This window comes from Mus musculus, chromosome 1, assembly GCF_000001635.26.
Source record: "Mus musculus strain C57BL/6J chromosome 1, GRCm38.p6 C57BL/6J".
NCBI lineage: Eukaryota > Metazoa > Chordata > Mammalia > Rodentia > Muridae > Mus > Mus musculus.
Window position 1 is genome coordinate 155,520,420 of NC_000067.6, and position 255,227 is coordinate 155,775,646.

The 255,227-nt window shown below is 43.5% G+C and overlaps 2 protein-coding genes and 1 long non-coding RNA gene across 8 annotated transcripts in view; 1 reads left to right on the forward strand and 2 right to left on the reverse strand.

Annotated features, from left to right (window-relative positions):
* Nucleotides 1-6,692, reverse strand: part of Gm5532 (predicted gene 5532) — a 6,939-nt gene extending 247 nt beyond the window's left edge. Inside the window, exons 1-2 of the long non-coding RNA NR_132128.1 lie at nt 6,607-6,692; nt 1-1,418 (exon numbers count right to left, since the gene is read on the reverse strand). The exon at nt 1-1,418 is cut by the window's left edge and continues 247 nt beyond it. This is a non-coding gene — a long non-coding RNA (predicted gene 5532). The remainder of the gene's footprint in view (nt 1,419-6,606) is intronic.
* Nucleotides 6,693-37,679: 30,987 nt separating this feature from the next.
* Acbd6 (acyl-Coenzyme A binding domain containing 6) lies at nt 37,680-167,055 on the forward strand. Of its 5 annotated transcripts, NM_028250.3 has the most exons (8): nt 37,701-38,440; nt 44,238-44,302; nt 47,166-47,262; nt 81,035-81,117; nt 95,448-95,553; nt 104,450-104,539; nt 156,785-156,815; nt 166,530-166,814. In NM_028250.3, exons 1-8 carry the CDS (start codon nt 38,219-38,221, stop codon nt 166,682-166,684), a joined length of 849 nt encoding a protein of 282 aa, NP_082526.2. In that variant the 5' UTR covers nt 37,701-38,218; the 3' UTR covers nt 166,685-166,814. The 5 variants fall into 5 exon arrangements, 4 of the variants coding, with proteins under 4 accessions (NP_082526.2, NP_001139253.1, NP_080959.1 ...); XR_387197.4 differs by lacking the exon at nt 95,448-95,553 and having other exon boundaries at nt 37,680-38,440; nt 166,530-167,055; XM_006529883.4 differs by lacking the exons at nt 37,701-38,440; nt 44,238-44,302; nt 47,166-47,262 and adding an exon at nt 74,172-75,680 and having other exon boundaries at nt 166,530-167,055.
* Nucleotides 167,056-177,611: 10,556 nt separating this feature from the next.
* On the reverse strand, nt 177,612-231,307 carry Lhx4 (LIM homeobox protein 4). 2 transcript variants are annotated; one of them, XM_006529169.2, is made up of 6 exons: nt 231,116-231,307; nt 204,371-204,542; nt 189,694-189,896; nt 184,753-184,907; nt 184,282-184,453; nt 177,612-182,197 (listed from the first exon to the last, which is right to left on the reverse strand). In XM_006529169.2, the coding sequence occupies exons 2-6, from the start codon at nt 204,433-204,435 to the stop codon at nt 181,803-181,805; spliced, it is 990 nt and encodes a 329-aa protein (XP_006529232.1). In that variant the 5' UTR covers nt 204,436-204,542; nt 231,116-231,307; the 3' UTR covers nt 177,612-181,802. The 2 variants fall into 2 exon arrangements, with proteins under 2 accessions (XP_006529232.1, NP_034842.2); NM_010712.2 differs by lacking the exon at nt 231,116-231,307 and adding an exon at nt 221,383-221,608 and having other exon boundaries at nt 181,273-182,197.
* Nucleotides 231,308-255,227: the final 23,920 nt, after the last annotated feature.

Genomic DNA, 255,227 nt, shown 5'->3' on the forward strand with positions numbered 1-255,227 from the left:
TATGCACAGTTGTAGAGTCAGCTGCTTTTCATTCAACAATATGGTGTGAACATTGTGAAATTTGTTTTTTGAAAACATGGCGTTTAATTTCTGCACACATTTTACTAATGAATATGCAATAACTCAGTCAATGCTACATCACCGAACATTTGGATCGTTTCCAGCTTTTTGTCTATTATAAAGTATAATGTTTACATCTTAATTATGGAAATTCCAGTAGAGGAAGCACTGAACCTCCTGAAGATTTTACTTCCTGTTGCCAGATGTCCCCTCTGAGAAGCCACACATTAAAATGAAACATTAAAAATGCACAACTTCCTGAATGATGGGAAAGTGTCCGTGAGTCTCACAGGTGAACATGAACTTGCTATCAACATCGTTCATCTCCTGGATTTCTAATGAATTTTATTTTTCCCTAACATAATGTTTTTATTCATTATTTCAGAATTTCATACAATTCACCCTATGACATCTGCTTCCCCTTCCTCCCAGATCCAGCCTTCCCTCAAAAAAAAAAAAAAAAATCCAATACCAAGTTCAGTTTGGGTTGTCCATATACTCAATTGAACATGGTTTGACTTCCCGTGGCCAGCCCTTTAAAGAAAATTGATTCCTCTGTGTTGGTCCCCCTTGGCCCTACCCACAGAAGCCATCAACTGTGAAGAGCTACACTTCAGCATCTTTATTACAATTTTAAGAACTCTCTTCTATAGCTTGATGCCTGAACTGTTTCTTTTCTGGGATAGGGGGTGAGCGGAGGTTGGCAAAGAATGAGAAGCCACCTATGTCTCTCACTCTCAGGTATGAGTCTGCAGTCATCAATACCACTGCAAAAGAAGCTTTCCTGCCCATAGTAGCTGGCAGCAGTACAGATCACAGACATCAACCTCTCTAGCCCCAGCACAGATCATGGACATTATCATGGTCTCTAGTAGCAACATGCACCAAAGACATCAACATGTTTTCTCAAATCAACCTGGTCTCCAGACCACGGACCTCAACACTGCCTTCCAGTGGCAGCACAGACCACAGACATCAGCATGACCTCTGCATGGCGGCGGGGGAAGGAGAGCAGCATAAATCACAGACATCAGTCTTTCGTGGAGACTTGATCCAAAACATGAACGATTCTTCATCTCAGCTATCTTGTTGTTAAGAGTCAGGGTTATCGCGCAGTTGGGCAGTGTGTCTGGAGCAGGACCTGCATGAGTTCCAGACTGTGTATCATCCTGCCCTCTATGCTGGCTGACACGCGGGTAATCCAGGCACAGCCACTGTGTTTGCAGCCCTCGGGTAGTGCAGAAGTTCCACGCTCTCCCTGTTTCAGCAGAAAGAGCAGTGTGAGTGGTGGCAGCAGCCCCGGTGGCAGCAGCAGCAGCAACAACAACAGAGGCAATGGCAGCAGCAGCAGACCCCACCTGTGGGGACCCGGAGCTTAGGTGAGCATTACTCGGCAACAACACACTCCTTTGCTTGCCCACTTATATTCTAGTTCTGCTTCTCCCTCCACATGTGCCACTTTTTTTTTCCAATTCAATAAAACCACTTTCTCTAGTGAATTTTAAATATGCGTCTGAACCACTTGCAATCTATTCTTCCCTCCCTCCTATTTCTCTGTATGTGTTGTATGTAGGTGCTTGCTTTTTGTTTTTGTTTTGGTTTTTTTGGTTTTTTTTTTTTTTTTTGGTTTTTTGTTTGTTTGTTTGTTTTTTGTTTTTGAGACAGGGTTTCTCTGTGTAGCCCTGGCTGTCCTGGAACTCACTCTGTAGACCAGGCTGGCCTTGAACTCAGAGATCCTCCTGCCTCTGCCTCCCATGTGCTGGGATTAAAGGTGTGTGCCACCACTGCCTGGCTTTTACTTTGTGTGTGTGTGTTTGCCTTTGTATGTAGAGACCAAAGAGAGCCTTCCCCTGTCTCTGGTCCTATCTGTTGCTGGGGTTACAGGTGTGTGCCACCACGCCTGGCAAGAACTTTATCTACGGAATATCCGTAGTCTATCCACTGTAGTTACTATTTACATTTATTCATTCGTGTGTGTGTGTGTGTGTGTGTGTGTGTGTGTGTGTGTGTGTGTGTGTGTGTACATATCACTGTGCACTTTTGAAGGTCAGAGGATATCTTTTGGGAGTGGCCTCTCTCCTGCCTGTGGAATCTGGGGATGGAATTTAGGTCCTAAACTGATGCTGAGTGCTTTTGTCCTCTGAGATAACGCTCCATATTAAATAGCAACTGTAAGTCCCTAGGGGGCAGAGGTCCCTTTTACTTCATTTGTCTCCGGTAGGAGTTGGCAAACATCTATGCAATAAACTGGTAAAACATTATTTTTATTGTATTTGGTCACGGTAGCTTAAATCTCAGAGTCATGTTTCTGTATAACCATCTCTGCGGTCTTGATTGGTTAACTGAGGGGCAGAGGACTTTGAGAAACTAGTTTTAAAAGAGGCAGTAAATATAATTGACTTTGAAACTATTTTTCTTCCTGTGGATGGTGTAGGACTTATGAAATGCCAGGCGAGAGCTCTGTCACTGAGCTACCTCACCAGCCTCTGGTCTGCTGAGACAGACTCTTCTGATGGATTCTGTTCTTGTCTTGATACGTCTTCTGAGTGCTGGCGTTACAGGTATGAGAGCCACCCGGCGAAGCTCTAATTTGGAAGTTTGTATTTTTTTTTTAAACTTTTCATTGATTCTTTGTGAGTTTCACATCATACATATCAGGCACCCCAATCCCGTTCATCTTCCCATCCTTCAGTATCTGCCCTCCACCCCAAAAGAAAACAAAACCAACCAAACAAAACAATCTTGCTATGGAAACTGTGGTGTGTCACGTGGTTTGTATACCTCTCCTCCCACCCCCAAACAGCTTTCGTGGCAGATGTTCATTACAAAGGTCTGGTTCAAGGACACTGGCTCCCGTTTACACCATCAGTACTGGATCCTCACCAGGACTCCTCTAGGATATTTTGTTGTTGCCCGGTGTCATGGAGATCCTGCACCTTTGGTTATACAGGACCAGCCCTTTCTCTGGCTCCTACAGCTCATAGATGGACTAGATGCTGGAGTAAGCCAGCTCAAAGCCTTGAATCTGGGCCTGGGTTAGCTTGCTAGTTTTCCTGAGCTCACACCATCAGGGCCACCTCTCCCAGGCAAGGGGCAGAGGGAGCTCTGTGCAGCCCACAGACATCAACATGGCCCCAGCCCAAACCAGGGACATCCTTTTGTGGTAGCATGGGCCACAGACATCGACACAGACCCCTACTACTGTAGGGTCATGGACCCAGACATAGTCCTCTGCAGCAGCATGGGCTGGGACATCCCCAGGGCCTCAGGTGGCAGCACAGGCTACTCACATCAGGCTGTTCCTTACCACCCTTGAGTGCCCAGTTCTGCCTTCTTCCTAGTACAAAACCCACTCAGCTTCTCTTTCCCATCCCCCACCATATGCCTGCTCATCTGTAGTAGTGGGGGGCAGACCTCTCTAGTTCCGAAGGGTTTTTTTTTTTTTTTTTTTTTTTTTTTGGTTTTTCAAGACAGGGTTTCTCTGTATAGCCCTGGCTGTCCTGGAACTCACTTTGTAGACCAGGCTGGCCTCGAACTCAGAGATCCTCCTGCCTCTGCCTCCTGAGTGCTGGGATTAAAGGCATGCGCCACCACGCCCGGCTACTCGGAAGTTTTTAATACGTAGACAGTTAACTGTCTCTTTGTACCAAGCTTTATCTTCCATTTACTTGTGAAGTATAAATAATCCATTGTTCCAAGGTAGATGCAGAAATGTTCAGCCGGGCGTGGTGGTGCACGCCTTTAATCCCAGCACTAGGGAGGCAGAGGCAGGCGGATTTCTGAGTTCGAGGCCAGCCTGGTCTACAAAGTGAGTTCTAAGACAGCCAGGGCTATACAGAGAAACCCTGCCTCAAAAAAAGAAATGTTCTATGACCTCACTCTCTGTTAGTCAAAATGCCACTCAAAGAAAAATTTCCTTCTCCACTTCTTTTATAGGAAAAAACCAAACCAAACCAAATCAACAACAAAACAGTCTTCGAGCTGTTGCTGCTGTAACTAATGTAGATAAAGAAAGAACAGGGCCTCAGGCACTAGGAAGTAGAGGCAGGCTCAGTAGAGAGCAGAGAGAGTGGGGATAGAGTAGGGCCCTGACCAGACACTACCCATCTGGTTCTACATTGCTACAGGGCTGCGGGTCCTTCAAATGCTCACTTGAGAGGGAAACCCTGGGGTTATTTGTCCTGTAAATATAGGAGGGCATTGAGGAGGGTCCCACAAGACTGTGGCAGCTGTCAACCTGAGCTGTCAGGACTGAGGTAAAATGTTCTTTGGTTTCTTTCACCAAATAAGCAAAGGCCGGTGATGTGGAAAGGCAGGGGAGAAATAATATTTCATTTAGCAAACTTAGGGGCCCAGTTTCCTGCCTGTTAGCATCAACTAGTGTAATGGTTTTGTCTCAAATGGAAATGAGTCAGAAATCAGTTTGAAAATAAGCTCCAGAAGGGGACCCCAAGCTATTGGATGTTTTGAGCACGCCAGTCACTAGGAGATTGGGGTATTGATTTGCCTCCCAAGGCTCCCTGGTTTTTCCTGAATCACGAATCATCGCCTTCTTAGAAAAGCGCCTCTGTGACATTCTTATTGATTAGGCTTCAAAAGGGAGTGGAGCTGAGGGAGGGGGCTGGGCAGCCTCCCACTCTACCTCCCTGGGACCATGGAGTCTTCCTGTGTTCTGTTCACCCCGGAAGGACCTCCCTCACCAGACTGGGATTCTCCAGGCATTCTAACTGGTTGATTCCAGTTCTCCTGGTCAGTTGTTCTCAGGGTATTTTCTCCTTCTTCTAGACCTGCTCCATGTTGTCAGGTCAACTGTCCTATGAGGTCTAAGAGAAAGTTCTTTGTCTCTGGACAGAAGACACTTAGAAAAATGTCACTCCATTTCCTCCCAGATCTTCCAAACATTTTTACTCCGTGGAGAGAATCCTAAGCGACAAGTACGGAGATAAATGGTTCGTCTGGAAGACAAAGTAATAGCAGAACAGTATGTTCTTAGGGTATTAATTAATAACCTGCTAATCATGGGATTTAAATCACATAAAATAGCAGATACCCCACAGTGCCATTTTGAAAGAGGCTCTGAGAAAAAAGCCTTTGCCTCACAAGCATGAAAAACCGAGTTCCATCCCTAGATGTTCTCAGAAGAAAAATAAATAAATAAAAATAAAAAGCACAAAAATAAATATATAGTGGCATGTGCCTGGGTATAGTGGCATGTGCCTTGAGTCCCAGCACTCTGGAGGCAGAGCCAAGTAGATCTCTGTGAGTTAGAGGCCAGTCTGATATATACCATGGGTTCTAGGATAGCCAGGGCTACATAGTGAGACCTTGTCTCAAATTAATAATAATAATAATAATAATAATAATAATAATAATAATAATAATGAGAGAGTCTGACAACCTAAGTTCAATTCAGAGAACCCATGAAAAGATGTATAAAGATGGAGGGAGAAAATGACTTCAAAAAGTTGTCCTCTGACCTACACACTTCCTCCCCCAGACATGTAACATATACACACACTATAAGTGAGTTGGTAACCTTTTAAAGATGAAAACCAATTCTGGGGGTTGTTTTGACCTGTGTATGCTCACAGGTACCACTCCTACCCACTTACAAATAAAGCTTTGCACCAGGTATGTCCCCAAATATTCACCTCTGTGATTTCTTTAAGCGTTACCGATAAAGCCCTGAGGTTTACAAAGTGCTTTTAGACGTATTTCTTTTCCTTTGGTCACCGTGAGACAAAGCACAGTGGGTGTTTCCCACTTGATTTCTAAATGAAATGAGAACGTGGAGAGATGTTAGGTGTTCTGCTCAAGGCCACCTGGCTCCCTGCAGTCGGGTTTGCTCACTGCTGTTTCTGAGTGTGTCCCAGACCAGCTGTGCTCTGTTGTGGAAAACAGTGTACTCCCCTTAACACTATTTTGTGGGTAGGTTTTACTTGCCTTGCTTTTGCACCAAACACCCTTTGAAATGTGATTTTTGAGCTGGGGAAAGGTGACTTTCATGTACCCAGGAGGCTTAGCTGGTTTTTCCCTAGCATTTCCAGATGACTAAGAGAACAGGGTATCTCAAGTGTTCCTTCCGTACACTGACAAGTGTTTTCTCTCTCTCTCTCTCTCTTTTTCCTCCTCCTCCTCCTCCTCCTCCTTCTTCTTCCTCTCTTTCCTTTTTTTATTTTCTTTCTTTCTTCCTTTCTTCCTTCCTTCCTTCCTTCCTTCCTTCCTTCCTTCCTTCCTTCCTTCCTTCCTTCCTTCCTTTCTTTGTTAAAACAATTCCCTATCTGAATGCACTGGAGATAAACAGTAACCAATAGGAAAGAGAGACTGGTTAAAAAGTGGCTTTTGAAACAATGATAGTAGGTAAAAGATTGATTCTTTCTAGGTTGAGCCAGATGCAGAGCGAGCTCCTCAATAAAGAGTTCTGGAAAAGCAGCCTCTTCTGTAACAGAGAAGACCCGTCCGCCCCCCTACATCAGGCTTGGACTGGGGCTGCTTCGGTAGTGTCTAGGGAGAAGAACTCACAACCCAGCCTCTCTGAACACATACCTGGAAGTTTGCAGAGACCAGCAGGACTGATGTGAAGCCACCGGGACATTTGTGTAGTAATGTGACCAGGATTAGTTCCCGCCGACAGACACTTCCTGGCTCCACGGCTTCTAAAGTAAGACAGTGGAAAAGCTTGTGATCGGCTAGGAGAATGTCAGAATCAACCCCGATGCTTACTAATTAAAGCAAGATTTGACCAGGTTATTTTTAGGTTTTCCTAAAACAGAATCCCCAAATCACCAGAGCATTAAATAAACGGAGTTCCCAGCCAGCGAGGGTGAGAACTTTGCCAGGGCCCAGGTTCACCTTGGCCTCAGGAATTATCACCTCCCCGGGCTCTGAGCGCTGACATCACGAGAGAATTTTCCAAATTGAGAATTTGGGTCTCTAACTTTATTTTTGAGATCTTTAAGGGAAGAAATGATAACCTGTTAGATGCCTGCTATTATGTGGCAGCTGTTGAGAGAACAGAAAAGCCAAGTGGGTGACTCATTGTCCCTTGAACAGGCCGCTCTCATTCTCTCCCACCCCACCCCCACCTTTGTTTCTGCTATACTCTACTTGGGGCCTGCTTACCCTCTCCCACTGTTCTCCAGGAATGTGGCCACAGGCCTTCATTAGCCAGAGTCAGTCTTCTCTCAGGCCAGCTCCACTGCTCCTGACCACCTGGACCCCTTATCTCCTGCCCAACATTTTTATAACCTGGCTTCCCCTGTCTGCTTTCCATCATTATCTCACAGATCACTGCACTCCAACACTGGCGGCATGTCTTTCTCTCTCCTTCTTAAAAAAAAAAAAAAAGGCAAATAGGTAGCCCACCCCACTCTCTAAAATCTGCTCACTGGTTTGTGACTCATCGTCTCTTGGTGTTTGGAGACAGGACTGTGTGTTCCTTCGAGCCGCCGAGTTGTCATTTCTCCCCTCAGGTTTATACAGACTTGGTTCTCGTGAGCGTCTGTCAGAGCCAAGGTCATGCAAAAGCTCCCTCTTATCTGGGGCTATTATCCCAGTCAATGGCAAGGACATAATTTAGAATTATGAGGACACAGGAAGGCAGACTGTCCTGGCTTAATGGAATGCCAAGCCCAGCTTTGAGAAGGCAGAGGAGATAAGAGGAAGAAAATACAGCGTTAGCTCCAGCGCTCTCCTGCTCCCAACTGTGGGAGAAATACCTGAGAGATGCGGTGTGTTGTTGCCTGCTGGGTTCACCTGCCTCAAAGAGGGGTAGAACAAATGAACAGACTCTAGTTCCCAGGATAAAATGAGGCTCTTTCCTTAGGTGAGCTGACAGTAGGAGAAAGGGGAGTAGGGACAGAGACAGCAAAATGTTATCTAGAAGAGTCAGTGAGGCGCCTCTGGGAAGGAGATCAGAGCGGACAGGAAAGTTCTCTTGGGGAGGGGGAGGGGGAGGGGGAGGGGGATTTGCCAGAGCAAAGGATTCAATTGCATGGGAGAAAATGTTAGGGGAATTTTTGCCTGACTCTACAGAAAACTTTGCTGAGTTAAGGGGTAAGTAACAGATCTGAATTCTGATGATCTAAGGAGTGTGTGGGGCGGTACAGGGCAGCTGCATAGCAATTAGAAACACGGGCTTGGAGAAGAAGGAGCAGGGTTCAGATCCCAACTCTCACGTTTCCTCAAAGAAAACAAAACAAACAACAACAAAAAAACTCCCACAGGAGACTGCACACAAAAAAAACGAGTCCCACGGGAAAGCATACAGAGTATTCAGAAAGATACAGTACGTGGTTAGGAGAGTCCCTGGCTCTTAATAAATAATAGCTCCATCCATATAGACAGATGGGATATTTCTTGATCTCCTTTTAGACAGCTTTGGCTTCAGAGTGCCCTGGGGATGCCAAGGAGGGACACAAACAGGCAGAGATTCTTCACAGAAGGAATGGCCAACGCGTTTCTAGGAACAATAACATCTGATGTTAAACTTGAAATGATTTCCTGCTCTAGGCAATAATAGCTCTGTCTGTTCTCATTAGCCACAACATCTTTGGAAAAGTCTGCTACGTACAACTGCTTTGTGTTAGCGCTGCTCTACTACGGAGAGGAGACAGGCAATGTCTGGGCTTTGCTTGTGCTTAAGGGGGGGGGGGCAGGAGAGGGGGGAGGCTGGAGGAGGAAGAGATGGAGCAGGAAGCAGGATTTGAAACCTGGGAGTGATGGATGTACCACAGACAGCAACAGAGACCAGCAAAGGCAAGAGGATCTGGAAGAGAAATGGAACCTATCACATTTACACTGTCACAGGTAGAAAGAAAAATACAATCCTGAAACACTGTTAGTTACTGAGCTAATCAACCCAGGGCTGCAAATGGACAGAAAGGCTGTCGTGGGCTCTATGCCAGGAGCAGTTTGTCACTTCTGATTACATTAGGTGACTCACCCAGAGCTGGTGTAGCACATTTTAATTAGTCCGTACCCGGCATGTTTGTAAAGCCAACCACACTGTCCACGGTGGCTCTATGGCCTGCTCTTCCTCCCTGGGACAGGAGGATCCTCAGGTCCCCAGCCTCAGATGCAGATAGGGTGCAGATTAACAACAGCACAAAAGTACTCTGGCTCCAGATGGGACAGACTCTAAGGTGTTCCAAATATTTCTGTGCCCCGGGCTGCAACGACTCTCCCGGAGGGGCAGCCCAAACACTCACCGAGTAACTCACCGAGTCGCGGCCCAGCCACTGCGGCAAGTGCAGCTACTGCCTCAGATTTGGCTCCGTTTTAGGGCAGTGCCCTTACACACAGGCTTCCTATGCCGGAGTCCAGACCCCTGTTCTTCTCAGGCCCAGATCACGTCAGGTGGCAACACTGGGTCTCCACACTGGGTTGTGACCCCTTCTGCTGTCACCTCGGGCTATTCCGCCGTACCCCAGTTCCATACCGTACACAAGAGATTCCCTCTACATTCTGCCAGTGGCAAGATTTGAACTACTGCCTCTCATCTTTTCCCGCCTCTTACAGAAGCCCTTCAAGGGCAGAAACCTGTCTGACGCATCTAGAGTTTCTTCGGCCGTCTCCTGCTTGTTCATTTGCGAATGTTTGTTCTTCTCAGCTTTCCTGTCCTCTTTCTACTCTTCCCCCTCCCTAATTCTAATTCTCTAGCTCAACTTCTGTCTATGTTGGAAGGGACCTAAGCATGCATTTGGACAGGGCCCCTAACTTTTCTCTGCCTCAGCCTTCTAGAGCTAGGCAAAACCTGTGACACGCCAGACACTGGGGGACGTGGAAACTATTACATGTATGTTCAGAAAACCAGAAGACAAATACAAATGCCAACAACTTCTCTTTTCAATACTTTTGTGAGTGATTAAACCTTCTTCTTGCCCTCAGATTTTGGAGGCCTGATTGCTGGTGCCCAGAGTCCATGATGGCTTGTGATGGCTGTCTAGTGGCCATGTTTGCTTCCCCGTCCTTCCCAGCCTCCTGCTCTGTTGCTGCCCGACCCAGCCCTCCACAGAGAAGGGCCAGCAGAGCTGGTAGGCTCAGACCAGGCCTTGCTTTCTGTTCCTTTCCCTCAGTAAGCCTACCTCATTTCTTCTCTCCCACTCCAGAGGACCCGGTGTGTGTCTGGTTCATCTCTTCTACCGGATGTGATTGAACTGAGTGCTGCTCACTCTTCTCTGATAAAGATGACTAAAGCTTTGTAGCTCTGTGTTCTGTGTAGTGGCAGGTGCTCCACTGGAGCTATGTGCTGAAATCTCAGCCGTCACTCCTTCCTCTGGGCCCCGCTCAGCCCTTCAACTGTGGGTAGAGACGGTGAAAGCGATTTCAGCAACAGGCTGAGACAATTGTTTTGAACCCAAACAAATTACGCGGGTCACCAGAACATCCATCATTTCTCACTGCCGGGTCCGAATGCCAGTGGAGATGGTCATGCATAATTTATCACGAAATCAATGGGAACCAAAGGGCACAGGAGAATAACGAGAATAACGGGTCTCTGAGGAAGACCTCCTTCTAGCCTGCTTCCAGCCTTTCTCTCTTCCTTTTTCCTTTCTTTCTTTCACTTTCTCTTTGTCCAAGCTTGTTCTAACACAGGCTTGCTTTTTTTTTTCAGCATTACTCGAAGCTGTTCTTCATGATGTCACCCTGCTCAGCATAACCTTCCCGAATACCTTCCCAGACCTTCTTTGCAATCAAGGGCAACTACCAGCTCACTTAGGGCTCTGGCTTTAATTATTAGTTGCTCCCACTGCACCCAGCCTTTCCCCCTCACCCCCCCCCCTTGTCTCATAAGCATGTGGAGGAAGCTTGTTTGCCAGGGAGCCCAGAAATGGCCTCTGCTAACGGTGAGTGCAGCCCCTTCCGAGTCTGCCACGTTTTCTTGTCATCCTACTTTTCGCTCCCGGGCTCCGTTTCCTTTTTTTCTTTTTAGGTCTCATGTTCTTTGTGCTTTTCCTCTAATGATCATTTTACTCTTTATAATTAACCATCGATCTCTTTGTGTCAACCCCTTCAGAGTCCCCCCACTGTTTATCCCTGTCCTGCCTCATAGCAGACACAGGTGCAGTGGAAGGCAAAAGGAACCAGCCCGGCTAATATTTGGATTGGATTTACAGGTTCTACCCCAAGAAGAGCTGCTTTCAGTATATCCTGATGGAGATGTTCTCTGATGAACCCCGGGAGTGAGCCAGACAGAGGCAGCAGAACATGTGGGACGAAGATGACTACTGTCCCAAGGGTGGGACACACGACACAAACTGAATAGCTTTGAACAACAGAAACTGCCTCACAGTCCTGGCAGTTAGAACTCCAGAATCAAGGTGGAGGTGGAGCTGAGACACCTTATAACCAACAGAAGGAAATCGTCCATTGCTTCTTCCAGCCACTGCTGTTTTGACAACATTTGTTAGCATTCCCTAGCTTGCTATCCCAAAGGCCGATGGATGGTCACCTGCTTTTTTCTCTATATGTCGCCTGGCCATACTTGGATTAGAGTCGCTCTAATCCAGAATAACTTCACTTTAACATCTTCAACGGCACTACTTCCTACCAAGGCCGCATTCTGAAGTACTAGGATTTTTACTTATCTTTTTTTTTTTGAAGAGATGCAGTTCAGCTCACAACAAGGAATGTGTCCATTCTGAGGACAGCCCAACAGCTAAATTTGGCTGGAAAGGGATGAGTAGAAAATGTAAAAAACTTAGCAGAGAAACTAACTGGAAAATGAAACTATAGACTAAGACACTCAGTCTAACATGGCAAATGTCTCTGCGTCTCTCACTCCAATCTGGTACCTTATAAGGTTTCTGCCATCCGTGAAAAGTGAAGTGTTAGTTACTACTCCTATTGCTTTGGCCAAAATAACTTCAGGGAGGGGAGAGTCTTCTGGTTCACCGTTTCAGAAGATCATAACCGACCATGGCTGGCAAAGCAGAGGTCTATGGCCGTGGGGAGTATAGGCTGCCATGGGAGCACGAAGCAATGGCTTGTCCCCACGGCCACTAAGCAAGAAGTGGAGAGAGAGTATAGCCTAGAACTAGAATCAAGCAACCCCCTACAGACAGACACACATACAGCCTCATTCTTAATGACCTGCTTCCAAATGCCCACGCCCCACCTCACAAAGGTTTCACAACTTCCTAAAACCAGGGCTTCAAGCTTAGAGGGACCAAGTGTTCAAACACATGAAACCTATGGGGGATATTTTACATTTGAGCCACAGCTGTAAGATAGAAAACTACCACATAGATGAGCCTGTCGTGTGTTCTCACTCTCATGGATTGAGTACCATGTACAGGGAGGAGTCCCACACAGTGGGGATTCAGGGATGGATGTTACTGGCATGAGGACTGCCACTCGGAGAAGCGGCTCACAGGGCAGCTCTTCAGTCATGACCTTCCTTATCACCAAGGAAGAGTGTTTAGAAGGAATTCCAAAACAGAGAAACTACAGACAGACAAGTGGCAACCTTGCAAAAGCAAAACAGGAAGTCATTTTACAAATGGAAAGCAGATGGACATATGCCCAGGAGGGTGGCAAGCCCGTGCAAAGTCCTCGTGTGTCAAGGCCATGCCCTTTGTGGTGTCAGGTAACTAAATCCTCCAGTCTGCTAAGGCATACTTGTTACTCTTGTAACGACAACAGAAAATCCAGAATGGTACAACACACTGCCTAGTCCCCAGTCAGTACCTGAAGTTCAAGAGACACTGGGAAATTCACAGCTATGTCTCCCATGAATCACAGAGACCGGAACCAGGCCTGGGCAAGTGAAGTGACTTGGATGCCAGCCTTCGCCTCTAATCTGGGCCAGCACAGTTGTTGGGAAATTGTCGAATGTCTCATGTTTCCATGGAAAAGAGGTGTTGCTGATGTGTGACTCAGGGCAGTTGCAGTCACCAAAGTTAACATTTTCCATAAACTACAGAGGGTCTTGGAACTGGGCTGTGTTTGCAGAAATTATGCACTACTCCTAGAAAATATGGTATGGGATTGCTTTGGGAAGTAAGGTACCTCAGGGCTGGCTTGTTTGTCATTCAGCAAGTGACTGTCCTGTGAGGGGCTTTCCCTTGTGAAATATGATCTGCTTTTTGCACACAGTAGGGAAGGAGAACAAGAGAGTGAGACTGTCTGTGATTTCTTCTCATTCCACGAACACAGTAGGACTGCATTTTGTTCCCCTATTTTAAACTGGAATGACCACATCCACTTGGGCTCATGAGATATGTGCAGAAATGACCTGCACCACCCTGACCAGGGGACCGTGCCAGGGCACTATTTGTTCATTTCTCTCTGTTGCTGCTTTAGAGACTATGGAAACATGTCAAGATGGCTCCTGCCAGCACAGGCTGGTCTGCAAGTGATTAACGGGACAGCAGTGTGGGTGTGGGTGGGGGTGGGGGGAAATCAAAGACCTGTGAGGTGAAGTCACTGAAGTTCGTGGGGATTTTGTTAATGCCACAAACAGTCTGTTTTGTCCTGATTGGTATCAGTAGTGAATTCTTCACAACTTACTTATTCACGACCTAATATGTTCATAGACAGAGTTCTTAGAGAGCTGGGAGGTATAACCCTTAGAGGATTTATTCAGGTGCATACCTGCCAGGGAAGATCTATTAGGAAGCCAGAATAAGGCTCCAGATAAACTTTAAAGGTTTTAGTAGGAAGCTCCTGGAGTACATTTACATTAATGTTTAATTGTATCAGATCAGCGGTTCTCAATCTGTGAGTCACGATCCCCCATATCAGTAGCAAAGTTACAGTTATGAAGTAGCAATAGAATAATGTTATGGCTGGGGGTCAGCACAACATGGAGAATGCATTAAAGAGTCACAGCATTAGAAGGTTGAGAACTATTGTCCTAGGTTCTTTGGATAACTGTGAGGTAGGTCCGTATGATAACAGATACTCTTCTATTTCTACCCACAATTCCATAGTGTCAGCCTTGTTCTCTTCATTGGTGTGCTTTCCTACCTCTGAGATAAACACCATGACCAGAGGTGACTTGGGGAGACAGGGTTTATTTCAGCTTACAGTTTACAGTCAACTCAGGGAAGGAACTGAAGCAGAGGCCAAGGAGGAATGTTACTTACTGCTTCGGTCTCCACGACCTGCTCCACCTGCTTTCTATGAGTGGTGCCGCCCACAGTGGGCTTGACTCTCCCAGATCAATCATTAATCAAGAATGTATTCCACAGACGTTGCATACAGGTCAATCTGATGTGTTGGTAACTTCTCAGTTGAGGATCTCTCTTCCTAGATGACACGAGTTTATATCAAGTTAACAAAAAACCTAAACAGCATACCCTCCATTCACGATGAGCAACTTTTCGGCCATCCTCTGTGTTCTCCTCTGTCTTGTTTCTGCATAAAGCGATCATCTTGCACCGAAATACAAAATGAAACAGGCCTTTCAGTTCAACAGCAAAAATTCATGCCCACTTATTATCTAAAGAAGGTTCAAATCTAAGATTAATAATATGCACGTTGGTAAATGTATGACCCATGGAAGATAGATATATTACGTGAAAGTTAGATGACTATTTGAAAGGACAGAAAATGACACTTGTGTGTCTAGGATGAAGTATCGCAGCTACACCTCTTTTTGTTTTTAAATATTTTATATGACAATATGGTTCTTTGAGTCATTTTTTAAAAACTAATATTAAAAATTGGGGGTCTTACAGTAGAATTTCTTTTAAATCATGGCTGACGGGTCATGATACCTGCACCTTAGTTTCAAATGGTTCGTCAAAAGCTTCTATAAACGCAAAGCAAATGTGACAGGAACTGGACAGCTACTGAATTTCAGGGACAGATCCTTGACTGGTAATTCATTATTTGGCTATTTGAATAGATCTATAGTACATGACTGATAAGAAAATTATAACTGAAAAATCAGGAGGAAAACATGTGTATTAGAATCAATTGAAACAGCAGGAGATTGTGTATGTGAGAATGTGTGCCGTGTGTGTGTGTGTGTGTGTGTGTGTGTGTGTGTGTGTGTGTGTGAATATGTGACAGTACCAGCATTTGTATAGTTTACAGATTCTCATTTCAGAGTCATGTTTAATGCACTTAGATAACTTACTGTTTTCTTGATTTATTTGATGGCTACTGAAGAGAGGGTTTAATTTTTATTAATGGCCTACAAATATTCTTGGTTATTTAATATTTGAAGAGATTTTGTTTGTTTGTTTATCAATACTCTTCTATTTCTACCCACAATTCCATAGTGACTTCCATAAACTACCCCAGGAAACATCCAATTCTTTCACTCTTGGGGAATTTAGCTTTCCTTTTCCACAGCTTTATTCCTGTTTTATCCATGTTTAACCATGTTTTGAAGACATGGTTTCTCTGTGTTGCCTTGACTGTCCTGAAACTTGCTCTGTAAAACCAGGCTGGCCTCAAACTCAGAGATCTGCCTGCCTCTATCTCCCAAATGCTGGGATTAAACACATGAAGTACCTTATCCAACTTGTAAATTAAAAATCTTACAGTTAGGGCTGGAGGGATGACAAGATTTGATGCCCTTGTCTGGTGTTTCTGAAGACAACTACAGTGTACTTAGATATAATAATAAATAAAATCTTTTTAAAAAAGAAAGAAAGAAAGAAAGAAAATTACTTCATTCAAACCCATTTCAAATGTTATTTCCTATTTTAAGAATAATATAAATGAAAGTATTATATCTGATTGTGTTTGCCTGACCACATTTCCTTGACAATAAAAACTATTTTGGGTTTTTGGTTGCTGACATCTTATCATTCTTCCAAGAAGAAATCCCACAGAAGTAACTGAAGCCATGAATACCTCCAAGGTGATGCCCAGCCGTAGCCATCAATATTAACAAAGAGAGCTTGACTCTTCTTTATGTGTATGTAGATGGGCCTTTTGCCTACTCGTATGTCTGTGCACCATGGGCACACCTGGTGCCTTTGGAGGCCAGAATAGGGCATCAGACCCCCAGGGACTGGAGTTAAAAACAGGTGTGAGCTGCCAAGTGAGTGCTTGGAATTGAACCTGAGTTTTGAAAGAGCATCCAGTGTTCTTAAGCACTGAGCCATCTCTCCAGCCCAAGAAAGGATATCTTAGCAAGTGCAAACTTAAAAAAAAAAATTTTTTTAAAGCCAGGCAGTGGTAGCACCTTTAATCCCAGCACTTGGGAGGCAGAGGCAGGTGAATTTCTTTGTTTGAGGCCAGCCTGGTCTACAAAGTGAGTTCCAGGACAGCCAGGGCTACACAAAGAAACCCTATCTCAAAATCAAACAAACAAACAAACAAACAAAAATTTAACCACACAAAATTTTCAAATTTTAGTATACCCTAATGTCTGTCTGTCTTATATAACTTCTAATAAGCATGTTAAACATTTTATTTTTGTGTACTTTAGAATATCCGTTTTAATTTAACATTCTCTAAAATGGGAGAGGAAAGTGACACGGAAGTGTTTGGAAATGGCAGAACTGCTAACTCACTCAGGGGCAGAGGCAGGCGGCTCCCTGAGTCTGAGGCCATCCTTGTCTGCATTGCAACTTCCAGGGCTACATAGATCCTGTCTCAAAAACAAACAAACAAACAAACAAACAAACAAACAATACAACATTAACAACAACAAAAAGAATGTCTAAAGCAAAAACAAGCAAAAGGGGCTAATAATGTAGATTCAGAGGTGAGTTTATCTCAGTCCACACTGATTGACCAATCTCTCCTTGTTACTGTATCACTCAGGCTAACAAGTGGATTTCTGAGAACATTGTTTTTTAGCTAACCACAACCTATGTTCTTTATACACAGGTCTTAGGTTTTTATGCATAAAAAGTAACAAAATTAGGATGGAGATGCTGTTTAAAATAATGATAGAATTACATAAATAATTAGTCTGTTCACTGTGCAGCGTAAAGGTCAGAGTTTTAGGGAGACAATCCAATTGGCACGTCCCAGTGACAGAACACAAATATAGCTCTATGCTGCCATCTTCTGGTCAGTATGTGTATTACACTTGCACTTGCCTGTTCCCATCAAGATAATGCATATCTAAAATACTTTACTATTTTTGCTTTACTTTCTTTTTGAAACATGACTTCATTATGTAGCCCAGGATGACCAAGAACTTAAAATCCTCCTGCCTCAGCCTCCAAAGTTATAGGATTATAAACATGTGCCACTACATCCAGCAGGATCTGGAATCACCAGCAACCTGGAGAAGCAACAAATTCAGAGGACTGTTTTTCTATAAATATGTTATATTTTATGACAGTATATATTTATTTTCTTATATCTTTGTTCTTTAAACCACTAACTTAAAACTTGAAAAGATTATGGAAACAGATAAGAAGATTTTCAGTATTTTAGTTTTGAGTTCAATGATTTTCTTGAAAGAGCTTTACTTTGCTTTTTTTTTTTTAAATTGTTTTATCTTTTAGGTCTTTTGAGACAGGGTTTCTCTAACTCAGAGATCTGCCTGCCTCTATCTCTCAAGTGCTGGGATTAAAGTCATATGCCTCGAAGGTGGGAGTGGGTGGGTGGGGGAGCACCCTCATAGAGGCAGGGGGAGGAGGGATGGGTAGGGGGTTTCCAGAGGGGAGACCTGGAAAGCGGAAAACATCCGAAATGTAAATAAGAAAAACATCCAATAAAAGGAAAAAAAAAAAGTCTTGTGCCTCCACTGCTAGGCTGCTCGTGTATCTTGAGACAGGATCTCTATACATTGTCGAGGCTGGTTTCAAAATCCCCATCCTCCTGCCTCAGTTTCCCATACACAGGCGAAGAGCTTTCCTCCTAAGGTAAACAGTTTGATGTCCTCTTCTTCCAATAAAACCAGCTCCTGCCCCATTTCATGAATTCTGAGCACAGTGTGTCAGCTCATGCAAAAGGCTCAGACTACTTAGAAAATCTTCATGGGTCGACACGGCCACTCACTTAAATGTAAGGCCAAAGACCTTTTGACATTTGAAGGGCAGCGTCTGGAAAGTAATGGGCTCAGCGGGGGAGGCTGGCCAGCTTCTCAAAGTGCACCACACGCTTCACAGTCTAAATCTGCCATCTCGTCTGAGGGTTTCCTTTTAGATCTATTCATCTTCTGTGTAGGAGCGTCTTTCCTATGTGTGTTTCCAGATGAAAGGCGTAGCCCAGATTAAAGGTGTGTTCCTTAAACTCGGAGATTCAATCTTCTGGAATCCATAGCCACTATGGCTCAAGATCTTCAAACCAAGATCCAGATAAGGATCTCCAAGCCTCCAGATAAGGGTCACTGGTGAGCCTTCCAATTCCGGATTGTAGTTCATTCCAAATATTGTCAAGTTGACAACCAGGAATAGCCACTACAATCCACCCCTTGTCAACTTGACACAAATAATATCTCATGTTCACATGAAACAATAACAAGGTTGTAAATACGCCTAACATGATATAACTATCCCTCGTACAATCGCAAACGCATTAGTAAATTTACAATGGGCATTCATATTACTTTATAATCCTCGTTTCTGCAACTGGTTACGTGGCCTTAATTGGTGTTTATAACTACCTTCCTCTACTACCCATTCTGTATTTCCTTCACCTTCAGCCAGCACCTCAGCAGGTCTTGGCTCTTTTCCTGGAGGATTGACCCATACCTTCATTCCTGATGGGTCTGTGTCCTTTGTCATCCTGCTTGGATTAGGCTGTTGTAGTTTCCCATTGACTTTAATCACAGGACATGGTAGTACTAAGAGCCGCCCTAAGGGATCTCCTATACTCCAGACATAATCTTGCTTACCACCATTGTGAAGAGGTAATCCAATTTCCCCATGGTAATCTGGATCTATCACCCCTCCTAACACTGTTATTCCTTTTTTAGCCTGTTGGTTTAAGGGCATTAGAAGCCCAAAATGACCAGGGGGAAGTCTGAGCTTCCAGTTCAATGGAATGTTTGTTGTAGCTCCTGGTAGGAGCACTCCCCTCTCTGGAGCCAAAACTTCTAAGCCAGCAGAACCTAGAGTTATGGGGACAGGAAGCAAAAATTTTCCTAGAGGGTTACTAGGAGTGATAGTAAGTGGAACTATTCCCTTTTCCACCCCTTGATTCCTGGACCCATGAATCCTGGCTGTGGGTGAAACTGTACCATATATCGAGCGCTGATTCAAAGCATATACTGCCTTCTGAAGAACTCTACCCCAGCCTTCCAAGCTGTTACCACCTAATTGGCGCTGTAACTGCGTCTTCAAAAGGCCATTCCATCTTTCTATCAGACCAGCTGCTTCAGGATGGTGGGGAACGTGGTAAGACCAGTGTATTCCATGATCGTGGGCCCACTGTCGTACTTCTCTGGCTGTGAAATGAGTTCCTTGGTCAGAAGCAATACTGTGTGGAATACCATGACGATAAGGCATTCTGTCAGTCCATGAATGGTGGTTTTAGCAGAGGCATTACGTGCAGGAAAGGCAAATCCATAACCAGAATAAGTATCTACTCCAGTAAGAACAAAATGCTGTCCTTTCCACGAAGGAAGTGGTCCAATGTAGTCAACCTGCCACCAGGTTGCTGGCTGGTCACCTCGAGGAATGGTGCCATATCTGGGACTCAGTGTTGGTTTCTGCTGTTGGCAGATCTGGCAATCAGCAGCAGCTGTAGCCAGGTCAGCCTTGGTGAGTGGAAGCCCGTGTTGCTGAGCCCAAGCATAACCTCCATCTCGACCACCATGACCACTTTGTTCATGTGCCCATTGAGCAATGACAGGGATGGCTGGGGAGAGAGGCTGACTGTCCACAGAACGGGTCATCTTATCCACTTGATTATTGAACTCCTCCTCGGCTGAAGTCACCTTTTGGTGAGCATTTACATGGGACACAAATATCTTCACATCCTTTGCCCATTTGGAGAGATCTATCCACATACTTCTTCCCCAGATGTCTTTCTCACCAATTTTCCAATTGTGATCTTTCCAAGTCCCTGACCATCCAGCCAATCCATTGGCTACAGCCCATGAGTCAGTGAATAATCGTACATCTGGCCATTTCTTCTTGCAAACAAACTGTAATACCATGTGTACTGCCCGAAGTTCTGCCCACTGTGAAGATTTCCCTTCACCTGTGTCTTTCAAGGTTGTCCCAGAAAGGGGTTGTAATGCTGCAGCTGTCCACTTCTGGGTGGTGCCTGCATAACGTGCAGAGCCATCAGTAAACCAGGCTTTAGTCTTCTCCTCTTCGGTCAGTCGATCATAGGGAACACCCCATGAGGCTATAGGCACATGTTTGGCAGCAGATGGCATTGTAACAGGAGTAGAAACCATAGGCATTTGAGCAACTTCTTCATGTAACTTGCTTGTGCCTTCAGGACCTGCTCTGGCCCGATCACGTATATATCACTTCCATTTGATAATAGACTGCTGCTGTGCGCGTCCCACTTTATGACTTGCAGGGTCTGATAGTACCCAGCTCATGATGGGTAATTCAGGTCGCATAGTAACTTGATGCCCTATTTCAAACGTTCAGTTTCCACTAAGGCCCAATAGCAGGCCAAAAGCTGTTTTTCAAAGGGAGAATAGTTGTCTGCAGATGATGGTAGAGCTTTGCTCCAAAATCCCAAAGGTCTTTTCTGTGATTCACCTACAGGGGCCTGCCAGAGGCTCCAAACAGCATCTCTATCAGCCACAGACACCTCAAGTACCATCGGGTCTGCTGGGTCATATGGTCCAAGTGGTAGAGCAGCCTGCACAGCAGCCTGGACCTGTTGAAGGGCCTTCTCCTGTTCCAGGCCCCACACAAAGCTAGCAGCTTTCCGAGTCACTTGGTAAATAGGCCTAAGTAAAACACCCAAGTGAGGGATGTGTTGTCTCCAGAATCCAAATAGACCCACTAAACGTTGTGCTTCTTTCTTGGTTGTGGGAGGGGCCAGGTGCAATAACTTATCTTTCACCTTAGAAGGAATATCTCTGCATGCCCCACACCACTGGACTCTTAAGAATTTCACTGAGGTAGATGGTCCTTGAATTTTGGTTGGATTTATTTCCCATCCTCTGATACGCATATGTGTTACCAATGAGTCCAAAGTGATTGCTACTTCCTGCTTACTTGGTCCAATCAGCATAATGTCATCAATATAGTGCACCAATGTGATATTTTGTGGAAGATCCAAACGATCAAGATCCCTTCTAACTAAATTATGACACAGGGCAGGAGAGTTAATATATCCTTGAGGCAAAACTGTGAAGATATACTGTTGGCCTTGCCAACTGAAAGCAAATTGCTTCTGGTGGTCCTTATGGACAGGTACTGAGAAGAAGGCATTTGCCAGATCAATAGCCGCATACCAGGTGCCAGGAGATGTGTTAATTTGCTCAAGTAACGAAACTACATCTGGTACAGCAGCTGCAATTGGAGTTACTACCTGATTTAGTTTTCGATAATCAACTGTCATTCTCCATGATCCATCTGTTTTCTGCACTGGCCAGATAGGAGAGTTAAACGGAGATGTGGTGGGAACCACCACCCCTGCATCTTTCAAGTCCTTGATAGTGGCAGTAATTTCTGCAATTCCTCCAGGAATACGATACTGTTTTTGATTCACTATTTTCTTTGGCAGAGGCAACTCTAAAGGCTTCCATTTGGCCTTTCCAACCATAATAGCCCTCACTTTACAGTTCAGGGAACCAATATGAGAATTCTGCCAATTTCTGAGTATATCTATCCCAATTATAGATTCTGGAACTGGGGAAATCACCACAGGATGTTTCCGGGAACCTACTGGACCTACTGTGAGTCGGACATCAGTCAAAACTCCATTAATCACCTGCCCTCCATAAGCCCCTACTTTAACTGGAGGGCCACAATGTTTCTTGGGATCCCCTGGGATCAGTGTCAACTCAGAACCAGTATCCAGCAGACCCCGAAAAGTCTGATTATTTCCTTTTCCCCAATGTACAGTTACCCTTGTAAAAGGCCGTAGGTCCCTCTGGGGAAGAACTGGAGAAAGGGTAACAGCAAAACCTTTGGGTGTCTTATCAAGATCCTTCCTCAGCGGAACCTGGCCACCCCTTCATTCAAGGGGTTCTGGATCTGCAAACTGTCTCAAGTCTGGAAATTGATTCACTGGCCGAGATTGCTGTTTACCATGATCTAATGTAGCCTTTCTTTCATCGGGCTGTTTACCACGATCTAATGTAGCCTTTCTTTCATTTGTTTGAGAATTTTTCTGCTTATACAGATCAAACAAATATGCAGTAGGCTTCCTATGTATTTCATTCCTGGAAACACCATGGTTGGTTAGCCAGTACCAAAGGTCCAACCGAGTCATGCCATTATAAATTTCACTTCTCCTGTGCTGACCATTACTGGGTATGTTATTATAAACATTCTTTTGTCTACGCTGTCCATTATAATAACTAGGATCACCTTGTCTCCGGCGATTCAATGCTGCCACCTGGCCCTTGTTACCTCGGAATCCAACCAAACCCAGTGAATTTAATTCATCTAATTGAGCAGAAGCATCTCCAATGCTAAGATCTGGCACAAGGAAAAGGGAAAGAACAAAACCCTTCAAATGTGCTGGTGCCCCTCTCACCAATTTGCGTCTTATAGAGCTGGTGAAAGGCATATCTTCTGGACCTTCCCATTGTGGACAATTATGCTTTACACAATATATCCACTCTAGCATTGCAATTTCCCTAAGTCTTAAAATCCCTTCATCAACACTAAGCCATGGAATATCAGGCATCTCCAAGTCATTTCCAGTAGGCCATCTTTTTTTTTTTTTTTTTTTTTTTTGGTTTTTTCGAGACAGGGTTTCTCTGTATAGCCCTGGCTGTCCTGGAACTCACTCTGTAGACCCGGCTGGCCTCGAACTCAGAAATCCGCCTGCCTCTGCCTCCCCGAGTGCTGGGATTAAAGGCGTGCGCCACCACGCCCGGCTTTAGGCCATCTTTTGATAAACACCTCAGCCAACCATTCAAACAAACTTTTGACACCTTTTTTAACTATGCGAGCTTCCGTATTAAACCTAGAATCTCTACTCAGAGGACCCATGTCAATAAACTCAGCCTGCTCTAGTTTTATGTTCCTTCCACCCTTATCCCACACCCTTAAAATCCATTCCCACACATATTCACCAGGTTTCTGCTTGAATGAATTAGCAAACTCATTAAGCTCCTTAGTAGTGTAGTGAATTTCCTCATGGACTACACTTTCTACCTCCCCTCTAGGAGCCTGTTTTGCTTTGAGTCTGGTTACAGGTCTAGAAGAAACTATTGGTGGGCCTTGAGAAACATCAGTAGTGAAAGTCATTGCTGGTTTATCAGACTCTGCAAAATTAATTTCCTCATGTGGGGAAGGCATTATTTCAAGGGGTGGGGCTGAGGGTACTACTTCCTCAGGTGGGGCAAACCCTTGAGAATCTGAAGATTCAAAATTCTCAGTTTCAACATGGTCTTCCCACACATCCCCGTCCCATGTTGTAGGATCCCATTCTTTGCCAATTAGAGCCCTTACTTTAACTGTTGACACATTCTGAGGCTGAGACTTGAATTTTCGCTGTAGTTCAGCCAACCTTACAATGAGAGTTTCTGTTTGATTTTCTGCAACTTGAGCTCTATTGCTACTGAAGAATAAAAATTTTTTACTGAACTCTTCTTCACCCCAGAGCCCGACCCCTCCCATCTAGAGATTGTTCCCGGAACACTCCTAAACTTTTCACCCCAGAATGCATTCCTGAACTCCTCACCCTAAAATTCGAACCCTCCCAACTAAAAACTGTTCCAAGAACATTTTTGAGATAAAGGCCTCCTGGAACAACCTCAAAATGAACCGGGTACATTGCCAAATAATAGGACATGACCCCTTAGTTACGTAGATTCCTTTGGCAGAACCCCTTGTCCCTTGGCAGAGCCCCCTAGTGATGTAAACTTGTACTTTCCCTGCCCAGTTCTCCCCCTTTGAGTTTTACTATATAAGCCTATGAAAAATTTTGGCTGACCGTCGATTCTCCTCTACACCACTAGGTGTATGAGTTTCGACCCCAGAGCTCTGGTCTGTGTGCTTTCATGTTGCTGCTTTATTAAATCTTGCCTTCTACATTTTACGTATGGTCTCAGTGTCTTCTTGGGTACGCGGCTGTCCCGGGACTTGAGTGCCTGAGTGAGGGTCTCCCTTCGGGGGTCTTTCACTACAAGAGAGAAGATTCTCCTCAAGGACACACTTAGCAACTTTTAGATCGTTTACTTGTGTCTGGAGCCTTTCGATTTTATCACACAACTCCTTCCTTTCATTCATCATTTTTTCCACAGATACTAAGAGCAGCCAGCCAGTAAAATCATTTTCCGATTTTTTCCCCATCTTGTAGAAAGCTTTGTGCACTGAATCACCTAATTCATTAAGAAAATCAAGGGCATTAGCTTCTTTAAGTTCGGAATATAGTTTCAACCATGGGTCTTCAAAATTCTCTGAGCTCCCAGGAAGGAGAGAATCTGGAGAGGTTTCAATAGTTGAAAGTGCTGGTGGATCAACAAGCCAATTCCAGTATTTTAAAAGATTCATCCTTGTACTTCTGTTACTCTAGAACCACTCCTGGTACCAACTTCTTTCAGCTCCCGCTCTTAATTTTTAGCAAGAAATTGAACCATCCTTGAGATTTCGGAAATGTGATTTTTTTTTTTCTTTTTGTAATCACAGGTTTTAGTCATTTTACATATTGCACCGTCGCCAAGGTGGAGACGACAGGATCCCTGCTGGGGTTCGCACCGCAGCGTCCTGCTGACAATTTGCAGGTGTCCATAGGAACCTTAGGATTGTGCAAATTAAATAACGCCCACTTACTGTCTCACTCGCTCTTCTGCCCGCGGTGCTGCTAATGTGCTTCAAGAGTGGGATTAAAGGCCACGGTTTCTAGACTGTGTCCTGAGTAAATCTGCTAACTTACTTTGCTGATGTAAGACTAAGCTACAGATCTGTATCAACTTTACTGTCTTAAGTATTTGCAACAACGACAACAAAAATGTAGCCTTTAGTAGATGAGGTTTCTTCTGTTGGGAGAAGTGGACCTCGGCTGTACTATTTAGTTTACGCTGTAAGAGAGGAAAACAAATAAATGTTTGAATCTCCTTAAGAAAAGCAAGGAACACTCTTTGCCTGTTCTCTCTTTATTGTGACTCCCACGCTGGGTCTCGGCCTGTGCGCCCTTCTCCGTGCCACTTGCAACATTTTATTGCCCTCATTCATTTACTATCTGTGAACACTTACAGGATGGCAACCATGTCTTTTATATATTTACTCATTTATTGATTGAATAAAAGACTTCACTTGGGACCAGCTGTGGGGAAATCCATCAACAGTAATAAACTTCCTTTCCCTCAGAGAATATAGGAGGGTAGAGGTAAGAAAGGGATGGAAAACGATTTCACGTCAGTGACCAGAGATGAAGAAGAGGGAAAGGAAGTGTGGAGAGGGTTGTGACTTTTTATAGGATAGCCAAGGAGGTGTCGGCTTATGGGATATTTGAGCAAAGACCTAAAGGGTCATGTTTTTACATCACTAAACTAAGTAAGCAGTATTTACCTAGGCCACCATCTAGGAAATCACGGCAGTTAATCTAATCTTTAAGCACATTAGCAGGACTCTAGAGGCAAAGCCCTGAGCTTGATGCATAAGTCTAAGAGGGTAGACAGTAAGGAGGCAAGGACAAACCATTGTGGGGTAGAATGTTCCAGAGATGAGGTGAGCGAGAGCCAGTGCTCTGTTGGTCTGGTTGGTGGACTAGATGTCCCCGTGGCTTGACTGCAGTGAGAAAAGTAAAGAACCATTTAGTTTATCTTACTGGTAGAATGTGAAATATAGTAAAAATGAATGTATTTTTAAAAAATGAATCCATTTGTATTTTGGTAATAATATAGAAATATTGTCAGGACTGGTGAGATGACTCAGCAGTTAAGAGCACCGGCTTGTTCTTCCAGAAGTTCCGAGTTCAAGTCCCACCACTAACATGGTGGCTTACAGTCACCTATAAGAGGGTCTGATGCCCTCTTCTGGTAATCAGGCATACATGCAGACAGAATACTCATACAATTAAAAAAAAAAAAAGAACATAAAATTTGAAAATTATTTTTAAAATATTGTCAATATTTCACAAAACCTGAATTGTTCTAAATATGGCTCCCCGTCCCTCTTCTATTATGAGACAGGGTCTGACCAGGTAGTCCTGGCTGTCCTGAAACTTATGATGTAGATGAGGCTGGCCCTGAGTGCTGGGATCAAATGCATCCATATCTCAGTGCTGATGTTAAAGGTTTGTGCCTCACACCTGACTTATGCATCAAGCCCAGGGCTTTGCACTTGCTAGGCAAGCTCTCTGCCAACCACACCCAGGCTCTGCCAGCCCAGTTACTTTTTTTTTTTTAAAGAATTATTTATTTATTTTATGTATATGAGTACACTGTCGCTGACTTCAGCCACACCAGAAGAGGGCATCAGATCCCATTACAGATGGTTGTGAGCCACCATGTGGTTTCTGGGAATTGAACTCAGGACCTCTGGAAGAGCAGTCAGTGTTCTTAACCACTGAACTACATCTCCAGCCCCATAGTCCAGTTGCTTTTATGACAATTAAAATATTTTGATTGCTGTCCATTGAAGCTGATTTGACTTTTGTTCACTCATATTTTTAGATCAGTTCAGGATGATACATTGGAAATAGTTTACAACATTCCTACCTTCTTCTCTTTGGACTTCTGTCAAAATCATAAAAAAGAACTATGGCTTATAGTGAATGCAAAAAACACTGGGAGGTGAAAACATCTGCATAGAGCTCCCGGCACGGTATCATCTCTCCTCAGGATCACGTAAAGAGTTTAAAGATTTCGGTTTGTATTTATAATTTACCATTCTTAAGTATATCAGTTGTCTCATTGTTTGCAATCTACATGTGCTCAGGCATGTGGGCGCGTGCATGCGCACACGCGTGCGCGCGCACACACACACACACACACACACACTATAACAGTAGTCACAAGCTGGATGGATGAGCTCATGAAACTTCTGTCTGCTCCAGGGACTGGTCCCCTAAAGCCCCCCCCCCCCTCACCCCAGGTAATGTTTTTTGTTTTTTGGTTTTTTTTGTTTTTTTTCGAGACAGGGTTTCTCTGGCTGTCCTGGAACTCACTTTGTAGACCAGGCTGGCCTCGAACTCAGAAATCCACCTGCCTCTGCCTCCCAAGTGCTGGGATTAAAGGCGTGCGCCACCACACCCGGCCCAGGTAATGTTTTTAACTGTTGTTTTGATTTTACAGTGTTTGTTGGAACTCAATGTGACTGTTAACTTTTAGCCGGAAAATTACATTTTCCATTTGCCTCCTTGTTTTGTTTTGTTTTGTTTTGTTTGTTTTTTTGGTGGTTTTGTTTTTTGGGTTTTTTGTTTGTTTGTTTGTTTTTTTATTCATACAAACATGTACCTCTCCCAAGAAACAGAGCATGTCGGTGTAGCAGACTGAAAGCCCCTGGTTTAATTCCTGGCATTACCAGAAAAGAAAGAAAGAAAAAAAGAAGGAAAGGAAGAAAGGAAGGAAGGAAGGAAGGAAGGAAGGAAGGAAGGAAGGAAGGAAGGAAGGAAGGAAGACAGGAAGAAAGAAAGAAGAAATAAATTGAAATATAAATTGTAAAAGATTTGTTTTCTCAATAACTAGCTCCTTATAATTTGGGGCATGTAACTGAATATCCAAGGAAATAAGACATTCTTACTAGGTGCACCCCACCTGCATTCCCAATGCCAGGAGATGGCGGCAGGCAGATTGCCAATTCAAGGCCACCCTAGGCTCTAAACACAGAGAGACCCTGTTTCACAAACTGGAGATTGATCAACAGCTCTGGATTTGTTCACCAGACCCTGGAGCAAAAGTGTCGTCAAATGTCTGTACCTAGCCTTGGGAACCCTTGTTGCAGGAAGGAGGCACACAGAGCATGGGACCACGGCTATCTGGGTAAGAAGGGACTAAGAACCAACTCCTTATAGGATCTGAGCTTTGCTTGTGAATTGAGGAAGGATCTAAAGAAGCAGGGCTTTGCTCTACAATGGCTGCTGTCAGGCTACTAGGACATTTCTGAGACTGGGTATCCCAAGCTAATCTCTAGGGAGAGGAGAGTCACACGAAAACGAGGCTATCACTTTTTTAAAAAAAGATTTATTTATTATTATACATAAGTATACTGTAGCTGTTTTCAGACACACCAGAAGACAGTGTCAGATCTCGTTATGGGTGGTTGTGAGCCGCCATGTGGTTGCTGAAATTTGAACTCAGGACCTTTGGAAGAGCAGTCAGTGCTCTTACCCACTGAGCCATCTTGCCAGCCTGAGGGCATCACTTTTTAAAGAATTAATAGTTACTCATTTTGACCAAGAGAAAGGGGGTTAGTATTTTGTAGTCGGCAGAGTGACCTTGTTTTTGCCTGGGCTTTGACAAACATAATGAAGTGCTTAGCTTTGTCTTGGGTTAGTGTGGTTTCTGAGTAACTTGTCTGAAGGGGGTTTTGTGAGCTTCTTTCTACAAAGCCAAATAACATGGTGTAACTGTGCCAGGTCCACTTCTGAAAGTCAAGAATTCCTTCCTTCCTTCCTGTCTTCCTTCCTGTCTTCCTTCCTTCCTGTCTTCCTTCCTTCCTGTCTTCCTTCCTTCCTTCCTTCCTTCCTTCCTTCCTTCCTTCCTTCCTTCCTTCCTTCCTTCCTTCCTTCCTCCCTTTCTTCCTTCCTTCCTTCCTCCCTCCCTTCCTCCCTTCCTTCTTCCCTTCCTTCCTTTCTCCCTTCTCCTTCCCCTCCTCTTCTTCTTTCTCCTCTCTCACTTTTTATATTCCCCGCTTTGCTTTGCTTTGCTCTGCTCTGCTCTGCTCTGCTCTTCTCTTCTCTTCTCTTCTCTTCTCTTCTCTTCTCTTCTCTTCTCTTCTCTTCTCTTCTCTTCTCTTCTTTTCTTTTCTTTTCTTTTCTTTGTGCAGTACTGGGTATTGAACCTAGGGCCTGGCTATATGTCCAGGCCTATATTTCAAAGGACTTGTGTGTGTGTGTGTATTTCTATGTGGATATAAGTTCGTGAGTGTGCGTGTGTGCACATGTGTACATATGCGTACATGTGTGAAGACTAGAGGACAGTATCAAATGTTGTTCCTTAGGAGGCCCCATCCTTATGAGGCTTGTTTTTTGAAACAGGCTTTCTTACAGAGCAGGCAAGGCTGACTGGCCGGTGACCCCAGCATCCTCCTCTCTCTGCCTCTCTGGCTCTGGAATTTCAAGCACATGACATGATGCCCAGCTTTTCTATGTGGGTTCTGGGGATCACACGCCATAATCTTTCACAAACAGTTCCACCAACTGGAGACCAAGTATTCTAACCCAAGAGCCTACTGGACCCATTCTTATTCCAACCACCACATCCCATTTCTGTGCTTTTCAATATTATTGACCCCAAGGCACTTCACGGTCAGAGTTCTAACATAACACAGCAGTTTTGCCTGGTTTTGATCCTATAATAAATGGGAGCATGGAGTACCTATTCTTTTGGATCAGGCTTCCTGAACTCAACATGGTACTTATGAGGCTGTTAATGTTGCAGACCCTTCTCATTGCCGAGTGTATCTTACCATGCAGACACACCACAGTTTACCTGTTCTGTAGGTGGCAAGAAGTCCGGCAGCTTCCTTTTGCTGACTGGAAGAAACACTGCCATGAACATTCTTGTCCACATCTTTGGTGAATTCATGGATGCAGTCCAGCTTGTCAGGAGCACAATGCAATACATTTATTACTTTTAGGGATAACACCAAACATATTCTCACACCGACTGTAACAATTTACGCTCCCACCAGCAGTATACGAAACGTCTGTAGATAATTTCCTATAATACTTAGATTTACCCAAAACACAGAAAAAGATGAAAAAATTTACTGGATTCTAAAAGGCTGCTATTTTCATTTTGTTTTTGTTTTTTTTCAAGACAGGGTTTCTCTGTGTAGCCTTGGCTGTCCTGGAACTCACTCTGTAGACCAGGCTGACCTTGAACTCAGAAATCCACCTGCCTCTGCCTCCCAAGTGCTGAGATTAAAGGCATGCACCATCATGCCTGGCGCTATTTTATTTTTTAACTTTAAAAAAAGCAGATTTAATCGTTTGCTTTATGTGCATTTGACTGCATATGTATGTTCATGGTGTAGCTACGTACTGTCCCCTGGAACTGAGATGTTTCTGAACCACATGTGGGTGCTCAGAATCAAATCCGGGTCCTCTACATGAGCAACAAGTACTCCTGGCCACTGAACCATCTCTCCAGCCCTGCTATTACTTTTGACAACATTTGTTTATTTTGTGTTTGTGTACTTAGATATGACAATATAGATTTACAACACTTACCCTCTCATATGATCTCCATCAAGTTACACTAAAAGATTGAACAAATTCATTTTTCACAGTTCCGGAGGTAGAAAGACTAGATCAGCGTTTCAGTTTGCTTTCTCTTGCTGTGATAAAAACATGGACCAAAAGCAACCTGGGGAGGAAAGGGTTTACCTTGTCTTACAGCTTGTAGTCCACCATGACGGGAAGGGAAGTAGGGGCAGAAACTCAAGGCAGGAACCTGGAGGCAGAGACTGAAGCAGAGGCCAAGAGGGGATGCTGCTTAATAGCTTGGCCTCCTGGATTGCTCATTTTGCTTTCTTATACACCCCAAGTGTCAAAATCCAGCTTTGGAATTATAGGGTAAACTGAGGCAGGCAGTATTGATGATTTGGGCCAAAAGCCACTGACTTTCCTGCTATTCTGAAACCAGAACCTTCTGGCTTCTGGTAATTTAACTTTTTCTTGCTATTCCAAGGTCAAAAGCTGGCAGTTTAACTCCTGCTGATAGCAGCAGGGTATTAAGAAAAAAAGCTTAGTTATTTGGGCTCATTTCTCTTTTGCACAAGGGCCCCTCACTGGCTAGTCTGGAGGCTCAGGGTTTGTTAACTCTTTGTGAGCCAGAGAGAAAAGAAAAGAAAAGAAAAGAAAAGAAAAGAAAAGAAAAGAAAAGGACGTCAGACACACACACACACACACACACACACACACACACACACACACACACACACACTAGCCAGGCCTGACCATCTTTTTCATCAATTTCATAAGCATACATGCATACTTACATACATTTACATATGCCTACATATGTATGTATGTACATATAGACAGACAGACATATACATAGATACATTTAGTAGATGAAGAAGAGCCCCAAAGCCACAACTTTATTTTTCCTCTCAGTCTTTTTATACCCTCTTAGACAAAAGGTTTTTTTTTGTTTTGTTTTGTTTTTGTTTTTTTGTTTTTTTCAAGACAGGGTTTCTCTGTATAGCCCTGGCTGTCCTGGAACTCACTCTGTAGACCAGGCTGTCCTCGAACTCAGATCTGCCTGCCTCTGCCTCCCAAGTGCTAGGATTAAAGGCGTGAGCCACCACACCCTGCGACAAAAGTTCTTTATAAAATTATAAACAAACAAAATAAACAAAATGTTACACAAAATGTTACACAAAAAGGGAGTTATAGAAGAATGTCAAGGAGCTGGAGAAGACGGTTCAGTGGTTAAGAGCACAGACTGCTCTTCTGAAGGTCCTGAGTTCAAATCCCAGCAACCACATGGTGGCCCACAACCATCCTTAATGAGATCTGATGCCCTCTTCTGATGTGTCTGAAGACAGCTACAGTGAACTTATGTATAATAATAAATAGATCTTTGGGCCCAAGTGAGCAGAGGTCCTGAGTTCAATTCCCAGCAACAACATGATGGCTCACAACCATCTGTACAGCTACAGTGTACTCATATACATAAAATAAATAAATAAATCTTAAAAAAGAATGTCAATAGTAAGTTCAAAGTAGTGCTTCATTCTATAAGCTCATTATAAATTCAAACCAACAGTCTCACATGGCCTGGCTTTATCACGGTGCATGCCTGTGGCTTCATCCTTGGACCTGCCCTAGAATGAATGCTTTTCCTTGATCACAAATCTGTCCCAAGCATATTTCTTTTCTAGTGCAATTATGAAAGTTCATTGTATTCCTTATGATGCAGCCTTTACTTACTATTCTATGAGGAGGACACACATTCTACTCTTGATTATAATTTTATTACATCTTTTTTTTTTTCTGGCAAAACAACTAAAACCATCTCCTTAAACTTTCTCTCTAAAATTTTTTGAATCAAACCAGGACTACTATAAAGTCCCCAGTTCATCTAAACAGCATTTTTTCATGAAAGTTCATCTTCATGTTGACCTGAAGGGAAATTTTCCCAATAGGGTGGGCTGATGCCCAGGCATCATTAGGCTCTGTAACAGTGGCAGGAAAGGCACATCAGCAGCGAGAGGCAATCCTGGGATGAAGTCTCTGGGGCTGTGCCTCTCCAGAGTGCACCCATCACAGCCATGCAAAATGGTGGGCCATCTCCAGGAAACTCACGTGCTTGCCCTAGCCTTTCCTAGATGGCTTCTGCCACTCAGGACTGCTTGTTCATGTCTGGTTCTGCCCACAGTGGGTTGGGCTGTTGCACATCAATCATCAATCAAGAAAATGCCCCTTACCGGTAGAGAGGTTTTAATTCAGCAACATAGCTACTCTGACTGGAGTACAGTCATGCCCTTACTATACCTCTTTAGTCCTAAACAGTGAAAAGTTAGCTTGTAGAAGGAAGCACCTATATTTGAAGTTGAAATTGAGAGGCAAACAAAGTGATGAAACAGAGAAAGATTTGACAGGATGGAATATGCCCAACTCTCAGGAAAACAGAGCGGGGGAAGGGCTACTTAAGAGACAGCAGTAGAGAAAGAAAAGGAGAGAGGACAGTTTTACTGGGACAGTTGAACAAAAACAGGTTGCAGAGAGAGAACAAACTAGACACAGGTGAAGCCAGAATGAGCCAGAGAATAAGAAGGAGTCAGAAGTTTAGAACATATTGTCAAAGATAGGTATGAGGCCAAGCAGAACAATTCAGGCAGAAGCTGAGAGAAGCCAGTTTGAATCAGTCAGCATGGAGAGGAATTTGAGCTAGAACAGCTGTGTTGACCAGCTATCCAGAGTTCAGAAAGAGCTAGAAAGGGTGAGTTTAGTCAGCAGGAAGTCTCAGAGGCTGAAAACATTCTAAGCCTAGACAAGACTATACAGATGTCAGAAGCTTCCAGGACTAGGCCTAGGCTTAGCAGGAAGCCTCCAAGATGACAATTATGTCAGGGGAGTAAAAGATATGTTTACACTTGCCTACAGGGATGTCTGATGGGGGCATTTTCTCAGTTCAGTTCTCTCTTCTCAGATGATTCCAGCTTGTGTCAAGTTGACAAAAAAACCAAACCGAACCAAGCCAAACCAGACCAAACCAACCTAATCAGCACAAAGGAAAACTATATTAATGGCATCTATACACAGATCTTTTAAAATAAAATATTAGCAAACAGGACCTACAAATATGTTTTAAAAATCCAGACCTGTTGTTGGATATTTAATAACTATATTAGTTCTTATTATGATCTGGCCAGCCCACCAATAATTGAGGCAGAGTCCTACTAATTTATTTAATCAGTTTTAGCACAATTTCTGGGTGATTACCCCTAACCTATTTTTCTATGCTAGACTATATATTTCCCAACTGCTCTCCCAAATTACTTGCTATTTGAGTCTTGCCTGGGCTGTGTCTGTTTCATAAGTCTGTCCTCAGGGTGCACTTCCCTTGGCAATGTGTTCCTGGTCCATCCTGTCTAACAATGGCCACCTTTTCTCTTCTTTCTCCTCTCCCTCTCCCCTTCTCTCTCTGCCTTTCTCTGTCTGTCTGTCTTTCTGTCTCTCTCTCTCTCTTTGTGTTCCCTACCTGTGATACCCAGCAAGGTAAATGAAGTCTCACCTACCTCTATTGTCCCCAGTAATTGGCTGTCAGCCACTTTTATTTATTTAAGACTGGCCGGCAAAATTTATATACTGTCATTTGGTGTAGTAACAATGGAATGCAACCAGATCTTGGAAGCCAGTATTTAGCATTTGAATACATAGCAGCACCAGATGAACCCCCAATACAGGCCAGAATGGAAACTTGATAGTCTATTAAAATAGATATTAAGATTGATATTAATTTATTAATGTTAGTTATTACATTGCTGTTAATCCATTAAATACCTATTAAATCACTGGCATTGTGAATATAGTTCAGTGATATAATTAACTAAAACTGAAACTATAATTCTTTTCAAAGATTAAAGGAGAAAAAACTTGATCTCCAGGGCTGCCAGATGAGCTGTTAGTAAAGCTTTCACTTCTGATAAAGACTCTAGAGACAGCCAGGCATGGTAGGGCAGGCCTTTAATACCAGCACTTAGGAGGCGAACGCAGGAAGATCCCTGTGACAGGCAGGGCTGTATAGTGAGATCCCTCCCTCTCAAAACTAAAATAAGTTAATAAATTAAAAATTTAGAAACAGAGAGATATAAAAGTCTATGAGGTTCTCACTCAATCTACCTTTGAGGTTTACAATCTGCTGCCCCCTTTGTTCAGACTCGCTTCTGGCTCACAGCCTTTGATTTTTCTCCCCTAGCTTTCCCACTTAAGATTTGAGCAGCTTTGGGCCAGTCATGTAACCATTTTGTTGATTTCCTATGTATAAAATAGAAACATATCTATCTTATGTGTTAAAGATTAAGACTCTTAAACAGGGGATGAAGAGATGGACCAGCAGTTAGGAGGACTATTTGCTGTTCTAGAGGGTCCCAGCTTGATTTCCAGCACCCACATGGCAGCTAGCGACCATTTGTAATTGCAAGCCAGAGGATCTGATGACCTCTCTTTGCTCCTGTGGACACTGGGCACACATATAATGTACAGGCATAGATGCAGGCAAAACATTGAGACTCACTAAATAAAATTAAAAGTATTTTTTAAAAGACCCTTGAAGCCAGACAGAAGTGACACACAACCTTAATTCCAGCCCTTGGGAGGCAGGCGAATTTCTAAGTTAAGGTCAACTTGGTCTACAAAGTGAGTTCCAGGACAGCTGGGGCTCCACAGAGAAACCCTGTCTCAGAAAAAAAAAAAAAAAAAAAAGATTCTCAAACATTAAGAGACTCAGCAAGTCAGACTGGAGCCATCTGTAATGGGGATCCAATGCCCCCTTTTGGTATGTCTGAAGACAGCTACAGTGTATTCATATACATAAAACAAATAAATCTTTAAAGAGAGATGAGAGAGAGAGAGAGAGAGAGAGAGAGAGAGAGAGAGAGAGAGAGAGAGAGAGAGAGAGAGAGACTGAGATTCAACAAGTCATTGTCATTAAAGAAACCTCCTTCCTCAAAACCAGGGCTATGAAAGCAGGAGTGAGTTGTCAGGAATCTCCATGGAATTCCAGAAAGCAATTAATCCCTGTCCCTGCCCTAGAGCCAGAAGGCCTCAAAACAGGCCATCTGGCTTCTCTCCCACCCTGGTGAACTCCTCCACCCCTCAATTCTCCATTCCAAAAGCTGGATCCCAGACCCTGCACGGCAGTCTCCTGTCTCCTCAGATTTGGGGCACCAACATCAGATCAATAAAGTCTGCTCTCCATCTTAAGGTAGAACTAAGTGTATCCTTTTAATCTACTCTGCTGACCTATTTCTTCCAGTTATCACATTGTCTTAGTGAAGACACACTATGATCATGGCAACTCTTATAAAGGAAAATATTTCATTGGAGCTGGCTTACAGGTTAGTTCATTATCATCATGGTGGGAAGCATGGTGGCACGCAGGCAGACATGGTACTGAAGAAGTAGCTGAGAGTTCTACATCTGGGTCCACAGGCATCAGGAAGAGAACAGTGAGTCTCTAGACCTGGCTTGAACTTCTGAAACCTCAAAGCCCACCCCTTACCCCACAACTCTCCCACTCCCCCACCCCATGACATATGTCCTCCAACAAGGCCACACCCACCCAAGGCCACACCCACTTCAACAAGGCCACACCTCGTAATAGTGCCATTCTCTACCGGCCTATGGGGGCCAGTTTTATTCAAACCACTATGCATGTTATAAGGTGTGCATTTGTCCTTGTTTTTCCTTTTGTGGAGGGACTAATAGTGGAAACATTCTCTATTCTCAAAGAATGTTCGTGAAAGTCAGACCCAAGCCATTTAACTTCTTCCTGTTTCTCATTGTTCACTTATCCTGTTCAAAGTTCTGTTGAAAGTTTAATCCTAAATGGTCAATCAATAACCATTCTTTGTAGTTCTTTGTTATTAGCCTTATGTTTATTAGTGTTTTTATTAGTTTTAAGCTACTAGTGATAAATGACTACACATGAGTGTGTGTCTCTACCATATTTAGAACATACTAGCCACTGCTGATACCAAAATCACATCCCTCATTATCTTAGTTAGGGTTTCTATTGCTGTGAAGAGACATCATGACCACAACTCTTATTAAAGAAAGCATTTAATTGGGGCTGGCTTACAGTTTCAGCGGGTTAGTCCATTTTCATCATGGTGGAAGTATGGCAGCACGAAGGCAGACGTGGTGCTGGAGAGGCAGCTGAGAGGTGTACATCTCAGATCTACAGGGAGCAGGAAGAGTGAGCCACTGGGTTTGGGTTGAGCTTTTGAAAGCTCATTGACACACTTCCTCCAACAAGGCCCTATCTCCTAATCTTTCACAAGTAGTACCACTTCCCGATAACCACGCGTTCGAGTATATGAGCCTATTGGGGCCACTCTTACTCAAATCACCACACTCATCTTAAAGATAAATAATAGTTTATTCTGGAGTCACTTCGAGTGACTACAAATTTAGGTTACCCCAAATTCCAAGTTCCAATGTGGAAACAGTTTCATAGTTTTACAGAACAAAGAAAGTCATAAATCAAAGCAAACTAAAAATACATTGGCGGGTACACAGAGAAGCAGTAACACTGAGACGGGGAAAACTTTCCTACAGGCCCAAGAAGATAGTTGACGACATTCTTAGCTTTTGGGTTGGTGAAAGCTACTACTACTACTAGCACCACTACTAGTACTACTAGTAACAACACACACACACACACACACACACACACACACACACACACACACACACACACACACACAGTTGATGTGAGACACCCCAAAAACTGAGAGCAGTTTCTTCAAGCGACATTCCACATTGGGGTTCTCAAATTCCTGCAGGAGAGAGTACCAAAACGTGCTTTTCGTAAAAACTGATAGCAAATGTACACGGTCTGCGTGTAGACGTAATGAACTTTGTGTATGCATACACTTTTTCTTTTTGACAGTGTGCTGGACGTGGAAAGATCTGTTCCTTTCCGGCAGAGCTATAGAACTGGGTTTCACTTCAAGAAGCACAGGCACAACTGAGATGAGACGATGCAGGTTTGGGGGCCTGGTGAGGCACAACTGAGATGAGATGATGCAGGTTTGGGGGCCTGGTGATGCCTTCTCTCAAAGCGCTGGGAAATGAGGGGGCAGCAAGTTTGGAAAACAAAACACTGATGGGAGAGAGTCATCTAACCATTTAGACACACGGTGGGGCAGTGAAGGAAGGTTTCCATCTGTTGGTGACTCGCTATTTTAAGTCAGAGTGGGTGGTTAGGAAACGGCGGAACCTTTGTCCTCAGCTCTCTGTTTCCCGCGACTCTACTCTAGCAGCTACACTAATGGACCGCCTCCTTCCCTTTCCCCTGGGGGCCCTATCCGGGTGAGTTCCGGAGTTTGTGACTCCGAAGTCCCCCCCAAAACCACGAGCGACGTCCCCTGTCTGTCACCGAGGCCCGTATCTCCATCCCGCACCGCGGCCGCCGCAACCCACGCTAGCGGAGCAGGCGGGGCCCCGTATCCACCGGCGCGTGCCCGGGTGCGCGTCCGACCCGCCGAGCTCGCGCCCCGCTTCACCTCCCAGCTCCCGTCCCAGCCGCACGCGCCGCGCCGCCGGCTTCCCCTCATCTTCCAGCCGAGCGGCCTCCAGACCCCGCACCGTTGGAGCGACCCGGGCGAAGCCCGAGGGGAAACCGGGGGAGGACGGGGCGGTCCTGTGCGCCCGGGTAGGCGGAGTGGCAGAATCACCTGAGACCGCCAGACAGCTCACTGCGTTCCCACTCCCGCTCGAGCTCCGCACCCGGACCGGTGGATCAGGCCCGGGAACCCGCGCCACACCGGGGAGGACCGGCCACAGCGAGCTAGTGAACATGGCCACACCGTTCCTACCCTCGGGGGCCACCACAGGCGACAGCGGTGGGGAACTGAGCTCCGGGGACGACTCTGGTGATATGGAATCCTTCCAGACCCCCGAGGCCGAGGGGACCCGGAGTTTGGCCGAGCTGTTTGAGAAGGCTGCCGCACACGTCCAAGGCCTGGTTCAGGTAGCCAGCCGGGAGCAGCTCCTGTACCTGTATGCCAGGTTCAAGCAGGTAAAAGATGGGTGGATGAGAGGACGTGGGCTGTTTCCTCCAAAAACTTAGTAGCAGATTGCGTGGCTAATGGTCGAGCGTAATGAAGTTTGTATGTGTGTGTTTGTTGTTTTTGTTTTTTACCCTGGAGAATAGCATCATTCTGGACATGGAATAATCTCTCTGATATCCAACGAATATTTATGTAGCCGGGCACTGAATGACAATGTTTCAGTGGCCTTGCCTCTGAACCTTTACAAAATGAGGATGATAAAATAAAATTTGGCATTCGCTGTTGCCAGAAGGACATGTGATAGGAAACATGGTAATGTTAATAATAAGTTTGAAATTTAAGAGAACATTACTGTGTATAAGATGCTAACAATATTACTATTATGATTCTTAGGAACTCTAAATATAGTTGTTATGTTTTTGGCTGAATTTGGTCCTGCTAGATATAGTCCCTCCACATTTTTAAAATTAAGGGCTCCATGCAGGTAACATGGAGGTCTGGTGATGAACTAACTCTCCACTCAGCTTCCTGAATCACTTTCATTTCCAAATAGAAAACCCAGGGGAGTAGGCAGTTTAGAAAGTTACATGGATATATCAGAATTAAAGTGTAGTTTTTGTCTCTAAAACTGAATTTTACCCGATAAAGTAAGGACAGGTTTGAGTTATAAACATAAGACTAATTTATCTTTCAAGGTTAGGTACCAGAAGGAAAGACTATTGCCTTCCTTCAGTGGACAGATACAGTTCAGCAGAACACTGGGTGTTCTGTCTATAGAGAATGCAAAGATGAAAGAACATCATGACACTGCCTTTAAGAAGCTTACAGGATTAGTTAAGGAATCTAGATGCAAATGTGAAAAGAAAATCGATGATTAGGAAAATAGGAAAACCCCAGCTCTTTGGAACTTTGAAAGAAATGACGTTCTGGATAGTAGTCTCTTTTATTTTATTAGAATAAAAAAATGCTTATGGTATAGTTACATATATTTCTCCTGAACTCTTTTTTTTTTAAGGTAGTCATGAGAACCCTCCTGTATTTCTAATTATGTTTTTATTGAGTTTGTGTGTGTCAGTGTAGGTCAGAGGACAACTTGCAGGAGTTGGCTCTCTCCTTTAACCATGTGGGTCCTAGGGATTCAGCTAAGGTTGTCAGGCTTGGTAGCAAGCACGGTTGGCTACACACTGAACTGTCCTGTAGTCTTGAACTTGAGATTCTGGGTAGAGGACGTCTTCTTACAGGACTGATGGTTATTATGAGCACATGCTAGTAATGATGTGGACTGAGAGATATCCCTGTGCAAGGATTTTGTGTGATGCCAGGTATGCTGGCACATACCCTTCACCCCAGCGGCTTGGGGAAGCAAAGGCAGGTTATCTCCATGAGATCAAGACAGCAAGCTGCAGGCTAGATGGAGCAACATGGTAAGACTCTGTCTCGAAACAAACAAAAAGTTGTGTAATGGGAAGAACAGGTAAGCACTTCTGCTACATACCTGATTACATTGGTTATTTTAAGGAAATTGAGGAAAATCAGATAGAATTGAATTACAAAGTCCTTGGACTTCTTTGTTTTTTTAATGTTTATTCATTTTATGTATATGAGTGGTTTATCTGTTTGTACACCTACATGCATGCCAGAAGACTGCATTAGATCCCAGGATAGATTCCAGGATTGTGAGCCACCATGTGCTTTTGCTGGGAATTGAACTCAAGACCTCTGGAAGAGCAGACAGTGCTCTTAACCATTGAGCCATCTCTCCAGTCCCCTCAGACTTCATTTTTATTTAACAAAAACTCTGTGAACTCTGTTTAGATTTGGGTGTTTGGCAGATGGTTTCTTGAAGATGAAGTAAACCTGGAAGACAGATGTAAATGTTCATTGCCAGTGGCAATGTTTGAGTTGTCAAAGGAAAAGTAGAGGTTTGGAAATCGCAGGGTCTGCCACCACGAGCTTGATAACTGCCCAATGCTCACAGAGATAAGTGTTGAGGATAATGAATGTGAAATTTCCCTAATCTCTAATACAATATGTTAACATTTGGAAATGCTGAATGACTCTGAGGTATTATCTGTATATTTCATAAGATAATGTTAAAAGTTACTGTGAGCAAAAGTCCCATTCAAAGTGGAAATCAGATAAGTGGTTTTTCACTACAACTGTGTAAAAAGATCCATAGTGCATTCAGATTCCTCCTCATAACTGGTCTTGGAGAAACTATCATTTATTGAGTTTGGGTGTCGTATCAAAGAATTCCACAATTACTGGAAGTACTATAAAAGTAATAATTTCTAACACATATGTGCAATTGAAATTTCCTCATCCGAACCAACATATAGAGATAGGCCACTGAAGAATGACAGTACAACCATGCCAGAAAGTAAGGAGATTTTAAAAAATAGACAATAAGGAGATTTTGTTTTCCATTTTTCTGTTTTGTTTTTGTAGTTGTTTTTCATAAAATTTTGTTACTTAAATTATCATATACTAGATTTATTTTCAAATAAACTAATATTTTAAAGATGTAATTTATTTACCTTTCTTGTGCATGTGTGTTCACATATGTGCGTGCATGTGTGTAGAGGTGGGAGGTTGATACAGAGACTCTTCCTGGATTGCTCTCTGCCATAGTCATTGAGACAGGTCTCTCACGGTACTCAGAGTTGCTATTGTAGCTTGTCTGGGTAGCCAGCTAGTCTGGCATCTCTAAAATCACATCAACTTCTGAACTCTGCTGCAGATATAACAGGAGACAGACTGTACACGCTGTAGCCCATGAGGCTATGCAACATCTGCCTACCTTCTAGGACTGGCTGCATATGAAGATTACAATAAAATACCTTGGTTAAAAACATAGGAGGTGGGAACGCTGGAGAGGTAGCCCAGCAGCTGAGAGCACTTTCCTCAGGATCCCTGTCTTCTGCAGTTAGAAGCGAGTTGCCCTGTTTACCTGGCATTTAATTTGGTTCTGGGCATCTGAACCTTAGACTAGGCCTTACACTTGCAGGACAAATGCTTTGAGCAATAACCCGACCCCAGTCCAAGTTCTCATTTCTAATCTGTATATATGACAGATAAAATCCATAAAAGTTCTGTGGAGACTGTAATTCTAAGAATTCAAAGGAATCACATTGACCACAGAGTTTGAGAACTCCTATTTCAAATTCTTGTTCCGTGGCCAGAGAGGCTCATGAACACAATACACGTGTTCTAGCCCAGGCAGAGCAATAGAGGATGGACTCCTTTTGTTTTTTCATTATTTAATCTCATTTAGTGTGTGTGAGTGTGTGTGAGTGTGTGTGTGTGATAAGTGTATAAGCCACAATCTGTGGAGGTCAGAAGACAACTTTCAGGTTAGTTGTCTCCCTCCACCATGGGTTCCAGAGTTGGAATTCAGGTTGTCAGACCTGCATGGCAAGTGCTTTTACCCACCTAACCGTCTCACTTGTTGCCCTCATCCCTCACCTCGTAAAAAACTTTGTGTATGAGTGGGTGTGCCTGATGTCCGCTGAGGCTGGAAGAGGTTATCAGATCTGCTGGAACTGGAGTTACAGATAGGTGGAAGCTGCCATGCGGGTCCTGGGAACTGAACCCAGATCTTCTGCAAGAGTGGCAGGCACTCTCTACCTCTGGGCTAGCTCTCCAGCACTCATTTATTATAATCTTTATATAAATCCGGTGGTCGAAGCTAGGGAGAGGTTGCATGGCCTCATGTACTATAGAGTGTATAGTCTGTCTCCCTTTGTATTTGTAGCAGAGTCCAGCAGTTTATGTGATTTAGAGATGCCGGGATTGAAGTCTAGATTCTCTGTAACATATAAGACAGATGATACAGTGAAGGAGTCAGACAGACCCTGATAAATCCTGATAGCTAATCCAGGATTTGATTATGTGTGACTTGAGAACATGCTCTTGGATTTCTGTATCCTTAGTTGTAGGATGGGTTTGTAAAGACCTCAGGGGGAGTGGTGATTATCCACTTACAACAGGGCTGCTCCTGTAGAAGTGTGCTTTTTAGGAAGTGCCAGAGGACCGTGTAATTCATAGCTAAGGAAATGGCTGGGTGATACTTTGTAAGATTTATTTTTATTTATGTGGGTGTGTGTGGGTACACTTGGAGAGCAAAAAAGGGTGTCACATCCCCTGGAGCTGTTGATGGTCAGAGAGAGTGTTGAGCTGCGTGGTGTGGGTGCTGAGAACTGAGCTCAGGTTCTTCAGCAGAGCAGCAAGTGCTCTTAACTGCTGAGCCGGCTCCCCAGCCTCATGAGTGAGTATGCTAAATGTTAATCATGGAGATTATTTCTGGCAGTGGTAATCAAGAGCTGAATTCTGTTCCTGTATGAATTTGAGTTTTACAAAGTTATAGTGAAAACAATCTATGATTTAGCTACAAATGTCATTTGAACCATAAAAGTCAGCTAGAGTGATATACACCTGTAACCCCAGCCTTGAGAAGTATCGGCATGGGGCTTATGAGTTAAAGATAGCCTGAGCTACACGAGACCCTCCCTTAAAACAATAGCAAACGTGTTGACCACATGGATAGCATTTATAATATTGTTGAGCCTCTGAGCGTTTTTTTTTTTTTCCTTTCCAGCTTTTGGCATCTAAATTTATCTACTATAGTACACTTTTTTATTTTATTTTATTTTATTTTATTTTATATATGTACATGTATACATACACTCACGGCTGTGTGTGTGTGTGTGTGTGTGTGTGTGTGTGTGTGAAGACAGTGTCTCACTGTGTGGCTTTGAGCTTTTTTTCTCCCAGCTTTTGACATCTAAATTTATTTAGTGTAATGCTTTCATTATTTATTCACTTTAAAAAAAAAAGACAGAATTTCACTGTGTAGCCCTGGCCGTCCTGAAACTCACTCTGTAGACCAGACTGGCCTGGAACTCAGAGATCCACCTGCCTTCATCTCCTGAGTGTGTATGCTGAAAGGCATGCACCACCATGCCCAGCTCCTTTGGTACATTTTTAGTACAGTGTGTCCTGGATTGGAGGAGAGATAAAATTCTCGTAGGATCATGGAAAAACAGCATTAGAAAACCCCCAATATATGAATTCTGAAAAGCTGAACTTTACATTTTGTCAGTTACCTGTTAAAGAATCTGTTATGGGGTGGGTGAACTGATTGAGCGTGCAAAGCACATGCTATGCAAGCCTGATTCATCCCAGAACCCACATAAAGGTGGAAAGAAAGAGAAGCTACTCCACAGAGTGGCCCTCTGACCTTCCCTATGTGCACACACCATAAGAAGTTAAAACTTATAAAGTTGTATTTTAATGGCAGTGAACACTATACTTTTATTTGTAATTTGTCTGCTAGTTTAGAAATGGAGTTATTTGCCACCCATTTTTTTTTCCTGTGTATTCAGTAGTTATGTAGAAAGCTGAGGCTGCTCGTGTGGTATTTTTATTTTATTAATTAGTTAATCTAGACAAGGTCTCACTGTGTAACTGCCCAGCCTGGAAGACATTGTTTAGATATGGAGGGTCCTGGACTCATAGCTTTGACTGTGCAGAGCTCCACGTGCCTCTGTTACAGCACCACCACACCTGGTGCTGCTCCTCACGCCCCTGTTGCAGGTGTTGCTGCTGTTTTCACCTTGGATTATTTGATAGTTTTGTCGGCTTTTTGCAAAGAATGTCAAATTTTGTTATCCTACTTATAGCTTCAAATGTTTTCTGATGTATAGTTACTAAATATGTATAATAAACTTGAAAAGACAAAAGTTCTCAGGTGTTCCTTAGAATCATAAAATAAATTCTTGATATTTTTCCCCTTTTCTTTTTCAGGTCAAAGTTGGAAATTGCAATACTCCTAAACCAAATTTCTTTGATTTTGAAGGAAAGCAAAAATGGTAAGAACAATTCTTGGAATCTTTAATAAGGTTGTCAGAAATGACTTAGTGGTTTAGGAATTAGAAAGGGGTTAGCAGATTAAGGAATTATTTTTATATTAATCCCTCTGCTGTTGGCTGCTAATGACAGGGAGTTGGGAGCGGGATTAAAGTATCTGCTTTTAGAAGGCTTTAAAGGATCTTTGGCACTGAAGTCAGTACACAGGTGCTCACAGCAGAGGGCGCTCTCCCGAGAGAGCCCTTTGTTACTATTGCTCAAGGTTGTTTCCTTGTGTAGCCTCTGGGGACTGCTGCTTCCCACATACAGAAGCATGGTTGCAAGAAAGCCAGAGAAAAGGAGAAGAACAAGATGAATCCCCAACTCAAGACTTTCCTATGCCTCTGCCTTTGCAGTGGGAAAATATAAAAAATCCAAAACTAGACCCAGGTTCGCTCTATTCTGAACACATTTTTCACTTGCAATTCAGATTCTTGCATGTTATCTTTTCTTACCTGGGCCAAGTAAAAAGGGAGAAATGGTTAAGCAGTAGTGAACATAGCTAGAGAAAGGGAGATTTTTGAGCATCAGCCCTGGTGGTTAAACAAACAAACAAACACAACAAAAACTGTTGTGGGTGGAGTTATTTACTGCACTGAAATCATTATGTTAAGGATTCATTCCTACATTACAATAATTGTGATAATTCTGATACCCAGATTTAAGCATGTGAACATACATTAGAGTTCTCCATCGTAATTTGTTATACTACAATGTCTACCATAGTCCTTAGGAGTCTTAAGTCCCGTGGTTTAAGGAGGCCTGTAACATCCCTTAGGAACACCTCCCTGAAGTATGCTAAATACTTCTTGGGTTAGAGGTCTCCGGATAGAGTTCTGTTTGTCATGTTTGTTTTTAGATTTATTTATGGATATGGATGTCTTGCCTGTACAAATATATACCACAAGTGTGCTTGGTGCCCATGGAGAGCAGAGGAGGGGTCTGGATCCCCTAGAACTGAAGTGACAGATGGTTGTCAGCTGCCATGTAGGTGCTGGGAACCAAATCTTGTTCCTCTGCACAAAGCACCAAGTGCTTTTAGTCACTGAACCATCCAGTCCTCTGTCGAGTTTCTAAAAACAAGAGAGAGACAGAAGGCTAATGCATGGGTTTGACCACGTAGTCTATCACTGCCTGCAGAGTATGCTCCTCTGGGCTCGAGTTCAGTGCCAGCACTCAGCTGTGAGGAAGGCTGAAGCCCAAACCTGGACGTGAGATGTACTCTTTAGTTCAGGTGGCATTCTGGGGTGGTTGTTGTTGTTGTTGTTTTATTTTGTTTTGTTTTTTTGAGCCAGGGTTTCTCTGTGTAGCCCTGGCTGTCCTGGAGTTCACCTTATAGACCAGGCTACCCTTAAACTCAGAGATCTGCCTGCTTCTGCCTCCCGAGTGCAGGGACTAAAGGTATGCACTACCTTTCTGCTCAGCATCATTCTGGTTTTTTATTATGTGGGATAACCTCAGGGCTTTGATTTAAATTTTTGTTTCAAATTTTCTCTTGATGATAAGCAGTTTTTGGAATTTTATTATTCTGGAGATTTTCAGATGTAGCCTTTATTCTGAGCTGCTTTGTTTGTGAAATTGTGTTGCCTTACTGTTTTCTCTAATGCAGCCCTTGGCTTTCCTGGTTGTTTTGTTTTGTTTTGTTTTAGTATTATTGAAAAGTTTACATATTTTTCTCTGCCCCCCCCAAGTTTCTATTTTATAGGCACTCTTATTAATAAAGCAGAAAACTGTCAGATACTGTCATTACCAAATCATCAGTATATTAGTTATGGGACAGACTGACATCAAGTGTCCCCAGAATGATCCTTTGTAAAGGACATGCCACTTACATATTGCTCTTACTGAAATATTTCATCTAATTTTAATCATGATTAATCATTTTGACAAGAATGCTATTTAGGTGAGAAAACAATTAGACAAATCCAAACTGAGTTGTATTTCATAAAATAATTGTTTTTGACTCCTAGAAATGTCAACGTCATCTAGAGAAAGAGAAGGATAAATGACACAGTGCTTGCTGTGTGTGAGTTTGCTTGGCTTCTGGTCTGGGAAGGCAGAGTCATACAGGGCGTTGTTGTGTTGTCAAGGAACGCTGCATAGACATAGATTGTGTCTGTGTTATAGAACTGATACGATTTCCAGGTGATACAAGCTTATGTATTATGTAGGAGTGAGGTGTTATTATATGTGTAAGTAACTATCAAGAGGGCCAGTAAAACATTTAGAAAACTTCAGAAAGAGCTTGCTTTCTTCACAGAAGCAGGAAAGTAGGGAAGAACAGGACCAGGCTCTCTTTATAATAGATGGAGGATAGAGAAACCTGGTTAGAAGGGGAGAGTTGACTGGGGCAAACTGAGCAGACCTGTCCTGGGAGCCTGGTAGTTAATTTGTAAGATAGGAGGTATTCTGCTGGTCTGTAAATGATACAGTCTCAGTAGGGGTAATGCTAGACTTAGGGAGATTTAAATAGTGGATTACCATAGTTTGTGATATTTCAAAATTTACCAGGTATATCTGTCTTCTAAAATGTCATGAGAGAGGGCAAATAGGGAGAAAGTATTTCCAAAAGGCCCCAAGATAGGGTAATATGTTTTATACTTCTCTATCAAAACATAATTGGAGTGCTTCTCCTCTGCACAGTTATCTTTATGTCCTTAGATCAATGAAATATATGTAAAATAATAATAGGAGATATGCTAGCTGGATGTGATGTTGTGAGTTTAAGGTCAGCCTGGGCTGCACACTGGGATCCTATTTAAGAGATATGCTGTTTGTGCTCTTTGCATCATTAATGAAGGCCTTCTTGGCTGTTCTGTGCTGTAGGGAGGCATGGAAAGCCCTCGGTGACTCAAGCCCTAGCCAAGCAATGCAGGAATATATCGCGGCAGTTAAAAAACTAGATCCAGGATGGAATCCTCAGGTAAGACTTCTAGCTGTATACTTTCTGAAAACTTACTTTCTCCAAACAAATGTCTCTAACTAAGCTTTGGTGTAACGCGTCTTAAGCTTCAGTTCATCAAAAACTATAAGGTAATTGTAATATTTATCTGTGAAAATAACTACTTAAATATTACCATGAGCAGTAACTGATACAGAAACCTCTGGGTAGTAGTTTGTAGAAGTATGGTTTAATCTTGTAAGATCTGAAATTATGTCAGAATTTGGAGATTATCATTTTGGGAATAAGAAAACTTCTTTCAATTAAAACAATTGGGTGGTCTGGAGAGATGGCTCAGTGTTTAAGGGCATCCACTGCTCTTCCAGAGGTCCTGAGTTCAGTTCCTAGCACCCATATCGGGTAGCTCACAACCACCTGGAAAGACAACTTCAGGGGATCCAACTCCTGGCTTCCATGTCATCTGCAGAAACCCATACAACAGATATACGTACATAACGAGAAAATAATTATACAGCTCTTGAGAGTCAGATGCGAGTTGGAGGCCAGTCTGGTCTACAGAGTGAGTCCCAGGATAGCCAGGGCTGCACAGAGAAACCCTGTTTTAAAAAAAAAACAAAAAGCAAAAATTTGTCTGCTTGTATGTATGTGGACTGTGTGAGTGCAGTGCCTTTGCAGGCCATAAGATGGCGACAGTCCCCAAGAAACGGTGTCATAGTTGATAGCCACCGTGCCATGCAAAGAACTGACATGAGCAAGGGTTCTTCACTACTGACCCGACTCTCAAGCTCCTTTTTGATATTTTAATAAGCACTTTCTGTACGAGTTTGAGACACAAGATGAATATGACATTATTTCTGCCATTACGTAGTTTAAAGCATAAGGAATGATAAAACACATTAAGATTAATGTTTATATATGAATTTTAGAGCCTGCACGGGGACAAAATGACTGGATGTTAGGGTATTGGATAATGTTAACTTAGGTGGACGACCTTTCCAGGGTTCTTATGGAGAATGCCTAGAAAGGGTTTAGTGCAGACGGGGCTATTACTTTTATTTTAAAGTATTTTTAAAGACATCTAAAAGTTAAATTATTGGGCTGGTGAGATGGCTCAGTGGGTAAGAGCACCCTACTGCTCTTCCGAAGGTCCGGAGTTCAAATCCCAGCAACCACATGGTGGCTCACAACCATCTGTAACAAGATCTGACTCCCTCTTCTGGACAGCTACAGTGTACTTACATATAATAAATAAATAAATCTTAAAAAAAAGTTAAATTATTGTATGTGTGCTTGCACCAAATGCATTTGGAAGTTAGAAGACAACTTGCAAGGGGTTCTCTTTCCTTCTTCTACCATGTGGGCCATGAGGATTGAACTCAGGTAGTCAGGCTCGGAGATAAGAGCCTTTACCCTCCAATCCCTCCTGATGCCCCTGAAAAATAAATTAAAAAAAAATTATTTAATGTGTTTCTGTGAGTATTAACATGTATGTATGTGTATTGTGTGCATTCCTGGTGCCCACAGAATGCAGAAAAGGGTGTTAATTAGAATTATAGGGGTTGTGAGTTGCCTTGTGGATCCTGGAAACTGAACCCCAGTCCTTAGAATAGCTATATGACCTCTTATATATATTATATATTAATATATATATTAACTGCCGAGCTGTCTCTCCATCCCCATTTAAAATACTAAAAGAAGCCAAAATACTGGTGTAAAGGTATATAGGATAGAGGTTGGGTCAATATGATTGCCTTTAATTCCAGCACGTGGGAGGCAGAGGCAGACAGAGTTCAGTGCCAGCTCGTTCTACAGTTCGAATTCCAGGACAGCCAGGGCTACAGAGAGAAACTCTGTCTTGGAAAACCAAAACCCAAACCAAACAAACATTGCAATCTTGTAAAGATGCCAGGCAGAGGCAGAGAACCAGGTAGACCTCAGCCTGCTCTACATTCCAGGGCCTATTAAAACCCAGTCTCAGAAAGCCAAAACAACACAAAGGCAACAGCCACACAAGCTACATCTTGTGAAGAGGGATTTGCATCTCACATAGATTCGTGTGCCTGCAGCTGTGTGTTGTATGCGCTTCAGTCCTGGCTTACACACTCCTTCTGGTCCTTCTTGACTTCCTTTTTTTTCCCCTTTCCTTTTAGATTGGTAAGAGGCATAAAACCATAACCTTAATATCAGGAGAGCTTTGACATTAGATTTGACATTAGTCATTTTGGATAAAGAGAGTGATTTTCAATGACTAGAGATGAGCCCAGTGTTAGAGAACTTGCTTAGTAATCTGAAGCCCGGAGTTCAAGTCCCAGCACATCCCCTCAAAAAAAAAAATTACTTTCATTTGCTAGATTGTTTCTTTTTTTTTTTTGAATCCCAGTAGGTATTTTTTTAATTATTTATTTATTATATGTAAGTACACTGTAGCTGTCTTCAAACACTCCAGAAGAGGGAGTCGGATCTCGTTATGGATGGTTGTGAGTCACCATGTGGTTGCTGGGATTTGAACTCAGGACCTTCAGAGGAGCAGTCGGGTGCTCTTACCCACTGAGCCATCTCACCACCCGCTAGATTGTTTCTAAGAAGTAAACTAAATACACATTTTATATGGCCTAGGTTTACATGTATTATCTTTTGAAATTGCCACAAAAATCTTAGAACTATTATTGCCTATATTTTAAAAGTTAGGAAATTCAGACATAGAGGTTCATTAACTTGCCTATAGTTAGTAACACACAAAGACATTAGAAATGATGCTGGAGAGATGGCTCAGCGGTTAAGAGCACCGACTGCTCATCCAGAGGTCCTGAGTTCAAATCCCAGCAACCACATGGTGGCTCCCAACCATCTGTAGTGAGATCTAGTGCCCTCTTCTAGCCTGCAGGCATATATGCAGGCAGAACATTGTTCTGCAAAATAAATAAATAAATCTTTAAACAAAGAAAGAAAAGAGAAGAAAAGAAAAAAAATTGGATCCATCTTAAAGACAAGACAAAACAAAACAAAAAAACTTCTACTCTTAACAGTGACTTAGCCTTGCCACACACACCTGCCGTTTGAAACACACACAGACAGAACCAAAACCAAACCAAACCTTTATGTTTGATTATGTAAAGCTACAGACCTTTGAGCAGTTACAAAGCTACATGGTGACATAATGCAGCCCCCTGCCTGTGTTTTCATCTGTGTTTTACCTCAAGAGCCTGGTGGTTAGTGGGGAATATAAAAAGACTCCTTTGTCTTATGTCATTTTGGCAGGGGAAGTTAAGTTTCAATACAGACAATTAAAAAAAAATTTAATAGAAGGAGAAACGTCTTTCTATATGTAGACTTATCTAGATTTACCAGTTATATTTGCTCTGTCATTCTGTTTATACATTCATACACATATCTATATCGATAAAATCTGTTAGCTTGTTTTTGTTTTTGTTTTTTTTTGAGACAGGGTTTCTGTGTTGCCCTGGCTGGCCTGGAACTTATCCTGTAGATCAGGCTGGGCAGCTTCTGCCTTTGAGTATTGGGATTAAAGGTATGAGCCACCACTGCCCAGCTAAATTTTTTTTCCTAAATCGTTTGAGATAAATTGGCAATATTGTGCTCATTTTTCCTAAATACTTGAATATTTATTTTCTAAGAACAAATAGATTTCTTTTCATAACTATACCTTAATCAAAATTGGGATTTTAATTTTTATATTTTTGTATGTATTTTAGGCAGCTTCTGGAAATATTAAAAATTTTTAATATTGACCCATTCTTATTAAGGAATCTGTAGCTCATATTTAAAATTTTCATTTACTTTAACAATGTCTTTTCCAATTATTTGCTAAAATTTCTACCCTGACCTGATTTAGAATTGTGCATTGTATTCACTTGGCATATTTCTTTAGGCTCTTCTAATCTGCAATAGTTTCAATATAAATATGAAAAGTAATAAACCAGTTATTTTTGAGAGTGTCTCCCATTTTGGATTGTTTGTAATCAGCTTCAGATCGCACATTTTAGGAGTAACACAGAAGTGTGTTCTCAGTGCATTTTACCAGCAGTAATCACAGGATTTCTGTCTTGGTACTGATGATGTCAACTTTGTTCACTTGGATAATGATGGCATCTGCCAGATTTCTCTACTGAGAAGTTTCTGTTTCTTTATAATTAGTGAGTAATTTGTGAAGAATACTTTGAAACTATCTACATACATATATTGTTTCCAAATTGGATTTCAGCTACTAGTTTTAACATTCAGTAATGATTTTTAACTCCATTGTTCTATGTTTATTATTTGACACATTCAACTATATGAAAGTATCCAGGCAAATTTTATGTCAACTTGACATGAGCTGGAGTTATCAGAGAGGAGGGACCCTCGATAGAAAAATGCCCCCATTAGATGGGCTGTAGGCGAGCCTGTGGGGGCATTTTCTTAATTAGTGATCAGTGTGGGAGGGTCCAACGCATTGGGTGGGGCCACCTCTGGCTGGTGGTCCTGGGTTCTGTAAGAAAGGATGTGAGCAGTACTACACCATTGCCTCTGTTTGCAGGTTCCTGCCCTCCTTGAGTTCCTGTCCTGACTTCCTTTGATGCTGAACTGTGATGAGGAAGCATAAGCCGAATAAACCCTTTGCTCTCCGAGTTGCCTTGGTCATGGTGTTTTGTCTCAGTGTGATAGTAACCCTAACTAAAACAGAACGGACTTTTCATTTCTCCATTCATCCATCTGCCCATCCATCCACCATCCACCATCCACCCATCAGTCCCTTAAAAAGAGAAGTGTGTGAAAGGTCTGAGATTTTGCCCTGTATACAAGCTAGGTTACCCCGTTTCTGTTTAAGTGCTGGCAGAAGCCTTCTGGCTCCTGGGTCAGCCCAGGGGTTGTCAAACTGCATGAACTTGATTTATTTTGCATCCGTTTTCCACATCTCCCAAGTCCCACAGGATGACACAGGTAGGGTTAGTTGGATTTCTGCATATGCTGTGGGTTGTGCATATAGGGAAAGAAAGAGCAGTGAGTTATAGGAATTCAAGCCTGCTTTTTGTCAGGGGCTGGAGAGATGTTACTGCATTCCCAAAGGTGTTTTGGTGGTCACAGTCCTGAGAAATAGCCTACATACAGAGTGGTAGGCGCCCAGTCAATTGAGCAAGAATGTATAGGGATTTCAGCACCCATGGTAGGTTGCCTTTCCCAATGTCCATATATTTGTATTATATAGATTTAGGGATTTCTGTTTTATTCATGCAGTATAATACTAAGAATCTTCAAACTAGGTCCTCTGTCCTTTTCATATGCCCTAATCCTTGGGGCAGTTTCTTTCTTACTTACACAAGATATTCCAACTCTGTTAGTTTCCTAGGGCTGCTGTAGCAAAATGCCGCAAGCTCCTTAAAACAAATTGATTTTCTCATAGTCTGGAGGGTGGATGTCTGAAAGGAGGAGTTAGCATCTGTAGGGAGAAATGCTTGCTGCTTCATCTTCTGGTGCCTTGCAGACATTATGTGTCTTGTGGCTGGTCTAGCTTGCTCGTCTGTTGCTGGGACAAAACAACAGCTGAAAGTAACCTGGGGAGAAAGGGATTGTTTGACTTCTATGTTACAGTCCATGACTGCAGGAAATTAAGGCCAAGACTCAGGCAGGGCCCTAAAGACAGGAACTGAAGCAGAGACCATGAAGGAATGGTGCTTACTGCCTCCCTTGCAGGCTTCTGTTCAGCTGCCTTTCCTGTATAGCCCAGGCCACTTGCTTAGGGATGGTACTGCTCACAGTGCACTGGGCCCCCCTCTCAATTAGCAATCAAGAAAACACCCCACAGACATGCCTCCAAGCCAGTCTGTTGGGGACAAATCCTCAACTGAACTTCCCTCTCCCCAGGCGTGCCAAGCTGGCAACCAAGATTAGCTGTCTCAGTGGCCGAGCTCCAGTGTCTGTCTGCCTGTCTTCACGTGGTTGTCTTGCTGAGGTTTCTCTTGTGTGAAGCTTCCTCTCTTTCTTGTGTGAGGCCACCAGTCCATCCTAATCCGGTGTGACTTCAGTTTATGTATGTGAAGATGATTTTCTTTCTTTCATTTTGTTTTGGTTTTGGAGACAGGTCTGTGTACCCCTAACTATCCTAGAATTCACTCTGTAGACCGGGCTAGCCTCAAACTCAGGCATCTGCTTGGCTGTGCCTCCCTGGTGCTGGAGTTGAGTGCATGCTCCACCGTGGCCCCTCCTAACTGAAGATGATTTTCTATCCTCCTCCCCCCTTAAAGACAAGATCTCACTTTTTTTTAAAAAACATAGTTCTGGAAGAAGTTTTCTAAATTAAAAATCAGATTTTTTTCAAGATCCTAAGACCACTTGCCATTTCCCTTACCTCTTTGAAGAGATTCTTGTTCTTGTGAGTAGTGTGATGGCCACCATCTCTCTTGAGCTCTGTACAATGGTTTCCGTGTCCAGTGCTCACAAAAAGTATGGTTAAATTTGAACTCTTCTCCAGATCTCACTGATTAAAATACACTAACATATTTTGGATATGTACTTAAATTTCACTCTAATATGTAAAAGAGTACTGTTTATTGAACCAACTATAAAAAGACTTTTCTAAGATTTAGTTGGCTTTATTTTGTAATTCTAGTGTTGATAATCCTCAAATAGATTGGTTTTTAGACCTTAATTGGCTTTATTTTGGATTCTAGAATCAGACAATCCTTCATTCTATAAAATACAATAACTATTTTTTCTTTTCCCTAACATCTGTTAAAGACTTATTAATTATTACCCTATGCATCAGTTGTACTTTATGTTATAGAAGTTCTAGCTTGTGGGAACTGGGATATAGCTGCTGGTAGCACAGGCAGACAGTGTCTGCTCAGAGGAGCCTGCACTGTGGCAAGAGTGAGTAGTAATATAAGTACATAGTACAGTGTTGTAGAAGGTGATCAGTACATGGACAGAAAGCGGGGAGAAGCAGAGGGTATGCAGGAGGCGGGAATCATTTCAATATGCTGATCAGGGAAGACTCACTAAAAAGGTGACCTTGAACATTATGGAAAGGAGAAGGGAGCCATACGTATGGAAACACATCCACAGGCTGTAGAGGGACCAGGTAATACAAGTTATGGCTGGGTCGTACCTGGTGTGCTTTACACACTGCAGGGCTAAATGTGGGGGGGAACGAGGAGCAGAGAACTAGAAAATTCACTAGACAATAAACATGGTAGTTTATTGTCAGGATTATGGCTTTACTCTGAGTGAAAAGGGAAATATTTCTATAGTGAGCCTACTCCAGTCATAAGCTTGTAAAAAGATATAAACATTCTTCTATATTGTCCAGCAAACAATACCTTAATAAAATTAGTACAGGCATAAAATATATGGAACAGAAATATAAAACACATGAGAGAGGGTACAGTGAGACCTTAGGAAGCCCCTTGCAACACACAGCATACACCAAGCCATGCTTTTACAAGTGTGGTTCCACGTGCACAGCTCTGAAGAGCTGCTTGTGTGCTGCTCAGATGCTAATGCCTGCAGGAGTGGGAGGAAATGAGAGGAGTGGGGGCGGGGCGGGCAGTCAGTGCTTTAGGATGCTTTCAGAAACAGACAGGTACCGTGGCCAGTGAGCATCTGCAAATACTAACAAAGACTGGTAAGTTCTGGTGTCTCATGAAATACTTCCCAATTGAAATGCTTCTAGCAGATTAAAAGGTATAATTTGAACATTATCTATCAGTTCCATGAGTGGTAAATCTCGATAGTTCATGTAATTTAGTGTTTCTTCATCTGATCAGGTATGTTTTTCTGCTCATTCCTAGTCAAACCTCCAGTGACCACCAGAGGGCGCAAAGTTCATAGGAAATAAGATGATTTTATTTTGGGAGTTACCAGGGCTTTCTGCCTGTTTCAGTGCTATTGTTAGTCCCTTAGTTTTCACTAATTATTTCCTTTTCCTTAAAAAAGAAAAAACAGAAACCTTAGATCTTGACCTTTACTCAGAATGTCATTAATAAGGTCATTTCTCTGCCTCGCTGATCTGGTGACTCTTAGATCCATTTTATTTTACCTGTGTGTTATCTAGAAAGATAATAGCTGTGAGAACAGAAAGTCTCCTAATAACGTGGTTGTGTAGACGCCCAGTGGCCATCCAGCCTCTGCAATCCAGCTCCTGTTGATCAAGTTTGGGTAGCATCGTCTACCGGTCTTTTATTTGTAAATAATTATTAAAAACCCAGGCATCGAATCAGGTGGCTGTCATCCTAGCTCTTGTGGGGTGGAGGCAGTTGCACATCAAAATCCTCTTTAGGAATATTTAAGAATACAGACTCGAATCAGCGGTCCAGATTTACTCAGATATACTGCAGTAGAGATCTGGCATCTGTTTTTGTTGTGGTTTTGTTTTTATTTGCCCCCAAATTAATTTGGAGCATAGCCCAGAGTTGTTAGCACCTTGTGCCCACATCCTGCTCCTTTCAGGATTAGTTCAGTTGCTCTGTCTCTACTAGATATGTTTCAGCCTTCAAGACTCAGCCTAGCCCTTCCGCCTGCAGGAACGTGCTCCCTTTTCCTTGAGTCATCCTCAAACGCAAACCCTGACTGGTTTCTGTGGTCTGCTCTTGTGTTGTACGTACCACTTGAAGTTGAAGTTATCTTTCTCTCCCATTGTACTGAAAACATTATCAGAATTTAGGCTATGCCATATTCACAACACCTGAAACAGAAGCTGTGTATTAGTAACTATTAGGCTGAACTGAACTCAATGGCAATTGTGTCTATGGTATCAAACACAGATGCAAAAAGAGGGCTGAGGTGTAGCTCTGTGGTGAAGCAGTTGCCTCGCATGCACAAGGCCCTGGGCTCCTTCCCCAGCACTGAACAAACAGTCTTACAGAGGAGAATAATTTTGCTTCAGGAACAAGCCTGGCAGGAAAATCCAAAATTTGATGGCTGGACTGTATTGAGTAAGTTCAGCTGTCATTTAAAACACTGTCCTGTAGAGGGCAGTGTTTCCCAGTTGACATAGCCTGTTCTGCCTCTTGTGTGAAATACATAAATAACCGTGCTCATTTTGTGTATTTATCACTCTTGTAGACACAATAAAATAACTCTTAGGGATTTAAAAAGCAATTTTAAGATGTTGTTAAAAATAAAATTGAAGAATCAAGATGACAATTTAGAAAAGAACATTTTATAATCTTTGTATCAAAAATGTTAGTCTGTGTTAATAGATAAAAACTATAAAAAAAGGGTTTGCTTTCCTATGTAGTTCATATAGGTTAAGAAAAGTTAGCAACCCAGACTTCCCAGTGGCCCTCATCTGTCGGGAGCTCTGGAGGACACCAGTGTTCTGTGCAGCTCTTCACTTGTCGGGAGTGAGCGTGTCATTTTACTTGTGCAGTAGAACAGGGCTTTGTAACAAACAGTTGTACGTTTAGGTAAACTAACTGAATCTGATGTCAAAGCCCCAAATAAGGTAAGAGTAATTTTTGTTTGGTTTAAGAAATGATTTTTTTAAATTTTGTGTTAAGTTAAAAAGTAACCAGTATATTTTAATTAGAAATTATGTTATAGAGAAGTTATTTTATCTACTACAAACCATTATTCTAATGGCATACTTTTTTATAATATGTTCTGTTATATTAGAAACAGAAATCTATTTTGAATCAAATTTACTATCTCCATATATAGGTTATTTCTGGTACAGAAAAGTACCATGTATTAGTAGTAACATGAATGGTCTACCATACTGCCTTTTAAAGGGTTGAACAGTTTTTTTTAAGAGCTATAGAATTCTTACTTCTGTCTCATGTCTGTGCATTACCCACTTGATCTGCTGGAACCCTGGCTTAAACGGTGTGATCTTTGGGTTAGTTTCAGGGGAACTGGGGGAAGCACACACCTGGCACTCATGTGGGGGGTTTTCAGTTCCTTCTGTGCATGCATTTATCTGAGCTTTAGACGTCTCCTGTCCTGTCTGCTGAGGAAAGGAAGTAATTTGTTAGTCTGTATTTTCACATTTGTATAAAGCACAGCTTTAGTCTTCATTTAAATATGTTATATATATATATATATATTTTTTTTAATAAGATTTGTGAAAGACTTTAAGGCCTCACATCCCACCTTTAAATGACAGCTCGCTGTTGCTATAGTAAATTCATATAAGTTTAGTTTGGGATAACTCTCTAGTGTCCACACTGGGCCTAGTGACATTAGGTTGCTTTGAAATCTGACCTAATTCCTGTCAATATTCCTTAAGATACATAATTAATTATGTAGACATAATATGTAACTTGACATCTTGGAGTTTTTCAGTTTTTCCTTAAGTTGAGTTTTTAATATGTTTGAAAAATATTAGTAAAACTCTAAATGCTCTGTCATTTTGGTTCATAAAAAGAGGATTGTGTGAATTTAGAAAAGGTATCTTTTTCTTATGAGTCATGCACTACATTCTTCTATAATACATAAATTTTATGTAGAATTTTTCTATCATTTATTAATATCTTTGTTTTGTTGTTGTATTGCTTTGTTTTGGTTTGTGTCCTGGCTTTCTTGGAACTTGCTTTATAGACCAGGCTGGCCTCAAACTCACAGAGATTCCTCATTGTCTGCCTCGTGAGTGCTAGAATTGAAGACGTGTATCACCACACCCAGCTATCGCATAGTGATTTTCATTTCACATTTATTTTAAAAATATAGTAACACAAAAGTTAATGCAATTATATATATTTTATAAATGAATAATTCCTATTATATATTGTTATGGTCAAATAGCTTGTATTTAATCCAGGTTAGTGTCAACTAGCCCTTCTGACAATCCTGAAGGGTATTAATCTTTGCTGACAGGTGAGGAAGCCCCGGCTTAAGAACTTAACCAGTTTAGCCTGGAGACTGAGTTCCTAAGACAAGCAAGCACAAACATAAGGCTCATTTAGCCTTTTGGGTCATGCCACATTATTCAGCATTCAAGATTTTCTAGATCTTTGGCACCTGTGTTTTATATTGTTTCCTTACGGGTCCTGAGACTTTGGTCGGTTTCTATGGAGCCTATGACTGTCCTAGGACTGTCGGTCTCACGCACTTCTCCTTTAAGAGAAAGAACTGCTGCAGATCAGGTCCCTTACTTTATAGCTGCGTGCTCTGCCTTAACAGCACACTACAGTTTCCCTTTGTGATTGTGAGCGAGTATCAGCAGAGTCCTAACAAATTAGCAATCATAAAACAATAGACAATTTGCCTTCTCTATTTCCCGGTCTCAGCTGAATCTCTAAAATGACCTCATCATGAGTGTGTGGCTGCTAGAAGTGTGTATGTGTGTGTATTTAGCAGTGTTGCTCTTATACTTAGATTTACACTTTGAAATTTCAACATGGATTGAATATTACAGTTTCATAATTTTAACCATGTTAAGTGCAAAAATGACTAAGGGCATATGTACCTGTACTGTATAAACATATTGGTATGGACATCACTTAAATGTAAATCAAAAGTTTGAAAGTGAGTTAGCAGGCGGATGTAGGATCTCGGGGTTGGTGGCGGTGCTTCCCTTTTCTGCATGTGCACGCATGTGCATATATGTGAGCATGTGCATATGCATGTGCATATATGTGAGCGTGTGCATATGCATGTACATATATGTGAGCATGTTTAATCTTCCGTATTCTTACTACTTGCTACACATCATTCCATATTCGCTATTACAGAGATGGGAGTTTGATATAATTGTTAAGAAATAAGGCATTTAAAAACCTGTAGCAGCAAAGTTGTATCTCTGTTACTAATGCTGCATTCTAAATACCTCTCTGACCACTACTTAAAAGTTTTAAAACTGTTTTGAAATTTTCTTTAAGTGTTTCAGTTCTTAACGTTTGGGAGTCTTTAAACTTGGTATCTAAATCTATTATAAATCTATTCGGGGAAGATTTGAGGTGAATTCCTTTCCTGTACCTGTCTCCTGTCAGATTTGACTCAACATTTTATAAACTGAGAGACTGAATACTTTAAATGTCTAATGTTTATACCCAACTAGTTAAGTCATTTTTATTACTTTTAATCTTGGGTTTTTTTTTTTGTACATTTAAAAAAATATTCAGTGAGCATTTCTCTTGTATGTGTTTTATCTGTTGAACTTTGTGTTGTTGTTTTCTCTGGTATTCTGCTGGATTTCTTTACTTCTAACTACTACAGTTTGTCTGTTTTTTAAATATATTCTTATTTGTGATGTAAAATTGAGGGTAGCTATGTTAAACTTACCTTTGGGAATTAATTCATTTAAGATTTATTGAGCCTCTTCAGGCTGTATTAGTATAAACTAATGCTGGAATCCCCTTGAAATCTTACAATAATGATGTAAGATATAGTTATGATATATAGTTACTCGTAACTATATATCATCTTCTGAATTTTTGTTTTGTTTCATTTTTGTTTTTATTTTTTTAGAGACAGGATCTCACTATGTAGCTCTGGCTGTCTTGGAGATCATGATATAGACCAGACAGGCCTCAAACTCCCAGATCTACCTCCTGCCTCCCACGAGAAAGGACTAAAGAAAGGCATTTGCCTTTATCACTGGCTATCTTCTAAAAATGTTAAGGAATTTATGTGCTTTCTAATGTGATTTTCCCAGTAAACTCGAGATTCCAAATTACTCAGTTTTTAGTATCTTCTACCATTTCTGCTGATTAGTGTAGAATCAGCAAATCATACAACTCCTACATTGTCATTGTCTTATGACTTTTTAAAGCTGATTAGTTTTTATGATTCTTTTGGAGGTTAATATCCTCCCTCTCCTTCGCCCTTGCCCTCCCCCACCATGTTTGTAGTGGTTTCCATGGAGAATTTAAAGTGAGGAAATTTCTTTCTCGACCAACACCTGACCTCTTCTGCTTGATCAGGGCTTTGGTTCATGTTGACAGGGTGCGTCAGCCGAGCATGTCCCAGCCATGAAGCTGTTGTTTCTGCTTCCCTCTGTCTGTCAGTAATGCTATGCTCCTTTTTCTCTGTAATCTAGTTTTCCACCTAGTGTCATTGATGCACACACTCACCTTTAAATGTGAAATGATGAGAGCGTTAACATTTGGTCCCAGATGATGCCCGCAGAGCATCCCATAAAGGATGGTGATGCTGTTTAAGGTGGACAACAGTGTCGTGGAGTTTCGTGGGTCAACACCTGCTCTGTGAGTTTAAATTGCAGCATGTCAGAAATGACATCAGTAGATGCATAGCTTTAGTAGCTGGGAATGTAAATGTTTGAGTTTACAGATGTGCACACATACATGTGTGAGAGAGGTGTTTGTGAGGAAATACACTGGTACAAACCTCTGAGAGTCAGAAACGTGTCTAGAACAATTTGTTGTTATCAACAACACTTGCTTGGATAGTATCTGAAGTCTTTTTATTTGTTATCCTGTGCCCAGTGGAAGAGTCAAGTGCCAGTTTTCTTCTGTCTTTAAATTGACCAAGTTACTTGAAATATCAACCACAGAGGGAACAGAACGGAGATACAGGTTGCCAGTTTCTACTTGTTTAATTGATAAGTTCTGAACTTGTAACAAGTTCTGAAATTTGGAGACTGAAGACTGTACTTCTGTTCAGACAACACTTTTTTTCTGAGACTTGGTTATACTGTATAGCCCATGTCAGCCTTGAACCCACGATCCTCCTGCCCAGGTCACAGGGCTGCAGATGTGCACCACAACACTCAGCTTCAAATAGTACTTTTAAGAAATTGATTTAGTTTGACAGTTAAGTATTTTTATCCAGTTTGACACAGTGGTATTTGGTTTAAATACCATTTAATCATATCTTGTAAAACAAAATCAATTCAAGTGCATGTATTCTTTTAAATATACTTTATAGTGTGATAAAATGTGGATTAGCTCTTGTTTGTATGAAAAAAATGAGAAAAAAAAAGTGCTTGTTTCTTTAGGCCTTTAAAAAATATTACTTGAGTGTCTTGTTAGTGATGTAAATACAGATTCATTGGAGCCTTGGATCTTCCAGGCATTTGAGGTGTTGTAGAGTGTGCGTGTGTGTGTGTGTGTGTGTGTGTGCATACCTAAGCTTAAGTGTGTGCTGTTTTACAGATCTCCCTCATTTCATGCAGAGCCTGTTAAATAGCTCACATCATTGCTATTCTAAGTCATGCTTCTGCCGTCAAACATTTGAAAAGTGATTGACTTTTGCCCATAGCTTCATAATTTATAAGAAAACATAAAATGAAAAGACTAGACCAAGATGATTTTGGTACATGTCTATAATCTTAATCCAGTGGCGCTTACAGAAGGAATCTGTTTAGGACAGAGCAGCCGCTGACTGACTCATCAGCTGGAACTTGATATGTTAACTTCTTTTCAGGTTTCAGTTGTGGGATTTTTTTTTTCTTACTTAATTTGTAGGGGTTGGGTGTCTTTGATTTTATGTCTGTTGAGAAATTTATGGCCAAGTACTTTATTTATGACATTATAGTCTGAGCTTAGGCAATTGATTGAAATACAATATAGGGAAATTTAGTATGCATTTTTAAAAGCTCAAATTGGGAAAGTGAGCCAATATGGATTTGCTTTAGAGCAAGAAGGAAAAAGCATAATAGGTTAATTTCTTTATATTTCTGTTACTGTTTATTGCTAAAGTCTGGCTTCCAGTATTGACACATTTGCTATTGGAGGTTAGCTGTGCATTGTCATGTTGTAAAGTTGAGATAAGAGATTATAACTTATCAAAATTAGATATATAGAAAACAGTCTATAAACTGTAGGTACAATTCAAATATAAAGTAGAGACAAAATTTTATTAATAAATAAGCGAGATTCAGTGCTACTGTTGCTAGGACTTTAGTCATACTGTAGCACTCAGTGGTCATTTTAAATAAATGACCAAGGTGAAATTACAGAAAAAATTATTGAGAGGCAAAACTATTATCTTTCCTTTCTGTGGCTGTTCAGTAGCAAACTTTGATTCTTACAAAATCTAAGTCATATTTCTTTAGAATTTGGAAAATAGTTTTTCTCCAGAGTGATTAGATCAGTTGAGTGAATTAGGTTTTATTAACCAAGTTGATAATAAACGCATTTCTTGTTTTTTCAATATTGTTGCAGACTTAGGTTTAAAATAGTGTCAGAACATTGTTTTTAGATACACTGTATAGTGTCCTTTTTCTGGGACAATGCAGTTCTATTTCACAGTGAATATGGACTGAGACTTTCTGGTATTTGACACAATGCTTAGTTTTAAGAATTTATTTGTATTTTAAATTATGAGGAGTGGTGGTATGTGCATGTGAGTTGAAGTGCCATGGAGACTAGAGGTGGAAGACCCTTCTGGAGATGAAGTTCCAGGAGATTGGGGAACACCAGATATGGGTATTGCTCACTGAGGTCATAGCAGTGTACACGCCTAACCACTGAACCATCTCTCCAGTCCCCAGTGTTTGAGAATAAGAACATTGCTACTTTATAGTTCTGCAGTTCAAGCTTTAATATGCTGGTTAGACTTTTACTTCAGAGAATGGCCAAGACAGAATGGGGAGAATAAGGTGAGTAGACTGAGCGGTAGGTCCGATCCGGAAATTGAATCTAAAAGAACAGTCAGGGGCTGGAGAGGTGGCTCAGTGGTTAAGAGCACTTCCAAAGGTCCTGAGTTCAATTCCCAGCAACTACATAGTGGCTCACAACCATCTGTAATGGGATCTGATGCCCTCTTCTGGTGTGTCTGAAGATAGCAACATTGTACTCATATACATAAAATAAATCTTAAAAAAAAAAAGGGAACAGTCAGGTTGGTTCTTGAAAAGGGAAAAAACAATAGAAAAAAAAAGAGATGATGTTGTTACAGGTACAGGGTAGTATAAATACATGTAGTCTGAATTTCCCAGTGCCCATCAGAGTATGGACACAAGCTTTTGTGTTGATCAAGGTGGTTGTCTGTGGTCAGAATCGTATGTGATAAAAGAAGCGTGACACAGTCACTAAGCAGTACTCGTGGAGTGGCTCCTGGAAGTCCTGGCAAGCAGGTGATGTTCTGTAAACAGCGAAACAGTATTCTATTTGAAGTCGCCGACCTTAGGGCAGCTGTGTGAGTGCAGTTTCCTTACATGCTAATGTTTTCCTGACCTTGCAAAATTCGATTCTAGAACCTGGGGATAAGTTAGTTGTCATGTCTTTGCCATGTCTTCTTTTGCTACATCTAAGGGCAAAACAACTATCTTTATGGTGTGGAATTCAAGCTGACTGGTCGCCTTAAATGTCTGATTTATAGGCAGCCGTAAGTAATTTTAGGAAGTAGGACAGAACTGAGTGTGGCAGATTCTTGCTGTTAATTGTCTTGTCTGTGATAGGAAAGTGAGGAGAAAGCACACCTGGAGTTTATAGGAAACAACAAGTGGTGGAAGCACAACAAGATGTGAACAAAGCAGTGCTTGCTGCTTCTCTCTGCCAGGTTGCATTAGAAAGCTGTTGGCAGAGCAAGTAGTAGAAGGGACGGGCAGGACCTGCTAGGACGCACTTCTTTCTACCTCTTTAACCTGCCTGCACTCACCTCCTTTGGTGTGAGGGCTAGCTTCACCAGGACTGCCTGTGACTCACACCTTCAGTCTCAGAAGACAAGGACAGGAGGTATTCTGAGGCTGAAGCCTTCAGTGACTACCGAGAAGGATTAGGTGAGCTTCAGGGGCACACTTGACCGAGGAGAGGCAAAAGGCCTCCTGCTGCAGTTGCAGGTTATGATGGTGCGCAGTCTGAATGGAGACGGCCTGTGAGGCCTTGGTCAGTGGAGCGGCTATGTCAGCAGAACTCGTATTTGTCTCTCTTCTTTGAGGCCTCATTTTCTTTCCTTCTCATCATTCATATACTGAGATTTTACATCCCAAGAATTGCTCATTTTGGAAACTTTGCCTCAGGTTCTGTTCCCTAGGGAATCCTGGGCAGAAACTAATGGTTAACTTCTGAAACCAAATAACAATATCTGCAGGTTCTAGAAGGGATATAGATGGGGATGCACTACCAAAACATTAAAGGCAATCAACAGGGAAATGGTTACACAGCAGCATATTGTTCAGAGGGATATTCAGGGAGAAGAAGTTTCGTACAGGAGGTTGACTGTGCATGGGGTATTGAGACAAAAGGCAGGTCTGTCTGTCTTCTAATCTGCTGTCATCTTGGAAATTAAGCCTTTAAACCTATGAAATGTGTGTTCATGCGTGGGCACTGGCAGGTATTTATAGGAATGGTGTGGATCTGGGAGAAGGAATGGAAGAGGGGTTTTTGTTTTTGTTGGTTTTTTTTTGTTGTTGTTGTACTTTTTACCCCCATATAATTGCTGTAGATTAAAATTTTCACAATAAGGCAATGGAAAAATAGTTTATTTAAATACTAGAGATAGTGAGATACTTATTTAAAATGAAGAACAAATGTTTAAGAAACAACATACTAGAGTGCTTATACTTGATCTTAGCAAAAGGCCAAGAAGTCATGCTGCTAAGGCACATAGTTTTCCATTTTTAAAAGTGTGTGTGTGTGTGAGAGAGAGAGAGAGAGAGAGAGAGAGAGAGAATGAGAATGTATGTAAAATAGCAGGATTGCATTAGGTAGAAACATTATTTTCTTCCCAAAATGGAAATAACTTTTATTTTTTCTGACTTACTTTTGTATGTGCTAGTATTGAACCTGAGACCTTGCTCATCCTGAGCATGCCCTGTACCATTGAGATATAACTCACCTCCCACTCCATCATACACATTTTAAAGAAAAGTAGGTGAGAATAGAGTTGTTGTTTTTAATTTATCACCGTTTTTTAAAAATATTATCAACATTTTTGTGTTCCAGTTTTGAAGTTTTTCAAATTCACATGCACACAGAGCTGGAATTTTGATTTTTCTCCATATGTGTGGTTTCTAATGCTTGCATGGTGTTCTGTTGTCAGGGCAAGCCCTAACTGTAGTCTTTGTTATTTAGCTGCTTTCTCTCTCTCTCCCTTTCCCCCTCTTTCTCTTTGTTTTTTCCCTGCTTATGTAATGCTGCAATAAACATCTTTCTACTTATATTTTTGCACACTTATCTAATTATTTCTTTGGGATGAGTTCCTAGCAGTCAGTGGCCAAATTTTATAGTTTCGGTTATTGATTGATGGCTTAGACTCATCAAGTAATGCATTATTTGTCTAGGAAGAAATACAGGCTCATGTTTTCTATTAGTCATTTGTGACTTTTCATTAGTGGTTAATAATTATTGACTACTCACAATGGGTACCGAGAACACTGTGAACATGACACCAGATTACTAGGTCAGAGCTTTGCTCTGCTTAGATCTGAGCAGGCTCGGGCAGAGCTGGTTCATAGCAAAGGATGGAAATGCCTTATGAGGATACTCCTCTATAGGGTTTAGAAAGAAAAGGACGAAATTTAGTCTTAAAACTATGGGACATATATCTTCTTTTACATAATATTTTATCTGCTTGCATTATAATTGACTATTTACATGTTTCTCATCTCCTTTAGAATTTAAGCTCCACAAGAAAACATATTTGCCTGGGTTATGACTATGTTCCCAGTTAGCAGGCAGCAAGCATCTGTTGAGTTATTTACTAAATGGGCAAGTGCATATATCCAATGAACTATGCATCTGTTTCCAGTGTTGTTTGTAGAAGCATGGCTACCGAGCTTTTGGGCAGATGTTATGATGTTGCTAAAAATAGCGTCTTCGAACTGCATAAAGGAACCCCATATTCTTTATTTAATTAAATTGCATCATTTTGTATGTTCATACCATTTCATAAAGCAAGAAGGTGAACCATCACTCTGCTTCCACATTATGCAGCCTAATTATAAACACAGGGTCAGACCTCTGTACTGGGAGGCAGCCGTTCAATAAATCAGTATTACAAATGATATGCCCCAAAGGAGTATTTACTGGTTACTTTAGCCAACTTATAAATGAGTAGCTTAAGACCACAAGTAATTAGATGGGGTCAGGAGTAAAGAATACCTATAAAATGGATGGCAAGGTTTTCCCTATTTTTTGAGGCTTGTTACTTCTTTTATGCTGATTTGTGTTCTAAATTATCATTGATATGAGTGTTCCGATTTTTCCTTTTACTAGTAAAACGTAAATAATTTTGATTACAAGCACTAAGGAACAAATGGCTCATTGAGGAGCAGGGAGCTTTCTGGGCTAGTAAGGAATTGTTCTTAGGTTTTGATGCTCATAATCCAGTCAGTGAGACTATCTGTACAGTTACTTGTATCAGTTTCTTATCATTCATTGTGTGTGCACATACATACTCATGTTCATGAATGCACATGTGGAGGTCAGAGGTCAGCTTCTGAGTGTTCTCTCATTCCACATGGGGACTTGGGGGGATTAAACTTACACTGTCAGGCTTGGCAGCAACTACTGAGCAACCTTGCTGGACCTGACAAACTATTAATTAGAGGTCAGTTTTATGCAGACTTACTATAATTGTTTTTATAATAAAGTTTTAAAATTTTTAATATTCTAGTAATAGATTCTTAATTTCTTTTTTAACAAGTCAAGAATACTAGCAGGTATTGATACAGTGTTAAGCTCTTGTTGAACAAACATTATGAACAAATTGTCAGATTACTTGTCAAATATTTTAAATACCTATCAAATATTTTTATATGAACATGATCATAAATAATCCTAAGATATCCCTCTCAAATATACTATATCTATATTCCAGTTTTATGTTTCTTTGTTACTGCTTTGATTGTAATTAGAATAAATACAAGTCTGCTGTTTTGAATCACACCTTCATCTTCAAATTGTGCCTTAACTAAACACACACCATTTTTTCTAGCTGTCGAGAAACCCAACTGCTAGAATCGAAGTCTGACATTACCGGATATCCTTAAGCTCCATGCCAGATGGTGGACTCCCTTTGTCAGCAAGGCTTTCTCTTCCTGGGAGATCCCGGAACCTACACCCACTACCTGAGGAATGTCATGTAGCCCTTAGGGAAATTACAGGTCCAACTCCCTTTCTCCCAATAAGAAACCTGGTCAGCAAGCACCTGAGATTCCTGGAGTGCCTCCCCGTGCTAATGAGGCGTCTCAGTACCTTAGCCTTCAGCCAATGACCTTTGTCCACCCTGGATATTCCTACCCCCTTCTCCCAAACTATACAGACCTGAATAAAGTTGATCTGTCTCCCTGAAGCTGATCCCGGAGATAAGTGTTATTTTTGCAGTACTCATGGCCATTCACATACTCTGATACCCTGTCAATCAACTCTGCTCCCTTCGTCTTCATGGGCTGGTGGCCTTCTCCTTGGGGAGAAGGGAGGACCACTCTAGCTTTAAATGTTTTGATTTTTTTCTTTGTGAAATGTGGTAGTGTTGTATAGATACATGTAGATTGTGCAATATATAACAGAACTCCAAATAAGGGTTTATTTTGTAAAAGTTGATGGAATAAATAACACATTTATTTTGAGTTTTCTTCTCTGTGACACTTGAGGAACTTGGCAGTATCTATATTTTGGCAGCTAAGCTGTCAGACTCCTCCGTGTGTGATGTTTAAGCCAGTGACTGGAGCATGTGAGGACACTCACTGGGAACGGGTGCCTCCTAGCAGGCAGAGTTCTGCCCATTGCCACATCACCAGGGCACCATTAGTTGCTGGAGAGTTGTGAGTCCCAACTTATTTGTTAGCTGCTGCAGATGAATGTTCAGTCTCTACTTTTATGAGCTGCTGTTCTGTGAAGGTTCAATGCCCCAGTATAGGGGAATGTCAGGGCCAGGAAGCAGGAGTGGGTGAATTGGTGAGCCGGGGGTTGGGGGGATAGAGGGTTTTCAGAGGGGAAATGAGGAAAGGGGATAACATTTGAAATGTAAATAAAATATCTAATTAAAAAAGAAAACAGAAACTAGGCTTTCCTCTTAGGTAGAGACCAGGGCTGTCAGCTTAGTAGCATGAGTTAGGACTGCCAGATACGCAGGACTCACCATTCTTGAATAGGAACCATATATAGACTATTCAGGCATGGCCCCTCTCTACTTGCTAAGGGATTTCCTTCACTAGGTGGTGCACTCCTTTGGAGGTTCAGGTCTTTCAGGAATCCATTTTCAAGTGGAGCAGTGCTTTCTTCTGGGTCTATTTTGGTTGCTGAATTGCTCTAGTGTGCTGGCCTTCCTGGGGAGTCAGGCCACATGTGTATGCTTAGAGTATTCTCTTCCTGTTACTGTTTTTATTTCTTCTCCCTTCCTGATGCTAGATTTTTTTTTTCCCCTTCTCCTCCCGGCCCCGCTCTCTCCAGCCCGCTCTGACCCTGCTCCTGATGCTAGATTTTTAAAGGTCCTTTACTTACTTTTGTTTGTTATTGAGGATTTCAGACAATATATTTGGATCATATTCTTTTCCCAAACCCAGATGTTCTTCCTTCCCTAGTCCCTACCCATCTCACTTTGTGTTCTTTCTCTAGCAAAACAAAACAAACAAAAAAAGGACAAAAACCAAACCAACCAACCAACCAAACAAACAAACAAACAAAAAAACAACAGAAAGCACAAAGCACAAAAAAAAAATGGAGTCCTATTTGTTTAAGGTTTTTTAAAAAATGTGTGTATTGCGCGTGTGTGTCTGTATACATAGGTGTTGGGTCTCCTCAGATCCTCATGAGCCACAGTGTGGGTACTAGGAATCAAGCCCAAGCCCTCTGGAAGAACAGCCTGTGTTCTTTTTTTAATGTATAATTTATTTTCATTTTATGTATGTTGGTGATTTGACTTCATATATGTCTGTGTGAGGGTGTCTGGGGAAAACAGGAATTACAGACAGTTGTGAGCTGCCATGTAGGTGCTGGGGACTGAACCTGGGTCCTCTGGAAGAGCAGCCACCTCTCCGGCCCCTAGTTAAATGTTTTATATTGACTATTATTGTTGGTCTCACTGAAGATCAACATTTAGTCACATTCTCTCTGTGATTTTTTTTCTGGTATTTCTAATTAATTAGAAGTAGAAATACCTTTTATAAAATCATGTATTAGTTGTACCTATTTCCTGCTTTGTCAAGTCTCTCAGCAAAGGATGCTTCGTGTCTGCTGCGCTTACGGCTGGCTCATGCACACCTTTCATGTGCTTCCGTAGGGTGGGCTTCCTGCATCCCAAGTGAAGTTTCCTGCAGATGTTCTTCTTGGTAGTAACAAAACATGGCAGAGCAGTCTTTGCATGCTCATCAACGGCTTCAATCTTCAAACTTGCATGTAATTGCTGCTGTCGAGTGCAGTTACTGCCTGCCCAAGTTTCCTTCCTTGGGGCCAGCTATGCCATGCTTTGATAAAGAGTTATAGAGCCGGGCATGGTGGCACACACCTTTAATCCCAGCACTTGGGAGGCAGAGGCAGGCGGATTTCTGAATTCGAGGCCAGCCTGGTCTACAAAGTGAGTTCCAGGACAGCCAGGGCTACACAGAGAAACCCTGTCTCGAAAAACAAAAAAACAAAAAACAAAACAGAAAAAGAATTATAAATTGAGGGTTTCTGAAACTTTTTTGAAGGTTTAGAACCTGTCTGCTTCGAAAAATTGAAGCTATAAAATTACATTCTTTTAAATATTTTATAAAACTGACATGAATAACTGACAGTAATAAGAATAACAAGGATTTGAAGGTTTGCTGATTATAATTATATTTCTGAATTAATTATGAATATATTCCCTTTATTGGTCACAGTTCAATACATGTAATTCCAAGTTCATGTCACTTCTCTTCTTCAAATATCTGTGTATGTAAGTCCTGCATAATGTAGAGTTAATTCAGTTCTGCGAGTTTAGTGAGAGGGCAGGGGTCTTAGCTGAGTGGTGCCAGGTTGAAGATTACCTGTTACAGTCAGGCCTTCTCTGCCCCAGATCTGGACAATGAATTATAGTTATATCTTGGCTAGCAACACTGTAAGACTTCTTCTGTCAGTAGATGATTCTGTAATTGTGTGAACATCAGAGTGTATTTACACAAACTAAGATAGCTCTGATGATTCTAGGCAATGCAGTCTTGTCTTGTGCTCTGTCTCTGCATGCCTGTCTTCTATGCAAGTGGATATTTTCAGCTGTAATTTTCTGAACACATGTTTTTATTTTCTTTACTTCCCAGGGTTATCAAAGTAGGATGTGATGAGCTTCTAGGTCAGTGAAGGAGTAAATTGTCTCTGTCTAGTAATCTAAGCCATCCTGAACTCATTGTGTGTGTTTGTGAAGTCCAAATGACAATCTCCAGTGTTGTTCCTCGGGAGCCTTCCACCTTCTTCGAGACAGGGTCTCTTACTGCCCTGGAGCTGTATAAGTAGGTGAGGCTAGAAAGCCCCAAGGATCCCCTATTCCCAACCTCCCCAGTGCTAGGATAAGCGTATGCACCAGACTTGGCTTTCTGTGTGAGTTCTGATGAATAAACTCAAATTATCATGCTTGCTTGACAAATACCTTACTGTTTGAGCTCTCTTCCCTTTATAGCTACATGATATTCTCTTGTATGGATGTAATACATTTTGTTTGTTATTGTTGAACTGTTGGGTTATTTCCACTATTTTAAGTTAAGTATTTATTTGTATGTATGTGAGCATGCGTGAGTTTTTATGCCCCACATGCATGTAGGAGCCCTTGGAGGTCAGAAGAGGGCATTTGGGTCTAGCGTTACAGGTAGTTGTGAACCTCCATGTGGGTGCTAGGAACCAAACCCTGCTCCTGCAAGAGCAGGAAGCACTAATGGTGAGCCGTCTCTTCAGCTCAACAGTGCTTCTTTTGAATCACGATGCTGGGAGCATTTTGTGTGCAACTTCACATAGGATATAAACTTAGGACTGGAGTTGCTTGATCAGAATTTGAGCATAAGTATAAACACAGTAAACCCTAAATATCAAAAATTTGAAAGACAAGACCCTAAAAGGTCATATTCCCAAAAGATTAAAATCCTGAATGTTGGAACCCTGACAACCAAGATTATTGAAGTTGGAGTTCCCTTTCGAAAGAGAATGTCACCAAAGAAGATAAAAGCTAGTCAGGGACATGGCTCATACCCTAATCCCAGTGCTTGGGAAGCTGAGGAGGAGAATCACTGAGTTCAAGATCATCCTGGACTACTACAAAGTGACTTCCAGGCTAGCCTGGGCTACAAAGTGAGGCCCTTTCTCCGACAACAGAAAGGCAGAAGTTGGTTTTCTGGGTAAGGGACTGGTGTCCCGACAGTGTGCTGTGCTTGCCTTTGAGACTGCCCCTCTTCGAGGACAAGTGGACAAGCCAGTACTCTTCTAACCCAAACTCTGCTGATATTTGATTATCATGGAGATAGTTTCTATTTAACCACCAGTCTAACCTGGAAAGGCCCGTGCATACTTACTTTGTCTACTTTATGGTATTTCCAAAACTGTCTCAGTGTCTGTTTTGTTATGTTCTTAAATCAAGTTATAGAACTCATGCCTTTGTGTACACTGGAAATTTAGAACTCATCCTCTCATTTATATATTAATGGGACTTTATAGTCATTGATTTGGAGACTTGGTGGACCTTGCAGAAGAAAATGGGTTTCAATTGAATCCCCAAGCCATAATGATATATTTGAGGCAGGGTGTGACGGAGGCTTCTTCTGAAGGTGCATTTAAGATTGCTACCAATAACATTCCATTTGACCCAGTACATCTGATGGAAATTTTTGATGGATTGGACAAATAATCTGGCAATGACTATTTTAAAATGCACCATTTATCTGCATTGGAATGCCATCGAGCTCATGAAATTCCAGAAGTACTTAATAAATTAAAGTCACATTTGTCTGAAGAACCCATTCAGCTGCTGATTGGTTTGAAAATAATTACATGCATAGCAGGATAAGAAGACCCCATCATGTCACCGCTTGATCAACGGCACTGTTCCCGTCAACCTTGAGGAGTGCTTGTGAGCACCTGTAAACTGTATTTCTTCATAGCCAGTGTAACACGAGTGTGGCCCAGATGAGAAGGTAGGAACAGCTAGTAGGGAGTGACCATGTCTCAGATCCTAGAAGACTTGGAAAAGAACAGCAGCATGTAGAACATGACTAAGTACATCCTCAGAGGACAGAGTGACAGCACAATTAGTAACTGTGGTAGACGGCCAGCTCTACCTGGATTACCCTCCATTCACACGCCCCAGTCATTTGTTTTAGTTTTTTGGTTTGATTTTAGGGCCTTACCCCTCTTAAGTGGTTAACATTATTTTATAATTTGCTAAGTTCTATATTTTATCTCTACATCATTTCTAGTACTAGAAGTATAAATTATATAGCGATTTAGAGAGTTCTAGTTATTTTATGCCATTTGTTGCAAAATAGACTCGATAAAAGAGTGTTATCACTTACATTGAACTCCTATGTAAGAATTGTGCATGTGCATAAAGAAATCAGAATTTTCTCAGAAGAGGTGTCCTTTTTGTACATTTGGATTTGTGCAACATAAAATTTCTTACTGCCTTGACCCTTTGGATGATTTATTTGCAGTAGTAATTCATTGTAAATTTTGATTCGTCTCATTAAAACAATTACGTTTCCAATTTTATTTAATTGGGATTCATGTGTGTGTGTGTGTGTACATGTATGTATATGTATGCATGTTTGCCATGTGTGTTCAGGTACCCTGTAAGACCAGAAGAGGGTATCAGATCCTCTGGAGCTGGAGTTATAGGCAGTGGGTACTGGAAAGCAAATTCTGGCTCTTTTATTTTGCTTGGTTTTTTATTTATTCACTTTACATCCCAATACCAGCGTCCCCTCTCCTCCTAGTACCCCTACACATAGCTTTCCCCCATTTCACCTCCCTTTCTCCTCTGAAAAGGGGGGTCCCCCAGTAACACATAGCATGCACGTGCGCGCACACACACAGCCCAAGTCTCTGCAGGACTAGGCACATCATCTGCCACTGAAGGCAGACAGGTAGTCCAGTTGGGGGAATGGGATCCACTGGCAGGCAATAGATTCAGGGACAGCCGCTCTCCAGTTGTTGAGGGACATGCATGAAGACCAAGCTGCATATCTACTACCTATATGCCTAGGTCCAGCCCATACTTGCTCTTTGGTTGGTGGTTCAGTCTTTGGGGGCCCCCCAAGGGTACAGGTTAGTTGACTCTATTGTTCTTCCTGTTGAGTTCCTATCCTTTTTGGGTTCCTCAGTCCTTCCCTAACTCTTCCAGAAGACTCCTCGAGCTCCAGCTATCATGTGGCTGTGGGTCTCTGTATCTGGTTCCATTGACTTCTGTGTGGAACCTCTCAGAGGACAGCTATGTTAGGTTCCTGTTTGCAAGCCTAAGAGCAAACTCTGGTTCATTGCAAGAGCAGTATCTGTTTTTAGCTACTAAGCCATCTCCTCGGTTGTCTTTCTTCCCCATAGGCTATATTAGATGTCAGCACAATGTTACCAATCACAAAGCAAGCTAAAGTAAAGTAAAATAAAATAAAATATAAAATGTTCTTTGAAAAGATTAGTAAAATTCTAAAAAGAAGGGGGAAAGATTTTGAAGGCATGAAGAGGTTATGGAATGTAGCTGAGGCTGGCACTGTGTGAGGAGTGGAAAGGCCATTGGTAAAATTGAAGCCTAAGTTTCAGTTGAAGGCCCAGGATTGAAGGGGTCATAGAGAGAAGTTGGAGCATGATGCCCTGTTTTGGGTCCCTGATTAGAGCCCAGGAGAGGCTATTGGTAAAAGTGCAGGCTACTTGAAACAGGAGACACCAGAGTTTTGGTGATGGCAGTACCATGGACAGTAACCAAGACCTGCAGCTGCTGTGGAGTGGAGCTGGTCTGAGCCTATGAGTTTAGAAGCCGGTAGTTCCAGAAGTCTGACACTCACACTGAGTTTATATTGTTGACCTTTGGTCCTGCTTTGGTTTGATTGTGAGTGTGTCCTGGTTCTTCCTTCTTGGAATAAGAAAGAATTTAACTTTTTTAAAAATAGGAAGCTACACTTATGAGATCTTGGGTATTTTAGAAAGGCTTTAGAATTTTAGAGATACTGGATTTTGGTATTTTAGAGAAACTTTGAAACTTGAAAGAGATTTTTAGGTGTTTTACATTTCAAAGGGACTGAACTTTTAAAAGTGTTTGATGTTTTAGAGGCTGTGGGACCTAAGGTTTGGAATATGTTTTATACTGATACTGATATTAGTATGATATCGTGGGACAATAAGAACGGAGAGGGTATGGCTTAACAGTGATGTGTTTGTGTGTCAAGTTGACAAGAGACCAGTTGTGCTAGCCAGTTTGATGTCAACTTGACATTGGTTAAAGTCATTTGGGAGAGGAACTCTCAGTTGAGAAATGTCCCCATCAGATGGGACTGATGCGGTTTTTAGGTTAATGATTGATGTAAGAGGACCCAGGCCATTGTGGAGTCTCCACCCCTGGGCAGATGGTCCTGGCATGTTTAAGAGAGGAGGAGCAGCCAGAAAGCAGCTCCTCCATGGCTTCTGCATCAGCTTCTGCTTCCAGGTTTCTGCCTTGTTTAAGTTTCTGTCCTGACTTCCCTGCCTGATAAACTACAAGCTGTAAGATGAAATAAACCATTCTCTCCCCAAGTGGCTTTGAGTCGTGGTGTTTTATCAGCAATATAAACCATAACTAAGATACTCTTACTAATAACTCCAGTCAGATAGATTATATAGCAGAAATGTGTGAATTTCTCCAAAATACAGTTTACTCAAACTGACAGCTCAGGAGTTAGGAATTCTGAGTAGTGATGTATCTTTTGAAGAAATTAAATCTTTACAGCTCTTACTACAGGAGCCGAGGATGTTCCTTAGTGATAGAGGCTTGGCAGTGTGGCCAACCGAGGGATGGATCCCAGCACCGTCCATTGACGCCCTCTCCTGACCAGAACACTAACCACAAAATTATACAAAGCCTGAGGTTAAATTGTCTTCTGGAATGTTTTTCAGAATGTTAACGGAAGAGATAATGCCTGTCTTTCTCTTCTGTAGAATGGGACATTTCCTGTTTCTCTTTCTTTGTTTTGCTACAAGCTGGCCTCAGACTCACAGTTGCCCTGCCTTGACCTTCCCAGTGCTAATGCCACCACAGCACGTCCATGTGGTGCTGGGGACAGAACTCATGATGCCTGCTAGGCAAGCACTTGACTGACTAAATGACTCCTTCAGCCCAGAAGAGTGCACATTCTCACTGACCAGATTGTCGCTGTCCAGTGATGGTACAGAAGAGCTTGCAGAAGAGTCTAGCCTATAATAGAAGTAGTATAAGCTCTGGCTGTCAGAGTCCTTTGGGCTGAAAGCCACTCTCCCACTTGCTATGTCATATAGCCTACGTCACCTCTCTTCAGCTTTCCAACCTGTCAAACCTAAGAGACAGAAACCCAACTTTGTAACATTTTTGAAACCTGACTGTAACTGATGGTAGATCATACTGTTTTCTTTCTTCACATTGTAGACAGTAGTGACACTTGTTCGGTGCCAGCGCAGCTCTGTACTCTTGTTCCGAGGCTGATCTGGGATAATGTAAGTTTCTGGAAGATCGTTACCAGATGCTTGTCTTCTTTTCTTGTTCTCCATTTTCCAGAAGAGTTTGCATAAGGCTGGCATTATTTTTCCTCTGTCATTTGAAAGAATAGATTAGTTGTCCTGTTTTGAGAAGTTTACTGATAATATGTTAGAAGAATCACAAGTTTAGCATCATTAGGAACCTCTCAGTTGGATCCTTTCTCTCCACATACAAACAACTGGCACCTGAGCTTCTGAGACGCTGGCAGCAATGGTGGGATCGTGGCTGTAGACTTTATTACATCAGCTGACATACATGATCCCTTTTTTGTGCTGGATGTTCTTCTATCTAAATAGACCTATCTTTAATCCCGAAAAAAAATCATATGACCTAGGTAAATATTTCCTGCTTTACAAATGAGGGATTAATTTGCACAAAGTTCCATAGTTTGAGCTGTAAACAAGTTAAACACACCAATAGAAAAGAGTCCCAAAAGGGAACCATGTGGAAATACAAAACCACCTCATGTATTATCAGTGTGGTAATTTTTGAAATAAGTATTTTTCAAACAGAAGAGATTGCGTCTTACTGGTTTTATTTTGACCCAACACTGTCCTGGAGCAAAGATGAAGTGGCAAAGGCTCATCTAGCTGGTTGCCCTTTGCTCTCATGAAGGAACATCTGATGCCTTACATAACATAGCTTGGGATGCTGTAAGGACAAGCACGTTGTCTCATATTGGCTGCCAAGTCAGTCTTTCCCTTTAACTGCTAATGCAACCTAAAAATAACTTCATGGATTTTGAGTAAAGTAGTATAAACCTCTAGGCTCAAAAAAAGTAATTACATTTATTTATTTATATGTTGGTGGGGGCATTTATGCCGAGGTGCTCCATTGGAAGTCAGAGGACAGTTTCCAGAAGACTCTTGTTCCACCATGCGTGTTTAGAATTGATTGTGGGACCTTTGCCCCTCAGTATGAAAGCAAGAGGCAAGGTGAGCCCAAGGGCGCCCGGGTCTCTTTCCTGGCAGCCGATACTGAAGACAGGCTCAGTGGTCCACTCTTCCTTGTTGTAAGGGGAAGAGAAAGCCAAACACTACCTTCAAAGTCTCCCTGATTTGAGCTAGAGTTTGAAAGGGCGAACACTGGAGAGGGCATTCGGCCTAGAGTTCCAGAGGTCTGCGGATGGATCCCTTAGGCTAAGTACTAACCTGTGCATGAGTGAAAGGCAAATGACAGTCCAGGAAAAGAACCCCCAGAAAACAGTGGGGAGCCATTTCCCCAGAGCTGATACAGTCCTAAGAGTGTTTGTTTCTCACCGGTGAGTGAGCATCTGAATGAGTCTCGAAGGGTCAGACTGATTTCGGGTAGCTTTATTAACTTGTGCCAAAACATTGCCCACCGTAATGAAAGTGGCGCAACAAGATCTGGAAAACAGGAATATAAAGTCCATAATGTGTGGCTTATAATAGAAGTCTTTAAAGCAAGCAAGGAAAAAAAAGATAGTAAATACCCAGGAGAATGAAAAGATAATAAAAGCAGATGTAGAAGCGATAGTGTCTGAGTTAGGGTTTCATTGCTGCGACGAGACATCATGACCACAGCACCTCTCATAAAGGAAAGCATTTCATTGGGGCTGGCTTAGAGTTCAGAGGTTTAGTCCACAGTCGCCATTACTGGAAGCATGGCTGCAATCAGGGAAGGCAGAGGTAACTGGCGGCAGGAAGAAAGAGTGAGCCACTGAGCCTGCCTTGAGCATCTAAAACCTCAAAGCTGCCCCTCCCGACATACTTCTTCCAACAGTGGACCCAAGGCGCTGCTGCTGAGCCCGTGGGGGCTATTGTCATCACAGATAGAGATGACGAAACACCAAAGATGTTAAAATACCGCCTGTAAATGTGTTATTACACGTTGTTCTATGTTTCACATATGCAAGTTCTCAGAGTAGAAGAAAACATGAGCATCGTGCAGAGCCACATGGAGGCCACATAAAGACCCAGATGGTAAACACCTGGGCAGCACAGTCCTGATCCACGGTGAAAAATAGACAGCAGATTAGAGCTGGTGTAAGGAGAGAGCAGTGGACGGCAAGATGTAGAGAGTGGTGCTAATCAAATGAGGCAGGCATAAAAGAGTAGGAGGACAGGGGAAAAAAGCCATTCATGTCATGCTGCTCAGGACACTGAGCATCATAGGTCAATTAGTAGCAACTCTGGTCTCTGTCTCCAAGGTGTGAGTGGCGTTACCCTGTAGGGAGAAAAGCAGTCACCTCCTGATGAAAATCACCCCCCAAGCTCACAGGTCTAGAAGCTCAGTGAGCACCACGACAAGGAAAGTTAGCAAACTGTACCAATAAACACCATCCTCAAAACCATTGAAAGACAAAAATCTTGGAAGCAGCCAGACTGCAAACATGGCCCAGAGACACAAAGGTGGCAAGAATGGTCACCAGCATCTTGCCAAAGTGAAGGACACCAGCTTACTCTGGACAACGACGTAAAGTTCAAGAGTGAAAGTCAGTGTTGTTGACTTACTCTATTCTTCGATAGTGCGTCTGGTTTATATCTTTGATTTTGAGACCTGATTCTGTCTTCCATTTAATCTGCCCTGTGTGTAAAGCTTTTCCCGAATGTTCTAGCTGGACTACAGAGCTTTACAGTTCCATCTACATTTCTGCTTGAGTTCCCTTCACTGTCTCTATCTCTACTGAGTTTGGTTTTCAGATCCCCGGGCCTTTTTCATCTCATTCAGCCTTCCGTTTTCATCCTCTGAGGCATTCCTCGGGCATGTCTTCCCTTACTATTCGCCTAGCTCTTTCTTTGTGTCTTTAACTTCCTTTAATTCTTTGATGGAGTTCAAAAGTGTGGATACTTCATTCCTTCTTAGAAGGGGGAAGGAACTATCCATGAAGGAGTTACAGAGACAAAGTTCGGAGCTGAGACTGAAGGAAGGACCATCCAGAGACTGCCCCACCCAGAGATCCATCCCATAAACAACCACCAAACCCAGACACTATTACATATGCCAACAAGATTTTGCTGACATGACCCTGATATAGCTGTCTCCGAGAGGCTATGCCAGTGCCTGGCAAATACAGAAGTGGATGCTCACAGTCATCTTTTGGATGGAACACAGGGTCCCCAATGAAGGAGCTAGAGAAAGTATCCAAGGAGCTAAAGGGGTCTGCAGCCCTATAGGAGGAACAACAATATGAACTAACCAGTACCCCCCAGAGCTGTGTCTCTAGCTGCATATGTAGCAGAAGATGGCCTAGTTGGCCATCAATGGGAAGAGAGGCTCTTGGTCTTTCGAAGATTCTATGCCTCAGTACAGGGGAATGCCAGGGCCAGGAAGTGGGAGTGGGTGGGTTGGGGAGCAGGGGGAAGGGAAGGGTATAGGGGATTTTCAGAGAGGAAACTAGAAAAGGGGATAGCATTTGAAATATAAATGAAAAAAATCTAATAAAAATAAATAAATAAAACCATATACACTAAATTATTAAAAAAAAAAAAAAGATGTGTACCGTGGGATTCAGATGGTTCTCATTGGAGAAGTTAGGCCTGGTGGACTTGGAGGGGATGTAGTGTTTTGATTGTCATATTGTTTGTGGTTTTGCAGTGAGACCTAGATGTGATTTTTTTGTTGTTGGTTTTGTGTCTCAGATGAACATCATGAATTTCACACAGTGTTTTGTTCCAAGCCTGGATGTTTAGAAGATACAGGCAGGCTTCCCAACTGGGCCCAAACTGGGCTGGAGCACTGGGGTGGGGTGGGGTGGAGTCCATCTGAGTATTGGGACAGGTGTAAGGCGCCTTAAGGATAAGGGGTGGACTCACCCGGCTATGCCACAGCACAGGGTGTGACGTGATGTAAGGCAATGGAGTTGGGTCTTGCAGAGTGAAAGTGAGTATTTATAATATGATTGTGGACATTATACATTATATAAAAAAAACTCAGACACCACATCTCTGCGGTAAAGATGGACACTTTCTATTATGATCAGCAAGAAGGCTGGTGGCATGTATCACCAATGCTATGCAACACTGAACTGTAAATCCTAGCCAACAACAGGAAAAAGTAGTAAGTCACTTCTAAATTGGAAAGGCAGCAGTACCGACTCTCTGTATTCAGGGGTAACTTGATCTTAAATAATGACATCAAAAGGTGACCGCTTTTTTGTTTATTTATTGGTGCTGGGTTTTTTTTGGGGGGGGTGAGCTGTAACACCTTAGGAGGTGGGCCACTGGGACACACACCTTTGGGGATTCTAACCCAGCCTTGCTTCCATTCTGTCCTGGTCTGTACGTAGTGCACTGAGCTCGGCCCCCTGACAGATATTTTGTCACTGGGTGTGAAGGTTGACTCATAGATTATACCAAAGAAAATATACACACAACACATAAGTGAGTGAAAAGATGCTTAATATCAAGGAAACTGGATCCACGCTTATGAAAGGGGCTGAGGTTCATCAAGGCCACCAGTGCATGGATGGATTAAAAGCAGTTGACCAGGGCTGGTGAGATGGCTCAGCGATTAAGAGCACTGATTGCTCTTCGGAAGGTCCCGAGTTCGAATTCCGGCAACCACAAGGTGGCTCACAACCATCTGTAACGAGATCTGATGCCCTCTTCTGGTATGTCTGAAGACAGCTACAGTGTACTTACATATAATAAACAAACAAACAAACAAGCGGTCACCTTTTGATGTCATTATTTAAGATCAAGTTACCCCTGAATACAGAGAGTCGGTACTGCTGCCTTTCCAATTTAGAAGTGACTTACTACGTATTTTTCCTGTTGTTGGCTAGGATTTACAGTTCAGTGTTGCATAGCATTGGTGATACATGCCACCAGCCTTCTTGCTGATCATGCCTGATGCCCACAGAGGCCAGAACAGGGTGTTGGATCTCCTAGCACTAGAGTTACTGTCAGATGTGAGCCACCACATAGGTTCTGGGAACTAAGCCTAGGTCCTCTGGAAGAGCACTAAATGTTCTGAACTTCTGAGTCATCTCTCCAGCTCTCAGTTTGCATTTCTTCAATGCCATGTATGTTCCAACTCTATCCAATCAATGGGGCGGAGATTTAAAATATAAGAGGATTAAGTAGAGTGAATTCTTACTTTGTACTTGTTCTTGTATAAAGAAAAGCACTCTCAGACTTATGGCAGCTGTAATCTCAGCACTCAGGAGGCTGAAGCAGGAGCATGGCCATGAGTTTGATTTTATTAATCACCTTAAAATTATTACTAGCATGAAGAATTGTTTGAGAGTAAAATTTTAGTGTTCCTTAGCAAACTGTTGTTTTATACATTTTCAGTACCTATTGCATTAGTCCGTGTGTCTTTTTCCATCTTGTCTTTTCTTCCACAGGTATCAGAGAAGAAGGGAAAAGAAGGCAGTAGTGGTTTCGGTGGTCCGGTTGTTAGTTCTCTATATCATGAAGAAACAATCAGGTAATTTCCTTTCTGATTTTTGATGATGAAGTATATGTACAACATGCATGCAATGCATGTTATGTGTGCAAATAGTTTCTATACGTATGTATTTTAATCTGGTAATATATAACCTAAAACATCCTTTCTTTCTCTTTCCCCTTCTTGCCTTTGTTTGTTTTTTGTTCATTCTTTCTTTCTCCTCCTCCTCCTCTTCTTCTTCTTCCTCTCTCTCTGTCTCTGTCTCTGTCTCTGTCTCTGTCTCTGTCTCTCTCTCTCTCTCTCTCTGTAGCCCTGGCTGTCTTGAATCTCAGTATGTAGAAGAGGCTGGCCTTGAACTCAGAGATCCTTCTGCCTCTCCTTTCTATTTGCTGGTATTAAAGGTGTATGCCCACACCACTGGCTTATTCATTCTTTTACCTGGATTCTGGGAATATACTATTTAACAGCTCTATTAGTTTTTGTGCTGTGTAAAAATGTCATAATCCTTTTTCTTCAACACCACGTGAGTCAGGAATGGAATCCTGTGCTACTTTATGGAGTAGTCTTTAAGATTGCTGCTTTACAGACTAAAGGGGAGAGCGTTTAATGCCTTTATTCTTTTAGTTAACCAAACATTGCCTTACTTCCTCTTCAACGTCAAATGTTTCAAATGGAAAACTTGGCCTCCCCAAAATTTACTGAAGGGAGTTATCTGTCTTCTTATCTTTCTTCTTAAAATGAAGAGGGGATTGTATCAAAAAGAGAAACTATGAAGTTTAACCGTATCAGTCAATGATCTTTATTTGTGTGGTAATTTATGCCAGGGCCCCCCAGAATGAAAGCATTTTCTAAAATGGCTTGCTGATTATAGTCTCTTTTAGAGTATTGGTGATGTGAATGATCAGTAACTTGGCAGAACAAAATCAGATCAAATATCTTCCAGTGAAGTGAGGTAGCACTCTGGGAAGAGTATTCCTGAGATAGATTTAAGCTGATTTGAATGGGTTGATGTTGCGGGGCTTTGGGGATCCTGCTTATGAGCTAATAACAAGGACACAGAAACCTCTGTGTAGTACAGAGCTCTTGGCCTGTTTGCCGGGACAGTCTGTTGGCTACCCCACCTCAGTTAACCTGACTTCTCTGCCACTGCATCTCTTCATATGGCTGTCTTTGCTCTACCTCCCTACCCTTCTTCCCTTCTCCCCTCACCCACTTCCTGAAGCAGGGGCTCTTAGATCAAATCTGATGGCACAGAATAATATTGCTTGTTTTTGTAAAGTAGATTTTTTTTCTTTGTGTTGCCTGGGGGGGGGGCAGGGAATGTTGAGACGGGGTTTCTTTGTATACCCCTGGCTGTCTTGAAACTCACTCTGTAGACCAGGCTGGCCTCAAACTCGGAAATCTGCCTGCCTCCGCTTCCTGAGAGCTACGATTAATGGTGTGTACCACCACACCCAATTATAAAGGAGAAATTTTAATTCACCTTACCACATTTTTATATATCTGCTGTGAGACAGAACATGGATATTTGTCTCTAGCTTCTTCACTTTTTAATAGTGTTTTCTTAGTGCTTTTTGTTGTTCTTGTTCATTTTTTGAGACAGGGTCTCTCTATCATGTAGCTCCTGCTGTCTGAAACCCACTATTAGACCAGGCTGGCCTCAGACTCAGAGACCCCAGGTACTGGGGATAAGGCATGCACCTCCATGACAAGCCATGCTTAGTAGTACTTTTGTTGCTTTCTTGGTTTTCTTAAGACAGGGTCTCCTTTGGTCCAGGTCAGCCTGAATGCACTATGTAGCAGAGGATGGCCTTGAACTCATCCTCTTGACTTTCTTGCCTCCATCTCCCGAGTGCTGGGATCATAGGTATATTCCACATTTGCTTTTTCTTAGTACTTTTGGCATTTTCATATATGTATAATAAAATACTACTGAGCCCAATGTGAACTTTTGCTATATAGGTAAACCTGGTTAGACTTGGCCTTAGTTCACTAATAATTTTTTCCTGCACTGAAGTGTTGGATTATTACAGTGGGGAACCAGGTATACACTTCTAGAATTTTTTTCATAAGTATTAAAATGTGGTTCAACAATGAACACACAGTATTTCCTGAGATTTATGCCACGGGCATTTGGATATGGTACTATATGGTATTTGGATATGGTACTATATGGTATTTGGATATGGTACTATATGGCATTTGGATATGGTATGGCATTTGGATATGGTACTATATGGCATTTGGATATGGTACTATTACCTTTCTAAGACAAATTGTGCTTTAACTGATGTTATTTACACATTCTTATCAGAATTGTGTTCAACTGATAAGAAAGCAGATTAAATGTAGAGTTGGAGAAGTATCAAATAATAGATGGGCGAAAGGAAAGTTTCCTTTTGCATAATTGTTTTTTAGGAGATAAAATAAAGCATTTTGCAGATTATTTTGAGTATTCTCAAGTTCAGGAAAGTCAGCACGAGTTTGCATAGCTCAGGATCCATTGCTCTGGCCTTCCTGCTAACGTGTTACAGCTGAGCCAAGGGCCAGGTTGGGTTTGTTTGTTGGTTTGCCCTTTTGTTTCAAATCTTTGTTTCTGCCATATAGGAGATAGTGTCCCAGAGGCCAAACAGGAGCATCTAGTTCTGAAGTTAGTTAATTGTTCAGTACTAGAAAGGTTTCAATTAAGTTTATATAACTATGGAGCCAGATGGAACCTGAGCAACGTACTCATCTGTAGGATGGGATGATAGTGTCTGTTTCCTGTGGCATTTGTGTGGAATGTACTGAGGCACACAAGTGCCCTAGAACAATACCTGGCAGAATATGCATCTCCATAAAGCTGTAAACTTTTATCAACACTGCTACTCAGCACAGAGGGCACCACAAGAGACCAAGTGCTGAAAGTCGGAACCAAAAATTACAGGTCATTCTTCTTACACAGCAGTGCAAACTGCATTTGCAAGAGATTATGGGAAACTAGGAAGGGAAAGCCAATCTGTTAGATTTGGAACCTGTGTAATAATCTTATCATTCAGTTAGCTGCCGTTCTGAGATGGGCTGTATTTCGTTCATACTCCCATGTGCAGGGGGGTACTGTAATAAGCACAGGGCTCTGCACATGGTGCAGTCATCAGAACGCCTTCAGTGTGCAGTGAACAGCTGCTTGTGTTTGCTCTAGAAGTCAGCTTATACATTGAAAAATTAGGGCAAGAATTCAAAACAGAAAAAAAGGAAAGGTATACTGCTTAGCCTATCCTGCAATAAGATTTGGTCTTCTCTGTTATATTTTGTAGTTTGATGCCTCATAATCTGTTTGAATTTTAATTCCTCTTACTCAGGCAGGCATCTGGACCTTCGTAAGCAAGACCAGTCTAGTATACAACTGAAATGATTGATGGGCTCTGGAATTGATTAGTTGTTCTGTGAGACAAATGAAGTGTTTTGGCAGAAAATACCAGAGGTCATTGCTGTGGTCAAACAAAAAAGCATGTAGAATTTTAAAGAGATGTTTGCATTGTTGACTTACAAAGTTCCCATTTTAAAGCAGTAATAACATTTTGAGACTATTTTGATAAATAACTTTTCATTGGTTGCTAGTTGCTCTCTAATTTTGATTATAAAGTGGAAAAATGTAAGTAAAAACTAGGATGAAAATGACTGCTTTGTGTTTTGTTTTCTTGGTTAAAATATAAACTGGACCGAAAGGGTAGGAGCTTGACACCGATGCAGAAACTACTGTGGAGGTTTTGGGAGCAATATGTGATTGGATAGGCAGCAGCATGACAGAGTTTTATTGCTATTTGTAAGATCTGTTGGTATAAAATTCTACGTAGGATTTTATTCAAAGCCTTCAGTTGTTTTATACCAACCTGGGTTTTGCAGGTCTGTTTAAGGACTGGCATTGTTAAACATGTCTTATGTTTAAAGATGGAGGACTCGGGTCCTAATGCTTTCATTAGGCTAAGTCGTTATGAGACACCACTGTCGCAGTGACAGCACTGTTCTTAGCGCTAAGAGCATCTGTTTGGCTGGTTAGTGTAATCCTTCCCTATTTCACTGTTGCCCGTGATCAACACTGTGTTAACACTTTGGTGATCGGTGATAAATTAGATGACATATGTCTTGTTACAGTCTGGCTGTTCCTTGAGGATACACAAGTGTGTACAGGCAAGTGGGCAACTCTCTCTTGAGGATCTGACTGCTCGGAATGAACTTGAGCTATGGATTTATTCAGCCTGTAAAACCTCAGCTGGCATAAATAATTGAGAAAGCAAAGGTTTGTCTGTGGTGCATCCTCAGGGACTCAGGGCCTCCTTCCTGCTCTCTACCTCCCTTTCTTATGAAAATGATCCCAGTTGCACTCCCAGATAATAACGCACCAAGCAATTAAAAGCCATGGGTGGCTGGAGAGAGGAGAAAAGGTTTAGTTAATGAGCTTTTCCTCTGCCCGTGCCCATGAGAGCCTCAGGAATGACAAGGCGATTAAAGCAAAGAGATAATTATAGATTATGTGAAAATGGGTCCCTGGGGACTAGCAGGTCTTGACATAAACAGTAAGTGTTGTAACAGTCTCCTGGCCCTCCTAGTCTCCCTTTTCTAATGTGCTTCATTTGGCTTCTGAGTGTTCAGTGCCACGATGCCAACCAAGCATACAGGCAAATCCACCTGTTTGCAGATCAGCAGCTCTTTGAAAACGAGGTCATTCGTCAGCCAAAGCCACCATCTACCTCTTTATCTCCATGTTGTGTTCCCTTTTCTTTGTTCCCTCTCTTAGCACTTGTACACTTCCTGCCTAATCCCGCTCTCCTTCCTCTCCTGTCCTCGTCCTTAGGGGGTGACTTGTGTATAAAGCCTCCTGTGTGTTAATGGACATGCACATAAAAGGCTATAGTACGTAGTTTTGAAGACAGTATGACCATTGCAATACCAAGAGAAACTGTCGGGGCTGGAGAGAGGGCTCTGCAGCTAAGAGAGTTGATTGTTCTTTTTGAGGTCCTGCGTTTGATTCCCAGCACCCACGTGATCTGACTCCCTCTTCTGACCTCTGAGCACCTTGGACACATGGTATATGGACATACGTATTGGCAAACACTCATACACATAAAATAAACTTTAGAAATTAAAAACAAGAGAGCAGTGTATGCATTATAAGTAATAGGAACAAGGTCCCTCACTGTCTCTTTAAGAATAGTCTTCTCTTACGCTTTCGTCACTTTGCTCAGATCACAGTGCCTTATTTTTATTTTTAAAGGTCTGAATATGATAAATTATCCCACTTTACAACGTATACTAAATTATTATATATTTTAGATAAGGTCTGACATAGCCCAAGCTGTCCTTGAACTCTTTCTTGATCCTTCTGCTTCTACCTTCTGCATATTCTGCAGCTAATATAATGACACTATCATCTATTGACTATTTATACTCACAATCATACTATGTTATATGAGCTATTGCACTTTAATTTTCATAGTGGCTTTATTAATGTAGATGTTAGTGGGGTCTGTATGTTACAGATGAGGACACAAATTCAAGGTTAGGTTATTTGTCCAAGGTCAGTTGTGGTTAGTAGCTCTCCTCTAGTTTCTGTGCCCCACTGGATCCTGAAATGGTTGTACAGACATTGTAATTGTAAATTAATGAAATTTATTTGATATCCAGTTGGTATTCTAGTACTATACTGTCTTCAGTTTTAAAATTAAATACTTTTTTCAGGATTCTTTTTTTTTCTTTTTTTTTTCTTAGATATTTTCTTTATTTACATTTCAAATGTTATTCCCAGCTTCCCCTCCGAAAATCCCCTATCACCTCCTCCCTCCCCTTGCTCCCTAACCCACCTTCACAGGACCAAGGGCCTCTCCTCCCACTGATGACCGACTAGGCCATCCTCTGCTACAAATATAGCTAGAGCCACAAGTCCCACCATGTGTTTTCTTTGGTTGGTGGTATAGTTCCAAGGAGCTCTGGGTGTACTAGTTGGTTCATATTGATGTTCCTTCTATGGGGCTTCAGTCCCCTTCAGCTCCCTGGGTACTTCTCTGGCTCCTTCATTGGGGACCTTGTGCTCTATCCAATGGATGCTTGTGAGCCTACACTTCTGTATTTGCCAGGCACTGGCAGAGCCTCACAGGAGACAGCTATATCAGGCTCCTATCATCAGGCTCTTGTTGGCATCTGCCTAATGTCTGGGTTTGGTGGTTGTTTATGGGGTGGCTGCCCAAGGTGGGCAGACTCTGGATGGTCCTTCCTTCAGGCTCTGCTCCGAACTTTGTCTTTTTCAGGATTCTTAAGAATATAATTCCCTGAAAAAAAATGGCGCTAGTCTCTCATTTATTACTGAACTGGTGATGCTTCCTTTGTATTGTTTTATTGATTTTCAACTCAGTTTAATGGTTGGGAATGTTAACTGACCCTAGAGAAGGCTTTTAACAAAGCAGGTATATGAATTTTTCTGGTGAATTTTTCCAGGGGTAGATCAGAATTTTTATTTTCTTGGACACATTTAAAGTACCACAGTTTCCCTTCAACTTTGTTAAGAGGCAGGTTTGATTTTAAAAGGTAGAATGGACTTCCAGTAGTCAGTGTCTTCATAAAATCGCAGATAAATAACTTTTTCAATATAACTAATTATCTTTACCCAGTAGGCAACTTCCAAATATCTATTTGACATGTAGGGTTTCAAGAATTATTTTAAGACTAACACTACAACAAGCCAGACAGTGTGTAAGGGCAGCATGCCTTAAATGTGATTCCTGTTGAAGCTGTTTTCCTCCACAGGGTCTTTGCCTCTTGGTCTTGCAACAGAGTATTTCAGGAGGGAGCTATGACTTGCAGGATTTTCCTGAGGCTCACAGCACAAACTCTCAGTGATGGTTTTTGATAAAATTAAGACTCAAAACCAGTATTCTATAGGGCAAACTTAACATCTAAGATTTTAATTACATATTAAATAGAAGCAAGAATTTTTAATACACTAAATTAACCCTTGCTAGGAGTTGGCTTTACCTGATCAGCTTTACTAAACCATTAACAGATTCTCCTTTCAGAGAGACATCTGGGAGTTAAATGGAAATGTAAATATTTCCTGTTGCTATCTTTTGGCTCTGGATAGTTTTAACACAGCAGAGGAAGGTACCTGCAGCTGCAATCTGCTGAGCATCCACAAGCAGAGCAGTCTCCCTCCCTCCCTCCCTCCATGAGTGCTCACCTCAGTAGTGTAGGAGGACAGCGTGGGTTCCTCTTACCCCTGATATAGACGGTAGGGAGCTTACCCAACTCTGTTCTTCCCCAGCTAACCTGCTCCTGCCCATTCGTGCAGGGCCCATACTGATGGTTGTCCTACTTCCTCCTCAGTTGTTTCTGGCATCCAACACCCTGCCACGGACTGTGGCTTCTTTTTTTGTTCATCCAGTCTTTTTTATTTTACTTTTTATTTTATTTATTAGGTCTCACTTGCAAACTCACCTTCTAATGCTTTCTTTGACCATCCTTCTTGTTATTTATATCTAATTTTATTTTACATTCACAAATGATCATGTATGTATGTTTATGGGATACATTGTGTTATCTTGATTTATATATGCATTATAGAAGGAGTCAAGCAAGTTAATGTCTCTGTCACCTCACTAATATGTCACCGTTTGAGGTGTAGACTTAAAATTCTAGTGATTTTATAATACACAAGAGCTTATGTAACTGTGAGCATTCTGCCGTGCAGTAGCTTTCTAGAATATGTTCCTCCAGTGTAACCAAACTTTGTTGCTTTAACCAACATCTTTGTTTCTGACCTGTCCTCCCTCTTCTAGTCTGAGGTAACCACTCTTCTTGCTAAATTGATGTGAAGTGTACCTTTAAGAATCCACCAAAGAGTGAGGTCATACAGTGTCCTTCTGTGTTAGACTTCTTTCCCGCGTCATAGTGTCTTACATACGGCTCTATTGCTGTGAAGAGACACCATGACCAAGGCAACTTATAGAAGAAAACATTTAAATGAGGTTTACAGTTTCAGATGATGAGTCTACTATTACAGTTACGGTGGGGAACATGGCAGCTGGCAGGCAAGAATGACTCTGGTGCAGGAGCTGAGAGCTACGAGGGAAGGAGGGAGGGAGGGAAGGAGGAAGAAAGGGCAAGTGTGTATGTGTGTGTGTGTGAGAGAGAGAGAGCATGCATGAGTCCACTCCCAGTGACACACCTTCTTTAACAAGGTCACGCCTCCTAATCCTCCCTAGCCCGTGCTTGGGAACCAAACATACAAGTATATTAGACTATTGAGCCATTCTCATTCAAACCAGCACACATAGTTTTCTGTGGTCCCGCCTGTGTTGCCTCAGACAGTAGAATCTTCTTCGTACACTATGTTGTGTATGTATGTCACGTTCCCTTCACCCAGCCATTCATTGATAGACACAGGCTGCTTCCATATCTAGACTATTGAAATAATGCAGATACAAACATGGAGTGCAAATATCTCCTCAGATTACTTACTTCAACTCCTTTAGCTATACCCAGAAGTACACTTGCTGGAAACATGGAAACTCCATATTTGGTTTTTGAGGTAATTCTCATTTTTTCAAAATGTTTTATTATTACCTGTATACAGTGGTTCCTTTCCTCCATGCTCACCAGCACTTGTCAACATACACCTTCTTGGTAATAACTGGTCTAGTGGCAAGAGACGGATCTCATTGTGGCTTTAATGTACAATTCCTTTCTGATTAGAATTTAAATTTTCATGAGGCCATGGGCCATCCATATTACTTCTCTTCTTTCTTCCCCCCCCTTTCCCCTCCTTAACCCCACCCACCCAAGAAATGCCTGTTCAGAAATGCCTGTTTTCCATTTTAAAATCTAGGTATTTGTCTTCTTACCGTTGAGTTTTTTTTAGTCCTTTATACATTTTGAATCTTCTTTATTTGGGTAGCTGCCTCTTGGCTTCTCACCACTCCTGTGTAGAATACCGGGTCAGAGCAGTGGTACCCAAGCATCCTTTTGTAGTGCTTAAGGAGTCCAGGAAACATTTCCACTGTTTAATAATTGGAAAAGATATGATTTTACTTTCTATAAATGATACAATTAAAAAATAAACTTCAAAAATGTGGCTAATGAAAATTAAATAAGGTAATAATAATTCTTTTTTTGCAAAAATACATGAATGTTATCATTGAAAAGAATTGGACTGGTGGGATTGCAAGCTTGTACAACTACTCTGGAAGTCAGTCTGGAGGTTCCTCAGAAAATTGGACATAGTACTACCGGAGGATCTAGCAATACCTCTCCTGGGCATATACCCAGAAGAAGTTCCAACTGGTAATAAGAACACATGCTCCACTATGTTCATAGCAGCCTTATTTATAATAGCCAGAAGCTGGAAAGAACCCAGATGCCCCTCAACAGAAGAATGGATACAGAAAATGTGGTACATTTACATAATGGAGTACTACTCAGCTATTAAAAACAATGAATTTATGAAATTCTTGGACAAGTGGACAAATGGATATATCTGGAGGCTATCATCCTTAGTGAGGTAACCCAATCACAAAAGAAGTCATTAGATATGCACTCACTGATAAGTGGATATTAGTCCAGAAACATAGAACACCCAAGATACAATTTGCAAAACACAAGAAAATCAAGTAGAGGGAAGACCAATGGGTAGATACTTCATTCCTCCTTAGAATAGGGAACAAAATACCCATGAAAGGAGTTATAGAGACAAAGTTTGGAGCTAAGACGAAAGGATGGACTATCTAGAGACCATCCCATAATCAGCCACCAAACCCAGACACTATTGCATATGCCAGCAAGGTTTTGCTGAAGGGACCCTGGTATAGCTGTCTCGTATGAGGCTATGCCAGTGCCTGGCAAATACAGAAGTGGATGCTCACAGTCATCGATTGGATGGAACACAGCCCCCCAATTGAGGAACTAGAGAAAGTACCCAAGAGCTGAAGGGGTCTGCAACCCTATAGGTGGAACAACATTATGAACTAACCAGTACCCCCAGAGCTCGTGTCTCTAGTTGCATATGTAGCAGAAGATGGCCTAGTCGGCCATCACTGGGAAGAGTGGCCCCTTGGTCTTGCAAACTTTATATGCCCCAGTACAGGGGAATGCCAGGGCCACGAAGTGGGAGTGGGTGGGTAGGGGAGCAGGGCGGGGGGAGGGTATAGGGAACTTTCAGGATAGCATTTGAAATGTATATGAAGAAAATATCTAATAAGAAAAAAAAGAAAAGAATTAGAAAAGAGGTGCGTAGGATTGCATTCTCCAGATGCATGGAAAGCTTCAGTTATCTCCAAAAGTTAAGTCATATCGTGACCTTGATTCAAAAGCACGTGAGTGAACTCTATAAAGAAAATTTATATACATTTTCTTATGTTTCACTTCCATCTTCATTTAGAACTAATGTGTTTCTATGTAGTCAACATATTATCATAGTTCTCTACAACAAATATATATATATGTTGAAGTTTTTTAAATTGTGTTTTCTGTAACATCAGTGTTTTAAGTATTTTTTTTCTATTTGAGCTATCTTTTCAATTATTATATCTGTATATTTGATCAAAACACATTATACATTTTGTTAAATAATTAACTATACATGCGTTTTAAAATATTAATGGAAACATCTCTGAATAAGATAAATGAGCTTTGAGGAATAGTTTACATTTCCCTGTGCTAGGTATTACCCAGGACCTAGAGGGACTTGGCGGGTGCTCACCACTGAACTGCACCTCAGGCCCAGGTCCTGGCTGGATGAGAAGGAGCAGCACTCAGCAAGCAGCCCGTTGTCAGCTTCCTCTCTTTCATCATCTTTTTCGCTGCCATCAGCCATGAGTAGGTCCTGATACCAGGTTTCACCAAACTCTGTTCTTGGTAGCAAGGGTTTTGTTTCTTGGAGCACAGCAACTAATGCAGTGTTTTATTTCACACTTCCTTAGTGTGTCAGATACGTCTCTCTTAGGGAAAGAGTAAATGACTCGTTGAACTAACAGTCATTTGCTACACCTAGTCAAGTCTTTGGCTGTGTTTCTTACATGTGACATAAGGCCAGAGGCAGAGGCCTTTTACAAACCAAGAAGAGTGTGTTTGAGTGAAGGAAACCCAGGGTGAAAGCCCTGTGGACAGAAGAGCACAGTGGGAGGGGTTTGCTTAGGAGACGCTGGAGATGGGATGGGCTCCCTTAAGGGCCTGGCCTGCACATCCCGAGAGGTCTCCTCCTGGGCCTCTGCTTTGAGTAATTAGCAGCATTTGTTTGTGTCTTTTTGGATGCGGTCTTGCTTGTCATTTAAGATAAGATGTAAGAGGGTAATGTCACAGGAGATTGCAAGGCTGAGGCAGGAGGATTGCAGATTTGAAGCCAGCCTGAGCTACATAGTGAGATCCTGTTTACAGGCATCAAAGTGATTAGGGATGCGGTGTGGGAATAACGGTTTGATTTATTCACTTGTAAATAAAATAGTATTTTGGTGTGAGTATCAATATATGTATATATTTAACAAATAAGACCAAGAGTATCTTTAGTTTTTTTAATATTAATTTACTTGGCTTTGTCGTACATTTGCAGTGATTTTATTAAAGTTTTACTATTTAAATTGAATACTTTACCATGTAGTGTTATTTTAGATGCCTCTGCCTTACCTATTTAGTAGTAAAAACTGCCTATTATAAACAGGTATTAGATTTTAAAATGTCTGCTGCTTTTTAGAAATTCCCATACCAAACCAAATAATTGATATAGGTAATACATCTAAGGAACATTAAAAATATATTATTAGACAAGATCCGCAATTGAGTAAGTCTTGTGCTGTTCTGAGTGCTAAGGTGCAGGCATGGATGCGCATCAGGAGCTAGGCTCAGGATGGAGCAAGTTAACTGCCCTCTCCCTTATGAGTAGCCCTTGCGTAGTACCAGGTAGTGGTGGCCTGGGTGGCCTCTGGTTTTCCATTCTGTGCCCCACCACCAGCTTCCCATTATTCCCAAGTCAAAGCAGTTGTTCCCAAGACGATTATGACTTAAGATGACATAATCATTTTCTCCAACAGTTGAGATTGTTGCCTCTTGAATCCCAAGGGTCCCCGTTGTTCCCAAAATGGAAATAGAAATGTTCTTTTTTAACAGAAGTAGTATTGACATTGGTAGCTAATTATAGCTAAAGTAATAGTATATACAGCCATAATTGTAAAAACAGACTTTTCTAGGGTTTGGCCTCAGTTTTCCACAGTTTTGCTTTTGTTGTTGTTTTTAGGGATCTAAAAGGACACTTTCAATTCTGTAAAACAAGAGATGGTTTCGTCCTTAAAGCTCAGCTCGCTGTCTCTAGCTGGAAGCAGGCCGTTCCTTTTTTTTTTTTTTTCCTTCAGTCCTTTTGCAAGGACACGTTCTGCCTTATTTAATGATACTTAGAGTTTATCATTTTAACTGTACTGTCTATGTCTATGTCCTTGTTTAGTCTTGTATCCAATTGACATAACCTTGCCCAGTGCCTTCGTGTCCTGGATGCACGCTGAAACACACTGGATGCTTCAGAACGGCTTAGTGTTCTTGTTCCGAAGTTGTATGTTGTAAGATAATTAGCTATGATTGTAGCAATTTTTCACTCTACATAGTTATTCAGATTGTCTATTAAGATACACAGATTCTGATGGGTTTGATTTTTAAAAAATAAATAGTTGATAAGGTCTGATAATGTCTTGAACATAATAAAACTCATTAATAGCCAGTTGGTAGTGGTATACAACTTTAATCCCAGCACATAAAGAGGCAGAGGCATGGGGATCTGAATTCAAGGCAGTCTGATCCATGGAGTGAATTTCAGGACAGCCAGGGCTACAGAGAAACCTCGTCTCAAAAAAAAAAAATTTTTTTTAATTTAATTTGGAAATATAAAAACATTCTTTTATACCTGTCCATAGAGTTCAGTCCACATGTTAGAGATGTTCATTTTTATATTCTAAATTACATATTGCCATTTTATGAGTCACTAATTACAGGAATAATTTTATGTAATGTTTTTGAGGTTTTATTTATTCTTATTTTATGTGTATGTAGGTGTTTGCTTGAATGTGCCAGCTGTGCTCTATATGTATGTAATGTCCATGTCAGCCAGAAGAGGGCGTTGGATCCACTGGGCCTGGAGTCAGAGACAGTTGTGAGCCGTGTGGGTGCTGGGAATTGAACCCAGATCTGCTGGAAGAACAGCCAGTATTCTTAGCTGTTGAAGCTCCAGCTTTAGGTAATATTTTAGAGAGCTTATAGACCTCATACTGACAGAATCTGCTGTAAATTCTGGAATGGACTGTGGTTGACTAGTGGAAGCACTTGATATAATAGAAAATATATTATATTTTAAAATCAGCTGCTCTGAGTGAATTTTATCTTTACATTTTTAAAAACTATGTGTACATGGGGTGTATATGGTATATGCACTTGGGTGCATATGTCACAGAGATGTGTCAGATGCCCCTGGAACTGGAGTTACAGGTGGTTGTAAGCTGTCAAGGACTGAACTTAGATCCTCTTTAAGAGCAAGCAGTATGCACTCTTAACTGCTGAGCTATCTCTCTAGCCCCACAGCTTTGTTTGTTTTGACGTTTGATAAATGTGGTATCATTTGCAAAGTTACTTAACCTCTCTTTGCCTGTTAAGTGAGGTTATTATAAAGAATAAAGACTGGGGAGAGGGGAGTGGGGAAGGGTTTGCCTCACAAGCATGAAAACTGATCTCAGCTTCCAGGCCTAGGGTAGGTGTGGAATAATCCCAGAACTCAAGAGCAGAGACAGGAGATCTCTGGGGCAAGCTGGCCAGCTAGACTTATGGAATTTGTGAACTCTGCGATCAGCAAGTGACCCTGCCTCGTGTAAATGAAAGAACAATTAAGAAGGACATCCACACATGCACACACACAGGTGTGCCCTCACACTGTGAACACACATGTGTGAGTGAGTGCATGACACACATATACAGGCAAAAAAAAAAAAAAAAGATCAAATGAGTTTCCTCATATGACATATTTAGAATAGCATTTCCCTCCAAATCGCCATGTTAGCACAGTGCTGCTCTAAATGAAATGCCCAAGTCACAGGAGTGTACTGTCAGTATATGAAAGTGACTGGGGCAGGACAGGGTGCAGAAAACCCACCATGAGGCAACTTTAGAGCAGGTGAAGTCTTTCCTACAAGGACCACGGTTACTGTAGTCCTTTTAGGATTCATTATGTCAGCTGGGAATTTAATGCGCTGCCTGTCACTTTAAACCCATTAATGTCTATGTCCTCAGAGGACAACTTATGTTAAGAACATGTAACCTTTGTGTTTTATCCAGTAGGACAAACAACGGCTTTTTTTTTTTTTAACTCTAATTAGGGAAGAAGACAAAAACATATTTGATTACTGCAGGGAAAACAACATTGACCATATAGCCAAAGCCATCAAATCGAAAGCTGCGGATGTGAATATGACAGATGAAGAGGTATGGAAAGCAAGCCCTGCTGGGCTGGGGTCATGCCTGGGTGCTGGGGGGGACCCGGTATTTCTTATGTATTTGGTGTTCCACTGCAATGCCACTTTCTCACTGCTGTGCCTCTCTGCTACATATGACTCTAAGTGGAGTATGGCCAAAGGCATCTCAGAGAGCATTGTCCACCTTGCAAATTAAGTTAGGAGATGAAACTTGACACAGCCAAGTAGCTTCCTTTTGTCTGTAATAAAGGAGAGGAGCCGTGAACATGGTAAGTGATATCTGTAGGTAACAGCAGAGTTTCACTTGTAGTAGTCTTCTGCTATGCTGCAAATAGGTAAGTGCAGTCATGTGTTGAGTTTTGTACAGAAATATTTCTGGAAATCTGTCAGAATTTTGATAAATCCAGTAATTTAAACACTGGCCCACTATACTAAATGATTTTGTAGAACATACTATGCAGTTTATTTTGTACATAAAGTTGCTACATATTTAACAGTTGAATTACAGTTAACAAAGGAATAAAATTTGCTAGTTAACTTTTAATGATTTCTTGTTATATTGTGACTCTGTACAAGAAAATAGAAAGGGTCATAGGGCCTTGGAGGTGTGGTGTGCTCAGCTGTGTAGTGCTTATACAGCATGTGCAAGACCCCAGATTCCACCCTTGCCACCAACAAAACAACAGAGAAGGGAGAGGCTAATATGAAATGGCTAAAACATATGGCTCTTAGGAAGAAGACACAGAGTGTTTGCAGGCCATCTGCTGCAGGTACAGATAATAACTGTATGCAGTTAAGAGCTCTGTCTACGGGGCAGTCTTTGATAAACCCTTACCTTTAGGAGGCATCCTCACTGTGCTCTGTTGTCAATGACTTCTGGAATTGAAAGTATAAATTACTATTCTACAAATACTAGAATACATTTGATTCTAGCTCACCTGAGGCCAAAACTTTGATTTCTCTTAATTGCTTCTTTTGTAATTTACACATATAATACTAGATGATATACTTTTGTCTTTTCCATTATTAAGTTCCTTCTGTTTTATATTTGCACTTACCTGTTTTAATCATCTTGCTGTCTGTCTTTCTGTACCCTCTTAAATTTCAGCTTTCTGGTTGAATATTAAATTGGTGTTTATGATACAATACTTAGTAAATACTGCTTGTGGTTGTGTGACTGTACTATGTATATTAATCAACTTTTGCTGTAGTAATAAACAACTCCCAAAGTTCAGGAGCTTATAATCTCTTGCTTATATTACCTTCTTGTCATGGATAATAACATTTCACATATTCTGATATTCTTTTACTTTGTTTCCCGTTTGGTGGTGATCTTTCAGAAGGGCTTGGGATTAGTTGAGGCTTCTTGCTAGGTTCTCCTGGCTTTGTTTGGGCCCAGTTTCTCTTGATTTCATGTGGCTTTTCTCACAAAGGTAAAAGATCAATGAATTAGATACTGTGGTATAGGAACTAAAGATAGGCACAGCTAGGCATCCCTCTTCACACACCCCAAGTCCATAAATGTTTTACTAGAAGTGCTGTATAGCACATCTACCTACCTTCCTTTGGCCAAAACAAGTCACAAGCCCAAGACTCTTTTTAGTGGGATGTTCATTCTGATTACAAACAAGCAAGGCAAGAAAGAATCAATGACTAACTGCATAGTAATACCCACTTACCATGGAACAGCATTGTTTCTCAAGTCAGGATTACTTCTGAATTTGTTTTTCGTCTGTCTTCGTTTTCTCTGTTCCTATCATGAGTTCTTTCCTCCTGTTACTCAAAAGAAAGTTGTTGGTGCACTCAGACTCATTTGTCTTAGATCCACACCTTCTAGGGCGCCCCTTCCTGCTTCATCGCTAGTCCCTACAAGCTGGTCTTGACCTGTTGCGTGGATATCATCATGGGCCTTTTCCTTTTTACTGTTTGGAAATTTCTCCTCTCTCTTTGCCTGGCTTCGTGTTTTCTGGGTCCCGTGACTCTTTTGTTGTTTACTTCCTTGATTTCCTTCATACCTTTTCCTTTATTATTCATTTCCCACTCTTGTGGGTCACTTCTTCTAGTAGCTTCCTTTTTTAAAAAAAGTATAAATGGCTTGAGAGCTCACTGAAATGCTCTCAGAATTCTCAGCGTACTCCCTGACTATTTAATGAACTAATGAATGAGGTCCAGCAGAGCACTCTCCCCTCTGGGCCTAGAAAGGAGCCGCAAGCAGGAGAAGCTGTGCAGGTGGCCAGTTCATGGAGGTTATGCAGCAACAGCCCTGCCATCTTTCTTCCCTCTCTCCCTCCCTCCCTTCCTTCCTTTCATCCTAAATAGTTGTAAAGGTCATATCCACGTGTGCTCTCTGCAAAGATTGGGTAGTCAGAGTAAGTCAGTGCCTGGAACAGAAACAGCATATACATACAGTCCATTTCTGTTGATGAACCTGGCAGCACTTGGGACGCTGCTCCTGACCGTTCAGTGTTTGAGCAGCGCTGCTCCTCAGCCTTCGGGTTTCTTACCCATGCAGCTGCCGAGACCCCAGCCTGCCAGAACATTGTGTTCCCATGAACAGATGAAGTGCTTACACATTCATAGACTGAGACACCAAGAATTCAGTTGGGTTCTCACATTGCTCCAAGCAGATTTCTGCCTTTTCAACCATGACAACGCAGGCTGAGCTTTGAATACTTATGGCAAGCCCTTTATTATCAATCAGGGATTTCTATGAATTAATTTAAGAACATGGGGACTTGGAGCTTAAAATCAGAATCAAATTTGATATCCTAAGTGAAATAAATTGTAGTGCTTCATGGCCTTTAAAGCTCTGACAAGGAGAACATTTGGTTAGCGTTGATGATACTAAAGTATATACCTCAAAATTGTGCTTCTCGGATGTAAGAAAGTTTAGTGTTGAAAGGGAAGCTTTCTGATGTTTGAATTTAAGGCATTTCTGTACAAATTGTGTAGGATTTCTGGAGACAACATTATCCTTATTATTTTTATTGAAAATACTCGCCTAACAAGTTCAAACAATTTTAGTCTTGCCTTTATGTGACTAAAAATTACATTTATTATATGTAAAATTTGCTGTGAACTATATAAACTTCATTATAGTCATAAAGTGAAAAGAATACATAATATGAACTATTGTGCATTAAAAATGACACAATAAATTGTTAAATAATTTTAAATATATTAATCATTTTACCTAAGATGCAGATGTGTAGACCTGACTATCATAACATAGGAAAAAATGTACATGAAATGCCTTTCAACTAAGCTGTGTTTGTCTTGTACACTGAAGCTACCTGAGTATCTACAGGCCCACATTCATCCACATTCACTATGTAATTGCTAATGACATAGTAAAGCCAGAGCTATGTTTTCTTTAATTTTTAATTTTTTTATTTTGCTGTGTGGTTGAATCGAGGGCCTTAGGCATTGGGATACACCTTCAGCCCATGGCATTTTTTTTCAAACAAGTTTTTTTATTTTTTGAGAATTTTACATGTATGCTTAATAGAATATGTTCATATTTACCACCCAAGACATGTATTTCTCATTTGAGAAAGTAATATGGTCTTTTTTAGTTGGCATGATTAGGAGATAGTATTTTACATAAGAGGAAAGGTCTTGTAGTTATTCCTTCTGTTCAAGAAGATTTTCTGTCTGGTGTTTCAAAGCCCAAGTTTATATGAACGTGGTGTCACATGTACTGGCTTTTACATTTAAATTACAACTTTTACTATAATTTTAATATCTACAAATGTTTGGAGCTTGAGTATATGAGAAAACCTGAAGGGTTGACTTCATTTCATATACTAGCTTATATTGCTACAGCTCGTCATACATACCAAGCATTCACAGTTATTCCAAGAAAATCTTGTTTTCCCAAAAGATTTATTACTTTTTTTATTTATGTGTGTGTGTGGCTGTGTGTGGCTGGCTGTGTTAAGTGCTCACGCATGTGTAGTGATGTCTTTGAAGGACAGGAAAAGGCATCAGAGCCCCTGGAGCTGGAGTTAAAAGCACTCATAGACTCCTGATGAGTGTATAGACTAGGAACCAAACTTGGGTCCTCTGGAAGAGCAGCCAAGTGCTTTCAACCTCTGCACTACCCCTCCAGCTTCCAAGAAAGTGTCTTTTAAGGGAGGAAGAAGGTGTAAATAATTTGTCAAGTATATTTATGGCATAAGCAAATTATTATGAAAATGGGCATAAATAATATAATCCTTATCTTGCTTATTTCTTCTCAATAAGTTCCATAAATAAACCTAATAATATTTACTGATGACATTTGATATTTTAAATCTTTACAGTATTTTGAGTTTAGTTTAGAACACAGTAGTAGTATGCTAACAAAGTTAGAGGATGTCTTAGGGTTTTACTGCTGTGAACAGACACCATGACCAAGGCAAGTCTTATAAAAGACAACATTTAATTGGGGCTGGCTTACAGGTTCAGAGGTTCAGTCCATTATCATCAAGGTGGGAGCAATGGCAGTATCCAGGCAGGCATGGGGCTGGAGAAGCTAGAGTTCTATATCTTCCTCTGAAGGCTGCTAGGTGCTTAGGAAGATCTCAAAGCCCACACACACTGTGAAGCACTTCCTCCAAGAAGGCCACAACTCCAAATAATGCCATTCCCTAGGCCAAGCATATTCAAACTAGCACAGAGGGCGTGTTCTCAGTGTGGGTCTACCATGAGTCCCCAGTGTGCTCACACACAAGTCTTGATTCTCTGTACTTACCCAAGTTGCTGATGTAGCGCAGTTCTTTCCCTTCTGACCTCCAGAGCCACAGTTGATATCATCAGCTACTTTCTGTAGATCTTGGTTCTTTTGGATATTTTGAAGGTCACCTTTCTGTCGCCCCTCCTTACTTCCCCCCTTGCTTTATTTTAAATCTGTGTCACATAGCATAATGCAATGTACATTTTTGGCTCAAGAAACGACTTGAAAACTATGATAAAACTGACAATGTTAACCCAGTAGGAAGGTAAAGATTTAAGTAGCCTTCATACTGAAGCTAAGTGCATGCTTTTATTTAAGATTTGGAAAGGAAAAGAAGAAGAAGAAAAAAAAAACCCACACATAAGGTACTAATTTGAAGGAACTTTTGTTTTCCACGCTGACTGAGAAATGCATTACTAACTCCCTAATTATGCACATTTGCACTGATACAGACAATGGCATTTAAAAATCAGCGGCTATAATTTTCACTAGCACTACTGCCACAGTCACACATCACACCAGAAACTCATACTTGACGCTGAGTCAGATGATAGCAAAGTAGCTTGCAGTCGATGGACTTTGACACCTTGTTTTGTAGATTGTAAGGGACACATGCCATTGCTGCCGGGTTCCTGTGGTTAGGTCCCTGCAGCCGTCACCACCTCCCACACAGAACCCACCCCCCTCAGCTGCACTCTGTACACACTCAGTCCTGTCTGTTTTATTATTTTAATTTTTAAGAAAAAAATTAAGAGTTTTTATTTTTAAAATAATTTAATTATTAGTTTTCACAAATTTATTAATAAATTTAATGACAATTTAATAGTTAAAATTTATTTAAAGGTTACAGAAAAGACAAAACAAAGCATTCATGTACTTTATAGTATGCTTATTAAGCCATAATGGTTTTTTGTTTTTTTTTTTTTTTCACAGACAAACATATAGACAAGTATGCTACAGTTAAGAGACCTTCTTTTCATGAAAGAGTCAGAAGTCGCAACGTAATTCTAGGGGCTCTTCAGTGACTTTTCTTAGTTTTGGGGCCTCTGGGAAATCCTCAGCTCCTCCAGCAACCACAAATGAATCAAATCCCCATCTGACCCCTTTATCAACACCTGTGGAGGAAGCAGTGTTTGCCGGGCCTGTGGAGTCTCAGTCCCTGAGCAGCAGCTTCTGCTGGACAGTTGCTAATGGTGTCTCCTTGATTTCCACTGTCCGTAGTGGGAAAGTTCCAGTTTACTGTGACCTTGTTCCTGTTCCTGTCCACATCTGGGGCCATGTCTGACATCAGTCGGACCTCTCAGGACAACCCCATGTTTTGTAGCTGTCCACTAGAGGCCTTATGCCAGTTGGATCACATGATTCTGTCTTCTTCATAGTATCTCATCTGCTAATTATATGGCACCCCCCCACACACATAAATATTTGATACAATGGCAAGGGGAGAACTCTCAAAAAATGTATATATAGCAGCTTCAACCTGTCCTTTTTTTTTAATCTATGTTTTTTATCTATGTAGATAGGGTACATGCACTTTGTATATGATCTCCAAATACCATAAGAATACTCATAATAAAATATCCACATTTAATTTTGTAGTGTATAGGAGAAAAGTTTCATTTAAAAATTCTACATAGTTTAGGACAATTAAAGATATCAAAGAAGCATTTACAATATTAAGACCCACTTTCTGTTTCCTAGAAGATATAAAAGTAATAGCACTTAATAGGTTAGTTGCTGCTGTGCACTTTGAAAGCACTTTAGAGTCATTTGTCTGTCTAAGGGAGGACATGCTAACACCATTGCTTAATAGATGCGAACTTTCTCTCCTTGCATTTACTGCATTTGAATTACAGAATTTACCCAGAGCTCTCCAGACAGTGCTTGTAGTGTTCTGAGGTCCTAGCAGAATCCTTTTTAATAATAATCCCCTCATCTCCTAGGTGCTACCAAGGTAATTTTCCAGTAGGATTTTAGAACTAGAAACAAAGACGTATTTTGTAGTAACAAGAAATGCACTTAGCTGGAAGATTTGTATATTATATTACTCATACAAATTTGGAAGAAGTTTTTGAGCAAATGTTGCTCAATTCCTGTTGAGCTGCATCTTGTTGGCTTATGGAGGATGTTACCCCACAGTGTAGCCCCTGCGGTTGTCTTCCTGCTGTGAGGCTGCATCTCTGCATTACTAGTTATGTTCTTACTGGGAATGATCTCCTGCGAGGGCATGTCTTCAGAAACGATAACCTGAGGAGGGAAAGACGCCGCTGTCCTGACCCTCCCTCATCTAATTGTACGTGGGGGGGGGACCCCAAGCCTGCTTTGCTTTGTCTGTTGGTGAATGTTTACCCCTGTTCTTGTTTCTGAACGTTTTAACATTGCATAAAGTATTAATCATTAGCTAGTCTTAATGTGGATCTGTCTCTAGCACTTCTACAGAAAGTCATTGTCAGAGAATTTATTCTAATTCAAGGTTAATTAGTGTACCATTAAAATAATGTGTTGCAAAAATTAATTGCAGTGCAGGTCAGAATATGTGTTAAAAAGCGTAGTCTGCGAGTGCACCATCCTTCTTAAAGTCGACTGTGCGCCATCCTTCTGGAACACGCATCCGAAGGGAGAATCACCCCTGACTCCGGTCACAGGTGTCTCCTCTAAAGTAAATTTTGGCACCACATGTGACAAACTTAAAATATAACCCCATTAACCGTGAAAAGTGCTGCTCACCTGCTCTCCCATTGGAACAGTGAAGGATTCATAGTTCAGCATTAGTTGGTGAAACATGATTGGGTCAGACCTAAGGAACATCAGGAGCCTGCTTGAGAAGTAGAAATTATCTATACATCTTGTGGTATAAGTACTCAGTACTAAGTTTTCTAATGATGATATAGTTCTTATGTACACTCTGTAAGCTTTCCACACACCTTAATTATTCAGTAAGTCTTATTAATAGTTGAACTTAGTACCTACTCTCTAAATACTTAAATTAGACTAAAAATAATAAACTTTTATGATCTATTTCTTTTTGAGACAGGGTCTCTGTGTAGTCCTATCTATCTTGGATCTCACTATGCAGACAGGTTGGCAAAGGTTAGCCCACCTCTGCCTCCCTTGTGTGGAAATTAAAGGGGTGTGCCACCACACAAGGCTGATTTACCCACATTTTCTAACTTCTGTTTCCCTCTTTTATATTTTTTATGTGTGCAAGATCCTTTTTAGGCTTTTGTGTAAGAAGGCAGAAACTCACAGGTAAGTAAAGTCAGTAAGCAAGTAGAAACCATACAAAAGGGACTCTGCAAGGAGGAGGCTGTCTTAGCCGCATACTCCGCCAGGTGAACCAATGCATGCATCCAGAGAGTCCAAACGGAAAAAAGCAGCGTAGGCAGCTGTAGAAAGGTACCATGGAGGCTGCATTTTAAGGTCTCCCTTGTCCCAACTTGAGTATATTTAAATCTTTTCTGCAGTGTGGAAAATCATCTTACTCTTTATGAGGAATCACTGCCGACCTGAGAGGAGTTACACTGTACATCACCTACTTGTTCAGAAGAGCCCAGCAACTTTGCAGGGCTTGTTTGTTGGAGTAGGAAAGTAGGCCTCATTTATTTCATACACCAAGAATTTCTGACAGTCAGAAACCAAATAACACAGTAATAGTAATTGTAATTCTTTGATAGCTAAAAGTCAAAAGTAGTATGTCATGCAGCCAAAGACATGGCTTGGCCATGAGGTTATTCACTCAGCAAATACTGTGATTATATTTTATATATTTATTTGTACAAGTCTGTGCACACATGTGTACCTGCATGAAGATCAAAGAACAGCTGGCAGCAGTCTCTTCCTGGAAATGGACCTCGGGTCATCAGGCTTGTAACAGGCATCTTTATGGGCTAAGCCATTTTGACAGCCTAACTTGTATTACTGATTTTGTTGTCTGTATTACCATTTTTCCTTATTCAGGTAAGGGAAGTGATTAAACCAAAGCAGTTACAGGCTGGTGTGTGATAAGATCAGAAGTAGAGCTCAGGGCTTCCTGCTGCTTGTCTGTCGCTTTCCCATAGTGCATCTTGTATCATCCTCAGAATAATTGATCTACAGTTTTACATACCAGTTTTCCCATCTTTCTTAGCATGTGAGTTCTGTATGGCCCACATGTAGATTAACAAGTTCCTTTGCTGTTTGCTACTTGTAGGGCAGAGCTCTGCTCCACTGGGCATGTGACCGAGGACATAAGGAACTGGTGAAAGTCTTGCTACAGTATGAAGCTGGCATTAATTGTCAGGTAAGAGTGCGTTTAAAAGGAGCTTGCTCTTTTTTTTAATTAACATTCATTACTTTTTATTGTATGTGTATGGGTGGTTTTCCTGTATATATGTCTGTGCATCATGTGTGTACAGTGCCACAGAGGCCAGAAGAGGGTATTGGATCCTCTCAGATGAGGGTTGTGAGTCTTGGGAATCCAATCTGGGTCCTCTGGAAGAGCAGCCTATGAACTAGCTCTGCAGCCCTTACAAAGGAGCTTTAACACACACACACACACACACATACACACACACACACACACACCCCTGCAGTAAAATTCTCATAAGAACATGCATGTGATTAAATGCCTTAAGGCATATGTCACTGAAGGCCCTGCTATAGAGTTCCACAGTTATCTTCTGCCCACATCCAGCCTCAGTCCTACTAACCTGCTTTTCCTCTGGCCTAGTCCATTCAAGCAGGATCAGGAGGTAGGTACTCTCTTGTTTTGTTTCTTTCTCACACATATTCTCAAGCTGTGTTTTTGGCGGAACACACTACAGGACCTCATTTTTTTTTAAAAAAAGATTTATTTATTTATTATGTATACAGAATAATAATAAACACTCCTGCGTGTGCCTGAAGACCAGAAGAGGGCACCAGATTTCACTAATGATGGTTGTGAGCCACCATGTGATTGCTGGGAATTGAACTCCAGGTCTCTGGAAGAGCAGCCAGTGCTCTTACAGCCACCTCTCCAGCCCCAACCTCATTCATTTTTATGGCTAGATTACTAATATATGAGTACCCAGTGTTTCCTTTATCCATTCATCAGTTGGTGGACAGTGTTATTGCTTCTAACTTTTGACAGTTGAAATAATGTTATAAGCATTTGTGCATTTTTTTTCTATTTTTATGCTTATTTTAATACCTCTTTTTTGGCTATTTTGGTTATCTACCTAAAGGTAGAATGCTGGAATCTTACACTAATTTTTTTTTTGTTTTACAGATTTATCTTTATTTTATGTGTATAAATGTTTTCCCTGCATATATATACACGTATATGCACCAAGTGTGTGCCTGGTGTCCTCAGAAAGCATTCGATCCCCTAGAACTGGAGTTACTGGCCATTGTGAGCTGCAGTGTGTGAATCTCTGAGAATCTAGCCCAAGTCCTTTGCAAACTCAACAAATACCCCCACCGCTAAGCCATCTCTCCAGCCCAATCTTTTGGTTATTCTGAATGTAATTTCTCACATGTAACTGTGAGTAATCTCTAACCCATTCTCTGTAGGAGCTATACCATAACTCCCCACACCCTGCCGCCAGTGTTTGCTGCTTCCAGCTTCATTTGTCCTTAGCAACACATATTTTCCCTTCTTTTCTAAAAAGCGATATTAACTTTACCTCAGGGTGACATGATTTTGATTTACTTTTCCCTAATGGCTAAGAAGTACTGAGCCCATTTTGGGGGGGGGGTGGGGTAAGACATGGGGTTTTTTTGTATAGCCTTGGCTGTCCTAGAACTTGCTCTGTAGATCAGGCTGGCCTTTGCCTCCCTAGTGCTTGGATTAAAGGTGTGTACCACCACCCAACTCTTTTGGTATATTTTAAAATTTACATTTTTATGAACCTTTTGTTCATGTCTTTTACCTAATTTATTATTAGATTGATAATTTTAGAAGAATTATATAAACATTTTATGTGTCTTAAGACAACTGTATATATGGCCTGCTCATGCTTCTTCCCGGAGCTTTCTCCCTTCCATGGCTTCTCTGTGCCACCTAGAATTACCCTATGACTTACACACATTAACTAGAGATTTTATTCTGTCCAGATGCCTAGCCAGTTGCTGTAATAATGTTTACTAACTCACCTGCCTGCTTCTTGTGACTTGCAGCATGTTCCTTACCTTAGTCTCAGGCTTCATCTCAGTTTATCAGCAGCATCTTCCTCACCATAGTCTCTGGTCTCGTCTCAGTCTATCCCCGGCTTGTCCTCCCGGCCCATTACTGTGTCCTTCTGTCCCTCCGTAGGTTCTTAGGCCGTGTTCTTAATGAGCGTGGCTTCAAATGTGTGAACGTCGGATAAGACGCCACTGTTCATTCGGAAACTTTACAGTGTTGCTTCTCTTTTTGTAAATGTGTGAGTCTTCTTACTTTCACTAAGTTAAAGCAAGCCAGGGGTGCATTTTGGTCTGCACACAATTGTAAACACGTCAAGGGTACGCTAAAAAAAAGTTTCTTTTTTTGTCTTTTTTCTTAAGATTTGTTTGTTTGTTTATTTTATGTGAGTACACTATAGCTGTCTTCAGGCACACCGGAAGAGGGCATCAGATCTTATTACAGATGGTTGGGAACCATCATGTGGCTGGGAATTAAACTCAGGACCTCTGGAACAGCAGACAGTGCTCTTAACTGCTGAGCCATCTCTCCAGCCCTCAAGGGTACTTTAAAGGAGAGCGTCCCCATGTGAGGCACTGTCTGAGGTTTCTGCCGGTTCTGTTGTTGGGATGGCAAATAGTCTCCATCTCTGCCTGTGCACTGAACACCAGCTTTAGTGCAGCTGAGGTTTCCTGTGGGTTTTTAGGACAGATCGGTTAGGACAGCATGCTACCTGTCACAGGGTTTTCCTTGCTCCCTGCATTCACGTGGCCATTCTGTGTTGGTCTGACTTTGTTCTCGGTGATTATAATCTGACCTCTCTAGCATTGGGAATGGTTTGGCTCTGTCAGTCTGAGTTGGTAACAGGCGAGTCAGAAGGATCCTGCGCTCGGGTCTCTGAAGGGCTTTCCCACTGTCACTTCTCTTTTGGTTTCCTTATGAACAGCACTTTTCAAGTATAGACAATGCAAGCGTAATAAATGGAAGTAAAGGTTCACCTCTCTCATGACTCAATCTTTCTTAAACAATATTATTATTGACTGGCTTATTGGTTGCCAAAAAAGAAAATCAATTTTATTAGGACTGTTTGCTTGGCCATAGATCTTGGTACTAACCCAGCACAGGCAGGCTGGTGTTATCAACTGTCTGAAGAATTGCCTTCCTCAGAGCCTGGAATGAAATCATTAGAGCTGGGTCAGGTCTGCTCTGTGTATTCCCGTCACTTTACTCTTTGGCCTATCTCATAAATTCCTTCACTGAACTGCACTGGCTGGATTCTGTGGAATTGGTGAGGTTGGAACTAATGTCTGTTTCTAAGAAAGAGCCTTTATGAAAAGTGCTGCAAGGCTAGAGAGGTGGCCCACACAGGCAAAACAACTGGAGTTTGAGTTCCTGGACCCTTGTAAGTGCCCAATATGCGTGGCAGCCTGTCTGTAATTACAAGCTGGGAGAGCAGAGACAGGCAAATCTCTAGAGTAAGCTGGCTAGGTTAGCAGAGTCATCAGGCTTTGGATTGAATAGAGACCCTGCGTGGAGAGTGCCCAGGAAGCACATCTGACATCCCTGGCCTACACACACACGCACACGCACACACGCACACACGCACACGCACACACACACACACGCGCACACACACACATACACACACACACTTATGCATGACATTCCTCCGCCAACCAAAAAAAATGCTGTCATGAGAAAACTACCCTGATTCATTTTCTTCAATTCTACTTAGAACCAGAAACCAGCTGTATAGATTTTATACATTTTTCATTTACTGTTATGTAGAGAGCACTTTTCTGTGCCATTTGGTTTTTTTTCAAACTATTTTTTATTTTCTTTTTTATTTAAATGTCTTTCCCAACTGTAGGTTTTATATCCTTGGCAAGACTAGAATACATGGTGTAATTAGAATATATGAAAAACTTCAAGATAAATGTGCTGCATCTTCCCAAAGGAACCATTTTCCTTAAAGGTTTCAGAGTGCAAATAATTTAATTTGAAAGACCTGTAAATCACTTTATATATAAACATACAGTTGTAGATTGAGATGTAGAAGACACGTGAATTACTTAGCCTAAGCCAGGCATGATTTTATGATCTCATTACAGCCATGAGGAAAGGTCAGGAAGTAGAGTTAGGAAACTTTCCCAGTTCTTTTGATTTTTCATCAGTTTTTCCTTAAGAGGTAAATTTTAGTTTAGATTTAGTGTCCCTTTTTTTCAGTCCAATACATACACATCAAGTGTCCCATTTTGTAATTTAATGACATGTTAAGTTTTCTTTCAAGAGTGTCCCTTAAAGAAACACACTCCCAAAGAAATAAGAGGCAGCCTTTCCCTCTATTACAAATGCAGGGGGTTTTTTGGGCATGAAATAATAAAGGATATATGCCATAAGTGTATATAGATTGTAAGCGTATCAGATATCTGCAAATGGTTTACTGTTTTCAGATTCTCAAAATCTTTGACACATTTATAAAAGCAGTTTTCACAGGCATGGCCAGTCTGCATCCAGAGATGCTGTAGATGATCAGGGTTGAATTGGAGTCTTGGAACTGTAATAGCAGCAGGATTTGGCTGGAACATTCTTGTTGTGTGGTATGTTAAACTACCACATTTCATCAACTTCAAGATGAAGTTCTTTCCTTTACATTTTAACATCTTGAAATTGAGAAGCAGCTTAGTCTTTGTTAACTTAGTAATACGTGTGTCAGAGTGTGTCTGAGTGGAGGTAACCTTTGACTGTCAGTATTGTCAGTTCAGTTGAGTACATCCACTATTGTGTTGGCTTTGTTACTTAAAATAGTTTCAGAGGGGCTGGAGAGATGGCTCAGCAGGTATGGCCACTGGCCACTCTTAGAGGACACAAGTTCCGTTCCAGTACTTACATTAGGAGATTCACAACCACCTGCAACTCCAACTCCAGAGGCTCGGAATCCTCCAACCTCTGCAGGGACCTGCACTTATATGTCCGTACCCACACAGAGACAGACACATAATTAAAAATAATTTAGAAATAAATCTTAAATCTAAAATCTTTTTTTTTTAGAAAATAATGACTATAATTGAGTATCAAAACAAACATGTTATTGTATATGTTGAGAAACAAAAATAGGAGTAAATTTAATACTAGTTGAGCAAATGTTCATCGTACGGAGAATTACCATTAGTCTGTATTTATGTATGAGTATGTGAGAGAACAGGCACACATAGGTTTTCATATAAAGAGCTACACTGTATGCTAATTAAGTTTTTAAAACAGATACTTTCCTCCAGGTTGTTTTTGGTCCTGGTGTTTATCATAGCAATAGGAAGGCATTTAGGACAGAAGTTGATGCCAGGCAATGGATATTGCTGTAACAGATTTAAGCATTTTGTTTCGGGGAGCCTGTGGGAATGTTTAGAATTTGGGGTTGCGGAAGCCATTGAGTACTCAAAGCTTGATAAACTATTTTGTGGGACCTTGGAAGATTAAAGTGTTGAGAGGAAATAAAGGAAGCCTGGATTGTGAACTTTCAGAGGGAAGCAAAGACTATCAGGGTCATTAATGTGATAATTTGAATTGAAAATCTGTGTTTTCTAGTCAGCTATGATTAACAAGAGACCAGTACACTGAAGTGAATCCTTTTTGCTACTGGGAAAATAGATGCCAATTAGTTGAGGATGAAAAAAACAGTGTGATTATTAAGAGGCCAGAATCATTGAAGCCAAATCTTCTGGGAAGTATTTCTCCAGCACACAGGGCCAGCACACAGAGGGAAGCAATCCTATCCATCTCAGGCTGGATGTGTGTTACAGGTCTCCCACCTGGTGCACACTTTGAAGGCATAAAGAGGTCATGGAGAATAGCTAAAGGCTTGGCACCATGTGGCAGAGTCAAAGTTCCTGCAGAGTGGCCAGGAAGCCATTGGTGAAGGTGCAGACTTAGTTGCTGTGGAGAACCCAGTATATTGGAGATTCCAGGACTTGGGGATGACCATCAGGGACAGTGGGAGGTGTGGCATGAAGTCAGCCTGAACTTACAAGACAGGCTGTGTGTGTTGTGGTGGCAGAGCCAGAGCAGTATGGTTTTCCAAGCTGTTTGTACCTCAGAAGTTCATGAGTCCCAAGTGTTGGATACTGAGTTATTTATAGTGTTAGAGCTGTTTGGGTTTTCTTTTGTTTGTTTGTTTGTTTGTTTGGTTGGTTGGTTGGTTGGTTTGATTTGATTTTTACTGTGCCCTGATTATTCATTCTTAGAATAAGAAGTATGTAACCTACTTTTTGTTTTACAGGAATCCAGAGCTGAAGAATTACTAAGAGATGTTAAATATTTTATTAATTAATTTATTATTGTTAATGTATGTGTTTAGCCTGCGTGTATGTCTGTACCACATGCATGCTTGGAGGCTGCAGAGGCCGGAAGAGGGCATCAGATAACCTGGAACTTAAGTTAAAGGTGGTTGTAAGCCTCCTTGTTCTGGGAGATGAACTTGAGTCCTATAAAAGACCATCCAGTCTTGTAATCAGTGAGCCATCTTTCCAGTATCCCTGCCACCTTGCTTTATCAATTAATTTTTCATTTGAGATATTGAATATTTTAAAGAGATTAAACTTTCAAAGTATTGAAAATTTTAAATACTGTGGGATTAAGTTATGCTCTGTTTTATATTGTGATACTGGCATAAGATATTGGGGATAAACAAGAAAGGAAAGGTTATGGCTTAATAGTGATGTTTTGTATGTCAGGGTGACACAGGTGTCAGTTGTGTTGTTTTATTTGGGGTGGGGGAGGATTGTTGCTGTTTTGGTTTGGTTTGTTGTTTGTTTTTGTTTTTGTTTGAAGCAGGATATGTCTATATAGTCCTGTCTATCCTGGAACTCACTATGTTAAACCAGGCTGGCTCTCAGATATTTCCTGCCTTTGCCTCTTGAGAGCTGGAATTAAATGTGTGCCACCATATCAGCTGCCGGCTATTTCCTTGACTAAGATTGAAATGGAAAGATACAGCCCACTGTGGGCAGTGCTTCACTCTAGACAAGTTGTCCTAGGTTATATAGAAAAAGTAAGCAGGATGTACCATAAAGAACAAGCCAGTAAGCAATGTTCCATTATGGTTCTTGCCTTTGTTTTTGCTTGAGTTTCTGCTCTGACTTCTTCAGTGATGGACTGCAAAGTTGCTTTTAATCATGGTCTTTATCACACCCCAATAGAAACAACTTAGACAATGTGTTTACATATGTTCCTTCTTACTTACTTTATTAACATATTTCAGATTTATCTTAAAGTGTGTGTGTGTATGTATGTATGTATTATGCAGGTGTCTACAGAGGCCACAGGTGTCAGCTCACTCTGAAGCTACAGTTCTTATAGTCAGCTGTAGGCTGCCTGATGTGGGTGCTGAAACCAAACTTGGTTCCTCTACAAGAGCAGTATGTACTCTTAACTCCGGAGTCATTTCTCTAGTCCATAAATTATGTATTTAAAGAAATTATATTGTGTGTGTTTGGGTGCACATTTGCCACGGCACCACATGTTGAGGTCAGAGGACAACTCTTAAGAATTGGTTCTCTCCTCCTTCTACCATATGGGTCCTGGGAATCAAACTCAAGTCATTGGGCTTGGTAACAAACACTTTAATCCATCATCGACCATCTTCTTTCTTCTGTGTAAGGTATATTTTAGGGACTCTGAAACACACACACATTACACATAATAACAATTTTTAAGATTTTTCAAAATATTCTCTTGCAGTTCACATAACATATTCTACGAGTTACTCCATCTCATTTCTCTGAGTGATTTCTCTTTTATTCATACATAAGTTATTCAGTATTATTCTTTGTGCATGTAACATACTTTATTCAAAGCCCTGTCTTCTATGAATGGGCATGTATGTTGTTTCCAATATTTGGCAGTTATCAACCTAATACATATGTATTTCCCTATTGTTGGAGTTATGCCTTCAGAGTAGAGTTCTGGAAGAGGAATTAGTGGGTCAAAATGTACGTGCATATATATCTTTGGTAGATGTTGTCAAATATACTTCTAGAAGAGTTTCCTAGTTCTCATTTCCCCAGCAGTACATGAGTATGCCTGTTTCCCTGCAACCCTGTGAATGCATCATGCTATTGTATTTTTAAATTATTGCCAGTAGATTGTACTTTTATATTTTAAATTTTTACCCTTGACAGAACTGGCCTCAGTGGTACTAGAGTTTGCATATTTCTGTAAGTGAAGTGTTAATCTCGCCATACGCTTATATGTTTGAGAGACAGTTTATGTCCATTTTTCAGTAAATTGTCCACACACTCCTATCAAGTTTATTCTTTTGATGTTTCCATTTTGACGTATTCTCTCTATATTAGGAATATTAATCTGTGTAGTATATGAATCAGACATTTCCCCCTTGTTTTTATTTATGCTACTTTTTTGCTGTGTAAGTGAAAAAAATTTAATTGCTAAGTAGTCAACTTAACAGAATTTTTATTGCCCTGGATATTAAGTCATAGTTTTCAAAAGCTTCTCCTTGCTGGGCATGGTAACACATGCTTTTAATCCCAGCACTCAGGAGACAGAAGCAAGCAGATTTCTGTGAGTTCGAGGCCAGTCTTGTCTACACAGTAAGTCCTGGGGCAGTCAAGTCTTCATAATGAGAGCATCTCCAAGAAAGGCACTAGACAAATAATCCTTTTCTTACAGAAAACTTAAAGGGATCCATGTTCTCTTTAAGTGCTTGTATGGTTTCATGTCTACATTTAGATCTTTGGATATGTAGTGTGAGAGTCAGATTTACTTCATATCTTTCCCCAAATGTCTTCCTAGTCTAACCAGCCCCAATGATTAACATGGGGCCTAGAAGCTGCCACACTCATTTCCTGTATTCCTATGTGCATTTGTATCTAGTTCTGGACACAGTGGAGCTGTCCTGGTCTCATATTTATGTACACTATTTTAATTAAAAGTCTTTACAGAAGACTTGACTATCAGGGACAGCTATTTCTCTTTCGTTTCTCTTTTAAGTGTTTTCTTGGATGTTCTTGCCTTTTTAAAATATGAACTTAGGTATCACCATTTTACTCCAAAAATTAGCTTGTATTATTTATACTGGAGTTGCACTGAACTCTATCCAAGGAAAATTTCATCTTCCAATTTGATAATCTATTTTTACATATTCAGGAGTCTTTAGAATTCACCTCTAAAGGTTTTTCCAATTTCTTAAATTTGTTCTATTTTTGTTGCTGTTAATGCTTTGCAAACAGGAAATTTTAGATCCTGATATTTATACTTTCGTGTTGATTTTATTCCATTTCTTGATTTTTAAGTATTAGAAATAAGTTCAGGGTCTCAAAGAAACAAACCACCATTGCCACTGACATGCCTGGGTAAGACCAAGTGCACTCTTGCTCCAGAGGGTGTGCCCAGCGGGGAGGATGCAGGTAAGGTGAACACAGGCTGGGAGGATATGGCGGGGTGGACACAGGCAGTGGTCTGAGAGAAGCTGGAGCACAGGAAGTGTGGGGAGAGGAAATGGGAGAAAGTGAGACCTGGAACATAGCAAGGCCGTTGGGGGACCACAGGCTTCATTGACTTGGGGTTAAACGTTTGCATAGAGGTCTTGGGGGCGTGTCAAAAGGTTTGAATTCCTTGTCCTAAACACGTTTTATAGTCGTTGATAGAAAGGACACATTTTTGATATTCCTTACATTAAGTCATTGTCAATATTTAAAATACTCACATGTAAGTAACAGTGTCATGCTACTATGCTTAACTTTCCTATTTTCCTTCACGTATTTCCCCTCATTAAGGAGTCATTGGAAGAGCCTGGGCTAATGTGTTAAAGCACCTATATGATTTGGTGTTATCCTTTAAGAATATTGCAAGTTGATGAGAGCCAGGTGTGAAAACAGATGCTCAGTGCCAGAAGCCTGTGTGTTTTGTCCTCCAATTTTTCCTGCAGACGGGGGCACTGTGGAAGCAGCTTTCCCCTGCAAATTACTTCTTAATGACTTCTCTTAATATTTTCCATGCAGTCAGTCCTCGTATGAATTTTACTTTCTTCCTAGATTGCTAGAGTGTTTTGAGAAAGAAATGTTTACTAGTATTTGAGCATATCACCCTTCAATGAGAAAATGTAAAACTCTTCTCTAAAATGAGTGTTTGATGGACTCTGCAGACCCCAGAGAGGTGTGTCCAGTGACGTGGTAGGGAAAGGATGAGCAGGTGGCCTTTAAATCCACTTCTAAAAGCAGAGCTCTTCCACTTTCTGTTACAGGCATCATTTCTACTCCACACAATCACTGGTTGGGACAGTTCCATTTTTAGAAGTTTCCTAAGGCATTGATTGATTATAGCATCATTTGCAGTTTTATATTGAAGATGTGCCTTCCAGATATGCTTGAAATCCTTATCAATCTCAGTGCAGTGATTTTAATAATAAAGTAATGTCCAGCTCTGTGGCTCCTGGTCTTATTCCCAGCACTCAGGAGGCAGAAACAGGTAGATCTCTGTGAGCTCTAGGCCAGTCTGGTCTACCTTGTGAGTTTCAGACCAGCCAGGGCTACATAGTAAAACCTAGATTTAAATAAAAAGAAGAAGAAGGAGAAGGAGAAGGAGAAGGAGAAGAAGAAGAAGAAGAAGAAGAAGAAGAAGAAGAAGAAGAAGAAGAAGAAGAAGAAGAAGAAGAAGAAGAAGAAGAAGAAGAAGAAGAAGAAGAAGAAGAAGAAGAAGAAGAAGAAAGAAAGAAAAAAGAATAAATTAGAGCCTAGAGAAGTAGCTGAGCAGTTAAGCATACTTGTTGATCTTGCAGCGGACTCACGTTTAGTTCCCAGACCCCACATAATGGTCACAACTGTCTGTAACTCCAGTTTGGAGGGATCCAGACTCTTCTGTCCTCCACAGGCACCAGGCATGCACATGATGCCCATACATGAAGGCACACACATAAAATACATGTCTCATTTTTTAAAAAAATCACTATTTCACTTCATCTGATTGAGCTTTTTCTGTATGTTCTTTAGAGCCAATCAAAAATCAGTATTAGACACATAAAATAATTGTCTAATTTTAAAAAAATCACTATTTCACTTAACCTGATTGAGTCTATTTTGTATGTTCTTTAGAGCCAATCAAAAACCAGTATAAATAAAGAAGTAAGTGAGTTTTTACTACATCAGAATTATCAACTAATTATATATGTTTTTAAGATTCTCTTTATACTTTATAAAAGTTGGTCAAAGTACCAAATACCAAAAAAAACCTGTACCAGAATATTAACATTCTTATGTAATATTCTTTACATATTCAAATAAATTTTCATGTATAGGGTTAAGTCATAACGTTAGAACAGTGCAGTGTTGTTCTAACTGTTGTAATCAGCACAATGTAGAATTCCCATCCGCCTGTCTCACTGGCTTCGGAATTAAAGGAAATAGATTTGCACATTTCTATTGTTTTTAAGCTTGGACATTGCTGTCTTGATAGTAGATCTGTATACTTTCCGTGTTCTTTCTAGCTAGATAGGAACACTGCATTTAGCTAATGACTGGTGTTTTTCTGAGATGATGTAGTGTGTGTGTGTGTGTGTTGCTCTTTTCTTGATGCACTTATGAATTTTTTCTTTCTTATTTCTTATTTATTTATGCAAATCATTCTTTGGTGAGTTACTGTCTAGTGAAACCCTAAAGTAGCCCAGAACGCTAACATAAGAAATTCTTCTGTCTCACTGCCCAAAGAACCAGTTTAGAAACTGGGAGAAAAGGTGAGTTTGCAGTGAACAAAAGGGAATAAAAAGTAAATGAGGAAATCAGAGTCAGAGAAACTGATATTGGCAGGTTGTTCCTAGATGAGCAATCTTTCAAAATACTTCTTGTACACTGCCGCTATTCCTTTATTTATTATTAAAATAACATGATCCATGAGGAGCGTGGGGTGACTCTCGGCCTAGCTAATTCTAATTAATCCAGTCAGAGAGCAGTAGGGTAAGTGGAGCAGTCTATCGGATTGAAATTCATAACTTAATTGAGGTCAAAGTCCCGGTCTGGGAGAACAAAAGTCTTTTGCTGGGACCAGGCAGATCAATAGCAATAAATATCTGGCTTGGATACAAGTCGCTTATAGTGACAGATTATCTGACACTGGCCAGAGGTCTTGGTTCTGTTAAGGGCAAAGTCTTGAGCGTGCCATGGTTCTTGCAGATGTCCAGTCCATACCCATGACACTTGGAAAGAAGTCATTCTCTCAGCAACTCTGGGAAGTCTAAGAAAGCAGTTTGCTTGAACCTTCCATATGGCTTGTTATTATCAAGTGAACCTTTTCTAAAGATACATTTCTTTAAATGGCAGAGTGTTTCTGTCACATTGCTGGTGAGACCACAGAATATACAGTGTTGGTTAGTCCTTTTCAGTGTGTATTCACTATAAAAAGTAATGAATTTCATTATGACAGTTTCCTTTGTATGCCAAATATCCTGTCCTCCCTGCTACCCTCCCTCATTACCCACCCCTCATTCTGTTCCTCTTTCCAAATAGTCAAAGTTGATTATGTTTTAAAAGGTGTGTGCAGGTGCTCACAGAGGCAAGACCCCAGGAGCTGGTGTTATAAGCAGTTGTGAGCCTTTGTACATGGGTGCTAGGAGCCAAACTTGGATCCTCTTGAAGAGCAGGAAGCGTTCTTAACCAAGCCATACCTCTAGCCCCTATTTGAAACAATGCATAGAATTGTTCTCAAGCAGAAACATAATAAACTGTGTTGTCTTTGTCTATATATAAGTGTAACAGTGCGAAGGACAGTGTCAGCGTATATGAAGGAGTGGTATTAACTCATTTAGATGTGATATGGCATTGTGGTCACATAGGAATATATTTTTGTTTTTAGGTCTATACTGATATGTTTAGAAATGAGGTAATAATATCTAATTCCCTTATTAGACAAAACAAAAAGATAAACATTAGAAGCTATTGAATCTGAATAATGAGTCTCTACTTTCCTATATATGTTTTTTTTTTTTTCATACTGAAGGTGACAGCTCAAAGGCTGGAGAGATGACTCAGCAGTTTAGAATACTGACTGTTCTTCCAGTGGACCTGGGATTAATTCCCAGCATCCCTCTGGTGGCTCACAACTAATTGTAACTCCAGATCCAGGAGTTGTGACACTTTACACAGACATACATGCAGACAAAATATCCATGTGTATACAATAAAAGTAAATAAAACTCAAAAGAAAAACCCATTAACAGCTTAGAGAGCATGTACAATGAAATCTAGACTGATGTTATAAATGGTATGAGAAAAGGTTTACTGCTGTCTCATTCTGTTTATAATTTCCAGGTCTCTACTTATCCAGATGTACCTATCTTGATGTACTTTTATCCATAACTTCACTATTGTAATTATTACAACATTTTGATGTCCCACTCATCAATCAATATTGTTGCCACTGAGATTCAACAACCTTCCAACTATGGAAAAATAAACCCTTGGGGTCAGCAGTTGTTGGCCTTATGGAGTGTGAGAGCTTGACAGTCAGGATCCCCGTGTGTTTTCTGACGCCCAGTGAGCTCCAGTCTCAGCCAGTTCATCAGTGTAGAGTGAAGAAGGCTGGCTCCGTGGGGAAGATGCCTTCCAGCAGAACAAACACCAGGGCAGCCGGCTCCAGGTCATTCTCCCAGCATAGTTCCTGTTAAGATAGATACTGCCCTTTCTTTACATTGAGACCTACATATCTCTTATAAGTTTACACACACACCAAAATAATAATGAAACAATAACTCCTCTTATACTAAATTAGGAGAACAACAGTACAGTTTTTAGTGGGTTTATAAAAGCCAAGTATAGGCCAAGTCTGATATCTTAAACATGAGAAAGCATAGAAAAAGTCCTAGAGGAGTTAACAGGGTCATGTGCTTCCTGGAAAACTTACAGACTTGCCATGTAATTTTATCAATCCAACTTTGGGACAGTGTCGCATTGTGCTTTGCACATGGAGCCTCTGCAGAGTCCTGCTTTAAATCATCCACTCTAAGACCTCCTTGTTGCTGTTCCTGCAAAATCTTTTTTAAAATCTGTGGTAGCAAAATTTATCACTGTCTTATGATTTTGTCTGTTCCTAGATTCTGGGCGGAGTGTTGAGCTTGAGAGCTGATGTTTTTCCTGTTCTCAGTACGTGGTATGTTAGTGGACATAGCACTTAGTGTGTTCAATAGAAGCAAAGAATAAAACTGTAGAGTAGAAAGAATAGTACATCAAAGAAGTGATGAGTGACATGGTTTAGGAATTGAGGGAAATGGAAATAATTTTTTAAAGTATCCATGTATGGGGATGTGATATGTGCATGGTGTGTGCACACACACCTGTGTGTGGAGACCTGCCTCAACATTGGGTGTGTCTCTTTGTTTGCTCTCTGTGTCTTCATTTTTTGAGACAGCTCTCATCGAGCCAGAATCGTGTTGAGTTGGTTAGACTGGCCAACCAGGAAGCTTCCGGGATCCTTGTTCTTGCCTGGAAGGAAGGTGCTTCATCTTTTTTTCCCCTTAATTATTTTATTATTTGAATGCATTTTATAATCAAACATGTTAATAATGAGTATTTTGAGAATCGAATAATACATACAAATTTTGTTCAACTTTTACATTCATATCCTTTCATACCCTAAAAATAGCATTAATGAGTATTTAATACTATCTATAACTGAGGGGCCTATATCTAATATTGAATACCAAATTGTTTCAAAACATACAAAATATTCTTTAGAGACTAAGCATATAGTAAAAGAGCATAAAATACTAAAAATGAATCGTTAAAAAATACATTCAAAAGCCCTTATATGTCCACCTGACATAGTGAGAGAATATTTAAAAAGCATTATATATCTGTGTAATTGTCTAACAATCAGTTTACTTAAAAAAATATCAGTGTTTCTAGGAGAGAAATTATTTTATCAGTAAGTATATTTTAAAAATTTAAAAATAGCAAGAACTCTTTGAAGTTAAACATTAAGAAAATGCTAATTTCAAGCACAGTGAGAAAAATTATCAATAATATTTCCATAATGTTTGTAGAACATGATTTTAATATTTTCAACTGTTAATATTCAACAAACAGAATAGTTATTTTAAGATATATTTTGTTGTTATGCCTCTCTTTTCATTTCTGATTTTATTAATTTGGATACTGTCTCTGTGCCCTCTGGTTAGTCTGGCTAAGGGTTTATCTATCTTGTTGATTTTCTCAAAGAACCAGCTCCTAGTTTTGTTGATTCTTTGTATAGTTCTTTTTGTTTCTGTTTGGTTGATTTCAGCCCTGTGTTTGATTACTTCCTGTGGTCTACTACTCTTGGGTGTATTTGCTTCTTTTTGTTCTAGAGGTTTCCGATATGCTGTCAAGCTGCTAGTGTAAGCTCTCTCCAGTTTCTTTTTTGGAGGCACTTAGAGCTATGAGTTTTCCTCTTAGCACTGCTTTCATTGTGCCCCTTAAGTTTTAGAATGATGTGTCTTCATTTTCATTAAATTCTAAAAAGTCTTTAATTTCTTTCTTTATTTCTTCCTTGACCAAGTTATCATTGAGTAGAGCGTTGTTCATCTCCCATGTGTATGCGTGCTTTCCATTGTTTTTGTTGGTATTTAAGACCAGCCTTAGTCCATGGTGATCTGATAGGGTGCATGTGATTATTTCAAACTTTTGTATTTGTTGAGGTCTGTTTTGTGACCAATTATATGGACAGTTTTGGAGAAGGTACCATGAGGTGCTGAGAAGAAGGTATATTCTTTTGCTTTAGGATGAAATATTCTATAACTATTTGTTAGATCTATTTGGCTCATAACTTCTGTTATTTTGCTCTGTCTCTTTTTAGTTTCTGTTTCCATGAACTGTCCATTGCAGAGAGTGGGGTGTTAAAGTCTCCCACTATTATTGTGTGGTGTGTGATGTGTGCTTTGAGCTTAAGTAAAGTTTTTTTTTGTTTTTTTTTTTTGTTTTTTAATGAATGTGGGTGGCCTTGCATTTCGAACATAGATGTTCAGAACTGAGAGTTCATCTTGGTAGATTTTTCCTTTGACCAGTATGAAGTGTCCTTCCTTATCTTTTTTCATAACTTTTGGTTGAAAGTTGATTTTATTTGATATTAGAATGACGACTGGAGCTCATTTCTTGGGACCATTTGCTTGGAAAATTGGTTTTCAACCTTTTACTCTGAGGTAGTGTCTGTCTTTGTCATTGAGATGCATTTCCTGTATGCAGCAAAATGCTGGGTCCTGTTTATATATCCAGTCTGTTAGTCTATGTCTTTGGGGAATTGGGTCCATTGATGTTAAGAGATATTAAGGAAAAGTGATTGTTACTTCCTGTTATTTTTGTTGTTAGAGATGGAACTATGAGTGACTATCTTCTTTTGGGTTTGTTGAAAGATTTTTTTTTTCACTTTTTCTAGGGTGTAGTTTCCCTCCTTGTGTTGGTGTTTTTCATCTACTATGCTTTGTAGGACTGGATTTATGGAAGATATTGGGTAAATTTGGTTTTGTCATGGAATATCTTGTTTTCTGCGTCTGTGGTAATTGAGATTTGTGTTGGGTATAGTAGCCTGGGATGGCATTTGTGTTCTCTTAGGGTCTGTAATGACATCTGCCCAGGATCTTCTAGCTTTCATAGTCTCTAGTGAGAAGTCTGGTATAATTCTGATAGGTCTGCCTTTATATGTTACTTGACCTTTTTCCCTTACTGCTTTTAAATGTGTTTCTTTGTTTAGTGCATTTGATGTTTTGATTATTATGTGATGGGAGGAATTTCTTTTCTGGTCCAGTCTATTTGGAGTTCTGTAGGCTTCTTATATGTTCACGGGCATCTCTTTCTTTAGGTTAGGTAAGTTTTCTTCTATAATTTTGTTGAAGATATTTACTAGCCCTTTAAATTGTGAATCTTCGCTCTCTTCAATACCTATTATCCTTAGGTTTGGCCTTCTCATTGTATCCTGGATTTCCTGAATATTTTGGGTTAGGAGCTTTTTGCTTTTTGCGTTTTCTTTGACTGTTGTATTAATGGTATCTTCTGCACCTGAGATTCTTAATTCTGTCTCTTGTATTATGTTGGTGATGCTTGCATCTATGACTCCTGGTCTCTTTCCTAGGTTTTCTAACTCCAGAAAACCCTTTGTGATTCCTTCATTGTTTCTGTTTTCATTTTTAGATCTTGGATGGTTTTGTTCATTTCCTTTCTCTGTTTGATTGTGTTCTCTTGTAATTCTTTAAGGGATGTTTGTGTTTCCTCTTTAAGGGCTTCTAGCTGTTTACCTGTGTTCTCCTGTATTTCTTTAAGGGAGTTATTTATGTCCTTCTTAAAGTCCTCTATCACCATCATGAAAGATCATTTTAGATCTGAGTCTTGCTTTTCTGGTGTGATGGGGTATCCAGGACTTGCTATGGTGGGAGAATTGGGTTCTGATGATGCCAAGTAACCTTGGCTTTTGTTGCTTATGTTCTCATACTTGTTTTCTGATATCTGATTATGTCTAGTGCTACCCGCCCTCACTATATCTGACTGGAGCCTGTCCTTCCTGTGATCCTGGTTGTGTCAGAACTCCTCAGAGTTCAGCTGTCTCTGTGACCCTGTGATTCTGGGATCTGGTGATCTTGAGATCCTGGGTGTGTCAGAGCTTCTAGAAGTCAAGCTGCCTTTGGGACTCTGAGATCCTGGTGTGACCAAGCTCCCATCATCCTGGGATCCTGTGGTCCTGGGCATGTTAGAGCACCTGGGAATGGGTCTTCCTCTGGGTGTTGTGAAACTAGCTGTGGAGTTCACGCCCAAGGTCTGCTTGGGGCACAAACCCAGACCAGAAGGGACCCATGCCGCTGGTCGGGCAGAGTTCCTGGTTGCCTGGGTCCCACTGGTCCCAGTTACTTATGGTGTTGGGGAAGATATGTCCTCCTCACCTCTGATCCTATGGTCCTGGGTGTGTTAGAGCACCTGGGTGGAGCTTCCTCTGGGTGCTGTGGAACTGGCTGTGGAGTTCATGCCCAAGGTCTGCTCGGGGCATAGGCACAGACCAAAAGGAACCTGTGCCACTGGTTGGGCATAGTTCCTGGGTCTCACTGGTCCCTGGAAGGTGCTTTATCAACTGAACTCTCTCTATAGTCCCAGAAAGGGAAAATCTCAATAGAAATACTTGACACTATAATATTGTAATACTTCATGACTTCCTTCATACATCTGGTTAATATGTTTATTAGTTTTATAGAGACTGCTTTAAATGTAGTGGTCCAAACAAATATGAGCCATTATTGAACAGCAAATGTTAAAAACTTTGTTTTAGAGATAAATTAGACCTACTCTCTTTCTTAAAAGCTCTGTGTATGCGTGTGTGTGTGTGTGTGTGTGTGTGTGTGTGTGTACATATTTCTGTGTATGAGTAAAGACATTTGCCAAGGTGTGTGGTGGGGGAGGTCACAGGACAACCTGAATGTCAGTGCTCTCCTTCCCCTTTAAGACAGGGTCTCATGTTCTCAGCTGAGTAAATTAGGCTAGCTGGCCAGTGCGCTTCCAGGACTTCCTCTCTCCCTGCCTCCCATCTTGATGTAGGAATTTTCAGATACTGGGATTTCAAATACATGCTACTGTGTCTGGCTTTACATGGGTTCTAGGTATCTACACTCAAGTCCACACATTTCCATGGCAAGCATTTTACCCACTAAACCAACTTCTCAGTGCCAGATGTGTTTTTTTTGGTTTTTTGTTTTGTTTTTGTTTTTGTTTTGTTTTGTTTTGTTTTGTTTTGTTTTGTTTTGTTTTGAGACAGGGTCTCACTGTGTATCCTTGGCTGGTCTAGAATGCCTAGACAGCCTACCTGTCTCTCCCTCCTCAATGCTGAGAACAAAGGCCTGCCACCATGCCCAGCTATTCATACATACATATTACATAAGTTTAAATAACTTATTTTCTTTGACAGCGGACTGATATATTTCATGAGGCTGTTACATGCCTTTTTTCAAACATTTTTTAGAAACCTATTTCTTGATATAATATTTATAGCACTATAAATGAATTGACGAAAGTACAGAGAATTTTCTTAAACTGGTAGGTCTTAGTTTGTTATGAGAGCAGAAGGAAGAGCTGAGGTATCAGACAAAAGTGATACCTATTTTCTAATAGCGTCTTCTAACAGAATTGCAGTGGGCTTCTGTAGAGACCAATCCAAACTGCACAGCTCAAGGTCTGCACAGCAAGGGCAGATCTTGCTGCTGGTTTATGTGCCCCTACGCCTGAAGAGTGGCCAAGGGACAAATGAATGAGAACTACAGGAACGGATGAAGTGTGGACTGGGGGTTGCCATGGCTGTTCTCATGTAGGGGAAGCCCTTTGTCATGTGGGGCCTCTATCTGTACTTTTACTGAAGAACCCCCTACAAATGTTGGGGGAGATATATGCCCACCACCTCGGTGGTTTCAGAATGGTCTGTAAACCTTCACAGTGGCCTCAAACTTTCCTTCTGAACCTAGAGTTTTACCTGTGTTCAGATTAAGCTTCCAAAAGATTTAGTTTTTAAAAAGTTTCCTATAAGGGGCTCTTCAAGATTATAAAAGTAGCGTCTTGGTGTTCATCCACTTCGCCCTCACACCCCACAATGAAATCCTTATACGTGAACATCATACACATCCAGTTCCCACGTTAGTCAGCCTGTTTATGTTGAGTAGTCGCTTCTGCTACCTTTGTATATGAGAATTAACTGGCTCACATCTACTGTGAATCAAGTTCAAATTACTTTGAGTTCAGAGAACACCCAATGTCATGTTATTTTTACATCTAACTGAATTATAGGACACCATCAAAGTGTTGTGTCCTGATATAGTAAATTGCACCTTCTCAACAGTCCTCTGGCTACATTCTCTCTTGCCATTGCTAAAACCTGCAGTTGTTGATGGCTTACATTCTTGTAACCTTAAAAACAAAAGAATTGTTTTTTTTTAATCCCTCAAATAATCAACCCTCTTGACCTAGAGATTTCATACCTTCATATGAATCATATCATCTTTTAGTGTTTAAGGTTAATTCTAGCCTATGACTTTTATTAATTCTGTAATTTTCTAGCTTTTGAAGAACTCTGGAATAGAGGTGGATTGTACGTACAGAACAATCACCAGAAAGTCTGATGATCACAGTGAAGAACTCATGAATAGTAAGACTACAGTGTAGTGCTGATCACACAGGAGGTGACGGCACTGCCTGCCGTATTACAGAACAGGAAGATAATCTAGAAAAGCCACAGCAAATACTGTTACGTATGTGCAGTTATCAAACTGTTTTAATATAAAGCATAAAGTTTTGGACTGTTGGTATTTCAGAAAAGATAAGGATAAATTTGAAGAGTCTAGAGTAGGATCTTTAAAAATTACTAGTTTGCATTTTTTTTTTTTTTGAGGCATAGCGTATGGTCACTTGGGTGATGTCTTTTTGTTTGACAGATGTGTTATCCACAAGTGTTTTGGTTTTAACTGCCGGTTAATTTCACAGAAGCACAGGTTTGCTTCTCCTTAAAAGACTGAAATTATGCACCCTGGGCCGTGTGCTCAGACGACATCAGTCACCAGAGCTCGCACTGCTGCCCACCATTGACAGGCCTGAGTGCCCCAGTTTCCCACCGTGCAGCTTCTCTGCTCTGACCCAGACAACCTCACACTAATGTTTCCTGCTCGGTGGCATTGGAGGGGTTAGTAACCTGTTGTTTAAAAAGAACAGCCTTGCTTTTCAGATACTTGGTTTTCAGTTTCTGTTTTGCTGCTTTAATAAATCATAACAGGGAATCCTAAAGATAGAGAGAAATGTGCTGGTCATCTGGTTCAACATCTGACATTGCAGACATTTCAGCGCTCAACATCCGAAGGTGCTTAGCCCAACTAGCCCTTTAACTTACAAAGGAGCTTGTGCCAGTTTAGAAAGTCTGGTTGTTACAAGTGTTCTCTGTTGCTGGATCCAAGTCTATCACACTCAAGCACGTGCACGCAGTCACGAAACCCTTGGGTTCAAAGAAGACAAGACAAGCCTCCCTCTCTCCTGTGATAACCATTGTTGTATTTGAGGACAGCAGTCTTTTCCTTCCCAAGTCATCTAAACCAATCCTACCATTCCACTTGCACAGTGAATCGCCTCCTTTCTGAAGCATATATATTTTAAGGCACTCAAGCTGTGTATTGTATTAGGCATCCTCACAGTAGCACAGAACAGAGCCGAGCCGTGGAACAGTGGGTGGACAGCAAGGGCAGGCGTCTGTCTGCTTTCTCCTTGGTCTTGTTAAAGTATGCTTATGAGAAAATGTCCTTAGCTATCTGAGTGAATGGTTTTACCGCAAAGCATTACACAGATGTATCATGATAGTCTGATTTCAGCCCAAGCAGCTATAGAGGGTTTTTGTAGGCTTTGTAGCCAGCCTATATTGTAGCTTTATTTCAACTACTTGATATCGTTAAAACAAACAAACAAACAAACAAACAAACAAACTTTAAAGGTTTTAAAGACTGCAGCTCTGGACACATCTTGCTTGTTTTCTTGCTGGTGTAATGGCATTTGTCAGTGTGGTCATACGTTTTAATTTTCTGGGACTTGCAGACTTAATCCCATGAGCTCACTTCTAATTCAGGAAAGGGTCTGAGCTGTCTGTGTTGTTCAAGATGCCACTCAAGGGCTTCTCCTTCTGTGGAGCTTTCTAATGGAATTCAGGGCTCCTTCTAAGGGTGAGCATTACAGAACCTTCCCAGGCTGCTGTGGGAGGGATTATAGCCTGGGTTCAAGGACACGTGCAAGGTTTAATGTGCACAGCGTGCCCCTGCTCTTCCTCGCCTGCCGGCTGTGATTGGCAAGGTTAACTCTGAGAGGCTGCAGCCCCTTAGTGATTTGATTAGACCCAGCACTCTGATCCTCTCACCCCTCCCTCCTCAAGAACTGCACAGCACTCTTTGTCTTTACCTTGCCGATATCCTTTTTATCCCATCCCATTTCTGAGTCAACTTTGACATTATGGGAAGCAAAATAAAGAATTCAAACAGAAAGTAACTTGTCTTTCTGAAACTTTAACACGACTTTCATTTTGACTAATGGCATAAGAAAACACAGGCTCATCATCATTTATCCTAGCAACTCACATAGATTGACAGATGTCATTCCCCAAACCTCCATTAAGACTAGGTTTGTGCAAATGAGTTTCCCTCATGGCGGATGTTTAAAATACTTTTTAATTACAAAAGCTTCAGCAATGCTAAGAAGTAAAGGTCAGCTCCCTGTACTTGGACACACCTCTGTCTATAACTCAGTTTCCTTCAGTTTCAGCCACTCCCTCTGACCAGTCTTGTTCAGTCTTTACAGCTGTCCTCCTGCAGTTCCTCTGGCATCTGTGGACGCCAGATGGAAAAAAACATGCAAGTCCAGATTTGGAAACAGTTTTAGTAGGTGTACGTATTTGGAAGTGCTGACCCTAGATAGCCTAGAACTTGTATAGACTAGGCTGGCCTCTGCCTCTAGAGAGCTAAGATTGAAGGCTTATAGGATTCTTTTTAACATGCTCCCTTATTTCCAGGTTCAATTTGTTTCCCTCTGATTGCTCATTACCTTCTTTTTAACGATGATGCTTGTTTACTGATGTTGACACATTTGGGAGACTTTGAGTGTCTCAGCTTTAAAGCCCGACAACTCAAAGACTTATCTGGAGCTCCTAAATTATAATTGATAGCAGAAAAAAAAACAAAAAAAAAAAACCCACCACACTACATATGAATGACAGAATAAAACAGTAGTTTTCAGGAAATAAGATACTGGTATTTATTCAGATAATAACTCTAATTATTTTTTAAAAGCATGCCTTCTGAAAATCTGAAAATAGCCAATTAGTACTTGAGCACGGGGTGGTCTTTCCTCCGCATGCTGCTTCGCCTCCTTTGTCAGCTGGCACTTGACTCAGCCTCTTCCTGGTACATCTGTGGTCAGAGCAACCAGTAAGCGTGTGTGGTGGTGGGAACTCGTAACGGTAGCAGGTTGAGGCAGCATGATCTTGAGTTCTGAGCTGTGAATCAGTATCCTGTGTAAACAAACAAACTGGAAACAGTTTTAATTTTATTGAAAATAAGTTTTATTGAAAATGGTGGAGTGGCCGGCCCAGCAAATGTCCTGAAATATTTAGTGACTCTATTTGACAAATAAACCAAAATAAATAGATGCCTGCGGACAGTAAATATAGATCACCTTGTCACCCTTTCTGTGAGTGAATGCAATCCACGTTTATTAACTGGTGGTCCTGTGGGAGTTTGAAGGCTGAAAACCTGAGTGTTTACCCCCACTGTATGTATCAATCCCTTCCAGCAGGGCATACATACATCTGTTTGTTGTATAGCGTTTGTTGGCTAGAAGCTGTTGAATGGCTAATTAACCATAACCATTGTTTGAGGTTGGCTTTATTCAAGAGTGTCACTGACAAAATCACTAACTGTTGTTTTCAGTATATCTTAAAACTTTTTTTTTTTGTTAAAAGTAACCATAAAATTTGAGATGCTTTATAGATTTTGCTATGTTTTATTTGTTGTTTGAGCTGAAGTTGCGTACTTGGTTGTTTGAGGGTGTGCCCTGTATAGAAAAGCCTACATGTGCCTAAACACCTGTTTTAAAGAGGAAAAGTTTCTTCTAATGAAAATGATCTCCACCTACAACTTATTAGACCTTGACATACTGCGTTACTTAAGAGTTCTCAGAGAAAATTAAAACCCCTTTGACTGGGTTTTGCAATGCAGGGAAATTTTTAGTGACATTTAAAAGGGTTCTCTTGTGTCCCTCTAATGGGATAAATAAAAAAGGCTTGTTTTAGCCCAGCAAATGGGGGGACAATCCAATTTCCTTGATTCCATCAAGACACTCTTAAAGCATTAGCTGTGCAGTTAAAAAAAATTTTTTTTCAGCTGACCCCCTTTGCCTGATGGCTTTGAAAAGTGTCCTGATGTGTAGGTATTTGCTCAATACAGCACACTTGGTTATTGCTCTCCCAACACATCCGTTGATGGAAGAGTCTTATGTGAAGCTCCAATAAATGTCAGTTTCTGTTATAGAACTATAAAAGCAGTGCAGACTGTAGCGGTCTCCCACCTGCAGCCTCTCACTTGAAGATGAGAAGAAACCCTGTCAAGTAAGCTTAAATTAAAGAATACAATGAATCATGTAAAGTAGCATTTTAGCAAGCATTTTGATCACTTTAATGACTTCACTTGGGTTCATATTTACTTTTGTTGTTCAAAAGGTGGTGCTGATTTACAGAGCTAAGGACAGTGGTTCTCACAGAACCAGCCACAGAAGCGAAGGAGTTTTGATTCAGTAGGGATGAAGCAAGATCTGAGAATTTCAGTTTTTTAAAAGATTGAACTATGATGTGTGCTTATTAAAAATATAAGTTTCTGGGTTGAAATCCCCAAAATTCAGTTCTAGTAAAGTACGGGTTGTGCTGGTGGTTGTTTTGTAATTAAATGTAATTACATCACTTCCTCCTTCCCATCCCTTCCTCTAACTCCTCCCTCCACTTTCTGACTTTTTTCTCAAATTAATAGCCTTGCTATCTTATTATTATTATTACACATAGACGCAACTATATACAAATACATCCTTCTGAATCCATTTTTGTGTGGCTTGGGTCTAGGACCTACACTTGGATAGCAGCTGGGCTTAGGACCATGCATCAAGAAGAGTAGCCTCTAAATTTGAGGTTCAAATTCTCAATCAAGTTAATTACTCTGAAAGTCTTTAACATCTGAGCATCTCTTAGTGTGTGAGAAAGGGCACGGCTGCACATCAATATGTCTCATGCACCCGCATTTATTGTACATTTGGCTTTATTTTGCCCCTCAGCAAAGTGTAGGTGAATTGAATCCTTAGTACCCAGTGTTAAGGTGGAAACTCTATCTTCTAGCATGAAGATAGAATATTACCTTCTCTAGTTTTATTAGCTGTACTTACTTAGAACTGCTGAAATGGTCTACTTGTACGTCAGAGCTTAGAGATCAGACATGTTTTGTTCATCTATCTGTAAAATAAATGGAAGACACAATGTAACCATATTTGACAAGAAGATATGTGATAGAGATTTGCTGACTTATCTAAAAGTCATCGAAGGAAAACCAAGACTGAAAGAGACTTCAGAACCTTGAAGTTGTAAAAGCCCTGGGTCTGGCAGGTACTTCCAGCTGTCTCCTGGAAGAATGTGTTGCTCTTGTCCCTTTGCTGCTTACCTGCTCTGGAGAGGGGCGCCATGCTCCATGTCATACATCAGTACAAAAATTATACCCTTTGCACAAAATAATATATATTTGCATAAAACTATTTTTAAGTGGAGTCTTACATGCATTGATTTCACATTATCCTCAGACTAAAGTCATGGAAAACTGAACATTAAGGTAGAGGAGCAGAGTCCTCTCTCCCCAGAGGGAACAAGACTGTATAAGCATCATCGGCATTGTCACCTTCTAAAAATATTTGTTGGGTTTGTGCCTAGCTTTGGAGCAAAATGCAGCTGCTTTACAGAGTGGTCACTGACAGTACCATCTGCATCACTTCAGAGCCAGTTTGAGAACAGCTCAAGCTGACTTGGAGTCGCCTTGGGTTAGGTGAATGCAGTCAGGTGAGCAGCACCCGGGAGCCCTTTACCATTTCCCTATATCTTGTGACTTCCATTCAGCCCCAACTTTCTCATTCACTCCTTTTTTCCTTGGCTAAGGAAAGGTAAGCCAGGTTAAATGACAACCTGTGCATGGTAACAGGTATTGTTAGTCTGAGCTGTTCCGCAGATACAGAGATGGAGTCCAGGGGAGACTCAGAGATCCACGGAGCTGTGGCAGTTAACCTCTCTGCCTCTCTGATATCCGACAGCTGGTCTGCCGTGGGCCCGGGGCCAGCAGTGTCTTTACAGGCTTTGTAGCAGAGATTATTCAAAGGAGATTAATCGCTCTAAACCCCTTATATTTTAATTATTTCTGTATGTATTTATAAAGCCTGCAGTCTGCTAGTGTTAGAGCACAACTGTCCAAGACTGTCTTTAACCTGGTTTCTACTGCCAGGAAGTGTATTTCTGCTACCACAAAGGATACACTTTTGGTTTGCTTTTTTTTTTTTTTTTAAACTATTAAACTTGTTTTTATTTTGCTTTCATTGTTTAGGTTTTCTGTTCAATGTTGACAAAATGACTTTTTTTGATGAAGGGTAACAATTCCAGGGTTCAGGGACCATCTTGAAAAAGAAGGCAAAAAGATCTTAAGAGCCAGAGGTCAGGGAGGAGAAGTGTCCTCTGGCCATGACTGGAGCTCACAGCAGCTGTGGCTGTCTGCACAGATCAAGACAGTGTTCTAACGCCGAGCAGGTAGAGGCTCCCAAGCCCCCCCTGCTAATTAAGGAGCTGTTGACCACTCCTGGCTTCTGAAGCTGAAGCCCACATTCCAGGGGACTTCTGTATAGCTATGAGTATACGGGCAGTACAAACTGTATCCAGTAGGTTATTTTTAAAAAAGAAGAAGAAGATAAGGTTAAGTCAGGTAGGGAGGTAGGATTGTAGATCTGGGACAAGTTGGGCGAAGGAATGGGAGGTGAAAAAATATAGAAGTTTAAAGAATTACTGAAAAATAATAACTGAAGTTATTATGACTTATGTTAAAATGCTGTTTTGTGTTACATGATAGAAATATGAAGTAACAGACTGATAGAATTTGGAAACCCTCTAGTTATTAAAAAACAGTATGCCTTTCAGAGTGTTTTTAAGACTTAATTTTGTTTATGTATATGTGTCTGTATGTGCTACACGTGTATGGGTACACTCAGAGTCAGGAGAGAGCACCACATCGCTTGAAATTGTTACAGGTGATTGTGAGCTACCCAACATGGGTTCTGGGAACTGAACCCTAGTCCTGTGGAAGGCAGCAGGCAATCTTGAGCCACCTCTGTTGGATCCCCTCCCTGGCCCTTTTAACAGTGATTGATAGGCACGCGTATTGTACCCTTCAGCATGGCCAGGTAATCTTACATCTAACCAGGTATCTAGAACAAAGGTTTTATTGGGGGTTCTAAAACTTTGGCCCATATGTAAGGGCTCGCACAGTATGGAACAGCAGAGGACTGTGAAGGATCCGGAAGCACGCTGTGTTGGCACTAGAGCATCAGGGTTCATGGAAGTGCTGCCAAGTCCTTAGTATAGGCAGAGGTGCTCTACTCTGTTGCCCCTTTTACATCCAGAGAAAAGAGGGGGTTGGAGCACTGAAGCTCTTCCAGCTTCTAGGGGACCTTTAGGACGACCTGTATTCATCCAGAATGTCTGCTCTACCTCCCAGCACTTGTTTTAGATGAGTGTAGTGTTGGATACTTTTTAAATGATTTTATTATTATTGTGAGGTGGGTCCTGTGCTGTACATACCGCATGTTGGCAGAGGTCAGAGGGCAACCTTGTGGAGTTGGTCTCTTCCCTCCACCTGTATGAGTTCCAGACATGCAACAGGTGTGCCCAGCGAACAGCCTTGCTGGCCGAGCTGTCTCCCTAGCCCCGCAATTGCCCTTCCCAGTCACCAGACTGCCCTCTCTCCTGTTTCTTCATTCTTAATCGAATCAGCAGGTTTGGGGCAGGTGTGCAAAGGGCTCTTGGTTAGCAAAAAATAGCAGTAAATAATGTTTCATTCTCCGTGTCAGTGGTGGCTTTCTCCTCTGCTCTGTAAGCAGAGGTGAGACACACATCTCATAACCTGCCGCGTGGATGTTTACGCTGCTATAGGTCAGCAGCCTAAATTTAAGTTATAATCCTAAGCTGTGGCTTACTGTATTGTTTTAGACAATTTATTTCAACTTGCTGAATTTGAGTTTCCTTATTCAGAAATTGGATCTATAAAAATTGCCCACTTCAGGATGCTAGTTGAAAATGAACTGTTACATATGAAAGTAGCCTATAAAAAAACATACAAGCATATGGCTTTTTTTTTTTTTTGCTTTTTCAGACAAGCATGTCTGAATCAAGAAGTGATATGGAATGATGGGTAGTATAAAGATTTTACAGTTTTTATTCAGTTTATTTATTGTTTATTATGTGTATTGTGAGGGTGCACACATGCTACATGTAGAGCTCAGAGGACAACTGGCTGAAGCCAATTTTCTCCTTTTACCATGGGAATCCCAGGAATGGATGTCAGATCACAAGTACCTTTACCCACTGCTCCATGCCGCTGCTCCCCTGGTTACAGCTCTTTTATGACATCCATATTTTGTGATTGGTTTTGAAATTGATGTTAATTGAGCTTTTTCCCTTGTCTATTTCTAAACAGTATAATCTTTTCTTCCCTGTAATTGTTATGTTGGAAAGTGTCTTTTAGCATAATGGCTGTTATAGAGTATGCCATAGAAATTAAACTATAATCTAATACCTGGTATAAGCAACCTATGTTGTTCATACAACAGATTCTTATATTTGAGCTAATCTAAGCTTCCTCTATATGTATCCTTAATTTTAGTGTTATGCCAATCTAATCAAAACCAAGAAAAGTGAAAGAAAATTTTGTCGGATTTGAAGACGACTAGAATACACTTAAAATTTCATAATTAGGAAAATCCCTACAAAAGGGAAAAACCCAGAAGTATGAGGGCTGCTCTTGTAGGAGTTAGTAGATGAGGAGGTTAGAACCTGGGTACAGCAGGATTCATTACTGTGAAAAAGAAGGATCCGAGACAGTACAGATGAATCCAGCCAACGTCACACCAGGAAGGGCATCTTTAAAGTCATGATGAAGGAGTAGGCTCTTGTTCTGCATGATGACTGTGGAGGGCTAATGTGGGATCCCTGAAGAAATGTCCTTAAGAAAAGGGAGTCATCAGGCTAGAGAGATGGCTTTCTTGGTAAAGTACTTGCCATATGATCATGAGGACCTGAGTTAGAGTCCCCAGCCCTTGCTGATGTGTGTCTGTAACCCTGGTCTTAGGGAGGCAGAAGAACACTAACCCCTGATAGGCCAAGCTAACCAAAACTGTGAGCTCTGGCTTCAGTGAGAGGTCCTGCCTGAGAAAATGAGGCAGAGAACAGATGAGAAAGATACCCAACATTGACCTCTGGCCTCCACATGGTATGTGCACCAATATGCACACACCTACACAAAGATGTATGCACACATACTTGCCACATATAGAGACGCAAAAAAGATAGTGTAAGACATGCATGCATAGAGGTGTTTTTCCAAAAGATGAGTGATAGACGAATGCTGAAAAATCTCCATGTAAACATGGAAATGCACAGGAAGAAAGAAAAACAAAACATGGCGTCTGTGCAGTGTTGAAGCATAAGCTGTAGAGCCCGAGAAATGGTTGGAGTTCACTCTGCCACCTGTAAATCATGTCACCTTGGGCAAGATGGAGCTTCAGTCTCATCACTTGTGAAAGGAGATCATGAAATGCCTACTTGTTGGGTGGGTAAAATAAAACAGCAAACCTCCATTGCCTAGTGTGCTGAGCAGCGTTTGCCATGACTGTCATCTCTCTACTTAGGAATAATGAAAATTTGTGTGGGATTTCGTTGTTGTTCAGCCTATAGTATACACAAACAATGTATGAAACAAGGTATTATTAAAGCTGTGTAGGACATGGGATAGAAGATGGTGTGTATGTTGCTGGTATGCAATTCTAATACATAGCTGGCTTGGGTGGCATTTTTTTTTGTACTGTATTAGAAATAAGACCTTCATTTGTTCTAAGTTGTATAGCCATACACAAAGGTTACCTAATCACAGAAGGATGGGGAAAGAGGGAGAATAGAGGGATAAACTGCTAACATTTACTGAAAAGCTACTCCTTTAGTACAGTCATGCAGTCCCTTTAATAAAACCAGTTACTTATGCCAGGAACTGTGGCTCACAGTAGTGTCCTCTGGACTATATGGTCTTTGTTCACCCCCCACCCCACCCCAGGCTTTGTGCCCTACTCTTATTGGGTCCCAAGCAAAGCGGATTATTTAACATTTCTTTAGGAAGCCCAGGCAAGGATTTAGAAGGACCAACATGCACATTAAAAATTGAGGTAAACATTGTTCCTTGTTTGTAAACATTTTGAAAAAAAAAATTCCCTAAAAAGAGAAGAAAGCTTGTGAATGGTAATAAAAATCACAATTGATAATATTTGTAGGCAAATGGTTCTGAATAAATTATAAGACTCAAAAAAAATAGAGATTGTGGCTTGAAGGTACATGGAGGGTTAACTCTCTGAGCTGTAGGAGCAGATTGTGTCTTCCTTTTGTGATCTGGTCTGACAAGACATCAGTATTCTATTCATCTGTTGGGAATTAGGCCGTTAATCCAATCAATGACTCCTGAGTGAGCTGTGGCCTACCTCCCCCACTGGGGAACAAGCGGATCAAACTGCAGATTGTTTAAGAGCACAGTGCTGTCCTCATGTCAGGTGGAATTCTCAAACGCTCCCTGGTGACTTGGGGATAGGGAAAGCTGTCTTGGCCCATTTATCCTGCTCCTTAAATAACCAGGTATCTGCCTCATCCCTAGGAAAGCATTTGGCAGTAATGGCACAGGGGTGCTATAGAAATCCATTAACCTTAACTCACAAAGATGTGGGTGAAAGGAAGGGACGTTTCAAATACCCGCAAAGCACTGAGGTAGGGTTTCCCATTTTATTCATATATTTTCCTACTCCACTGCCCTATATCATTTTCTTTGCTAGGATGCTATTATTATTAATTATCATTTACTCTTTTGTGTCATTGAATTTTGTTAGCCACTACCAGCTCTTGTGTATTTTTCTTACCCTGGATGTATGCTTGTAAGTCAGCAGGTTACAAATAAATTTTAATATAGATTATGGGAACACTAATTAAATAAATTTTTAATTTAAAAATATCTTTCTCTGAGGAATGCTAATTAAATAAAATTTTAATTGTAAAATATCTTAGTCTGAGCATACATAATTTTGACATCTTTTGCAGCCTAGCAAAATTTGATTTCTAATTACTGGTGTAATAGTCCATTAAGTGCATTTGGAAATTATTATTGAACTGATTAGACAGAGGCTGAGAGTTGCAGGTATAGTCTATAAAATACTGTCCCAAAGTTTTTCTGCTAACCAGTAAGGTGACATGAGCTACCATGGGGTAAATTATCCAAACTGGCAAAGGAAAATCCCACACAAAGAAGTTACATACCTTCCCAGTCTCCATGATGTTAAGCTTAAGCAATATTTCCATTGTTTCCTAACTGGATTACATTAGCATATTCCAGAAGAGTTCTAAATATGTCAAATTTATCCATTCACTCTGTGAATGGATAGCTACTGTCCTTTGTGTATCCAGGCTTCTGAGTTCCAAGTCACCACAGTGAAGGACCAAAGTCTATGCTCTTGGTATAGCAGTTCCTAGTGAGCGAAGCATAACAAGGCAGTCTCAGTGGTGCTAAGAGATGAAGAGGAGGGTTACCGTGAGCGATGCTCAAGTGAGACTAAGGTTTACTAAGGTGACAGTTAAACCTAAGGTTAAATGAAGAAAAGCCCTGCCAATCATCTCCAGAACAGGAGCATCGGCATGCTGAGGACCAGGGTGATGTGCCTGTCTCCAGGACCGGCAGTTTCCAGCCAGCTAAAGCATCTTCATTTTCTTAAGAACTTGTGAAAATAAAGATATCAGATTGTCCCTGGAAACGCTGAAGGCCTGGGGCTGAGCCAACCAGCCTGCAACGGTGTTGAAAGCCATGGAGTCCCCCTCAACCCACTGTGCATGCCTGTGTCACAGTAAGGAAAAACCTTACTGAAATACCCACGCTTGCTCCTCTGCACACAGCTGCCCACACTCCCTCAAATCCCCACCTGTTTCTTTATGATAGTTGCAGCCAATTTAAAGAAATTTTATTAAAAATACATGTTATGATAGAAGTAACTGGTTTTTTTTTTGTTTGTTTTTTTGTTTTTTTGTTTTTTTTTTTTTTGAGACAGGGTTTCTCTGTGTAGCCCTGGCTGTCCTGGAACTCACTCTGTAGACCAGGCTGGCCTCGAACTCAGAAGTCCGCCTGCCTCTTCCTCCCGAGTGCTGGGATTAAAGGCATGCGCCACCACACCCGGCAGAAGTAACATTTTTTATAAGTTGATAAGTCTGCACTCAGAGCATTCTACTGATGAGCTACTTCTATGGCCCATTAGTAGTGTTCATTGCATGCATGGAAAAGCACAACTCCGTTTCCTGATTGTGGTGTTGGTTTAGAGAGTGTGAATGAAGATCCAGATAGGCTCCTGCATCCATTTCTTTTCTTCCTCCTCCTCATTTTGTTTTTGTTTTCAAGAGTCATTTTGAGATGTTTCAGGAAGGAAGAACATGAAATCTGGAACTTGGCTTATGATACTCAAAAAAGAAAAAGAAATAAATGAAATAGATATCAAAATCTTTATAGTTATTGAATCTGAGAGATGGTTCAGTGGAAGATTTGTACATGTGAAGTTTTTCATTTCAATATTAAAAGAACATGAAATTTTTATGTTTATCTAAAAGCATAAATATTTAAAAGTTGAGAAACAACTTACACTATAAAGGATTTTTCTAAACTTGAGAAATGTTGGCATTTTCTAGAGCGTTTAGGCTGTGTCTTGACATGGGCCTCGTCTGCAGGAACAATCTGTTGTGTGAAATGAGGCCAGCTCGCAGCCTCCCAGAACTTCTGATTTAAACTTGTTTTGTTGGGGGAATACCTGCTTATTTAGGATTTCTCTAGCATTCCGAATATTTACCTTTTTTAGAGAAGCACTCATTATCTGGCCCCTAGTGCAATGAAGCTTAGCTTCATTTACCTCCCCAAAGCTTAACTTTCACCTCAGTGTTTAGTGAAATGGGGGAAAGAGAGAGGCAGTTTCAATCCTGCCTTCTGTAAGTCTAGTAGGATTATAGGATAATGTCACAATAAGTGAAGAGGTAAGCCCAAAGTCATGTCTAAAGGTAACATACCGCTTATTTCAAGTCCCCTGACATATCTTATGCAGCCAGCAAAGGCCACAGGTACCTGATCCAGCTGCATTAGTACAGACAGCTCAGGGCCGAGCCAAATGGGGAAGAAAGTTTTTACATTCAGGAACAGTGGCTCTTCCCATAGCAATAAAGGGAAAGTAAAACAAAGGAAAAACAAAAGAAAAACAAAGGAACAGAAAGTCTACCTTTAAAATGGGGTCTTTCAAGGTTTATATTTATGTCCATAATTAGACCACTTCTATTGTCAGAAATATGGGAAATGAAATTGAGCATTTTAATTATATTTTATTTTAATTAGAATAGAATTACTTCCCCCCTTCCCTTTTTTCTCTCCAGCCCCTCCGATGTCCTCTACCATACCTCCTCATTCATGGCCTCTTATTTTTTTTATTATTGTTACAATTATTGTTATAACTATGCATGTGTGCATAATTATATAACTACAATCTGTTGGCTTCATTTAATATTGCTTGTGTATATATGATTCCAGGGCTGATCACTTGGTATTGGATAACCAGTTAGGGGCGTATTCCTGGGAAAACCTGATTCTCCCTTTCTCAGCAGTCATTAAGTTGCCTGTAGTTCTTTCTTTAGGGGTGGGGCCCCGTGAGATGGCCTGCTGTGTTAGCCTGTCTGTTGATGTCACTGTGGGGTCACCTGTACTGTTGGGGTATTCTCCTGCTTTTCTCTTGCAATCTCACAGCAGACTTCTTGGTCCTGTGACTCTTAAAATGTCTCTGCCCCTTCCTCGGCATGCTCCCTGAGCCTTTGAGACAGGAGTTGTATTGTAGATGGACAATCCATCATCACTTGATTGATCTCTGCATTTTGATCAGATGTAATTTTCTGTATTGATGACTATAGGGATAAGAATGAGTCTAGGATGCAGCTAGCAATTACACTGATTTAGTAAAGGGGTGGTAGTGGGTTCTCCTCTAACGGCAGTGACCTCAGCTTGGCCTTAAGTCCAAGCAGATCGCTGTTGGCTACCACGGAGGTATGTGCACCTTTCAGAGTATCTTGCTGTGCTGTTGTGGTTCATAGCACAGCTGGGTGGAGTCCCTTCCTTCTCTTGGTAGCCCGAATGTCACCTGGTCCTATCAAAGCTGGAACTCTTTCAGGTCAAATCTAGCTTGAATCTTCCAAATCCTGTGTCAGCAGTATGTGCAGTCCTCAGTGATAGGGACTTACCTCCAACTCTATGAAGCAACCAAGGGTCACAGCAATAGCCGTTTTGAGAGTGTCTTGGATTACCCTGACCAACAACTTTAAGAAGTTTTCTCATGTCTCATACTAGGTTTTTGTTAGACTATTGTCCTTGAGGAGGACTATTGTCAGTCCAAGAGGCATAACTTTATTTAAAGTGTGTGTGTGTTGTATATGTCATTTTATGTAAATATAAGATAATGTGATTCCTTAAGGCTTTTCCAAGCATCTTTGGTGGTATTTGTCCCTCTCCATCCCTTTTCCTCTGTATCACCCTCCTTCCCTACTTTCTGCTCATTTCCTTTACCCCTTTATGTAACATAGATCCTAGTGATCCTATTCCTAGCCCTTGCTGCTCCCTACTCCTCCTGCCTGCACAACTCCTTGATTCTGTCCTGGTTTCTGCAGTTACTCCAGGTTATAGGTTACATCTGAGGATATAGAGCTAGGAGTGCTCACATGAGCAAGAGCATGGGCATTTTTTTCTTTCTGCAGATGGGTTACCTCTCTCAATAGAATAGTTTCTACTTCTCTCCATTACCTACAAATTTCACATTTTCATTTTTCTTTACAGTCAAATAAAATTCCATAGTGTATATGCACCACATTTTTGTTATGTATTTGTCAGTCGTAGGACATTTAGGTTGTTAACATTTCTTAGCTGTTGTGGATAGAGCAGCAGCGAACATAGCTGAGCAAGTATCTGTGGGATAGGATGTCAGGTCCTGTGGGCTTGTAACTAGAAATGGTGTGGGTGGGTCATATAGTAGATTTATTGTTAGCTTTTTAAAGATTTTCCGTACTGGTTCCCAGATGGCTGAACCCATTTGCATTCCTAGAGATAGTGAATGAGGGAGGGCTCCCTTTCCCGGAGGCTCACCAGTTTTGTTTGTCAGTTGTTTTGTTGATCTTAGTCATTTTGACTAGGGTGAAAATTTTAAGCCAACAGTACAGTAGCATTAAGAATGGTTACACTGGGGCCTAGAGAGATGGCTTAAGAGCTCTTGTTGCTCTTCCAGAAAACTTGAGTTCAATTCCGAGCACCCATATGGCAACTCACAACCACTTATAATTCCAGTCTCGGGATCTAATGTCTTCTTCTGGCCTCAGTGGGCACCAGGCACATATGTAGTGCACAGACATTCATGCAAGCAAAACAGCAATACACATTAAAAATAATAAAGAAAAAGAAAAAATTTAAAACCACCCAGATTAAAGGAAGCTAGCAAAGTAATATAGGTTATAGAATGACATCACAATGTCTGTACTGAGGAGAAAACTTTATATTCTTTTCCATTTTATGTGGGAGTAGATAGCTACAATTTGTCAATATTCTACTTCATGGAAATTTTTTATCATAATTAAAAGAGTAATTGCTAGAAATTTAGTATATAGTCAACCACAGACGTCAATAATGTCAACATAACTGTAACAACTGGGCAGTTGTTAGGCTCCACATAAATATTCTCATTAACTATTCTATGACCTTGATGTGCCAAGATACTAGGAGACACAAAAGAAGTATGAGTGTAGTCTCTGTCCTTAGGTCATTTCCTGTCTAATGGAGACAGTAAGGAGCTCATTAAACAACTGGCAGATAGTAGCAGACCAGTCTGTAGTCACGTGCCATAATGAGAGAGACGCTGGAAGTGCAGTGGTGATGAGAGAACTGAGGGAAATCAATAGGACTGGAGTAGTGAGAGCCATGCTTCAGTGTGAGCTGTGGCCGACTTGAATTGTGAGGGAGGCCAGGTGATGCTTGACGGATGCTCACGGGAGGCTGGGGTAGGTAGCAGAAGCAGCTGGGCAGAATGGGAGAGTTGAACATGCTCAGATCAAAATGTCTCCCCCGTCGTCCCCCTCCACCTTCCCCTCTCTCTCTTTTGCTCTGTGTGTGTGTGTGTGTGTGTGTGTGTGTGTGTGTGTGTGTGTGTGTGTGTGTGTGTGTGTGTGTGTGTGTGTGTTCAAAACAGAAACATATTGTCTCTCATCTCTGTAGGCCAGAAGTCCAGCATTAGTTGTGAGATGCATAGGTTGCTCCGTTTGGGAAGAAAGATCCCATATCTTCCCATCTTCTGGTGGCCTGGACTGTTTGATGGCTTGTAGCTCTAGCATTCCAGGCCCAAGCCATCTTCTTAGGCTTATATTAAGAAAGGTTCTTGGAAAAAATTATAAAATGTGTTTTCAAATTTCTAAATTGACAGATTAATTATCTACTGTTATAGACATAGATCTGAGAGGTACACAGTCTAAGCTTAGAAATATCACTTGGAATTATATTATATAAAAATTCAACCTTTTTTATCACCACATCTAATTCCTCACAAACAGTTTTCTTGAGCACTTCCTTAGCGTGTCGTGTCTCTACATTCTCTTCCTTCTGTGGTGTATGTGTGTGTGTCTAACATGGAATAAAATGTGATGATTTTTTAGCATGCTAATTTGCTGTAAGCATTACTATGGCTCTGGAGAAGGGCAGGAAGACAGTGAAGATATTATTGTGTTCCAGTGGGAATTGGTAAAGCTCCTGCATTTGGGTAGAAAATGTGTATTGCTTTCACACAGGTACTTGAATAGGCTCTGAACAGGCTGGTTAAAGAGTGCTGAGAGAAAATATTAAAATTAGGTGTCCTTAAAAGTGGTTCTACTGCTGTTACAGAGGCCAGTTGATTATATCATAACTGTGCATTGTTGAGGGGACAAGAACACAGATTTAACAGTGCATCCTAACAGGTTAAGGACTTCAGAAATAAACATCAGTATTATGATTAAATTCAGAGAAACACATTGAAGAAGTGGTAATTTAATTTAAAAATGTTTTGTTCTTTAGTTTAACTAAAGCTGAAGAAACATAACTTTAAAAAACATAAGAAACATTAAAAGACAGAAAATAAGTTATTTAAACAGAAAAGGTGGAATCTACATGGAGAAGACTGGTCCCTGGAGACTCGTCCTTGAGGACTGTGTTTTGTCCCTGGTCCCTCTGTCTCTCTGTCTCATGTTTCTGTGAAGCAGGCCTCGTTGCCCTGACTCTCACCAGGGTGCTCCTCCTCCTCAGCAGCAATAGCCACAAACAATGGGATCATGGATTGGCATCTTTGAAACTATAAGACAAAATAAAACCTTCTTTTTTTTTAAAAAAAAAAAAAAGGATATTGTTTTTTCAGTGTCTTAATGTAGGTTAAATTTTTCAGGAAAAAAATTCATCTGTAAGTGATGCAAATAATGACTTTGGTGATTAGGCGTATTCTTACCACGGATGGCGTCTAACTGAAAAGTCTAGGAGCAAAGTCTAGGAGCAAAAGAAGCCAATATGAACTTGACTCATTCATGTATTGTTTAATATGTCTTAAGTTCTTAGAAAAAGCAATCAAATAAATTTAGAACTGTTTATATAACTTTAATAAGTTTAGAACTATAAATATAACTGTCAAAAAGGATGCAGTATTTATATGTAAAGATTGCACTGGCGTTTGCTGTTGAGTGCAGGCTCGCTGTTCCTCTGCTCCGTTCTACAGTCTGTGCAGGCACTCGCTCCTCAGTCTCAGGCCTGGGCTGCGAGGCACCTCAATGCTACCTACACTCGTCCTTGTTTCATTTTAACTCCTGTGCACACTAATGTGTCTGATCCTGCTTCCTGCCTAAACCTCAAACCCAGATAATTCTCTAGACCATTACCACATTTTAACTTAATTCCTCATCATTTATTAGTTTGTGGTGCTGGAGATCAGAACCAGGATCTTTAGCACCCTAGGTTGTACCCCTGAGTAGTTAACTCACTAATTGTTTTTTTTTTTTTAATTTAGTTTGTGGGGTATGTGTGTGAGAGAGGGAGGAGGGGGAGGGAAGGGGAGGAGAGGGGATAATGTGAGTCTCTCTCTCAGGATAATGTGATCCTGCTGGCCTGGCTGTAATTCACCGTGTGACCCAGGCCTCAATTTCTCCTATTTTCTCTGTTTTCCTGATCCTTAACATGGCTCTCAACCCAGTCCGAATCCCAGAGCTAATCTTTTTTTCCCCAGGGTTTAGCAGGGACTGAGAGTGGCAGTGCCAAGATTGGAGCTCACAGCCAGTTCCTTCCATTTCCAGAGAATGACTTTCTTTCTGGAAAAGACTAGCTACTGCCAGCATTATTACCGTCAAGGTTTTATTTTTAATTTGCCCAAAAAGAAATATTAAGAGATTAGTGGGCCCTGGCATTACTCTCATCACTTCCTTTTGTGCATTTATGCATTCAACAGGTAGTTACTGTTGCCTACAACGTAGGCACTGTACTTTTACAGCGAACATAAAGCCAGTCTTTGTATACACCCAGTATTTAAAGGTGTAAATGCCTATGAACAAGACCACCTAAAGACTCTTAGCCTGACCTTCTAGAAATGTCCTGGTGTTCTTCCTCCTGTGCCTACTGGTCAGTTGTGTAAGAAAACATCCCAGGACAGGGTGGCCAAGGAGTGTTGAGGCAACTATTCATTTTATGTTGGGAAGCTCTTGCTGTCTGTTGTTGTTCTAAAGATGACTGATGGCTGTCCTCTCTCCCTCACAGTGCGGTACTTATCCACTTCCTGGCAGTCTGGATTCCTGCTTTCTATTATTTTCTCTGTTGTTGCTGAGTTATTTTACTGTCCAGACTGGTGTCTGGCTTTCCACCGAGCCCCCTTTTCTGTCCTTTCCTTCTCTTTTCCTGTCTTGTTTGTTTAGTTGGTTAGTTTTGTTTTTGTTTTGTTCTTTTAAAGAAGATACTGTCTTGCAACAGATGTTCTGGTCCTCTGGCTCTTTCTGGTTTTATGCCCCCATTCTGCCTTCCCCAAGCCTTAGGTGTAGGGATCATGTTGTAAATGTGTTAAACTGGGAGTGGGCACTCCAGTGATCAGTGGTTCTCTGTATTTTGACCCAGTATAACTTTTGTACTAGGCTCTGTCTGCTGCAAAAAGAAGCCTCCTTGATGAAGGGGCAGAGCTGCACTTATCTGTGAATATGAGAATAAGTTTTTAGAATACAGTTAGAAATTACACTGACTTAAGGAAGTTGAAACGGTAGGTTCTCCTTTAAGCCCTTGGTCTCACCAGCCATGGGTAGTTGGGTAAGTTTACAGTGTGAGGCATGAATTCCTTCCTGCTGGGTGAGTGAGTCCACGTAGGTGGCCATTGGTCTCCACCACTGTAAGTGCCGCTGTTATACCCCCAGAATATCTTGCTGGTGTGCTTTGTAAGCATTTTCAGTTGGATGAGACTATTGATGGCTTTTCTCCTTTGGCAGCTTGCATCACTGCTGATATTATCAGGGCTAGTCCTCAGGAAAGAGGCTCCTAGGTCACACCCAGTGGGTTTCTGCAAGTCCTCGTAGGCCTATCGTGTATGTGTTGTCAGCAATAGGGACTTCAGCCTCTGGGAAGCAGTCAAGGTAACAGCAATTGTCTATATTATTGGGAGTATCTTGGACTTCCTGACCAACAACTCTGAAGAAGGTTTCCTATGCCTGGTACTGGATTTTTTTTTTGTTTTGTTTTGTTTTGTTTTGTTTTGTTTTGTTTTTTTGTGGTTTGTGGAATAGGTGCAGTCACCCCAAGTAGTGTTGCTTAAAATACATGCATGTATATTTACACACATTTTTATAAATATACACATATGTATTATAAATAATTTTAAGTAAGTGTAAAATAACATTATTCCCCATGGTTTTTTTTTTCAAACATTCTTGTTCCTCCTCCTTCCCTCCCCCACCATAAGTCTCCTTCACCAACCCCCACCATTTTTCCTGTTTCCACCTTCATAGCAACTGAGTCCCACCAGTCCCTCTCTAGAGTTGCTTTCCCTAACTGAGATACAAGTATTTGGGAGAGAAATCGTTCAGCACTAGTTGTTCTTCCACAGGACCTGAATTCAATTCTAGTGTGTGTTATAAAGGCAAAGTGTGACCTCTTGTTGCCTTCTCAGCTCATCTTCCATGAAGTGAGCAATTCATTATTTATAGCATGTTTAACAGTCTTCATCTGCTGTTTTCTCTGTACCCAGATCCTGTGGCCAGGTACTTTGTGCCAAAGCCAAAAAAGTCAGTCAAACTGGTTTTCCTTCAAATAGTTTATTTTCCTTTAATCTTGTTTAACTTTTATTATTATATGAAGAGGTTTGTCTGTACAGAAGGTGTGAAGGAAATTTGGGTCTATCAAGCTAAAGTATGCCATAGTCCTTGCTTTCAGAGAGCAGAAGTTGACCTACAATCACAAAAAAAATACAAGAAAAAGATGGAGGAGATCAGGGAGAGTTTTAGTGCAGAATGGAAAAAGCTCAAGATTCTCTTGTATTTTCTAAAAAGAGAGTTGCAGATGTAATGTACTGTAGGTGCAATGTTTTGTGAGTGTACTATGGTGTAGTTTCTATAAATGTACTATAGGTGCAATGTTCTATAAGTGTACTATAGGTGTGCAGAGTTCTATAAGTGTATTATGGGTATAGTGTTCTCTAAGTATCCTATAGGTGCAGAGTTCTATAAGTAAGTGTACTATAGGTGCAGAGTTCTATAAGTGTACTACTATTATTGTGTTATATAAGTGAACTATGGGTATAGTGTTCTATAAGCATACTATAGGTGTAGTGTTCTATAGGTGCATTGTTCTAGAAGAGAGGGCAGCCAGATAAAAAGGGGCTTCCATGATTCTGCGGCATTTTAAAAGTGATGGTAAATAAGAATTGTGCACATGATGACTGCATCTCTCTCTCTATTTGGGAGTGTGGGTGTGCACAGACCGTACTTTACTGCGTCGCTCACCTCTGTCCTGTGTGTGTAGAGTGGGGAACCTGTGCTTTTCTACCTTTATAGTTTCCATTTTAGGCATTGATGGCTTTTGATTCATTTTAACATTACTCTGTTATTTTTGTTTACTTTTAATTCAACTGAGTAGTTTTATTTTACCCTAATGTATCATCTGTTACAAAGATTTCAAACACATGACCGATTCTAATGTATTGGAATAGATTTGGCTGTTCTTTATAATATAACTCCATATTTATTACATTTGAACATTTCCCTTAAGCTAAAACAGAAAGGAAAAGCATAAATAACCATGACAAACAGCTTTCTTCTGGTGTGGTCATTTGAAATGAAACAACCAAAAAATTTAATCAATTTAAATCTAGAAAAATTAGCTGATATAAGTTGTAAACCAAATGAGTAAGCACTGTCACTTACTCATTCTTGACATTCAATTCCATTTATCCTTTCTAATATATTTAAAACAGAATATCTGTAAAGACCAACGTTTGAGCTGCTGTTTCCTTTTCTGAGGTTATGCTTTAATCTAAAACATTTTAACATGTAGATATAAATAATGTTTTATTTGAGCCTCATAATTATAGTAGTTTATTATGGCATGAGTGATTTAAAATAATTGTTAATTGTGATTTTAAAAACTAAACAGGCTTTGTTATTAGTGGGCCATAATCATTCACAGAAGGATTATGTTTTGAGTGCTTATTATTTGCTAGATATTAAGAAAAATGGATAAAAGCACAAGTTACAATTGTTGGCTAGAGCTAGGTAAAGAGTAGCTTAAAAATAACTCTTTTCCATTCCACCCAAATACCTATCTCCCTTAGATATAAGGTGCTTAGATGTGTAAGCAATTCAAAGTTTAAGAAAATTCTTTTCTTAAGACTGCTTCTTTTCTCTAATACTGTTGGAAGGCAGAAAATAGAATTATAAGCCAGCCCAGTTGGCCTCTGTCTTCCTATTCCCCCTCTGCCAATCAGTTCCATGAGTGGAGTCATGGCTCTTATGTGCATGTCCTTACTCTAATTGATTTCTAGGTGGGCATGGGCCTTAAGTTAAAGGAAAAACATCTCAATATTTCGTATTAAGCACCAGGACACTTCAACCTGCAACATCTGAACTCAAAAGCTTCAAATTAGGCATGGTGACTACAGAATACATCAGCAAGGAGTGGAGCAGGAGGTGGAGACCAGCTTGTGCTCGTACTTGTGAGCAGTCATTAATTGACAAAGAACATTTTAGCTGGCTTTGTACTAGAAACAACTAGTTAACTGGATGGTATTTGCACATATATACATTGTATTTAAATTCATAGAAAGTACAAGTGATTTTATAGTAACTATTTTTAAATTGATATGAATAATTTAAATTTTTTCTAAATAATAACTATGAAGAAAAATTATAGTCATACATTGTGTTAGCCCCCAAGGTAACTTCTCACTTATTCTTTTTCTTACACAGACATGCACATTTTAATTCCCAATTGGGATCATCCTGTATGTGATTTCATAACTTAATTAAATCACAGCTTTATATACATACATACAATTGTTTCTGGTGGGGTTGGAGAGATGCCTCAGCTACCCTTCTGGAGGACCTGAGTTGGATTCCTAGCACCCACAATGGTCAGTTCACAGCCTCCTGAGACTCTAGGTGCAGGGGTCTGACGTCCTCTTCCAGCTTCCACAGGCACCCACACACATGTAGCACACACTCACACACACACAAAAGCATGAATAAAAATGATAAGATCCATTGTATCTGGTTTTATGTTGAGGTTCTTGATCCACTTGAACTTGAGCTTTGTGCAAGGTGACAAATATGGGTCTGTTTTCATTTTTCTTTTTTTGTTTGTTTGTTTGTTTGTTTTTGTGGGGTTTTTTTTTTTTTGGTGGGGTAGGTATTTTCATTTTTCCACATACACATTGCCAGTTAGACCAGCACCATTTATTGAAGATGCTTTCCTTTGTCTATTGTGTATTTTTGGCTTCTTTGTCAAAGCTCAAGTGTCCATAAGTGTGTGGTTTTACTTCTGGGCCCTCAGTTCCTTCCATTCCACTGATCAGCCTGTCTGTCTCTGTACCGATACCATGCAGTTTTTATCACTATTGCTCTGTAGTACAGCTTGAGGTCAGGGATGGTGATTCCCCCAGAAGTTCTTTTATTGTTTTTACTATTCTGGGTTTTTTGTTGTTGTTGTTTTTCCATATGAAATTGTGAATTGCTCCTTCCATGTCTTTGAAGAATTGTTTGGGATTTTCATGGGGATTGCATTGAACTGTAGGTTGCTTTTGGTAGGGTAGCCATTTTTACTATGTTAATGCTACCAACCCATGAGCATGAGAGATCTCTCCATTTTCTTGAGGTCTCCTTCGATTTCTTTCTTGAGAGATTTGGAGTTCTTGTCATATAGATCTTTCGCTTGTTTAGTTAAAGAGTTACCCCGAGGCATTTTATATTATTTGTGACTATTGTGAAGGGTGTTGTTCCCCTAATTTCTTTCTCAGCCTGTTTATCCTTTGAGTAGAGGAAGGCTACCAATTTGTTTGAGTTAATTTTATATCCAGCCACTTTGCTGAAGTTGTTTATCAGGTTTAGGAGTTCTCTGGTAGAATTTTTGGGGTCACTTATGTATACTATCATATACATATCAAATTGTGATATTTTTACTTCTTCTTTGCTAGTTTGTATCCCCTTGATCTCCTTTGGATGTCTAATTGCTCTGGCTAGAACTTCAAGCACTATATTGAATAGGTAGGGAAAGAGTGGGCAGTCTTGTCTTGACCCTGGCTTTAGTGGGGTTGCTTCAAGTTTCTCTCTATTTAATTTGATGTTGGCTGTTGGTTTGCTGTATATTGCTTTTATTATGTCTAGATGGGCCTTGATCTAGATCCTGATCTTTCCAAGACTTTTAGCATGAAGGGATGTTGGATTTTATCAAAGGCTTTTTCAGCATCTAATGAGATGATCATGTGTTTTTTTTTTCCTTTGAGTTTGTTTATATAGTGGATTACATTGATAGATTTACGTATATTGAACCAATCTTGCATCCCTGGGGTGAAGTGAATGATGGTTTTGATATGTTCTTGGATTCAGTTTCCGAGAACTTTATTGAGTATTTTTGCATCGATATTCGTAAGCAAAACTGGTCTGAAGTCATCTTTTCTTGTTGGATCTTTGTGTGGCTTAGGTATCAGAGTAATTGTGGCTTCATAAAATGAATTAGGTAGTGTTCCTTCTGTTTCTATTTTATGGAATAGTTTGAGGAGTATTGGTATTAGCTCTTCTTCAACGGTCTGCAATAAAACCATCTGGCCCTGGCCTTGAGGAAATGGCAGCCCAGAAGCAACAAGGTTTCTAAGAAAGAAAGGAGCCAAGGGCCCAAAATCCACTCAAAGGCACACCCCAGTTGACCTAAACTTCTTCATCTGGCCCACCTCCAAAAGTTTCCACCATCCATTATTGCCACAGGTGGTAACTAAGCCTCTACTTCATGGTTTTGACATCTGCACACATGTGTACCATGGTATTCTGCTCGTATTTGCCTCTTATTACCCTTTCTTGTTCCACCTGCCCTCTTTGTTAGTCTCCAGTTTCCCACTAAACAATCCCTTCTACTTTGATGCCATGTGTGAGCATGTGTGTGCATGTGTGAGTGTGTGTGTGTGTGTAAAATCTAGATTCTGAGCTAATGAACTTATCAGCATGTCAGATATAGTTCATTGCCACCAAGACAGATGACCTAAGTTTGGTCTCCATGACCCACCTGGTATTAGTAAAGAACAGACTTCTGCAACTTGTCCTCTGACCTTAACATATACACCATGGCAGACACATGCACCCATACCACAAAATAAATAGATATAATAAAAATTAAGTTTAATGAAGTTTAGCTTGAAATATGTATTCATCTTGAGCTAAAACATACTTGTCTTTCTGTGTCTAGCCTAGCTTGCTTACCATGGTAATCTCCAGTTCCAGACATTTTTCTGCAAATGACATAATTTCATTCTCCTTTATCATTGACTGAAACTCATATATATGAATTTCTCATATTTTATATTGTATACATACATAATATATGAGCATATATCACATGATATAATATATATGAGACACTTGTGTATATTGTATCTTCCATCAAAGAAACAAAGAACATGTACCATGGAAGAGATTCTTGTAGATAAAGTAGGACAGGTGGAGTTAACAAAGTCCTATGATAGTCTTTAAGCTAAGCTTCAAGAGCAGTGGCTACCACCCTGTGGGTCACAACCCCTTTGAGGTCAAACAACCCTTTTACATATTAGATATCCTGCATGTCAGATATGTAAAATTCATAACACTAGCAAAATTATAGTGTTGAAATAGCAATGACAATAGTTGATGGATGGGGTTTACCACAAGGTAAGGAATTGTATTAAAGGGTTGCAGCACTAGGAAGCTTGGAGAACTACTATTCTGGAGGAAAATTCTGACTAAATTAGTGCCATATTGTGGAATTGAGTCTTTTTTGCTGCTGGATCAAATCTAATCTTTCACTTAAAATGTCGGAGTTCCTTGTAACCTTTGGAGGTAAGGGTAACAATTATATACTCAATAATCTTATTTATGACAAATGAAGTCCCTAATTGGTCAGTTAATCTAGACTTAGAGAAATTGCAGAGAAATGATAAATATCTAGTAGAGACATTGCATTTTGGACTGTCCTAAATTACTTCTAAAAAATATTTATGGAGCTAGAGAGATAGCTCAGGGGTTAAGAACACTGACTGTTCTTCCAGAGGTCCTGAGTTCAATTCCCAGCAACCACATGGTGGCTCACAACCACCTGTAATGAGATCCAATGCCGTCTTCTGGTGTGTCTGAATACCACAACAGTGTACTCACATATATAAAATACACAAATCTTTAAAAAATTATTTTTAAGATTTATATATTTTGTTTGTATGCATGTTTCCTGAGTGTATATGTAGACCTTGTGTGCCAGGTGACTGAGGAGGCCAGAAGAGGGTGTCAGATCCCTTAGAACTAGAGTGACAGATGGCTTTGAGCTGCCATGTGAGTGCTGGGAACCACACCCAGGTCCTCTGCAAGAGCAGCCAGTGCTGTTAACTGGTGAGTCATCTCTCTGGTCCCCTGAGTTCCATCTAATGGGCACATCCTGTGTGTAATCCTGAGAGCTACTGTCAGAAGCTGTCTGCCTGGGAAGCAGCAGAGCATCTGAGCAGAGACACATCTGGATCTAGTGGGGACTTCTTCTCTCTCTGTCTGGGTCCTATTTTCTGGAGCTCCCAGGTGGCCGGGTTGGGGGTGGGAGGAACTGAATTATGTGAATTACTTTGAGTCTGGCTCAGTTCTTATGAAAAATTCTGAATTATGTCTGGCAGGAACTCTTGAATAGTTTCATGCAGTGCCTTTAGCAGCCTGTGAGTGTGAATGATTCGTGCCTTGTAGACAAAGCACATGGCTACCCATTCTTTGGTTTCTGCTCATCTCTACTGTGCCCCTTCGCTCCAGTCTCCCTCACTCCAGTTTAGTGCTGTCTAAAGTCAATGCAACCATTGCAGCTCTCCAAACAGACTTGTTCTTGAGAACGTTGGTGGAGATGAGAATCTGCTCAGCTGCTTTGAGAGGATGAGGAATGAGCCCACGCCACCTCTGGTGGGCTTGCTGTAGTCATTTGTCTGTCCCGTTTATGATGGCTACTTACCAATGTGCATATCAGCTGTGAAGCTGTTTTACCGCTGCAGTCCATAGGACACACACTGCTTGTCTGCAGAAGGTGTAGTGATGCCAAGTAGAGCTAAAAATACCCAGCTCCCTACCTGTCAAGCTCTGTCACTGCAGTGAAGCATCAGAGTTGTCACTGCATCTCCAGTGTGGACTTTCAGATCAAGTCCTTTGTATTTTGCTCTGTTCTTTCAGCTTTTCCAAGTATATCCAATGCTCTTGTTTTTTATTCAGAGAGAATTATTACAAAAATTCATGAGTGGTCTAGTCTGGAAAAGTTGCTTTAATTATTGACAAGCTAACCCATTATTCTATGGATGATAAGACCAAAGTCTAGAAATAGAGCCAGTAAAATTTACATCTATATATCAAAAAAACTTGCTAGCCAGCATCCTTAGGTCCCTAGAAAAGGGTTTCAAACTGCACTGTGGGGACACTTTCCAGCTGATTCTGCTGGCAGCTGGTGGGGGTGCCAAGGGTATAGGACTTAAGTCACTGTTTTGCTCCACCAGTGCAGTCTCCCTTTATGTGAACTTCATTCACCACTCCGGAGTGCACTCAAATAAACGCTTCCAGCAGACTTTTTAAAAATCAGAAACTACTCATTATAAGAATAGAGTCTTAAAACAAGATATAACCCATCCTACAAGCCTACCAGCAAATCATCACCCGCGTTTCCTGAGACACAGGGAGAACACACGCATCTGCTTTTCAGCCTCCTGTGGATGGCAAGTAGACTATGTCAAAGATTTGGATCCAGTGACAATAATACAGAGTAATTTAAAATCTTCCAGCTAAAAAGAAGCTGCTGTTTAAGAAAAGAACAAACTCAGACTCAATAAAACAAACAAACAAAAATAACTTGCAACTACTTATCAAATAACCTTACCTACCTCGTACTCTCCAAAGCATCATTTATAGTGTAACATGTACAATAAATTATGGTTTTGTTCACTCATCTTCTCCAGCATTTGCCTAGTTCTAGATATTGAGGGAACATGGTCAGCTTATGATTCTAACTCCAATCATCAAGAAAAAGTTAAATGGTCTCCACAGGACAAAGAGAAGTAAAATACTTTGGAAAGAACTATATGCAAGAGAGCTGTCAGACATGGACTGCCCAGCACAGGAGGCAGAGACAGGCAGATTTCTGTGAGTTTGAGGCCACCCTGGTCTACATAGTGAGTTCTAGGGCAGCCAGGACTATGTAGAGAGATCCTACCTGGGGGGGGGGGCGGTTCAGGTGCTTGAAGGTAGCATTCCAGTTATTTGGAAAACCTGCTGGATGACCTACATGGTTTCCTAAAGATGCCAGTATCGCCATACGTACATTTCCTTTCCAAGACAGACAGAGCATGCCCAGAACTTTCAGTGGACAACATATATTAAGAAAAGTTCTTAGAAGAATAATCATAAAATGCATTTTCAATTTTCTAAATTGTCAGATTGATTTAATCATTTTCTGTTACAGTCGAAGACCTAAGAGGCAGTACATGCCAGACTTAGACATAATTAAAACTACGATGAGTAACTCAAAAAATGTCATCCCTGCATCTGATTCCTCACAGCCAGTTTCCTGAGTGCCTCTGTTTTTATATAGCGTCTTAGCAATGCTGTTAAGTGTGCAACACTGCACAGAAGAAAAGAATCTTGTCTTTGTTCCCGTAGCCATGTCATGGGAACATGCAGTCCCTGCGGTGTTGCTGGCTAACCTAAGAAGCCTGCGGGCGTGGGGTAGGCGTCCTTAGAAGGACAAGAGTGCAGGCTGCTGCTGGGCACTGCCCAGTGGGCTTGAGAGTCTACCCTTCTCTCCCTGTGGGTTTCTCCAAGGGGAGCCTTGCCCTTGCTCTTTAAATTTTGTAGGAAATTAGTTTGTAGGAAAATCCTACGATGAAGTGTATTATATATGTTTTGTTTTGAGATAGGACCTTTCATAGTCTTGGCTGCCCTTTAATTTGCTATATAGCCAAAGATGGCCTTGAACTCCTGATCCTCCTGCCTCCACCTCCCCAGTGCTGGGTTTCAGGTATGTGCCACGACAGCCAATTAAAATTTATCATTTTTACCACTGTTAACTGTCCAGTAATTGGCATTAAGTATGCTTATACTGTTGGCAGCCATCACCGTATCTGTCTTTAGAACTTTTCCTCCCAAAATGAAATTGTGCCTGGTAAACACCAGCTCCCAGTGGCTCCTCTTTCTTCCTCTGGAAATTTAAGCACCTTAGAGACCTCACATAAGCTATGCTTTTAAATCTGTAAAAAGAAAAGGGTCTTCTTTACTAAACTTCTACTCCCTTGCTCCATTTTGAAGACTCCTGAGAGAAAACTCAGCATGGCTTGGGTAACATGCTTGTTCCAGAACAAGCTGACAAGTGCTGTTTTCTAAGCTGGGTTACATGCCACTTGGGCATCTTTCCCAATCTTTCTTCTAAAAGGTCCAAAGTAGTACCCAAAACCACTCTACTAAATTACTCTAGTTTGTTTTCTTCCAGAACATGCATGTACGTGTGTGTGTGTGTGTGTGTGTGTGTGTGTGTGTGTGTGTGTGTGTGTGTGTACATGTGTGTGTGTGTACTTGTGTACTGGCTGGTTTTGTGTGTCAACTTGACACAAGATAGAGTCATCAGAAAGGAAGTAGCCTCAGTTGAGGAAATGCCTCCATGAGATCTAGCTATAAGGCATTTTCTCAATTAGTGATTCCTGGGGGAGGGCCCAGTCCACTGTAGGTGGTGCTATCCCTGTGCTGGTGGTCCTGGGTTCTTTAAGAAAACAGACTGAGTAAGCCACATGGACCAAGCCAGTAAGCAGCACCTTTCCATGGCCTCTGTATCAGCTCCTGCCTTCAGGTTCCAGCCCTGCTTGAGTTCCTGTCCTGACTTCCTCCAGTGATTAACTAAGATCTGAAAGTGTAAGCCATTGAATAAACTCTTTCCTCCCCAACTTGCCTTTTGGTGTTCCATCACAGCAATAAAAACCCTAAGACTGTGTGTGTGTGTGTAGCTACCTATTTATATTTATTATAGATAAAAGGAAATCAACTCTCTCTTCCAAGTGAGGGTCTGTACTTTTGATATGTATAAACACTGTAATTAAACATGAAAGTTTGCTCAAATAGCAAGATAATGTTCTCCCCCCCCCCCCCAGGTTTTTTGATGTTGGTTGGTTGGTTGGTTTTGGACAGGGTCTCACTATGTAGCCTTGGCTGGCTTGGAACTCAGTATATAGAAACTATTGGCCTCAAACTCACAGTGATCGGCCTGCCTCTGCCTCCTGAGTGCTTCGATGAAAGGCTTGCACCACCAAATGCCCCCTCCCTTTTGAGACAGAATCTCATCCTGTATCCCTGACTCATTTGGCATTTACTGTGTAGCCCAGACTGACCCTGAGCTTAAAACAGTCCTGCCTCAGCCTCCTAAGTACTGGAATTGCAGTTGTATGCTACCCTGTCTAACTGAGAACTATACTTTGTGAGAAATTTAATGATGGGAAAAAACAGTAGAGTCCTAATATCATAGTAGACTCAAGATTGCAGTAGATTTCTTTCTGATTCCTTGTACTGTTAGGCATTTGTACGGAGACTATAAACCCCTGAGGCCGTACGGACATTTTCAGCACCTAACATTGAAAACTAGCGAGATAGATTTGAGTCTGACCAGTGCTGCTCTTTCCAGTTGCCCTTAGCTATACCCTGACCAGGTAAAACTCTCTGGCATGAAACTCGGGCTCCACATTGGCATCATGCTGACCCTGTTCATAGACCTCAGTGCCCCTCCACACTCTTGCCCCTAATCTTGGGGGCACACACCCTGACCAAAGCAACTCACATAGGAAAAAACATATACTCTCTCCTATGGCTCCAGACGGAAGAGAGGCCCTAATGAAGCGCTGGCACAGAGCAAGCCTGGAGCAGCTGGAACAGGATACCGAGACTCGGTACTTTATATAATGAACGCTCTCGAAGCAGCGAGCATTTAAAACGCTGTAAAGACTTTTCCCTCCAGCCTACCTTGAGTGATGAAGTGATGACTTCTCCACCAAGGCTGCACCACCTAAGCCTCCCCAGCAGCAGAACCAATGGAGGACCTAAAAGGATGCCAAAAACCTGTGGGGACAGTTCTCACTCAGGCCACACCGGTGACCTTCTGGGCTCCTTATTTTTGGTTGCCGTGTCCTGTATTTTTACTGTTCTTAGAGTTTATTATCTTTATTATTGTTGGCAGGAATCCCAAACTCTGCCACTGTGGCACCCTAGCCAGATGTACCCTGTCCACTCCTCCCTAGTTACTTCTTTCCTATCTTGGCTCACTCCCTCACATACACCTCACCTCTAAATCCTCTGAGAAGCACACCACACACACAGTCCCTGGGAGGACACAGACTACCCGGTGCTTGCCCCGCCCACCCCACCCCCGCCATCCGTAGGGGCTTCTAGGTGCTAAGGAAACCCTTAAGAAATGACTTGTTTTCTTTCTTACTTACTGTCCAAATCAGTAAATAAGTTCTCCATGGCAGCTTCTTGCATTTTATTTAGAAGCTTAAATTGAGATGCCCATAGCCGAAAGTTTTGGAGTTAAGCCCCAGCCCCACATTACGTGGGAAAGCAGGTACAGGACGTTCCAGAACAGTTTGATGCTAGTTCAGCCATCCTTCTTCCTGTGGTAGAACAGTTTCCATAGGCACAGGCTCTGTATTCAGAGGAGCTGCTAAACTCTGCCCTTACTTGTACCTCTGATAGTTTGTTGAATATATTCATTCTGCAGATTGCTCTCAGTCTAAAAGGTAATACTACTTAGAAGTAGCAGTCTGTTCCATTGTTTTACACGTGTTTAGAATAGCTTGGTTTATTTATTTATTTATTTATTTATTTATTTATTTATTTATTTATTTATTATATGTAAGTACACTGTAGCTGTCTTCAGACACTCCAGAAGAGGAAGTCAGATCTCGTGATTGGATGGTTGTGAGCCACCATGTGGTTGCTGGGATTTGAACTCCTGACCTTCGGAAGAGCAGTCGGGTGCTCTTACCCACTGAGCCATCTCACCAGCCCCCGAATAGCTTGGTTTTAAAGAAAAATAAAAACTGGAATATCTCACTTTCCTGTGTGATCTATAGGAGGTCTTGTTCTTAACTTCTGGAAAGTTGCATACTTTCCGGAACTTATCTTTATAATGTTTGGTTAAAAAGCCTAACGTCTTTAGCCTGGAATTTGCAAATCTTTTTAACTAAAAGTAGCAGATTCTGTAGATTTGGGTAGAGACTTAGAAAACAGCATCTAGGGTTGGAGAGATGGCTCGGCGGTTAAGAGCACTGACTGCTCTTCCAGAGGTCCTGAGTTGAATTCCCAGCAACCACATGATGGCTCACAACCATCTGTAATGAGATATGGCGCCCTCTTCTGGTGCGTCTGAAGACAGCAACAGTGTACTCACATACATAAAAAAGAAAAGAAAGAAATCAGCATCTAACGAGTCCAGGGTAAACACTGCAGTACTAGCTCTTCCCTCTCTACTGCAGTGACCATGCCACCACACCTGACTGACTCTCCACAGATCTGTGTGTACACTTCCTCTGCTATCGCTGCTACTGTGCACTGTGACGGTAAGATGCAGAGAAGCAGGGGCTTTCCCTGTGGCTGACAAGCCTATAGAACGTTGGTGCCCTGTATGCTTACAGTAGTTTGTGTACTTTTACATACTTGCTCATCTTTTCTAAAGTCATTATTTGTGTTCTTTTATAGGACAACGAAGGTCAGACAGCTCTTCATTATGGTAAGGTGTTTCTGTGTTACTGCTCCTATCCTCTCACCTATCTGAGCCTATATGACTGTAGAGCTGGTAGATACGCAGCGATCCTCATCAGCAATGGGGGCTTCTCCACCCACTGCTAAGAACTTAGTTCATTCGTGGTACTGTCAGGAACAACCAAGATGCTAATCTTTGTTATTGTAGAATCTAATTTCTTCCCTAGTATTTAAGAAAAACAAAAACAAAAAGCAAAACTTTGTTGAGGTTGTAGAAATGACTCAATCGGTAAAGTGTACTGTGCAAGTACGAGGATCTGAGTTCAGATCCCCAGAAGCCACACAAAAGCCAGGCACAGTGGCATGTATCTGAGCCCTGGACAAAGGCAGAGAGCTCAGTGACAGACCTTGTCTCAAAAGATAAGGTGAACGTTGGCAGAGAAAGATACATACCGTGGACCTCCGGCTTCCCTGTGTGCATACAGGGGCTGGCCCCCCCTCACATATGCATACACCACACGTTAAAAAAATAATAACCTTTGAGTCCCTAACGTGCAGTTTTACTATTTGTAGTTTTAATTGCCCACAGTCAATTACAATCCAAAAATATGAAAATGTGAAAATTCTACAAATAGACAGTTAATCAATTGTAAATTATGTGCTGTTCCAAGTAGCATGAGAGACTCACACCGTCCTTGCTCCTTCAGTTTGGGATGACCCATCTTTTTCACTGACCTGGTGAAGCTATGTATATACCACACTGCTCCCGTATTAGTCCCTTGGTAGTGTCTCAGCTACCAGAGCAGCTGATCACAGTGCCTGTGTTCAAGTGACCCTTTGGTAGCAGCCTGACAACTGAGCTGATAGCTCCATCCTTTGCCTCACTTACCTCAGAGCATCACAGACTGTGAGCACAGTACACTACAATGTTTTCAGAGATAGTATATTCCTTTATCTCATTCCTTACAGCTGGTAATCTCTATATAATGCTGTATATAGATATTATATAGAGGTATTATATATATATATATATATATGTGTGTGTGTATATATATATATATATATACATACATATATATATATATTACTGCTGGAAATGTGTGTGTGTGTGTGTGTGTGGTGTGTGTGTTGCTTGGTCCTGTCTTCACTTTCTTGAATTTTTTTCTCTCAGATAAAGGGAGACTTCTATAATTGAAAAAAAGTTTAATTCTTAATTTTTGTTTTCTCTACTGATTATCTTTACTTAAGCAATGTATAAAATATGACTTGTAAAAACGATTTGTAAAGTAGAAATATTAGCATGGCTCTTAGAGAACTATTAAATAAATTCAGTTAAATAACAAGATATTAAAGTATTTCATAAATTATAAAATACTGGCAAATATTCAGAGATTTTATTGTTTATGATTATTATTAAAAAAAAATACAGCTATCAGTGTTTAAATCAAGCTAAGGTCCACCCACCTGCGGCCGTCTCAGACACGAACACACAGGCTGCTTTGCCAGGCTTGACCCTGCTGGGCTAGGATTAGTATCAGGGCCTCAGATGCCCATCAGCACCTTTGTCTGGGCCTGCACAGCTGTTTGGTTGCTGTGAGTGTCGCTGGGTCACCTGGGAGTCTAGACTGTAGTACTAGCTGTTTGCAATCCGTGTAAATCAGACTGATGATGAAAACTGAAATGTCTACAAATTTATGAGTTTACTGGTATTACCTAGATAGTAAAACTAGCAGGAAGAAAGGAAACTTGTGAGTCTAATTCACTTTTGAACATAAATACCAAAATCCTAAGGAAAATATTAGCAAATGAAACCATCATTGTACTTTAGACACAAAGATATATCATAATCGTGTTGAGTTTTTCCCACAAATTGAAGGGTGGTGTGAGGTTTTTAAAGTTTATTAGTATGATTTTCTACATTTCTAAGTTAGGTGAAATACCCAATTAAGTAATTCAGATGTATAAAAAGCTTGAGAGAAAAGTCAACTCTCAATTTAAGAAGTTTAGAAGAGTGGCTCAGACCTCATGGGTTTAAGCCAGACTTGTGCTTGACATTTGCGGTCTCCTGCTGACTCTGCACAGACTGTTTAAATCACGCACTTCAGTTCACACTTGATGAAATGGGGACCATGGCCTCAGACTAGGTATGAGGATATAAGAGGTTAATTTATGCAAAGTGCTCAGGACCGAGGCTGATTCCTGCGAAGGATGTAGCAAATGTCAACAGGTTCTCTGATAAAGTAGAAATACAGTATTAGGGTTGGACCCAAGAGTGCATGATCTTTCTGTTACAGGAGAGTCAAAAATGGGGAGACTCCAGCATCAGGAGACAGGGGAATGATTAATTTAGCAGAAGTGGCTTGGTAAAACTAGGAGGGGTGCTTCTGGGATTCTTATACTGATGTGATACTGTATGTACACGTTACATGAGTATATTCATCTTAAGAAAACATATATGACTGATACTCTCATGCATGTATTTTGTAGCCTAGTAAAGCTTACACAGAGAGAGACAGAGCCTGTCTGATGTAGAGATCGGGTAGCAGTGTTGTCCTGTCTGTTCTCAGCTTCCCACCAAATGGCCAAGCTTAGGTGCTTGTTTCCCCCGCTGTGGGATGAAACTCTGGTGGCTGGAAAGGTGCTGTGAGCTTTTCAGCAGTCGAGCTGTGCGAGCAGAGGCACTGTGCATCCAGGATGGGTGGTTCCATGTCGACTCCTGTTTGCTACTGTCATGCACATCTGCAGTGCCAGAGAGACCCACAGTATTTTCTGGAAGATAATTAAAAAGAAAGGAGGAAGGGAGGGAGGGGTGTTATATTGTTTTTGAAACAAGGCCCTAGTCTATAGCCAGGATTAGCCTGGAACTTGCTATGTAGCCCAGGCTTGCTTCAGACTCATAATACTCCTGCCCAGCCAAAGTGCTAGGACTGCAGGCATGCACTGGTCCTTGGACAGTGAGGCAGAGCCAATATCCACAACTATACCATGAGTAAACACATATCAATGCTGATATCCTGTGTGCTTCTATAATCGTCTTTCTGTTCACTGAGACATTACACATTAATAAAAGTGATCCTTAATTCAGATTGTGTCCAAAATACATCTATTGAAACACCCTCTATTTCTGTCTCTCCGGTTATATTAATTACTGTGGAAAGAACCAAGCAAAGAACTGTATATGTTACAATCAACATAATTAAACACTAAAATAATATCACTAGTCAGACATTTGACATTAAAGATATATAAAACTAAAATATTCTGACAACTCAGTAATGTTTCATGAAAACACTTTCCAATTAATAATCACTTTTAGAGGATTTCACCTTCAGTTTTATTTCTTTGCTAGTTTACTGGACTTGTAATAGATACTTTGAGAATAGTGAGAATTGTCTTATATGTGATAATAATAGTGACCATTTATTAAGCACCTATTATATGCCTAGGAGTCTGTTGAACATTTAGTCATCTAATGTTATTTAATCCTTTTTATTTAGTGGGTGCTCAGTGACTGTTGATTTGATTTGGTTTTAGGGCCTTAACCTATTCTTGGAATTTTCACAGAACTGTGAGTGTGGTTAAATACAGTGAGTGCAGACAGTGTTAGGGAGGTCTTTAGGGGCTTAGCTATTACTTTTTATGAATTATGGTTGAGCTTGACAGCTGTCCTTGTGTTGACAGCTCTTCTGATTATAGCAGTTGTCAAACTCCATCCTTAAGCAGGCTGTAAATCCTGGCTTCTTCCGATTAAAACTGGGTCAGAGCCAATCGCAGGTTAACTAGAGGCCATTATTGTACTACTGGACGTCTTTACTAGTTTGTCCTAAATGGTCTTTGTGTGGAAACATATTAAAACCCCTATTTACCCACATTTTACCTGAGTGTTTTGAGTCTTCAGATACTGGTCCTCTTGTTATTTTGTGTTTCACTGTGATCCTTGCTGGAGTACGTTGCAGTAAGTGTGGTCTTCCTTATAAATGGCCTGTTAGCTTTCCCCTCCTCTTCCTCCACTGGGAATACTAATATCATTGCATCTGTGTCTCCCAGGGGAAATCAAGGCTTTTCCTTGCACGTGTGGTCATGTGATTGCAGAGTGGGCCGGCTTTGTATCCTCCTGAGCCCTCAGGCTTCCACGGAAAGCGCCATCTGTTCTGCTCCTTCCGTACTGTTCCAGGGCAGTGGGAGGAGGAATTAGAGAGAAAATAAATAAAATAAAAAAAAGAAAGAAATTCATCATCAGAACCCCGAGGATTAATGGAGTCAGAAGGCTCCCTGCCCTGACTGGGAATCCATCTTCACCTGGGCCAGTGTCAGGGCTGCCTGTAAGGCACTTGACAGATAGAGGTTCCCAGGGCACCATAAATTCAGCAACTGTGCTGGTCCCTGTAGACTGGCTCAGGCTTTTCCAACATGGGCTTCAGACTGTGTCTGTCTTTCCCAGCACAGTGTGGGCACCGATGTGGCCCCTTGCTGATTTGGTGACTGTTATCACTGGTCCCCCTCTCTGTTCTTGCCTTCTTTCTCTTGCCATCTTTGCCTTTGTTTTGAGAGTATGAGATTGCACGTTCTCGCTTGTGACCTGTGATTCCCTAAATATGCAAAAGGGAGGAGAATGAATTTTGAGTAAATTCTAACTTCTCTCAGCACCATTCTGGATAGAGAGGACAAAACCAAACCAAACCAAACCAAAGCATGCTCTGGGATAGCTCACCATGGGATTGGAGACCCAGGTCAGTTTCTTCAATAGCAATTTGTTGGGCATCTGCGTGGGCCAGTCTCCCCCAGGTACCAGCCTGCCCCTAACATGCCCGCTTCACATCAGCACAAAATAAACTTGTGTGGCTTTGTAGGCGGGATCCCACCATTTATGTCAGCCCCTTTTTTCTTTCTGGTATTACTCCCTGCTTGCTTATGCTTCTGTGTGGGTCTGTCTTGTTCATAAACCTCAGGTGCTTGTTAATAAAATCCCTTTTATACAGGTTTGTACACCACACCCTGCTCTGAAATACTGTGAGTTAAATCTCACTTCTTAGTTAGACTGGAGCTAAAATTCTACTCACATCTGTCCTACTAGGGGACTGTCACACAGCGCAAGTACTGTTTCCTTAGGAGAGCTGCAGTCAGCTAGCCATGGGATTAAATTCTCTCCCTCTGCTCCTGAGTCTGAATCCTGAGATTATAGCACACTTCACTGCTGGGACGCTGACTCCATGGCACTGCACATGTGAGGCCACCCCTTTGCCTGAAAGGTCACATTCTGCATCTTTAGTAGACGTCTGCTTAGCCCCATCCCCCTGCTTAAGTGTTGGCTTTCCTGAGTGACAGATTTATATATGGAGTTTCTGACTCTGTTAAAAAGGTCCCAAGCAAACCTCACAGGACCTTGATTCTGGCGGTGTGCCGTAGTTTAGAAGGTAGCTGTCCCATGGATAGTTCCTCACAGCTTGTGTCTCCTCGCAGCTTCTGCACGCCATGCATCTTTAACTTTCTTCTATTTTATGGGACTCTGTGCATTTCAGCCTAAGTAGATATTCAGTTATTCATGATTAAACTCCAGAAATTTGGAGTAACAATGTTGGCTGAAGTTATTTGAGGGTGCAATTCTAAATGACCAGTGTCACTTGGTGGTCTGGGCATATGGCTCTGTGGTAGAAAACATGCTTAGAACACATAAGGCCCCAGCATCACAAAACAGAATGTCGTGAGGAGATTTGGACAGAAAGGTTCTAATTTTAAACCCTTTATTTGATCTTGGGCCTTGGCAAAGACAGTCCTGCCTCTACCTGTCCCTATTTTGATGTTGTCTCAGGATATACCACTTCCGTTATATCACCACTCAGCAGCTGCCCTAGGTTTGTGTCTTAGTCAGGGTTTCTATTCCTGCACAAACATTATGACCAAGAAGCAAGTTGGAGAGGAAAGGGTTTATTCAGCTTATACTTCCATACTGCTGTTCATCACCAAGGAAGTCAGTACTGGAACTCAAGCTGGTCAGAAAGCAGGAGCTGATGCAGAGGCCATGGAGGGATGTTCCTTACTGGCTTGCTTCCCCTGGCTTGCTCAGCCTGCTCTCTTATAGAACCAAGACTACCAGCCCAGAGATGACACCACCCACAAGAGGACCTCCCCGCTTGATCACTAATTGAGAAAATGCCTTACAGTTGGATCTTGTGGAGGCATTTCCTCAACTGAAGCTCCTTTCTCTGTGATAACTCCAGCTTGTGTCAAGTTGACACAAAATTAGCCAGTACAGGTTGAAACAGACTATTGCTTCTCCTCTCTTCCTTTTCTCCTATTCTTCATCTGTCCATTCATCAAATGCTTCTCTCACATACAAGAGACCTCACAGCCCTGAGGGCAGAGAGAGGGCTCTCACACAGGCGTGTATTAGTTCAGAAATTCTCTACTTTGGCTCACTTAGAACCAGGTTCTCTCTGGTTATGGACAGGAGCTTAGTGACTAAGTATATTAGGATAGGGAATGTAAAAAGATGTCAGAGGGCCACTGAGATGGTCCAGCCATGGCAAGACTAGGCTCACAACCAAAAGAATAGAAAGACACCAGAGCTACACCAGTTTATAGCCCACCATAACCTGGCTTTTGCTCAACAGCTCTTGCCTCCTTCACAGCATAAAACCTGAAAGTTCTAAGCTAGAAAGCAGCACCCGCCTGGGAGTGAAGATAGCCAGGTCCTTGAATTATTAATACCAATAGGGCAGTGCACGTGCACACAACAGTTGGGCCAGCTTGAAGATTTGGGGAAAGGTAGACATCATCACCCCTGAAAGCTGATTGAGGACTGTAACCACCTCAGAAGGACACGGAGCTCCCATCTCATCCCACGATCAGCCTCAACCCGAGGAATAAGCAGCAGTCGTCTCCGGGGTGGGAGCTTAGGAGGGAAGAACGGACGGACAAGACTCCTGTGGTTCTGCATCTGGAAAAGTACAGACTGATTCAGAAAACAGAGAACACGTTCCAAGAATATTAGCAAGTAGAATATACCCAAGTACAAATAAAGTATTACCCAGGCATCCAAATTGGTTTGATAGTTTGAAATCATTACATTATACCATAGCAGTCAACACAAAGCATTAAAAAATCTGCTATAGGTGGGAAGGGCTGTTAACAAAATTCATCCTCCTGTTGTGGCTACAATAACCATATAGAGAGAGCCCAGTGGTGTTCACCATTAATCCCGCACTCAGGCCACAGGGGCAGATTACTCTCTGAGTTCAGGACCACCCTGGTCTACATGGTAAGTTCCAGGACAGCCGGGGCTGCATACTGAGACCTTGATTCAAAAGCAACTAGCAAAATAGGAGTAGTGGGAGCGTCCTCAGCCCGTGGAGACCAGTGGCTAAAGGCCAAGTGCTCTTTCCCCCTGCACAGCACATCCTCATTCCTCTACCCTAGAGTTGGCTGTTGCCAGGTTTATAAGTTCTCAGAGCAGGAATCTCAACTGTATCCTTGACAGAGCTGGTGCAGCCCCTGCTCAATAAAACAGCCTCCGTGCCTTTTCTCAGAAGGCTTGCTGCTGTTGTGTGATGTGTCGCACCACAAAAGCCACTGTAAAATATCTGAGTAAGGGGAATTACAGCTGTAGAAAGGGTCTGTCCTCCCTAGCTTAAGAGTCAGGATCATCACCAGTATCATCTGGTGAGCCCTCCTGTGTGCCTGTCCAGTCATGTCCCTCCTTAGTGCCCCCTGTAACCATGGTGATTGCCAATATTGCACTATTTCGGTTTTTGTTTAGTTTTGTTGAAACAGTGTGCTTCCAGCTGGCCTAGAATAACCTGTGCAGACCAGGCTGGCCTTGAACTTTGACCCTCCTGCCTCTGCCTCCCAGGTGCTGGATTTCAGGTGTGTGCCACCCTGCCCAGCTTTATTGCAGATTTTATATGAATGCTTTCTCTTATAGTTTCTCTACATATTTGCATATCTAAGAGATAATATTTAATTCTATTTTTACATATTCCTTTAAATAGAATAATAAATAATTCTTTAAATAGAATCCTACTAGACTGCATTATTCTGATTTTTTTTAATTCTTCAACATTATGTCTTTGAGATGAACCCAATGGTGTATGAAGTTGGGGTTCCTTAGTTTTCCCTTCCAGATGAACAGTGTCTGTGCCTACATGTTACTGCTCATGAGCAGTTGAGCCGTCTGCATTTGATGCCCGTGGAGAAAGGTGCTGATACCTACAGTCTTCAACTATCAGCTGGGAATGAACACGGGCAGAAAAATCTCTGTAGACTGTCAGGAGAAGCAGATCCTTCTTTGGAGGGGTGTGTGTTTAGGGACAACCTGTAATGACAAGTTATTATCCAAAGTGACTGCCCCAGAGTTCATGCTCCAGATCTAAGGGCGCTTTCCCTGCACCAGGCCTCCCCCATCACCTTTCATGTGTGCGTGTATGCGCGTGCATGCATGCATGTGTGCGTGCGTGCATGTGTGCGTGTGTGTGTGAGTGTGTGTGTGTGTGTGTGTGTGTGTGTGTGTGTGTGTGTTGCTGTTATGATTCATTTGGTGTAAAATGTCTGCTTTTGCCTTCAGCTCAGTCATCTCAGAGCCTTCTAATTGTTAGATATTTGTTTCCTCCTTGCTTGTAATCCTGGCTTTGTCATAAATCTGATTTCTGTATATATGCTGAAGAGTAGACAGCTCTCTGCTCTAATCTTTGGTCTGTTTGTCTGTCCTGGGGGCAGTAACAATACCATCTTCATCACAGGTCTTGGTGTTGGGGGTCTCCCCTCCTGTGCCTTAGACTCAGCGACCCCAATAATGCTTTTCACTCCTCTCAGGGTCTTCGGGACTGGGAGATGGCTCAGTGGGTAAAGCACTTACTGGATCATCACTAGGGAGTGAGTCCAGGCCCTGCCACACACACACAAAAGCAGGGCTGCACGTCTCTAACCCCAGTTCTGAGGAATGGAGACAGGATTCCAGGAGCTTGCTGGCCAGCCAGCTCCAAGTTCAGGAAGAGACCCTTGTGGGGAGCAATGGAGGAGGATGTTTGCTGCTGAACTTTGACCTCCATACACACACACACCCCTGCACATACATCTGAACGTACAATCCTACACACAAGATTTCACATAGTGAGACCAGGCAGTGGTGGTGCATGCCTTTAATCCCAGTACTTGGGAGGCAGAGGCAGGTGGATTTCTCAGTTTGAGGCCAACCTGGTCTACAGAGTGAGTTCCAGGACAGCCAGGGCTATACAAAAAGACCTTGTCTCAGAAAAAAAAAAAAAAAAAAAAAAAAAAAGATTGAACATAGTGATGGTCTAATTACTAGACCAGCTTTTTTCCTACCTAAATTCAATTGTGTGTGTGTGTGTGTGTGTGTGTGTGTGTGTGTGTGTTCAAAAACAAAACAAATAGGTTTATTTGATGCAATACATTTAGCCTTTTGACATTGGTTACCCAACTATTATTATTTGAAAATATAGATCAACATAAAGCCATTGCATTTTTTTTACTCTTTGCTATTATTCTCTCCTTGCAAATAGGGTCAAAAGTCTCACAGTTTTACAAAAGAACTGTGTGTTTCTGTGTGATGAAAAGATGTAGTTTCTTAAGACTTGTTCTAGCATCAAGGCCCAAGCATCCTGCAGCTACCATCAGGGTGGGCAATGTGTAGGCCTCCTTGCTACCCACCTTTGCCGTTCCTGCTGCACGGAGCGGCTCCCCTGACCTACAGTAAACCCGTTTGTGTGTGTCAATTCTCTTGCAGCCGCTGCCTGCGAGTTTTTGGACATCGTGGAACTGCTGCTCCAGTCTGGCGCTGACCCCACCCTCCGAGACCAAGACGGCTGCTTGCCAGAAGAGGTGACGGGCTGCAAAGCGGTCTCTCTGCTGCTGCAGCGGCACAGAGCTAGCAAGGCTTGATCCAAAGCCTGAAGAAGCACAGTTTGGCAGACTAGGACTTCCGGGATAAAAGAAACTGCAAAAATAATACTTCTTTTACCGCCCATCTTTGGTATGCATTGGCTAATAAAATCAGTTCGAGGAACTGGGATTTCGACGTCTCAGCAACTCATTCTCCATGCATACATTGTGGGGGAGTCTGGGGTTGGTGATGAACATGTGTACTGTGCATAATATAATCCAATTCTGCCTAGCATGCTTTGAAATTTATCACTGCTGTGGAAGGTGGGGAGAGGAGCAGACAGATCATATTTCACAATATTAAACATGGCTCCCCTCTCCTCTGTGCCCCTCTCTCTCTCTCTCTCTCTCTCTCTCTCTCTCTCTCTCTCTCTCTCTCTCTCTCTCTCTCTTTCTCAAAATACAGAAGCAAAGTGTGCCCATCAGCACTACAGTGACAATTAGGAAAGTTCTGTGAAGTCCCAGCATAGTAGAAAGCAAATGACCCAGTAGCATTTCACAGCTAATCTGTATAGGTAGGTAAGATGGCTGTTCCCTAAAGACATGCTTGAAAATGTAAGGAGAAAGAGGGTGTTAAAGCAAGTAGCAGAGATGATGGCCTAGTCGGTCATCAATGGGAGGAGAGGCCCTTGGTCCTGTGAAGGTTCTATGCCCCAGTATAGGGAAATGCCAGGACCAAGAATGGAAGTGGGTGGGTTGGGGAACAGGGGGAGGGGGAAGGGGATAGGGGATTTTCGGAGGGGAAACTAGGAAAGGTTTTGAAATGTAAATAAAGAAAATAATGGGCAGTGGTGGTGCATGCCTTTAATCCCAGCACTTGGGAGGCAGAGGCAGGTGGATTTCTGAGTTCAAGGCCAGCCTGGTCTACAGAGTGAGTTCCAGGACAGCCAGGGCTACACAGAGAAACCCTGTCTCAAAAAAAAACAAAAAAGAAGAAAAGAAAAGAGAAAAGAAAAATGAAAGAAGAAATTAGTCGCAGTGCAAACGTAGCCATTAAGAGCTAGTTCCCTAACAGGTGTGACTGTTAAACTGGGAAGTACCTTACATAGTGCAGCCCACTGCTTACAGTTTTTGTTAGCTTGTGCTAGCCTATCCTGAGCAAACCCCTCCACAACATAAGGCATATGAATACTGTTTGTTTTGTGATTTTTTTGTAGCCTACCTTCGTTCAACCTGAGATGCAAAAACAAACCATTCACCAAGACTAATCATTTTTAAATCATTGCTTAAGGACCTACCTGTGGAAATACACACATTGGTGCATACTGAAATGTGGGGGTAATTCTCTGGTCTTTGTTCCTTTACCACAGTCCCTGCTGCGTTGAGGCTACCTCTAACCTAAGCCTTTTATGGTCCACATTTATCAATGTATTTTTAAAAAATACTATACATTGGGTACAGTAAAAGTCACCCAAACTCTGCGGGTTTTAACTGGCATTACCTCGTTCATCTTTAGAGCATTAGCAAATCGAGTTACTCGTTCATTTAAACATGTTAGACTATTTGTCTGAGCAAGAAACCATCCAGGAACTTCATTTTCTATATTTCTTCCTTTTACAGACTGAGATCAGCATTTCTTAGACACATCTTTATTGCTTGTTCTGCCGCATTTAAAACTATATAGACTTTAAACCCCTATTCTTTTGTTCCCAATATCTGAATTTCCAAAAACCGTACTATCACATAGTAATCTGTAGATCATTTTCCTGGGTCTTCTATGAAGACTTCATCCATAAATGTCAGAGAACACTGAGTCATGGTTAATTTCATTCCCTTTAAATTATTGAATTACTATGCCAGCACGTCACATACCAGTCGGATCCTGAGTTCATTACTAAAGGCTGCAGTTCATCAACAAAGAAGCAGGCAGCCCGTCATCTTTCCTGATACATGGTGACTGTGTTCCCCTACAGTCCAGCGAGCTATGTAGAAACCAGTAGATACCTTAGCTTCATCGTGTTAGTCAACTGATTATTAGGAAATCCCATAGAAAGCCTTCTCCCAGGAGACTCACTTCTGTTTATACCTCAACAAACACTTGGAGATGTCTAGCTTTTTTGATTTTGCTTACTAGTTAGAATTCATTTTCTCTCATTCTTGCTTTCAGCTCGCTGATATTTCTAATGTATATGAGTATTTTAAAAATTGATACTAGACACTGGCAGGAGGACTAGTAAAGTGGTTGTAACTAGACACACCTGCTAGTCACTGGGGACCTCGGTTTCTAGACTGCATACACTGCCTTCCTACTCTGACCTCGTTCTCAAGTCTCCATTTCTCCTGTTGGCCTGAATGCCACCTTCACAGACCTGTGCCTGTGTGTGAGCTTGCTTAGCCTCACTCCCCAAGTTGCCTTTTTTTCTTTACTGAATATGCTGAGATCAGAACTGTGCTGCCACTTTCTGTATTTAGTATTTATTCACGGTTGTCATTTACTTTGTCCCCTGCTGACTGATCTAAGAGGCCCTGATTGCCTCTACATTAGTCTCCATGCAGTCACAATAGTTTCAGTGCACACCGATGAAAAATGAGAAATAAAAAGAAAATCGTGTCAGCACATATCACAGAGAAGGCGTAGTGTCTGACTCACCTTAGCTTCAGAACCCAGGCTGAGTGTGTGTGTGTGTGTGTGTGTAAATAACACTAGAGACTGAAGGCGGAGCCTTGTGCAAGCTAGGCAAGCACTCTGCACCTAACCTACACTCAAGGCCTTGCCTGAGCCTGTCTTCTGGTTTGTAGTTTGAAAAGCTGCCTTGGGACAGTGCTATAGTTGGAATGGACTTCTGAGAGCTTTATGCTTTCCGAAAGCCCATCCATGGGCACCATTAGTTTCTGGTTCCTATCACAGGAGGAAAACCTTTGGTCAGCTGCCCAGTTTTCATAGTTTTAAGTGCCTCTACCAGATGATATTTGTGGTGTGGCTGTGCCTCTTTAAAAGAACTGGGTAAGAGGTGGGTTGGTGGTAATGGTGATGGTGTGGGTGCTAGGGCCAAAAAGCCAGGACCTTGCATTTGCTAATGCTTGATGCTAAGCTAAATGTCCAATCCCAAGTCAGTGGTGATTTTGCTTGCTTGCTTGATTTTATTTTGTTTTGTTTTGTTTTTAAATCATTGGCCAAGAATAGAGGCATAATACATACTAATATCCACATCCACACTGACTACCACACTAGGCGTCTTTGGAGGTACACTGGCTGAGAAGTTGGTCTCTGAAGTCTTTGGCCTCGGATCTGTTAGAGAACAGAAATGAGCTCACAGACTGAATTGTGTGTGTCTACTGAGAGTTTAGCATGTCTGCTTAACTTCTTGCCTTTCCAGGATGATTTCATAGGTTTCTTTAACCTGTAGTCATTGCACAATAGTCTTGTAGAGTTAGTGTTCATGTGCCAGTGCCAGGACAAGGAACAGACACAGGCAGGTTAATTCACCCATAATTCCAGAGTTGCTGATGGAGCCACAGTTAAGAACAAGTCTACTGAATCCTAGTTGCTCTTGTTTAAGCCCAAAGCAGCGTGAAGTTTTCCAGCTTTTCATTCAACCCATAGCTATTTCTCAAACCTACTGACAGTCTAGCCCAGTTCACTCATGCTTTCCTTCCGCACAGATGTTAAGAATTCGTGTTCTGCTTATCCAGACAAGTCTAAAATCATGAATTACCATCAGAAACGGACTAAATCGTTAATAACCTCTCTAATACTGAGGAGCAAGGAGTCAGCCAGCTGACCAACACTGCTGTCTCCTCTGCTTGTCAGGTAGAAGGAGAGCAGCCAAAGCATCGTCCTCGGAATTCTGCCTGCTCTGTCTGGTTTTAAATGTTTCAGCAGTTTCCAGTTAAAAGGTTCCTATAATCCAGTGACCCCTCCTATTAAATAAGTATTTCATAGCTTCCTGCCAGGTTTAACTACTTGGCTATAGGTTATTATTCTGTGTACAGTACATCATCTCTGAGATTAATGAACAATATATGTGACTGTGGCAGAGCTAGCTGTTGTAGAAGGGTTTCGTGTCTAAGAAAATATATAGTCATCAATTTAACATGAAGACTTTTAGCTGTTTACTATTTTAAGTTGAAATGCAAAGGTTATTATCAAACTTTGAGCCCCTAAAAAAAAAATCATGTTATAAATGCTTCTTAACACTAAATGTGAACCTACCAGTTTCCATTTCATAATGAAAAAATATTAAGCTTAAATATTTATCAATAAATCTCAAATCCCAGTTCCTACGGTGACTTTGGCCAAATGTTTTCAGAGAAATTAAAATACTAGATGTAGGCTAAGAAGCAGATTCTTAATATTCGCATCTCCAGAGTCGGATGCCTTATGGGCAGCGGTGGGTGTGGCTCTCGTGTGTTTACCTGGTCCCAGCTGCTGCTGCGCTGGAGGTCTGTGGAACATTCCCTGGCAGACACAGGACAGTAGGAACAGCCTGGGGGGACATAGCCTGCCCAAGGTCTGTGCTTCCTCTACCTCTAAGCTGCAGAGTCCCATCCCATACTCCTGCACTGCTTCCCGCCTTGGTGGGTATGGGGTAGGCGTGGGCGTGCCCCGACACCGACAGCATTCTCCACAGCAACAAAGCAACAACAACAAAATCCGCTGTCTACTTAAGTAATGTGTACACCAACATGTCCTCCATCAGTGATGTCAACTGCATTGTGCTGGACACTGATATCTTTCTATGAAACGCTTATTCTTGGGAGCTTAATTTAACCTAAGAATAATTGTAAAGATAAGAATAATTGCCATTTTCTCTAGTCTACAAAGTAAGGAAATTGAGACTCAGAACTGAGAAATTGTCCAAGGTCAGAAACTTGAAACTGTGAAATACTAAATTTAACATGATGTAGTGTGTGTGTGTGTGTGTGTGTGTGTGTGTGTGTGTGTGTGTGTGTTCTACATGAATCTTATTTCTTCGAAATCTAGGAATTTTCCAAACCCTTTGATACCAAATCCAAAAGATTTCCCTGAGTCATATTTTCAGGATAAGCAAAACAGCCACCTTCAGAACTTGCGTTATTGGGCATCTTAGTGGATTCTGTGTCTATCCAGCAGGATCTCTCTTTACTGTGACTTTAAGAGTATGGTGTAACTATTGAGCAAGCATCTGCCCTGCAGCCATTCACAGTTCTTCAGAGTTTTTGGTGCAAAGCTTAGAGTATCAGACTCAAGGGAATCGCCACATATTCTCATACTTTTATCAGTGAGTACATGTCCTACCCCAAGTATGATCAGTTTTCCCATACACATTGATGGCATCCCACTGAAGGGTAGAGCAGTAAGAGCTATGTAGTGCAGTGTGTAATCAGCGCCCTGAGATGCCCTTGGTATGCGCCTCCTCCCATGCAGGATGCAGATTGGCATGGCGTGAGTCTTCAAGCTGTTCTCTGCTGGGTTACGTCAACCTCCTCACACAGTCACAGAGTCAGGGTATTCCTTGAAGTTTTAGGGTGCGTGTGCTGCTGAGTCACTTGAGGGCCATATTCCAAACCTCCACCAGTGCCTAGCCTCCTGGCCCTAAAAGCCAGAGCAGGATGGTCTCAGGCTGCCCACTGCTCTGTATGCTTCCGATGGCTGGTTTTCTTGTCTTGACTTACAGGGAATGGCTGAGTTAGCAGTCAAAGGTAAAAAGCAGCTAGGGACTGTCTGGGGGTGTGCGCCTGCAGTTTCTGCACCTGGGATACAGACACAAGATGTTCAAGGCCAGCCTGGGCAACGGAGCAAGATCCTGTCTCCACTAAACCAACCAACTGAGCAACAAAAACATGAAACTAGGAGAAGCTGCCCTACAGTGTGCCCTACAGTGGGACCATGAAGGCAGCCACTTTCAGTAGGCTGTGTCCCCCACAAATACCCTCCCACCCACCCCCCTACCTACCCCCACCCCTTACCCCGACAGCAGCAGCAGTTGTCTCCTCTGCAACCAGGATTTTTTTCTCTCTCTCTCACTTGTGTGGCAATCCTGGTTTCTATTTTAATATTTAGAAGGTAAGTTCGGTTGATGGACACTTTGTGTAATAAAAAGCTCTTTCAAAGTACACGCGCACAGACGCACACGGGCTAAAAGTGGCACTCCAATGCCGTGCGTTTACAGAGTACATTTGTGGAGCCCAAAGCTTAGTCCTGGCTATGTTTATAGCACTTTAGCCCTGTTTGTGAGTTTGGAACCCTTCCAGAAAAAGAAGAGAAAGACATATATTATTGTTTATAATCTGCTTTATTCCGCCAAACCTTGACTGAACAGACTTGTGGATTGCTGTTTAAATCCCTCAGTGCCTTTAACTACCGATCCAGAAAGTGGTTAATGCGCATTCTAAACGAAGCTTGGCATCCACTCCAGGAAATCACTTTAATTGAGGAGCATTAAATGTTAAAATGATTTTTTTAAAAAAAGGAAAAAGCCAGCACACATATTGAGTATAAAAGTCCCAGCCTACCAGTAATAGAGTTTCTTAGTTATCATACCCCACCAGCCTGGGTGAGCTTTAAGCCTTGCAGTTGACAGGTGTCGAAAATGGAACCTTAATTCCCTAGGTCCCCATCTGCAGGCAGCCACCCCTCAGCTGGCCAGAGAGCGGCCAGCTTCAAGGGCTCCACTTGAGAGGAGAGGGAGCTGTCAAGTCTACGGGTGTTTGTTTTTCTGCAATAATAAACTAGTCCCAGGTGACTAAAATATGAGATTTAACCCCAGAGTCCTCGCCTGTGCTTTTCGTTGCTGTGGAAGGGCCATCTGTTAAAAACCTATTTACCATTTTAATGGCTCCAAAAAAGAAAAAAAAAAAAAAGCCCTGCCTATTTCCAACTGGAAGGATATGCTGAGACCACTTTTTTCAGTTTGTATTTTATCTTTTATAGAGCAGCCCCCCCACCCCCTTTCACATATCCTCAAGCCCTTCCCACCCACAAGAGATACTGGTCCAGGTTTGACTAGCAAGAAGATAAAGCATTATAATGGTAGTAGCAGCAGTAGGAGTTGTAGTAGTAATAACAACAATAGTAATGATGATAGCATTAATAATAATAATAGTAATGATGATGACAGCAAGATAGCTCAGCCAGTTAACTGATGCCTTTGACCAAGGCTGCCAACCTGAGTTTAATGCTTGGGCCCCATAGAGTGGAAGGAGACAACCAACTTGTGCAAGTTGCCCTCCAGCCTCTGCCCCTACACGTGCACTGCAGCATGTGTGCAAGCACACGTACACGATAAATAAATAACGTTTAAAACTTAAAAAAAAAAAAAAAGGTAAGCTGGGCAGTGGCGCACGCCTTTAATCCCAGCACTCAGGAGGCAGAGGCAGGTGGATCTCTGTGAGTTTGAGGCCAGCCTGATCTATGGACCGAGTTCCAGGACAGCCAGAGCTACACAGAGAAACCCTGTCTTTAAAAGCCAATAATAGGGCTGGAGAGAATCTTAGCTGTTAAGAGCCCTGACTGCTCTTCCAGAGGTCCTCAGTTCAATTCCCAGCAACCACATGGTGGCTCACAACCATCTGTAATGGGATCTGGTGCCCTTTTTCTGGTGTGTCTGAAGACAGCTTCTGTATATTTATATAAATAAAATAAATCTTAAAATCCAATCCTAATAATAAATACATAAAATCCGTGCCCTGGCCTTGTGAGCTCTGGCCACCCCGTCTGCGTCAGTCACCACTTGGAAGCCATTTATGTCCTAGGAGCCCCACCTATGGTGCTGTTCTTGACCACATTGCTTTGAGAATGGGCTCCTATCTGGGAGGTTCAGCCTATGACTTGTTAAATGTAATCACAAAATAATATGCCAGTGTGTGTGTATCTGAATTCAACCTTGTGTTTGAGATGAGCAAAGGAAAAAAAAATCATTCTCAGGACAGGAAACCTTGAAGGCACTTTGGCATAAAAAGATGATAAATAAAGGAACGGAATGAAGAGGTGATAGAGACAAGCGCTTCTTTGGGAGCCCAGCCCTGCTCTCTCTGAAAGGATGCTGGGCAGGGCAGATGCCGATGGCTTCAAAGACATTTAAACTTGGACAACTTGTTCCCATGACTCCTTTTAGAAAAACTTTCTTTCCTAATGATTGGCCCATGTACAAGCGGTTTTCCCTGCCCTTGACTCCTAGCGTTTCTCCAGTAGCACTGACCACGTGGTTTCCACCCTACAGCAGCCATGATCCAAAGAATCAATCCCAGCAGAGCACTCACTGGGCAGCAGCAGACAGGAACTGAGAACTCTGAATGATGTATCCTAAGGAAGTATGGGAAAAGGGATTGAGCAGTTTTCCCTTGGATGTGTGAAGGACATTTTGTATATGTGTGGGATCTGGAGGGGTTGTTTATTTGTTTGTTTGTTTGTTTGAGACAGGATTTCATGTACCCCAGGTTGACCTTGAACTCACTAATTATCTGAGAATGCCCTTGACTTCATCTCTACTTCCCAAGTTCTAGGATCACAGGCATGTACACGCCGCTTCTCAGGTATCAGGAGGGAATACACTCAGATACTGAGGAACATCTCCCTTTTGGTTTGTCTTATAGCTTAACAGTTGGTCACTGCATGGCCTAGGATCTCTATCCTGTTGTAATTTTAGCTTAATAAAATCACAGGCCCAAGAAGAAAGATGGGGAGCTAAGAAAGCAACAGGGATGTTGATGGTTAAGGCTCTACTTGTTCCCAAAGAGACTCACACGTGTGTGTGTGTGTGTGTGTGTGTGTGTGTGTGTGTGTGTGTGTGTGTATGTGTGTGTGTGTGCGCGCGCGCGCGTGCTTGTGTTCACGCATGCCACATGAGCCACCCACTATGTTTCTGTTTCAGAAGAACCTGGGGCTTGCAGATAAGGCTGGGTTGGCTGAACCGGGAGCCCCGGGGATCCATCTGCCTGGGGCTGGGATTGTCAGCATCCACCACCACACTTCACTTTGTATGCTCTCCACTTGAATTCTGGGAGCAAGGCCAACTGTTTACCAACTGAGCTGTCCCTTCAGCCCAGTGGGTCTTATTTAATGTTTTCTGGCCTGGGGTTTCTTGTCTGTGTCCTTGTTTGTTTGCTTGCTTTATTTTTTAGATTAGTTTTCTGAGATAGGGTATCTCTGTAGTCCTGACTGTCCTAGAGCTTTCTATGTAGCTTTCTATGCAGGGGCTGAGAATGGAAGCCAAAGAGACTATCCAAGGTGGGTTGGCACCATGTCCCAATGTTAGTGTTTCATTAATACACAGGTAAGACACCAGCTGGGATGCCCCAGAACTTTTCATAGAACTCTGTGGTTTTCCCTAAAAGCTGTGCAAGGGACTGGGCTAGCTAAGAGAAAAGAAAAAAAACATATATTTCCAGTTGGTGCCTTCATCTTTTTTACCTTTCTTTGGTAAATAAGCTAGCAAGACCTTTAGCCACCCTTGGCCTAAAAAAATACCAACAGTGATGAGTTTGGCAAAGGCCTTAAATCACCTCAATAGCAGACACTGGGACACAAGGTGTGTCTTTGATCCAGTCACAGCATCCCAGTGGCAGCATAGAGACCTCAGCCCAGAGTCCAGCCTCCTATTCTGGACCTAAAGCAAGTCAAGTCAATGCAGTGCTTTAAACACAAGGTGTGTATCCGTGGAGGAGGCGAGGAGCAAGGGAACACAAAGGATGCTAGTCCAGGCGAGCTAGCAGCTAAACATGTGATATGACATCACCTGGCCACTCTTCCTAGCCAGACTTAACTAGCACTGGCCAATGGACCATTTCTACAGGGAGAAGGTTTTATATCTGCATCACCCTCACGAAGTAGCCTGCAGCTATTGGGCGTTTGAAACGCAGCAAGAGTGAGAACTTCCGGTTTTACGTCATATTAATCGCTTTACATTTAAGTAGCCAAGTGCACCTTGTAGCTACTAGAACAGTACAGATGTCAGGATCACCTCTTCAACCAGCCACACTAATATCCCGGGAAAAGGCAAGGCTCTAGTTATTGACAAGATCCCAACTCTAAAGAAGTACCATGACTTAAGTGTGTGGGGGCATGGGGGGATTTTTGGTTTTGTTTTGAAAGATTATTGTATTACTGTATAGACACATGTATGTGTGTGGATATGTGCACATAAGTGCTGGTACCTACAGAGTTCAGAAGAGGGTATTGGATCCCCAAAAGCTGGAGTTATAACTGGTTGTGAGCTCCCCAACATGGGTGCCAGGAACCAAGTTCTGTAAGAACAGCAAGCACTCTTAACTGCTGAGTCATCTCCCCAAGCCCTTGGGTTTTGTTGTTGTTGTTGATGATGATGATGACGACGATGATGGACGAGATGATGTTTTATTTAATGAGAAGGTCTGTTGCTCTCTTCATTTTGACTAAACTTCACACTAATATGTCCCTTGCAGAAAAAAAAAAAACTATATGGAAATTTCCCTAGAAAACACTTGTCTAAGAGCCCTGATCACTCCGATGAGGGTTTCTGCTCTCCTGTCTTCTCTCACCCAAATATAGATATCTACAAATGCTTTAGAAAGAAGAAATCATAAACGTGAAAGACTATAAAAAATATAGGACAGTCATTACGAATTACGTGGTCAGTAGATGGTTTTGTTTGTTTTCGTCCTGCTTCCAAACGAGGGGCAGAGGATTGTGGCAGGAAATTGATATTTGAAAACCCAAAGGGGGTAGTGGTTGTGGCTCAGTGACTCTGAGCACCTGCTGTGCAAGAAAGCATGAGGGCCTGAGTCTGGGTTCCCAGAATCCACTGCAGACTGAGCTGGCCCCAGGCTGGGGCAGGTATGGAGACACCAGGATCACTGGGGCTTGGTGGCCGGCCAGCCCAGGACTTCATGAAGTGATTTTTTTTAACTCAGAATTACATTTTTGGTTTCCTTGTGGTGACTGCACGCTCCTGTGTCAGCCCATTTGTTAAGCTGCCTAGGTCAAGAGAGAAGCTCTCCAGCAGACCAAATAAAAAGCAGACACATCAGCTTCTAAAGAATTTCCATCTTTATTTTACAGTTTTACCATACACATCTCATGCCAGCACACAGGAGGCATATACAAACAAACGCACCAGTTCGGCTCTCCAAAGTCACATGGCAATAAATAAGGAGGGGTGGGTGCTCTTTTTGTTGTTTTTTTTTTTCTTTGTTTGTTTGGTTTTTTTTTTCCTTTTCTTCTCTTTTTCCCAGGAAACGCAACTTCATTTCTTTTTAACTGTACAAAATTTACACCATGAAGGATGGGGTGACAATCCAATGCTTAGGAGATCTGGGACTTTGAGGTCTAAGTGTGAGCTCAGAGCAGCATCTGGGGTCCTGCAGCCCTGAACCTGCTCCTCAGGTGAACACGGTCCTCACACAGTCACACCCCAGTGATCCCTGCCTGTAGGCGACATCAGGCGGGAGTGGAGGTGGCCTGGCTCTGTCCACCTGCGTTCTGCCTCACTATGCAAAGGAATGAAGGAAGGCTTGGCACCCCTCCCAAACCTGCAGCTGTCTCCTCACCAGAGCTAGCAGCATGAATCTGTGCTTTTAGTGTGGTCCTAACAAGCAGAGTGGGGATGGGATGGCTTTGCTGGGCTCTCTCTTTTTGGCTCCAGTCACTGGTAGAGCAGTTGGAACAACGACTGAAAGAAAAAAAAAAAAAAAAGGAGGGGAGGGGCACTTGACCAATCCAAGAAAGAGAGAGCCAGTGGTGTGCTTTTATTTAGCTTTCAGCATGCCCAGAGCCCTTCAGCAGCAGGCTATAAAACAAAACTCATTTCCGCTTAATTGAATTTCTCTTCATCTCATCTCACCGTTTCCAATTTTTAAAGTGCACCGTTTAAAAATGAGCCTCCAGACCCCGCCGGCTGAGGAGGTGTGTATGGTCATCTCTGCCGTGGTTGGAGCTAGGTGTCAGTACTAGGGCGTGGGAGGGGCTGTGTAGGGACGGTGGACTGTGGTCAACACGCAGCTCAGAAGCCTTGAAGCCTTCCTGCCAGCAGGCCCCTCAGTCTGGGAGCATCATACGTGGGACTGGCTGTTTTGTCTTACGGGTTTTTTTTTTACACTCGTTCTTGCAAGTTGGGCTTAATAAGGATGAGCTAACAGCCCTCAATTATCTTACTAGATTTTATGTTTTATAAGGGCAGAAGATAACTTTCAGGCTACTGCCCCGTGCTTTCCCTGGGTCTTAATTTTGTTCTTTCCCTGTGGCCTGACTGTATTAATTAGCGGGAACAAAATTCTCAATACGGTCCCTGGTGTTCACCTCACACTGTAACTAGCAGGAGGGGCCTGAGAGAAATGGGTCCACATCCCGCAGACTTCACCAAGAGCAGGACCCAGATGGCCCACTTTGCCCACTTTCCATAGATAAAGACTTCTCCAGACTCAATCTGCTTCCATTCTTGCTTATGCCAATTGCCTCTGGAAATGGATTTTTTTTTAAACTAATTTTAAAATTTGTTCCAGGATTCAGAAGTCTGCTGGACATTCCCTAACATAGGTGTCAATTAAGTCTTAGAGCCAAAACTGGGCCCAACGCTATAAATGACTCTGTAAGGTCACACTTCATGTTTTGAAATCATCTTTGCTCCAAGACCAGGAGGGAAAGGCTACCAGAGGGTACCTGGTACCCTAGTGTAGACCGTCATAAGGTAGCGTCCCACTCTCCATCTTGAACCACAGGCAAGCCAAAGAACAGTCTTGGCGGGCAGTACCCGCTGGGACACCAGCCCAGCCGTAATTTGAACAGAACTTGCAGGGAGATCCACTTAAAATCTGAGCCCTGATGTGGCTGTGCTTGTAAGTGGGTACCAGAGTGTGCTGCCCTCTGGAGAGCTGGCTCTGAACAGAACTTAAAGAAACTCACAGAAAACCCTCAGAGCCTCCTACCCAGTGCTGTCCTAAGAGCCCTTCCAGCTCAATGGCCCCAAAAGAACCCCAAGAAGCTGCTGCCAACATCACAGCGATGCCCACCAACTTCCTCAAGACACTCACGGTAGCTGAGTGAGAACAGCCTCCCATTACTAAGTTGAGAGTAGGATTAGCTCATTTACAAAACCAAAACCCAACCAGCTGCACTCAGTCTCCAGAGGTGCTGCACACAATGTCCAAAGACAACCCCACGAGACACTAACCAACGGTGGAGCTGAGGCAGGGGCCTAGCTCAGGCAGCCTTTCACCTCACTTACCCAGCCTGGCTCTGCGCCTGTGTGTTATCAGCTGGCTGCTGAGAATCGGGTATTTTAAAAAGGGGACCGTCACATTGATGGCTGCCATTTCCTCTGAATGGCATGTTATTCTTGCATCTGTCTCTCCATTGTGTCCCCCCACCCCACCCACAGCATTCACATTTTTGGGGGATTCCATTGACTTGTGAATATCATCACGCACAGACATGAGATCTCAAGAAAGAAGTCTGGGTCTGCACTCTCCAAAGAAAAGCAAGACCGGCTAGAGCCCACCAAAACACTACTACAGAACTGAGCAGAAAACTCTTTCTCCAAAGAATAAGTTTAACTGAACTGAGCTTTGAAAGAGGCTTATAAAAAAGACAGCAGCCAAAGAAGAAATGGGTTTCTTCCCTTCATCCCCTACCACATACCTGAATCCTCAAAATATGGCTGACAGAAAACAAAAGGGGGTGGGGGGTGGGGACGGGGATCCTTGGGCCTTTGGTCTCATCACTTCATGTAAAAGAAAGGCAATGCCCACTCGCCTTTTCCTTCCTCTCAAGTCTTGTTTAAAAGAATGTGAAGAAGGAATCAACCAGTTTCCTGAGGGGGTGGCTGAAATCCCATTTTAAAACCGGTGCACTTCCTGATGGCCAGAAGTGGGCCACACCAGTGACAGTTGCCACTACTTGCATCTCTGTCACCAGAGGGGCAAGCCTTGGTGACAGACTGAGAGCCAGGCTGACCTCTCTACTGCAGGTTTAAATAATTGCTAACCTTGCAGGCAGAGAGTCCCTGCACTGGGGCTAGCCAGAGAGCTAGGGCTTTCTAAGTGCAGGGCTAGAGCCTGCAGCATGGCAGGAGTCCAACCAGAGAGCTCAGTTATTCTTCCAAACCAAACCAAGCTAAGCCAAAAAAAAAAAAAAAAAGCTGGTCCCTGGAAGCAACAAAAACAGGATCCACTAGTACAGCAGAGGAAGCTACTCTTTTAAGGGAGAATAGCCTTGCAACTCATCAAAGCCAGCTCTCTGAGTACCATGGAGGCTCCTGGCTTCTTTCTGCCCTGTCACAATACCAAGAGGTTGGGGAAGACTAACATCCGCTAGTGTGGCTAAACAGACCAAGCACTGGGAATCTGAATGTATCTACAAACATCTTCACTGATTGTCACTCTGGTCTCTGCATGGGTTAGCTTTGATCATTTTGTAGCCCTCAGCCTGTCTTGGGGAGCAAATGATGTAAGCAAATTAAAAGGCACCAAGGGGGGCTCATCAGACCCCGTGGGAAGATCCAGAGTCACTTGCAGTGGAAGCCATTTCTTGCCATCAGGGGTTCAATAATACAGACAGGGTGGTTTTTTTAAACCCAGACTGACTCTGGGTTGCACGTGCAGGTAGGGAAAGAGTCTCCATTTTCACAGCAGCAAACAGAATGGAATGGGGTCCGGGTTTTGTTTTGTTTTGTTTTGTTTTGTTTTGTTTTGTTTTGTTTTTAATATCAAACTGTGGGCATCAGTATTTTACTAGCCTTTAGAACTGACTTTATTTTGAAAATTAGTGTGTAATCAAGGTGGTCCAGAAACTATTTTATTATTCTGGGGGGGGGGGGCACCATGGTGCCTCCCCCACGGGAATCCTGGTTCTGGTGAGAGGGATGATTTGGGAGACCAAGTGTGAGATGCACCAGCTGGAGCAGAGTCCCCAAAGGCCAAGGTGGCCTGTCACAGTCACCTTGTGCTGTCCAAGCACTGAGCAGCCAAAGCCTCTAAGCAGGGCGGGAGGGGAGGGAGCCAACAAGCCAGCATCCTTAGAGTTCTAGGCTGTCCACCCCTGTGCTGTGGTAGAGATGAGGCTGCTCTCCTGTCTCTTCCCAAGAAAGCAGTATCCTAGTGTGGTCTCCGCCTCCTGGGAATCGGCGGAGGACTTCCATTGAAAATAATGGAAATTCACATTGGCGTACTTTTGATCCTTGAAGACATTCTCTCATACCAGGAGGACAAGGAGGGTGACGAGGAAAGTCTAAAAAGGAGGATGGTCCATCTCATCGAGCCAAGAGGCTGGGCTAGTTGGAAAATCAGGGTAGCCTACACTGCTTCCTGTCGAGAGGTCAGAGGTGGGTCCCCCAGCCATGGCTCTCAGTGTCTGGCTGACTCCCTGCCCTGCATGCGCAATGATGCCCAGATTACTGTCCACGGTGTAATCCAGCCCATTGAGCAAAGGAGCATGGGATGGGAGGGACGATATGGAGGACGGAGACTGGGGGATTCCATAAGGGCTCCCATCCCTCAAGTCCTGATAGGATTGTCCTGTCCCATCCATGGAGAAACTCCCATTCATTAACTGTCCGCCTGTAACGTCCCCCACGTTGCCATAAATCCTATTGGTGTGGCCAAGCTCTGAGAGTATTTGATCTTCTGTGGACAAAAGAACGGAGATTTATTGTCAGTGCCCAGGACTCTGCAGTCCCTGATCTTTAAAACCAGCAATACAACGACCAGGAGGGATGCCCACGGGCAGCAGCTGTCTCCCTGCCAAGCACAGGTCAGACACCAACATGTCAGCCTGACATCTGAAGACCAACCCAGACCAAAGGGAGAACAAGGAATGCCTGCATCTAAATCCCCAGGTGCCATGGCTGGGGAGCCTGTTGGTCTGGAGGAGCTCTGAGATGCCCTGGCTACCCTGAGGAGTGTGAATGCCTGCCAGGGTTTGGTGGGCCACATTCTCTCACAAATCGAAACTATGCTGGTCCATTTTACCCCGAAGGCGTTCAAACCAAGCCAAGTGCTTGTCTGGCCTGGTTGAGAAACAGGCCCATTTGATAAAGATGGCTGGGAGCCACTCTCAGGCCTGTACGTTAAATCCTGATCCACCCAAAAAATGGGGTTCAATATCAAAGAACTCAGTTCCTTTCCATATCCAATAACCTACTTACTGAGGATAAAGAATGACTGGATTAAGGTAAATGGACCTTCTGGTTTCTTGAAGAATTTCATTAAGGGGATCTAATGGAATTTGCTGAAAGAATTTCTCTCTCGAATAGAGGCGAGCAGGTTGAGTCTTAAGAATTACAAGATTGTGTATTACCCAGAGAGAACATGTTACACCCAGAGGCCCGCCTGTACCCAAGAGAAATGAGAGTTAGTGCTCCTCTGTGCTCCAGGTATGGATTGGAGCAGCTCAGGTGGGATTAACCTGTTTTCCCAATCTTGCCAAAAGGCCTGGCAATGGCACAAATCTCCTTGGCCCTCCTTGGGTCCTAAGCACTGTGTCCTAAGAGTTTGGGCTGTGTTCAGAGATTTCACAGCTTTGAGCAACTTTCTCCAGTCTCCTTTCCCACGTCTACCTGGCCTGGCACACTGTGATGAGACTTCAACACTCTGTCTCTCTCAGCCCCACATTCCACTCACAAATATTACAAAAGAGGGAGCACGTGTCATTCCAAGGGAGCAGGAAGAAGGTGGAGGTTAGACTCCTCCACTGTAAAATGACTGAGTTGGCCCTTCGCCTGGTACCTGCCGTCCCTATGCTAGGCTACTATGGGAACAGCCATGCCATCCATTTATCATCATGTACAGAGGAGTGCTTATCTTTCCATAAACACATCCACAGCTGGTTGTGTCCACAGATGTCCATAACAGCTCTGTGAGATGGGTAAAGATTTCCCCAGGTAAAGACTGAGGCGCAGGAGAAACGGATGGCCTTGACAGAGCTACACTAGAAATTGGGTTTCTGATCCTTGGTTCAGGACTCTGGCCTCCCTACTATAAATAAATAAATAAATAAATAAATAAATAAATAAATAAATAAATAAATAAATAAATAAATCTTCTGTATTTGAGGGCTCGGTGACCAAGAACACTCGTGGTTATTTGTAAACAACCTGAGGATCCACTCATGCGATAATTTGCAATTTTGCTGATGCACAGATTTGAACGTAGCGCATGCTGCAAAGCTTGTGTGCAGAGGGCAGATGGAGTGAGTAGTGGGGGGAGGGGGGTCTCAGAAACGCAGCCAGTTCCCCATCATGCACTCACATTATTGATTTCCCAGGAAAAGGCCTGTTGAGCATGTCCTCCTGCAACCAGGATTGGAGGACCAGCTTACTCTAGGGGCCCGTGGGAGGGGCTCAGTATCCCTGCAAAGGGAGAGGTGCAGGAGGGCTGGGCCAAAGACTGAGAGGGCCATCTGCTCATAACTGTGTGGGATGCTGAGGGCATCTTCGACAGTAGGAAAGTGGGAGGGGCCTCTGGGCCAGGCCCGGGCTAGGCTGGGTCCCTAGGACCCCAAGCCCTCCGTATCCCAGCAACTGTTCTCTTGTACTCTACTCCTCACCCCTTTTGGAAGGGCCACTAACACCCTTCCCACCCTTTACTGAAAGCCTCGGAAAATCCTGGGCCAAGAGGTTATCATCAGAAAGATCCCTCCTGCGGGCCAGGATTCGTGTCCCCCAGGGTCTCACCTAGGGCCTCGGCCTCACCCCTCCAGCCCTGCTCACCTCGGAAGCTCAGCTCACTGTCACTAACCCCACAGTCCTCTGCTGAGCTCTCCTTCTCCTGCTTGCTGCCTCCCCGGCTCCTCTTGACACTCTTGTAGAACTGGCCCCAGCGATGGCGCCCCGCGTCCTTCTTTAGCCTTTTCTCCTTGGCTCTTCTGTTCTGAAACCAAACCTGCCACAAAGCAAAGAGGAAACATTCAGGGGTTACCTAAAGACCCCAGGCCCACAAGAATAACACTCAGGGGGTCCCCAAAGCCCCTGGACCCTTGAGGCAAGTGGCTGAAAATGGGCCAAAGCTTTGGTAGTGTGCCAGAACCACGTGCTGGGTGCCCACTGTCTCCTCGCCTGAGCCTCACAGCCCAGAGCTCAGCTCCCTTATACACTAGTGCCACTGCTCACCAGGTGTCACTCGTGTCCCAAGGCGGGAGACACAGACCTAGATCACTCAGGGTCAAAGCAGCGCAGGCTCACCTGTACTACTCTCATGTCCAGGCCTGTCTCGGAGGAGAGCTGCTCTCTCACATGCCGGGCAGGCTTTGGGGAGTTCTTGTATGCGTTCTTTAGTGTCTCCAGCTGCTTTGCTGTGATGGTGGTCCGAGGTCGCTTAGCCCCAGCCTCCGAGTCATCTGTAGCGAAAACCACCGTAATGCAGTCAGCTGAGGAGAAGTAGCCTGAGCATCCTCTGCCCCACTTCCTTCCTCCACACAACCTCGGTGGAAGAATGGGCAGTGTCGTGGGGGAGTACACCCCACGCAGGGACACTGTCCTGGGGAATACTCTGCTCAGACACCCTCTCAGGCTGTCAAAGGAAGGAGCCAAGATATAGTCTGTTCTGATCTACTTCAGGAAACCTGTGCCCTCACCTCTTCAGGGCATCCTGCTCCGTCGGCCCATCGAGGTCTTGTTGACTCGGCCAGCCTAGCTGGTCTCATAACTGAGGGGAGCCTCCACCTCATCCATGTTTGCCCCTATCCCTGGAGTCATGAAGTCAGCTTAATTCTCAAAACTCATAGGACGAATTGAATAAAACACACACTGGTCCATGAAATATGCTTAACTTTCACAGCATAGACAGGCACTTAATTGAAAAGTCAAATGCGGTTCAAGCTGTGGGTCACAGTCGGATTTTCTGAAAAGCACTAGTTAAGGACTAGTTTAGGGCAACACACTGGTCAGCAAAAGTCTTCAGTGGGTTTCTAGTAGTCAGCCTCAAGTTCTTGTTAAAGCTGGGTTGTCACATTTGGTCACAGAGTGACATCCTGGGATCAGTGATTCACAACGAGGTGTAGTTTGTCTGTCTGCCAGCCCTTAGACTAGGCTTTGCCCAGCATGCCTGGGGGAAAGCTAAAAATAGGATCGGCAAGAAAAAAAAAGCGACCCCCACCCCCACCCCCAGTTCTCAGAGCCCTCACAAGTGACCTTGCCTTTCTCCCCACCTTTTCCCCTCTCCCTTTCCATTTAAAAAAGCTCTTATTTAGGAACAATAATGGCCAACATATATTAAGTGCCTACTGTGTACAAGTTTGCTATGAAACTTACATGCATTCAGTCCCTAGTTCTAGGACATTCTGGGAGTCAGCTCACCGCTCAGCCCTTTCCACCAGGTTTATAGAGCTCACATCAGAGCACTGTTTGATGATATAAGTCTAAATTATATAAATGAGGTGATGTGCTTTCAAAATATGCAGATGACCTTCAAGTAAAAACTTCCAAATCATGAAACAACAACAACAACAAAAGGTATAAGCCTATGGTCCCAGATCCCACGAGTTGGAGGCCAGCCTGGCCAACACGAAAATCCCTTCCTCAAAAGAAACAGTGTGTGGGGTGTGTGTGTGTTTGTGTGTTTGTGTGTGTGTCAAGGTGTGTCTGTTTTTATGTCAGGGTATTGTGTGTCAGGGTGTGTGTGTGTGTGTGTGTGTGTGTGTGTGTGTGTGTGCATAGGAGGATGTATGTGTATGTATGTACATGGCAGGGTGTATGTGTGTGGTGTGGCAGTGTATGTATGTGTGGCAGGGGAGGGGACCCAATTCCTGAGAGTCATTTAGTTTCAGAGCAGGTTGGCCAAGTGAATTAGAACACATTTTCTCACAGCCCGTGTCCGTGCCCTTCCCCATGGTGGGGGCTGGTTGGTACAGCAGCCCTGCCCACATCCACAGGACTTTCTTCATGTGATTATGGGAACTATTATGCTGTTATTTTAACATTCGCTGTTATTATAATTTAAAATCTTTTTTATATCCTATAACAATGTCATCCAAGTATTCATTAAGTGGTGGTGGCAGTGCTCATGCTGAAAAATGTACCCAAAAATCAATAACTTTGGTGCGGAAGTTAAATGTGATAAAAACACGATGAAGAAGGCCAAGCAAGACCATGACACCCCGGGCTGTTAATTTAGGAGAGAGCATTCAGCAAGGTACTGGAGATAATGCTGAGAAAATAAAAAGTAGCATTAAAGCAAAATACAGTTTGGTTATAGATCGGTGTGACTGCAGAATACACCCCAGCAACACACACTTATAGCATTAATTCCCGTGGAAAATTAGCCTTAACATATGTTCACTTTGAATTATGCAGTGTCTCCTAAAACTTGTCCCTGGCATAAAATGCAGGGTCATTATATTGAAAATGTAAATATCGAAGGAGATGAGATGAATGAACAAAGCCATTCCTACTCCTATGCAAATCGCTGATAGGAGACCCTTTGTTTAGCACAAGGGAGGGAATTATGAGCCTGGAATGAGGTTAGAAAAACAGAAAGGAATGACAACTAAAAACAGCCAAACATCCCCTACCACGTCAAGGTCCCTGCACACGAGGGAGGGTCCTAGCCTGTCTGACAGCTGGAGGCAAGGGACACCTGGGAAATACGAACCCGGACCTTCGGCTGCTTTTAGTCTTATAGTGTACTTCACTTCCTGTCTACATTTCTCTCTGCTAGGCCCTTGCTCTTATTTTGTATCCCCCTTTATAAGCCACTGCCTAGTTAGCCCCAGGAGACACCCCAGTGTGACAAGGCTGAGACTTAGCCAGTTATACAACTTGGCAGAGAAGCTCCAAGCCTGTAAGCTGCCCACCCAGCCTTGGGTGCCAAGACCAGTAGATTTCTGTGTTGGGGAGCAGGCTGAGGCAACTCTCCAGGGCCCTGTGGTGAGCCAGCGGGGCCAACCTTGGCTTTGGCTTGTGGCCTCCTCTCTCTTGGGGACTCCTAGCTTTGGCCTCTCAGAGGCCATTGGTCTTCTTCTCCTAGGAATGCTAGTCAAGGGCAAAGGACCCTGAGGTTCTGGGAGTGGTGGTTTAAGAAGCCTAGATTGGGTTTGGCCAAATTCTGAATTAAGATGCAGGGCATGAGCTGGGTGTGGTGGCGCACGCCTTTAATCCCAGCACTCAGGAGGCAGAGGCAAGCAGATTTCCGAGTTCGAGGCCAGCCTGGCCTACAAAGTGAGTTCCAGGACAGCCAGAGCTATACAGAGAAACCCTGTCTTCAAAAACAAAAGCAAAACAAAACAAAAAAGATGCAGGACATGATACTGTCACCCTACTGCAGTGTCCTACAGAAGGCTACAGTGGGACAAACTCCTTCCATAAGATGACAATGTCTGTGATGACATTCTTGCCTCCCCTGTGACAGTCTCCCTCCTCGCTGGGATCATCCACAGCACCAGGAGGTTGTGGGCTGAGAAAACACAAGGTCAACATGAGGTCTTTGACAATGCAAGCCAGGACAGGCCCAGGAGAGGCACTGCTTCTGTGAAGGTCTGATAGAGGTCATCAGAGTTCTAGATTGCCTTGCTAGCTCTGTGTTGACACCCTCTGTGACATCCTGGTGGATTACAAAGCAGCATCACAGAGCTTTAAGGAGCTAGAGAAACTTATGGGTTTCAATCCTTTTGGGGGTCACCTAAGACAACTGGAAAACACAGATATGTATAGTATGAATCATTTTACAGTAGTAAAATTACAGTTCCAAAGTAGCAACAAAAATAATTTCATGGTTGGAAGTCACTACAGCATGAGGAACTGTATTAGAAGTTCATAGCATTGGGAAGGTTCAGAACCACTGAACCAGAGTGAATGAGCACATCAAGGCAGAGGTTTGGGTGGGATCTATAGAGGTCTCTGGTCCTGGAGGAAGAAGACCAATGTCTTCAATCCACCAAGAGAGGCCAGAGCTAGGAGTCCCCAAGAGAAAGGAGGTTCCTGTCCCATCCTGCCAAAACCAAAGTTGGCCTCGCTGACTCACCACAGGGCCCTGAAGAATTACCTCAGCCTGCTCCCCACCACAAAAATCTAACTTCTCCATGTAGTATCAGACCCAGACAATATGGGTAACTGAGCCCAGAAAAGAGCTAGAAAGAAATAATGGAATTGGTTGGTTGGTTGGTTGGTTGGTTGGTTGGTTGGTGGTTTGCTTCCATCACACCCAGACCATCCACAGAGCTGCCTTCCACAGACATACCTGAGTTGATAAAAATGTAGTCAAGGGCAAAGGACCCTGAGGTTCTGGGAGTCATGGCTTAAGAAGCCTAGATTGGGTTTGGTTCAATTCTAGATTAAGATGCAGGACATGATACTGGCAGAGCTGTTACGGAGAAGCCGAGAGTCAGGGGTGCTTTCAGGAAAGTGAGAGTCAGGACTGACCTTCCTGGGGAGAGTACGGGGCATGCACGGGTCTGAGCCCTGTTCAGACAGTGAAGGCCTCTGCTCTCTGAGGCTATGACAAAGAGGACAAGCACAGCAGATTCTCAGGCTGTCCAGCTAAGGCCAGGTTCCCAGGGGTGTCTGGGAAACACTGAGGGGTGACCTCAACCTATACTGAGCTGCAAGTTTCCATTGCAGTGTGGGCTGTGGCTTTGAGGTGAGGTAGAGGCCATCATACTGTTGAGTCTCCCTAAACATGGCTCCTCTCAGTGACTTCTCTGACTGACTGACTGACACACTCGCTCAAACTTCAGGGCTTCAGGCACTCAAGAGTCAGTTCCCCTGAGCCACAGTCTGAGGAGAAGAAGGAGACAACTGAAAACAAGCCAACCCTGCAAGTCCTTTAGCTCTCGTTGGCTGCATCCTGTGAGGAATGAAATGACAAGGGAGGTATGTACCCCAAATATACTCCCCCCACACACTCCCACAGCAAGCTCCCAGCCACCCCTCAGCCCACCAGCTGTGCTCCAGGCCAGGAGACCACCGAGTTCACAACTTCATAAGGACCTTAGCAACTCTCAATAACTACAGCTCTATTAATGCTTCACAAAGCCAGCAAGGTCTGAGGGTTTGGAGATTGCTCAGAACTGAGCGGAGCTCTGGTGACAATTCTTGGACTAGGCTGAGCATCCGCAGTGTCCCGAGGGCTGGGCAAGAGGGACGGAGAGAGGCAGGCACCGGAGCATGAGCATGGCCAGCTCTGCTTACCGTTTTGCTTGGCTGTCTCATAGTCTTCTTTGCACACTAGCCGGCCATCCTCCATAAGGTAGAACTCGTCCCCCGTGGCCAGCTGCCGGTTGCAGATGATGCAGGCAAAGCAGTGCAGGTGGTAGACAAAGTCCTGAGCCTTGCGGACCACCTGGGTCGGGGGGATGCCCTGCTGGCAGGCTGTGCATTTTGTGCCAAAGCGTCTGTTAGGGCAGCAGTAGAAGAAGTTAAAAACAGGGCGGTTGAGATTGGGGTCTCATCAACCTCCCCCACCTACCACTCCGTGGAACACTAAAGGTTACGGGTACTCTAGGCCTCCTGATAGCTTCATTGCTTTGTGTCCTGGGTGCTGTTATAGCAAACAAGGGGTGGGGAGGAGGGGTCAGAGCCAGAGTCTTCAGTCCCCTTCCCATGGCTGACACCCCAGAGTCCTCAGGGACACCCTTAGTGCATGGAGGCAGTGGAGGGGTTTCTAAGTACCACCCTTCACCTGCTTTCTGTGGTGTTTCTTTTCCTAAAAGACCAGCCTGGTAGGGACCCTGTATGCTGTGGAACGCTCAGTCTAGCATACATAGCCTTCTGCAAGGTTTCCCAAAATGGGAGCCCTGTGTGGCTGGCTGAGGGACAGCACATGCATGTGTTCACACACTCTCAGCAGAATGAGGCTGGGCGATCCGTTCCTCACCCATTCCTTCTGAATGCTCAACACCGCCCCCCCCCCAACACACACACACACACACACACACACACACACACACACACACACATGTATTGAGCACACACACACAAAAAAACCACAACTCTTTTCACGCAGCTCTGCGATGTCATGGTCCTAGGTAGGCCCAGGAAGCCACACTATCAAACCCTTAGAATATGCTTCAGAAAGGAATCTGCAGACCTCACTTAGGAAAAGCCTGCTGCCAGCAGCTCTCTGTTCAAACACTTTCCAGACTGGCAGGAAGGCAAGAGGATGCCATCCACCACCACCCTTTACCAGGGCCAGAAAGGGAAAGAAAGGATGATGCATTGGAAGCAGCATCCAGTGAGATCTTTGAAGTCCATCTCCGCATCCCAGACACGGACACACACAGAGCCATACAGCAGTGGCTACAGAAGCCAGCCAGATTTGCTAGAGACAAGGCAGCAAAGGGGGTGTTGACCACAGGTAATTCTTCCCTGGTCTGGAAGGAAAGAGGGAGAAGAGGGAGGGAGGGAGGCAGGCGGGGCCGGGAAGCTGGGGCAGAGTTTAAAACAGCAATCAACCTAATTATTCATGACACTTCACACAGCAGAACTTTATCTTCCTCAGGATGAGAGACTTTGCCTAATGGATCTGGGGAAGGTTTGATTTTAATGGTCCTCTTAACTAATGCTTATAGGCAGCCTGATTTCCCCTGAAAGGACAGTACATATTTCATCCACATTAATACCAAATAAATTAATTATGGTCATGGCTATCATGATGAATCCCAGATTAATGCAGAATGATGGGTCTCTTATGCAGCAGTGATACCTGCTGAGGGGGCTGCACAGGCCTGCAACAGGCATGGACAGCTGTGGCTTCCACAGCCCTCCCCCAACATGGTGTCCTGGACAGGAGTGGAGGTTTCCTTATCAAGAGTAATTCCCCAACAGCCTGCGGTGTGGCTGCTTTTCTGAAGCCATGTGAGAAAAGGGCTGGGTATAAGGGGCTGAGATGTGCCTCTAGAGAAAGCTAGCCTTACAGAGCAGTAGTGTGGGGCCTTATGAGCCCCCCAAATTGGTCAGGATCCTGCCTCAGAGGAGCCTGGGCTTTTATCAGACATTCAGAGGGATGCAGAACCAAGAAGAGCAGTTTCTATTTGCTGAATTAAAAAAATAATAATCAGAGGTGGTTCACAGAGGGCTAAACATGAGCATACAGAGCACAATGCCAGGTCTGCACCAGCCTCGAGTGCCCAGAACAGGATTAGTGTCCAGTTTTCCTCCACAGGCAGCAAAGCTGCAGCTGCTCCCAGTTTAAACCCAAAAGGCAGAACAGCTCTGTCCTACGTGTGCAAGCGGCCGTGTGTCCTTCTGTATGGGACAGTGGAACAGGAGGCAGACACAACGGAAGCCTGTATCTGTGTTACTAGAAAATGTTCTCAACGGTTCTGCACTTTTGCCACCCACCCTCGCCAATGAACACTGCCTCTGACGCTCACCACAACCCTTCCAAGAAGCTCCAGAAGGGATGGGGTGCCCATCCACACCTGCTGCTGAAGATGCTGGGGGCCGGGGGAGGGAGCAGAAGCCTCTCTCCAGGGAAGACTTCTCTCACGCCAATCCTACCGAGGAGGAGAGGGCTGAGGGGAGGCACCAGAGCAGAGCAGGTCCCTGCAGCAGCCTCTCACAAGAAAGCCATTTCTGCTAGCCTCTAAGAAGCCGCTGGGCTGTCAGTCGCCAGAAGCCAACTGACACCAGAGCAATAGAGATGTGAAAGATAACCAGGGATAAATTTAATCTCATCCCGACAGTGATTCATGCGTGCGGGTCCAAGTGCTCAAGGAAAATGAAAAACAAATGGACTTGCCCAGTGCTTTTCAGCCATTGAAGCAATTTTTCTGATTGTGGGATTTATACCAGTGGGAAGTGGAAGCTGCCCCTTGATACCTTTTTCTCCTGAACCATGCCAACAAGATCCTTGCCACGGGTACCTTGTGTACCGTCTTGGACCTGGTGCTCCCCGGCCTGTCCCAGTCCCAAGGAGCCCTCCAGCCACAGCCAGTGGTTCCAGATTAAGTGGGGTGGGGCAGGTTGTATGTGACAAAGACAATGGACTCTAGTGTCCAATACAGACCAGGAATAGTCACAGATAAAGAAGCTATGGCAGGTGACACATTTGTCATGTGACCAGCAATAATGTAACACACTGCCGTGTTAGAAAATCCTGGGCCTAGGCTAGAGACATGGCTCAGTGGATAAGAGCACATATTATTCTTGCATTAGACCCGAGTTCAATTCCCAGCACCCACCAGGCAGCTCACAACTGCCTAGAGCCCCAGCTTTAGGAAGCTCATAGCTCTCTCACCTCCTTGGACACATTCACAGACACACACAGAGAGAAAGAGAGAGAGAGAGAGAAAAAGAGAGGGAGAGAGAGAGAGAGAGAGAGAGAGAGAGAGAGAGAGAGAGAGAGAGAAATAAAAAGTACTGGGCCCAAAATAAACTAAAATTCTGAGTGTGGCTGCTATACAGAGAGCTAATCGTCCCAACAATATTCTGACTTGATTTACTGATGCTGGAGTGAGGTAAGAGGTGGACAGTAGCTACAGAACATGGCTTCTGGGGGGTTTCCCAGGCAGTGCCTGCCTCAGTGCTATCACAGTATTTACTGTGTAGGCACTGCCTACTCCACAAATCCTGCACCCTGGCTCACTCTCAGAAGGCTATCCCTGCCAACTGTGCCTTGCTAAGGCTCATGGGACAGCAGCTAGTGCTTATCCAAGCACAGAAATGCATGGCAGGGGCTGGGGGCTGGGGGCTGGGGCTGGGGGGAGGAAATACCTCGCATTCCCAAGACACTAGGGTTAAACAGTGCTACAGAGAGAGAAATGGATGCAAGGAGGGACTTGCTGATCAGGCTCGTCTCCCATCAGCCCCTCTTCCTATCCTCACCTAGCATGCAGTAGGGAGGCAACAAGATCCGCAGAATGAATGAATGAATGAATGAATGATGTACCTGAGTCGTCAGGGAAGAACGGTTCCCAAGAGCAAAACAACATCTCCCGAGGAAAGCTTTTCTGAAGTTTACTAAAACAAGGACAACTGCTGCCATTGTCACCAGCCATCCCTCAGATGTCCCCAGAGTGTCCCAGCTGAAAACCAGGTACTGTACCGTATGTCTTGTAACAGATGAGGAGCTGGGGCAGAGAGAGGCGCCACCGTGCTCCTCCAGCTTGCCAGCAACAAACGAAAACACAAGGATCTGAACTCAACGCCTCCTAAGCAACACGGGGCACACAGCCAGCATCAAGGGCGACAAACACAGATCTGGTGCCTGAGATGGCTTAGGAGAGAAACCTGGGAGGTTAGTTCAGACCACTCCGCCTGCATCTGTGAGGGTGTTTTCCAGAGAGAGCTAAATAAATGGCGGAAGACCTGCCTCAGGGTAGATAGCACCACCCCATTGGTTGGGGGTCCTGGGTGCAATAAAAGGAGGAAGGCTGGCAATGATTGCTCCACCTCTCTTCTCTACTCCCTCGTCAACCCAAGGCTAGCGGCTCCTCCATGCTGTCTCCACCATAATGAGATGGAAACTCCAGACATGGGGAGCCTATCTTTCCTCTATCAAGTTGCTTCTTGCATGGATTCGTCTCAGCAGCAGAAAGCTGGTTCAGTCCCCCTGACTAAAATCAAGCTTGAACACAGGACCTTATGTCCCTTACATGTATGTCCCTAGAAGCACCTGTGAGCCACAGGGGCCCCAGTTCCATAAGGCAGGGACTGTTGTAGTAGCCTTCATTCAACAGTATGTGTACCCACCACCCGGCTCAAGGGCTAAGGAAGTGCCAAAGACATCAGAGCCATCTCTCAGCACTACCTCTGACCCCAGGAAGGGCCAGTCCTTCTATCCTTGTGCCCCCTGGTCTGAGCTCCTGTCTCTGACAACCCTTCTGATCCTGCTGGGCCTGGGATGGGGCCATTCACCAGTGCAAGGACACATTCACTGTCTGGATCCTGTGGAAAGACAATGGTGGATAGGCCCTGGAGACACAGAACACAGAAGTCCTACACTACAGACATCCCACCCTTCGTTGGTTTTAAGAGCTGTCATGTGTCCAGATCCACACAATGGTTTTGTGGTCACCGAAACAGCAGTAAGCTCCTATGCACGGCAGACCCTGTGACTACACAAGCCACCACTCCCCACAACCAGACCCTCACCTCATCACCCTCTTGTCTTCCCCATGGCCCTCACTGTCACCTCAGCACCAGTACTCAGTCCTTGGTGACCCGTCAGCTGCTCATTCTAATAGTCTACCCAAGACCTTGTCCCCAGTCATCTCACTGTGGGATGACATTCCCCTGTCCACTCTTTTCAGAATGCCCTCTAGCACTGACTCCAGGACACTGTGCTGTCACCGTCCCTGCCTCTGTTTCTCACACTCCAGCCCTGTGGCCTCAGTTTTATCTGTCCAGCAGAGATTCCACATCCGTCTGATGGATCCTTCCCTCATACCCCCTGGCTTTCCTGGCTTCTCTCTACCTTCACCCCCTCTCCCCAAAAGCAGAGGTGTCTTGAAGGAAAGCAGAGTTGAGGAAAAATATACCACCTCACTGGTTGGATGTCCTAGAAATAATAATACACACCCCAAGAGGACCTTGGACATCAACATAGGCCCAGTTCCTGATTTCCCAAAGAGTAGCCCTAGAAAGAGATCTACCATGTGTTATCTCAACCCACTCTCCCACCCACCATGGTAGCAGGAGACTTTTCTGGCTTCCTACAGCTGTCCTGAGTTACTTCTATTCACAGCCAACTCTTCCCTCAGACACAGATGCCTGGTTAGATTCCCCAAGCATCTGTCCCCTCTGCCTTGGGCATCATTCTCTCTGTCTCCTTGACCCTTCCCTTGAGCACACAGGACAAATGACACTCTTCTGATACTTGATCCTACAATGGTCACCTACCACCCCTTTCTCTACCACCCTTTAGAGCAAACTCCACACCCCATCCCACCTTCTATACAGCTCTCTACTTCCTTTAGCAAACGCCTGAGGAGGTCTAGAATCAATGACTCCAGTATCTCTGGGCCAGGCTTCTCTTGAATCCAGCCACTCAGTATGCTGCCCAGACAATCAAGCCTGCCCTTGGTAGGGCACATACGGCCTCACATTGCTAGGTCCAGTGGTCAGCCCTCATCTGCTCCCTGAGCCCAGCATTCTATCCCTAGAAATGTGTCCCTGTCCTAGAGCAGAGCCTGGGTTCCAAGAACACATGAGTGCCCACTCCTAGAGCATCCGCACAAGAGCCTATTACAGATTAGAGATGGATAAGGCACCACCACCTCAAAGCTGAGAACCATGGTGATGGGATTGGATCCTAGAGCCCTTCCCCAGGGCTCCTCCCTCGTGCTTGGCCACTGGGAGGCAGGCAGTGGGCACCGGGCCAGTTCAGCCTCCTGTGTGCAGGAGCTGCCACCCCACGATGCGCCGTCCACCCTCCCAAGGAAACAAAATACTGCCTAACTTGATGTTATGTTTTAATTGCGTGGCGGTGATTTATAGCTGGCTGTATATTCTTTTCTCGGCTGACACCTTCCTACATGTATTTCTTTTATCTATCACCGCACTTGACAGGTGAGTCGCTGATATTTACTGTTACTGTATGTACCAATATTTCCAACATATATCACCGCCCACCGTAAGGCCACAGCCATGTCATGGGCATATAAAGCTCTGCCCAGCTATGGCCAGCCTGATCCACACATAAGAAGGAATCACGCCCAGAGTTACCGAGAGTCTTTGGAATGGAGACATAGCTAGCCCCTGCTGACAGCATGCAAATTACACGGTCACATGTCCATGGTGCCAGGATTGCCCCCACTGTGATCTTTTAATGTGTGCATTCAGTGTTTGTGGTATGCATATGTGTGTGCATGTTTGGGGGGATGCAGATGCTGTAGCATATGTGTGGAGATCAGAGAGCAGTCTCGAGTGTTAGCCCTTGCCTTCTACCTTCTGAGAGATAGAGACTCTGTTTTATGGCTGCATATGCCAGGATACCTGGCCAGAGATGGCCAGCTTCCCACCTTATAACAGGTGTGCCGGGATTATGGTACGTGCTGCTAAGTCTGGCTTTACATGGGTTCTCACGCTTGCAAACCATCCTCTTTACCCACAGAGCCATCTCCTGAGCCCATGATCTGCTTTGTATTTGGGTTGTTGTTGTTGTTGTTATTGTTGTTGTTACATTATTTAGTTTTTCTGAGACAGGGTCTCACTATGTAGCCCTGGCTGACCTGGAGCTCAGTCTATAGACCAGACTGGCCTTGAACTCACAGAGATCCACCTACCTCTGCCTCCCAAATGCTGGGATTAAAGGCATGTGTTACCATGCCTAACAATTATTTGGTCTATTAATGTAATACTGTAAATTACTTTAAAGGGTGTGGAAATATTGTTATTCTGAGATGAATGTTACTTGAGAAGAAGTAGTTACCTAATCCAACCTCCTCAGCTCATAGAGAAGGAAACTTGAGCTCAAAGACAGGCAGTGACTTGCCCAAGACCACACAGCTCAGCCAGTGAGAAAGAGTTAGGAGTGCCTGACAGCTAACCGCCATTGTCACCTTGACCGGATTTAGAATCATCACATAAGTAGACTCCGGATGTCCCTAAGAGGATGTTTTTAGGAAGGTTTAATTAAGCAGGGAGTCCCCACCCTGCATGCGGGCCACACCCTTCCATCGGCTGGCATTCCGGACTGAATAAAATAGAGAAAATAAGCTGAGTACCAATACTGACTCCTCTCGGCTTCCTGAGTGCGGACACGGTGTAAGCCATCTTGCCTCGCACTCCTACCACCACGCTTGTGCTGCCGGATGGACTCTTAGGGAGTCAAAGCAAACCCTTTCTTCCTCAGGTTGCTCTTCTTGGGCCTTCTACCACAGCAGTGAGAAAAGTAAGGAATACACAGGCCACACACTCCCTCTCCTAGGAAGTCATTGGGCACAGAGGACCTGCACCCCCAAAGCTTTCAGAAAGCCATCCTTCCCCCTTGCACCTCCTCCAGCCCACATGTCCCTTCCTGCCAAGCCCTTTCTTGGCCACCTCACTCCCATCGCCTCGTGAAACTTCTAAGCTCAGCATTCCTGGCCCTACAGTCTGGCTCCCCTTCATCCACTGCTGAATCTCTGGCCAAGGTCACACTGGTGTTGTCAGGGCCAGGGTCTGGCCTGTGGGGTGCTGCCCAGCCCCCTGCAGTTCTGTAATGCACCAAGCATGTCATTTGGAGAACCTCATTAAAACATTCAACAAACAGCCTTGTAGGTAGTTGACATTGTTATTCCAGTTTCATAGATGACAATAGACTTGGAACGGTCGGCTCTTCGGTCCATTATAACTCTTTAGGCCTAAGAAACCCTCTTTACTCTGAGTTAGTCAGCTTCTGCCAAGGGGCTGGCTCATCCTGGGAAGAAGATTCACCTTAGATATTTGATCTTGGCCAGAGGGACCATGCTCTTGCCCCATGCATCTGCACACAGGAAATCTTATACTCCCGAGCTTGCCCCCTGCAGCTAGAGATTGCTTGATGAGCTCTGAGTCCCAAGCACAGTGGAAAGGGAACTTGGAGACAGAGTGCCACCCCATCCCTTAGGGGTTTTTGGTTTGGTTTGGGTTTTGCTCTGCTCATTGCTACCACGGAACACAGAATCCAACCCTCTTCTGTTTCTCCCTCTCAAAGTGGGATTCTGGGGACATAGAAAGTTCTCTGGAAACAGAGTCACAATCAGACACTGACTCCGACAACTGAGGAGTGACCTTGGCTAGAGACTCAGCAGAGGGTGAATAGACACCAGACTGTGGGACCAGGAGGTGGTGGGAGTTAGTTGATCAGAGAGGAGCCTGGCAGGAAGGGATAAGTGGGTTGATAGAGGCCATCTGATGGCATTGGTGATGCAGAAGTGTCTGTCAGGAACCTGTGAAACAGGGCAGCAGGAATAACAAGAGGCTTTGAGGTGAAACACTGTGACTTGCCACCCAAATGGACAGGGATGAGAGTGAAGAAGAGAATTAAAAGGCTTGTCTATACTACAGCTGGCCTTAATGCTGCCCACAGCTGCCACTCCCGTGTCACCCAGATCCATTGTGCTTGGGGACCTTGTTTTTGCAGCCCAGTGCCATCTGCCCCCCAAGCTGATTTGCAACTGTTTGGTTCCAAAGAGTCCCCCATGGCAGGAGATCCTGAGATGTGATTTCCACAGATGTCGGGAGACTGGGCTCCAGAGGATGGACATAGGGCGCAGCTGAACTCAAGGGCTCTGGGTGGTCAGATAATCCTGGGCTCATCACCACCTGATATATGGCTGCTGGTCCCCTGGGAGACCTGCTGGGCTAAGTAATTGCTTCTGTCTTGATTACTGGCTGTCACAAATGACTGTGGCTTGGTCCCTCCAGTGTGTCCAAGTCTTACAAATATCCATGCACACAGGCACTATCGGGACCATCCAATCGTTACCTTAAAAGGTGTAATTTGTTTAGCAAGGGAATTAGACTATAAACTATTCAGAAATTATGGAAAGCCATATGTCAAAGAGATCCTCCTGCCTGCAAGTTCCTCGGTACTGTGTGTGTCTCTCTGTGTGTATATGTTTGTGTGTTTCTGTGCGTGTCTAAGTGTGACTGTGTCTTTCTGTCTGAGTGTCTGTCTGTCTGTCTCCCAGTAGGTGTATAGTTATCAGAAACACAAAGTGACTGAGCAAAAGTCTGGCCCCAGACTGCATTCAGAACCATTGAACAGTCCCAGTATGGTCCTAACCTAGAGAAACCGACTCCCATCCTAATCCCACATCAAAATCCGTTGTTACAATGACCTGCCACTGCCACAGTCTCTGTCCAAAGCACTGTCTGGCCCCAGGCTTTTTGCAGCCTTATCGCCTTAGCCTCTGACCCTAGGACAGGCTTTCTCTCTTGCTTTCCTACCTCTGCCTGGACACACCATCACTGCCCTGCTGAGAATAGCTCGTAATGGTAAACAGCTATCTCTTGCTTCATCTTACTTAAGCCTAATAGTAACTCAAAAGGACTGACATTCTTATTTCCTCCTTAGACACAGCCAAGTGAGTGGCTCAATGAAGTCTGATGTCTCAAGTTCACGCACAACCCCCACCCCTTTTATGAAGTCCACCCAAGGAGAGGCCAGCCTTGTTTCTTAATGATGAGGCCATATTCTATGGGCTCCTGCCTTCAAATCCGATGAAGACTAGAGAGGTCCTGGTCACTGAGGGACCAGGTGGAGGACACCAGCAAAGACCTGTGCACAGCCAGGAAAACCACCCTGTGGCAGCCAAACAGCCAGCATGCTGCAACACGGCGTCCTGAACTGCAGGGATAAATCACACAGCCCCAAGGACGCTGCCTACCTGCCCTTGGCTGACAGCCACCTGCAGATTGACTGGCTGGGGGAGGGGCAAAGCAGAAGAGAATGCTCGCCCACATAGCTCCCCATAGCTGTGTCCCTCACCTCTCCAGAGACCCCTTAGCAGGTGAAAGCCTTGGGCTCAGAGGGGTCAGATAGGAGTCTTCCAGGACCACAGCACCCTAGAAAGCCTGAGGCCCTGACAGGCAGCTGTGAATACAGATCCCTGGTCACCCAGGTCAACTGAAACTCCCTACCTCCTGGAATGGCCCAGAAGTCTTCCCTTTGCCCAGATGCTGTATGAATGAACTCCAGCATCCTCCACTCCACAGCCATGCTTGCTCTCGCATCGGAAGCATCATGGTTTCTCTCCCAAGCCACATCAGTCAACAGAACCCGTTTCTCTGTGACTTAGCCCCTGGACACACTGTGAACACCCTCCACACTAGCCACATTGCCCTACCTGGATGTGCGCCACTCTAGACAGTTACAAGCCATCTCTATCGGAAGCTCTCAAAGTGGAAGGAGGGCAAATAGGAGAGGTAGGAGTAGTTCTGGCCTCGAAAGAGGAAGTTCTAACAGCCATGTCTTCCACATCAGGACAAGGCACCCAGAGTCAGTCATAAAACCCCTAAAGCCATGTGGGCATGCTTGCTCATTCTAGAAGTCAGTGTGCACTCCTGGGAGGTATAGAAAGGCTGGGCGCTTGCTTTTTTTTTTTTTTTTTTTTTTTTTTTTTCCTGACAGGTGGCTAGTAAAAGATAGGACAGATGCTACCAAGCTCCATCTGGGTTCACCAAGCTGCTTTTACAACTCCATTTTGCAGAATGGTCCTATGCACCACGGGTCTTGTATGGCAAGTGACCTCAGAATTATCACTTTTCCTAAAGAAAGCAACTGAGCCCAGAGATACTAAGGGATCATCTAATTGTAGCAGTGCAGGAACACGGCTGCTAGAGCAGGGACCCACCCTGGTGCACTGTGCTTCAGCTAGGGGACTCTCAGGGTGCCCCGTCTGTCACCTTGATGGGGATGGAGAGGGAGCTCAGAAGACCTGCTCTCAGACCCCTACTCTCCTCAGGCCCTGGCCCTATTACAAGGAGACATGTTGAACATATGGTCTGGAAAGGACCCGCTTAACAAATGTCGTGCAACAGGCTTTAGGGTGCCTGCTGCATGGAGGGTGGCTCTCCTAGGACTGACTGGATTCAGTAAATCATAGCCCCATGTCTATGTGTCAGTTGGGTGACTCTTCCCTTGGACTTGAGGATTTTGTCACCTTTGGAGAAGAGGAGCCAAAGACCCAGAAAGCAAGAAACAGCAACAAAAGAAAAACCAACCCACATTACTGAGCAGGTCAGAAGTTAAATGCCCGGTAAACTCTCTGATCTCCCCGCAGTAATTCTTCCTTCGGGTATACAACAACATCGCCCCCTACTGCCTGTGGCCAGTATTGCCATAGCTCCCTGGTGGAAGGACTGTCCAGCTCTAATGGGGGGGGGGGGGGTTCTCTCAGTTCCTGCTCTTTTCTGCTGAGATAGTACACACTCCGAGGGCATTCACTCTCTACATCCTATTCTTGACTTGCACATAAAACACACGTGAAGAACGACTCTGCGGCTGTGCAAAACAATAAAGTTATTGTCCTGCTCTTTGTTGTGGGCAGATTATCCCAGGATCTTAGAACTGCAGTGCCAGTGCCAATCAGCAGAGCCACTGGGTCCTGTCCCTGTCCTAGGGCAGGACTATCAGCAGCTGCCAGAAAAGACCAGAGTTCTTCCTCTGTTCTCCAAAGAGCCCAGAGAAAGGATTCTTCCTGGCTCTGAACAGTGTCTTCCAGATCCCATATCCAAGAGCACACTGTGGCCTGACAGGAGAGTATATGGTACCTGTCACTTTTTTTTTGGGGGGGGGGCAGGATTCCCAGATGATAGCCTGCTCCCTCCTTCTCCTGTTCTTACCTAAGATGGGATCTTCAGCATCAGTTTGTGCCCAAGAAGCCTCAGTCCCAGAGAGTTGGATGAGGCTCATAAATTAAGTCTCCTCACTGGACGCTTGGGAGGTGCCAATCTTCCCCTCTGGTTAATGGCCCTGGCTGTAAGTTCCCTCTTCTCAACACCCCTCACAACGCTAATGGCCTGCTTCAGCACTGAACCTGTGGCCAGCTCCTTCCACATCCGCCCGGACTCAGCTCAGCTGAGCAGTCTTGCAGAACAAAGGAAATAATTACAGCTGCGTTCCCCAAGACACCGAGCGAAACGCTGAAGAAACGGTTCGCCAAAGCCCTTGCAAACCCACTGTGGCGTTTACTGTATGCGTCTCAAACGCAACAACAGTCTGTGGGCAAGGGTTTATGTGGAGACACAACACAGGTCCTCAACCACCAAAGATAAGACGGGGCGCAAGAAGACCAAGCTTGCCGGAATCGAGAGAGAGAGAGAGAGAGAGAGAGAGAGAGAGAGAGAGAGAGAGAGAGAGAGAGAGAGAGAGAGAGAGAGAGAGAGAGAGAGAGAGAGAGAGAGGGTGGGGGGGCGCAGAGGAGGGCGGGATGTCTCCCCAGGCTCCTACTATCACGAGCTGTTCTCTGAGCTCCCATAGAATATGGTGGGTAACCCTCCTCCCTGGAACTTGCGCTGAAGCAGGAAGGAAGCAGTGAGTGAGAACTGGAAGCCCAGGTCAGAAGCTGCCTGGAAGTTCTGTGGGTAAGGAAGGGGCCCTGGGGGAAGAGTAAGCTGGGATCCTGACCTGCGACCTGCGACCTGCGACCTGCGACCTGCGACCTGCGACCTGCGACCTGCGACCTGCGCTCTGCACTGCGAGGAAAGGCAGATGGTCTGGAGAGGCTTGTGAACTTCAGGAAGCAGGTGAGGACGAGTCAGGAGTTGTTGCTATACAAGGCCAGGAAAGGGACAAATGAGAGAGCCATGGAGGCAGGGCTGGGGTCCGCGCCTGAGTGAAGAAGAGTTATGGTGATCCCTCTCCAGCCTCACGAAGGAGGATCCTCCTGGATCTAGGGAGACCTCCCTCTAGGGAGGTCCTTTCTCCCAGACCCTTGCACCCCACACCCTTTCCCTAGCTATAAAGCTGGACACAATCAAAACTAGACAGGATCCTGAGGCTTTGCTGGGGAGGGAAGACCTGGTCCATGGCCCTAACAGCCTCTGCCTCCACCACACCAGTGACCATGGACAGCTAGGCTAAAACAGCCAGAATCCATGTGGAGTCTGCTATCTGACCAGGGGCATCGAAATACTCAGGTCCGCCTCTGGGTGTCTGAGAAGGTAATTTAGACTTTGCCTTACCTCTAGAGCTCTCTGAGGCTTTCCCCAAATGCAAGGACAAACTGCAGGGTGGTGTCCTCATCACAAAAGAAGCCACCCCTTCCCCAGCTTCCTTCTTACACACACACACACACAGTGAAACACACAATACCAACAGAATTGACCCACAAAGACTGCCACACTGCCCAGCCAGGGCACCATTGAGGCAGCAAGACAGGAGACAACGTTGTCATTCACTGGGGAACAGAAACAGGGAGAGCGAGAGGTGGGAAAACCAGAGGAAGATGGGAAGGAAGAGAAGCAGTAACCACCCCCACCCCAAAGGGAAAGAAAGGAAGAGACAGGATCGGTCTCTTCAGGTCCATGGAAGGGATTTGAAAAGCCTCAGACTTTCCCACCATTCCTCCTCCTTGTCTCTAGCACATGTGATCAGGAGGCTGTGACCGCCCCTCCCCCAGCTGGCCACTGGTCAGGAATGAGATGGATGAGCCTCCCTGGCAGTCCTGCTTTACTCAGGAGCACCGGGCTTAGTGGCACTAATGTGTCACCCTCACACCCTGGGCTTGGTTCTCCTTTGGCTGGATGCTCAGTGTTGACTAAAGCATCGGCCTCAGGTAATGGGTCCTAGGAAGGAACTAGATAATGCAGAAAATAAATTCTGGGAGACTCTCACTTGCCCAAAGCCCCAACGGGATTTTCCTGATGAACTCAGTTCCAGGATAGAAAGTCCAGGACAGTCTTTAAAGTCAATTTCAAGTGACATTTCCTCCCAAGAACTTTACCTGTTACTCTATTTAAAGCCAATGTGAGATAAGAGCTCTATTTGCAGCCCCATTGTACAGATAAGCAAACTGAGACACATCAAAGTTAAGTAACTGACTAAAGGACCACAGCCAACAAGTCATTTCAAGCCCAGGCAGGGCTGGGCTACTAACTGTCTTGTTTACAATCCAGACAATGAAACCTATGGACCCTGGCACCCTCCCCTCCCCTCTGAGGCCTGAAAGCAGCTTGAACGCTCCTTCAGGTGTAGGGCACAAGCTAAGAGCCTATGCTCTGAGAGTCTCCTGATTGGGCAAACGCTGAGCCCCAACTCACTGAGACAGAAAGCGAAGTTGGTGAAGCTTAGCCCATGCCCTTTGTCAGATCTCCACTCTGAAGAGCCCTGGTGAGGTCAAAATGCTAGTTCCCAGGTTGCAATGGGGCCCGGGGGGACTACAACGAAGGGGCCTATCCTCCCCGCTGCCTGAGAGAAGGCAGAGGCAGCCGTGAGGAGCAGTAGGCTGTGACTCACTTGAAGAAATCTTCCTTGCAGTAGACACTGCCGGCCCTGGAGAAGCATCTGTCAGCCAGCTGCATCTGGCAGTCTGCGCACTTGAGGCAGGAGCTGTGCCAGTGTCTGTCCAGGACCTTCAGGATGAACTTATCCAGGATATGTTGGTTGCAGCCAGCACACTGGGGAATCTCTGCAGAGGGGAGAGAGAGGGAGAGAGTATGAGTCTTCAGCCAGACCAGGCCCTGAAATGGGTACCTCATGGGACCCCACCCCCAGGCTGCCATGTTTTCATTACTGGGTAGAAGTTGTATTAAAACATCATCCCAACGTGAAGCATCTAGGCATGGACCAAGGCCATCTGGCTTGAGAAGCAAATGCTACCAGGAGTGGGGTTAAGCCAAGATCCAGGCCTGAGGGTGCTCAAGGGAAACTCAGTCTCTTCATAAGCTGAAAGAGATGCCATGACTCAAACAGCATGCCCCTGGTGATGGTTTTTCCTATGCTTCACACAGGAAAGTTATACTTTGGTTTTCCAGACTCCCTTCCAGCGTGGGTTCTGAAGTGGCAGGGATAGAATTGGGGTCTCACATGTTAGGCAAGTACTGTACAACTGAACCGCATCCCCAGTTCCCAGCTTGTGCTTTGAAGTTCACCAACCAGAGGTATTGAAAGAAACTTTCATTCAGAACTGCGGTAAATGGATGACAGCTGAGGAACAGCCTCATATCATACCAGTGTGGGTCTCAGGAGAGCCAAAGAAGAGCTGTGGTCGAAGTACCTTGACCAATCATGGCCAAGGCAATGACGTTCTAGAGGGAAAGGCTTGTCCCTGCACATTCGACAGAAAGGTGTCTCCTCCAAGCTGAAAGTCACTCAGCACCTAGCAATGAACCACTGTCCACTACAATAATGACAGTGGGGGTCTGTTGCCTGCAACCAAACTCTAACCATTGCCCCATCCTTTCTATCAGTGACTTCCTGCTGCTCTGACAATTCCATCAAGGTATTGCTTGAGGTTTAATAATATCTTGGAGTACTTTTTAAAAATCTGTAAAATGACCAGGTTTCCATGGCTGTGCTAGAGTCTGTAAATATTTTTTCCGATACTCCTACAGAGAGAGAGAGAGAGAGAGAGAGGAATGTAACAGATAGTAAGAGTAAACACATAAAGGTCCAAGCATTGCCCCACCCCCATGTACACACTCACAGGGGCCAGCTTCTACAACGATGACTTTCCCTTATCTGTTATAATTAATTTTTGCTAATTGTTTGCACATAATTACTCCCACTGGAAAGAGGGGTCCCCAGGGATAGGAACAATGTTTCTCTTTCAGCAATTAGCAGGTGCCTGGCACAAGAGTCCAGTTCTGCAAGGTTTTCTGCTCCATAGCAACTGCTTCCACTCTCACTACCAACATTCATTTGGAAGGGTTCTGTGTTTCCTCCTTCCTTGCTCCACAATGTTGATAAAAGTACTAAACCTGAACAGCTCGTGAATCTTGAACATTTGTCATGCTCAAGAGTGAGATAGTATTTTTAAAACGTTACCAAGGGGAAAAAACCAACATATCAAAACCTACATGGCCACTGAGATTTCACCTCACCCTCAACAGAGTGTCTACAGTGAAGAAACAAACAACAAAACAAAAAAAGGCAGAGGATGTGTGGAGAAGAACCTTAGTGACTGTCGAAGGGAATATAAATGAATGCAGCTACTATGAAAAATCCCATGGCTGTGCCTCAAAAAACTAAAAATAGACTTGGCATATTCCAGCTTGCACCATTCCTGAATATATAACCTAAGGAAGGGCAGACAGCACACAATAGAGGCGCCTGCATACCCATGATTCTCACGGCAATCTTCACAACAGTGGCATTTTAAGATTGGCCTAGGTGTTCATCCACAGGTGAATGGATAAAGAAAATAGGATATGGTACTAGAGAGGCCGCTGAGCAGGTAAGAGCACTTCCTGGTCTTCCAGAGGACCTAAGTTTGATTCCCAGTACCTACGCATCAGGAGGCTCTCAAACGACCATATAGTCGTGACTCCCTCTTCTGGCCTCTTCGGGCACCTGCACACATGTAGCATACACACAAAGACACGTGCACATATAGAGAAAATAAATGTGAAAAATAAAAGAAAATGGAGCAGAGTGCGGTGGTGTGTACCTTTTATCCTTGCACCCAAGAGGCAGCAGCATAGTGACACGCTGTTGCAAGGCAGGGAGGGAGATATATACCCATGGAGTTTTTGTTCATTCATAAATAATGAAGTTAGATCTAGCAGATTCTAAGTCTTTTAAAGATGGAGCTGGAGGGCTGGTGAGATGGCTCAGTGGGTAAGAGCACCCGACTGTTCTTCCGAAGGTCAGGAGTTCAAATCCCAGCAACCACATGGTGGCTCACAACCATCCGTAATGAGATCTGACTCCCTCTTCTGGAGTGTCTGAGGACAGCTACAGTGTACTTACATATAATAAATAAATAAATAAATAAATAAATAAATAAATAAATCTTTAAAAAAAAAGATGGAGCTGGAGATAAGGCTCAGAAGTTAAAGGCTCACAGGGGGCTGGAGTTATGTTTCCAGCTATGGTGGCTCACAACCATCTGTAACTCCAGTTTCAGATCTAATACCCATTTCTGACATCTGCAGAGAACAGCCAGGCGCATGGTGCACGGGCATGCATGCCGGCAAAACACTCATACACATAAAACACATTAATTAATAAAAAAAATAAACCTAAAATAATTCTAAAAGAAGTGTACTAGGTATATCTGTGATTTCAGCTGTTGGGAGGTGGAGACTGAAGGATCGGGAGTTTAAGGACAGCCTGAGTTACATAGAAAATGTGACTGCAGTCTGGGTTCCATGCAATCCTGTCAGAAGGAAAGAAAGAAAAGAGGGAAAGAAAAGAATGGAATGGAATGGAAAAGATGATCTGCGAAGGGTGGGAGATGTGGAGACAGGGACCCAGAAAGAGTATGAGGTAAGCAGACGCGACCAAAAGACATCATATACACATGTGGAACTCAATATTATGTACAATTAATGTATGCTAACAAAAAAAAATCTCAAAAACATCCATGTTCAGAGGAATCTTTCTTAACTCTCCAGACACTTGTTTGAACTTGGAATACGTGCTAAACCTCATCAATAGCGGTAACACCCAAGAGGCCACCTTGGAGCCATTAAGCCCCAACCTCCCCTGTCCCTTTTCGAGCCTAAGGATCGCCAGCATCCATTTGAAAATCAGATCTGCTGGTCAGTGCCGCTCCCTGACTCCTAGGCCGAGAAAGCTGTGCAGGCTGGACACTTGCTAATCACCACCGTTTGTATTCTAGGATTTCTTTCTTTCTACTTCACAGATTTTTTCCAAGCCAGGAACGTGGCGCACACCTGTTATCCCAGCATTTGGGAAGCCTGAGTAGAAGGACTACGAGTTTAAAAACAGATTAGGCAAGACCTTGTCTCAAACATAAGTTCTCCTCTGTGCGAAAGGCATAAAATAAAATAAAATAAAATAAAATAAAATAAAATAAAAACTGGAGTATTTACGGAGGACTTCTGATGGCTCACACAGCAACTTAACAAGAGATGGGAAGGACACCGGTAAAGTGTGGATTCTAGTACCAGACTGTCTGCATTTGCATCCTGCCTCTGCTTTGTCACCTTGGGCAAATGACCACTCTGCCTCAGCTCCTCACTTGGAAAACTGGGGTGATGTGGCCAACACTTCCTCTCAGGATTACCTGAGGTGAAGGAATCAACACCTGGGGGAAAGTCAGGGCAAGGCCCACAGCCTTCATCCCTCAGGGTTCTCTGTGATTACAAGATGGGTTAGCTGCTCTTAGAAATGGAAAGTCCTGCCAGTCTGTCTGTGGGCTTCACCTCTCTGGATCTTGATAGCCATTTCTCTCAAACACCTCATTGCCCTCCAGTGCAGATCGTGGGGCAAGCCAGAAAAGCTTGGGGCATACCTGCGCACCTGAAGTATTTATTCAGCCACTCCTGTGGTCTCTACCTGGGACCACCGGGGTGGGGTGGGGGTGGGGCGCGGGGCAGCGGGGCTGTTGGGGAAAGGCTTGAAAAGAGTGCTGGCCAGGAGAGACTGCCTGTAAGCACAGTGCAGCGGTGAAGAGCCAGGTCAAGCCCAGCCTCTAACAAGGGGCAGTGGTTCCCGAAGGGGAGGGGTTAGGTTGGAGGTTAGCAAGGATGCCTGCTCCCACACATCCGTCAGGGAAAGGCAGACAACTCAGAAGCCTTCCAGCTCAAAGAAGTGAATCAAGGACAAAAGATGCAGAGAGGGAGAAAGCTGAACGACAAGGATAAAGAGGACGGGTCACAGTACAGCACCTTGGCCACTTGACTGCTGAGTGTCGATTGTCGCTGCGCCAACCACCTGCCACCCCTGGGCATCACCTCCCCCTCTCCCCGCAACCCTCCCCCCACCCCCGGGTCCCAGAAGAACACAGTTGGTTACGCCTCCTCAAAGAAGTCCCGATGGCTCACCCGGGACTTCTTTGTGGGACCGAGCGAGCCTGGTCCTGGATTCTGAGCAGAGTACTTGGGCTAGACAGCCGCCTCCCCCTTGGCTCCAGGACTACAGCCTAATCCTACCCAATTGTTTAGTCTACTAGGTGCGACCGCTTTGATACGACTGTATTTCTCCTCCAACCTACAAATGCATGTGATGAGGGCGAGGATGTATGGCCATAAAATTTATTTCGAGCAAGGTACCTAGCGAGAGACTTAATATGATGGGTATTCGAGAGAGAATACATTAGGGCTAATGTATGCAGGGAGCAGCGCCGGGGCGGGAGCGCAGAGCACAGGGCTAGAAGCTATGAAGGCTAATAGGAGATCCAGTCTGCAGCTAGCAGACATCACAGCTGGGCAGGTTGGAACATCCAGCTAGCCATGATCAGGGGATGTCTGGGGACCAAACTAGACCCTTGGGTTTGATACAAATGTAAGGTATAGATTAAGGACACGTTTTATGTTAAAAACAAACAAACCCTTCCAAATACATTCCACTATCAACTGAAAGAGATGACAAAGACACAGAAAGGGTGAGATCTTAAAGTAAAAAAATAAGTTAGAAACAGTTGTGAAGCCCAGGAAGAATAATAAAACCTGGCATGGAGGGCCTGTTATGAACTGTAGCAGGCATATTTTAAATTCAGCTTCACACAGTGAAGCAGGAAGGGTCCTGTCATCCTCTCTAACAGATGAGGAAGTGTCTGCAGGGTCAGCAGCGTGTCCAGAGACTACTGTGTGGGCATGAGGACCCAGCCTAAGCCTGGATGTACTCTTTAAGATAGGCTAACCCAGGCCACTGGAGGGGGCTGACCACCACCTTACATTTCTAGATAGGAAATGGAGACAGATTCTTGTGCTACCTAACATTTGAGCAGATGCAAATTTCCGAGACATAAATTTAGGATTTGTGTCATGGGATGGATACCTAATGCTCAGGGGAGGGCTGGGAACAGGAAGACCCCGCCCACAAGAGCACTTCAGCTGGGAGGTGCTGGCTTGTTGATGGCACCTGTCAACTTCAGACCCATCCCTTCCCTCAGAAGGAGCTGACCTGTGAACTCAGACCCCACATTCTAAAATACACAACCCCATCTGATTAGTAAAAAACCAAAAGTATCTGGACATTTTCCAATATCTTTTTTTTGGTATACTGACTTATTATTGATGTTATTATTGCATATTTATGATTGGGAAAACCTAACCAGTACAGAAGTCATATACTCCCCCCCCCTCCAATAATAAAGCTGTAGCCACACCATTTTAGAGGCCTGGGACTCTCCAGCTCCCCAGTCAGCTCAACTTCTGGCAGTATTTAGTAACATCACAAAGTCCTCCTTTGGAAACTGGAATTGAGAAAGGCCTTTAGAGTCACTAAAGACCGGCTGTAATCTGTAAATTCAATTCCCTCTAAGAGGAGTCATTTCATCTGAAGTGGAAGCTTTAATCCTAGGTGCACATTAAGTGTGGTGATCTCTGCTAAAGCTCTGCAGACAGGAAACTCAGGCTTAGAAAGATAGAGGAAACTCTGGGATAGCCAAGGGAGGAAACCATGATTCTGAACACCACACACCAGAGCTTCCAGTGTCCTGCAGAGCGCTCAGGCATGGAGTCAGGCCCAGCTGCATGTACACACAGGCATGCTACCTATCTATACAGACATCCTCACATACAGCCACATACAGGGGCTCAATATACAAACATGTGCACGTATAAACAGTCACAGATAAACAAAGATACACCCTAAGACACATACATATACACAAGCCTAATTTGGCTGGATTCTGTCATTTTATAGAGGGCAAATGAAGGCAGACAGAGATTGTCTTGAAACTGCTGTTTTGCAGTGACTAGAAGATAGATGAGCCACTAGCCAAAGGGTGCACACACTTAATATGCATACACACCCACACACAAATTCACAAACACTTAAAGAGACACACATATAATCTAGATGTGCACACATGCACAGATGCAAACAGGCCACCTGTTTTGCACACAAACATGCACATATCCATAGGCCAAGGTGTTTTTCGTTTTGGCAAAGAGCCAGGTCTGCAGTCAAGCTTGTCAAGAAAAGCACTATTGACTGAGGGAGCTGTCCAGCCTGGGGTGACTGGAGAGTGCACAAGAGTGCCACAGAAACCCACCAGGAGGGGAGTGGAACCGGTTCTCTTCTTTCCTCTTCTTTGGGGCAGAGGGAGGAAGGGGAGGTGGGAGGGAGGGATGGGAGACACACACACACACACACACACACATGCACAGAGAGAGAGAGAGAGAGAGAGAGAGAGAGAGAGAGAGAGAGAGAGAGAGAGAGAGCAAAACTCCTGAGTGATTTTGAAAGCTTTCAAAGCTGTGTCAAGTTTGGACCTTCAAACCCTTAGGTCTGCTCTGTTGCTTAGTGGCTAGAGCCAGATCCACATGCAGATCCCAGATGTGAGCAAATTACTAAACTTCTTTGAACCTCTGTTTTCTTACGCCTAAAATGGGAGTGATAGCACCTGTCTGTGACTGCCAGGTTGTGATCACATGAGCTGAGTGCTGACCACCCAGCTTGCCAATACCATTGCCCAGTCATTAGCTCCCCTCTGCCTGGTCTCACAGCCAGTCACCAAAAAGGTTGATTTATATATTTGAGGTGAATCAAGATTGGGTCAGGACTGGAGCTGTAGCTCAGTAGTAGACACTTGCCTGGCAAGAACAAGCCTCTTAAGTTCACCTTCTGGTACTGTCAGGGAAAAAGATAAAAACCAAACCAAACAAAAACCAAACAACAAAACCCTACTTCACACCTCACCATCCCCCTCCCCCTATACCTTTCTTCACTGATCCACTCAAACTCCGCTCCCTGACTTCTAAGGCATCCAGATGCACACTCCTTTCAGTCTCCTAGAGGATGGGAGACAATGCAATTATGAGACTGTCATCTCTTTGGGAAAGAGAAATCTAGCAGACTCCTCCTTGGGATGAGGTCATTTGCATGTGCAGGTGAGAACGGAACAGGTTCTGATGAGCAGGAAGCTGGGGCATTGTTCTTAGGGATGCTGAAAGGTCCAAAAGGTTATAGAGTTTTCCCTGGAACCATAGTCCAGTTCCTTCTCAGGAGCCTACAAGACTCACAAGGCTGCCCTCAAAGTTCCTGAAGTGTTTGCAGGTTTAGTCCTCACACTGGCTCAATAGAAAGTGGGCTGCTCTTTCAAGCCCTCAATTCCTCCACCAGCAGTTGGGGAAGCTGGGAAATGAAGCCTGGTGTGATCTGCAGCATATCAAGTCACCCATGCCCTCTTGAGATAGCTGCCTACCTGTGTGTATCTTTTTTTTTTTTCCACTTCCAAGAAACTGCTCTTAAGGAACCAGAAGCCACCAGCAAACATTTCAGAGGGTATGTGTTTACATGATCGATTTTAATTCCTTGAAAAATGGTCTTTTCTATCTCTTTGGTCACAGAAGGTCAACAGGGTAGAAGGAGGGAAAAGAAATCACTAAGGAGACTACCGCACACCCAGCAATGCCATCTAAAATGTACTTCAGAAAGTGCCCCTTCCTGGGTAAATGAATCTTGATCTCACATCTTTCCGGTGGGCTCACAGTGCTGATGCATGGCTCTGGTGTTTTTAAAGCGAGTTAGTTTACACCGACAGGAATCCGTTTGGCTATGCTGTGTTGCCAGATTAATATTTTGCAAAATCTGAACTTGCAGTCTTTATGGGGGATTGCCTTTTAACTGCCTTTTGGATGTATATAGTTCAGTTTTTCATAATAGAGCTCCCGCAGTCTGGGAGCTCAGAATGGGGTTTCTTCTAGCTGAGAAAGGGCTATGTGGAAGATACTTCCTTGGCTCCCTGCTTGTAGACCCCACACTACTCTTCCCACTGAGGGTTGTGAGGCTAAGCACAGGCTTGGGAGCTGAACTGGGGATAAGACCTTCTTTGTCTCCAGGGTAGTTTCTAGGGCTGACTGAAGATCATGGCTTCCACCATTAACACCAAAACACCTCTCTCTGAGGCTTTCCTCCTCTGTTCTCTTACAGGTGACTTATCTGAATAAGTAGTTGGTTGGTGTAAATTTAAGTTGGTTGATTTTAAATTCAAGTTTCTTTACCGACTTTTAAAATGGCCATGAAGGAAACTTATACACAACTAAAATATCACGTTCACACTTTTCTCAAACATTTCCATTCCTGCCTTCTATGGAGGAAGAAGAAAGCAGTGGTCAGAGATCTTCCCTACTGAACAAAGCAGGGAGCCTTTTTTAAAATTCTGGGCTTGGGAAGATAACAGTGTGGAAGCTCATTGGTTCCGTCTGGAAATGATCAGTTCTAAAGTGTTCCCATGAGCTAAGACAGGGCTTACCAAATGATAGCACCCTCGCCTAACTCTCCCCTGAGTTCTGAAACATTTAAATCTTCTAGGCGGCAGATCAGACATAAAGCCTTTTTGAAATTAAATTACAGTCTTGTGCCTGGACAATTGCTTCAAAAATAAACTTTCCAATTCAAAGTTGTCACCATTACTGCTGGCAGTAGAATCTTATTTTCTGATCACTCGCTCTTTCTTAAGTTGCCTGATGACTGTGACCTATAGACCTGTGGGCTGGTTTATCCAGCAATTTACAACTAAAAAGCCTTAGTTCCAGGATTCAGTCCTATGAGACAAATCGTGACTAGATGCCTGTGGCATTCCCCACAGACTCTGTTACTGAAGACATTTAGTTCATTTTTACTGGGCAATTTATAATTACTTCTTAACATTTTTATTTATTCTATTGTGTTTTCAAGAGATACTAGTATAACTTTCCAAAACGTCATAAAATCATAAGTGATTTTCATAACCTAGTAGAAGTCATCTAAAATCAGCATGGCTGGAGTACAGAGTTATGATATTAATTATTTAAAACCAAATAAAAAGATGCACTGAACATCATGATGTTCTGCGGTGGATTACACAGAGACAAAGGCTAAGACACAAAAATGTTGGGGGGGGAACCCTAATTTAAAAATTGGCATCACATCTCTACATGATTATATTTACATGCTTAAAATATGTTAATCTACAAGTGTCTTAATATCTAATTTCTTAAACGAATGTCTTAATGACTAGGAGCCAGGGAAGGCTGGTGTCAGAAGTGATGGTGTCCTTCCCTCTGGTTCCTTTTCCATTTCTTTCTAGTTCTCTTTCCCCAGCAGATTTTATCTGTTCACTTGGCAGTCTGGAGTCTTTTCAAAAACTTCCTTTATTCTGTTTCTGCTTAGACAGTTCCAAACAACAACAACAAAAATAAAAACAAAACCAAACAAATAACCTAGCTCTTTAATGAAAGAGTAGATTAAAATGGTTCTAGAGATCAGTTCGATGTTACTATTTTAAAGCTGTAATTTTGATACTATTTTAATATGAGCCCAGCAGCAAAATAGCACACAAATGACATATGCAGAGAAAAGATAATCTTCCAGAAGATAGACTGTCATGGAATTAGTATCCTTCGCTGGTATATAAAATATTCTGGTGACTGTAAATAAAACAGAAAAATACACTAAGCCAACCCAAGGCTGTCTGGGAGATGCTGTAGACACATCCCTATCTCTATTGCCCTTTCCCATCTAATCATTCCTAAATCTCCACACAGTATTTTTCCGATGTCACATTCTGTAGCAATATCCCATATGTTTGGCAGCCTCTCCCTCATAAGAAGAAACTTCCAATTAATTTGGCTGTGAAGTTTTGCTCTATTTGTCTATCCTCCAGAACCAATCCCTTAACCCCCCAACATTATAATTAAAGCAAATTATAATTAAGGGGCATCTGGGGGTGAGATACTGCAGTAAAACATCTGTGGCTAGACCCAGCTTGACAGATAATAGGGAGTCTGGTTTGAAAAAAAAAGTCTAAGAAAATAGTAGCAGAAGCAGGAACTCACCTCGCAGAATGGCCATCCAGTCTGTCCCTAACAGTTAGCCAAGTACATTTTACAAGGGAGAATCAATATCAGTTTCACCAATTAAGGCCAACCTGGCCACCTACCACCACCAACTGCTTCAAAATGGTTGACAGATGCTCCATTTTGATGGGGGACCCCCTATAAAACTCAAGGTCAAAAGAAAAAAGAAAAAAAGTGATGCTCACCATCCATATCTATTTGCAGCTGATTTCTCCCCCTGCCAGGTCCAAGGCAGCATCTTACCTACACCTGTTACCTTGTGTTGTCAATCCCTTTGATCCTGCACCAGGGGCAGGAGCCGGGTCCCACCACCCTGAAAGGTTGCTGGCCCACCACCTCTAAGAAACCTCCCTGTGCGTGAATTTGGAGCCCACATTCCTGCAAAGATTTCTGTAAGAATAAGGGGGGTGGAAGAAGAAAGACAGGGAGGGGAGTAACCAAGAGGAAAGAGGACTTTCAAGGCACAGAACCCGGTGGGCCCTGTCTGCACACATCTGTATTATGGGTATTGCTAATACTAATTCCAGGAAGGAAGAAAGGGCAGAAAGCCACTGCAGAGGTAAATAGAGCGCTCATCAAGACATCTTCAAATGCATGCAGATGCGCCTTGTGCCGTCCCGGCAAACTGCAGCTTCAGAGGCTCTCTAACCTTGGTTTTCCAAAATGAGTAACATCTCACACTCCTTCCTCCTCATTAGCTTCGTGCACCCACAGCTTCTCAGCTCTATTCTTGAAATTTTTCCCTAATTGTAAGAAATGACACAAGGTCCCTTCATCCAATCCTCCCCACCCTCCCCCACCTCTTCAATTAGAAGGGCACCCGCATTTCCCAGCTAGAGAAATCCACCAAATAGTCACCATGTCAGCCCCCCAAACCCGAGTCTCAAAGGACATTTTTAAGGCAAGAGAAAGTACCCTTAACCCCAGTTAATTAATTGTCCACTTCTGCAGGACTGCAAGCGGCTGTCCTTGCTGCTGGCCTCCTCCTCCTCCTCCCTCTCCGCAGTACTGGGGCACTCTCCCGCTGTCCAGCTCGCCTGCTAATGCGGGTGGTAGGTAATCGCTAATTGACTGTACTGTGGAGCGAAAGCGCACTAAAATCCGAAGCAAATGGGAAATTGGGACAATGCAAATATTTAGAACTTGAGGCTGTCTACACCTGGTCAGCGGGGTCATCAGGTCACTGTGCAAACACTGTCGCTCACGCTTTTGTCTACGCAATGGGAAAAGATTGCTTTGTGGGGGTCCCACCTCTCTGGGTTCCTGCTTCACCTGCAGAAAGACTCAGGCTTAAAATCATTCTGGAATTTGCAGTCAGATTGCGGGGCTCAACGACGTCTGGAGGGCTCCCGGCTCCCTAATCCCCACAGTATTCAGCCCACATTCTTGCCTTAACCTCCTTTGTCAGGGGGAAGGTCGTTCAGGCAGGCTCGGCCGCCTGCCCTCCCGTAACTTCCTGCGGTTTATCTTACGTCTTCTTTCCTAATATTTCTTTGTCATTAGTTGCGCCTTTGGATTTCTTTAAAAGCACGTTGCCCATGTTGTATAAAAGTAACCTTTTTTTTTTTTTTTTTTTTCCTGGTAAAGTCCGGTTCTGGAAGGGCACAGATGAAGCCCACGCCTGGTCGTAAGCCCAGTGCCGCCTTCTGGAACCGTGTGTGTCACTCACGACCGGTGCGGGCTCGCCTTCGCCGGCAAGGGGTTGCCAACTGGTCTGCCACGAGCCGAGCAACACCCTCGGTCCACCGAGAGTCTTTATTTGTTTTCTTAAGACAGCGGGGTTCCAGGCTTCTCCAAGTCCTCAACAAGGGAGCCGAGATTCGAACCCGGCGAAAGGAGCGGGCCGTGAGACCTACTGCTGGCCGCCTCCTTGCTAGGGGAAGAAGCAGTGGCTTCCAAGAGGCGAACAGCGTTTTCCTAGGACGGTGGTGTCCTGCGGGAGCTCAGGACTGGCGCCACTCTTCGCTTCGGTCTTTACCAGAGTTGGGCGTGAATTGGGCGCGGGCAGCCCAGGAGGTCGCAGCACAGCCTCTTTGGCACCGTGCGCGCTCGGACACTGGAGCACCTGCGGCTCCTCCCCTCGCGGAGACAGTCAGTCCTGGCCGAAGCTCAGAAACAAGAAACGTGTCCCAGGCTCGGCCACCGCAGTTAGATCAGACCTCAGGGTACAAGAAGGAACCCAGAAGAGGAAGCGCGAGCAGAGCCGAGGGTAGAGAAAGGGAACCAGGTGCGCAACCAGGGGCAGTGGCCGCAAGCACTCCCGCCCTTGTCCCACTCAAGCCCGTCACCTCACTGTCCGGGACGCGGTGCGCGCAAAATCCTGAAGGACTATCGCGCTGGCACCTGCCTACATCGGCGACTGTCCCCCAAACCCAGGACACAAGTGGAGCACACACTTGTACAGGAGCACGCTACGCTTGCAAGAGCGCGAAAAGGAATCCCGCACTGTCGCCAGGGCCACCCGGGCCCATGGTGCCCGCGGGGCAGAGAGAGGTCAAACGGGTCACGCTCCCAGACCCAAACACTCCACTCACGCCTAACACCACTGCAGCCAAGCAAAGTAGCCAGCACCAAATTAGAGCCGGATTCCCTTCCTCACTCCCGACTCTGCGACTTCCCGGGGTTTTGAGGAACTGCTGCGCCCTTTGCCCTTCGCCCACTTCACCCTCTCTACCGCGGCGTCCATGATGAGGGTTAATCGTTAAATCTACAGCCGGGGCATAAGGGGCCGCGTGGCTTCCCAAATTTCCTTCCGCTCTCACTGTCATCCAAAAAGGGACTGCCAGAGCCAGCTGGCCCCTTCACTTCTAAACCACCCGTTGTCCTAACTTAGAGTTGCGGTCACAGGGGTCTCTTCACTGTCTTCTATTTATATGTCTGGCAGAGGACTGGGCAGCGTCCAGCAGTTAGAGAAGGCAAAACTCAACACCCCGGGCTTGAAGCGCTAGCGGGGATAAACATCCTGAACAAGGAAAATGAAATAGGCTCATTTTGAGGTGTGTGAGTGTGTGTGTGTGTGTGTGAATGGGAGTCCTGCAGCGCACTGTGCCCGACTGAAATTCCGTATCAGAATCTGTTGACTTTCTCCCATGTCAACATTCAGTTTTTGTGGCGTCTTCCTCTCCCCGGGAGACAAGGCAGAAACAGAGGGAAGAGCTCGCCGCTTCCGAGAGAAGTCCTGACCTAAAAAAGAAGGTCCTCACCCCAAGGCAGCAGTCAGGATTGTAACCCCTGCTTGGAGGACAGTATTCGGGACTCGCAAAAAAAAAAAAAAAACAACGCCCGCTCACGATTTTACCACTCCGGACCGCTGGTCCTTTCCTTCTCCCGCCTCTGTTTACCCCCACTTGCCAGCCAGCAATCCCCCTTCCCCAGTTTTCACCGCCCTTCCCCTTGATGCTAAGGAATACCAGTGAAGATGGCTTCAAACACAGGGCAAAGGGTAGACAATGCTCCCACCTTCCTATTCATCTGACTTTTCTAAATGTCTTTTAGTGAGGGAGAGGGGCCAGGCCGGCGGTATCCAGATGCTCGGCGGCAGTGGGGACTGAGGGGCAGGTGCTGGGAGGATTCACTCACCTGCAGTCCCCAACCCATCCATACCGCCCCCAGAAAGACACCTACATCGAGCTCTCCCAAAATGAACCTCGTGTGTGTCATCAAAGGAACACGAGGGCCACCTGCCTTAAGAAGCGGTGGTTTGAAGTTCCTTAGAAAACACTGGCCAGAAGGGAGAACAGGGGACGAATGGGAGACCTAAGCAAGGGGATCCTTCTTCTCCACCCCAGGTTGCCTTGCCTGAAGAAGTGGAGTTTATCAGAGAAGACCGCTGTCTGCGTCCTGCTCGAGGCCATTTGAGCTGTGAAGCCAGGCAGGGACCTCTGAGGGGTGAAGCATAAAGGTTGCCACTGCGCAAAGAGAATCCAACCTCAGGACCAGCCTGTGGCCTAGCAGCACATAAGAGCTATAGTGTTGTGGGCAGATACTGGAGGGAGCAAAGTTACACCAGTGGAGACAGTTCCCCGAGGATTGTGTTTTTTACCAGTCCCCAAACAGGCAGGGTGTTTTTTTTCATTTCTCCCCTCCTTCCCCAAACCCCTTGGATTTAAAATCCTTTTTTAAAAGTCCCTACAATCTAGGGCATCAGGGGTGCCTAGGTTAGGGATCCATATACTACTGTCAAGTACTCTTCAAGGTGGTTCTGAGAGATGGAAATACAGAGAGCATCTGTGAGAAAGGGGTTAACCCAAACTTGCTTGGCCCACTGGAGAGTTCATCTCCCTTGAAAGAGTCTCTCTGTGCTATATCTTTTCTAGGGGCTGAGAGAGATCACAGCCTTAGGGTTACCCCTATTTCTCCTCCATGCCCAAGTGTGGACCCCATACTCTTCCTGCATGGTTCTTAGATAATTAAGCCCTCCCTACCATCAGGAAAGAGGAGATTAATGTAAATTGAGAGAAGGAACCATTCCAAACTTGTCCCCCAGTCACAGGGTAAAGCTGGTGGGTAGATATGCTTGTGAGGGGAAGGAGAAAGACTCGTGAACTCTTCCAGGATTGGACCCTTCGGTCTTGACTGGTGCCTCCTCCAACCTACCTCCTCTTTCTTCCACAGAACCCAAGAAAGACAAAAGGAAAGGCTGATGCCCTTTCTTGGTTGGCTTTGCCCTTGGGAACCACTCGAGTAAGTGGGCTCTCTCTTTCCCTCCCTCCCTCAAACCCTCCCTCACTCCTTTTCTCCCTCTCTGCCCAGAGTTTTCTTCGCCTCCTTAAGTTTTCTGCAGTATGGGTCCAGACTCAGCCTTTGGAGACATGTATGAAGCTAAAATGATTTCCATGTCTTTTTAGCAAAGCGAGTTCCTGACATTCAGTATCCCTGAGCAAAAGACACAAAAATCAAGACAATGTGAATTTTGTATATGACAAAAAAAAAAAAAAAGTACCGTCAGAGGAGAGTCCAGAATCCGGACAGGACATCTGTGGAGGAAGTCATTAGAATACAGGTACTTAAGGAGGATTGAGTCAGACCCCCACATCCTTTATCCATTCACAGACCGCCCTTATGAGTGCAGCATAGCTACAAGTAGTTTAAGAACGTGGGTACCTTAGAAAGGGTTTGCTTTTCTGTTTGTTTAGGAGATGAGAATCAACAAGCTGTTGGAAGCAATTACCAACACTGCTTACAGAATACGCTGACAGTCAATTCTCCAAGGCGCAGCGAACTTTGCAACTGTTCGCCAACAGGCGACACAAGAACTGTAGGCTACAGCGGAGGAACAATCTAAAACAGGCTCAAATGAAGCTATCTCTTCCATTTTTCTCTCAAAAACTTTACAATAAATCTCAAGACATTGGCTGGACAGCCCGCCCTGAGATTTGTGTTACAGAACCCCTGCGATGGAGAGGCAGGGCGCAGGAGGGCGCGCTGCTGCGCCGGGGATCGTAGGTAGTCTCCATCCCTGGGTGAGCCTGCTCTTACTTACAATAAACTCCTACCGCATCACTAAAGCAGTCGTAAGCGGAAGTGTAGTCTCTTGGCAAGCCCATCGAGGGAACCCTTCATCTCTCTAGGGTACCCAGGGGCACCTAGCCCAGTGCAGCCGTTTGTAAACCCAGACTTAACCAGGAGCCCGCAAGCGCGCGCTAAGCCTGAGAACCTGTTCGGGTCTCTGCACAGATTGCTTCTATCTGTTCAGGAGTCGGAAACACAGACAGATTCCCACCCGGAAAATCTCTGCCGTGTGTGCACATCCGTACAAACCAGAAACCTGGGGTGAGAGACCTGCCGTAACTAATTGCAGGCTCTGGAAGAAATTGAGAGAGCTAGCAAAGTGCCCACACGTCTGAGTCTCTCTCCCTCTTCCAGCCCCGCGCCACTAAGATTGCCTACCCTCGCCTAAGCAAAGGCTGCACGCACAACTTCGTTCCAGAGCTTCTCGCCGCTGCATTCCTCGGCTAGCTGGAATGTGGCGAGTGCATTCGCTCACCCGGAGCAGTCTGCTGGCGGCAACACAGGCGGCGGGTGCCCCGGGCAGCAGTGACTGGGGACTCAATCAAGTGCTCGAACTGCCGAAACCAAGAGTGTGACAGGGGGCTTCTGTACAGCCCTGCGACCCGGGACGCGCTCTCCAACTTCCCGCCAGCTGGGGTAAAGTTGTACCAGCGGTTCTGCGAGCTTTGGCCATTGCCGCGAAAGGTAATCAATTGGGGGACCACTTTTGCCCTCGGGCCTGGCCTGTAGCTGGAAACCTCTGTTGTCCCCAAACAGCATCCTCCCTAGGGTTCTCATAAAAGCGACGGCCCAAAGATGCTACTTTCTATACCCTTGGGCCCTCCACGAACAGTATCCCGGAATCTTTCGAATTCGATCCCAAATTGCCAAGAGTCAAGCCCTTCAAACACTGACTGGTAGTACCCCAGCTCTGTGACCGCCTCTGCACCCCGACCCCTCCCGGTCAGTGCCTTGAACGGCGCGTCCGGCCTCCCCGCACCCGCTGAGGCTGTTAGCTGTCTTGTTATCAAATTAAATTAGCGAGAAAGGAGGGTGTCTTACGTTGCATCGGCACACCGAGCATCTCCGGGAGCCCCTTGACAGCCCCCTCCGCGGGGACAGCCGCGCTCTGCATCATCTTGGAGCCAGAGGCAGCAAGTCGCAGTCTACCGAGATCTCTCGCTCTCTCCCTCTGGCTGGATTCGGAAATTTGAAAATAATAATAATAAAACCAACCAGGCCGCTGAAGTCACAGAGGAAACCGAGCCCTCCGCGTCTCCGGGAGGACTCCACAAGCTGGCTGGCCCCCTCCCCCGCCAGTCCTCAGGCTGTTTCAAATCCCTTTGATCTCGCTCTCCCGGGCTGGTGCACATCCCGGGTTGAGGAGACACTGTTGCTGCAGCTCTGGCTCCCCCCCTTCCCTTCCCCGCCCTCCTCTCCCCCTCCCCCTCCACCCTTCGCGTGCCGGCTGCCCTGGAGGCCGCGGTCACCCAGGCATTTTGATTCATTCACACTGCAGGAGCGGCCGTGACGTCGCTTTCCGCAGGGAAGCCCGCCCTCCAGCTAGTGCTGCCAACCGGGCAGCCCGCTGCAGACCCCCGGCTAGCCAGAGTAGGGGGCGAGAAGTAGGGGGGGTTCGGTAGCCCCGAATCTGGTCGGAGGTGCGGGAGGGCGGGGCCGCCTGATAGGGGGCGGGGCCTGCAGCCCCTCCCCCACCCTGCCGTGCGGGCTCGCGCCCCGGTATAAATACTGCGGCGGGCTGGGCCGCGGCAGCAGGTGGTCCCGGAGCGCAGGGACCACGCAGAGCTGGTTTCTGCCAGCTTTGGGGATTCCCCGCTCGCCCCCAGCATCGGTCCTCTAGGATCAAGGAGGGGGCGCGGTGGGCCAGGACCCAGCGGACCCTGGGTTGGCGCTCCGAGTTCAGAGCTTCTCCAGCCCACGGAGCGTGTTCTGTAACTGGATGATTCCATCCATCCTCCACTTGTTTTTTTTTTTTTTTTCCTGGCCAGTTCCTTTCCGGCCGGTACTAACCAGACCCTACTCTCTCTCCCCCGCGTCTGGCTGAGGCAGGGCCAGGGACAGCTCGTACTCGGCCGGGAACGCGCGAGTCACGCAGTGGGCCGCCACGGAGCCGGATGGAGGCAGGCGGCCTGGGCCGCGCACGAAGGTGGCCGGGCGCGGGTCTTCGTGCGCGCCCACACTCGCCTCGGCCTTCCGCCACAGTCGGCACTCTCACCACCCGAGGTCCAGTCCTAGTCCCACGCCTCCCAGCCGCCCGCCCTCCCAACTGGGTCTCCAGCCGGCGTCCACCCAGATCCGCCCTCTCTGGCTCCTGGAGACTGCTCGGCCGAACCGGCTGCCACTGCGGGCACTTTGAACGATCCCTGGCCGCGTGTGTACTGGGCGGAGGCGTGCACCGGGCCCCCGGGGCTGACCAGCAAAGGGCGTGCATTGCTGTTGTGTTTAACACACACACAGAGACTCACACACAGACACAAACGCGCGCGTAGAAAACTCATTCTTCCCATTCTCATTCCTGGAGGCAATAAAGCAAAGATCAATGCTGGGACGAAGTCGCTAGCACTTTTTCAAACACTCGACGCCTCCTGACCACCGGCTCTAGAAACCTACCGGGTCAGCCCTGGGCCCAGCCACAGCCACCTCGGACACTACCATTCCTAATTTAATTGCCGACTTCAAGTCAGATGGGTCTTTACAACCAAATGGGACCCTGCGCTGAGAAGTTTTGTTTTTGTTTTTACTCCTGGTGTTTTAGGGTTGGTGATGGAGGAGGATGGACAGTAAGAGGGGTGGCTGTGTGTGCTACTTAGGATCTGTGTCCAATGAGGTCACAGCAATTTCTATGGGTCCTAGCACTAACGAGGGTCCTGTCTTGCTGTTTACTGAGCTGTCTACACAAATTGAGAAAATACGGTGGAAATGCTAATTTCATTAGCAACCAAACACACAAGAAAAAAACCAACCAAACAAACCAGTGTAGCCCCAACCGTTTGTTTATTGGTTTGTTCCTACAACCTGGGAGGAAATAGGATTTCAGTTGGTAAGGATGTTTATAAATGGTTCTCTCTCAGGCATTGCTGTTGTCTTTATAAACTCTTAATATCCATTTGGGAAGATATTTGAGGAAATTTATCCAAACCATAAAATTTTCCTATATTTTAGTTCATGTAATTCCATTTTGAGTGTTCAATACACACAAAAGTAACCTAGAATATTTTTTAAAGATTCATGCATGAAGATCTTTATTACAGCACTATAATCTGGAGGGAAGTTTTACCTAAATACCCAACAAAAGAAAGTGGTTTGAAGAAGCATATTAGATTTGCTAGGTATTATCTTAAATAATCACTGACTCGGATTATAAGGTCTAGCAACATAGTAATGCTGTGACAACCAATAAAAATTATTAGCTAATTAGAAAAGCAGGGATAATACCCATTGTTCATTTGGGTGTGAAGAAAACAGGACAATTCATAGTGAGAATATAAATGTCTTCTAAGGGCATTTTGACAATAGTTTGTCTGTTTTATACTACTGGGGAAAGAATTCAAAGCATTGCATCTGCTTGGCAGGTAGGCATGGGCTCTACCATGGAGTTATATCCCTAACTTAGGGTAGGATAGTTTATAGCTTAAAATGTCATTTATATAGCAATGTATTCAAAGATCATGAGTAAGAATGTTACAAAGTTACAAGTACTTTTAAAAAGAAAATAACATAGAGGCTGAGAGTGTGCTCATTTGTAGAAAGTAGAAGACCCAGGAGGAGTGATTTCAAGGGGAAGAAAAAAAAAAGAAAGAAAGAAAGGAGAGGAAGGATAAAGTAAGATGAAGAGAGAGACAAACCAGGGAGAGAGCTAGCTATTCAACAGAATGGAGCAAAAAGTCCATTTTTTTTTTTTAGAAAATGTTAGGTATATAGTAGAAAGTTGGGGAAGAAATGATAAAACAGTATGAATTTGAGAATTTAAAAAAATCATAACTAGAAAAATACGCTAAAATGTAAAAGTGGTTATCTATATAGTAGTTTATTTTATTCTTTTTGCCTTCTTAAAGGCAAATTATTTTGCCATTATTATAATCTCACGTTATTTTACAAAGCAGGAAAAGCTCATAAAATTGCTTTTAAGAACAGAGGGGGAAAACATAAGGAAATATATCAAAATACTATTCAAAAATCTATTTTCAAAGCATATTAGAGAAATGTACTATGAAGAAAATTTTCACATCCAAGACTTTCTATTATACAGCTATATTTTTTCAGTAATGGTGATAAACAATAGCCCATGTATGAAATGTTCAGTAAATATAGTAATTACTCACACACTGGGGATGGCCTGTAGCCTGGGTTACCTTGCTCTTGCTATGTAGCCAAAAATGGCCTTGAATTCCTGATCCTCCTGCCTCTCCACCTTCCACGTGCTGAGATTGTAGGTATAGAACACCTTTCTTCAACCCACCCTCACTCTGCCCCACCCTGGTCTGAGACGCTGTGTCTCACTCTGCAGGTCAAGCTGGCCTGGTCCGCACTATATATCTCAAGCTAGCCTCAAACCTGTGGAAATGCTCTTGCTTTGGACCTTCTGAGTAGTTACTTTATAATCTAAAATTATACTTTAAGCTGGGCTGTAGGGGCACATGCCTTTAATCCAAGCACCTGGGAGGGGGGAAGGGGGCGGTTCAAGGCCAGCCTGGTCTAGAGTGAGTTCCAGGATAGCCAAGGCTACAGAGAGGAGCCATGTCTTGAAAAACCAGTAAGTAAGTAAGTAAGTAAGTAAGTAAATAAATAAATAAATAAATAAAATAGTGTTTTTGTATCATCCTCTGCAACTCTTGTCCCCCCTGGTATAACCTGGCTGGGTGTTGCCTGCTTGTCCTTTGCAGGGTGCTGGCCCATCACCAAATAGGGAATAGTGTGACTAGGATTGGATGAAGTTGTCCTGGTGTTGATTGATGTAGGGAATGCCAGTGTCACATCTGTCCCTTAACAGTTCTTGAACCTGTGAGCCACAGCCTCTCAATTCCATGGTACCCTCAAACCAACCCATAATGTGCTCCAACCAATAAATATTTTTGCCCTGGGCATCTGTCCCTGGGTGAGCCTTGCCCTGGGCATCTGTCCCTGGGTGAGCTGCGTCTTATTCCCAGGGTTATTACATTTCACTTCCCTTTGGAGGCCTCTGCTTTTCTATTTGCCAGTAGGGAATCATGGGCTAAAAGTGGTCCTTATACCAAACTTTTAGTGTCTGGTGCAGACAACAACCACAGGAGCAACCGTGTTTATTGAGAGTTACAACTGTACCAAGCCCCATGGTAAGTACTTCCACCTGCACGCTCACCACTCACCACAAGCAAAAAAAAAAAAAAAAAAAAAGGTATTTGGAGGATGAACAGACAGGTTAAGAGAGGCTGAGCAGCCTCTGTAGTGTCCTGCCCAGAAAGAGAGGATGGCTAACTCCTACAAAGCCCCAGGATGAAGAAAGGCCCTGAGAACCCTGGGTGGGACTCAGAGTCCAGGCCTCCACTTGATTCAGTTGCCTCTCCTCACCAAGCACTCAGGTTGGAAGGTGGGTGGTCTCTCAGGAATCACACTAGGGTCAATTACCCTCAGATCCTAGCTTTGGCCAAGAACCTTCCAGAAGGTTGGCCCCAGCAGACAGACCGTGGTGGTGGTGGTGTGGCTTTCCTTGGGCCGGCCAGAGAAGTTGGTTAATAGCCAGCCCAAAGAATCTAGTACTTTCTAGACATTTCTGGGAACCAAATCTGACATGTCAGTGGATCCGATTCCGAGGGGGCCAAAAATCCAATTTAGGAGAATGATGATAGCTTGCAATTTGTCTACCACTTACATTTTACAAAGGTCCTCCATGTAGTTTATCTCATTTGATCTTCAACATCACGCTTGGGCTTGGGTCTGATTATCAGGAATCAGAGAGGTTAAGTGGTTTGCCTGAGGTCACAGAGCTAATAAGCTGCAGAGCCAACTGGAAATTAAATCCAGCCTTTTGACTCCCAGTGAGGTGCTCTTTCGGCTCTTGCAGACTTGTTTCTTCTAACCCTTACATTTTAGGAGTTTTGTGGAGTGGGCAAGCTCACCCTCCAAAGCTGGGAATCCCAGCCCCTTTTCCAATGAGGAAAAAAAAAAGTCTCACTGCTCTTGCTCCTGTCACCCCATCTCTAATCATGCCCTCCTAGTCCCCATTCTTCCCCAGCACTTCCATCATTTGCATTTTGAAACTGTTTCCTTAATTATTCTGCCGCTGTTGCAAGCCTGCTCTCCCCGGCTTTGTGGCATCCTCTGATTTATCTCTGTCTGGATAACAGCTCCCCGATTCTCCTCGGGGAATTCAATTTTCATTCATTTTTCTGTAGGACTAGATTGATATAGACCCTCTGCCCCGGTCCATATTACTCATCCCGGCAGAGAGAACCGGGGAGACCACCCCTCCACCCAGCCCCTGGGGAGCGTCTGTCTTGTTCAGGGAGCTGTGAGGAGTTCTCCAATAAAAGGACAGGGGCCTTTGCTCTTCTGCATCTGTCCACCCAGTCCTTCCAGTCATTTGTCACTGGTCTCTTTTGTGGACCCACCACTTTGTCATTTGTCTCCTTCTCTTCCCAGAACCTCAGAGGGGTCTCTCAGCCAGGATGCTGAGCAGAAGGCCATCCCTGCTCCACAAACCTGCCCCATGTCCTTGACAAAGCAACTTAAGGGACGTGGAAAAGACAAAATTGTCTACTTGAGCATTTCAGTCTCCCTCATCAAGTGACAGAAAAACAGAACAAGGGCACTAAGATTCTTAGTCAGGGAAACGGCACTTATTGACAATGCTATTCAGAATGCCCCCCTGTGCTTATTTAATCCCCCACAGATCTCCCCAGGTCTATTATCATCCCTGACCTACAGACAAGTGAAGTGGAGCACAGAGAAATCCGAGGGACATCCTTTAGGTTGCACAGGTGGCAAGCCAGTATGTACGTCTAGGTATGCAGGCTCTAGCCTAGCCAGCATTACCAAATAAGTCTCTTTTGAGGTTTGCTGGGCATGGATCATGCAGTATACATAACTCAGCAAGGCCAAGGTCTCTAAGCACCATCTGTGCCGCCATCTTACCCCATGGATCAAGAACAGGTTGGAGCTGGGAAGTGAATCTGGGGATTGGCCTTGTTTTACTATCAGAGTTAATGATCTTTATATCACTCAGAAATCTAGAGTGCCTAGATCATTCGCTCATGCACTCACTGGGCACCTACTATCTGCCAGCTCGATGGTTGGCCCTGGAAAGCAATGACTTGGGGTGCTCAAACCATAGCGCACTTTCACAGTGTGCCTATGAGATAAAGCCGGCAGAGCTCTTTGGAGGCATCTATCTGCCTTCTTTGCCTCAGTCGAAATCAGAACTGGATTCAGGAGCAGGCTGTGGTTATCAACATTCACATTTCAACTTGAGTATTCCCCACCTTGGGGCAGCTGCTGGAAAGTTCCTGGCTTTTTTTTGATCTTTCAGTAGCCAGTTGGGAATAACAGAGCTCTCCTTGCTTTACCCAGAACTTAGAGGGGGCATCTTTAGAAACGCCAGTTAGCATCACAACTGGATGCTAGGACTTCTCCTGGATTTTCAATTTTTTAAAACAGGTTCTCATATATACCGAGCTGTCTTGGAACTTGCTGTGTCACGGAGGGTGACCTTGAACTTGTGTTCCTGCTGCCTCCACCTTCCAAGTGCAGAGATTAAGATGTGTGTCACTTCACATAGTTTACTCAGTGTTGGGGATCTGTGCATGCTAGGCAAGCACTCTGTCTGTCGACTGAACTATATCCCCCCCCCCCCCGCCCTGTATGCTCTTGACTTTGAATTTGAGAGATCTTAGAGTTGAGCCGCTGGTCATGGACCTTCTCTGCCTTTCCCCCTTGAAGGCAGAGACTTGTTCTTCTCATTCGTCTTGTGGTCAGTATGCCCAAATTTCTCTGAGGGTATCATTTTCACTGTCTTGGGAAACCTCCCTCTCCACCATAGAAAAGGCCACCTTGTCTTTGCTGTGTACAAAGGGTGTGAGAAAATACAGCTGGCACCAGGTCTGCATCTTCTCTTCTGGGGAGATCTATCTACCCATATCACCTTGCAACTATGCTTTCTCTGTTGTGTGTTTCTGAGTTACTATGTCCCCATCTTTATTTAAAGAACATTTTGGGGCTCCTGATACCTTCTGCTGAGCCTCCCACCCCTTCCCATCTCCCTCTTCAAACTCTTGAACTCAGAGACTCCTGAACTCAAAAGATCCACTCAAGGAACCAATGTGCTAAAAAGCCCTCACAACTGCTTTCTTGCCTTTTTCCTCATGGAGGAAGGCAGTAGTAGGTTCTTTCTAAAGGAGACTGAAATTCAAGAGCGCCAAGCTGTCTCTTCTGAGACCCTAGGCTCAGGCCCAGAGTTTCTAAGGGTCTGATTCATTTCCTCAGCTCACGGAGAGGACACTGCCCATGGAGAGCCAAGAGGGGAGAAGGCCCGACCTGGCTGCATTTGAAATAGGTGCAGGTGTCAAAGCTAATCTATAAAACACCCCCTTCATCATCTTGGAGAGAGGTTTTTCCTGGACGGGCTTAACTCAGCAGTTTCCTCTCAGGAACTGAATTACAACCAAAAAAGTATAGGAGCATTTGATGTATGCAGAGGTAACAGGAAAAAGGCCAGGAGGCCTATGGGAGGAGATGCAGGAGGCAGAGACCAGATTCCTGACACTGGAACCTGATGCACTTCAGGGTCAGTGCCAACTTAGCTCACTGCTGGAGGCTCAACCACTGTGAGTCTCTACTTACCTGTTTGTGCAATGGGATTGCCATCATTCCAAACTCATAGTATCACCAAAGGGAGGCAGACCAGTTAGCCCTAAGCACCCCACAGACAAATGCCAACTGTCTCTGGTGTCTGAGGACAGGGAACACAGCAGGTGTCACGGCTTGGCCATTCCTTTGCGTGACACTGGCTTCCTATGACAAGCTCGCTCCTGCTCACTAACCTGTTCGCCTGAAAAATCAGCCAGCCAAGATGGAAACAGGAGATAGGACTAATTATAACTGTGGGCAATCAAGGAGGAAAGGCTAAGAGTTTGAGGGGAGGAGTGGGGAGAGGACTTTAAACCTTGTTCATTCCTATCTGTGCTTTATGCCTATAGGGAGTTAAACTCTCTAAGCCTGTTTTTCTGTGCTTAAACAGGAATGCTGGTACTCAGATAAGCATCCTAATTTGAGGGGGGGGGGCAGGAGAGATCATACATGATCCTGTATGAAAACATTCTAGAGTCTTATACCCCCTGGCCCTTTAGATATCTCTATGCTTGTAGTCACGTAGAGGTTTGGTTTAAATACTATAGATTCTGGATTGGTAGGTTTGATGTCTGTCATTCTGTCTCTCTAATGGCTTTCTAGGTGCTGCTGCTGCTGCTGCTGCTGCTGGCCCCTGAGCCTCACTGAATGCATCCCCCTTGAGGATTCTGCTGCGCTGTATAGTGGCCACTGACCGTATGTGTCCATGGAGCACATGGTCAGAATAGAGATGTGCTATTAAACATAAGTCATGCATCAGATTCTGAAGGCTTAAAACATAGAAAAGAACTAGAAACAATTCATTAAGGGTTTTTTTTAAAACTCACTTATCACAATGATTTTGGATACATTGTGTTCAATGATACCTCTTATTAACATTAATTTTATTTGTTTCTTCTTTTAGCATGGCTGAAAGGGGATGTAAAATGCCCTGGCTCTTCCAGGGCTTTCCGACTTGCACGGGACTGTACGTGCTCATGCACACACAACACACATAGAGGCACAAAGCAGTCCCTCCCCTCTTAGCATTTAGCCCAGCTTCGGGGAGTCAGTAAGGAACTCATTAACCATTCGCTGGGACAAATGAAGGGGAGGATGCTCATGAGTGTAACCAGTGTAACCCGAGGAGCAGTGGGCCCCACACAGAGGAGAGACCTCAGCTGCACACATTGCCGATTGCTGAGCCCTAAGCACTGAGCAGGTGGCGGGTCTGAGGAATGACTGTCTCCCCTTTGCTGTTGACCCTGACCCGCTACCCATCCATTCTGTCATCCTCAGTCCCACCCCCTGCTCTTTTCAAGGCTTTGACAGCAAACAAGTAGGGATTCCAGTGCTCCAGATAAAGAGCAGAGGCTAGAGAGGACCCTCGAGGGATTGCCTGAGAGGAGGGCATAGCACCCCTGCTTCCCTGAACCCTTCCCCCAAGCTAACCCCAGGACTCCACCCTCCTCTCACAGCTCTAGGTTTCTCTTGTGGTCCTGGGCCCCATCTCTGTCTTGACTCGGGGGTTCAGGCCAGTGGAAACCTGCCCAGACATCTCTATACTCTTGATTCTCAGGAGGTGGGGCTACAAAGGGGAATCTTAAGAGAAGGAAGAGACTTGAGAAGATGACCCCCATGTACCTCCCAAACTGATGTTTCCACAGCTTCCAAGATTCCTAGAGACCCAGAATTAGGCTTCAAGGTACTGCAGTGGGGTCAGGGGTTGGGGATTTTGCCTTAGGGTCAGCCCGTCCCAAGAGCAGCACTGGTGAGCAGGAGATGCCAAGGGCTCTGGGCAGCTGGGTGGTATCCCAAATCACAGATCACTGGGAGGATCTCTGTCCCCTCCACTGAGGATGAGTGAGCCACACCCTCCCATCTCTGTGTCTTCCACACCCCTTCCTGCCCATTGTGGTCCCAAGCTTCTCTCACTAAGCTGGACAAAGGGAATTCTGGACCCATGTGAACTTACCAGAGGTCAGGGGAAGGATCTGTCTCCATGGCGTGGACTGGGAGCCCTGCTGGGAGCAGCTGTTCTCTCTGCAGTGGAGAAAGGCCAGAGTCAGGAGATGGGAGTGGGGTCCCCATCCAGGGAGGGATGGTGGGGGTGCTCGAAGTATCAGGACAGAGCACAGAGGAGGCCTTCTCCTCTCTCTCTGGTAGAAGGCTCTCTGCTCCCCCTCATAAGCTGGGGAAGCCTGCTCTGCTTAGGGGGAGGGTAGCAGGGGGTTGGAGACCGCCTCAGAGAAAATTAAATTGCACTTGAGGGCAAATTCTATTAGGGAATAGAGCCTGTCTCTCAACAGCCTGTGTCCATTTAGGTGATTAGCTAGCCCCAGCACCTCCACCCAGAGCTGGGCCAGCTCTGTCCCTCTGCCAGGGAAGCCAGGTGGGAGGCCTCTGGGGACCCAGCCATCCTTCTCTTCAGTGCTCCAGCCTGCTCTGTGAACATCTTCCCTCAGCACTTGGGGTACCACAGCACCTTCTAGTAGGTCGTGCGATGTGAGTGAGCACTGTTCTAGAACACTCCCTGTGAAGGGTCATGGTGCACACACAACGACAGGCACATCAGACAGGCTGTGTGTGTGGATCCATGGTGGGTTTCCAACAGGGACCAGAGAGGTCAGAAGTTGCTGGGGAGACTCTAGAGATGGAAAGATGGAGAAAGCCACTGGTGGCAGGAGAGATCAAAGTGAGAAGGTGGGTAAGAGGCAGGGTCTGAGTCAGGAGGGATGAGATCTAAGGAACGAGCAAGGAGGACCAAGAAGCTGGTGAATGGAGAATATCAATTACAGTGGTAAAGTAATTAGTGGACTATAACAGTGGAGGGTAAAATGAATGCATCTCTAAAATAAGCTTTACAATAACGTCGTACACCTTGCGGTCCGTTGTAAAATTTCTTTCACATGCAAGGGTTCCACAAGCTCTGGGTTAGTAACTATTGCATGCTGGCTCAGGGTCTTCCTCTCTGTCTATGACTTGGCAGAAGAGTCCAGAGCTGGAGTCACTTCTGTACCCCTGGCCCCTCGGGCTCCTGAGGTTGGACTCTGTCTCACAAAGAGCGAGCTCCTGCTCTCTATACTGACTAGTGAGAGAATCTTGCTTGGTCTCCTGAGTTTCTGGCTATAAAAGCATTTCTGCTGCTTTAGCAAAACTTCACATTGCATCTTCAGTGTGCACTGAAGAGACCAGCTCACAGCTTTAGAACACGAAGAAACAAGCACACACAACATGCAATGAGTTCTAAGAATATATAAGGATATATAAAGTATTGTCTTGGGCTAGAGAAAAGGCTTGGGCTTTAAGAGCACATCTTGGTTTTTTTTTTAGAAGACCTGAGTTCAACTTCCAGTACACACAGAAGGCAGCTCACTGAAACTCTAGCTCCTCTGGCCTTTGAGGGTACCAGCACTCACATGCTCATATTAGACACAATTAAAAATAGTAACAACAAATCTTTAAAAAAAATAAATAAAAGCTTGTTTCTGACTAGCTACATCTGGTTGGCCACCCATGTATCCCAAAGGCACAAAATTTTAGCTCCAAGTGAGCTTAACCTTCAAGCCAAAGATCATAACAAGTATTTATTTGCCAAGCTAGTTACATTTAACCAAAACACTATGGATTAGTGTTCTGTGTGGGAATGGGTTGTCAGAAGGGGACGGCTCTGAGGGAGAGAGAGGGCATGCATGTCATGCTGGACAAGGGTGTCCCCAGTCTGCAGGTTGAGGATTTCCAAGCTTTAGTCCAAAGAGAGAATCCCAGGTCTGCCCTGCTCTTGTCCCTCAGCTCACGGAGCAGAGGGGATGCTGTCCTCCCCATCACAGACCTCTGCTCGGTTGTTATGGTACAGGCTTCCCATCTGGGGCGGAAAACCTGGTACTCAACCAGTGGCGGCTGCTCCACTCTTCCTAGATCTCCGCTCTGGGGCTAGATCTGGACTCTCTAGCCCCAGACACACCATGGAGCTAAAGAGTCGCCTATTCCCCGGCAACACTTCTCCCCATCGCCCCCTCTTCCTGGGGTTCATTCAGCAGGCAAGAACATTTCCTTGATAGGCTCTGGGTACTTCTTATCCTAGTCACCCACTGACGGGGGCTACTCTGAGTGACTCTGAGAAGGTCTTGGGGACTGTGGGGTCCTCTTAGCTTCACTTTCCAAAGTGCTCGCTCAGTGCGGCAGCACTGGTCAAACACTCAACCAGGCAGCTGCTGCCTCAGTCTCTGCCTTTCAGGGGTCAGCATTTCAGGGATTGCGGAGCTCTGCCCATCCTTAGAGTCTCTACAGACAGCCACGGTACTGTCCAGCTCTGGGGACAACTGCAAAGAAATTGTCTTGTTCACCATTCTCTTCCCAGCTCCAAGCATGCAGCCCAGCACATTATGGCTTCTTTGTTAATATTTGTTATGTGAACGAAGGAGGTAAATAAATAAATCCGCTGCAGCTCAAGAATAGGGAACAATCCGGGCATATCCTCCTGGGTCTGTGAGGCCGAGGAAGTGGCATTTGCTCTGGGGAGTAGCTGATGGCAGTCTGTCAGTCCTGGTTAGGTTATGGGATTCGTTATTGTGGCAGTCAGCTGGCTAGAGAGTCACAGTTGTGCCGCTGTCAGGGTCCCTCTTTAACCTCTCATCTGTAATGCTCTCTGGCTTTTTATATACTTTCTGCTCTCTGTGCGACACTCTATGGACTTCATTGCATTTGCCACATGGTCTCCTGTGACAAGAGCTACAAAGGCAAGAAACCTCAGAAAATAATGCAGAAAAACCGAGGCACAGGCTTTCTGCTTTCGATCTTGATGGAAGTAAGCTGGAGGGTTCCTACCTAAAAGCTCTTAGTGAGGCCCCCAGGTCAAGATGTATGCCTGCCTGCCTGTCTGCCTGCCTGCCTGCCTGCCTGCCTGCCTTCCTTCCTTCCTTCCTTCCTTCCTTCCTTCCTTCCTCCCTCCCTCCCTCCCTCTTTCCCTCCCTGTCTGCCTCCTTCCTTCCTGCCCTTCCTGCCTTCTTGCTTTCCTGCCTTCTTGTCTTTCTTTCTGCTCTTCCTTCCCTTCTCATCCCTTCTCCTTCCTTCCTTCCTTCCTTCCTTCCTTCCTTCCTTCCTTCCTTCCTTCCTTCCTTCCTTCCTTCCTTCCTTCCTTCTCTCCCTCCTTCCTTCCTTCCTTGCTTTCCCTCCTTCAAACTCCTGGTCATTTCCTGAAGCCAGACTCAGGAATAATGTCTCATGGATTTGTTCTTCCAGGATTCTCTACTGGAAAGGGACTTAGAGTCTTTGAACCCACTGCAGACTTCTCTCCGTAAATGGTGTAGGGATGGGTGGTGGTCCTTTGGCCTAAGTGCAGACACCTAGGGTGTCAGAAGTTCCCTGTTTTCAGATGCTGTCAGGATCATCTGTAGGCTCTTCTGGCCCAGAACACTGCTCCCCACAAAGGTTTTCTTTGAATAAAATTCACCTGGAAGTTTGATTTTCCTCTGGTTATGTGCTATACATGCTTTGAAGTAAGTACTTCACCTACTGAAAATGCTTTCAAAATGACATTAGTGTCTGAGATTACTTGGTCTTTAACACTAAGGGTTTTTTTTTTTTTTTTAAGATTCATGTATTTATTTTATACATGAGTGCTTTATCTTCATGTACATTTGCAGGCCAGAAGAGGACATCAAATTCATTATAAATGGTTGTGAGCCACCATGGGGTTGCTGAGACTTGAACTCAGAACCTCTGGAAAAGAAGACAATGCTCTTAACCGCTGAGCCATCTTGAAAAGTCACTATTAACTCTTCCCCTTTCCAGAGCAGGTAGCTGGGTTTTTTTTTTTTTTTTTTTTTTTGATGGCAGTACTTTTTTTTTTTTTCCATTTTTTATTAGGTATTTAACTCATTTACATTTCCAATGCTATACCAAAAGTCCCCCATATCCACCCACCCCCACTCCCCTGCCCACCCACTCCCCCTTTTTGGCCCTGGTGTTCCCCTGTACTGGGGCATATAAAGTTTGCAAGTCCAATGGGCCTCTCTTTCCAGTGATGGCCGACTAGGCCATCTTTTGATATATATGCAGCTAGAGTCAAGAGCTCCGGGGTACTGGTTAGTTCATAATGTTGTTCCACCTATAGGGTTGCAGATCCCTTTAGCTCCTTGGCTACTTTCTCTAGCTCCTCCATTGGGAGCCCTATGATCCATCCATTAGCTGACTGTGAGCATCCACTTCTGTGTTTGCTAGGCCCCGGCATAGTCTCACAAGAGACAGCTACATCTGGGTCCTTTCAATAAAATCTTGCTAGTGTATGCAATGGTGTCAGAGTTTGGATGCTGATTATGGGGTGGATCCCTGGATATGGCAGTCTCTACATGGTCCATCCTTTCATCTCAGCTCCAAACTTTGGCTCTGTAACTCCTTCCATGGGTGTCTTGTTCCCAAATCTAAGGAGGGGCATAGTGTCCACACTTCAGTCTTCATTCTTCTTGAGTTTCATGTGTTTAACAAATTATATCTTATATCTTGGGTATCCTAGGTTTGGGGCTAATATCCACTTATCAGTGAATACATATTGTGTGAGTTTCTTTGTGAATGTGTTACCTCACTCAGGATGATGCCCTCCAGGTCCATCCATTTGGCTAGGAACTTCATAAATTCATTCTTTTTAATAGCTGAGTAGTACTCCATTGTGTAGATGTACCACATTTTCTGTATCCATTCCTCTGTTGAGGGGCATCTAGGTTCTTTCCAGCTTCTGGCTATTATAAATAAGGCTGCTATGAACATAGTGGAGCATGTGTCCTTCATACCTGTTGGGGCATCTTCTGGATATATGCCCAGGAGAGGTATTGCTGGATCCTCCGGTAGTACTATGTCCAGTTTTCTGAGGAACCGCCAGACTGATTTCCAGAGTGGTTGTACAAGCCTGCACTCCCACCAACAATGGAGGAGTGTTCCTCTTTCTCCACATCCACGCCAGCATCTGCTGTCACCTGAATTTTTGATCTTAGCCATTCTGACTGGTGTGAGGTGGAATCTCAGGGTTGTTTTGATTTGCATTTCCCTGATGATTAAGGATGTTGAACATTTTTTCAAGTGCTTCTCTGCCATTCGGTATTCCTCAGGTGAGAATTCTTTGTTCAGTTCTGAGCCCCATTTTTTAATGGGGTTATTTGATTTTCTGAAGTCCACCTTCTTGAGTTCTTTATATATGTTGGATATTAGTCCCCTATCTGATTTAGGATAGGTAAAGATCCTTTCCCAATCTGTTGGTGGTCTTTTTGTCTTATTGACGGTGTCTTTTGCCTTGCAGAAACTTTGGAGTTTCATTAGGTCCCATTTGTCCATTCTCGATCTTACAGCACAAGCCATTGCTGTTCTGTTCAGGAATTTTTCCCCTGTGCCCATATCTTCAAGGCTTTTCCCCACTTTCTCCTCTATAAGTTTCAGTGTCTCTGGTTTTATGTGAAGTTCCTTGATCCACTTAGATTTGACCTTAGTACAAGGAGATAAGTATGGATCGATTCGCATTCTTCTACACGATAACAACCAGTTGTGCCAGCACCAATTGTTGAAAATGCTGTCTTTCTTCCACTGGATGGTTTTAGAGTAGCTGGGTTTTGATGGAATTTATAATTTTAACTATTTTCTTAAGGGACAAAGATGACATTTGGTTGCCTTTGACATGACGACATCCTGAAGATTATGTGTTGTGTATTCAATACCTTGTGATATTTTCCTTTATGTGGAGTAGCCCCTGGAGGTTTATACTGCTTAAAAGAGGCCACACAGCAATGTTATACGGGTAGAGCCAGTGACCTGTGTCTCCAATATCTATAACCTTATACAGACCCTCCTTCTCAATTTGGACTGACTTCCTTCCTCCCTCCCTCCCTCCCACCCTTTCTCCCTCCCTCCCTCCCTTCAACTCATCTTAATTCATGAAGACACATATGGGCCAGTGAGATGGCTCAGTGGGTAAAGGTGCTTGTCTCCGAGGCTGATGACCCATGTTTGATTCCTGGAATCTACAAGGTGGAAGGAAAGAGTTGACTCCTCCAAGTTACAGCTTGCATGCATACGATAAGTAAATGTAAATATCAAAAGTGCTTTTAAAAAGAGATACAACATACACATGGAGAGAGACAGAGACAGAGGAAAACAGAGAGAGAGAGAGAATGCACACTATTTCAGCTAAGCCCAGTCTTTGGCCTGCCCACGAGCTGAACATAGCCACATTAATAATCCTGGCAAGAGCTGCGGAATTGCTGTCCGGTGGAAGCCAGCCTGGACTGCAAAGTCACGTGCAAAGAAAATAAGCACAGTCGGAAGCCATTGCACTGGCAGTGGTTTGTCGGAAGCAGCTGGTAGCTGATCAGGCAGTAAGCAACCAACAGGAGAAACTATCGTTGTTTTCAAATGTCTTCCAGAACATATGGTTTCCTTGATCACACTGGTACCTAGGCCAAAGGAAGAGAACCCCTTTCCCCAGCATTGGGCTCTTTATTGCAGAGGTGTCCTCTGTCCTTTCCACTCATGTCTCATTGTCTGGAACTAGTCACATGGCTGCATCTCGCTGCACGGTGCTGGGCTGGGCAGGGGAACGAATGAACTCTCTGCCTCTGGCAGTGTTCTTGGACTTAATGTTCAAATTCTCAATACCAGTTGAGTGCCTTCCAGTTCTTTAGGAAGTAGTAATTATAGTCATTTGATGGAAATATAAATTGTCCCCATTTTATTTTGTGATGGAAGACGCTTTGCAAATAATTCAATGAGAAGGATATTATGACAACAATTGATGACACTTGATCCTGGGGTGGGGTGGGGTGGGGTGGGATGAGGTGGGGTGGGGTGGGGTGGGGCAGGGAAGTGGTGAGGGAGCTATGGAGTCTGAGATGGAGACTCACAAGTTCTACCATCCTACCTGAGACCAGGTTGGCTTGTGGAGTTGGCCAAGGAGGCAGATGAAGAAACAGGCAAACATCAAAGCCAACATGGGCAACCACACCAAGGTCGCTCTGTGGGAACAGTCTAAGGAGAACTGTCGTGAGGATGCAGGATGTCTTCCTAGGGAATGTCAGAGACTGTGCAGAAACTCTCCAGCAGCCATTTCCCCAGGCTCCTGCACGCTCTTCTGGGCTGCTTTTGAGGCCCGTTCAGGCCCACTTGCTCTCTCTGTCTTTGCCTCCTCACCTTAATTAGCCAGTCACGTTAGTTTATTGGTAAACTTTCTGATTTTCCTATAAGGTCACTCCACATGCCACACTCCACCAACCCCCACCCATCACGGGAGGAGGTGACCACCCCCCCGTGAGTTTTGTGGGACCCTACAAGATGGCATCCTTCAGGACAGAGCACCCCTAAATATTAGCTATGGGTGTTACGGTTCCACCTTTATCTCCTTCAGGAATAGCATACCATAGTTCTCCTCTGGAAGGTCAGAGATTCAGGAGAGGTTATTTGTAGATAACTTTTCATTATTTGAATGAAGCATCTGTGATTGTTGCCTCTTGCAGTAACTTTAAAAATATACCCACAAATTCTTTGAACTTGCAGGCCCCCTCCAAACCCTATCACAACCACAACATTGATATTGATTCCACCCCCACCCCCAGGGACTGTGGTGACAAGAAACGTTGTTTGGGCAACAAGCTGGACAAGAAAAGGAATTCTTCCAGAGAGAAACAGAATTAGCCACACTGTGTCCCCCTCCCACGTGGACGCTGACAGCTCCCTTCAGGCCACTAATCCACCGTGAAGGCTGGTTTCACACTTCAGCTCTGGAACAGACCCTCGGGGAATTTCTCCCCCGGTTGAGAATTAGAATTCGCCAGGGCAATTTGTCCATTTTACCACATGTCTTTCTGGGCTGCCATCGGCTAGGATTGAAACTGGTCTCAGAGTGTGCGCGGATCCCATTGCCGCTGGGCGGGGCTTGGCTGACTAGCAGACCTGGCTGCTGGCCCCAGTGTGTAATTTCTCTGAGGTGTTCTTCCAGCTCTTGTCCCTCCCAGACAGGCCACTCTCCAGACAGGCCTACCCACGAGCCTGGGGGTTTGTCTGGGGAGACAGCAGCAGTAGGTTAAACATTGCAAGTATTTTCTCTCAGATTGTGTTTCCCCCCACTTTCATATAAACACAAATTCTTCCTTAAGAGCCAAGAAGTGGGGGCTGGAAAGATGGCTTAGCGGTTATGAGCACTGACTGCTCTTCCAGAGGTCCTGAGTTCAATTCCCAGCAACCACATGGTGGCTCACAACCATTTGTAATGGGATCTGCTGCCCTCTTCTGGTGTGTCTGAAGACAGCTACAATGTACTCATATACATAAAATAAATAATTCTTGAAAGAAAAAAAGAGCTAAGAACCTATGGACCCTGGCCTTAGGGTCTGCGCATCCTGTAGGTTTTAAAAAGTATTTTTATTAATACTTGAGAGTTTCATATGATGAGTTTTGATCATATTAATTTCCTCCCCCAACCCCATCATCCTTTAAAAAAAAAAAACTCCCTTAGAGACTGTTGACTCTCCCCCCCAGAAGCCATCAACTACCCATATTCCTCAGTTAGGGGTGAGGCTCATGAGCCCTTCCCACTCCACGCTAGAATGACCCCTTGACCTTGTATATCTCATGCAGACAACCCCAGCTGCTGGGTGTTTATGTCCTGTCATGTCCAGAGGGCCACAGTTTTAGCTTTCCTCCACCTTTGGCCCTTATGGTCCCTGGACCTTGTGGGAAAGGGCGTGGTGTAGGTGTCCCATCTGGAACTGAGGGCTTCTCAGGTACTTATGCTCTGAAACTTGACCAATTGTGAGATTCACCACCCACTGCTCAAAGAAACTTCTCTGATGAGGTCTAAGAACTGTACTAATCTATGGGTAGGGAGAGATACAAATTTATAGGACAGTTTGATACTACATCATTTAGCAAAATTATAATAATAGGTTCGCTTTCAGGGCCTGTGAATTTCCCAACCATGGATTCTTGGCCATGCTTGCAGCATCAGGCATGTGTTTCCTTGTGCATCTATTTTTAGAAATGCTTCCGTGCTGGCCCCTACCCACCCTGCCTTGCTACCCTCTCCAAGAACTAGGTATGGTTCTGAGACCTGCAACCCCAGCCCTTGAGAGGGGAAGTCAAAACGATCAATGATCCATCAGGAGTTCAAAAGCATCCTCTGCTACATAGCAAACCCAAGGCTAGCCCAGACTATGTAACTATAAAACCCTGCCCCCAAAGCACACACAGGACATACTTTCCTGCCACCCTATGCTGTGGTATTCTCCATGTTCTCTTGTAGTTCGCTTTTAGGAACAGCTTTCATGTTTGTAAAAAGTACAATCAAGCCCCCCTCCGTGGTGCTGTTTGCTCTGGCTGGGAGGAAGACACTTCACCAGCTATCCTCTGGAGGGTTCTAACTGTGCACTGCCTGTTTAAAACAACCTGCGGCATTATGCCTTTTAAGACTAAGGACACAGAGCCATATCAAGGACTTTGGAAACACATTGTGCTTTTGCTTCTGAGGAATGGCAGTGTTGGGTTTTGGTTGTTGTTGTTTCTGAGAAAGGCCCTCTATTAAATTCCCCAAATAGTAGCTCCTCATTGCTAATGTTCCTCACCATAACAAAAGCTCCAGGACTCTGAGTCTCTTCTGATGTTTTGTACCTCCTTCAGGGGACTCACACCACTCCTAGCGGTCTGTGGCTTTTATTGTTGTTCTAGGTACTGTGCACAGCCCCAGAGGGCTATACAAATAAACACTATGTTTAGGGAGGTGTGCATCCTGCATTGCACCCCTGTGCACTCAAGAGATGGTTGTTGGAATGTCTGCTATGTGGAGGCCCCGTGGTAAGCCACAGACTGCAGTGGGAGAGAAGACATCCATCCTTTCCATGTGCAGGCGAAGGCAGATGGAGAGACAGAGTCAGGTGCTCTTCCTGAAGATGGATGTGTACCCTTGTTGGCAGTGCTGGGGGGTCTGGAGACTTAGGGAAGGGCATTCATTGGCTTAGGCTTGGGAGCTTAGAAAGGCTTCCCCAAGGGAGTGATGTGTCAGTGGAGCTTGACACAGGATCACAGAGGAAATGCTTGTGGGGCAAGAAAGCCCAGGTAGGTCCACTGTTAGATGTAAAAGATCTCTCTGCATAGTACACTTCCACACAGAAAAGCCTGTCTTCGGTACTTTCTGAAATGTGGCTCTGCAGTTAGAGCCCTAAGTGCATGGGAAAAGCTCACTTTTCTTTGTCAGAATACATGTGGAAGGTGGGGACAACTGTGTCGTCAGTTCCCTCTTTCCACCCACACTGCTCTTGGGATCAAACTTGGGTTTTAATCAAAACTTCTGGTTATTTCCTTAGCGTGCACTTTAAGCATTACTGGACCAAAGGGGTTCTGAAGGCTGATCATATGGGCATGTTATTTTTCAGCAGTACTGCATAGCTCACGTTGCTGCTTCTCAGCATCAAGTTGCATTGTCACAGGATGTATAAAATGTTGTCACAATATTTTTTTTACTTCCTTGTTTTTTTGTTTTGTTTTATTTTTGAGACAGGGACTGATGTCGCCCAGGCTGTCCTCAAACTGGCTGCATAGCTGAACCCCTCGTTCTCCTGCCTCCACCCCTCAGGTGTTCGGATCTCAGTCATGTCCCGCCATCCTTAGCACACGTCTTTGATTATTAAAGCAGGTTGCTCATGCAGTCCCTCCTCCCGGCAGAGTCACGTGTATATCAGACTAGGCTTGAACACACTATGTTGCATAGACATCCCCCAAATTCTCCACCTTCCTGCTTCAGCCCCTGATTCCCAATCCCAGAAGCTGGGATTATAGTTTTGTGCTACAATGCCTGGCTTGGAAAAAATATCTTTGGAACATTAAAAAAATAAAATCCCATACAAACTGAGACAAAAGTACTGAGTGGTCAGCCTGCGAGTATCTACCTTGCTGAGGCTCCTGGTACTTGGGGAAGGGGCCAAGGGCCAAGGCACTGGCTAGCTGGCTCAACTCTCAGGGGATTGCTGGTGGTGCTCAGGCCCTGAGCAGGTTCTAGGCCAACCTGGGATGCATGAGACCTTGCTTTAAGAAAAAATAACAAGCCAGGCGTGGTGAAGCACGCCTTTAATCCCAGCACTCAGGCAGAGGCAGGCGGATTTCTGAGTTCAAGGCCAGCCTGGTCTACAGAGTGAGTTCCAGGACAGCCAGGGCTATACAGAGAAACCCTGTCTCGAAAATAATAATAATGATGATAATAATAATAACAACAATGTAAAATGTGTAAACAGGCTATTGGGACCTCACTGGCCACCATGAGTGTCCTGTGACACCTCAGGCCCTGTATTGACTTTGAACTTCTGACCCCCCCTGCCTCTACCTCCTGAGTGCTGGAATTGTGCCACTGAGCAGTTTACATAAAGCTTCATGAATAGTCAGCAAGCATTCTGACACATTTTCCCAGCCCAGTTCATGTTTTTGGTGCAGTAAAAATGCTGTATTCCAGGTGTGTGGCAGATGTTTGCAATTCCAGGTCTCAGTCGTTTGAGGCAGGAGGGTCACAATTTGAGGCCAGCCTGGGCTACATCACAAGCTCTCCCTTTCCCTTTCCCTCTCCCTCCCCCTTCAGGTACGGTTATTACTGCTATGATGAAACACCATGACCAGACATGACTTGGGGAGGAAACTGCTTATTTTGCATACACTTCCACATCACTGCCCAGCATTAATGAAGGAAGTCAGGTCAGGAACTCAAGCAGAGCAGGGAACTGAAGGCAGGAATTGATCCAAAGGCCATGGAGCGGTGCTGCTTACTGGCTTGCTCAGCATAGCTATGGGGCCTGCTATCATATAGAAGCCAGGACAAACAGCCCAGGGATGGCCTCCCCGACAGTAGGCTGAGCCCCCCCCCCTCCCATCAGGCACTAATTAAGAAAATGCCCTACAGGCCTGTCCACAGCTGCATCTTATGGAGGCATTTTTAAAATTGAGGTTCCCTGGGGCCTAGCAAACACAGAAGTGGATGCTCACAGTCAACTATTGGATGGATCACAGGCCCCCAATGGAGGAGCTGGAGGAAAAAGTGCCCAGGGAGCTGGTGGGATCTGCAACCCTATAGGTGGAACAACAATATGAACTAACCAGTACCCCTGGAGCTTGTGTCTCTAGCTGCATATGTATCAGAAAATGGCCTAGTTGGCCATCAGTGGAAAGAGAGGCCCATTGGTCGTGCACACTTTATATGCCTCAGTACAGGGGAACGCCAGGGCCAAGAGGTGGGAGTGGGTGGGTGGGGGAGTGGGTGTGGGAGGGTTTGGGGGACTTTTGGGATAGCATTAGAAATGTAAATGAAATAAATACCCAATAATAAAAAATTCTTAGATAAAAAATATGTTTATTTTCTATGGAAAAGTAAAGTTGAATTATTCCAGAAAATAAATAAATAAATAAAATTGAGGTTCTCTCCCCTCTAATGACTCCAGCTTGTGCCAAATTGACAAAAAAACTTAAATAGCCTATACCTCAAAAAGAAAGTGTTAATTGTACATGTAATAATTTTAAAATAAAAATGAGCATATAGAAAAGAAAAAAGGAAAATACATGTATTCATGTTAAGAAGGATTCAATACATGTATATGTATACGTGTCTGCATATGTGTATGTGTCTATATCGATTTTTTTTTGAGACAAGGTTTCTCTGTGTGTGCAGCCCTGGCTGTCCTCGAACTCACTCTGTCCTGGAACTGACAGAGATCCGCCTGCCTCTGCCTCCTGAGTGCTGAGATTAAAGGCATGTGCCACCACTGTGGCTAAATTTGAAACTGTCAACCAACAATAATTTCAGGTTAAAATAATCAAAAACAGTTTTTAGTATTGTGTTGTTCCACTGGGACAGATCAGATTTCATCAGTTTCCCATTTGGGGATTTATTTTAATCTTACTTTGATATTATAAATATGCCTCACGTAGTAATTCTCAGTAAGTCCCCCGATTCATTCCTACGGTTGTATTCTAGAACCATAACCATTGGATCAAAGGTTACATTATTAAGACTTTTATTTTTTTTAAAGATTTATTTATTTTATTTTATGTATATGAGTACACTGTAGCTGTTCAGATGGTTGTGAGCCTTTATGTGGTTGTTGGGAATTGAATTTTAAGACATCTGCTCACTCCGGTCAGCCCCACTTGCTCTGGCCCAAAGATTTACTTATTACTATATATAAATACACTGTAGCTGTCTTCAGACACATCAGAAGAAGGTGTCAGATCTCATTATAGGGGAGTTGTGAGCCACCATGTGGTTGCTAGGATTTGAACTTGGGACCTTTGGGAGAGCAGTCAGTGCTCTTACCTGCTGAGCCATCTCACCAGCCCCTTTTAAAATGTTTTAAACACTCTGTTACACTATGAATTATTGTATGTTTCCCAAAGGCTCAGTTCGTCACCAGCAGTGACTGAGAAGACCCAGGGACAGACTTTAATTTTTGAGGATGTCCAGCCAGTACCACCATCTTGTATAGTTTTCCAGAACTTAGTCACATCCTTCAAATGGTGGTGATCATCAACCTTGAACCTGCACAGACTGATGTTCTTGCATCCGGAGTCAGAGTCACTGGCGCAGCCTCAGCCAGCAGAACAGCAACACCTGTTGCGCCCACCTTGTCCGGCAAGGAAAAATGCAACATGGTCGGATTCTTCTCAACAGCTTTATTGCAGGAACGCCTCGATGCTACGGGAACCCCGGGAACCCAGGGAGGACTGCTTATATACACCCCAGCACTTGGGAGGGCTATGTGTCCTCCTGGGATTGGTCAGTCTGATGGCACTTTAATTTGTATGCACCCGCTTGGGAGGGGTTGGCGCCAGATTCAGGCTAGCCCTGCGCAGTGGCGTTGTTTATGGCGATGGTGTACCGGAGACCGGCGCCATCTTTTAGGCGCTGGCTGCCTACATCTCCCCCTTTTTGTTTAATAATATGATGCTGGACTAGGTCTGGGCAAGTCTGTCCATCGGCCACGGCTCCTGTCTTAGGTCGATCCTTTCATGTCACAGCCTTACCCGTCCTAGGGTTACCCTATCACCTCCAGGCCCCATGTCTTAGGTTGGTCTGTGCATAAGGAAAGTTGCCTGTCACTGGATACTGTGGATCTGTGTGACTACAACTGCCAGACGACCTAGGGCAAACTCTTAATTTTTTAAAGAGGCCAGCCAAACATTGGGAGATGTGCCATCTTTAATCGCCATCAATGCTTGATACACCACTGCCTTATACTGAGTGTGCTCTCGTTTGAATCGACACAATAGCCAGATACAAAAGACACAACTCAGGAGGACCACTGCCCCCCAGGCCAACATTCCCACCCATTCCTTAAAACATGAGAAGACATTGGTGATCCAGGAGGGGAAGTCCCCCAAGGTGACAGGGTCCAGTCGAGTGCTGTTGAGTTTGGCAATCTGGAGGAGCAGCTTTCTGGACAACTGCTCCGCTTTAGCCGACCAATTTCCTACTCAGATAAGAGGCGACTCTGTTCAAGAGACTGAGAGAAATTAGCTTGTACAACTTTATACAATTCTTCAACCTGTTCTTGAACTAAGTCTATTAAATAAGAGAGAGTCCCATCTGCTTTGATATGACTGAGGAGGCATACATGACAAAATGTGGCCTCAGCTTTTGCTACAAGTGTATTCATCAGAGTTTGGAGGACAATAATAGATGTCCCAAGTGTAATTATGTTGTGGACAATATGATTAGCATTATAAGGTGTAATGATTTTCTGAGGGGGTGCTCCAAAATGTTGAATACACGATTTAATGCCCCAAATCGCTAATTGAGCTACAGCAATGGGATAATATTCAAGGGTTTTATTGGGAGACACATGAGGATAAATCCACAATAGAGGACCTGACTGCCACAACACTCCTGTTGGTTGACGGAATGTCTTCAAAACGCATAGGAGGATGTCCTCTCCTTCTTTCCATCTATACAGCTTGGCCTTTTCTAAACACCTTTCTACCTTTTCTAATGCTACTTGGGCCTCAGGGGTGAGAGCACGAGGTGACGAAAGCTGTAGATCGCCCTTCAATATATCAAAAAGAGGGATTAATTCAAAATTTGATAGCCTCATATATGGACGAATCCAATTTATATCTCCCAACAACTTTTGGAAATCATTCAATGTTTTCAAATGATCTTTACATAATTCTATCTTTTGAGGTGTAATAAAATGTGGAGTAATTCGAGCACCCCAAGAACTCTCCTAAATTTCCCATTTGAACTTTATCAGGAGCTATAAATAATTGTTTCATTTCTAATTCTTTTACTAGCTTAATATAGGCTTCATCTAAACTTTCTTTATTCTTTGAGACAAGAAGGACATCATGTATATAATGTACTATCCTTAATTTTGGGAATGCATCACGGACAGGTTGTAGGGCTTCTCCTACAAAAAGTTGACACGTAGTAGGTCTGTTTGCCATCCCTTGAGGTAAAACTATCCACTGATACTGTTTATCAGGCTCTTCATTATTTACAGAAGGAAGAGTAAAGGCAAAGCACTCGCTATCACACAATGCAAGGGGAATAGAGAAAAAACAATCCTTAATATCAATGATTATAATAGGCAACTCTTTGGGCAAACTAGAAAGTAGGGGCAGACCCCTCTGTATGGGGCCCATAATCTGCAGTTGATTATTAATGGCTCAAAGATCATGCAGGAGCCTCCATTTGCCTAATTTTTTCTTAATCACAAATATGGGTGTATTCCAAGGTGACTGGGAAGGTTTAATATGTCCTGATTTCAATTGTTCTTCTACTAATTCTCTGGCAGCTACTAATTTTTCAGAGGAAAGAGGCCATTGAGGAACCCATACAGGCTCCTCTGTCTTCCAAGTAATGGGTATACCACCCTCAACGGCCCCTAGAAAAAACCCAGTCCCTTTTTATCTTGTTTGAACTTTGCAGGCACTGGCCTAGTCATGCCTTGAATGACTTTCCTAGCCCTTTTCCTGGAGTGTAGCCCATACTAGACATAATTTCTCGGGCTTGTGGGGAATACTCATTAGTTAGTCTAAGATCCATTTTGGTTAAGACATCCCTACCCCATAGGGTCACAGGAATATCCACAATATAAGGAAAAATTTTCCCTGACTTACCTTCCTCATTTTTCCAAGTCAATTCCTTAGCACTTATAAGGGGAGCAGTCTCATAACCTAGACCAGGCTTTGAGATGATGTTTTTAAGGGCCACTTTGACGGCCAATCATGAGTGGAGATAATACTACGATCTGCACCTGTGTCTAACAACCCCAGAAAGGATCGTCCTTCAACCTCCAAAGTTAACATGGGGTGATCTCCTAATTCCATTGATAAGAAAGTGAACCTAGAACCTGTAGAACCTAGTCCACTCTCTCCTCTTATTTTATTATTTGCTGGAAAATATTTATGCAAACTTGGCAACAGTAATAATTGAGTAATTCTATCTCCTGGGGAGATAGCTGAAATGCCACTGGGGGAGGCCACTAAGATTTTCACAACCCCCGTATAATCTGGATCAATCACTCCAGAGGTAATTTGTAATCCTTTTAAAGCAGAAGACGAGCGGCCAAGCAATAGTCCTACAGTATCTTTGGGAAGGGGGCCTTTAAAATCTGTATCTATGGGCTGTACCCCCATCTGTGGGGTTAATCTGAGTCTGGTGGTGGAGTGGAGGTCCAATCCTACGGAGCCAGTAGTGGCTCTCCGTGGTCTCTCGGATGACGGAGAGATGGCCAAGGTTTCTTCTGGTCTTTCTGAAGAGCCCCATATATTTGAGGGCCCTGGGGATGTGGGCCCCGTTGTCCATTTTTTGGCCTAGTGCCACCATATCCTGCTTGTAATGGTCGGCCTTTTATGTCCTTTGTTGATCTGCACACATTAGCCCAATGTTTTCCTTTTCTACATTTATGGCATATTCTTGACTGTCTAGGTTTATCTAATGGAGTCCTTTTCTCATTTTCGGGGCATTCTAAAATGTCCTCTCTGGCCACATTTATAACAAGTATCATTATTAGATCTATTTAATTGTATTACAGCTGCCGCCAGGCCTGCATTGGTTAACGGGCCCCCTAGTTCTCTGCAAACCTTCATCCAAACTTCTAAACCTTTATGTTTATAGGGTGTAATAGCTGCTCTACACTCCTTAGTGCATTGCTCATACACTAGCTGTTTTACCAAGGGCATAGCTGTATCAGGGTCTCCAAAAATTCTAGTGGCTGCTTCAACGAGGCGTGCTACAAAATCTGAAAATGGTTCTGTGGGACCCTGCAAGATTTTCGTAAGATTGCCTGAGACTGCGCCTTTGTTCGGCAATGCCTTCCAGGCTTTGGTAGCTACCTCATTTATTTGGGCATAGACTGCTTCAGGATAATTTGTTTGATCTAAAGCAAAACGTCCTAAACCCAGAAGCATGTCTGCATCCCAATGTCTCTGTGGATCTTGCCCTGTGGCTAAATTTGCTGCTGCCTAACTGTTTGCATATTCATAGGACAAGGACTTCCAGTCTAAATACTGTCCGGACAACAAACAATCCCAAGTAATATTATTCCAGTCCCCCAGGGTGAGGCAATATCTAGCAAGCGCCTCAACCTGTGCAACTACAAAAGCTGCACTCACCCTGTAGGTACGGACTGACTCAGCCAGTTGCTTAATAGTTTTAAAATCTATTGGTTCATGATACCGTCGTCCCTGGCCATCTAAGAAGATAGGGAACATCAGTCCAACTTCCTTCCAAACCTCTGGGCAAAATGAGGTACCTTGTTTACCAGCTTTTGTGGATTCCTTTTTTCCTTTATACTCAGGGTTAAGGAATGAAGCGGTCGGCACTTTCGATTTTACTCTTTTGCCAGCCGCCCCCCCCCTTTTTTAAAGGATTGGTTTTGTATGACCAATCTGGATCATACCTATCCCTCTCATACCGAGCTGCCTCCTCTTCTAGGTCAGCTTCCTCATCTTTATCAAGCTCTGAGTCACTGGAGTCAGAACTTGCTGAACTTATTGTTAAGTCTTTTAATGAGGGATATATTTTTGCTATTTCCTTTTCTTTCTCACTATTTCCTTTTCCTTTTGAATTTGCCTTTTCTCCCTTCTCCTTTTCTCTCTCTTTTTCGCCCCTTTTCTTTCTTTTGCTTATGTGTTTCCTATCTTCCTCTGACATACTTTCTTGTTGTTCCGTGAGAATTTTCTGACCTGCCTTAACTGCTTCTATCAAACAAAAGCAGAGGCCAGAAATTACAAAAAAACGAAACAAAAACGCTAAGAGCTACCCACACTGGGTCCACGGGCGAGAAAAACATATCCCTCCTTTTAACCGGGGATCAATTTGGGAGACTTACCGGTACTGCCATTCCTCAGCTGAAGAGTTCTGAATCCACGAGATCCTCAGGTCCCCGAACGGGCCACCAATTTTTTGCACTCACCTCATCCGGCAAGGAAAAACACAACAGGGTCGGATTCTTCTCAACAGCTTTATTGCAGGAACGACTTGATGCTACAGGAAACCCGGGAACCCAGGGAGGACTGCTTATATACACCCCAGCACTGGGGAGAGCTATGTGTCCTCCTGGGATTGGTCAGTCTGCCGGCACTTTAATTTGTATGCACCCGCTCGGGAGGGGTTGGCGCCAGATTCGGGCTAGCGCCTGCGCAGTGGCATTGTTTATGGCGATGGTGTACCAGAGACCAGCGCCATCTTTTAGGCGCCGGCTGCCTACAAATACCAGTGCTGTGTTCTCCCCTCCAGGCCTCGCCCTGCTTTAAGCCCACTCACATTTGACTTCATTTAGTTCCTACTTCAGCATGTGTGTATTCCTCCAGCCTTTTTCTAGACCATTAACAGACAGATATAAACAACAGCTTGTATGCTTCTCAAAATCATGAGTACATGTGGACCTAGCTCACTTCTTGGGCTACATATTATAGGAGGGTATAATCTTCTGTTGTATTTTGAACACATGCTTTTCCACTTGTTAAATATTGTTTGATTTTGATGTATTTTTTTAAAAGTATCATTAGTATCATTGTGTAGACCCCAAACCCGTAATCCCAGAATATGGAAGTCTGAAGCAGAGATTGCTTAGGTACACAGTGAATTTCAGAACAGCCTGGGCTACACAGTGAGAGCTTGTCTCAATAAAGCAAGGACTGGGAAGAGGCTCAGTTGATAAGGCATCTGGCTGGCAAGCACGAAGACCTGAGTTCGGACCTCTGGAACCACATGAAAAGCTGGGAACTTACCTGGAACACCCCTCTCTACATCCTTACCTCACACTGAAGAGGGTTGAGGGAGGAAAGAGGAGGATCCCTGGAACTCACTGGACAGCTAGCCTGGCTGAATCCATGGCTTCAATTCCTCTGAGAGACTCTATCTCAAAAACTAAAGGTGGAGAGCATCAGAGGTGGACTGCTGGCTTCCCCATTTATGTGAACTCACCTGTACAAATGTACTGTGGTGGTGTGAATAAAAATGGCCTCCATAGGCTCATAGGGAGTGTCACTAATAGGAGGTGTGGCCTTGTTAGCATAGGTGTGGCTGTGTTGGAGGAAGCTTGTCACTGTCACTAGGTGACTTTGAAGCTTTGAGGTCTGAGAAGATCAAGTCAGGCCTAGTAGTTCACTTCTCTTCCTGATGCCTGCTGATCCAGATGTAGAACTCTCAGCTCCTGCTCCAGCACCAGTCTGCCTGCACACCACCACGATGCTTCCCATCTTGACAATAATGGACTAAACCTCTGAACTTTAAGCCAGCCTCAATTATATGCTTTTTTTTTTTAAAGAGTTGCTGTGGTCATAGTGTCTCTTCACAGCAATGGAAACACTAAGACATACACATAAGTACAACTTACAAATACATACATCAAACACACAACAGACAGACATACCAGACCAAACCATACTATACCCCACCCCACACACAGGGATACCAACTACAGGGAACATTAAGTTTTTATAGTTTTTATGCTTTTGGAAACAGTGGGCACTATGGTTAACAATACATGATGCATTAAAAAAAAACCTAGTAGGGGGGTCTCTAAACATGTCTCAGAGTGGAGGAGAGAGAGAAAGCAGTGTCCCTACCACAGCCTTAAGTTCAATGGCTAGGCATATGAGCAAGATGGCCACAGTGGCAGGTGTTGGCATGATAGGGAAGCAGCAGCCTCAGCCATCTTGTCACCTGTCTTAGTTAGGGTTTTATTGCTGTGAAGAGACTCTATGACCAAGGTAACATACAAAGACAAACATTTAATTGGGATTGGCTTACAGTTTTAAAGGTTCAGTCATTATCATCATAGTGGAAAGCATGGCAGCATCCAGGCAAACATGGTACTGGAAGAGCTGAAAGTTCTACATCTTGATCTGAAGGCAGCCAGAAGACTTTCTTCCATACTGAGTGGAGATTGAGCATAGGACATCAAAGCCTTCCCCCAACAAGGCCACAACCACTCCAACAAGGCCATACCTCCTAATAGTGCCACTTCCCATGGGCCAAGCATATTCAAACCACCACATTCCACCCACACAAAAAGAAGTTGGAACATATCATACAGAAGTCTTGACAAATTGCTATTGGCCAGCAACATGTCCAGTATTTGCTGGTAGCCACATGAGGTACTAAGATTAGGCAAGAGGGAAGACACCAGCCAGTTCAACCATCTCCTCAGGGACTCGCTGGGTTGTACCTGCTGATATACTCATGTCAGGTGCAGCTCATATTTCTCCAGATTAGCCTCTAGTTCCACCTGACCAGCATGAAAGTTGAATTCCTCAGAGGAAGGGATGAGATGAGAGCTGTACCCAAGCTTTACAGATATACAACTTGGGCTGAGCCCAGAGCATTTCTAACTATCCCTAGGACTAGGCCTGGAAACTGCTAGCCTCCTACAACCTAATCTTCTGCAGGCCCAGACCTTGAAGGCTTCAGCTTCCAGCCTCTGTCTGCTAGCCTAGGCCTAGAATGTTTCAGCTTCCAAGACTTACTGCTGTATAAACTCACTCTTTCTAGCTCTTTCTGAACTCTGGCTGGCTGGTTCAACTCAGTTGTTCTGGCTCAAACTCCTCTCCAAGCCGGCTGATTCAAATCAGCTTCTCTTGGCTTCTGACTGAATTGGTCTGTTTGGAAAAACTGCCTCTGAACTGCACTGAACTCAACTGAATTCTACACCACTCTCTCCCTGCACTGCTCTTACGTAGCCTCTTTCTGGTCTGTTCTCCTGAGAGTTGGGCATATCCTATCTCTGACTTATTCTGTCAAATCTTTCTCTGATTTGACATTTTTGTCTCCCTCTCAATTAGATGTCATTGTTTTGGATTAAAAATGTATACTAAAGGCGTGTCTGTATTCTAGTCAGATCACACAGAGCTAGGTCGTTGGACATAATCCCTTGCCAGAGCCCATGTTGCTGGATTAAAATTCTTCTACAGACCAGAGAAGGTGATTCATATCTTCCAGTTCATCTATATTATCTACTACTACTCAGTGCAGCTTATACTTGTGCAGCCCTCTGGGTGCACAAAGGCAGAAGACAAATGACATGGAGGTTAAACTTCACTCCAGGGAAAGCACAGATACACCTGCTCTTCCACCAGGCTCCTCAAGCATAAGATGAATGGCTATGGCTGTGTGGTCTACAGCTGGGACTCTAGTTGTGTGATGGGACACTAGTAGATGTGAACTGTGCATAATACACAGCCTGCCTCATGGCCACTACCAGCCTTTCTACAACATGCTGGGGGTTGGGGGATGGTTCTTGTAGATACACAGCCCAGGAAAACTTGGGATACAACACAGAGCTTCCAGGAATCTCATACTTAGATGTGCAATGATATTTCTGAGAGTTCATAGGTACACACTACATCTTAGGTCATAGCTGGAAAATTAGTATCTAAGGACCTGGAATTTATGTACAAAATGGTATAAAATCTTTACAGAGCAAAGAACATAGTAGCCAAGTAGAGTCTTCTAGGGGGCCTTATACCACTGCTCCTGCTGCTGCTGCTGCCACCTTCCAGTAGGAAAAGAAGCTACTTAAGAGCAGTGCATGGAGAGAGTAGAGTGGAGTTCAGAGGCATTTTTTCCAGGCAGAGCAATTCACTAAGAAGCCAAGAGATTCCAATTTGGATCAGTCAGCTTGGAGAGGCGTTTGAGCCAGTTTGAGTTGAATCAGTCAGCCAGAGTTCAGAAGGATTCTAGCGGGATGAGTTCTCCTCTAGTTGTAGACAGTCTGCTCTCTGATACGTTAGTGAATTCACCTGTAAGGCACGGTGTCGACTGGAATTCTTGTCTTCTTGGCCTGTGGTGCCAGTTGGTGACACTGTCTTATAAAGTCTCACAGTTGGCACCTCTCATTCCTACCTCTGTCTGCATTCACCTCAGAGGATTTCACATTTGGGATGCTTGGGGTTCCTCATCTGCAGTAGTTTCTTTGTGGTTTTTTTCTGGAATGTGGATCCTTCTGAATGAGGATTGTCTGACTCTGAGCTTAGTTGCCTATTCAGAGCCAAGGGTGTGCCATCCTGGCAGTGTGGCGAGATGAACAGGTTAATGCAAGTTAAAATCATTAGAATTTATTGGCTAACACACGAAAAACATAAATTTAAATTGGGAAAATAACACAATATTACTACTGGTATTCATCTTGAATTTGTGTGCATTCCTATCAGCCATGAGATTTTTTTAAGTTAATTTCTGTACACTCACACACACGCCCCTGCCATAGCATACACATGGCTCTAGGGGACATCTTTTGTGAATTGGTTTGTACCTTCCATCTTGCTGGGGTGGCACCAGCCACTCTTGTCCTTCCTGACTATACAGGGGACTCCTGGCTAGCTGGCCCACAAGCTTCTGGAATATTCTCCAGGCCCCATTTGTCATCTTGTTGTAGGAATGCTAGTGAGACAACAGGCACAGCATTTTAAAAACTGTATTGTAGGCACAGAACTAAGGTCATCAGGTCTGCCTGGCGAGTACTTGCACCTGCTGAGCCAGTGCCCAGCCTGAACTTTCTGTTTTGTCACGTAGGATTGAGTAAATAAATACCTAACAAATGCCTTTATGAGTGAATTTTCTCATGTTCATCAATTGCTCCTTTCTTTAAAAGTGAGTTTTGTTTTCTTTTTTTTTTAAAGCACTCTGTTCCAGTGTTATGAATAGATCTTAGGTCAGCCAAGGGTCCTTTTTTTTTTTTTTTTTTGTAAAGATCTATAGATCTGATGTTGAAATATTTGTTCTTAAAAATCATACCTTCTGGTCTCCAAAGACAGGAGGAGGAGGAGGAGGAGGAGGAGGAGGAGGAGGAGGAGGAGGAGGAGGTGGTGCAGTCACCACCATCACCCCCACTACCCTGGTCTTGGTTTTCTATCCAAAGAAATGAATTACTAAACTTTAATAAGAAAAGAATTTGGATCCATGCGGTGGTTGTGCACGCCTTTAATTCCAGCACTTGGGAGACAGAGGCAAGTGGATCTCTGAGTTCAAGGCCAGAGTGGTCTAGAGAGTGAATCCCAGGACAGCCAAAGCTACACAGAGAAACCCAGTCTCAACAAACCAAACCAAACCAAAAAATTGAAAACAAACAAAAAAAAAGAAAAAAAGAAAAAAAGAGAGAAAGAAAGTAAAAAAAGATTTTGAAAGACAGAAAGAGGGAGAAGAGACTGGGAGAATTTCATGCCCTGGAGTCATTTCCAGACCTGACTTTAGATGAAAGAAGTTCATATGCTTTGGGCTTCAGGACACCAGTCCAAGGAAGGCTCCAGGATGAATTCTGACCTCAGCTCTCCTTGGTTCTCACACCTACTGGCTCTTCTTGATGCTCTGGCAACTGGGTGTGCAGGGATGGACCCTATAGTAGCTCCGATTCTCCCAAGACTCGCTACACTACTCACCTCTGGTTCTCAGGTGAGCTATCCTGCAGTTATAGAGTTGCCTTCTGAATCTCAAGGCTGTAGACCTGTCACTTCTGCTGGGGGGCATTTAAAGTACAGTTGCTCTAGTGAATGGAGCTTTAAGAAACCTGCTGTATACATACAGCCAAGTAGTGTCACAGTGCTTTAAACAACTACTGCTTTATTACCCTTGCCAGCCC

Excerpts from the sequence above, each read along its gene's own strand:
- Lhx4 (NM_010712.2), bottom strand. The coding sequence starts at position 221,458 with ATGATGCAGAGCGCGGCTGTCCCCGCGGAGGGGGCTGTCAAGGGGCTC. Across the intron at positions 204,543-221,382 it reads GCTCGGTGTGCCGATGCAAC|AGATTCCCCAGTGTGCTGGC; the intron begins GTAAGACACCCT and ends TCCCCTCTGCAG. Across the intron at positions 189,897-204,370 it reads TGCAAGGAAGATTTCTTCAA|ACGCTTTGGCACAAAATGCA; the intron begins GTGAGTCACAGC and ends CTGCCCTAACAG.
- Acbd6 (NM_028250.3), top strand. The coding sequence starts at position 38,219 with ATGGCCACACCGTTCCTACCCTCGGGGGCCACCACAGGCGACAGCGGT. Across the intron at positions 47,263-81,034 it reads ATCCAGGATGGAATCCTCAG|GTATCAGAGAAGAAGGGAAA; the intron begins GTAAGACTTCTA and ends TTTCTTCCACAG. Across the intron at positions 104,540-156,784 it reads AAGCTGGCATTAATTGTCAG|GACAACGAAGGTCAGACAGC; the intron begins GTAAGAGTGCGT and ends GTTCTTTTATAG.